This window comes from Ahaetulla prasina, chromosome 7 (assembly GCF_028640845.1).
Source record: "Ahaetulla prasina isolate Xishuangbanna chromosome 7, ASM2864084v1, whole genome shotgun sequence".
NCBI lineage: Eukaryota > Metazoa > Chordata > Lepidosauria > Squamata > Colubridae > Ahaetulla > Ahaetulla prasina.
Window position 1 is genome coordinate 28,449,485 of NC_080545.1, and position 288,358 is coordinate 28,737,842.

The following is a 288,358-nucleotide window of genomic DNA, read 5'->3' on the forward strand; positions in this document are numbered from 1 at the left end:
GCGGGACTAGCCTAAGAACAAAATGTTTTAATTAAATTTTAATGTGGGTTTTATTGGTTCTTACTGTTTTAGTGACCAGGCTTGGATAATATTTAGTTTTAATTTGGGTTTTAAATGTTATTTATTATATTGTTATAGTGTTTTAATATGCCTGTAAACCGCCCTGAGTCCTACGGGAGATGGTGCGGTATATAAATTTGATAAATAAATAAATAAATAAATAAATAAATAAATAAATAAATAAAATACCCATGCAGCAGAAGCCAGAACTAGAACTCAGAATCCAGAAGCATAGAATCAATAATCACAGAAGCTATATAATACAGAGGCACTCATATATATACAGATCAGTGAACCTAAGCCATGCCCAGGCTCTGAGCCTTCTGGGTCACTAAACAGTCCCCATTGGCTGACCTGTTACCATGTCTATTCCAATTCATGAACTCTCTCACATACTGACAGAATATGTCTTTTACACTGAATAGAAACACATTAAATGCATTAAATATATTTTATTCATCTCTCCTAAATACAACACTTAAACGATTCCAATACTCCTTGAATAATGTGTTTTGTCAAGTGCTGAAAGGTTAAAATGTTCCCAGTTAATAATTTTTATACATCATTCTGTCTTACAAACGGAAAGTTGATTTACAAATGGATTCTATTTTTTTCTGTTCTTTTGAAACCATGAAAGTTGGATCTTGTACTTTTATACAAACATGTTTGTTTGGCAGAATAGAGTTTTAGAAATCATACAGGAAGTTTACACGGGCACTTCACTTAATTATGTTTTAAATTATTGTAGGAGGAGAGCTGCGTTAGCTTATGATATCTGAAAAATCAGATGGAGTCTAGTGGCCACTTCAATTACGGTAATACATTTTATTAAAAGTTATAAGCTTTTGTGAGCTGAAGGTCACTTCTTCAGATGCATGGAGGAATTTGAGCAATGTAGGATTTGGATCTTAATGAGGTGAGGAGGAGGAGGGGAAGACAGGATGGTGACCCAGATGGAGGTTACATGGGAAAATTCATCTTATAATTTTATTTATTTTAAAAATGTGTACGACTGCCCATCTTAAGAATACAACTCTGATCAGCTCACAGGAAAAATAAGAAACCATATGAACCATGGGTGTGAAACTCACATCGCCACAGTGGCATCACGTGATGCATCAGAACTTTCCCCCACTTCGCTAAACCTGGCATGGGCACAGCCAACGCGGGCCGGGAGTTTGACAGCCCTGATATAAACTATAAAAGCCAAAACTAAAACTAAATACCAGTGCAAGCATCTTCCTAAGGTGCTCCCACAATCCTTCATAGGCCCAACCACTCTGTCCCAGAGCCACATCTTGATGGCCTTCCAAAATACTAAAATGGCAGCATGTATAAAGTTTCTTCCCATTATCTTCTTCGGGGTTTGAACTGAAAGCTTCTCAGATGTGGTAGCTATTTATCATAGCTTCAGTATTCTTTCATTTTATTAGCTGACCCAGTTTATTTGTTTAAGACAATTAAATAGCTGCCCATCGTATAAGAAACTCTAGTTGGCTTCCAGTCAAAAATTAAACCATTAAAACCACATTAAAGCAACAAATCCAAACAGATAAGTGTGTTGCCAAGTCCAAAAACACCTTCCTCTTATTTCCCCACAACAACCCTGTTAGGTAGCTTGGGCTGAGAGAGAGTCATTGGCCCAAAATCATCCAGCTGGCTTTCATGGCTAGGGCAGGACTTAAACTCACAATTTCCCACTTTCTAGCTTTACCTCACACTTTAGGGAAAAAACTAGGCCTTCGGTGCTTTTCAGAAGGCTAGGATGGAAGAGCCCTGCAGAACTTCAGGGGACAGAGTGTTCCTTAGGGCAGGGGCTGGCTTCATGGCTCCCATAAGGTGCAGTCTTTAAAGGAAGGGATTAGAAACGTGCTCACTCTATTTCAGGTACCCCAACCTTTCCGGCTTTGCAGTCTGGCTGGTGGAGGGGTGGGGAGAGGGAATACTTTTGCACAGGTGGCCAGCAAGTGTGCACATGCAGCTCCGTTTGCGCAAGTGGAGGGCACATGTGCTCACTGCTCACACAATTGGAGCCCGCACACATTTGCTTGCCCACTGCTTGCCCAAGTGGGGATGCATGCACATATACTTCGCCCACTGCTTCACAGGCCCGAATGGTTCACAGCCCAGTAGTGGGCAGCAGCCTGGGAATTGGGGACCCTGCTCTACCTAACCTGGTAAACTGGGTAGATGTTATTTATTATGCATTCAGTTTTACTTTTCATGTTTATGTCCCAAGCAACTATCCCATGTATTGTATCTGTGGGATAATTTCTCTCCCTCATCTGTATTAACTTTACAATAACTTTGGGAAGTTAGGTGACATTCTGACCAAATTCCATTTCATTACTGGGAGACGTTTGAATGTGGGTTGAGTTACACTGGCAATATTTTATGCATAATCAATGAAATAGAACTGGAAGGGACCTTGGAGGTCTTCTAGTCCAGCCCCCTGCTCAAACAGGAGACCCTATAACCCTGAGGGCGAAGCTATGGCACTTGTGCCAGAGATGGGATGCAGAGCCCTCTCTGCTGGCACCTGTGCCATTGCCCCAGGTCAGATCTCCTGGCATTTCTTTTGTGAGTCTCTGTTTCCCTGCAAACGACGAAACAGAAGCTCATGAAAGAAAAAGTTCTTACCTCTTGCCGCGCTGCTAGTGCTGGGATGCCCCACCTCCCGCCGGCCAGATGGTCTCTGCTGTGCATGCACGTATGTTTGCCCATGCAAAGATGTGTCTAGCATGTCATGCATGCACATCTACGTATGTCCATGCATGCGCATGCTTGCACATGTGTGCACGCATGTCCACACATGCATGTTTGCACACGTGCACACACTTTTCAGTTTGGATATGCGCACACACGCAGTTTGGACACTCAGTTTATGAAAGGTTCGCGATCACTGCCCTTATACTGTTTGAGACAAGTGGCTGTCTATACTGTTTGTCCCATTTCATCCCAGCAATTAAGTGGAATAAACTTTTGAGTCTTCCATTTAGGAACATATATATGTTTGTGGGTCTAAACACCAATTAAATGCCTAACTTTTGGCACCCTTTTCTTCTTTTCCTTGAAGCAACTTGAAGCCTGTACTATAGCCTTCTATAGAGACATCCTAAATCTTGGCACTGGGAACAGATTTCATGCCGAGATAGTTTTCTGCCACCTCAAGGTTGGGTAGAAAGGCCTCTAATGGGAAATAGAGGGCAGTCAGGCAAACTAAATCCTATCGGGTCCCGTGATGAGTTGGCTGATGTTGCACTCCGTACTTTACAGGGATGGAGAGAAATCAGCAAACAATTTTTGAAACTAAAATGCAGATGTGAGTGCATGCCCTGCCCTGCCCTTCCTTTCCTTTCCTTCTGATCTCCCCTTCATGCGCAACAACCCAGAAAAGTTTAAGGCGCCCTTCTGGACTTGCAACTCTTCTGGATGAAGCAGCGCGACTCCCCGCAGGATGCCCACGGAACCCGCCCAACGAGGCGCGCCGGGCAAAGAGGAGGCGAGGGCTCTGCCTGCCGGTCGGCCGCGCCTGACGGAAGGGGAAGGCTCGTACCCATGAAGCGGCCGGGGATTGGCTGCCGGGGAGGGAGGCATCTTTCACGTTCACGCTCCCCGCCGCGCCGCCCTGCTCTGTAAATAGCGGTGCTTGGCAGGGACTGGCGCCTGCTCGCCCGGGTGCAAGTCGAGCCCTCTTCGGGAATTGCGGCAGGTCTGGCGTTACTCTCGACCATTGAGGTAAGCGGTTCCCTGCAGGCTGGGCGCCTTGTCACTGCGGGGGGATGGGTTGGGCGAGTCGGGCCTGGGAGTCTCCCAGACTCCCGGCGCGCACATGGGGCTGCTGCGGCTGCTGCTTTTGCAGAACCTGCTCTCCCTCTTCGCGCTGAGCCCCCTTGCAGTAGGCCTCGGCGGGGAGCGCGCATGGGCAGTGGGAGCGGCGCGCCAGGTTAGCAAAGGGAGGTGGGAGCGAATCCTTCTCCGAGCAATACGCTCAACCTGCATCTCCCAGGACAGGGGTCTCCAACCTTGGCAACTTTAAGCCCGGCGGACTTCAACTCCCAGAATTCCCCAGCCAGCAAAGCTTGTAAAGCTGGCTGGGGAATTCTGGGAGTTGAAGTCCGCCGGGCTTAAAGTTGCCAAGGTTGGAGACCCCTGTCCTAGGAACTTCTTGTTCTTATTCCTGGCATGTAATAGGAGCTTCGTAGCCCCCTTAGCTCTTCTCTCTTTCCCATTTCTCCTGAACCCCACCCCACCCCCCCGGCATTGGGTATAGACTTCGCTTTGCTTGCCTTTTCCAAATGGTTTTGGGCACATTCCCAATCGGCATTCGGGACTGATGGTTCCAAGAGATGTCGAGTCCCTCACGTTGGAAGAAACATCCTAGCTATGCATCAGAGAGGAGCAAAATAAATACTTTGGTGTTTTCCCCCCCCAGCATGAAAATCCCTCATTCCAGCGTTCAGAGCTAGAAACAGAGGCAGAAGAAAGCAGCTGGCTCAAAAGTTTCTTTAGCCACTAGATTCTAAAGCGAAATACAACATTTAAAAAGGTTTGAGGCCTCCCAGATCAGTCCTGCTAAAGACATTCTTGGAATATGAATATTCAACAGTTTTGGGCCTGTTGAAGATTTGTTTTAGAGAATTGCTTTAGAGATTAGAGACTTCCAGAGGCGACTGATATCTACATATTTAACAGATAGCATAGCAGTCCCTTTGGAGAAGCAGTTTAGTGTAGGCAGGGAATGAAAGAACTAGGGTAGAAACCAGGAAAATGATTTCTAGTCCTACTTAGGCACAAAGTTAGCTGGCTGACTTCGGGCCACTCCTTTTCTCTCAACTCTGCCAGAAAGAAGGCAGTGGCAAACCACTATTGAAAATGCTGCCAAAGAAATTGCATAGAAAATTGCATAGAAAACAGCCTTCATTATTTAGAAGAGCACAAAGTTTTGAGGTTATCACCCCATCCTATCCCCATCCAACATAATACTGTTGGCTTCTAGATTAGTTCTATTTTCTTATTCTTGCTTAGATTAAAAGTTTGGCTGTGTTATTGCTACTTTTGCAACTTTTCTGGGATTGTTTCTGTATCAGATAATGCTTTTCTATTTCCATATTGTAACGATCAAGTCAATAGCACAAGTCAGAAATGTAGAGGAGGCAGTAATTTTCCATTGCCATTTCTTAGCAACTAGTGTTCAGTAAATGCTCCCTGTGATCTCAGAGAAAATAAATAGGATGCCTAGTTGTAATTGTAGTATTTAATGACTTTGATTTTTATTGTGTTGGCTATAAAAATTAGAGTATTTCTAGTATTGGTTCACTTCCATGAGTAGCAGTATAAGAAAAATAAGTAAGTAACTTATTGATGAATTCTCATTGGTAGATGATCCTATATGAATTTTTCTAGAGCATTTTAAAGGCCAACTTAATTGATGACCATCAACACATCTTTTTACATCAACTAACTCATTCATTCATTAGTGTATTTATGTATTTTGCAGAATTTTAAAGAGCTTGCCAGAATAATTCCATCCTGAATTTCCCATATTTAATTTTACTGGAAATCATGAGTTCTAACATTGGGAGAAAGATTTTTCATACCATGATGATTTGGAAAGCCTTATCATGTTTCTTCTTCTATGGTTTTTCTGCAAGCTAAAAAGACCCCCAAACTGTAGGCTTTCCTTGTAGAGGCCCACGGTTTGATAACCACTGCTCTAGAATATCTTTTTTTTCAGTTGTGGTGATCACAATGATAAGCACTGCTCCAAGTTTGAAGTCATAAACTCAACATAAGGAATTTTTGTTGTCTTTTTTATTCTTGGTTCCCTTCTGAATGGTTTCATTTCGGCAGCCATACCCTGGATTGAAATTATTAAATGTTATTTATTTGTTAAATTTATTTGCTGCCTATCTGGTTGTTATTTTTCTTAAACTACCCATTTGTGAGTCAAAAATAAGTCTTCTGATCTGCTTAGATCAGGGGTCTCCAACCTTGGCAACTTTTAAGACTTATGGACTTCAACTCCCAGAATTCCTCAGCCAACTTTGCTGGGCGTAAAGCCCAGGATGGAGTTGAAATCCACAAGTCTTAAAAGTTGCCAAGATTGGAGACCCCTGGTCCTATTAATGTGTATTTGAAGTTTAGATTTTTTTTTTTTAAAAAAGTGAATTACACCCTTGTTTCAGTGGTGGGATTCAGCTAGTTCGCACCACTTTGGGATAACCGGTTGTCAACTTTCTGAGCAGTTTGGTGAACTGGTTGTTGGAAGAAATCATTGAGCAGAGAAGCGGTTGTTAAATTACTTGAATCCCACCACTGCCTTGTTTCCATTTAATTTGTTTGCTATTTGATAATTGGGATTGATCCTATTGGAGCTCATTATAATCTCCTTTTGCTTTTAATATAATTAACAATTTACAAATATTAGTAAATTTGATCAACTCATTACTCTCCTTATAGAATCCCAGCTTGCCTTTTTTTTCAAGCATGAAACGGTTCATTTATTCACTTTCCTATATTTAAGTCAGTTAACAATTCAAAAGAATATGTGCCTTCTTAGCCCACGTTACTCATTTTGGTAACTGTAATAGTCAAGGTGTTATATAATTGTATATTGATTTTAGAAATGGCAACTAAACGGTGAAACAATGTTGCTGTTGGCAGAACAGTATGAAAATCTTTGCTACTGTGTTTAAAATTACAGAGTTATTTGTGGAACCTTTTTTAAGGCTAAGATTCCTTGTTACTTATATGCATGCATGCTAGTACATGTATAAATTCCAAAATTGCAGCGGTCATGTAAAATCAATGAATTACAAGGGCACTCTAACTTTGGAGGCAAAGGGGGTGTTTGAAATTGTGGGTACTGTGGTTGAAAACTTTGAAGGGTTGAAAACTCCCAACAGCAAGAAGTAAAATGTCTTCCTCTTTTGTTTCATTGGAGGTTACGTGTAATCCTGAGCAGAGATCTGTTGTTCTATAGATTATTTCTTATCTTTTCCCCTGGAGTGTTTCAAAAATGTATTCCTGTACTTGGATAAGAATATTTCACAGCAACACTATAAAACGTTTGTAAAGTATAGTCCAAATACATCTAAAACCATTATGTGAACTCACACTGGCATAAATCAGTATGCAATTTGAGAGTTTATCTGGTAAAGAGGAAGAAGGTGCTATCCAAATTTGATAAATCAATTTCTGAAACCTCATTTTCTTTTAGGCTTATGCCTACTAGTAATACTAACTGCTAGGATATGAACTGGAACTTGATTTTATCATACTAGTTCAGAAATATCTTATCCTGTCCTATGTATAACTGAACTATGATAGTTGTGATTATTGCTCTAAAGCCCTCAGATAACCAGAATAAACCTGAATATGAGAAATGCCACTTTTTTCTCTTGTGAACCTACTTATGAACATAGATATTGATCTTCTCCAGGCACTTTTGATGTCAAACACAGTGCAAATGTCAGATGTGGAGAAGGCTTTTTGTGATGGAATTTGGAATATTTTCCCTGAGGAGTGTCACTGGGTTCCAATTTAGATATCTTTCCAGTAAACTCTTTGAACTTTGTTTCACCTAGGCCTTTAAAAATTGTTAGATGAGGTCAGACAAGGTATAAGTCAAAACATTATTTCATGGAGTATAATACTATTTCTTAATCATAATATAAATATTTAAGAGAAATTTAAAGTTGCATTGTTTGGTGTTTGTAGCCATTGGCACAGTTTGGTGTGGCAGTCAAGATACAAGACTAGACTTTTGGGGAAACTTTCTGGTCCCACCTTTGGCACAAAAGGGCAAACCATGTCTGAAAAATCTTGCTAAGAAAACTGCAAAGACTACACCAGGTAGTCACCAGGATTATGGTCCTTTTGGAAAAGAGTTAAAACCTGGCTATGCAGGCTGACTTGGAGTCCCAATTGGCTGATGGGTTAGAGAAAAGATCTTCGTCCCTGTGATGCCTATCATGTGGCTTTTTGGTCTATTTAACTTTTCTTAATTTTTAACTCTTTTGTATTATCTTTTTATTATGTTGTAAGCTGCCCAGAGTCACTGTTATAGTGGGGTATGTGTGTGTGTGAGATAAACTTAATAAATGAATTAAAAAATAAATAGAATTGGAATTGTGGATTATTATAATTTTGATCAATGTGGTTGTTAGGAACTATTCAGAACCATGAACAATGTGAATTCTAGGGGAAGGTTAGGATGATTGGTTTGGATGTGTTTTTTGAGTTCTTGGAGCACCTTTGTTTTTTTGGAATTACATATGTATATTTACTGCACTTCTCCTTTTTTTGATATGTTACCTGCAAAGTTCTGTTATGATCTTGTTTAGTAAAGAAAAGCTATTTGAACAATAAAAAAGGGCTCAAAATGCTTGACTATTAGTGTGGTAATACTAAGAGCAGTAATGATAATAATAATGGCAATGTGTGTTTATGGCTTATTAGCTGCCTAAATTTTACAGCAGATTTCTAAGGAATCAAGATTTCTTTCTCTCTTGTTCCATTAAAATGTTGCTTCAAAACATATTTATGCTGTATTCGTTTGTTACTGCATCTTTGCTGTGGCAAGGTTTTCAGTCATGCTGCAAGCATTCAAACACTCGGGGGATCAGTTTGAGAGACATCTTTCAAGATGGCAGCATTATCACAAGTCTGTCCTGGCAATCAGGAGAGAGGATGTTAATGCCTGGGAAAGAAGAGCCCCACTAGCACCACGCCATGTCAAGATGTTGACCAACTTGGGGTACAAAGTTCTGGTGCAACCATCCAATCGCAGGGCCATCCATGAAAAGGTATGTTTGGGTCGTGGTGTTTGCATGTACTATTTTATTTTGCTCTTTTGAACAGAAAGAATATATGCAGTACACGGGCAAATTAATAAACAACAAAAGCTGTCTATACCAGGGGTCTCCAACCTTGGCAACTTTAAGACTTCTGGACTTCAACTTCAACTTCCTCAGCCAGCCAAACTCTGGGAGTTGAAGTCCACAAGTCTTAAAGTTGTCAAGGTTGGAGGCCCCTGGTCTATACTATATAGAGAGATTTTGCAGAAAACTAATGAAATCCTGACATGGATGGGCTGAAATGCCCTTACTCAGGAGTAAAGCAGCTGGATGCTTTCAGAAAAGAAAGAGCGAAGAGGCAGAGACTTTGGAAAAAGATACCTGAGATGTCAAGCAGGACTTAGATCAGAAGCGAGACTCTGAAGAAGGAATGTACCAAAAAAATGGTAAGAAGAATTAGAGATAGCCGAGAGCAGCAGAGGTGAAGAAGGATGGATTTCACACTGAAGAATCTTTTGTTCAGAAGCTTCTCCTTTAATGTGAAAGGAATTATATTGCAGTTCTGCTCTGGGCTGATGAATAATCTAACTAAAAATCAAAAGTCCCCCCCCCCCAGGACTGTAGAACAATTCTGTGGGTTGGGGGGGGGGAGGCTTCCGCTGTAGCTATGTGATCCTGGAAACAGATGTGACTGCTTTGATGAGTGGCAGGCTCTGTACAAGGTGGTCCTTGACTTACAGCCACTTGTTTAAGGGCTGTTCAGAGTTACAGTGGCACTGAAAAAAAAAAAAACATTGGTGCCCACACTTAATGACTGCATGGGTCACTTAACCACAGTGAGTTACTTAACAACTGTGGCAGAGAAGGTCATACAACAGGGCGCAACACACTTAACAACTGCCTTTTTTAGCATCAGAAATTCTGGTTCCAATTGTGGTTATAAGTCGAGGACTGCCTATAAATCGGCCTTGCCTGTGTTCTAAAATAGCTCTTCAAAATCAAATCTGAAGAGCTGCACATCTCTCTTGACCAGTATAGATATAAATTATACTTATTCAGAACAGCATCTAGAAAACGTATCTGTGTTTTCTGCTTTTGTTCATCTCGGCTGTCTTAGTAACCTTTTAATGATCCATTGGCAGGACTATATTAAAGCGGGAGGCATTATACAAGAAGATATTTCCCAGGCTTGCCTTATTGTGGGTGTGAAGAGGCCCCCAGAAGATAAGCTAATTCCCAACAAGAACTATGCATTTTTCTCTCATACTATCAAAGCTCAAGAGGCAAATATGTCCTTGCTGGATGAGATCCTAAGCAAGGTAATACTGCACTTACTGAGAACTATTGTTACGATAATACCATTATGAAATGCAGTAGAAGCAGTGTGAGAATACTTGTCAAGCATGCAATTAACTTTCCATAGTATGACAATTATCTATGTGTGTTAGGAGTGTTAAAGGCAAAAAGGAGGAGAAAAATACATATGCTCCCAATCTACTGTATTGCGTTTTTAGTCTATATTACTCTAAGCAGGAAACATTCCCATCAGCATGGCTTACATTTCAGTAGACATGCATCAAATGCTTGATTTAATTTTTTACTATAATTAAAAGATGTTTATCTTAATTGATTTTTCCTTCTGTTCCCATCCATATCTTTCATGAACTTTTCTCCATTCAAACACAGTAAATTATTACTTATTAAGTTAGGCAAAGGATTGGAGAGACGGAAATTGTATTTTAGGTTTTTTAGAGAAATTCATGTGGAGTAAGGGAAGGATGAGTCAAATGCAAATTAAAAAATCAAGATTGTATTGAAACAAAATAGTCACAAATACTAAGAAATATCCTCTGGGGACAGAGCTGATTTTGAATTCATATTAATGATTTTTTAAAAGCCTACATAATATTTTGAACTCATGAGTAAAACAAAGGCATATTTCTCTTATGCTACTGTTTCTGAAATGAAAGATATTAAAGATGGCTTAATCTTTGATACTTGCTTCAATCCCATTTGTTCCAGCGATATATGCATAGCATTTCTGAGGCACCCAAACCTGATATAAAAACTGAAACCATATTCACCACTGTTAAAACTACCTATATCTGGATCACGGAGACTAATGTGAGAAGCAACTTGCAGCCTGGCTTCTATGACTTGACTTGACACATGCTCTCTCTCTGCTTTATGTTTTTAGAATATTCGATTAATAGATTATGAGAAAATGGTGGATCACAGAGGAGTGAGAGTTGTAGCATTTGGAAAGTGGGCTGGAGTTGCAGGTATCTGTATTGAATATTAATGTTGTGCACTTATTTTTCAAGAAGAATATTTGGGGTAACTATGAAGTGATAGTGTAGATAAAGTGATACTTCTGTTTTGTTCTGTTTTAGTTCATTCATTTATATTAGAATGTCTTAAGTTTCTGCAACATATTACACTCTTAGACCATAAGATTCTACCTTATCACTAGTCAGGCTATTTGTATAACTCAGTTTCATTTGGGAGGTTGGAGTTTGCCTGGGTAGCTACTCATCCTGCCTCTTCCCATGAAAACAAAAACTAGAATGCAATTCCTCATTTGGGTGGATGGTTCACATTATCTAATCAGTACGATAAGTAATAGATGATCTTATCCAGTATTTATTTGAATAGGAGATTGCATTTATATGTAGGATCTGGTCTGGCTCAGTTTTAGATAAGAACAGATAGCGACTTTGTCCAATAGGAATCCTTCAAACACTGCATGTTAGAGTTCCTTCATTCCTAGTAATTTATTTGAGAAAAGTCTGAAGGGATCTGTACTTCTAAACTTCAGAATTGACCCATTTTGGAAAGGATGATGATATATTTTTGATATACAAACTATTCTGTTCTGTGTTTCAATTGATTTTTTTTGTTTCAGCAACATGATTGCATCATTTGATTAATAACTATATAAATTGCAATTCTAATCCAGGTATGATCAATATTTTACATGGAATGGGATTACGTTTTCTTGCTTTGGGACATCATACTCCATTCATGGTAAGACTAACTGTATCAAACTGTAAGGCAAACATTGGATTACAGGTATTTTTAAGCTTTCTGAAAGTGTTACTGACAACAGTGTTCTGTCTTTGGTTTCAGCATATTGGTATGGCCCATAATTATAGAAATAGCAGCCAGGCTGTTCAAGCAGTTCGGGATGCTGGCTATGAAATTTCCTTAGGATTGATGCCAAAATCTATTGGGCCCCTCACATTTGTGTTTACAGGAACTGGCAATGTCTCTAAGGTAAGACACATTTGAAAGCAGGCTGAAAACAGATATTTTGCTCCTTAGAATCAGAGTTTGAAATAGCATGGGGAAACAAATGCCCTCTTGTGGTCCAGGGTCCCTCTCTGTAGTATCTATCTCACATTCAGTAGCAGAGTCTGCAGGGAGCAAGAAACGAGAGCAAGGATTGAGAAGGAGGGAGTGGTGATCTAAAATCAGGTAAAACATAAATGGCATTTTTCCTTGGCCAATTTGAGCATCATATGGGAGGTATGCAGTGGGGTACCCCAGGCAGAGGTGGGTTTCAGCAGGTTCTGACCAGTTCTGGAGAACCGGTAGCAGAAATTTTGAGTAGTTCGGAGAACCGGTAGTAAAAATTCTGACTGTCCCCCCCCATCTATTCTCTGCCTCCCAAGTCCCATCTGATTGGGAGGAAATGGGGATTTTGCAGTAACCTTCCCCTGCCACTCCCACCAAGCCACACCCACAGAACCAGTAGTAAATTTTTTTGAAACCCACCACTGACCCTAGGGCTCTGTTTTAGTCCCAGTACCCTTCAACATCTTCATCAATGACTTGGACAAGGGGATAGATGGGAACTCATCAAATTTGCAGATGACACCAAGCTAGCAGGAATAACCAGTACTCCAGAAGATAGGCTCAAGATACAGAAGGATCTTGACAGACTTGAACACTGGGCGCTATCTAACAAAATGAAATTCAGTGGTGAAAAAAGTAAGGTTCTACATTTAGGCAAGAAAAAAAAAATGCACAGGTACAGTATATGTAGTACCTTGCTCAATAGTAATAACTGCAAGAGGGAACTTGGAGTCCTAGTGGACAATCACTTAAATATGAGCCAGCAGTGTGCTGCAGCTGCCAAAAAAGCCAACACAGTTCTAAGCTGCATTAACAGAGGAATAGAATCAAGATCATGTGAAGTGTTAATACCACCTTATAATGCCTTGGTAAGGCCACACTTGGAATAATGCATCCAGTTTTGGTCACCACGATGTAAAAAAGATGTTGAGATGCTAGAAAGGGTACAGAGAAGAGCAACAAAGATGATTAGGGGACTTGAGGATAAAACATATAAAAAATGGTTGCTGGAACTGGATATGTCTAGTCTTTTGAAAAGAAGTAATAGGGGAGACATGATAGCAGAGTTCCAATATCTCAGGGGTTGCCACAAAGAAAAGAGAGTCATAGTATTCTACAAAGCACCGGAGGGTAGAACAAGAAGCAATGGGTGGAAACTAATCAAGAAGAGAAGCAACTTAGAACTAAGGAGAAATTTCCTGACAGTGAGAACAATTACTCAATGGAACAACTTGCCTCCTGAAGTTGTAAATGCTCCAACACTGGAAGATTTAAAGAAGAGATTAGATAACCATTTGTCTGAAGTGGTGTAGGGTTTCCTGCCTAAGCAGGGGGTTGGACTGGAAGATCTCCAAGGTCCCTTCCAACTCTATTCTTATTCTATTCATAGTATGCAAAAGTCTTTAGTATAAATATTATTTCCCATTGCCTTGCATTATTTCTAAAATCTTATATTTTTATCTGCAGGGTGCCCAGGAAATGTTTAATGCTCTGCCTTGTGAGTTTGTGGAACCCCATGAATTGAAGGAGGTCTCTAGAACTGGAGGTACTATTAAATCAATCATATGTGCATTAGAAATCTGCAGTATCTAGTATCTCTGTCTGATTTACTACCTGCTTCATCACAGACCTTAGAAAAGTGTATGGAACAGTACTAAGTCGACATCAACATCTTGTAAGGAAAACTGATGGGGTTTATGATCCAGTAGAATATGACAAGCATCCAGAACTCTATACATCACGGTTTAACAATGATGTAAGTAGGACTTCTAATTTCTCCAGATTAGGAGCTCCTTGTTCTTTGAAATTCACCATAAATTGTGAGCACCTGCCTTCTAGTCATGAAACACTTGTCTAAAATTCATGCTAATGCTGGCAATTCTTGGAAAGGTATCCTACCTGAACAAAGCTTTTTTTGCTTTTTTTATTTTGGGGTTATTCAGCTCTTGATTATCTAGACCTGCTTCTGAAAAGCCCATAATTTGCATGTAACCCTCAATGATTCAAAGTGTCAGCTTCAGAAGGAAGCTGTCACCAAAATTCTCTGCCAACTACCACCAAAGGAAGTACACTTAAGACTCCTGTTCAGTGGGATGGGGAAAGGATAATTTTCCCAGAGGTGGGAATCAGAGTGGTACACTCTCTTCTCAAGCATTCAGGATTGTAAAAGGAGGTTCATCTTGACCACCAGTTATCAGGCAGCCCGTTCTGCACCCAAATCTTTTGATGTCAAAATAAGTGCGAGGGATTCATTTGATGGAAACAGCCATTCAAGGTAATTAATTTGACTCCTGTAATTGACACCATGGGGAATAAGTAAAATACAGCTTCATTTACAGATTGCACCCTATGCTACCTGCGTGATAAATGGAATCTACTGGGAGCAGAACACTCCACGCTTGCTAAATAGACAGGATGCCCAAAAGCTTCTGACTCCCCTCCAGCCTTCTCCTGCTGCTACAGAGGGATGTCCTGAATTGCCACACAAGTAAGATGTTTTAACTAAGACATGATTTGGAAACAACCAGCTTCTGTATCACAGTGGATGGAGTTGGAACCAGACTTGAGCCTGTAGAGCTTGTCTGGCGCTGAAAAAAAAAAAGCTGGGAAAGCATTGGAAAAGCAATGCCCTTTAATTCTTGTTTTCCTTTAGTGAAAACAAACACTTTAACATTACTCCAGAAGATGCTCAGATGTTCTGGAACATAATGGTTCCAGAGGTGGTGCTGTAGGTCTCAGGACAGATGATGATTGGAGAACTGGCCCTAATATATCCAAAATAGCCAGATGCCAAATTATCTTCTTCAGCTGCTATCTTCATCATTCCCATTATTAGTCATGCTTGGCTAGGCTGACAGAGTAATTGGTGACAATTAGTTTATCTAGTTGCTTGTTAAATACCTCTCTCCTGTCCAATAAAGACAAATAGTAATAAAATAGCTTTCCCCAATTCATAAGAAGAACATTAAAAGGCTTGCCAGCAACAAACAATAGGGCAAATATCATTTAAAACTTGTTAGGGCAAGCGAGACAGTTTAAGAACTGCAGATCAGATTAGATGAAAATTCCTTTGCCTATTGATAGATAATATCGAGGGGTTCCTTGCCAATCTGAAGATGTTAAAATTCTTACAAATAGCATGTCTTCAAATGATGTCAAGATTTATAGGCCAATAATTTGAGTTTGAACAGAATATGTCAACTCTAGAGAGCTATGTATTTAATCCCAGTTGTCAGGGTTTTCTGGGAAGGATCCTGGAATTACATTTCTAATCAATAATTCTGTGCTGAAGACATAGTTGACTGAATTGTTATCCTTCTAGTCTAGGCTTACCAATACAGTAATTTTTATTATTGCTAATAATATTTTTTTTTCTTTATTGAGTTCAGGTATGCATATAGATTGAGCTGTACTTCTCTATCTTGTGTAGGTAACCTGGTGACCTCAGATAGTTTTGATTTATACAGTCTCTTGCCACTAGCCATGTGGTTGGTACTGGTAAAAATGAATCCAAAATATTTGGATGAAAACCGTTATCTATCTCTGTCTTATATGACCTTCTGTGTGTGGTTATTGCATTATGATTTCATTAATTTTAGGCATGTCACATTCTACAGTCTTGATTTTAAACATACCTTTAAAATACCACAATAAATAGGAAAAAATATTTATACTACTATACTTATGTCTAAACTTTACCTGATGACTAGCATTGTGTTAGCATACTTCCCACTGCTTTCATTCCTTTTTAATAAAATTGTTCCCTGGAATGGTAATGCTTCTCAAGTTTCCAGTTTTATTCTTTTTTATAATTAATGACAATCTTGCTGAGATGAATGTAGTTAAACATTCATTATTCTGAGGGATTTTTTTGGTCAATGGATTATTATTTTGTTTCAATCAATTCTAGACTTGTTGCAATATGTGACATCTCAGCAGACACTGAAGGATCTATAGAATTTATGACAGAATGTACAACAATTGATAGTCCATTCTGTATGTATGATGCTGACCAGCATATTATTCATGACAGGTAAAGAGATTTTACTTTTAAATTTGTACTGGCTTGCTTTTGAATTGATAATTCAGGTTTTTTTTTTAATATGGTTTTGCAATCCTTTACTTAACTAGGATGAATGTTATCAAGTATAAGAGATGCCAAAATAATTTAGTTTAAGGAATTTCTGGAAATAAAAATTTCCTGTCTAGCCACCCCTTTCGTGGCGGTCATTTGTAAATGAGCTCCTTCTCAAACCATTCTGGCAGGGCAAGGGTTCTCTTAAACAGTGTGCAAAAATTAATCAGACTTTTTGAAAGAGAAATGAAATTTTTATTCTGTGTACTATTTACTTTAAGATCCAAGACAGATTTGGGAATAGGTCACACTCCCAAGCATTCCCTAGACCAGAAATCATCACCAGGGGTGAAATCCAGCAGATTCTGACAGGTTCTGGAGAACCGGCAGCAGAAATTTTGAGTAGTTTAGAGAAATACGGCAAATACCATCTCTGGCTGGTCCCAGAGTAGGGTGGGAATGGAGTTTTTGCAATATCCTTCCCCGGGAGTGGGGAGGGAATGGGGATTTTGCAGTATCCTTCCCTTGGCACATCCACCAAGCCACGCCCACCAAGCCATACTATCCCTACCAAGCCACGCCCACAGAACTGGTTGTAAAAAAAATTTGATTTCACCACTGGTCTCCACCCTTGGCAACATTAAGACTTGTGGACTGCAAATCCCAGAATTCCTTAGCCAGCAAAGAACTGTCTTAAGAGTTTTTCTTTTCCACAACACCATCCATGACGTTTTTTTGGCTTTCCCACAACACCATCCATGACTTTTTTTGGCTGTTCATTACATGGAATGAAATGTCTCTCTCTTCCAGTGTGGAGGGACTTGGGATTTTGATGTGTTCTATTGATAACCTACCAGCTCAGCTTCCAATAGAATCAACAGAATGTTTTGGAGACATGCTGTTCCCCTATATTGAAGAAATGGTAAGTAGAGGATGCACCTTTTGATCTATTCTAAATAAAAGAAATCTGCTGTAAAATGTAACAGGCTTTCATGAAATGATTTCTAAATACTCTTTTTTTTATCTTGCTAAAGTTTAATCTCTTCAAATGATTTAATATTTTTAAATATTGTTGGACAGCTTTTCTTTCTTCCTCTGCTCACGTTGCTTGAGAGAAATTCATCATCTGTGGATCAAAATGTAGGAGATGAATGTTGCACACATATAGTATATAATATAGGAGCCGTTTCATTGAAGTTGTCTTCCTACCTAAATTAGGTAGGCTCTTTTCTGGATATGTTTCATCTATGCCAGTGATGGCTAATCTTTTTGCCATTGCATGCCAGGATTGGGGGGGGGGGGGGGGAAGGCTCGCGCATGCACGTGCCCACACCCATAATTCTATGTACCCTGCCCTGCGCATGCGTGCGCAACCCCACTCCCCCCCACCCCGCTCCTGGCACATGATGGCCTGGTAGGCCCGTTTTTCTTTCTCACCTGCCTCCAGATCCTCTCTGTGCATTTCGGGAAGGCGAAAACAGCCTTCCCCACCCGCTCGGAGGCCTTCCGGAGGCCCAAAACGGCCCATTTTCCAACTTCCAATTGGACAGGAAGTGACGTTTTTTGCTGCCCCAGCCTCCAAAGCCTCTCTAGGAATGTCTGGAGGTTGGGGACAGCAAGAAAGGTCACTTCCTGTCCAACCGGAAGTTGGGAAACGGGCCATTTTGGGCCTCCAGAGGGCCTGGGGAAGGCTGTTTTCACCCTCCCTGGATGCATAGAGAGGATCTGGAGCCAGGTGAGAAAGAAAAACGGGCCTTCTCCACCCATCAGAGTTCCTCCAGAGGCAGGAAACAGCCTGTTTCCCTACTTCTGGTGGGCCCAGAAGGCCCGAATATCAACTGGCTGGCATGCACATGTGCGCCGGAGCTGAGCTGGCATGCCCACTGATATAGCTACGCGTGCCACCTGTGGCACACGTGCCATAGGTTTGCCATCACGGATCTATGTTAATTTGGGCAGTTCTTCAAAACGTAGTGAAACATTAAATTTTTTTTTGCAATGGATAATATTGTACTATAGCCCAATCTGATTGGCTATATGATGTCAAAATATTGTGACATTTAAAGTGGAAAATGGATGTTTTGGATTGAAAAAAATTCAGCTGTTATATAGGTATGGTAAAACTAATGAAAAATTAGACAGCAGAAAACCTCCAATACAATGGTTACAAAATTTAATACAGCTTTAATTTGCATGGAATATATATTTTGGGTAGAGTTGGGTAAAGTAATAATTCTGTTTGTGGAGTCCTTGGTGCTCTCTGAACTTGGTTGTTTGCTTTCAGATGTTTTATTACCTGAGTAGATAACATAATCAGACGTAGTGAGTATACAGTTTGCTCCAGGGGTAAAATCCAGCAGGTTCTGACAGGTTCTGAAGAACCGGTAGCAGAAATTTTGAGTAGTTCGGAGAATCGGCAAATATTACCTCTGGCTGGCCCCAGAGTGGGGTGGGAATGGAGATTTTGCAGTATCCTTCCCCTGGAGTGGGGTGGGAATGGAGATTTTATGGTATCCTTCCCCTGCCATGCCCACCAAGCCATGCCCTAAGAACCGGTAGTAAAAAAAACTGGATTTCACAACTGGTTTGCTCCCAGTTTATATATGTAGTAGCTTACCCTACCAGTTTTGATATGAATGTGGTTTTCTCCTTGGTAGTTTCTGATTAGGATAGTGGGTGTTTTTTCCCCCTAGAAATTGTCTGCTGTTAACTTCTGCTTATCTGAGGGAGCTCAACCAATCTCATTGAACATATGCATTGACAATAAAGACTTGAATTTGAATTTGTTTTGGTTGCTAGAGTGGAATGTGGTCTTTTTGTTTCTTTCTTAGCTTTTTTATTGGCTTTTTTGAATGGTGTGACACACTTACATCACAAAAATGCAGCATGGCTTTTGACATTTGACAAAAGCTTCCAGTCTTATGGATGTCTCTGGGAACTATGGTTAACCTGATTTTATTTTTATCTTTATTGATTCACCCAATAAAACAATTTTCTGACAATTGATAAATAGAGATTAGGAAAGATTTGTGACTGACAAATCTTATCTGGAGAGGGACATGACTATTGCAGTGGTTTTCTAGATACTAGGCTGCAGTTTTATATCTGCAATCACAAATTGTGCGAAATGAAAACAATGAACGAAATATATAGCAGCATTATTGACTGTTTTGAGGATAGGATGATTCACAATAACTTCTAAAGATATGATATGTTAAATATCAAATTTTAATCAATTTGGATTCTGAATACAGTTTAAAATGGAGACATCAGTGACTGAATTTGGGATAATCTCATATAAGACTAAGCTATTCTGTTGGCTAGAAATAGACTTCAAGCGTCTTCATAGCACATCAAAAGTATTTTATAGTGCTTCCAATGCAAGTTATTCTTTTGCTATAAGGAATTATTCAAATATATTAGAACTACAAGATTTACAGTCATTGGTGTGATATCAGTTTCCGTTTTCCTATTTTAAACGGTGTTTCTGTAAAATCCAGTTGTTAAGCTGGTGTTTTAGTTTCCTGAATTTTCTGTTGTGATATGAAAACTTATCTCTGTTAAATTTAATTCCTTTCCAAATCTTACTCAAGAGCAAAAAGAATAATCTTTTATGTTATTTTCTAAGAATCATAGTTCTTGCGTCTCTTGCCTTCTAGATAAAACCTGTAATTATCAGAGAATGTAAAAAAAGACATGTCTTTTTGTTTGTATTTTGTCATTCTTCTTTTCTTTCTGCCTTCCAGCTTTTGTATGTGTCACAGATCAGGCATCCTCTGGATAAAAAGTTGGAACTGGTTCTTGATTTACTCTTTAGAAAATTGTGTGTGTGTGTGTACACACACAGACATACACGCACACACTAGTCTGTGGTATAAAAATATATTGTCCTTGTATCCTTCTCACCTCAGTGGTGTCAATATTATGTTTTAATATTAAGTTAAAATGTGGAGAAGTTAATCCTAGAAAAGTTTTAATTGCCAATTAATGGTCCAGAAAATTTCTCATTTTCAAATTAACATGGCTACTATGCAGCAAGCTTTTCCATTTGAGTTTCTGTCTTGACAGTTCCTATGTTTTTAATAATTTTTTTCTCAAGGTTCTCTTACCTGTCCAACATACGGTAATTACATATCTGAGGATGTGTGTCTATGTGAAAGCAAGTATTCTAACAGAGAACCTTGCTCTCCACAGCTCCTCTCTGATGCTTCAGAGCCCCTGGAAAGCCAGAATTACTCACCTGTAGTTAGAGATGTAAGTCTTACAAATCAATTGTCTTTGTTCCACACACTTTAAAAAGGAAATCCGGCATGCCAAGGTCAAATGTAAAGAGTAATGATGTCTCTCCTATACCTTTCTAGGCAGTGATAACATCCAATGGTTCACTGACTGAAAAGTATAAATATATCCAGAAACTGAGGAAGAACAGGTAATAATACACAGATTACTTTTCTCCTCTTCAGAATATATTAATCTCAAACGTAAAATTATTGAGTCTATGTGTGCATCCTAATATGAATGTTCTGTTTTATGAGATGAGGTTAACATAGCAATTACAACATGCCTATGTAAAGTCATGCAAAAACAAAAGGAGCAAATATGGACCATTCCTTCTAGTGTCACCACTAATGATTAGATATTTGTGATTCTTTGGGAAAATGTCCAAAGTTTACTTTTAGATCTGATCATCTGGATTACAGTCTCTTGCCACTGAAATGTGTGATATATAAAGATTCAATTGAAGGTGACATTGTCATTGATTTGAAGGATTCATTTGAAGCCAATTCAATTTAGTGCAGAATTCAATTGATATAATAAAGTGCTTTCTGCATTTTGTGATTGTGGCAACATGCGGACGACAACACAAATGTCTTTTGTGCCCTGATCAATGCACACTTGAGGACCTTATGGCAGCACAACAGAAAGCAATTAATGTTGCTAGTTTGTGGGAAAGATCTGTTTAACTTGTACATATTTTAATCTTGTATTTTATATTTTATGTCATATGCTATGTGTTATTTTAATTGTGATGCTTCTGACACGATTAAACAAATAATGAAGTGGCCTTATATAACATTAATTCTGAAAGGGTTACATTGGTTGCCCATTAGCTTTTGAACCCAAGATGCTGGTTCCCACCTTTATTGCACATTCAGAGTCCAAATTTAACATTTAGCAAGATGCCAAGGATCACAACGGGAAAAGTAATGGTGCAAAGTAGCTGAAATTTTTCATCTTTTTTCCCTTGGGTTTTTTGAGGGATTTAGTTTCTTCCTTGTTTTATAATGTATGTCAATCATGTTTTAAGAGTTAGGCTATATTTCTGTCTATTTCCCATCACACAATTCAGAAAAAACATGTTACCATTTTTAGCAATTTTGGACAGAGAACCTTCTAGGGATTGTAAGTGATAGTTGAGGCTTGTTTTAATATCTTAATGAACCTATTTCTTTGTAGAAGTGTTTCTTTCAGTACCCCACCCAGAGGAAGGGAGGGGCTTCCATTTTGCATAAGGAGAGATAACCTCTGGCCTTGCATTGATTATAGAAGCTTCTAGAGCAGGGCTGTGCAGCATTTTTAAAGTTTGGATCTCACTTAGAGTTCTTATGGAAAGACTGCCAGGAATATCGTGCAGCCCTGGGTCTTTCATTGTACACTCCTGGCCTCAGGCAATACGTTTAATGCTGCCATTGTAATCTCTGTAAGTTTTGGGTTGTGGCAAGATGAGTTGTCCTGATGGAGTTGGGATGATGTAGTATAACTTGTGGGATTAAACCCTATTGTCTATTTATTCTCATCTTTCCTTTTGTGAATGAATTCAGACTAGCTAGCTAAAAGATTCTTACATCTATATTTAAACAAATCTCACTTATCAATAGAGCAATGGCTATAATCTCTTGGGCTGTATTTAATAATATGTGTTGATATTATGATGGCAGCAGAAAAGAAATATATATTGATTTCACTGTAACCTTATAAGTGTAAAGCTACTGCTAGAGTTAGTAGAGGCATAGAGATAGAAGCATAAATTTGTACACTATCAAACTAGCCATTTTTCACCATCAAATGCAAATGCAATTGCAATATTGAAAATATTTTCATATGGGCTCTGAAGGAATAAAATCCTAGTAATCAAAAGTTTTTAAAGCTAATTTATAATGTTAACAATTTCCATATTTATTTTACTGATATTTACTTTTAATTGTATGTATATTGTAGGGAATATATGCAATCCCTGACCATGGATAAGAAGAAGAAGGTCTTAATACTTGGATCCGGATATGTTTCTGAGCCTGTAATAGAATATCTTACAAGAGACCCCAATGTTGAAATAACAGCAGGTTTGTAAGTAAGGTTATAACCCTGAAATCTCAGCATTGTTGAAACTAAGGGAGTTTCATTTTTTTAATTTCTCATTTATTTGAGAAGGATTGTCTCTTTGTTCCTTCTGTTTGTTCTTGGCTGGGGTTCAGGTAGTCCTTACCTTATGACCAAATTGTTCAGCAAATCAGTTGTTACGAGTCACGCCCAATTTTACAATCTTTTTTTTATCAGGTTGTCAATGCAGTTAACTGAGTTAGGCAGTCATTCTAGCTTCCCCCATTGACTTTGCTTGCCAGAAGACAACTGGGAAGGTTGCACGTGACGCTGGGACACTGTAACCAATGTAACTACATGCTGGTTGCCAAGTGCCCAATTATTATTTTTTTTGCCTGATCATGGGGATACTGCAATGGTTGCAAGTGCAAGAGCTAGTCATTAGTCACTTAGACCTGACTAGGTGGCTCAGTGGCTAAGACACTGAGCTTGTTGATCAGAAAGGTTGGCAGTTCGCCGGTTCAAATCCCTAGTACAGGTCTCCTGTGTGAGCAGGGGGTTGGACTAGATGACCTCCAAGGTCCCTTCCAACTCTGTTACTGTTAACTGTTTAACAGTTTAACTGTTTAAAATTAACTGTTAATTTTTTTCAGTGCCGCTTGAATGAAGCTAAACAAATGGTTGTAACTCAAGGACTACCTGTGCAGGCCAATGGGTGGAATGAACATAGATTCTACTTGCAGAAGGGCATCACTCTCCCAGAAGCATCCTACCATGAAAATATATTTTAACACTAAATCTTATGAAAACAGCTACATTTACTAATTTATGAATCACAACAAGAAATGGTTAAAAGCAGGAGAAGGCAAGCCTCTGTTTCAGTGCCAAAGGGTTCTGTGCATCTTCAGGCCTGCATGTGTGAATATTTGCTTTGCTCTTCCTCAGTGCCCTGTTTTTTATTATTATGTGGTGGGTTTTTTAAAATCCTAATATGGAAGCTGCCTAGAGTTGCTTCTATGACTGAGGTTTATAGATGTTTATTAATAAATATATTAAAAAAATCTGAGATACTTACCTAAGATGGAAATTAATCCAATATACCTGTGGCTCAGTGGCTAGGACGTTGAGCTTGTTGATCGAAAGGTCGGCAGCTTGGCGGTTCAAATCCCTAGTGCTGCTGTGTAATGGGGTGAGCTCCCGTTACTTGTCCCAGCTTCTGCCAACCTAGCAGTTTCGAAAGCACATAAAAATGCAAATAGAAAAAATAGGGACCACCTTTGGTGGGAAGGTAACAGCGTTCCGTGCGCCTTTGGCGTTGAGTCATGCCGGCCACATGACCACGGAGACGTCTTCAGACAGCGCTGGCTCTTCGGCTTTGAAACGGAGATAAGCACGACTAGCACGTATGTGCGAGGGGAACCTTTACCTTTACCTGTGTTCATTGATGTTTGTAATGTGCTGCTAGATCTTCTCCCTGAAATATGCTGTGTTCCTTTGGAATTAACTTTTCCAATATTGGCATTAGCATCTCTGCATTTTTTTTTAAATTGCAGAATTAAGGTTTTAAATTATTTGGATGGAATCTTGCTGTAATTATTACCCTTCAGTTTTTTAAATTTTGTTTAGTGATGTTCTCAAACATCTCTCCATCCATGACTGATAAAATTCTAGGGTGGGTAGTTGTTTTTTTTCTTTTGCTTTATTTAATTAGTTGAAGATCCAGATCCTTATGGCACTTGCTAGCAAGTTGAATTAAAATGCACCTGGCTGCTTACGGTGTCACCCACATTAAATCTCTGCCTGGTGGAGAATGTGGGAGTAGTTGACCTTAATGGCTTAGAATGACTAAGCCATCATTTCATTATTTTCATTTGTTGATACTCTTGATTTCTTTCCCCTCCAAACAGTTTCTTCGGTGAGCCTTTGTCCTAGAACAGGTACTGCTTTGCCTGCATGGATTAGCTTAGCTTTAGTTAAATATTGATCAGAACTCCCCCTACCACCACAACATGGTTTTAGAGAATATTCACTTTTTGGTCCTGATTCTACAGATAATATTTTCCAGCAATCAGCCTTGTTTGTTGAAGTTTTATTGCTCTAATCCATTTGATACTTTGTTCTCCTTTCATCTTAAAATGCTGCCTCCCTGTTATAATGGCTGCCTTCAGAAACCATTGCAAATCACTGAAGTTTATTATACCTACTTTATTGCCTAAGAAAATAATTTTGGCAACTTGTGATGGCTAAGGTACCAAAAAAATTCCCATTATTCGTTTACATGACAGTTGGGCTTTATATCTCACAGATAATCCCCTTCTTTTCTGGATGGTTCAGCAAGCTATGCCTAATCTGATAAGAATGTGAAACTTTTTGACATTGTTTCAGTGGAGTGCATGAGAACAAGGTTTTCCTGATCTCATCCTGCTAACGCTAAGCTACAATTCTGGTTTTGAGAGGCAGCATACTTCTCAAATCAAAGATAATATAGAGGTTAAAAATACTGTGAAAGCCAGTCTTTTTCATCTATCATTTGCACTCTCCAATAGCCTCTCTCATGAAGACTCAGCTTGAGCAGCTGTCCAAGAAATACAATAATGTTGTTCCCGTTGTTATGAACATCACAGAAGATGAGAGATTATCATCATTGGTGAAGAAACATAATCTTGTTATTAGGTCTGTATTTGATCATCAGTTTCAGAAAGTGAAAATGAACTGTTCCAGAATAAGGCTTCTTGATAATTTAAGCATCTGATTCCTAGCAGTCATCCAGGTTGGAATTTTATTTATTGAAAACTTTTAGGTGTTTACCTCCAAAATATGGGCCCATCATTAGATAACATTAGCATTAAACAATAAAAATGAATTATAATAATAAAATCATCACAAAAATAAAGTTTAAGTGTATATGTTCATATCTCTCATAAATATACTCTGATGAAATATAGTGAAATTCACAAAAGATTATATGATAATACATTTGGTCTTATATAGATGTTGCCTTTTCTATTATTTTTTAAAACTTTTTTTAAAAAAAGAAAAAAAGCTTTTAAGAACATGCTCCAGGCTAGTTGAAACATACACTACATTTTCTGGTCCAGGTGTTTTTTTCCCCAAGAACTCAGGATTATATATGCTAATTTCTCCCAAATCAATGTTTTCTATGGAGTTTAATGAATATCATCATCTGGAACAGCACAGTTTGAGAAAAAAATGAGACGTAAACTCTCTCTCTCCCTCCTTCCCATTTTATTCTTAACAACATCTGCATAAGAGAAGAAGGATAGTAACTGGCCCATGTTCACTCACTGATATTATTTATTTATTTAATTTATTTATTAAAAATGTACTGTATGGCTGTACATCTGAAGCAAATAACTGGGTGGAAATAATAAAAACCACTATAAAACGAAAACGATACAATTAAAAAGAGACATAATAATTACAAAAGCTGAAGCATCTTATGCATAATTAAAAATCCCAAGGCACATACACTATATCAAGTTGCGCTAACAACTCTGCCTTCTACTATTTTAAACCCAGTTTATTCAATTTCAAATTTGTCATAGTAACTGAAGAAGATCATAATTCTGATTTCAGTGGACTATGTGGAACTAAAGTATGTGTGGGTGTGTGAGTATCCGTGCAAGCGTGTGGGTGTGTGAGTATCCATGCAAACAAACATACACAAGAAAGCTCATGTAGCAAGAACTAAAGAACCATTTGTCTGAAATGGTGTAGGGTTTCCTGCCTGGACAGGGGTTGAACTAGAAGACCTCCAAGGTCCCTTCCAACTCTGTTATTATTATAAATGCATTAATTGCCTCACATTTAATTAAATATTGGTCCATTTGAGTTAGCACTGGCAACTAATGATTTCCCATAATGATTGAGCAGAAAGATGAAAAGGTATAGGTCTTCTACCTACAAATGTTAATGAGAGATTCCAGATTTAAACCTGGATCATTACATATGTAACATGTGCCCTAGCCCTCTCAAAATTTCATTTAACAATTTTTATATGTTGTTGCAAAAGTGCTCCTTAATAACATTTGAAAAATAAATTAGAGTATATTTAGAGACAAACAAGTTAGTCCATTTCTCAGAAAAGTATTTTCTACTTAAACCTTGATACTGAATACTATTTTTGGATGTAAGTGTACGTGAAAAAAAAATATTTTTCTTTTTGCTTTGTAACCTTATTTTAAAAGTTAGAGAATAACCTTTCCAATTAAACTGATTTTATAGAAATCGGTACTTATGGGCTACCTTTCTCTTTAGAAATGAGACATCATTGGCCTGGGTTTTCTGCCTGTTTTGACAGCATAGAAAAGAATTGGCATTTTCTAGTGCAGACCTTGCCCTCACTTTTTTCCCCTCTTGTTTTTAGTTTGTTGCCATATTCATTCCATCCTCTGGTTGCTAAGAAATGCATTGACAACAGAGTGAATTTGGTGACCGCGAGTTACCTGACGCCTGAAATGAAAGAGCTACAGAAAAGGTATGACCCACCATGTTTGAGCACTTAGCATCCTCTGCAGATTTCTCAACATCATTCTTGAAGCTGAATGTAAGTTTAAGTCAGGTAAATGACTTAAATGTGGATTATCTCCAGGCACAGAAATTCACCATTTTAATCAGAATATCAAAATCCAGCATGGCCAAGTCACAACTTTGCCCCCAAGCAAACAAACATACAAATGAGGCAAGGTTTGTGACAACTCTGCAGTGCTGCTGAGTGACAACAGTCTGGCCAGTCCTTATTTCTCCTTCAGCTGTCACAACCTCAGAGTTTGTTCCTCAAAATCCTTTGCCAACCATGGCTGGATTATATCGCTTAAGAAATACAGCTTTTTGATGGCAACACTTAGCTGTTTTTAAGAGGATAAAACAAAGCAGGCAGGATAATGTCATGCACCTATACGCTTGTCTTCCCAGCCATTCACCCCCAAGTTTCTGCTTTGTTTTATAAGCTATTAAACATGTAGGCACATATAATAGGATTTTTTTTCAATTTTCCCACCTCATTGGAAACCCATACCAATGACTTTTGGCAGTTATAATAGGGAGGTACGGAAGGAAAGGAAGGGAGGAAGGAAGATCAAAGACTATCTACTGTATATGACCTGGAGTTGAAAGTTGGGCACCCCATTTGAAAGAAAGTCATTTTAGTTAAAAAAACTCTGTTTTCCAGATAATTTCTTGTGTGTAGAAAGCCCATGTATACCAGTATAGCTTCCTCTCACTGAAGAAATCAAGGGTAGTCCATTCAACTCACTGCAGTGATATTTGAAAACAACTTGAAATGCAATGAATTGTATATACCCTGCCTGCTGGAACAATGTCTTTCAACCATGGCCTCTTTAAGACATATGAACTTCAACACCCAGATTTCCTCGGCCAGGATGGGTTTCAATTCTGGATGTTGAAATCCACACTTCTTAACAATTACAAGATTGAAAATCTCTGTGTTAGAGTATGGTTTGGGAGCTACTGAGTTCAATCAAAAGTGGAATATAGGTAGTCTTCGACTTATGACCACAACTGAACCCAAAATTTCTGTGAGACAGTTAAGTAAGTTTTGCCCATTTTAGGACCTTTCTTCCACAATTGTTACATGAATCACTACATTTGTTAAGTTAGTAACATAGTTGTTAAGTGAATCTGGTCTCCCCATTGACTTTGCTTGTCAAAAGGTTGCAAAAGGTGATCACATGACCCTGGGTCACTGCAACCATCATAATATGAACCAGCTGCCAAACATCTGAATTTTGATCACTTGATCATGTGGATGCTGCAATGGTGGTAAGTGTAAAAATGGTTATAAGTCACTTTTTTCAGTGCTGTTGTAACTTCAAATGGTCACTAAATGAAAGGTTGTAAGCCCAGGGCTACCTGTAGTTCAGGAATGTCAAACTGGCGGCCCATGAACCAGATGTGTCACATGCAGGCCATGCCCACCCCAGCTCCACAAAGAGAAAAAACATTGCAATATGTCACATGAGGGCAACATGACGCCACGAGATTGAAACCCATGCTGTAGTTTGTAGAGATACCTTGCTCTTGCCTTTCACCTGACAGCTTTCCTTGTATTATAGCGCAGAGGCAGCTGGCATTGCCATTATCAGCGAAGTAGGTTTGGATCCTGGCCTTGATCATATGCTGGCAATGGAATGTATTGATAAAGCAAAAGAAGTGGGTGCTACGGTAAGCTCGACTGAAAAAAGAACACACGTCGTCGCCCACGTTCCTTTTCCCCAGTTTTGTTTCTATCCTCCTCTTCCTCCTCTTTCCTTTGCTGCTTCTATGAAGTATCAGGTTTTACCACATGCACAGACAAAATGGAAGAGAGAAATTCCTATGAATCCTAAATTTTGAATTTCACCTGAGCAAAGTACATAGCCTGAGGAGTAGATTAAGTCCCCCAGAAAGCAATAATATACAGCTGCTGTAATTTTAATACATTTATAATAAATCCCATCATTTTCAGAGGGGTGTGTAGTAGAATCCGGTTCACATCTACCCATTTCTTTTTCTGAAGCTCATAGATAGCTGTTGGGATTGCAGTGAAATCGCTTTGTGATATGTTTGTACTTAGAATATGCAGGCTTTATATGAATAAAAGGTCCTAAGTTAATTTTTAATTCTTTTTTGTTACTAGGCATTATAAAAGTTAAATGAATGAATTTCTAAAGAAAACTGTATAAATGTCTTAAATGTCTTTCTTTAGATATACAGCAAAACTAGATTAATCAGATATATAGAGTTAGACTATGTTAAATAAATTCAGGAAACTCTATTGGATAAACTAACTGAATTTAAATTGAGAACTTTATTTTCATCAACTCCAGGTGATCTCCTACACTTCCTTCTGTGGAGGCTTGCCTGCTCCTGAATATTCTGACAACCCTCTGAGATATAAATTTAGCTGGAGTCCACAGGGAGTCCTACTAAACACAGTTAAATCTGCAACCTATTTAAAAGATGGAGAGGTGACGTAATTTATCTCTAGCAATATATACATTTGTTTCAATGTGGGAGTGCTTTCAAGTCCACGCCTTTCTCGTAAAATTTTCACAAATGGTCTGCCACTGCATTTCTCCTGGGACTAAAAGAAAGTGACTGGCCCAAAGTCACCCAGCTGGCTTCATGCCTAAGGCAGGATCAGAACTCCTAGTTTCTAGCATGGTGATTTTAACTACTGCATCAAACTGGTTGTTATGTGTATACCTATATATGTTAAAATGAAAAGGTGGCTAATAGGTATATCAGATTGAGGAGTTTTGAAAACTCTTCTGAAGTGAACAAAGTTAGTTCTTTTTTTTTTTTTTTTTTACATTTATATCCCGCCCTTCTCCGAAGACTCAGGGCGGCTTACAGTGTATAAGGCAATAGTCTCATTCTATTTGTATATTTACAAAGTCAACTTATTGCCCCCCCAACAATCTGGGTCCTCATTTTACCTACCTTATAAAGGATGGAAGGCTGAGTCAACCTTGGGCCGGGCTTGAACCTGCAGTAATTGCAGGCTGCTGTGTTCTAATAACAGGCTTCTAACAGCCTGAGCTACCACAGCCCTAATGGAACATTTTCATTTTCAGTTAGGCAGGGGCAGATATAATTGAGCCAATCCAAGCACAGCCATTTTTGTGTCACTACCCCTTTCCAAAGTTGTCTTTCCTATGTCATCCATGGCTAAAAGAAATGTAGCCTTAGCTGTCAATCATTTGTTCTATTAACTAAATTGGCTAGTTCAGGGGTGTCAAACTCCTGTTCCACAGGCCAGATACATCACGTGCTGGCCATGCCCACATCCAGTTTAGCGAAGGGCATTATGTGATGCCGCTGTGACGCCACAAGTTTGACACCCTGGTGTAGTTCCTTCCTGTTAGAATAATCAATGAACAATACAATGGTCACCTAACTGTTACGTGGTTAGGTGATCAAGGAAGAAATCACTCTATGGGGGAGATAAACTTGATAAACAATAAGAAAGCAAGAAGCACCTTCATGCTGCTATAATTGGCATGGAGACTGTTTTAAAGAAAAGCAAAACATTAATCAGCTTGAGGAAGGGCTGATTTCTCCTAATTCTGAATTAAATCTCCTTTGAATTCAGCCACACCCGTTGGGAAAAATTTGAAGAGGAACAAACAATTTGGCACAGTAATAATAACTTTTGTTACTTCAAAAGACTTAAACATGGGATTATATCAGTAACCTAGGCTTTTAGGGCATGAATCAGTAGGATTTGAGGCAATGTCAAAACTTGTCTTAGGAAAGTTTCTGTTAAGGGAATGCAGGTTATGTGTGTCATGTAGCACACAGAAGGTCTTGTGAAAGAACAGAATAGAGGACCCTGAAAGGAATTGGCCATAAATAAGATTTGGAAGAGATGCTCAACCTTCATGACTGTGGGAGACAGGCCTTTGTAAAGAGGAGCTTACAAAGTTTGGTGGGCTCTGTCCTCAAATATAATACACTTACATGATTGTTATTTTTCATAATCCTTAGATTATTAATATTCCAGCCGGAGGAGCTTTGCTTGATTCTGTTACTGTCATGGATTTTTTCCCAGGATTAAATTTGGAAGGTTTTCCAAACAGGGACAGTACAAAATATGCTGAACCTTATGGAATTCAATCAGCTCACACTCTTTTAAGAGGAACATTAAGGTACACGGTAAGTACATTTGGCATCATATAAGTGTGATTGATTGTAGAGAGAGCATGGGCACCCACGGAGGGGGGGAATGGCAAAATAGATGTCATGACTCAAACCACGTGGATTGTGTATTTGCATGGGATATGGAACAAAAGGATGAAAGACTGGGCTTTTGTGTTGTGATACCATAATGCGTACATCATTGTTTTTGCATCATTGTGGTTTGTAATACATGCCTGTGTTAGAGAGCTGAAGGTACTGTATGTCCGCACCAATTAAACGATTAGTTAATTGCTCTTTGGTTTTTAATTCTGGAACAGGAAGCTTTTTAAAATAGCCCCTGCTTTATACACAGGTAATCCACAACTTGCAACCATTGGTTTAGTGACTGTTCAAAATTACAACAGCATTGAAGAAAGTGACCCTATGGGTGGTGCTCACAGTTATGACTGTTGCACATTTCCCATGGTCAGGTAATCAAAATTCAGGCTCTTGACAATTGGCATCTAACTGGTTGCAGTGTGCCAAGGTCCTGTGATTACCACTTGTGACCTTCCCAATTGGCTTCTGACAAGCAAAGTCAATGGATTCAATATTGTCATGAGTTGATTTTCTTTTCTTTTTTTTTTTATTCAAAACGTTTTACAAAAAAAAAATTTTTTTCCCCCTTTTCCCCCCAACCCCCCTCCCTTCACTAATCCCTCCCCCCTCCCCCCTGACTTCCCGGATGAAGCACAAGGTATAGTTAAAAATAAAACAAACATATGCTAAGAAGATTTTCCCCCAAAACTATTATACCAATTTTCCCTCTCTAGCTCTGACTTCCTCCTAACACAACCAAAATCCTTCAAGAAAAAATAAATAAAAAAACTAACAATTAAGAATAACAAAATATGTAAATCAATAAAACAAATTAATCCTAAAGTAAGCACAAATTCTGACATTTCATCCAAACTATTTAAAGGAAACTTCTTTACATCAACTTGTTTATACATGATCATATCTTCATATTTATCCATTTTTATTTGTATCTCCTCCATTGCATTTAAGTCCTGTTTCAGTTCGTATTTTTGAATAATTAAATACATTCTTTCTGTGTAATCCTGTATAAAGTCACGAATCCATTCTTCTGAAAAAACCTTCATGGCAAAGTTCTTGCTGAAAATCCCCTTATGAAATACTTAAACAACGTAACATAATTCAACAATCCAGAATCCAACACAATAAGATGAAGTCTCCATTCAGTTTCGATTTCGCAGCAAGGCTGGTCTATTTGCAGTTAGTCTAAAACGCCATTTTAAAAGAAGGGAAAAAAATAATAATTTTTCTCTCTTTAAAAAAGGAGGAAGTCAGGAAATCAACAATATTTGCAAACCAATAATTGTTCACTCATGCTTCTTCCGCCTGCTTATAGAAATCCACAAAAAGAAATCAATTGTTAGCAGAACTTGGACACCTTCCTCTTTTCCTGCTGTTGCAGGAGACGCGCTGGATAATGGAGATAAGGAGGAATTCAAAGGGATTCGACCTTTCGGGACTTTGCATAAGAAAAACAAAGCCCCTAGGGGAATCTACCTCTCTTCCCCCCCTGCTCTTTCCCCTGCTCTCTCAACCAGAGAGGGAAAATTAAGTCAGGAACTATTTACACCGGCTTTTACAATATCCAGTGCGGAGTGCCATAAATTAGCACCCAGCGAGAAAGGTGGCGCCAAGCGGAAGTCCAGTTGATTTTCATGCTTATTAGGTTAGTAGGTCTGAAGGTTTGTGTTATTTCCTAATCCTTTCCATTTGTCTTTCCCAGGGTTACTGTAAAGCTATAGAAGGTTTTGTGAAATTGGGACTAATAAATCAAGAACCCTGCCCTATGCTTAGTGCGACTACACCTTCTGTAAAATGGGTAAGTCATACCCGTTCCAAATGAGAGAAATAAAACTGAGGCTGGTATGATAATCAATCAGTTCCTGTAAAGTAAGTTTACAGAATGTATTGTTTTAAATTAGTGTAAATAAGAGCAAACCTGTAAAATAATTTTCTCTTGAGGGATTCTGGGTAGAGAGGCTATCATTCAGGAGACCCAGACTTTGGTGTTAATCAGCCTTTTATAATTTTTATTGAAGATTTTTTTACAAAGTTAAAATTACAGAAAAATTTAAAAAAAACATAGAAGAGAGAAAAAGTTGTAAAAAGAAAAATAGAAGAAAAATTTATAGCATAGATCAAGAAAAGAGAAAGAAAAAAAGCAACTCCAATCTTCTTTGCAGAGGTTACAAGCATAATTAATCCCCCCAAATTACCTAACATAGTTCCCTTCTTCCCATCTATAGCCCTTTTTAATCAATAAGTCCAGAGATCACCAGTTCATTTTTATCTATTTTCAGCAAAAACTTTATAAAGGATTTCTAGTCTTTTATAAAAGTAGTTATTGGTCCTTCCTTAGTCAAGTAAGTCAGTGTAGCCATTTTTTCACATTCTGCCATCTTCCTGATCCACTCTTCCATTGGGGATATTTGTATATTTTTCCATCTTTGTGCATATAATAGCATTTTGCATGAGTGTTTACTAGTTGTCTGTCCTTAAGTCCTATTAGGAAAAGTTCTGGTTTTATCTGAATATTAATTTTCAAAATTCTCTGCATATGTATTTTTACCCAGGTCTTTTTTTTTTGTTTTTTTGTTTTTTTTAAAAAAAACACCTTTTCACAAGTCTATCAAATATGGTAAAATGCTTCTTCATGTTCTTGGTGTTTCCAGCAACAATTAATGATATGTGTCAGAAAACCTCTCTAGTGATATATACGTACAGTATATCATTTTATTAAAAATATCTCTCTTAAAATATAAGACAGTGTAAATTTTATTTCTCTTAACCACATTGTTTCTCATTGATCTATCTGTATGTTGTAATATGTTCTTAACTCATGTTATCATGCACTCTTTAATTCATTCATTTTCCATTTCAAATCTCAACAGTCATGTATACATTTTAGCAATTACATGTTCATCATCTGTTTTATACCTGGTAGCTTTTTATCTATATTCAACTTCTTCCATAGTTGCGCATACGAAAACCATTGAAAAATAAATCCTTCTATGGCTGGGGTGGGCAATTATGGCCCCTTTACAACCTGTGGACTTCAATGCCCAGAATTCCTGAGTCAACATGGCTGGCTCAGAAATTCTGGGAGTTGAAGTCTACAGGTCAGAGGTGCCCACCTCTCTTCTATGGTCATCTGTTCTCAGGATTTCAAATTCTCAATTTTCCTGTATTAACAAAACTTGATATGTTATCCATTTTTCCTTGCCTGCTATTTCTTTTGGTATAATTTTTTTCTGCAATTTTTTAAGGCCACAGTGCAGTGGTGGGTTGCTACCGGTTCGCCCTGGATTGGGCGAACTGGTAGCGGTGGCAGCAGGAGGCTCCGCCCACCCACTGTCACACGCAAGCATGAGTGAATCGGTAGCAAACTAAATTGAAACCGACTATGGCCTCGGTTCCTTGGTTTTCAGAATTTCAATAATTTTTCTTAAACTGTTTGTATTTAGAAAGAACTAATGTGTAAGTTACTTGGACTTCAGCCTTCTGTCAAATATGATGAACTCCAACAGGCCGTTTGCAAACACCTGAATAAGAACAAAAAACAGTTGGAAGCAGTGGAATGGTATGATAGAAATTGTAGGATTTCCCTTTCCCCCCCCTCCACTTCTACCATTTAGTTATTTCATATACTGGACTGCTATATTGTTTTTCTTTAAAATGTGAATCAGTCATGTTTATCTTGAAACGTTTAGCTCAGTGAGTTAAAATCGGTACTCAGATTTGCTTGCAAGATTACTGGCAAAGGTTAATTTACTGGGTTTTTTTAGCTGCCAGCCCTCAAATACCTATAAGGGGAGTATAATATGGTTTAGAACAAAAGTAACCTTATTAGTGAGATTAATTATAGAGCAAAAGCCAAGTCTATAGCTAAAAATATCAGCAATATTCTGATCTTGCTGAATAGGCTCAATATAGAATGCATTACTGAAGGTCACAAAATTGTATGACTGTAAGAGGGAGGGGTGTCATTCCAGAGGCAACTCAACCTTGATTTTATGTGAGTGACAAAGGGTGTGAAGTCAGCTTCACCATTATAGTTTACAGAGTAAATTGGAGGTGCAGATACTGGAGTCCTCAGTCTGGCAAGATTATGTCTATACATGTGAAAACAACAGCTCATCTTGGAAGAATCATCATGTATCATTCTTTGTTTTAGGCCTGATATCAACAGAACAGTCTGTTTCCCCCCAAAAAGACCATAACTTGTACCAAGGCACAAAAGTATTTCTAGACTTCATGCTTAATCATTAGGATAGAGAATTCCTCCCTAAGAAAAAGAAAAACTAAGATTTCCATGCTACGTATCTTATTTATACTATTTCTTCATAGAGTCCCTTCTCTGCACAGCAAATGTACACAAGGAGTCTAAAAGCATGGCAGCAACCTGAAACTCCTGGAGAGAAATGCTTTTGTACAGCTGTTCATCTGTCATTTATGTCATAGTGCCAAATTGGTATACACCTCATAAATATATGGGGTGAACTCAGAGTTTGGGGAGAGGTTTAATATCATACAAGTAGCTCTTGACTTATGACCATAATTGAGGCCAAATGTTCTGTTGCTAAGCAGGGCAGTTTTTAAATGAGTTTTGCCCCATTTTATGACCTTGTTAAGTGAATCATGCAAAATCCATCTGGCTTCCCCCATTGACTTTGCTTGTCAGAAGCTATCTGGGAAGGTTACAAATGGTGATCATTTTACCCTGGGATAAATATAATATGTGTCCAAATTTGGATCACGTGAACATGGGGATGCTCACGTATGAAAAATGGTCACTTTTTTCAATGTCGTTGTAACTTCAGCGGTTACTAAACAAATGGTTGTAAGTTGAAGACTGCAATTTTGCTTCTCAGACATTCTTGTGCAGAATATGAAATTCATACATCTTTGTCAATCCTGCATGTACTTAATAGGGTATAGATTTTCATTCTTCTTTTCCTAGTTTGACATTTTAGGATGTGGATTTTTAATAAAATTATCTCAGAAATTTGTGTAAATTCAGGTTACATAGCCTACCTATATCCATGAAAATATAATTTTCAGGGTGGCTGTAATGATACTCTGATATGGATAGAATAAAAAAAAAACAATTCAAGTGCTTTATCTTCTGCCCTTTACATCTGTTGAACATCTCCATTTCACTGGGGAAAAGTCTTCTTATTGTTCTTGGCCATGTTTTTATCTGCTTTTCAGGTTGGGGTTACTTGGAGATGAACCTGTTCCAACAGCACATAGTATAGTGGATGCATTGGCCAAACACATGGAAGCAAAGCTCTCGTACGGTAGGTGACTGGTTGTCCACCCAGAGTTTTTTCCCCCAATACAGGTAGTCCTCAATTTATGACTGTAATTGAGCCAGGAATTATGGACCTAAGTCACTGCAGTCATTAACAGAGTCACCATGTGACCATGTCTGATTTTTCCAATCATTTTTGTGGTGGCCATTAAGCAGTTGTTAAGTACACCCATTTTACTCTGTATTTTTGGTGGAATCTAGAAGCTAATAAAAAGAAGGAAGGAAATACCTAACTACCAGATGGATTCATCCAACCTGTCTTAATTAATGTCAAGGAAAGAGTTGAGCATTGAGATGGTCAGACCATTCAAATGATACAGTACAGATAGTCCTCGCTTAAGTGCTAATTGGGACTTCAAAATCTGTTGTTAAGGAGCACGGTTGTGTCACCCATCCCAGGTTTGTTTGCTTATTTGTGCCAGAAGCATACTTACATGACATAAAATTTAAAATATAAAATACAAGATTAAAATATATACAAATTAATTTTGCCCAGAAACTAACAACATTAATTGCATTCTGTTGTGTTGCCTTGAGGTTCTCAAAGTGAGGTTCTCAAAAGTGTGCACTGATTGGGGAACAAAGGGCAGGTATACATATGTGTTGTTGTTTGCATGTCATATCAAAACTCCTCCATTGAGTCCATTCAGTGTTGGTTCTTTGTAGCTTTCCATAGATCCACTCTGCTTTCAAATTCTTCAAAGTCTTCCATCGACCTGAGGAAGCTTTTCCTGGATTTTAATCTCTGCTGAGCTGGTTGAGGGCCATAAAGAGGGTGTTGTCTAGATATTGATTGTCTCTCTGTGCTGCTGCTCTCTGTGAACAGCAGGCAGAGCAATTGCCAGCTAGGTGGTAGATCTTTACTTAGAGGGGTAGGTTTAAGGCATTTGGTGAGAAGCAGAACGTCTTTGGGGGGGGGGGAGTCCAATTTTGGGACAACTATGACATGGATGACTGAGAATGTCTAGGGATTTGGTAATAATTCTCCTACCTTCATTCAGAACAACATTTACTTTCCCAGCATGTGCCGATTTATATCAGACTGGGCATAATGTTGTACAACCTCCTCAAATGTTTTTCCCTGTACAGCCATTGCCAGCTATCCCAAGTAATCAAGCAGGACACATGATCATATGAGATAGATCTACTTTATTATAAGGCTGCTTTAACAGATTCTTGCAGATCTGAAAGTGCAAACTTCCTGCTGCCACTTTTAACCATCTGATTAATTAGGGTGGGTCCATTTTACCTACATTTCTTTTTCTGTTAATTTTGTGGGGACTCCACCCTCTCATTATTTCCTATGTCTTTCCCTCAACCCCCCCCCCCAAGGTCATTCACACATTCCATTACAGATCATAAGTCAAAAGAATCATGTGACTGGTTGCAACACTTAGCAACCAGTTCCGCAGTTCCAATTGCGATCATTAATCGATGACCATGAGGGCCATTAAGTGAGAACTTCATGTGACTGCAACTTCCTGCCAGCTTCCTCACCTGTATTTCTTCAACCTAATCTGGCAAGGAAGGCCATAAATAGCAATCACATGACCTTTTTAAATTGAGATGTTAATCTTTAATATGATTTGGATGGGAGTTAAACTGCTGTTTTGATACATTTTTATTTTATGGTAGTTAGTGATAACTGAGTTTCATAATGTAAGTACAGATTTTTTTTACAATTAAAACTTTATTTAGCAATAACACAATACGTAAAGACATACATGGAGATATGTATTCAATTCCCTCTTTCAAAAGGTGCATTAGCGGTGCTCTGTGCTAGGTTTTTTTTATTATAATCCTTTTATTATACTTAAAGATTTATTTTGAAAAAAACATTGTCTATGAATAACAGATAATTACTACTCAATATAGCATTAGTAAAAGTGCTGTTCTTGAAATAGTTTTGCAGTTCACTTTTAATGCACAACTTGGTCAATTTTTTAAGAACAATTTCCTTTTTTTTTTAGGATCTGGAGAGCGAGATATGATAGTTATGAGGAATGAAATAGGAATTAAGCATCCCTCTGGGCATTTGGAAGACAAATATATCAATCTTGTGGTTTATGGAGATGATAAAGGGTATTCTGCGATGGCCAAAACAGTGGGATACCCTACTGCTATTGCAGCAAAGATGATTCTTGAAGGTATGTATCTTTCTTCCCATCTTGTAACGTTTATAAAATGCCTCCTGAAAAAGCACAATTTATTTACCATATTATACCTTTCTATTATGTGGTAAATTAAGCCTCAGTGCCCAACTACTTATTTTAAAGGGCTTCGGTTACACTCAGTGAGATTTTGTTAAGATACATTCTTAACCTAGAAATAAGATAACATTTTCTAACCTAGAAATATGTTTGGAGTAATTTCCCATAACACTCCTGTCCTCATATTCCTAGTACGGTATGTTCCCCATTTTTCTTTTTCTTTCACTTCTCTTTCTCTGAGTGAAAGGAAATGAATTGTTCACTTGAAATTAATACACTTGCAGTAATGTTTCAAGAATAAGTAGACACAAGCCTTAACTGCAAGTAGAATTCCACTGATTTTTTATTAAATGAATACCTTCAGTTTCTTAAATAAATGTTATAGAACTATTATGCTGTTATGCTCCTCTGAAATTCAGAGGCCCTGAAAAGGGCCTCTGGTGGCTCAGACTGCTAAGACAGTCTGTTATTAACAGCAGTTGCTTGCAATTACTGCAGGTTCAAGTCCTGACTCAACCTTCCATCCTTTATAAGGTAGGTAAAATGAGGACCCAGATTGTTGGGGGCAATAAGTTGACTTTGTATATAATATACAAATGGATGAAGACTATTGTTTGACATAGTGTAAGCCGCCCTGAGTCTTCGGAGAAGGGCGGGATATAAATGCAAATAAATTTTTTTTTTTGTTCAAATAGAAAATTATGTTATTTTGTATTTCAGGTGAAATTAACAGCAAAGGTATGATTGTCCCGTTGACAAAGGATATATATGGACCAATACTAAAACATATTCAGGCGGAAGGCATTGCATACACAACCCAGAGTGTTATCAGGCAATAAAGCAGCCTTCATGTTCCTCTCAGCCACCCGTCCACTGAGTTTCTAGTATGCAAATTGAAGCTTGAAAATCTGCCATTGATACCTTCAATTGAGAAGTCTTCTGTGTTGAAACCAAATTGAAATGAACAGAAGAGCAACAGCGTTTCTATTATCTTGAGAACCTCCAGCCTTTGGTTCAGGCTTTCACATGAGATTATCCTATTGAATTGGGTTTATTAAAGGCTACAGTCCCAACGAACTTATTTGGAAGCAAGTCTCAATGACTTCGGTTCTATTTGTGTATTTATCACAATATTTATCATAGTATGTCATGGTATTTTTTCTTCAGAAATGTAGGATTTTTATACATGAGGCAAGGTTCTTAAGGCTGTGCAGAAGTGTTTTTCATTGTTTCATAAATATTGCAAAATTGCCGCATATGGTGAATGTTCAGATCATTTTCTAGTACAGTATTTAAAAACAATTGTTTCTAAAACAATGTATGTCTAAATTTAGAATGATTTGCTCTTTATTAGGAATGAAGAGGTTTATGACCTAAGTGCCCATATTATTGATTTTGAAAAGCTCCCACTTCACCCAGATATGGCTAAGTTTTGTTATTCACTGGCCTTCTAAGAATGTGTAAGGGATAATTCATTTTTCCATGAGCCATTTTTGTTGTCACTTTGTGATTTGATCCATATGCTTGATGAGCATCTACACTGATTCCTTGAATAATAACTATAGAGTCAAAAGTAGTTTGGCTTTTTTAAAACTTTAATCATATTGTTGAGCCAGCTCCAGTTCCACTTCCAGTTAAAGGCTACAATTAGCAGAATTGGAAAAGATCTGTCTCTAGAACTCTGAAGACCTTCTCCTAAAAAGGAGATGTTAATGTGCAATGCACCAGCCTTTCCTAACTCGGTTACCGTCCAACGGTATTGGGACTGCAGTTTCCCATTGTTAGAATGTATGAACAGTTCTTTGAATGTCATAAAAACTGATACAGCTGCAATAGAGATATGATTGTATAGCCAAAGGGGAAACTATTTTTCAGTTGCACTTTTAATTTGGCATTTTTAATGTATTGAGAATGTGATTGTTCTAGACACTTCTGTATGTTTAAAATTCTATTGTGGAGGTAAAATTATCTACTTTGCTTTACATTTGCCAACTGTTATATTCCTAGAAATTATATTTTATATATTGGACAACTTCTAAATTCTGAAGTGCCATGTAAAGCTGCCAATTAGTTTATTTATTTACATTATCTTGAAGACAGAATATTTTGCAGTGCCTTGTAAGGTCCTTAAATGCTTCAATATTGGAGGTATATATAAAAAAATTCTGTTCTTATTCTGTAATGGACTTTCAGATCAGTGTCACACGAATAATATGAATTATTTGTTTCGAATGAAAATATGCTGCATAGTAAGGAAACCAGGATGTTTTCCTTAAAACCATTCTGGAATGGAGAAAAGTATTTTTTTTTAATCCCAGGGAGGGAAAAAATGTGGGCAGAATTCATTTGGAAATTGAATGTGATGGGAAAAATGTGTAATCATCTCCACTGACATCTGCAGCTACACACTGTTGACCATTCATATAGTTAAACTAATACCAACATAATTTTCCCAGGAATTTTAATTCCAAGATACAATGAGTGGTATCTCTGGCTCTTTTCTTAGCATTTTTGGTTATACAAATACTAAATTTACACATGGGCCCCTGATATTTGATGTATTAAGTCAGACCAATTTTTAATATTGTATAATCCTGTGCACATTTACTGAAAAATAAATTGTGCTGTAGTGATGAAATGTAATGTGTATATACAAGTGCATCAGTAGAAGCTTTAATATCTATATAGCAATATCCCTAATTTTATTTTTTTTTGATGCTCCCTTATGTTAACAGAAAATAATTGCTATCTTAAACCATTTAGTTTTTTTAGCACAATGTCCAATGTTCTTTCTCTGCCTGTTGTGGTCACTGAGAAGTAGGAAAAGTGAGTACAAGATATTCACTGGAAAGTAGTGGAACTGCTTCATTTATACTTCGCAAATTTTGCAGAAAATTTGAGGGCTGCTGGCCTGCAACCAATTTGCCACCTAATTTCACAACAAAATGCCTCACTTTGTACAATCCCCATAACAAAAAGCAAGCAAGCAAGCAAGCAAGCAAGCAAACAAACAAACAAACAAACAAACCCTGTTCTAAAATAAATCTGAAAAAGTTAAATCATAAAGCTGTGTTACTGTGCATTTCTGTGGTTTCTATGTACAAGAACGTATGCATGGAGAAGTGGGAGAATAAGGAAACTAAGGAGGAATAAATGTATCAGTAGAGTTTCGGGAGGGATGATGTACAACTTTAGACTTCACTCAGGGAAAAAGGCACAACCTGTTTAAGAGAAATGTTTCAGGTAATCCAGAGTTAATTCAGATCTTTACTCTTTTCATCTCCCTAAATAAAAGGATTATCATGGAAGCCTTAGTTTTATACGGTTTTCAGTTTACAGTATTGGAAATGACAAGAAATTGCCTGACTAAATCCAGAGTCCCTGACATAAAAAGTGTGCTTATGAGAGACTATTTTGTAATTTGTATTGTTTTTGAAAATTACTTTCTTGCAGAGAGGTAAAGCGAAGGGTAATGTGTTACATTGGGGTTTAAAAATCTGGTGCTTTTGCTATCCTGCCATACAAAATAAAAATGTTTGACTTTCGTGTGTGAGCATCTTTTTAAAGTAATACTGTGTGAGCAATTCTTCATATGCGTGAGAGCATTATTATAATATAGTTTATGTACAGTTAGTGGAAAGAAGCATTAGACCTACATGCAGAAATGTTTTGAATTCTTTTTAAGTATAAGGCATCTGTCAGAGATCCCATAAGGCCTTCTATTTCTGATAACTGCATTTGTGTAGTAAAGTATTAACCACAACTAAATCTCCTTAGCTTTTGAGATCACTCAATTTCGGTTAAAAAGAAAAGTACGGAGTGGCTTGTTCACTAAAAAGAAGACCTTCTATGGCTTATGAATTGATTTTTTTTTTCAGAATTAATGAGGATTGGTAAAGTTGCTGCAATGTTATCAAATGTCAAAATGAATCTTAATGGATAAACTTATATATCCATAGCATTGGCCTCTTTCACAGCTAAGGATGCACCTTAGAATGTTGCCTAATTTTGTAATGAAATATTTGGTTCTAACAATGAGAAGCACCAAGTTAAAATCAAAACATTTGGTTAACAATGTGCCAGAAAGGTATGTATTGGAATTATGAATCACTATTCTCAGTCAAATACTGGAAAACTTACAAGCTTCATAGTGGTTGGACTGACATTTAGGAAAGGGACAAGAATAATCTGAAGTTTTTGTTAGGATTGTTTGCATCTCTGATATACTTATTTCTAAAATATATATGCCATTCAGTTCCCAAAAAGATTCTAAGCGCATATGTTTCTTGACACGTAACTTTGTTTAACAATCATTCAAATTACAATAGCCTTGGGAAAAAATGTAATTTACAACCTGTCCTCAAAAGTTACAGCTCTTGCACAGCCCCTTTGATCATGTGATCACAATTTGGCTGCTTGGCAATTGGCTTACATTTACAAGTGGCTGCAGTCAAGTGATCAGGATTTGCAATCTTTCCAGCTGGTTTCCAGCAAGTAACAGCAATTGGGGAAACTGGATTTGCTTAACAACCATGTGATTTGCTTAACAACAACGATTCGTTTTATAGTGGTAAAGACAGCCGTAAAATCAGATCCAGTATGTTGTGACTCATTTAACCACATTGTTTAGCAACTGAAATTCCAGTCCCAATCATAAGAACTACCTGTAATAAAAAAATTATGAAAGCAACAAGGAAAACACCATCATCCTAAAAACCCCTAGTAACCCCAAGTAAGATTTCTTTTGAATAACACAGAGGGCAGTCATCTTACTTGTCTCCTATCAGAAAAGGCCTTGCATAGATGTCACCATATCAATAGTCCTTAAAAAACAGTAGCAGTTTATTTAGCAATCCTAAATATCAAGGCCTGTGACCATTTTTCTGCCTTGCCAATATTTTGCTGCTGAAAAATGAAAAGGCATCTCTGAAGGTACAACGAGGGTCTTTTAAGAGTGATGAGGCAGATTTTATTTTTGCCAATTATTCAATACAAGTCGAAATATTGATACTCATTTTTGTAATGCTGTGGATAAAAACCATTGAAACAACGCTTAGTACAGACGTTATTTTCATAGAAACTTCGTATTTCAAAACAAATATATTTTGATTTCCCACAAAAGTTAAAATTACATGCAGAGATAACTACCATTTAGGATGCATGACAATATATCAGAAGCTACTAAAATTAAGAACAGGTAATGAACTACATCATTTTAACAATGCAATTACACAGAACTAGAAAACTGACTTTGTAGTAAAATATAAAAATCTACAATTATAAATATAAATTTGGTCCATGGAATCCACTCTAGAAATATTTACAATAAGTATCAGTTCTACTAAATGCCTACTAAAATCTTAAAATGTTGAATATTACAGAGAATATATTTACATTCTACCATATTAAAAGTTAAATTTCTAACAAAGGTATTAGGAGTGCTATAAATAACAGGGAACTGGATACTAAAACGTATGTTGCTGAAAACTTCAGCATCTATAGTTATGGTAAAATTTAAGTGAAAATGTAATCACAAAAATTAAAAACCAATACTGTAAAAGACTACATACCATTCTTAGAAACTGCAGAGTTCAGTAAAATTAGTTCAAACATAACAAAATGCATTACGAGATTTTTTTTTTCCAAAAAGGCACACATTGTTAATGCATTTGCAAGAAATGTTTATTCAAATCAAACGAAATAAAAAAAAGATTTATCTAATAGCTGGACATCACCCTGCCCCACGTAAAAAAAAGGAAATATTTCCAGCTCTGAATAATTGCTCTGTCATATTTTGATTGAAGTCAAACTAATGATTCCAAGCTCTCGGCTGCACTGCCATCTGGTAAAGCTGAGCCATTACTGTCGATGGATATCGAGGGATTTTCTTCTTGCCTTGAACTAACAAGACTGAGGACAGTTTTGTACAAAAACTGGTAATGGTCCTAAAAGATTGTGGGTGGGTAGAAAATGATGGGACATTAGCGTAGCTTGTATGGATTACAAGAAACACTAACAGCACATTCAGTCACCAGGTAGTAAGAAACAAGCAACCGCATGCTCAGGAGATGGTTGAAAGAGACACATCAATTTGTCAACCCCACAGAAAGGAGAGCATTTTCTTGGCCAAGAATAGTGCCTAGGTGATGGTAGGGAGAAAAGTGACATATTCAAAATGGTAAAAGTAGCTGTTCCTGAGTTATAGATCAAGTATATCCATGTTCAGCAAATTGGCAAATTGTTGCCAATACGAAGCAATACCAGGTCTGCTATTTTAAATACTTAAAATGAGATTTTATCTCTTTGAGAATGGAATTTCACCCCACAAAGAATGCAGTTTCATCATGCAGAGTAATTCTTGCCTACTTACAATATCTGTGAAGACTCCAGGTCTCATCAAATTGACCATCTTAGCTACATGATAAACATCCACACAACTTTCATTTTCTAGCTGATGCATAAGTGTTGTTAAAGCACAGAAGGTACCCGCTGTCACTCCTCCATGCCTTATGAAAAAAATAAAAATACACAAATGTATATCTAGAAAAAGGATATGCTTTACATTTTGATAAAATACACAGCTGCTTAATAAAAATGCCATTTAGGACTTCCTAGAAGGGTAGAGAAACAATCAAATGTGATTTATTTATGATCACCTACTGATTCTAATCACTATTAGATGGGCATACCACTAAAAAAAACATACTAAAAGGTTCACATTCTGTTATTTAAGAGCACCCTTAGTTACCACTTGACCTGCTTGATTGTTGCAGTTATAAAACATAAAAATATATAAAATGATGTATGCACACTACTTTTGGACCTTTTAACAACCGGGTTATTATAAATCAGTAAATCTCTTGCCTTCTACTCCAGAACTATGCTTGCTGTTCTACCATCTTTCTTTTTTCCTATTTCTCAAAATCATTTCTTGTATGTATTTCTTGGATCTATTTTGAAGCTGAATTAATGTCTTTGAGTTGACACGACAGTTAACTTTTCTGTGCCACTACATATTTTAAGTAGTTTTATGTGCATGCTGTTTTAAATGTGCAAATATAGCAATAGACCATGTAAATACATTTCATTGCCTTAAATTATAGAGGACAGCGTTAGGGCACCTGACTAGAAAGTGAGAGGCCATGAGTTCTAGTCCTGCCTTAGCCAAGAATGACTTTGGGCCAGTCACTCTCTCTCAGCCCAACCCTCCTCACAGGGTTGTTGTTGTGGGAAAAATAGAAGGAGGAAGGAGGAACTCAAGGTATGCTCACCACCTTTAATTATTTGTAAAAATAATCAAGGCAGGATGCAAATAAATAATAAATAAAAACATTTTTTTTTCTCTGGCAAAGCAATAACTGAATAAGAAATTATTAGTCATTGCTTTTGCATGATCTTTTACTTATAATGATTTTCTTATTCTATTAAAGTGTTGCTATTTCTTTTCCACGTACTCTTAAACTGTTTTGCTCCATGGACAGTTCCCACAGATGCAATATACTGAAGTACTGGCAGGGTCAAGAGATGAGTCAAGAAGGCATTGCTAAGAGATGTTGAATACTGGCAATTTTTAAATGGAAGAGAAATTTGCTTCCAATTTCTTTCTATAAATATGACTTTTATAAATCAGAGATGCTGATACAAAACATACATACAGCTGCTAACAACTATTGAAATTGAATTAATACTTACTCATCATGCACAATCATAGGGCCATCTCTGTTGGAAGTTTCTTCTTTTATGATGCTTATAAGTTCAAATGTTTTACTAATAGGGCTATCTGGATTTGGCCATTTTGGACACTGAAAGTGCCTCACTTCAAGAACATAATCATCCTCAAAGATTAAAAAAAATAGTGAATTTAATTGATTCACATTTATGAAACAGGTGAATAGATACAACTGAAAAACATGTTTGGCTTGAAAATTTCCCACTTTCTGTGAAAAGGTATTTTCCCCTTTGTGATTTTCTGAATGGTGACAGATCTTTGCCACTAAATGCATCAGAATTACTGATATATAAAAGATTGAGTGAACAGAACATCAACCTCCTCAAATGTTTGGGTCATGTTTCATTTAGTTCATGAACAAATAATCCTACATACAACGTCTCAGTTAATCTATATTCCTTTAAGAAAACAGGAGTGACCTGGTTCAACTCTATTTTATATAATTTTTAGCTCATTCAAATGAAGTTCTCATCATGCAAATTCTAGATGCAAGTCATAATACCTCTGAAATTAACATTTTGAAAACCTGGGTAAAAACTCACTGATGCCTTTCAATCTGGAAAAGATTAAAAAACTATTTCTAAAATTCTGGGGCTCTACTACTACTTTAAGACATAATCTTAAAATGGAGAATGTTTGGAAAAACAGTGAATTTTCCCAATTTTCCCTTCCGGTTAAAATGAATAAAAAAGTGCAACATAAAAACTGAAAACACCATCAAGAGAACTGTAATCCTTCCGCTTTGCAAAAACCATTGCTTGCCAAGATGATTACTTATCTCGGTTATTAAAAAGTATCTCTGTGGAGGAATGTTTTACGGAGAGATGAATCAAAGATGTCCACATTTGGTATACATTGGTATTGTTATGCTTTCTGGAAGCCAAATTCTGCATTTTACAGTAAGACTTTCATACCAATTATGAAGCCTGGAAATACTGCCATGGGTTGTTGGGGTTGTTTTGCTGCTTTGGGAACTGGACATTTGGTCATCATTTCAGGAACCAAATTCTCTGCTTTATATCAAAGAATTAATTGTACATGAGAAAATCAGGACATTAAAAATTAACTGAAGAAGCTGAAGAACAGGTGGGTTAAGAAGCAAATTACTCCAAACATGCAAACAGGTCTATACAAAACGGTTTTAAAAAATTCAAGATTTGCTTGGAATGGCCAGGTCAAATCAAAACCTAAACCTTATATTAATATTTTGACAGATTGTGAAATGAGCTGCTCATGCTAGAAAATTCTGAAATGATATTGAGCTGAAACTGCTTGGCATGGAGTAATGACTAATTATAAGAAGCATACTAATCAATTAATTATTAACTCACTATCTTGAGTTACTTATAAGGTGATAAAATTTAATAAATAAATAAATGTGACTGTAATTACTACACCTGAACAATTACTTTTTCATACCGTGTTTCCCTGAAAATAAGACTCGGTCTTATATTTTTTTGAGCCTTGAAATAAGTGCTTGGCCTTATTGTCATGCGCTAAAAAGCCCGATTGGACTTATTATCGGGGTATATCTTATTTTGGGGCAAACAGAGTAGTTGTTCACTACATATTGGATCACAATGTATGAAATAAATGAAACAAACATCAATGTGACTTATTCACTCAGACTCCTTTTCATATCAGCAAGACTACATGAATTTCTGATAACGTTAAATGGCAAAGTTAAATAAAAATTAAGAGCCTCCAAAAAGGTTAAATAGAGGTAGTCCTCGACTTACGACCAGAATAGAGCCCACAATTTCTATTCTTGAGACATCTGTTAAGTGAGTTTCGCCCCATTTTACGACTTTCTTGCCACAGTTGTTAAGCGAATCACTATAGTTGATAAAATTAGGAACCGGGTTATTAAGTGAATCTTGCTTTCCCATTGACTTTACTTGTCAGAAGGTCTCAAGATCATATGACCTTGGGACACTGCAATGGTCGTAAGTATGAACTGGTTGCCAAGCATCTGAATTTTCATCACATGTTCATGGGGATGCTGCAAAGGTTGTAACTGTGAAAAATGGTCATAAGTCACTTTTTTCAATGCAACTTTGAACAGTCACTAAACGAACTGTTGTAAGTTGAGGACTATCTGTACTTCTTTATAAAAGTATATATACATATATAATAGTTTAGAAATGGTTTCCATGAAGATTTTTACATTAATCATTTTTTTATCATATCTCTATATACTGTATCAATGATCCAAATCTGGGAGCATATATAACCGTGTTTAAAATTATATTTTTGGTTGTTATGAATTAAAGAATATTCCAACCAAAGGAGAAATAATTATATTCATGGCTTTACTTTATGCCTTCCTATGGGACATATAATTATGACATTTGGGGTTACAAAACATAAATTACGGGGCTAGAAAGCAAGCTATTGTGCAATCCCCCCATAAAAGCAAAACAATCATCTGAGTTGTGTTTGAATTCAAATGACAGTAATACTCTATTGTATAGTAGAAGAGCAAGTATACTTGTGTAGCTTCTAAAATGAAATCCTGGATTATGAGTTTCTCTTCATTGGATAAACATTTATGCTCTTCTGAAATCAGGCTGACTTTAAAGCTCTCACAATTTATAGGATCTTCTTTGTTTGGCCAGTAGACAAATTCATCTTCTGCCTGCTAAAAGGAAAGGAAAAGAAACCCTTCAGATTTGCTGTGAAGAAAAGTAATGGTTATTTTAATAAATTAACTATGATGTAATTTAATTGCACATTCTAAAATAGGTCAGAATCATGATGACCTTAAACTTTATGACTAAAATCAAGACTTTTAAAATATGTTTTAAAAGACATTGTCCTGGTTTTGTTTAGAAAATCACTAATTGTTCAGTGCATTTTAAAGCATAAATACCAACTTTTAAACAAAGTTATCATGCCAGGCAACAATTTCCTATCTCTATTCTTATGACAAAAATAGATGACAAAAAAATCTTTCCAGAATTCCATCATTTTAAGTATTTTATTTTATTATCTCTATTATGTCCAAAAGATTATTTCCCATGTCTTCATTAAGATAGTAGTAATGAGAAAAGTGGTTTTTAATATCATTTTCTTATTTTTAACACAGAGTTCACTAATTAGTAAAGCGATGAGATTTTGTTTCGTGATTAACAACTCTAGTAAGTAATAAAAATACTGATATGAAGCAAAGCATTTAATCTTACCATATTCTGACTATCAGGGAGCATAACAATTATTTGAGCATTGTGATCCCATATCATTTTCCAGAAATCTTTGATAGTGTGTAGCAAAGGATGTTGGGTAATAATGAATTCATTACTTTGATAATAACCCTGTAAAGAATACAAATTAAATTAAGGACACCCTGTTTCTTATAAGCATGTGTTTCTTATAAGGAGGGCTCTTCCTTTTAATAGGATTGTGCTGTTTCTTAGAAGCCTCAGAAAAGGCATAATCTTATTAAAAGGAGGAAGATTCCTCCAGAAGATGAAGTACTAAAGCTATAGACCCCAGACTACCGCAGAAACACTTCGGGGGGGGGGGTTTCTTGTTCAACCTTTTCCTTGATCTGTTTTATAACTATATGGTTTGGAGGGTTTTTAAAATGGATATATTGGCAAGGAAGAATATTCATTTCTTTGATAGCGAGTATGTTAATTTTTGTCCAAAAGGTCTTTTTTCAAAAGGCAATTGGACTTTCTTTGTTTTTCCTCAAAGATGTTTTACTTCTCAACCAGGAAGCTTCTTCAGTTCTTCAGAGTTCTTCAGAGAACTGAAAAAGCTTCTTGGATGAGAAGAAAAATGTCTTCAAGGAAAAACCAAGAAAGTCCAGTTGCCTTTTGAAAAAGCACCTTTGGGATAACCATGACCTGGATGACTGAGAATCTCCATAGACATTTGTCTAAAAGTAAGGGTTTTTTTTTTTAGTATCTATGCAAGATGACCTACATCAGAATTATAATTTTACTAGCTCTCTGTAAATATACTTTAAATTAGCTATTTATATATTTGATTAGAGTGATACATAATTTGTGCTTTTGTTTTTGCGGTTTTACCTATTTTTAACTGTTTATAAATTTTTATTTTCCCTTTAATTTTCTAGGGATTTTCCCCACTGCTTTTTTTCCTCTTCAGTATAGTATAGTATAGTATAGTATAGTATAGTATAGTATAGTATAGTATAGTATAGTATAGTATAGTATAGTATAGTATAGTATAGTATAGTATAGTATAGTATAGTCTCCTCCTTCACTGTACAGCTTATTAAAAACATTTAAAAATAAGAAAACAACACAACAAAAAAGATGGCAGAATGACCAAACTCAATTAGTCGAGGTCTTTGTGTTGAAAAATTAGACTGAATTGTGTTTCTGTGGTATTTTTCCCTCTTCCTTTTATTGTATTTGTTTTTATATTTTTTCTCTTTTAATATTGACCCACGGAACACTTTCAGATTGCACCATGGATTTTCAGTGGGAAGCTTTGCTTTCCTTCCAAATGTTACAAAATAGGTGAATTAAGGTTCCCAAAGATGACGCCGTTTATTAAAAGGACCCCAATATGAGCCTTAAGTCCCTGGTCTCTATGCCCTTTCAGTCTGTAATCAATGAGAACAGACTGAGCTGGAGGGGAGGGGACTGCTTAAAGCTGCAGTTACTTCATCCTGGGGTTGGGATGGTTCAAAAAGCTACAAATAAATATTAAACTGTCACATCCAACTATAAATAGCTCCTGTTTCCTAACTTAAGGACTAGCATGGATTTCTAAATAACTCTTCAACTTAAAGAAAGCTGTGTCATGATATCAGAGCCAAATATTGTGTAATATAGTGCTGGTCCTTACATTTTACTTGATTACACATGTATTCAACCTATGGATGCCACTTCACAGAAAATAATTGCAGCTCTTTGGTGTTCTCCTTGCCCTATCTAGGCTTGTTGCTGGTTTGTTTGGTCAAATGGGCAGGCCTTGGCTGAGACAAAGGAAGTTCCTCAGAAAGCTGACACCAATTCAAATTGCAGTGTGATTTACAAGGTAACTCACCATAATATAGGAAGCATTAATGTAATCAGTGCCCTCACCAGACAATGATGAAATACCAACTCTAGATCTTTCCACTGTAACACAAAGATAAGAATTTATTGGGGCGTGTGACATATATTTTAAAATTCTCCAAATCAGAGAAACTGGAGGAGCATCCGCTATTAACACAGGAACCAATATCTGCAGCTATATCTATTGTATTTATTTTACTGAGAGGCCTGGTTTCCTGAGATCTGGAAGAATAATACGGCCTTCTTTCACCCTTCCATCTAAGCAAATGATACATTTTGGATCATTTGTACATTGGATCCATACATTTTATTCCTTCAGATGAGGTTATGGTAAATTGCTCCTCCTCCATTTAGTAATGTGTGAATGATCTGTAAATTATGAGAAGGAATCTTTATTTCTCTCTCTCTCTCTCTCTCTCTCTCTCTCTCTCTCTCTCTCTCTCTCTTTCTTTCTTTCTTTCTTTCTTTCTTTCTTTCTCTCTCTCCCCCCCCCCTTCTCTCTAAAAGTGCATGAAATACAAAACTGAAAAGAGTTTGGGATTATCTGAAATGTACAGTCTTTCACAAATGCATTGAAATTTCAAGGTGCATCCATCTTATTCATTTTGAATTATATCTGTTTAGGCTCATACAGAAAAATACCAAAAGTTAATATAAATGACTACTTACCACAACTTTTAGTATACTGCATCACTAACTTCAGAATTGGTCACAAATATTAAAAAGAGAAACTGCAAAACAGCAGATTTGTTTTCCCCAAACTTTTTTTATCATAATATAATTCTGGTATATTAATAATAACTGCAATAAAATTACTGTCTTGATTTTGTGGTTATATTTAGTGAATTTTGTTTTTGACAAACCTACCAGGAATTATAGATGAAGTCCTATTCTTTTCTCTGTTGCACTGTTTCAATGCAGTAGAATAATCGCACTGCTGTATATTTGATTGGTTCAGAAGCTGAATAAATATACACATAATAATAGTATTAATAATAAATGAACAAGTGTAGTACCGCTTGAATACCATCGGCATTGACAAAATTACCATCAGTCAATTGCCAAAGGCAGCTTTATTCTGAACAAATTACATCCTGCAATGATACCTTTAATGCCATCAAGCATCCACACCTGCCTATCCCAGGTCATTGGGAAGGACTTTATAGCAGAATAAATATGCCAAATCGAGTCTAAACATCTGGCTGACTTTGCAATGAACCATAATAATAAAGAAGAGTTGCTTTAGATGGACAATGCATGTTTCCCTTTATCCCCTTATCTCAGAGTAGTTAAGGTCTATTGCCTTTAACTTGACTGCAATACGTCTGCATAAAAGCTATCGACCTACATTCAGCTCCCCAGCTACCAGGATACACACAGGGATCATATAAAATGTTCAGTCCAGCCATCTATAATTTTTCTAAATCTCAAATTATACTAAACATTCATCCACAAAAAAGTAAAATAGGTTAATAATGGATTTCAAAAGTATAATGAATTTATTTATATTTATATTTTTAGAAATAACTTAAGGCAGCCAATGCTCCTTCCTTTTTCTATTCTCCTCACAACCACCCTCTGTGTTGGGCTAAGAGTGAGTGGCCTAAAGTCACCCAGACAGCTTTCATGCCTAAGGTGGTACTAGAACTCATGAACTCCCAGTGTCTGCCCTAGTGCTTTAACCACAAGACTTTACTGGCCCTTGGTGAAAGAGGTTTTGTAATTAGTGGTGCAGTTTAAGATACAAAGCAGTTGATGAGGATTAAAGATCATCATCTGGGTTCTATACCAGCCATTGAACATGATGTATCCATAAAGATACCGCTTACTATCAAGTATGTTCATTGCCATAGATATCCAGATTATTATTATTCTTTTTCAGTTCAAATATAATTTTTTCATTTTTTACAAATAGCCTAAGTGATCAGGGAGGAAAACAAATTTCATTTTATTCCTGATAGGCATTGCAACTGCAATAATGGAAAAATGACAAAACATGTTATGATGTCAAATTGCAAACCCTGGAGCTTTCTTTTGCATCCCAATGTTGTACACATCTGTTTAAGTCATATCAATTGTGTTATGAAGTCATACCAGTTATTTTGTCATTTTCTGCTTAATCGGCAGACCTCAGAAACATGGTAATGGTACTATGATTTCAGTGAGTCAAAATGTTAGGCAGCAAAAGCATGGAGTATTTCTTTATGGCTGACAAGTAGTGTGAACTTTGTTTGTTTGTTTACAAATTTATATAGCTGCCCAACCCACACACAGTGATATTAGCCTGCAGAAGGCACAGAACAAAATGCCAGGTAGTTAGAGGTCCTAACAGCCTCACCTTGAACTGTTTCTCTAATCTTGTCTTTCCCATTGGTCCTGGTATTAAGAGTGAATTCACATAGGCATGAATGTGATTTTCAGGTACTTCTGTTTCTTTGCTTAGTATGGCTTCCACAAGTGCATCATGAATGAAGATGTACTGTTCCTGATTTACAACATGAAGAAATAGTCTTGGTTATAGTATTAATATTTATTGTGATTCAATGCCAGTTAATTTAGGCTATGTCCCACTATAAACTATTCAGCAGAATAGACAAACTAACAATTATATACATTTGATTCCAAAGTCAGAAATATGTTTTCTACAGTTACAAAAATTATAGAGATTGCTACATTACCATGTTTACATGTTTACCATCATTACTGATTACAGGAGTCATCAACAAACTATAAGGTGTGTAATGTTTGTTTTTGTTAGAACTTGTCAGTCATATGTAGTCTCCTATGTTTGGACTATTTGCTCAACTGTTGAGTTCTCCTTAGATCTTGAGGACTTAGTATGAATCCTCAGATCTCTAGTGCGAAAGTACAAGCAAATAAAAAAGGAAGATACCATTTGTAGCATCAATGCAGCTACTCCTTGACTTACAACCAATCATTTAGCGACCATTTAAAATTACAACAGCACTGAAAACAAGTGACTTACATCCATTCCTCACACTTACAATCATTGCAGCATCCCCATGGTTACATGATCAAAAATTGGACACTTGGAAACTGACAAGTATTTACGACGGTTGCATATCCTGAGGTCATGCAATTGCCTCTTATGATCTTCCCCAATCAGCTTTAAGAAGCAAAGTCAATAGAGGAATTTGGATTTGCTTAATCCACTTAACAACTGCAATGATTCACTTAAGAACCATAGCATAAAAAGTCATAAAATCAGATACAACTCACTTAACAACCACCTTGATAAGCAATGTAAATTTTTGTGCCAATTGTGGTCATTGTGTATTACCGGTACCTTTAATTACTATACTATTTTCATACATATATATTTGCAAGTATATAAGAATATTTTGAACAGTGCTATATTTTAAATCCATCCCAGAACTGATCTGCATGACAAATTTTTAGCTTTTTATTTTAGATCTAGAACACAAAAGGTCATAAAAAGGTCTCATAAAAAGTAAGATGTGGTATGGAAACACTATAATAGTAACATAAGGTGCCAAGAAAGATCAGTTTAATGCTCCTGATACTGTCTCCACTGTGCATGTTAGCACATTTCGGATCTCTTCTAATTATTATAATTGCAGAGCAAAAATCAGGGAAATGATTTTATCTTATAAAACGATATAGGCATTTTCTAGACTTTCCTTATAATAGCTTTCAAAATATGGCTCCAGTGCACATAAAAAAAACAGGTGGAACTTTGATAGCACCAGTGTAAATGCCATCTCCCTTTTTGCCCATTTGCCACTGCAATGTAATATGTGGATGAAGCCCACAAATAAGATATGCACATGCCTATTTTCTGTGATAGAATAGATTTTAATTAATGTATCGAATATATTTCTCTAATACACTGAAAAGTTACAGATAGCCCTTGACTAACAACAATAACTGTGCCCAGAATTGTGGACATAAGATATTGGCAGTCATTCACTGGGTCACCACATGACCATGCCTGATTTTATGACCTTTTAGGTCAGTCATTAAGAGAACATTGCGGTCATTAAGTGAATGCTGCAGTCATTAAATGTACCCATTGTATCCAACTGGAAGTAAACATTGGTTTCTGGCAAAAAGTACCATAATTCATGGTCAAGTGACCATGGGACGCTGCAAATGGCTGTAAATTGCCAAATAGTCAAAATTCAATCATGTAATTACAGGGCAGCCATTGTAACCTCAAATGATCCCTAGGTATCTGGTCATAAGTTAATGACTATCTATAAATTTCTTTTTCAAAACTAATCAGCTTTCAGGTGGTATGTTATCTGTTTTTTTGTGGGGCAGGGGAGCCATTTTATAACTGGGCTCTGTAACCGGTATTGGAACCATAGAATATTTTGATTTGTCTCTTTTAAATCCAATTAAAAAGTTACCTTTGCGAGTTTTCATAATACAACATGGACAATTCAAAGCAAACCATTTTCGTACCTCTGTCTGCACCAAATAATTCCTTTGTGTTCGAATATGCTTCAGGAACCCAAATATGTTGACAGTCCCTTCATGTTGAATTTGCTGGAGCATGCTGTCTAATACTATGTATGTGCCTGTCCTTCCAACACCGGCACTGTTAAACATTAAAAATGAAGAATATATCTAAATCTGAGAAAAATACGACTATTCAGATCGATTCATTCACAAAAGGAGTCACCTGCAGGAGAAAGGGCTTGATACCTCCTTATATATACTGTAGTTGAAAACAACATTTTACACTTTTATGATTTAAAATCTGCTTTGTTAAAGTGAAACCTAAATGAGAAAGCCAAGTTATAAAGCAGATTGAAGTGCAGTTGAATTGAAAACATTAAGAAAATATAGCTTCCTTATGGAGAGGTTCATTATGTTTTTCTTAATAATTAAAAGGGGAAAAGGGGAATAAATATCTAACGAGTGAAAGATGAGAATCACAGACCTGCAATGAACCACCACAGGACCTACAGCATGTCTTTTAGCATAGGATGCCTTTCGAACAAATGTCAGTACTGGCAATGTGTACTCAGGAACTCCCATGTCAGGCCACTGAGTATAATGATACTGAGAAACTAAACGACCACTTGACCTTCCTTTTTGGGAGCCCTAAGACATAGAATAAAAATTAAATCAACAGCATTTATATTTATTTTATAATTTTATGAAGCCACATCTCTCACAATGTGGCAATCTACAAAACGAGTATGGTATTAACATAACATAATAACAGAGTTGGAAGGGACCTTGGAGGCCTTCTAGTCCAACCCCCTGCCCAGGAAGGAAACCCTACACCATTTCAGACAAATGGTTATCCAACATTTGCTTAAAGATTTCCAGTGTTGGAGCATTCACAACTTCTGCAGGCAAGTCGTTCCACTTATTGATTGTTCTAGCTTTCAGGAAATTTCTCCTTAGTTCTAAGTTGCTTCTCTCCTTGATTAGTTTCCACCCATTGCTTCTTGTTCTACCCTCAGGTGCTCTGGAGAATAGTTTGACTCCCTCTTCTTTGTGGCAACCCCTGAAATATTGGAACACTGCTATCATGTCTCCCCTAGTCCTTCTTTTCATTAAACTAGACATACCGAGTTCCTGCAACCATTCTTCATAGTCTCCAGTCCCCTAATCATCTTTGTTGCTCTTCTCTGCACTCTTTCTAGAGTCTCAATATCTTTTTTACATTGTGGCGACCAAAACTGAATGCAATATTCCAAGCGTGGCCTTACCAAGGCATTATAAAGTGGTATTAACACTTCATGTGATCTTGATTATTATTATTTTGATTATTATTTTTTCATGTGATCTTGAGTATTATTATTCAAGACAATATAATACAAAGCAAAACCAGCAGATCCCAACGAAATCGAAAACATAAGCAACAACCAACTGGAATGTCTACCTTTTTCACTTTGGTGTTCCTGATGGTGAAATTCCTCACGGTGTAATAGGCAAGAACATGAATGCTCTTTTGTGTCACCAGAAAATTTCCATATTCTTCACTGCCATCAGCAGGCCAGTATTGGTCACATTTTCTCTGGCAGCCAAGAAATATACAATGTTAATATGGAAAGGAATCTTTAAAGCATTATTTTAACTAGTAAACTGTCCCATCATGTGTATTTAAATATCTCTAGTGCTAAGTGACTACATTATATAAAAGGTCTGTGAAGGCTGTTATTTTTCCCCAGACTTTTTTTTATCTGATTTGAATGGAATGCTAGGCATGGAAATGACCAATCGTGTTCGAAAAATAGTACTAAATTAGATTACTTTCAATCAAGGATTAATTTTTTCTTTTCAACATACTTCAGTGTTTTTATTAATGTTCTAGAATTGTGGAATTCACCAATACAGATGAAAATAAGATCAAATCCAGACTTCTGCCTTCAAGATTCCCGGAGGGGCTGTTATCACTTTTGAAAGCGAGAGAGAGGATTTTATTAAGAGCAGATTTTAAAAAAATCCCTTCTCAACTGAATTTGAACAGCTCTGGTTTCATAATGACTAATATTAATTGAACAAGTGATTGCTCCATACTAGTATTAGGCCTTCCACTGTTATGAGTCATTTTCAAGGGAGTATTTCAAACCTATGTGTGTTTATTTAAAGTGAAGCTGCTCTATTCCATGAGTTTATCATTAGAAAGCATCAATTAATAGGCTTTATTGAGGAGTTCATACAACATATAAAGCTAAAGAATATTAACAAGGAGGTTTATACCCGTCCTTTCTCAACAAGGTTCGTTATCATTACAATGACTTCCACATTATGTTCCCATATCATTCTCCAGAAATCTTCTGCTGTTGATTTTAAAGGGCCTTGGGCGGCAATATAAGCCTTTGGTCTGTTGTAGCCCTGCATGGAATAAAGCAAAGAAGACAGTTTATAGTGTCATATGGTTCTTTTTTATTAAATTGTATTTTCAGGCAATACTCTAGAAGTATATTTATTTTTTACAGAATGAGAAATAAAAATTACACCTTTTTCTTGGACTGAGGTTATATTTGCGGATATAATGTTAAATATTGCTTAGTATGGATTTCTCAGACTTTCAGCTGAACTGGATTGATGATTGGCTCTCTCATCCTTTTATACAGTTTTTTTTCAAAAGGGAATAACATGAATGGGTATGTGAGAGACCAATATTTTATGTAAATTTGTTCCATTTGCTGCTATGTAAATTTGTTCCAACTGCTATTTGACCCATGAAATAAACACCAATATGCAACTTATCTTAAATAGGAGAAAAAGAAAGAAAGAAAGAAAGAAAGAAAGAAGGAAGGAAAGAAAGAAGGAAAGAAAGAAAGAAAAAAAAGAAATCCATCTTTTGAATAACTGGGACCTTTAAAACTACTGGTTCTAGGCATAGAGAGACTTGATTTAATCCATCAAAAGGCTTTTGATATACAGTATAAATGCTCTGAAACTAATATTCAAGGAATTACTTCAAAATGTATAAGGCTATCCACACTTTGAGATTATATGTATAAAAATAATTATGTAGCAAAGCAGATAAATAATGGTGTCCTCACACAAACACAATGAGTCATATACATGGACCAGACATCAGGATAAAATATGCAATGGCATTTGTGTGATGACTTCATTTTGAATGTCATTTGGGTGTCACTATAGTTTTTGCATATGACATTGTATCAACACATACTTAATGGCAGCTTTGGATCTGCTTTTAGGGTTCACTTAAATCAGATTGTGGAGAGGAAAAAGGGATTAGAACAGAACAGAACAGAACAGAACAGAACAGAATAGAATTCTTTATTGGCCAAGTGTGATTGGACACACCAGGAATTTGTCTTGGTGCATATTCTCTCAGTGTACAATAAATACATTGTTTTTTACAGTGCATATTCTTTTATACAAAGAACGGGATAAAGATGTAAGATCTCTCCATCCTCCTTGACAATAATCTCTAAAGCAATCTTTCTTAAGCTTGGCAAGTTTAAGAGATGTGGACTTCAGCTCCCCAGCCAGCAAAAAAACACTGCTCTAAAGAATACATTTTCATAATGTTCTTAATTTATTTCATTGGTTTGGTGACTTAAGCTCTCAACTGGGTCTCTTTTTTCTTTTTGTCAGCAACTTCTCTCCAGTTTCTTATTGTTTCCAGTGCTGGAAAAGGGGAAATCTTTCAGGAATCCAAGGTCAAAACTCACACAGAATGCTGAATAACAAAAATAAAAGAGCCATATGTGGAAAGATGGAAACTTACATCAACATAATTGGCGTTAATATAGTCAGTAGGTTTTCCATCCTTGTCTGAAAGTTGGGTAAGTTTAACTCTGCTATGATCATCTACATTGGAAAGAAAGTGAAAATAAGAATGTTTTAGCAATAGTCTTTCTTAACAGTGAACTAAAATTAAAAAAAAATCAGAAATTATTTATAGTGCATCCACTAACCTACTTACTAAACATAGTACAATTAGGTGAAAACAAACCAAAATAAAAATATGCAATCAAAGAGAGAGTGTAATTGCTTTTGGTAGAGGTTTTTTTTGGCTATATATGAAAGCTTTTATGCGAGTTTTTTAGTGAAATATTCCTTTTGTAGATTCCTTGGGGTAACTAGAGGGAAGAGTTACTTTCTGTTATGTGCATATTTCCACTATGAAACTATGTGATCAGGCTTGATAAATCGACACTTACAATTTGAAAATTAATGAGTAGTTATGATCGGCCTCTCCTCTCTCCTTCTCTCCCTCAGCCTTGCCCCACAGAAATGTCTCCTATCCTATCCCCTTCTCTCCCCTAGCCTTGCCCCACAGAAATGTCTCCTATCCTATCCCCTTCTCTTCCCTAGACTTGCTCCACAGAAGCCTCCCCAATCCTATCCCCTTCTCTCCCTCAGCCTTGCCCTACAGAAGCCTATCCTATCCCTTCTCTCTCTCAGGCTTGCCCCACAGAAACCTCCCCTATCCTATCCCCTGCTTGCTGCTGTGAAAGTAAAACTGAAACTGAAACTCCTCTCTTCTGCTTATGTTTTGCATTTGAAACAGATTTCTTTTCAGGTGGGGAGGGGGGCTAGAACTCCTTAGTATCAGAGCCTGATAATAATAATATAGGAAATACTAATGCTCTAATGGTTATTTCAAAAAATACTTTCTTAGTGAGCCAAGAGGAACATACGTGGCAAATTTCAAGTTTGTAGGCTTTATGATTCTGGAGATATTGTGATGATGCATGAGTAGAATTTCGCTTTTATATATATATATAGATTATTCTTTAAACCAAATTGTAACAAACTTTTAAAGGAAGTTTCATTGGCATACCCAAACATAGTATAGTTATCTGTTTATACTTCACCTTCCTTCTCTAGCAAATAGTCAAGATGGCTTCTCCAATAATATAGAAATATAGCAGCTAATTTATACACTATTTCATAACATTAACAACTTTAGAATGTGTGGACTTCAAGTTGTAGAATTTCTCAGCATATTACTATTTACAATAAATAATATGTAGAATTACTTACAGGCAACAATATTTATGTATCTATTCTTATTCTTGTTATCTGGATGATTAGAACTGTCTGATGTAATACCTAGATCTACTGTGCAACTCTGGATTTCCTGAAAAAAAGAAAATAGAAACATGCTGCTGAATACACATGTATATTTGCATACATGGCCCCACCCCACCAAATATCCACAGCTTGCCACTATTTCTTTACTAAAATAAGATTTGTTTAAATAATTCCTTACCTGATAAAACTCTTTCAGTGTCTAATGAAGGAATGAATGCAAAAATAAAAATAAATCAAATTTCACAGCACACAAATGAATGTTTATATATTACAAATACAATGGAAAGCAGTTATGGTTATGAGATACACATATATACGGTAGATATATACATGTTGATAATTGAACATTGCTAAGTATTTCCAGTAATAAGGCATGCAATTAAAATTATTTTGAAACATAATTTTACTGCCTAGATCAGGTGTGTCAAACTTGATTTCATTCGGGACCACATCAGGGTAGTGCTTGACCTTGGGGGTGGGCGTGGTCAGAGTGGGCATGGCCAGCTTGACATCACTCATGTCGGGGGGTGCCTGTGGCAGCCCGAGCCCCTTGCCAGCGAAAATGGACTACCAAGCTCCTTTTTCAGCCGGGACATTCTCCTGCAACCCTCTACCAGCAAAAACGGAGCTCATGCGCGGCCCTCCCAAGCTCTGTTTTCACTGCAGAGACACTGCAGGCTGGTCCTTCACTGTTTCCAAGGTGCCCCGTGGGCCAGATCTAAGCACCCCGCAGGCCGGATCTGGCCCACAGGTCTTGAGTTTGACACCCCTGGCCTAGATGTATAATACAATGTTCATTGAAGTCAGTGGAAATACATCATTTTGCTATCTTAAATCATGGGTTGCTGTTTCAATGCATAACGCGTAAAAATGCTTGTGATTTTTCAGTAGTATTGTCTTAAACAGAAAATGGCTTGGTAAATGCAAACTTGTTTTGCAAATAAAAATATTAATGGCAACATTTCAATTAAAACATGCAAATAATGTCATGCATAGAACTGGTAAAATATATGAACTGCAGATGAAGTTAAATTTCTATTTCACTGATGCAAGACACAGAAATTAGGTATCTAATGGGGTTACTTTTAATGTTTTCAATGCCTTATATCAATACTATTCATGCATTGCTTTCTAGAGAAGAAAATTATGATGTATACATGTATTCTTATGAAACTAACCAAATATGACACATTGGGAGTCTCACAACTATAAGAGGTGAAACTGAATAAGGTAAAATTCAATGTATTATTCTGTTATATATTGATCAAGACTTCCAAATGTTTCTCTTTTCTTCTACTCCAAGCACACTCTGTTTAAGTATAGTGAACAAAACCATTTTACTTTCATATTTATTATTCAGAATTAAGATCAGAAGCAGCAGTTCAGGTGCGACATGCCGATTATGTCAAAACCCAACAACTGCTCAGCTTCAAGAGCATAAAGTACAGAATGAGAAGTCCAGTGAAAAAGGAGAAAGAGCAGAAGAAAAAGTAAGAGGTTTAAACTACAATACTGTGGGTCTAAAAGAGAACTGTACTTAAACCCAGAGGGCGATTAATTCAACTATGTCAAATGAAAGAGTTCAACGGAGTTCACATTTAGCAGCCTACTGCAGTTAGGAATTTGATTTTTAGCCAGGTCCTCAACCGTGAGCCTCACACCTATGAAATGTATAACACGTGAAATGGGAGTACAGGAGAATAATAAGTTTGAGATGGGGAGATTTACAGGAGACTGTCAGAATAAAACTTCTTCAAATGTGTAGAAAAAGCTCAAACATAGTTTCTTGCACTTTTTTTAGTTAGTTATGTGTACTTTTTGCAGCGTTATTAGTACAGTTTTCTACTATAGTAATTAAAAGTGTGGTTCAACCCTACATAGGCCTAGATATTCTTTTCACACAGAAACTATTCAACTTGACCATTGCTACATACCCAATCCACTTTGTGCTCATCATAACATGGCCGAGATTAAACATGTCTTTTCTATATGTAAATATGGACATTTCACATTTCATTCTTTTAATTCAGAAAATCTGATTTTTTTCACTTATGAATACTTTCAACTGTGCCTTTAATTTTAAAGTAGCAATAGTTTGTACCTCAAATTCTTCTGCAAACCCATTACTGGCATGCAAATCTGCAACATGTTTTGGAAAATGTTTTGTTGGGATTGCTCCAACATCATCTTAAAGGTAAGTTGAGAAAAGTGGAGAAAGGGGTGGGAGAAAAGAAAGTTAAACAAGGTAAATAAAGTAATTGTAAATACATATTTATTTTTAAGTTATTATTTCTGAACTGTCAAGTCTTAATGAGTTCCTTCATAAACATGTCAGAAGATGGATCTCTCCATTGTTGAAATGCACCAGTGGAAGATGGAAAATTGTTTCTGAAGACAGACAATTATCCAAGCACATTTATTCTAGGATAAAATACACATCAGCACAGCAAACTAAATACATTTAATTATTGGTCCATTGAAAAAAACTGCACAAGGAACTTCTATTTATGTCAGCAGATGTTCCCTTATTTAAGTTAAATAACTTTTTAAAGCTTCAGCTAACAATGATTTGCTGTTTTGTATTAGGATCCATCTGTTCTTCTTTTATCCGAATAGGCTTGAATGCACAGATCAAATTAGCAGTTCAAACCTGCATAAAACTGCATGAATGTGCAAGAATAATTTCACACCTTGGTGAAGGAAGCTGTCAAAATGTATTTCTTAATGAAATTAGACTATATGTTAGTTTTCTTTTAAATACACAGCCATACAATTTTACTATAGGGAAAAGACGCAAGCACACTTGTAATAGGCATAGAAATTACATGCTATATAAAGTGGGATAAATTTATATGAATATCTACACACATAAACACACAAGGGATAAAGATCCAGATGTTGCAAAATAAATAATTAAAATGGAAAGATAAGTTATATGAAGGTCAGTTTGTGACTGTTAGGCTGCTTAGAAAGTTCACTTCAACAAGATGGAACACAGCATAAAATAAATCTTCTTGAATACAATTTTATTTAGAGAATTGCTCTCTATCATATTGTGAGCATATGGCTGATGCTTATTGTTGAGAGAGTGACTGTCATTGTTCATTGTCAATTGAAGCTTGCTAGAATGCTAGAGGTAGAGCCCACACACATTTATCTAGAAAAGGACTCTTTGTCCAGCCTTTGCTTTGTGCTTTTCCTGTGGAATGATTAATCCTGGAATTTAACTTTTTAAAGAATTTTATATTTCCTTAAATGCAAGGCACATAAACTTAGCTTTATCTCCCTTCAGAAGTAATTTTTGGATTAATGTCTACAAATGGTAATTAAACCTGAGGTATTCTCTATATATCTAAATATACATTGTTAATAATGAAGGTGGCATAGGAGATGGTAAAATAAATTTAAGTTTAAATTTCTTTGGTTTTTGCTCCTATATAAATATAATATAAAATATAAATATAAAATTGCCAAACAATAAATTTGCCTTTTAGGAAACACATCTAGAAATGTAGAAGACCAAGAGTCCCTCATGATTACATTTCAAAGTGATTATGATTATCTACCATGTTCAGAAATTTCTACAACAGGCTTCTGGATCACATACCCAAATACAGAAGAACATAAGCCTCCATTCTGCATATAGCACTGATCTTGATGTTCTTCTGCTGGATGCTTAGATTTTATAATCTGAGTGCAAAAGCCTGAATGGAATGTCTATTCAATACATAATTATATGGTATATCACACTAATACCATGCCTCTTCGTCAACTCACAATTCTATTTATTGAAATGATGCATTAATCACCATGATTAAAATTTGTCATTCTTCATAAAATAAATATTAAAGCACACTACCTGACACAGGAAAGACTGGTGCTGGGGGAATGGATATCACCCGAGGGGATGTGTTATCTTCTAAATAAAAGTGTGCAGTTTGAAAGCATTTCCTAAAACAAAAGAAAACAAAACTTCACATAAATATAAGACAGTTCAACCCAGTATTAAGATTACATTTGTCTGTTAAATCATGACTGAAACACTTTGGGGGAAAAAAACCTCCTCTGCACACATGTTCTGACACTTACATATCAACATCAGTGCAGTACACTGCAAATAATAGGGCATTCCTCAGCCAAAGTTTAATACATTTATATTGCCTTGATTTCTAAATGACAGTTAAAAAAAAGATATATGCAATGATATCTTAAAGCTTTAGTATCAGCTAGATCACACCAAAACATTATATGACACAATTGTTTTTTAATACAATTTTTACCTGAAGAAGATGCAGAAAATATAGCAGACATCTGTCATAGTGGCAAGGGTATACTACTGAAACACATATTCTTAGTAATGAAGTTTAATGTTTCAGTGATAATAAAACTATTACTGCAATCAAATCCAAATGCTTCCTTAACAGGTCTTTTTCATAAGCTAGCTAGCTTAGTTCTGGATCTGCTCTTTCAAACACCTTTTTATATTATTCCGAGATATATTTCTCCAGGGATATTGGATTTAATGAAAAAGTAAACTATTGTGAAGAGGTTCCAGTAGTTTCCAATAAAACAGCTAAAATTCAGGGATGAAAGATTAGTTAATCAAATGATCATCACCCTGTTGCACTCTTTATCTACGCCCATTCATTATAGATTATAGAACATTTCATTGATCAATAAAGAAAGTTACCAATTTAAGTCAAAACATTTACTGTGTTGCGTAACATAATTTGAATATTCTTTCAGTACCCCAGATGTGATGATAATAGAAATAGCATCTGGTAAGAGCATGCGATTAGCAAATTAAAAAGCAGTACTAATCAACTTCAGCTTCAAACAATGCAGTTTTTCCTTAATTAAAAAAATCAATTTTAGATAATTATGCCTACTAATAACTTTATATGGATCATTTATTTTATCAGAATATTATTTATCAAATATGCTTTTCTTAATATGAGACAGCTGCAAAGAAAGCACTACTCTTCCGAATGAGTCAATTTTTTTTCTTTTTCATTTTTCATTTGTTTTCTGACTATTACAAAAATTAATGAAACTGGATTTTTTTATTTTCAAAGCTATTCTGCTTCCACTGATTTAAATACTAATATATTATAGTGGATAGAAAATTCTTTTATACTGGACTTAATAGACTTCATTGCATTATGCTTCAATAAACTTTTTGCTACGGAGAAAGAAAATATTGAGATAAATTAGTATTTTTTTAATATGAAAGCACCATAAGTTAACATATAAGATGAAATAATACTTAAAACATGTGTAAGCAATAGTTAATTTAGGCAACTTAAATAGCCAGAATATTCAGCTAATTAACCTGATTTACTAAGTCAAATCAGATCAATTCAAATCAAGGGGAGTTTATATCTTTAAGTCACAAAATATTCCAAGCAAACAGAGTTCCAACTTCTCGAGTATTTTTGTGTTAAGACAGAAGGAAAGCTTTTGTTCTTGTATGAGACAGCACTAGTCTTTTCTTACATGACACAAGTATTAAATGGTGTCAAAAGAAGGATCTGAACACAGCAGCAGCTCTAGAAAGAATAACCTCAAATACATGGCAAGTACAGCAATTGATTTTTTATTCTGGGAAAGTGGCAGGAAATTGGTTCAAGTCCAGCAGGAGTTAGAATTTGCAGCTTTGAAGCAAAGAAATGGCCTGAAGAGGAAAAGGAGGCACGCTCCTGATAGCCATAAGTGGGAAAGAGGGTGTTCATGTGTATTTGTGTGTGTGTGTGTGTGTGTGTGTGTGTGTGTGTGTGTGTGTGTAGATTGCAAGGGTTACTGCCTAACTACAAACTATTATTTATCATCAATTATTATTTACTATTTATTATTATATTATTATTTCCAAACTTTTGGACAAAAACAAGACTATGGAGAGCAGGTTTATTTATGGGAAGCTGCAAGGACAATGTGAATTTGTAGGTGAGTTGATTAGACATTGCCATAAAGTTGGCACATTTCATGAAATGGCCAAAATACAAATCCAGCTGGCACAAAATAAACAATTAATAGGACAAAATGAAAATTTTGTCACCTTCCGTTGAGACAAAGCTGTAAATGTTGAGAAGCTGAAGATGATGAACAGAATGCCCTGTAAGACTCTGTATTATATAAGTTAAATGCAATATGTAATTAATTTTTTGCTCTACAAAACAACTTTAATATTCCTCATCTGTTTTTGTGTGACTTTACCACATCCAGAATTAAGATGTACCAAGAAGACAAGAGACATAGGAAATATTGCTTGATTTGTACTTTAACATGAATCTGATAAATTTGTGTTTTGAGGCAATACAAACTGAGATCCAATGATTAGTTGAAATTCATGCCTTTTTGTATGAATGTTAGTTTTTTTAACTATACCTTGTGTTTGCTCCGGGAAGTCTGGGGGGGGAGGGGGGGTTTGAGGGAGGGGGAGGGAGGAGGGATGGGGGGGAAAACTTATTTCTTTTTGTAAAACTTTTCAAATAAAAAAAAAAAGAAATTCATGACTTTTTGTGATGATGTTTCCAATCCCTCTTATCAACTGAAAACACTGCGCTTCTATTTTACACATAGTACTAATAATCACAATATCAATATGAGTTTTCACATTATACAGATATTAACAGAATTGGCTTAAATGTGCCATAAAGAACAACTAGGAATTCACAAAATTATGCTTTAAGCACACATTTCTTGTGCCCAATCAAATATGTGCATCTTCATACTAGTAATTTGCTTGGCCCTTAAATTGTGGAGAAATAATCTCCTCAACAATTCAAAGGAATGGTCACAGAATAAATAACATAATGCAGAAGACCATCCATTTATCCAGCACTACGTATTACTTCAGTTGAAAAAGTATCAGCCACCATTTGCTCAATGTCACAGTTCTTAATATTCTTAATCATGTTCTGAGTTACAGTTCTTAATATTTTAACAGCATTTTAACATGGTTGAAATTTTACTTCAGACAAGGAACTAATATGTTCAGACTTGTAATTATGATTTTCTATTAAATTCATTCATCTGAATTCATTAACTATTAAAAAATTACGCAACAGGATTTACCAATATCAGGCAGAGAAATTATTTTAAAAAATGAGTATAAATGAGGCTGACAAAAAAGAAAAGCTTACCTCCAGTATATTAGAATAGCAACAAGTATCATTAGACAGGTGAATGTCAAGGCTGATACGATCACAAGGGGTATAACTGTCTTCTGTTCTGGCAGTCCAATAATCAACTGATGGCTACTATTACTTGCTTCTGCAGTCGGAGAAAATTGAAACAGCCTATATTTAAACTTTGGCAAAAGACCCCACATAACTGGCCATGATTTCAGAACCCTAGGTTATTGTCACTTACCCATATGCTTTAGCACATAGAGCAAAATGTGTGTGAACATGTGTATTCATAGACAGCACATGTACGTTTGCAAACCAGTTTAAGGGAAATAGACAGAAAAGGCAGCAAAGCAGGAGCAGTCATGCTTAAGCAACTGAACCCCCTCAGAGCCCAGAATCCTATTTGCCATTCATGATCTTTATGGCAAAAAAAAAATCAGGTTTGATTCAATCTGGAATCATAAAGTAGGCATGTACTTTATTTATTTATGGTTAGAAACAATAAAAAATAGTTTCATATATGTTTCCCTATAGTTTAATGCTGATGGGATGTGATTGCTGTTTCTAACTTACCATTTTTATTCTTTATTCATACTTTATAATTAAATGTTTTGAATATACTCTTCATTGAAGATCAGACCTGCATTAAGGTAACTCCGATAAGAAAATAGGATTTTACTATAACAATACAACCCAGAAATAAACCAGGCTTAATCTTTCTGGGAACCTGGAAGAAATTGTAGAATGTTTTGTATTTTCTTTATTAATATATTGACATCAAATGGCAGATATTCTTCTGTAATTATAAGTGGTTTCATAAAAGCTCAATATATTGTAATGATCTAATGAAAAGAGTAGAAGCTAGAAGCTAAAATTATAATCTTCTAAGTCTTCATAGTGTATATTTGAAGTATTAACATAGTCTGGAGACATAGTCATATATTGTGAAATATTTCTAAGTAAATTTCCCAGCAATGACAACATAAATGCATTTGTGGAATCCATACATAAATCTGAGCTCTTGGTTGAAAATGAAAACAGTAATAATAATGGGATGAGGGAGGACAGCATGACAGGGTGCCAAATTTGGAAACCTACTATCTGAAATAAATGATTCTATCAAGACAAATAGAAAATACTTTTTTGGACCAATTTTTGTAGTTTATATTTTCATAAATACCCAACTTGATGGAAAAGTCTGTATTTAAATTGAATCACAGGACTAGAGAAATAAGCCCTGATAAAAAAAATGAGGATCAATTATAAACTATTATTACACTTAAGAGATCCTGACAATGATTTCAAGACGTTGTGTGGCCCATGGAGTTATGTCCAACAATCAACAGAATGGATACGGCTAGCAAAATGGATTTCTCCTCCTGCAAAGAGGTCAGTGATCCTTCTAAGCAGATTTGGAAAGCACAGAAAAAGGACCGAAAGAAAGAGAAAGATTGATTAAGCTTGTATGGAATCCAAACCAAATAGCATTTTGTTCACCGTAACATCATGAAAAGGTAGGTGCTGTGCAAAAGAGGTAGAACTTCACAAAATCCTAAGGGAAAAAGGCAGTCAGTACTCATACAAACTGCATACATGTATTAGCATCTAAAATTACATTAGGCGTCTCTATTTTAAGTTACCAGCGTATCCCACTGCACAAGATTGAACAGAACACCTTAATGCCTGTAAAGCAATTGAGGGTTTTTTTGAAATGTCTTCAGATTTCTGGATTTATATTACTGACAATAGAAGGAGATAAACTGTGAATTTCATACACCAAAATGCACAGCCAAAAAAAAAAAAAAGTAAGCAGCCTTTTTAATAATCTATTTAACACTATTTATTGACTGTCAAGAATCTGTTCATGGCAACTGATTCTTCTGCTTTCAAGTTTGTCTTATTCACACAGATCTGACCTGCATAATCTGATTAGAATTTCCATGTGGCTTTAGTGCAGAAAACAAATCAAAACTTCTAAAAGCATTGAAGAGACTTTTCCTCCAATGACGAGGCTAGGGTATTTAGGAGCCTTGCAAACATAATGAGTACTGTATAGCGGATGGAGAATAATGGACTTCATTTAAAAACCATTTATAAAGAGCAACACAAAAATCTCAATCTGCTAAAAAAATTGCCTACTTCTAAAGGAATGCTATTAATGAGATCATCCTCCTTGCCAATATTACAATATTACAATACTACAACACTGCACTCTTGGAATAACAGGTATTTTTAAAGTCAGTGGCATAAATGCAGTCAAAGCAGGGATGATGACCACCTTGGGATCTGTAAGAATTGCAGCCCATTTTGGATCTTCACTCTAACACCCCCCGCCCCCCCGCATTATAGTCTGCTGGAAGACTAATGCACACTCACAGAAGTACCTTGGCATTTGCCTAGGTTTCTAGAGTGGAGATAGAATTAGTCACCAGCAGAGGAGGGCTGCGGATGTACAGTGGCATCAAAGAGATACAGAAAACTCTCTGTTTTGCTATCTTATAGTTGTCTGGATTTGTGCAATTCAGATATGGTAACAACCTGTAAGTGCTGCTCCACCCAACAGGACTGTTCTAAGCTGTGCTACTGCTGGCCATTCAGAAAATAGCTTGTATGTACAGACTCTGCTGCTTCAAAAGTAGTAATGATGAATGATTACAAGGGGGCACCTCATTTATTTAGGGACCAAAAAGCTTTACTCATACATATGGTTTAGAATCAGAGGGCCAGGTCACTGAATCTTGTGTTTTGCTAAATAAATAAATAAAGTCCCTCAGCCAGAGTCTATAGCCATAGATAAATCTAATATTCAATTCATTCATTCATTCAAAATCCATGAAGTGATAGATGTTCTCTTGTATGCATGAAGAACACTTTAAAACCATTTACACAACTTCAAGCTTACTCAACACTCCTATTTCTGTACTTAGATTTCATGTGCATTTCTAGTTGATTAGCAAAATACCACTTCATAGACAATAATGTTTAACTGCTGCTCTACTGAAATAAAAATAAAGCAAAGTAGAAGGAAATACTGTTATAATACCAGGAAGGGATAGAAAATCAAAGGTTGCTTCCCATGAAGCATAGCATACAACCTTTCTAATGTATCCTTTAATTGCTGCTTAGGGTGAACTGCACACAATGCATTATACTGTTAATTAGAGTAAATTGAATGTATTGACCTCACTTAACTTTTAAAATCCCTCTTTGTATATTTCATTTCTACCCTTTATACAAATTGTCAATAATCTGATTGATGATACTATTGGAAAGCTGTTCAGTGTGACAAATGGGTATACATTTTACTGGATTGTTCCAATGGTGAATATTTCATGTGATGATCTAAAATCTATATGCTGGATACCCATAACATCATTTCAGTGAAGGTAAAAAGAAAAAAACGGAAAAAAAAAGGTATTCCTCAGAATCTTTAGCCTTATAACCATGCACAGTAGCTCAAATATGAGGCTGAAGTCTCAAAAACGTAGACACAATTCTTTCCTACATACAAAAGGTTATATAATACTGCCCTCTACAGATACAGCTTCAGTGTGCAGTTCACACTCAATTTATCAAATTTAATTTAAATCTGTATCATATGAGACCATAATTTTGACGTTGCATTATATCATGTGAATAAAAAACTTGTTTTAGTTCCCTAATGTTTATTTTAAATGAAGTAATATTGATATATGGAAAGATACTTAATTCTTCTTTCAATTTTAGTGTGAGGGGAGATAGCAAAGCCTTTATGCCAAAACACCTGAGATCAAAAGCTTTTCCTTACCAAGAATTGTCTTATAATTAGCTATTCCAGCTGAATATTATACAATCAATTCATAGCTCTAAAAGATGCTTTGTTTTCTTCCCATTCCACTTCATTTTTTCTTTTGTATTATATTAGAATGTAAGCTAATATAAAAAATGTTTTGCACTTAATCTCCAAAAAGTGTCATATTAATGAACATTTCCTAGATTCAGAGAACACATTGTTTTGAATGAACATGGTCCTTCTCATAGTATTGCCTTCGAGTTGCAATCCACAGAATTCTCTTTAAAAAGATATTCAAATCAAATTAGAAGACTGCTACAGCTATGCAAATCATGAATACCCACCCACAACTAACCTGCCTCAGAAATGTTGAATACTGTGGAGACAGCTCTAGATATGAATTCTATCGATGACTGTTGCAGTCCAGGAGTTAATTCTGAGTTACCTGTTCCAACTACCCTCTCCAAGTCTTGTTCATTAACATCAAAGAAACTGAAATCTGTTGACATCTCCTCATTTATGCTATCTGAGGTACCTGGGCCAGAACCACTCTCTTCATCACTGGTAAAAACTGCCCAAGATTTAGATTCTAATGTTCTTTGCAATGGGCGGCTAAGAGTTTGAATGGAATTATCCAGTAAAGCCTGATCACCATGTTTCTTCATCTTCCTGTTTGGAGCCATGGCTGGAACTGATGCTTGGTCCGTCTCCTCAGTAACTGTGCGGTCTGACAAAGAACTGAGGATTTTCTTTGCTTCTTTTTTCTGAGGCCTTTCAAAATGTAGTTTTCTAATTCTGTTCTGATGACTGTTCACACTGTTTAGGTCAGTATCTGGCTCGTCTACCTCTTCCTGAGTTTCTCTGTTGGAAATGCATGTGTGACAACCACTTACAGGCAAGCCACTATCATACTCATCATATTCATGATCAGCAAGAGAAGACCACGGTTCAGGATCAGAACTGGTTGTGGGGAGCAACTTAGTGGGAATTAATAGAGGGTTTAAACTTTTGCTGCCTTCACTGCTGGAAGAATCAGCCATAAGAGAACTATGTGTATCTGGTGCATTGATAGAGGGATGCTGAATAGAATCAGAAATTATTTCAGGCATAGAAAATGTCACATCAACTATCTCATCACTTGAGGATAAAGTGAGAGACTCGGCCTTTGGCAAATCGTTTGGGAGGCTGTAACTGTGAGCAAAGGCAGCTGCATTTGGCAACATTTCAGTTGGCCCAATAGGAATAGTCACTGTATTCACTGCATTCAGGGGGAAAGCATTTTTATTTTCAAAATTGGTTGGTGGATATGGCACACCATTATTATACAAGGAAGGAGAAACCTGCTGTATGTCTTCACTCTTATGCAAATAGGGAGAGATGTAGTCATCACTTACATGGGGAAAAGTTAAACCTTCTGGTGAACTGATAGCCTTACCAACAGTATGGGATACATTTGCAGCAGATGGTTCTGATGTAGAATGCAATGCTTTTTTATTTTCAGCTGCATTTTTTGCCATTTGAGGCAATATTTGGTTAAAAACGGAACTACTACTATGACCATTTGTAACATTTTCAACCAGTACTGGATCACCAGGCACAGATATTTTACGCACTGTATCATCATTGGAGGATTGAAAGGAGGTTTGCAGCAATGAAATATTATTTAGGGTAGCTGAAGCCCAGTAAAAGTACTGCTTGCTGGGAGAAGGCAGTGTTTTGCTAGAAGCAGGGGTAGAGGAAGCTTGCTGTGAGCTTGCGCTAAGCATAGGTTTAAGCAAAATGTCATCAAAGGCCGGAGTTGTAACATGCAAAGACTGAATAGGAACATTTTCCAAGCGCTTACTAACATAATAATCAAACACCTTAGTAACAGGTAAAGCAATAGATCCTGGCAGGATTCCCTTTGCACCAGAGACAGTAATGAGGCTTTCTTGAGGACGTGTATCCTGCTTAGGAATCTCATAATTAGAAACGGATGTAGGAGGTTCAGTCATTTCATTTTCAGTATGAGAAGCCATTTCACTGAAAGCAGAAATTTGCAGTCCTTTGTCATATCCATGCATTACACCATTTTGGGGAGTCATCTCAACCTCACCTGTGAATACAGGTGTGCTGCACATTACTTCACTGGAAGGAACATGCGAAGAAGCTTTCAGTACCGACCAAATATCTGTGTCAGGCAAAAGGGACTCACTACCAGAATGAGCTTCAGAGCAATCCATTTCACTAGAAAGAAAACATGGCGGCCGCAGAAAAGTATCAGCTTGCGAGACTGCAGAAGAAGGCTTAGGCACCGGCATATTGCTATAGCTGCTAAACAATGGACCCTGATGAAATGTGCCAACAGACTCATGCGCAAATTCAGACGTGTAATAAGAAGCAGCAACAGTTTGAGGAGAGCCCACATCACCAGATAAAGCATAAATAGATTCAGACATTGTAGACACTCCATGCCCATTGAAATCATTGCTGGGTGGTTCCACTTGAGATAACAAGTGAGCTCTATCATGGCCATATCTCAATGTCTCTGAAGTAGCATGGATCATCTGATATGATGTCACATCAGAAAACTGAGTGAAGTGTGATTGGGTTAATGTGCCACCCTCCTCCAATGTCAAAGAAACATGCAGGGACCCTTTATCATTTTCAATAGCTGGAGCAGCTTGTGGAAATGTTTGAGAAACCATATATAAATGGTGAAACATTTTACTACTGGAGGAAGCAGAGGAAAATGGAAGCAAAGGTACATCATCATAGGAAGACAAGGTGGATTCAAATGACACATCAACACTGGGAAATACAGGTGTAGCATGCAAGGTCACATCACTACTTGATGCTTCAGGGGAAGTGTTGTGCAACTGAGTGTCAGACAATAAAGGGGTGACTAGAGGAAACACTTCACTACTGTAGGAAGGTTGAAGTGGTATCTCACCATTATAAACTGCTTGAGTTGTCTGAGAGAGTACCTCACTTCCAGAAGAAGCAGAGCCATGTTCTTCAGAATTTGATGAGACAGAGTAAGATGATAACTCAGAAGAGGAGAGAGCAAAGGTAGAAGAATGTAGCAATACTGTAACTGCAACTGAAGTATCTTGTGGCCCCTCGGGATCGTTAGGATAAAGTGCTGTTGTAGGAATAGGGGAATTAACATTAGAAAGATCCTTGCTATCCAATGCAACAGCAGTACTATCTGTGCTATTAGGATACCACTCATTTTCATTGATTGCAGATTTTGGGGGGGCAGATTCTTCTGCTTTTGAGGGTAACATGTCTTCTGATAGAATTTTGACATAGTTTTGAGAAAAATCATCCTGTGTAGTTGTGTCTGGACTGCCAGAACTAAAAGTATTTTCCTGAGATGTCTCCATAGTAACTAACAGGGTAGCAGAGGTGATAGGAATGGAACCCCAAGAGTCATCAGTTTCTAGGTCAGGCTTAAAAGCAGATACCTCTATATCATCTTCATTACTATCAGCAGCAGATTCACTGGTTGTTTCATTGCCAGAAAAAGTGTGTGCATACTCTTCCTCATTACCTTTGGTGGAGCTGCTTGCAGGAGGAACAATTGCTGTTGCTGCTTGAAATTCCATGGCGTTATCCTCTTCCTCCTTTAGTCCTTCAGTGATAGGTGGAAAAGTTTGATGAAAAATTGTTTTGGAATGATCGTGTAAGTATTTCTCTTCTGTGAAATATCTCTGTGTTTCATCTTCATTGAATTTTGTTTCCATTCTTTCCTGACTGTAGCTAGATGTGGTAAACTGGAACTTGCTTTTTTGTATTTGGTTTGTTGCACTATCTCTACTGGCAATTACAGTAGCATCTTCATCCAACCCTTTCCTTTCATCTTCCATTTCATCTTCCTCCTTTAAAAACAGGCAACAAACATGTGTAAAATATAGTTAATGTCCAAAAATAGGTTTTGCCATGTGTTAATTTGCAGATTGGCCAGGGTGGGGAGGGGAGAAAGTGGGAATGGTTACACACAAGTGGTGGGCAAGTGCGCACATGTGCACAGCTCCATTTGTGCTAATGGTGGGCACATGTACCTGCCGCTTGCACAAATGGAGCTGCGTGCATGCTCACTGCTGCTTCCACAGCCCAGTTCTGAAATGGCCTGGTAGTGGGCTGCAGCCTGGGGGTGGAGACCCCTATAACAGAGTACTGAAATGTGGCCTCTCTCTGGATTAACCTTTTGAAAAAGACTGCCATAAGTAGAATCCAAGTTGTTTTTGGAATTAGCAATATTCTAGAATACATATGGTAATGAACCAGAAAATAATTTCATTAGAAGTCATGAACTACATTTGATTCCAATCCAATAGTAAGCTCTATGTATGATTATTTCCTCTCTTGATAATAGTTACTGATACAAAATGTAAAACATTCGAAGTTTTCATCTCCTCAGACAGTATCCTCAAACAATATACAAACTCAAGGTAAACAGCTTCAAACTTGATTGCAGAAAATACAACTTCAGCAAGAGAGTGGTCAACACCTGGAATGCTTTACCTGACTCCGTTGTTACAGCCTCAAACCCTGACAGCTTCAATCTCAAAATGTCTACCCTGGACCTCATCCCATTCTTAAGAGGTCTGTAAAGGCAGCGTGCATAAGTGCACCAGTGTGCCTACCATCCCTGTCTTACTGTCCCCATTTATCTGTATTTACTTCCTTTGTTCATGTTCATGTTAATAGCTATACTTGTTATCTTGTACATATTTGACAAAGAAAGAAAGAAAGAAAGAAAGAAAGAAAGAAAGAAAGAAAGAAAGAAAGGAAAAGAAAGAAAGAGAGAAAAAGAAAGTACAGCATGACTGGGAAACTTCTTTAAAAGAACACATGGCAGAACCCATTTTTGGATACAGCTGTTTTCTGCATTATGTATAATGTATATTTTTGAGAGGATGCTTTAGCATCTGTTAAATTGGTCTGATTCTTATAGCCAATCAATAGCCATGTCCTACAAGTGTCTACTGAGATATATGTGCTGTTAGTTGAATGGCTCTACCTTTAGACACGTTATAGAGTTACAGCCCTGTACTCATTTTTCATGCTTTAATATAAATTACCACATTATTTAGAATGCTTTAGACTGATTTTGTGATAGCTAAATATTTTACTTCAAATGTCAAAATATTCACACTTAATATTCTATTAAACACAACACTTTTATTTTCTAATAGCAGTAGCATAATATCCTGCAAGATAATCTAATAACAATACCTCATAATCTTCTGTTTCAGTCAATTCAGGAAACAGTTCAATTTCTACAAAAGAAAAATATGAATGTTTAAGCTAACATTTTAAATTCATAGACAATAAATTGTTTAAGTGCTTAAGAGCTAAAGGTTTTTTTTTTAAATCACTTTAAAAATATTTTAAAAGTTTTAACGGAATTACTGAATAATTTCTGTACTCTGGTTTCCAGAACAATTATTTCTGAGATGTAGTATGGAATATAGCAGAAATATTATACAGTACTGATATTACATGGTCAAAGGAGCAGAAATAATTATCTAGAAAACTCTGATAGAATCAATCTATTCTAGGATACAAATGTATACAGAAGATTAAAAAAAAACTAATCTTTAATTTAATATTGGAACTTCTATGTCCCAGGACCAAGTTATATGTAACTGTGGTGATCATAGGATCATAGATAGTATGATCATAGATAATAGAAATGCATATTAATGAAATAAACCATGTATATTGGGAAAATGCAATCTAGGTATCTATCTTTTGATTCATAGATTACCAGAGTTGTATACTTTGGAAGTTAATCTTAATATTACTTGTCCCATATTTTATTCATGGTATTACCATCTCTGAATTATGTCCTGTTTTAATATTTTATGTTTTAGTATTTTGATGAATGTTTAAAGTTGGATCAAATATTTTAAGTAAATGATATATTTAAAATCGATAATGGGTAGTACAAATAATATCCTCACCATCTTCCAAAATATTAAATTTGTGATTAATTTTTCCAAACAAAAGATGTCAAATTTCCAGTCATAAATTCCCACATTATATCTTAGTCTGTTTATTAAGGAAGCAGGAAAATCAATTGCACCCTTGTGACTTTCTTAAACTTGGATCTATTGAACACGTCCATCTGTACAGCCATTCCATAGGAATGTGAGAATTAGTCTGAGAAGTTACTCTTACATTTTCATTTATTACAAGGTTATGCTATTACTGATTGTAATACTTTAATAACTTATGAGGCTGGGGTGTGGTATATCAGCATAAAATAGACATTGGGAACTGACTGCTAGTAAAACAAGACAAATATCATATTAATACATCTGTATTTTTTTCACTATCAGTAATTATTTATCTTTTAGTTTTTAATTATTGTATTATATCATAAACCCCATTCCAATGCAGGGCAGAATTTAAATATATTTAAATAGTCAACACAAGATTTTTAATCTTAGGCTACTCAACAACCATATCAAGTTTTTTTATTTGATCTGAGGAAAAAACGAATCTATGTAGGCATATGCTATTTTTTGCAAATCACAAGCTAAAAGGGAAGAAGCTTGACAAGGTTACAACCACTGATGTGCTGGTAAATGTTTAAAACTCAACTTTGGCAAATCTGTTGTCATCGTTGCACTCCTAACCGAAAAGTTGATTGGCAAGTGGGTCATTAGGGCTCAGATTTAACCAATTCACAAAATTTCAGGAAATTTAACAACTGCCTCTTGCAAGCCTGTGCAATCTGGCCCAAGAACTAGTTGTACCCTTTAACTAATAATTTAGGAATAATTGGAATAGTTTGGGCATAATTGGAAGTTCCATAAAAATAGAAAAAAAAATAATGCACCATACTTTTCTGGTGTAGAATGTGCACCAGGTGTTTAAACAGTGTACATAAATACATAAGGGTACAAAAAAACGTATTTAGGAAAAAATAGCATGGAATGCAACAGGTTTTTTAAAAAAAAAAAACGAAGCAAAAAGAGATGCAGAATTTTATTAGATGTTTAGGAAAAATGGTCTTACCTGTTATGTTCTGAAGACTAAGAAGCTAATGGATAAAATAATGATGATATTCCCTGGCTTCTCAATACTGAAAGTCATATATATATGATATTACTGAAAGTCTGTCTCTCTCTCTCTCTCTCTCTCACACACACACACACACACACACCCCTTATTACATACATATATACATATTGGTGGTTTAAATATTTTTCTATTTCATCCCTTAGTCACAATTACAGCACAATCTTACAGATACTGCTTTTGCAAACTATAACCATGGAGAAGTGATGCCTAAACACCTTTTCTATTCCTCTTCTTAAAAGTAAATATTTTCAGATCCTATGCTTTGTTTTAATTATATAAAAATTGCACTGGCTGGCTTCCAGCCAAAAACTTTATGCTTTAAATAAACAAATACTGCTTCTCTTCTTTTTTTAAAAACACTCACTGATAAAGTTTTACATATTCTTGTATTTTTGCCATCATTTGCTCAATTTAAATTACCAACAAAACACTGAACACAGCATTAGCTCCCGATGAAGAGCCAGGTCTCCCTTGAATACTGATGAAGAAATAAATGCAAATGAACTTTATTTGCATAAACCAGAAACCAGGCTGAAAAATCAGGATGTGTCCTGTTTGAGAAGATGCGAAAGGGACAAGAAGAAAGACTCTGAAATGCAACTGAAGCTTTTTCAAGTTCATCAGAATAAGTCTGTCTAGGACAAAATAATTGTTGAGCTTTCTATAACAAAGAAGTTTCCTAACGTCATACTTCCTTGCTTGGAAGAAAACAAATGTTGAATAGGTTTATGAGTTGTTTGTTGATAAAGGGAATAACAAATAAATTTAATCTTATTAATTCATTTATTTATTAATCTTATTAATTCATGCTACTCTGATTGAAAAAAAAGAGTAAAAACTATCAACTTAAAGCTGTTTGGAAATATATTTTTTAAAAACAACAGCAACAAAAAATATTACAACAAGCAAGGGAGCAAATTCAGTGTTTCATGAATGGATGTTTGTTCTCTTGTTGAATCCTGAAAGTTCACCAACCCTTCTGAACTAGATTTAAAACAGAAAGGCGAGCATCTATGAGAAGAAAGAAGAGCATCTATGAAAAGAAAGGGAGAATTTGTTCTGCTGGGGAAAAAAAAAGTTAAATACAACCATATTTATGGTTCTGAGTCATCATAATACATTTGCTCAAAGAATATTTCACAGAAATTCACTCCTTCCAGCAAATGTGCAATAGCACTATTGTTTAACATGAAAGTTGAAAATTTTTAAGAAATTAGTGACAATACAATAGATACTAGCTGCAGTATTGGATAATTCATTTCAGTGGGAAACAGATGAAACAAGTGAGTCATATTATGTCTTTCAAGAGTGAAAATAAAGTTTTGAAATAAGTGCAATTAATTGTTAGTCTTCTGATTTCAGCAATTCAACATTAAGAAGCAAGGGAATTCCATCACCACTGCACTGAAATCTCATTTCAGAAAAGCAACATGCAATGGAATTTCAGAATCATAAGAACAGAATTCGTTAATTACTATGTCCCGTGTCACAGGCCTTTCCTTAATAAATAAAAATTAATCATGTTTTATACATTCTTTTAATCACAGACACTTATTTTTTATCCAATTGGAATTATGTTGAGTAGGAATCTGAATCTAATAATATTCAGATTCAAAATAATAATATTCAGAATAATGAATTTAATTTATTATTTTTAAAAGTAATCTTTGGCATATTTTATATACTAGCTCATAATAAAATTTATAATGGACCCCCAGATATTTTTTTTATTCTAAAATAATAAATCTGGTTCTAACATTTCAAAGGAATCTTTGAAATATCTCAGAAAATGAGATATTTAAGGTGAAGAACTCTGATATAGAAATACCATTGCATTTGTTTTGAGCTGGTTTGCAAGTAAAAGACCATTGTGGATTTTAAAGTAAAATTTACCTTTATAAACTTACCTGGGTCATCTAAAGGCATGTCAACAATAACTTGATCACTGTACTTTCCATATAGACCATTAGCACAAACAGCAACTATCTGAAGAATATAACTTGTGTTGGGAAGCAGGTTATTCAGAATTGCTCCCTGAAATGATTTAAATTCATAAACCATATTTATTACTTTCTGTATTTCATATAAAGTTACATATTACATATTTCTTTAGTCATAGAAAATTCCACCGACAAGAAAAGGCTTTCAAATTAACTTAATGTAAAAATAAATATGCAATTTTAATCATTCCAACACTTCAACTCATAGGTCATTATATGAAAAACAACAACTGAAAATTAATTGTTAAGCATTGACTGAATAGCCACAATGCAAGATTCTGTAAAGGTTCCACAACCAACTAGTAGGTTGGACTCTGTTCAAGATTGAAGTATATTTTTATGTGTCTCTACATGTATGTTTAGAGTAGATATATGTTTATCTGGGTATTATATATTCAGTATATATTATTGCAACTGTGATTTTTTTCTCATAATATTCAAGCAAAATGTTTTTGTTTATGTTCCTCATGGGTCATTAACGATGGCTGCAAACTTAAACACATTTAAATTCAGTGGTACAAGAATTCCTCGAGTTATGACCAAAACTGGGGGTAGAATTTCCATTCCTAAGCAAGGAAGTGAAGCAAATAACTGCATTTGTTAAATGAATCATGCAGTCATTAAGTGAATCTGGCTTCCCCCATTGACTTTCCTTGTTGGAAACTGGCTGGGAAAATTGCCAATGGTGACCACATGACCCTCTGATGCTGCAAGTGTCATAAATACATTTATTTTTTTTTATTTTATTTTGTCACAACAATATATGTAGGTATCATACAAAAGATTATATAGTATATAAACACATATATGAGTAAATATAAGGAGGTATAAGCATATATATATAGGAAGAAGAAAAGACAAAAAACAATAGGACAGGAACGGTAGGCACGTCTGTGCGCTTATGCACGCCCCTTATGGTCCTCTTAGGAATGGGGTGAGGTCAATATTAGAAAGTTTTTGGATAAAACTTTTAGGATTATGGGAAGAGACCACATGCCAGTTTCCAAGCGTCTGAATTTTGACAAGGCCAAGAGGATGCTGCAATCAGGGTGAATGGGATAGTCACTTTTTCAGTGCTATTGTAACTTCAAATTAATAGTTTCAAATCAAGGACTGCCTGTACTTCATCTGCATAGTTTATTTAACATCATTGCAATCAATTTGGAAATAGACAGTATTTGTGTTAACATATGTGGACCCAGCGTGAGCAGCACGGTGGCCTAGAGGTGGAGCTCTCATGTCACAATCGTGAGGCTGTCAGTTCAATCCTAGGTAGCAGCAGATATTTCTCTCTCTGGGCACAACGTGAAAATATCTGCTGCAAACTCTGCATAGGCATCAGGAAGGGCATCCGGCTAGTAAATGTTCAGCTTCATAATTAATTTTTATTAATTTTTATCGGGATTGATTGTATTTTAAAAATTGGGCCAAGTTTAATAAGTTTTTTAATGTATGTTTTTAGTATTGTGTCTTTACTGTTTTTTATCTCGGCTGTAAACCGCCCTGAGTCCTTCGGGAGAAGGGCGGTATACAAATTAAAATATTATTATTATTATTATTATTATTATTATTATTATTATTATTATTATTATTATTATTATTATTATTATTATTATTATTATTATTATTAAGTCACCCCAGCTCTACCCAATGCAAGGGATGACAGGAAATATGACTTTTGTAACAGAGTGGTTAACGCTTGGAACACACTACCTGACTCTGTGGTCTCTTCTCAAACTCCCAAAAGCTTTAATCAAAAATTGTCTACCATTGACCTCACCCCATTCCTAAGAGGACTTATAAGGGGCATGCATAAGTGCACAAAAGTGCCTACCATTCCTGTCCTATTGTTTCTTTTCATTATATATACGCTTATATCAGGGGTGAAATCTAAAAATTTTCCCTACCGGTTCTGTGGGCGTGGCTTAATTGGTGGGTGTGGCTTGATGGTCAGGTGACTGAATGGGCATGGTCAATAATAATAAATAATAAAAATAATAAAGTATACAAAACTTGGGAGGCACCGGTCTACTTTCTTTAAAAATAGAGGCACCGGTCTACCAATTACTTTTTACTGAGAGGCTCCGGTCTACCTTCTTTAAAAACAAACCCCAGTCTACCAATTGCCTTTTACTGACAGGCCTCAGTCTACCTTCTTTACAGACCCCGGTCTACCAATTGCCTTTTACTGACAGGCCCCTGTCTACCTTCTTTAAAAATACTACAGTGCTAATCAGCTGTAGTGCAGCCCTTTGAAGTGCCGTGACAGACGGGCAGGTATGGCGGAAGCAGGGGCTCGTATCATGTTCGGGGAGTGCGTTCTCGCTGTTTGAAAGCGATACAGCACTCCGGGCCCCTTGGCTTCACTCGGGTCCCGAGTGGCTATATCCCTCGGAACTTGGACCTTCGGTTGATATTATGTAATGCTAGGTCCGTCATGAATAAGGCCCCACTCATATTCGATCTTATTCAAGAGGGGGGAGCGGACCTAATGGGCATTACGGAGACCTGGCTGGGCACGGAGGGGGGGGTTCCCCTCACTGAGATGTGCCCGCCGGGTTTCCGTGCGTTTCATCAGCCGAGGGCCCAGGGTAGGGGTGGGGGGGTAGTGGTTGTCATTAACGAGAGTCTAGATCCGAGGGAGGTTGCTGTCCCGCAGATAGCCGGTTGTGAAACCCTCTTCGTGAGGTGGGGCCGGGGGGTGCAGGTGGGCTTGCTGATCGCGTACTTGGCTCCTTGCTACGTGACGGCAGCCCTGCCCGAGCTGCTGGAGATGATAGCCGGGACGGCGGTTGAGACCCCCAGAATTATGGTCATGGGGGATTTCAACTTGCCGTCGGCGGGCGATTCGTCAATGGTAGCTCGGGAGTTCATGGCTTCCATGACGGCCTTGGACCTGACCCAGGTAGTTGCGGTCCCCACCCATGTCGGGGGTAACACACTGGACCTGATTTTCGTCTCGGGACAGTGGCTAAATGATCTGGAGTTAGGGGAATTAATATCTCAACCCTTGTCATGGTCAGATCATTTACTTCTTCAGCTAGACTTTTGGACCGCTACACCTCACCGCAGGGAGACGGAACCGGTTCGATGGTTCCGTCCCAGGCGCCTGATGGACCCCGAGAGGTTTCTAACGGAGCTTGGGCCATTTCCGAGGGAGTTAGCCCACGGCTCAGCTGAGGAACTGGCTGCCGCCTGAGATGAGGCGGCCGCTGGCGCCTTAGACCGCGTCGTGCCTTTGCGGCTTCTGACCCGGCGACGAACTCGACCAGCTCCTTGGTATAACGAGGAGCTGAGAGAGATGAAGCGCCGGAAAAGAAGCCTAGAGAGCGCCTGGAGCTCACGCAGGGGGCTCGGGAGGATCCCTTACAGGGACGCGCTGAGGATTTTGTTCAGTATCTGTCTGATAAAATCACTCAGATTCGGGACGGCTTGGACATTGATTGGATAGATTCAGGTGGGATGGCGGAGACAGGTCTTGAGAATGTTATCTGGGCTGAGTTCGACCCTGTGGCTCCTGAGGACATGGACAGGTTGTTGGGCAGGTTGAACTCCACCACATGTTTATTGGACCCGTGTCCCTCCTGGATGGTGCTGGCCACTCGGGAGGTGACATGAGGCTGGCTCCAGGAAGTTACCAACGCTTCTTTGTTGGAGGGTGTCTTCCCTGCCACTTTGAAAGAGGCGGTGGTGAGGCCCCTCCTCAAGAAGCCCTCCCTGGACCCGGCTGTTTTAGCGAACTATCGTCCAGTCTCCAACCTTCGCTTTTTAGCAAAGGTTGTTGAGAGTGTGGTGGCATATCAGCTTCCTCAATACCTGGAGGAAACTGTCTATCTGGACCCGTTCCAGTCCGGTTTCAGACCCGGATACAGCACCGAGACCGCTTTGAAAGAGGCGGTGGTGAGGCCCCTCCTCAAGAAGCCCTCCCTGGACCCGGCTGTTTTAGCGAACTATCGTCCAGTCTCCAACCTTCGCTTTTTAGCAAAGGTTGTTGAGAGTGTGGTGGCAAATCAGCTTCCTCAACACCTGGAGGAAACTGTCTATCTGGACCAGTTCCAGTCCGGCTTCAGACCCGGTTACAGCACCGAGACGGCTTTGGTCGCGTTGGTGGATGACCTCTCGAGAGCCCGGGACAGGGGTTGTTCCTCTGTCCTAGTTCTATTAGATCTCTCGGCGGCTTTTGATACCATCGACCATGGTATCCTGCTGCGACGGTTGGGGGGATTGGGAGTGGGAGGCACCGTGTATCGGTGGTTCTCCTCCTATCTCTCTGACCGTTCGCAGATGGTGTTGGCAGGGGGGCAGAGGTCGACCCCAAGGCACCTCACTTGTGGGGTGCCTCAGGGGCCTGTTCTCTTGCCTCTCCTGTTCAACATCTATATGAAACCGCTGGGTGAGGTTATCCGTGGTTTCGGGGTGGATTATCATCTGTACGCTGATGACACCCAGCTGTACATTTCCACCCCGAACCACCCCAATGAAGCCGTTGAGGTGATGGGCCGGTGTCTTGAGGCCGTACGGGTCTGGATGGGGAGGAACAGGCTCCGACTCAACCCTTCCAAGACAGAGTGGCTGTGGGTGCCGGCGTCCCGGTACAGTCAGCTTACACCATCGCTGACTGTGGGGGAGGAAGTACTGACCCCCAGGGAGGAAGTGCGCAACTTAGGCGTTCTCCTGGACGACCGGCTGTCCTTAGAGGATCATTTGACAGCCGTCGCCAGGGGAGCTTTTTATCAGGTCCACCTGATTCGCCAGTTGCGCCCCTTCCTTGACCGGGACGCCTTACGCACGGTCACTCACGCCCTCGTCACTTCCCGCCTGGACTATTGCAATGCTCTCTACATGGGGCTCCCCTTGAAGAGCACCCGGAGGCTCCAGTTAGTCCAGAATGCGGCCGCGCGGGTGATAGAGGGAGCACCGCGTTGCTCCCATATAACACCTATCCTGCGCGGCCTGCACTGGCTACCGGTAGTCTTCTGGGTGCAATTCAAGGTTTTGGTTACCATCTTTAAAGCGCTCCATGGCTTAGGACCGGGATACCTTCGAGACCGCCTTCTGCCGCCAATTGCCTCCCAACGACCTGTGCGCTCCCACAGAGTGGCCCTCCTCAGGGTGCCGTCGACCAAACAATGTAGGTTGGCGACCCCCAGGGGGAGGGCCTTCTCTGTGGCGGCACCAGCCCTATGGAATGAGCTTCCTCCAGGATTACGACAACTCCCTGACCTCCGGACCTTCAGACGTGAACTGAAGACTCTATTATTTCAGCGTGCGGGACTAGCCTAAGAACAAAATGTTTTAGCTAAATTTTAATGGGGGCTTTATTGGTTTTTACTGTTTTAGTGATCAGGCTATGATAATATTTAGTTTTAATCTGGATTTTAAGGTTTATTTATTATATTGTTTTTATATTGTTTTAATATGCCTGTGAACCGCCCTGAGTCCTACGGGAGATGGTGCGGTATATAAGTTTGATAAATAAATAAATAAATAAATAAATAAATAAATTTAAGTCATTTAATCACCACCGGGTGCTTCAGGGACAGAGAAGAAGAACAGCGAGGCGTGGGCAGTGGGGGGGAGCCAGGGATTTTTGCTACCGGTTCTCCGAACTACCTGCCCCCATTGCTACCGGATCACGCGATCCGGTCCAAACCAGGAGCATTTCACCCCTGGCTTATATGTTGTATAGTTATTTCATGCTTATGCTTATATATACTGTTGTGACAAAATAAAAAAAAATGCGGACTCAGTATACCAGTAACACTATTGGTATAGGCTACAAAAACCACCAACTTTTCGTCTTGCAAACTGTATTAAAGATACAGATGACTGAGACTTTCACAGTCTCATCTGTCTGTTATAGGTTTCCCACTTTTAAAAAGCGTATCTGAAAATGACCTGCGAGGCAATCTACAAGATGGACTAGTAGAAAAAAGTGGGCAGCAAATCTTCCTTTTTCTTAAGATCCTTTAAGCTAACTTATCTAAGATTTGGAATGAGTCTATTCTCCAGTTATGCCTATGTCCCACTTCATTGTGTTATACAGAATCCAGAGAGTTTTTAAAGTGTAGATGGAGAAGCAGCAGCATTTGGAAATTTACTTCATGCAGACTTTTAAAACTTTTTAAAGTTTATTTATTTTGGTACTGAGGATAGTATCTCTAGCTAAGCCCTAGAGGTTTTGTATTAGTATATGATTATATGCAGCTGATTCACAGAGGAATTACCTTATAACATTATAACAACCATTTATAAGATAATCAGATGATATTTTTGATACAATCCACAAGGACATTTAACATTAAAATGGGAGTAAGCATAAAAACATTTGGAGTTAAAAGCTGCACTGAATGTCCATTAAGGCAAGTAATCAATATGAAATTGAATATCATTGGCTTAAATGATGGGTGAACTGCACAACACTGATTTTGTCATCATTTGTGATAGTAAGTTGTTTCAGATGAGTAATTATTTGTTCAGATGAGTAAATTATAGATTTTTCTTATGCTTCTGATAATACATTTATTTATTTATTTATATTTATTTATTTATTTATTTTGTCACAACGGTATATATAAGCATAAGCATGAAATAACTATATGACATATAAGCATATATATAAGTATAAGCATGGAATAATTATACGAGTTGGATACAATCAAGGGGAACATTAGGACAGGAACGGAAGTACGTTGGTGCTCTTATGCATGCTCATTACAGACCTCTTAGGAATGGGGTGAGGTCAATAGTAGATACTCTTTGGTTAAAGCTTTGGGGATTTTGGGAAGAGACCACATAGTCAGGTAGTGCATTCCAGGCATTAACAACTCTGTTACTGAAGTCATATTTTCTGCAATCAAGATTGGAGCGGTTCACATTAAGCTTAAATCTATTGTGTGCTTGTGTATTGTTGCGATTGAAGCTGAAGTAGTCTTCAACAGGAAGGACATGGTAGCAGATGATTTTATGAGTTATACTCAGGTCATGCCAAAGGCGGCGTAGTTCTAAATTTTCTAAGCCCAGGATTTCAAGTCTGGTAGCATAAGGTATTTTGTTGTATTCAGAGGAGTGGAGAACTCTTCTTGTAAAATATTTCTGGACACGCTCAATTGTATTAATGTCCGAAATGAGGTGTGGGTTCCAGACAGGCGAGCTGTATTCAAGAATTGGTCTTGCAAATGTTTTGTATGCTCTGGTTAGTAGTATAATATTTCTGGAGAAGAAGCTACGCAAGATTAAGTTTACAACTCTTAAAGCCTTTTTTGTGATGTAGTTGCAGTGGGCTTTGGCACTTAAATCATTTGATATGAAAACTCCAAGGTCTTTAACGGGGTGAGGGTCATCTACAAGGTAATGTCCATCAAGCTTGTATTTAGTGTTCTGATTCTTTTTTCCAATGTGTAAGACAGAGCATTTGTCTTATTGTAAGAGATTTATGTATTTATTTATACAGGTTATGTGACTGCCAGTCTGCTGCAATGATCCTGGCAGGCTAAAAGTAATAAAGCAAAAGGAACACCTAATAGAACAATTTTAAAACATCTGCAATAACAATTCAATCCCTTCAATCTTACAACAGGCAGTATATAAGCAAATCACCCACCAGGTTCATGCTTGTGGGAAAAGTCAAATCTTTTAAGGTTTACAAAGTTGAGTTTACAAAGGGGAATTGCTCCTCCACAGGTGCTGGGACAGAGAAAGCATGTCTGGATCTTAAGCATATCTGCTTAATAGATGAGACCTGGAGTGGGCCAACCTGTTCCATCTGATAGGTTTAGCAGAAACAATAAAAAAGGGTGTTCCACAAACAATTTTTCTCTAAGACTTTATAGCAATCACCATCACCTGGATTTGCACTCAGAAGCTTACTGGGAGCTAGTTCACCTCATGAGGCATTGGTTTTAGATGGGCATTTCAAGCTGCTCTTAATGCCACGATCTGGATCAATTGCATCTTCTAAATGTTCTTAAAGGCAGGCCCATGTAGAGCAGATTGTAATAATCAAAACAGAAGGGAACTAAACCAGGAATGACTATGAGAAAGTACTGTAGTTCAAGAAATGAACTACAGAATCAGGGCATGATTAACCCTGCAATTAACCATGAGTGCAGAAAGAGATCCAAGCAGCATATCAACTCCGTTTGGGGAATGTAACTCCACTCAGAGTTAAAGAGGAAAAACCTTCAGATCCAGGAGTGTTCTCCAAACCCATAGCCATTGATATTGCCAGAGTTGAGCCAAAGTTATTCCCTATCCCCAGACACTGACAAAATGCCAATTCAAGTAATTCTTGATTTACGAGCATAACTGGGACCTGAATCTTGGTTGTTGAGTGACGTGATCATTAAATGGTATGTCATGTAACTGTTTTGCTTAATAACTGAAATCCCAGTACTCCTAGTTGTGGCTCTTCAGTGATCTTCTGAGTTATTTAATGGACGGAGTCTGAGGTAAAGGGTGTAGGAGTGCTTCAGGGGGGTGGGACAGGTCGTGTAGGAGCCTGGGTCAGTTATAGGACCCACCAGCATGTTGAGGCAGGAAGCATGAGCCTGCTTCCTGCCTCAACATGCCCAGCAAACCAAGAAGAACAGGAGGCTCAGGCCCAAGCCTCCCCCCCAATTCTACTAATGTTCATCAGCAGGTGAGATCAATGCTATTACAGTGCTGTAAAGGTAAAGGCAAAGGTTCCCTTCGCACATATGTGCTAGTCGTTGCCGACTCTAGGGGGCGGTGCTCATCTCCGTTTCAAAGCCGAAGAGCCAGCGCTGTCCGAAGACGTCTCCGTGGTCATGTGGCCAGCATGACTCAACGCCAAAGGCGCACGGAACGCTGTTACCTTCCCACCAAAGGTGGTCTCTATTTTTTCTACTTGCATTTTTACGTGCTTTTGAAACTGCTAGGTTGGCAGAAGCTGGGACAAGTAATGGGAGCTCACCCCATTACATGGCAGCACTAGGGATTCAAACCGCCGAGCTGCTGACCTTTCGATCAACAAGCTCAATGTCCTAGCCCCTGAGCCACCGTGTAACCAGGTCTAAAATCTGGCTGAAAAGTGTTCAGATAATCAGCATGGATACTTCAATCATCATCATTCCAAGCTTCTAAGGCCCTGGTGGAACCATGTACCAGAGCACCAAGGCAAGACCAAGTTCCCTCTGAAACCCAATAAGAATCCATCAGGTGCTGGGGTAGACTATCCAACTAGATCCTATCATCCTGCAGTGGAGCAGTCACAGATTACTCCAAGACAAATAGGGAGAGATGTGTTCATGTCATGGCATTAAAAGTGACATCACTCTGTTCCAGATCATGTTACCATAGACCTGAATTAAAAACCAGATCTAAAACATAATCCCAATTGTGAGTTAGGCTAGAGATAAACAGGCTACCATGATGACCTTATATTCCTGGTTCGTTTCTAGGTCCATATCCATGGATGGAAGGCTCATCTTCACTAGTACCATAAACCTGGGAAACTCCACTACTAATCCACTTGCAGATTCCAATAGATAGGCAGATTACTATGTGCCTGTGGGGATGGTATATTAATCTCATAATCAGACCAATTTCACCAACAGGGTGCCAATTATTTCTGTGGCAAGATCTTTTTTATACCAATATTTACACAATCCATGAACTGTCTTAGTAAGGGAATGGTTGTAAGGAATGAGATTGGGCTTTAAGGTACTGCATTAGGTGAAACCAACTTGGTAAGCAAAAGCTGTCATAACAATTATCCTGCTGAAGCATTTTAAATTCAAGTTTATCCTAATCTAATCCACTATATTTGTGCAATCCCATACATTTTGATTCTCAGTTCTATAGAATATCTTCACAGAAAACCTTTTAAAATGTCATTTACCAAGTCCTGATAACCATCTGTTAGAAATTCATGTTTTGTCTGGTCTTCTCCTTCCAACTGTTGGTAAAAAACAGCAAATTTTTCTATCATTGTGTCATATACAACTCGTGGTCTTTCCCAAGTAACAAGAAGACTGGTATAGTTCTTTGGATCGGCTTGAACATTTTCTGGTTCTAAGCTGCAAACTTAAAAAAAGAAAAGGTGGTTTACAAGTTATAGCAACTATGTATTAAAAAATAACAACTATAAGATAGACCTACAGAGAGAAAATTCACATTTATGGCTTTCACCCATAAAATAAATATAATTTTTAATTAAGCAATATATAGTCCTCCTCCCCAAAAGACTTGAGTACTATACTCCATAATCCACACTAGAGCTGTTACTAGAACTGTTAGCCTCATTTTTTAGTTGTCATACTGTAATATATTTCTTTATATAGTATGAGTTCTTATATAAACATTTTAGAAGCACATGTTAACTTGTGAAATTTATGTCTTTTAAAAATGGGAATCGAATAAATATGATGAGGAAATAAATAAAACTTGTACTATTGCTGTGATATAATTGCATGAACTAGAACGATAAAAATAACCAAGGAATTGAGATGAATAATTGATATGATCATCTCTGTTACAAATATATGATACTACCCTCCTCACATTTTTTTAAGCTTGGAGATTTAATCTGGAAATCCCTTCTCATTTTAAGACAGAAGATCTTACCTCAGACTATGAGACAGTGTTTGGTTTTCAAAAAAACAACAGTGGTCATTCTATATCTAATTAAGTATAGAATTGCTGTGAATGCTTGGATAATTTGGGTGCAATGAAAACACGTTCTGTAGTATTGTAGTAAAAATCAATGATTCCCCCCAGGCCAGAAAAGCTAAACTGTCTTTAATTAGATTTAAACTAGTTCAATGGAGCCACCTTAAAATATAAATTGGCCTAAATTCAGACAAAAAAGCCTTAACTCATTTATTGAGATGTCACCATAGCCCAATCAATTTTCATTAAATTGATTTCACTTGTTTTTATGTGTTTTTCTCTAACATTATTTCAGAATTTATCTTTTGAACACAAGAGGGCACTCACTACTCGGTATAGCTTTCCAATATTAAACCTGCATAATAAAATAAATTTTAAATTGGTATTTTCCCCATTTTATTAAACTGAAGTTTAATAACACAATCTTATTTAATGTGTGACCCATTTAAAGCTTCTTTTAGAATAAAACAAAAAACAGATAATGTATTAATGAACATTTGCCTGATTTAGTTACATATTCCTTTGTTAAGACTGAGCAGATACTCTGAGCACTTGATTTATCCAGTGGGCAAAAAAACTGTCACTCAGTTGTATTAATTGCTTTTTGGCCTTTGGTTAACTAAGCTCATTCACAGTGTGGTTGGATTATACTAAAACAACAAATCATGGAATCTATGTGGAATGAGTTGTGTGACAAATGTGTGTGTGTGTGTGTGTGTGTGTGTGAGACCAATTACCACAGTTTATATACTTGTTTTAGATCTCAGGATGGAAACACAAAATTGTGGCATTTGCAAGATGCCATTATCACAAATGGATGACACTTATCTAACATCCACACTTTTTGCTGTGAACGGGAGTTATATCTATTGCAAGTGATAGCTCACTTAACCAAGGTGAAGGTAATATGAGCAGCCTTATATAATCTGGTGTTTTCCAAATGTGCAAACAGTCCCAAGGTATCTAGAAGGCACTAGCCTGATGTAAAGGCATGTACTTATGTGTGCATCCTCAGGACTATGTTGATATAGCTTCAAAAGCTCAACTGCATGACAGATAATCATGCTGTACAAATTTTCAAGTTTGGGCAAGATTGAATTTATTTGCCCATTTATTTTTTGTTCCTTGCTTCATGCCTCACAGCTAATTAGCACAAGAGATAATTGTCTTAAAACTCTCTGCATATGGACAATTGAATAAGGATCTCTTATTGTTTTCCTTAGGAGCAATTCACTGTGGCAAAAATTATGCTTAAGCCCACAATATTAACACACAAGTACCTGCTTCATGAATTTCTTCTTGTCCAGTGTATGATGAAAATACTTGGCCGGAAAACTTATGCTGTTGATCTCTAAAATTATTTTGTAGATAGTCCATTAGCATCACATAACCAGATTGCTGCATGGTTAGAACATCACAAAACACTGACAGCTGGAATAAGACAAGAAATGGAAACACAGAAGGAATTTAGTAAGGAATACATTTTTGAAAAGCTACATTCAGATGATGGAGAAATATGTATTACTTTAAATGTTATGTTGCCTGATTCTTCCTATATAATATTTTTGTTCAGCAGAACATTAGTTCTTTAGAACTAGAGCATTCATAAACTATGGACAAACATTTAAAAAAATAAAAATTTGAATCTTTCTAGATAAATATATCAAGGTTGCTGACTTTATTATTAAATTCTTTCCATACCTTCCATTCCAATGGACCCTTTTCTCTTCTTTTGTCACTATAGTTCTAAAGAAACTCCAATGTATTGTGCAGGGATTTTCACTTTGATGCCACCCCCCATTTCATTTTAATCTCCGAGCAATTGCACTGGCTTCCTGTGGTCTTTCGGGTGCGCTTCAAGATTTTGGTTACCACCTTTAAAGCGCTCCATGGCTTAGGACCTGGGTACTTACGGGACCGCCTGCTGTTACCTTGTGCCTCCCACCGACCCGTACGCTCACACAGAGGGCCTTCTCAGGGTGCCGTCCGCCAAGCAATGTCGGCTGGCGGCCCCCAGGGGAAGGGCCTTCTCTGTTGGAGCTCCTACACTCTGGAATGAACTTCCCCCCCGGTTTACGTCAATTGCCTGATCTTCGGACCTTTCGGCGTGAGCTGAAAACGCACCTATTTATTCAAGCGGGACTGGATTGAAATTTTATTAGGGTATTTATGTTTTAAGATTTTAAATGGTTTTAAAATTTCGGCCACATTATAATATTTCTTTTTAACTTCTTTTTAATGTTTATATATTGAATTTTTACTTGGCTGTACACCGCCCTGAGTCCTCCGGGAGAAGGGCGGTATAAAAATCGAAATAAATAAATAAATAAATAAATAAATAAATAAATAAATAAATAAATAAATAAAAGAAACACACTCAGAACCTCATTTTGTCATTCTTTTTGTCAATAAAAGAATTCAGATGTACATCAAAATGGCATTTTAAACCACAATAGAAATAAAAGGTGGTACATGAGAGGAGAAGAGAAAGAGAAGACATGAGGTAGCACACTGTAAAGTTTGAAGTTCATTCTGAGCCTTAACAAAATACTTGTTATTTGGTCAACATTGTTATAGCTACAATCCATATTATCACAACGTCAGTTTGTAGGTACAGATATTCTAATCACCAACAAGCAAATATATTTTGCTGGTTTGGAAAAGAACATGCTTTTCCTAAAGCTAGTGTAGATATAGATACCACAACTGTTTATTTTTTGTTTCACTTTAATCATGTAGATTTGTCGACTGATGCTGGCTGCATATCATTTTTCTTTACCATTAGGATCAACTCTTTCATTCAGATATGTATAAATCACCTGGTTTTCTGAAATGTTAACAGTGTCTTTGAACACAATCCATTCAACTGTTTCTGAGCATGGAGGAGTTGACAAAGATCCATTGTAAGTGTAATATTTGTCTGTTGAATTTGGCAAAAGATTCAACAAAATGAAAGGTTCCAGTTCATTTTTCTTCCCTGCAAAATATAAAGAAGTTCCCATGATGATATTTTAAAATCCGAATTGCATGGTGTAGAAATGGGGTAGCTAGATGAAGGCATGGATCTGTCTAGGTTAGAATTCAAGACTGAATTGTCTTCAAGATTATTCAAGATCAATATAAATAAGGAAACCTGTAGTTTGCCTTGTCTCCAACACACAATTTATATCTCACAGAGCCATAGAATGCCAGGCCCAAAATTTGGGGGACAAAGGCTGCCTTAAACTTTGCAATGGTGTAAGGCTCCCTTAACATCTTTTAAAATTTCCCAAGTCTACCATGACGGTACCTAATTTTTCCAATGAGGAGAAATGGAAGGGTTAAGGGGCAAAATTGGTGCTTTAAGTCTGTGAAAGGAAACCAAATTAAAGCATCCCTGTTACATAAATTCATGTATGATAGATTGTTAATCAGTGGCCACTAGCCATGGACTAAAATGTTCACTCATCCAGCCAAATGCCTTTTCAAGCTCAGTTTTGCTCCTCCTATAGATCCTGGAATCTCTCTGTTCCTGCTGATATTTTCCTGCTATACCCGAATAGATGCAGTTTTAGTATCAGTATCAGAAATAAAGAAAAAAAGAACTATTAGATTATGATACCAATTGAAGAAAAAAATTAGAGGTGGAGATTGCTTCTTTAATGCTATGGTTATGAATTTCCTATGCTAAAAAACAAAGCTAGGCTACATGGTCTTTTTCTTTCATCAGGAGAATAATTCTTAAAATTAATGTATGTATATATTTAATTATATATAGGGATTATTAATTATAGGGACGCGGTGGCTCAGGGGCTAGGACGTTGAGCTTGTTGATCGGCAGCTTGGCGGTTCAAATCCCTAGTGCTGCCGTGTAACGGGGTGAGCTCCCGTTACTTGTCCCCGCTTCTGCCAACCTAGCAGTTTCTAAAGCATGTAAAAATGCAAGTAGAAAAAATAGGGACCACCTTTGGTGGGAAGGTAACAGCATTCCGTGCGCCTTTGGTGTTGAGTCATGCCGGCCACATGACCACGGAGATGTCTTCGGAAAGCGCTGGCTCTTCGGCCTTGAAACGGAGATGAGCACTGCCCCCCTAGAGTTGGCAACGACTAGCATGTATGTGCGAGGGGAACCTTTACCTATATTTAATTATAAGTCTCCTTTAAATTGTCATGGTGGGAATCTGATATTTGCAGATTCCACTAAACTCCCTGAGCCTGTTATTGTCTCCAGTGGATCTCTTATAAACAACAGAAGTGATTACAATTCACCAGCTCTGTCATCTATTTTGTGAACTACAGAAAGTGTCCATTGTTGCAACACATTTTCCATCATGGTGGCACACTTTGCTTTTGGTAGAAAAAGGGATGCAGTTCTCTTCTCCATGCCTCTTCTTCCCAAACAGAACACAGAAGCACCTCTATCATGGAAATGCTTGGCGGACCCATTTCAGGAAGGGTGAGATGGTACTTGTACAGCAGGGTTTCAATGCCTTAAATCTGTTCTTCACTGGGGTTGCTGAACAACATGCCATGATGATATTTATTGAGAGTAATGTGTTATATTTCCTCTGTGTTTTATTTCAAAACCCAGATCTCAAATAAACAATTTGCTATAGCCACTCTTTTGATACATATTATTCTAATCCGTAATATTTAAACTAAATATAAAGGAGGCTATTACAGCTTGTTTGGGTGCGATTTACATTATTCCTGACTTAAATGCTAATGAAACACTTTTGACTATTTTTTTTCTTAGTTTACTTATATTGATTAGGGTCTGAGGGAGCCACAAAGGTGACCTGTGCACTAAAATAAAATTTCCTTTGAGATGAACCTGACTCCAGATGATCTCACATATCTTATGGAAATGATTTGCCATTAACTTCTGATTTTGTTGTATTTTGTTGTTGTTTTAATCACCACCGTAACTCATAACTGTTAGATTGTTGGATTCCAATTCTTAATAAATTCCAAAATGAATATTGAGTTTCAATCCTGTACTATTGTTCTATCTGGCCTTTATAAGGCAGGTTCATATTTTGTCATGATATGTAAAGTTATTTTTTAAAAAATAAAACAGAATCTTTATTCACATAAAATGATATTGAATACTATGGCTGTGATAATAGGGGAGCAGGGCTGATTAAAATCCTTTGGAGACATGTTTTGCACAGAATTAGAGCCATGTTTTTTTGAACATTTGGCATGGCATCTAAGCATGTTCTGAAGAATTTCCATTGAGATGCAAAGTGCCTACTGGATGGCATGCGGAACCCTACCATTTATATAACTTCAGCTATAGGATTTGAACAATTTTTTGCCGTGTATCCAGATTCCATAAATTCATATATTACCAGGCTTAGAATATTAAAATTGATAACCTCATATAATTTCTCATATTTTATCACAGACTCACCAAACCGACTAACGCTGGCCACTCCTTCAATAATTGAATTATAATCTATATTATCTTCCAGACCAACCTGTTGAAGAAAGATTGGATTTTTTTCAATAAGAAATCATGCAAGATATTGTTAGTTTGATAGTTAATAAATAATAAAAATTATACTTCTTTTAATATTTTACACAGACACACACTAGTGCCCAAACCTTTTTAAAAATAAAGCTAATTCTTCTTATGCAAAAATGATTAACAATAATACATACATATAGTACAACTCTTACCCTCAAAATGGAAACAATTACATTTCAAAGTTGAAGAATCATTAAAAACTATTACCTCAAATAAAACTGATAAAGTTCTTAATTTCCCATTTCCTTCAATTGCTTTGTCGATATCTGAAAATTCATTTGAATCATAACAGTAGATTTGCATCTATAATATAATACAGTTAAAAAAGTTAATAGAACAGTGAAAAGAAGGACATTCATTAGTTCTGGTTGTATTGTATTGGTATTGGTATTGGTATTGGTATTGGTATTGGTATTGGTATTGGTATTGGTATTGTATTGTATTGTATTGTATTGTATTGTATTGTATTGTATTATTATATTATATTATATTATATTATATTATATTATATTATATTATATTATATTATATTATATTATATTATATTATATTATATTATATTATATTATATTATATTATATTATATTATTATATTATTACCGCCTATTCACCCATGGAGACTCAAGGCAGCTTACAGAATATAAAATCACATTTAAAACAATAAAAACTAACAAAAACAATCAAATAAATTAATATAGTACAATATAACAAAATCGCCCCCCAACTCCCACTCCCCGCCCTGGTGACAGCAGATCACATGAGCCATTTAATGGGCTTCATCCCACTCTGGGTTCCCCAAGCCTGCTGGCAGAACCAGGTCTTCAGCGCCTTCCAGAAGAGTATTCGAGTGGGAGACATTCTAATCTCTGGGGGAATGATGTTTCAGAGAGAGGGAGCCACCATGGAGAAGGCCCTTCTTCTGGGTCCCACCAGGTGTATCTCCCTCGGGGATGGGACCCGCAACATGCCCTGCCTCCCGTTCTGATGGGTTGGGTAGATGTGACTAGCAAGAGACGGTCCCTCAGATAATTTATACCAGGAACTTTAGAAATTTAAAGCACTGATATGTTCAGATGTGTAACACTTGGTTTCAATCAATATAATATATGGATATTAAATTATAAATTAATTTTATTATTATTACAAAATTATATAGTTAATGATTATTTTTCCATTAATAATGGAATACATATCAATGTTATTTGGTAGCACTGGACATTAGCAATATTTTAAATGATTCCAAAGCCATGCATAATCCTCTGTTGTTCAACTGATACTTTGTTGGATTTCAGAAGAGGCTAACTCTAGATGGTTCTGATTGTTCTAAAGTTATCAGCAGTAAAAAATAACAAGGAAAGTAACAGGGCAGCCCATAAAATACCAGTTCTGCTAAAAAATAATATAATAAAAATCTGAAAGCAAAAAGCTCTTTATAACTGTTAAAAATAGGACCATAATAGGCAGAGCTGGATTAAGGCTAACCTAAACACAGCCTAACAATAGTGCTCTTCAGCCCTGCCATTGCTTAACTTAAATTAAAACTCAATAAGTGTTGGAAACTAAAGCTGAATGTGGCAGTAAAAGGGTAAAAGTCATGTTAACTAGAAAAATAGAGTCTATGGTGGTTCCCTTTCGCTTAGTACCCTTAACACATGCTTATTTGAGTGAGTAGCTTTAGCTACATCTCTCTGGTAAGAGCATACAACAAATCTGAAAAGGGGATTGAAGAAAACATTAAGGTACAAGAAGGATTCAACCAGTGGAATGAAACCTAATCTGTGCCCCTTGAAAGACTAAAAGCAGCACCTCAAAAATTGGGTCCAGAATTAGGAACTAGCACACATGGCAAACTAGCTATATTCTTTGGAACTAATTGAGGTTATCATAACAAAGGGAAATGTATTAATGTCTAGGCAAATGAATGTGCACCAGTATATTGATATTTATAATGTTATTAAATCAAATTACCTCAAGAGGATATTTTTGTCCATCTATACTATGTTCAGATCCATCATGAGATGCATTACATTTCCCCCAGTGAAATGTTATCCTGCTTGCTTTAAATATTGCTTCTGATCCTCCTCCAATCACAAAGTATTCATTTTTCAGCTTAATTTCCACTGGAAAAAAACAAAAAAAACAACTATTATTCATTATATTTAAGAAGAAAAAAGGAACTTGCATTTCAAATTTATCAGCATTAATTTTAAGATTATCAAATCAAATGCTATCACACCATGACTGAAATTTAAAATAGGTTAACTACATTTCCCCCCACTGAAATCAACAGAATTTGAGTTAAATTAGGCTTATTATTCATATATTTCAACTGAGAATACGGTTTGAATTTAACCTAGTAATAATTTATACCTTATGTGTGGGAATTATGGAAATATATAGATAGACTCCAATATAGAAAGGGTTAATTTTACTGCTAATTAACTGCTAACTATTATTCTCTACTCTCACTGTGGTATTGCTGAATGTTTAAAGTAATCATTTCTAAGGACATTAGAGATGAGAGTCAAGGAATTACTAATAGCTCTTTCTCCCTGCCTCCCACCTTTAAATGTTCATGCACCATCAAGCATTTCTACTACCCATTTCTATGAAAACATGTCCCATTGCCTATGTGGAAACACAATGTAATCCTGGTTTACTATTTATGTTAACATAATGTAGTTAAAAATGAATCTAAACTAAGCATTAGTATATAGAGTTTGCATGTTATATTAAATAAGATTACTTATATGAACTTTAATATATTTTGAACACTTTAAGTACAATGTTTTTATATATCAATTTTGTTTTTTCAATTTATAATTTTCAAAAGTTCAATTCGCATTAAAAATTCTCTGAAAAATAAAAAAACAAAATAAATTATGTAGCAATGCAATTCGTTTGCAACTACATAGCTTCAGCAGATAAATAGTACAATATATTACAGTAGGGAAACTTATTAATACTAAATATTATATCAAATTTAATTAAATAGACAGCTCAATTTCAAATGTTGAAATATATTTTATAGGCCTGGTGAATATTCAATAGGTTTCTATTCCATACTTCAAGTTTTTGTAATTTCCCATCAGTTTTCAAGTAATTTAGTGATTCAAATGTGTGTTTTGAGGAATAATTTAGCCTTTTCTTATACAAAAAGAATACAAATCGTTAGAACCAATTGATATGAAGATTTGCAGGTTTTATAATACATATTCTAGACAAATAATATTCTATATGATTAAATACCAATTGGATAGATGGTATGTTTATTTCAGCTCATTTATTTATGTGACCTATCAATCATTGATAATCTGTACATGGCAAACTCAATAATTAGAATGATGACTCTTGAAATAGAACATTGCAGTTAAGTATGATACATTTTAAATATATCTTTATAAACCACTCTGTGAAAATATTAGCTGGGTCTTTGTGACATAACATTTTGCACAATGTGGGCTGTATTAATAGCATGCATATTATACTAAAATATATTTATATTCAGAAAATAGAGAGGACTGGATTATAGGAATTATGTTATTTCAAGGGCTATTTTTGTTAATATATTTCTTCAGTGCCTGGAGGCCTCATGATTTAATGTTTGTTTGCTATTGCCAGCTGTCTTCCCATTAATTGCAAGAATCTTAATTTCAAAAAGATAAAAAAGGATAAAATAAATCAAGAGACTGTAAAAAAACTATAAATAATTGTTTCACATGTGAACAAAAATTTCTATGAATATCAAATAAAATATGAATATGTATTCTGTACCTGTTTTGCCTGTATTATGGATTAAGGTGTCTTCTGAAGTTTCTTCTTCCCAACCTTTGAACTTCAGTTGCTTGAGGTTCACATTTACCTGAGTGAGATCTTCATCAATATTTATAGGTGACTGCTTGGCACCATTGCATGCTGGATATTTTTTTCCCCACTTTGTTTGATTTAAGGCTCCTAAAAATCAAAACGAATCAGGGAAGTAATTTAACTAAACATATTTGATAGCTTTTCATTTGTTTATGAAAGCCACAAATTATGTTCTAAAAGATATTCTGTTAATCTCTGAAACAAGAGTCCCCTCTAATTCAGATGCTTTTACAACAATATATGACAATGCCAAAAAAGTTGTTAGGAGTAACATTTACAAATGTCCTGTCAGATCACAAATCCTTAGCAAAACTAGTACATCGAAGTATGAGTCTTTTGCTTGAACATGAAGTTTGAGTTTTAGCACAATCATTTTCAGTTTCATGGTGTCTACAGTAGCAGTGCAAGAGGGACAAATGGTGACATGTGCATATGGTAAAGATGGTTTCACTGGAAGATGGGTGAAGAGGAATTATAAAGATGTGTGTTCTCGACTTACAATTGTAAAGAAACCTGTCCATTATGGTCGTAAGTTGTGACCAACTTGATTTTATAACCTTTTAAATGTGTCTATGGAGATTCTCAGTCATCCAGGTCATGGTTGTCCCAAAGGTGCTTTTTGAAGAGGCAACTGGACTTTCTGGTTTTTCTTTTTTCTTTGAAGACATTTCGCTTCTCGTCCAAGAAGCTTCTTCAGCTTCTTCTTGCTGAATTTTTGCTTTATTTTTGCCACATTTTGGCAAAAAATGTGAATTGCAGTCATGTGACTGCAAGATACTGTAAACAACTGTTTGCTAACACCCGAAATGTGCTCAGGTGACTGTGAGGCTGTCGGAACGTAAAGTTCCAACTTACTATTAGTCCCTTAATAACCAGTTGAAGTTACAACAGAACCCCTCTCCCTAAAACAATGACCTGGTTCTGAAATGCTGTGTAATACTGAGTCACATAATGTTTCAGTATGTAACAGACAATTAAGTAAGCATTTATTTTAACCATGAAAAGGCTGATACTTTGTTTTGTCCTCTCTTTGATATGGAAAGTATGTGCAAAATTTGATGATATTTCTCATCTTCAATACTGCTTAACCTTGGGATGGTCTTGTCCTTGGCAGGAATAGATGATGCATTCCAGGAATAAGACAAGATAAGGGTATCTCTTTGGCTTGGAAAAATCAAGTGAGTCAATGCTTTGGAGAACAGAAATGACTAATTATCCTTCAGAATGTATACAAGATGGTTGGCAATCCCCATGAGATGGAAATTCCATGCAGACCTGACTGAGACACGTGCTGCATAACCAATCGCTCTGAAGAAGCCCACTGTCCATCATTTTTCTGGGTTTCCTGACTGGCAGAAGAAATCTTTTGTCTTCCTTTTGTTTTGAATATTTTTGAATATTATCTGATTGCTATTTTATGTTATGATGTTATGTTTATGGTAAATGTTATGTTGTTATACTGGTTTGGAATAAAGCCATATGTTCTTATATTAATGTTGTAATTGCTTCTGAATCCAAAAGTATCTGTGACTCAAACCTGCTGGGCTGGACGAAGAGCAGTATACAGCATGATGCATATAAATTTTGAATCAGGCATCAGGACACAAATATAAAGTCATGGGCCATATATGGCATCATATATCCATTTCATCAGTTTAGCATTATTGCAATTTTTTCCAGCAGCTACTGGTCATTTTCATTTTCCCCAATTTCTAGTTCATTCATTTTTGGTTTCTATTCTGAAGCAGAGTTGTCTGGAAACTCAGTTGGTCCTTAGATTATTATTCAGCCCTTTTTCTCAATCACTTTGGTTTCAAAATTCATTTCAGCAAAGTTGACCTATCAAAGAGTGACTCCTCTTAAGTTTGCATTTCTATATATTTCCGATATTTCATCCAATGTCTAATTGACCATAAGTATGTCAAATAATGTTTTAGTGCAAGAGTAGCAAAGTGGTGTTCATAGTTCTTCTTTCTGATATAGCAACTGTCAAATTTAAAATGCCCCACTCATGTGAGGTCAGCAAATCTCCCTAAATTTCCATATTCTTTGAAATTGTACAAGGTTTCCTGTCACAATTCCATCATTTTATATGTACTGTTAATGTTAAATTTTCACAAGATTTTTATGTTTGCATGAAAAATGTGGTGATCTATTATTATTTCAGGCAATTATTTTCACCTATTTTCCCATCCTTTATATGACAAGATATGTCAAGTATATCACTTGACAGATGCCCAGAATCACCAACTTAACTCTGAATACCTAAATACATGCTGAATACCTCTAAATGAAAGTATATTCTGGATTAAGTTTCCTTTCACAAATTCCAAAAGAGTGAAACAAGAACACTTATAAAGCCACTCAGTTGTAGTCTAGCCATTGCTGTACACACCATGCTGGACAGCTGCTTTGCTAACTTTAACCCCCAATACTAGATGACTCATGAGAGTGAGAAACTGACATCATACGTATCATTATACTATTATGCAAAACATGTATTTTGTGTCAGTCATGATTACATGGATCTGGGCATAATGCTGGACATATAATTGTGGCTTCTATTGGCCATCCTTGATAGAAATAACAGTTAGGCCAGATGTTACTTCCTTGGCAAGAATAATACACTGTTTCCCCAAAAATAAGACCCTGTCTTATATTTTTTTGAACCCTGAAATAAGCGCTTGGCCTTATTGCCATGTGCTCAAAAGCCCAATTGGGCTTATTATCAGGGGATGTCTTATTTTGGGAGAAACAAGGTAGGAGCAGAACAATATCATGCCAAATTCATCACAGGCTCTTTAGAGTGGCTTGCTACCAGTTCACCCCGGATTGGGTGAACTGGTAGCGGTGGCAGCGGAAGGCTCCACCCACCTGCCTGGACGTCTCTGTGCATACGCAGAAGCATCGCGCGTGCACATGCGCTCACGCCCATGAGCGAACTGGTAATGAACAAAATTGAAACCCACTACTGGTGAAGGGCATAAATGTAACAACGTAACTCATTAAACTATGATTTTCTACCATTTTGGCAGGATTCTGAGCAATATTTCCAGGAAAGTGTTTGTAACAGAAAGTTCACTTAAAAATAAAAACAATCATACTTCCTCCTCCTAGTTCTAATTTACCGATCTCTAAAAGTTAATAATTGTTGTCTATGAAACAACTGACTTCTGACTGGTTAGATTTAATTGTTACCAAATTTTAACAAAGCTTTTAATTATAAATCTAACCTTGCAAACTGTGACACTCATTTAAATTAATAGTAGATAGCCAGAATTGCATCAAAAATATTATTACACTGGCATTTTGCTTGATTACTCTCATTTTTGCTGACTTCTATATAATCTGTCACAAAGAACAGAAATATATAATGGCCTGTCATCTCCTCATTCTCTGCCAGAGAAGGTAATTACTATGATTTTCAAGCAGCAATTGTTCTATCCTACCCTGAAAATATTCTTACCACTGTACTTTTCCATGTCCTCCCTATACTTCACTGTTGCTTATTGGAATTGATCCTAAGATCCTAGTCCTGCAGCTGACAGATACTGTATGTTGGATTTTTATTGTTTCCAATAAAAAAAGAATGTTTGAAAGAAAGGAGGTTGAAATTCTGTCAACGAGTTTAATAAATCGATGGAAGAGAATATTTGTAGCTCAGAGTTCAACTGTAACATTGTTGATGTACTGATGATGTTACCTAATGTGGTAATGAAATGTCTGCAAGAAATCGAATAAACTCAGAGAACATCAAACACCCCACAGTTTAAGAAAACTCTGAAAACTGAACAGTCTGGAACCAAGTAAGTAGGGAGAAGTTACCAAAAGAAAAAGATCAGGGAGAGGGCTACAAAGAGGAAAAAAATCACCAGTGAATCCCTGTACTGTTCAGTGGCTCAGAATGTTAGTGATTTATCTATTCTAAGTCCTACCCCCTCCCAGTCACATGATCCAGAGTGGACCACCTGCAGCTTACACAGCCTTTGCCAGCACTCTTGGTGCAACATGAATGAAAGCAAAAATTTACACTTAGAAACATCACTTTGTTACACACAAGAAAACACAGGTGCACCTTGGCTCTTGGTAAGAAGTTGGAAGGAATTCCAGAAGTTATTTTCTGCATGCTCTGGCTACATTATTTATCAATGCATTATATACACTAAAGGTTTTTCTTTCTTTCTATTTCTCCCTTTTGTTTTCAACAACTAATACACACAATGGTACATCCCTGCTAGTCAATGTGTTTCCTGTTTAGGGGGTTGCCATACTTGTGCCAATGTGATAGTTCAGTTTTTTTCTTTTTAATACATTTACAGACATTTCTAAAATTCTGTTTGCACTTTGTCATTATGGAGTACTGAATGTAGATTAATGAGAAAAAAATGAATTTCAACAACTTCAGAATCAGGCTGCAGCATAACAAAATTGACAAAAGTGAAGGGGGTCTTAATACTTTCTGAATGAACTGCATACAGTATTTCAAGAGCCCAGGAAAACCATCAATAGAGGTAATGACTATTTGTTCAGCGACTATTTAAAATTACGACAATGCTGAACGAGACACTTATAGCTAGTCCTTGAAGTTGCAGTTGTTACAATGTCCCCATTGTCACATGATCACAATTTGGGCACTTAGCAACTGGCTATCAATTACAATAGTTGCAGCATCCTGTTATCACATTTGTAACCTTCACTGTTGTCTTCCAACAAGCAAAGTAAAGGGGGAAACTGACAGGAGATTGCAAATGTTGATCACATGATCCTCTACCCAACAGCCATGAGCAATGTGCCTAACAACCATCACTGGAATTGCTGCTATTAAGCCAGCATGGTCACATGACGTCACATTTAATGACCTCATTGTTTGATGACGGGGTTCACAGTGCCAATTACATTTGTTAGCCAGGGAATACCTTCACTATAGGGAGTTGAACTATTTTCAGGTTGAAGTCTAAAATATCCCAAAGAGTTCTTGGATGAATTAACAAGAACTGAGCTCACAGTAAGCAAATAGAATAAGATTGTGATAAACAATATATACACATATACACACACACACACACACACACACACACACACACACACACACACAAACACATATATATATATGTATGTATGTATGTATGTATGTATGTATGTATGTATGTATGTATGCTATGTCTGTAACTGAATGGATTTCCTCCCAGAGAAAATATCATAACTTTTAACCTGATAATCATTCTCAAAATTTAAAAGTTCATTTTCCACTAATTAAAAAAAAATGGACTGCTGTGAACAGCTGGTTAGGAAGTGACATTCAAGCTAAGCTCCTTTCTGAATTATATCAGTATAGGTGACCTTTAAAATAATTGTAGTCTCAGTGGCTGTAGTTGATTCGGAGTTATAAATTTATAGATCAGAAAGAAGACAAACTTCACAATCTGTGGAGCAATGTCACATTTCTGTGTGGCTATAATATTCTATATATATATCATTTTGGGATTTTTTCTATTTTAACTGTTATGCATATTTTAAAGTTGGAAATTATGTTACAATCCCACTTTCTTATAATAAATATTTTAGAAAGTCTTGCTAAATCTTTCAGACTCAAGTTTTGGTCTTGTGCTCCATTATATCATTGCTAATATGTTTTATGTGCGCTCTCTCTGTGTGTGTATGCATGTCCTATCCCTACCTACCCTCTGACAGGTCCCAACACAAACTGTCACAACGGCATCCAAGCACATGTCTACTGTATTAACTTGAGGGCAAACACTTTGTACACTGACACAAAGGCTTTTTAGTAATTACACTATCATATACAATCTGTCACACTCCAGATGTTACTGAATTGTAAGTTCCAGCAGTTCCAGACATTCTGGACTCTGTAGCTCAACATCACCAGAGGTTCTTCCAAGGAGAAGATATTACCCAACAACCATGATGGCTCTCCATATTCAATGTATGTGCATCTCAACACAGCACCTAACAGAGTCTGCAATCTAGATATCAAAATAAAAAGACTTTTCTGTTGATGTCTGACAGAAAAGCAGATGGTTCTATTGTCCTATAGCATAAGAAACAGCTGATCTTTGCCTGCTGTCACTCATATCCAGATATGATGAAAAGAGAAGAATGGGGGACATGGAGAACATCAAAAGGTGCTACACACTTCTGGATATGATGAATTGATCAGACAGTACACATAGCAGCAAATATTTATCATAATTGAAAAACTTTTTCAAAGGTCCTATTTCTGCATGTCTCACCAGTTAGAACAACTGAGCATCTTGCAGAACCAAGAGGCATAGATGGAAGGAAAATATTCGTATGCAGAATTAGATAAAAACAGAGGGGAAAAGTCATTTAGTTAACACTGAATGTAAAGCTTCTCTGAAAAGAATCTAGAACCACTATGCATTATAAATATTTAAATGAATAAAATTAGACCTCTGCTACAAATATAAATGCCCAAATATACCAGCAGGCTCCAAAATTATTCTGAATAGATTGCTCTATTGTATGAGTATGTGCATGCAATACAATATTTAACAGATTAACAGAGTTGGAAGGGACCTAATAGGTCATCTAGTCCAACCCCCTGCTCAAGCAGGAGACCCTATATCATTTCTGACAAATGGCAGTCCAATCTTTTCTTGAAAGTCTCAAGTGATGAAGCTCCCACAACTTCCGAAGGCAACTTCTGTTCCATTGGATGATTGTTCTCACTGTCAGAAAGTTCCTCCTCATTTCTAGGTTGAATCTCTCCTTGGTCAGTTTCCATCCATTATTCCTTGTCTGACCTTCAGGTGCTTTGGAAAACAGCTTGACCCCCTCCACTCTGTGGAAGCCCCTCAAGTATTGGAAGACGACTATCATGTTTCCCCTGGTCATTCTCTTCACTAGACTAGCCATGCCCAGTTCATGTAATTGTTCTACATATGCTTTAGCCTCCAGTCCCCTAATCATCCTGGTTGCTCTCCTCTTCACTTTTTCTAGTCTCAACATCTTTCTTATAGTGTGGTGAACAAAACTGGTCAATAAAATGAGTAAAATGCTGCTTCCGTTGAATTTAATAGAATTTATCCTCAAGTATATAAGTAGAGGATTTTCAAACTAGAGTCCAGTTTAAAAATAGCCACATTATATGTAAATCATTAGATGAGACCCAATTATATATCTCTAACCTTAGCCAGATAGGTGATGCCATGGCTGTGCTGGTTTAGTGAATGTAGGCTGTAAAGGGTCTGAATCGAGAGAAACCAAATTTGACTCAATTCTGGCAATTGAGTGTCTTGGATTCTTGCCTCCCCCCCCACCACTACCAGGCCCTCATCTTTGACTCTGGATGGGGTAGCACTTCCCTGGACTGAGTGCCTGTGCAATTTGAGAGTCCTCCTGGGAGGGCTCCTGCTGAAGGAGCAGGTGGTAGCTGTGGCTAGGAGAGCCTTTAAACAGATTCATCCATTGTGCCAATTATATCCTTTCCTGATCTGGAAGGCCTTGTTTACAGTTACTCATGTCTTAGTCACCTCTCAGTTGGATTACTTCATGGGGCTGTCCTTGAAGCCCACTCAAAAGCTTCAATTGGTTCAGAATGCGTCTCTTGTGCTATGATGGGTATCCCAAGGTTTACCTGTGTAATACCTCTATTGCAGGGGTGTCAAACTAAAGGCCTGGGGGCTGGATCAGGCTCACGGGGTGCTTAGATCTGGCCTTGGGGCCACCCTGTAAACTGTGAAGGTGTGGCCTGCGATGCCTCTGCCAGCAAAAACAGAGATCAGGAGGGCCACCTGCAAGGACCGCCTGGTAGAGCTTTTGCTGGTAGAGGGTTGTAGGAGGCCGTCACAGCCGAAAACGGATGTCAGGGGCCCGTTTTCTCTGGCAGAGTGCTGGGGCCACCACAGGAGCCCCCAACATGAGTGACGTCAAGCTGGCTACACCCACGCTGACTCCGCCCCCCGAAGTCAAACACAACCCTGATGAAGCCCTCAATGAAAGTGAGTTTTGTCACCGCTGCTCTATTGCATGAGCAGCACTGGGTTCCCGTTTCCTTCTGGGTGCAATTCAAGGTGCAGATTATCACCTTTGAAGCCCTATATGGCACAGAACCAGGTTATCTACAGGATCACCTTTCCCGTAGGACATCTACCTGTCCTAGCAAGTCAGATAGGGTAGTCACACACCTAGTCACTTCCCTTAAACATTATGACTTTACGTGAGGCAGGAAGTATACCTTTTCTATGGGAGCCACTGCTCTATGGATCCGGTTTCCCCTTTAGCCTCCTGGCCTTCTGTAAAGCTTTGAACACTTGGCTTTTTTCCCAAGCACTGGAACAGAAGTGAGATGACTACTTTTGGAAGCTTGATTAGGCACTATGTGTTTCATTTTTAATGTTTATTGTTTTAACAGTGTTCTGACCTAGGCTTCCTGATATAGTAAAAAGCACACAATTAGTCCCAAAGCCCCCTTTTTTTATTTTAATGGCTGTGAATTCCTTTCATTCATAGCACATGCTGAATCACCAAGAGTTTATACCTAGTCCAACAGAAGTCTGCCACAGTCCTTCGGATAAGGCTGGTAAACACCGACCTTTATCTTCTTTGACATGCTGCGAAAGACCTAATTGGCAATTATCTTGGCAAGGCCACATGGAAACACAGAGTCAAAAACAGAGCTTCAAAGTACAAACCAACACCAACATTGGTTCTTGCAAAGGCCCACATGCCTTTGCTTTTCCTTTATGTCTTATGGGAGAGGCCAATAAACTCCAAGCCTTACTCCTGAGTTGTCTCTTTTATTTTAACTGTTCTTGCCTTCTGGCAGTTCTGCGCATGCACACACTAGGAACAGGCTCCCCCTGTTCCTCTGCCTCTTTGATGTCCAACTCTGGAGGCTCTGGAGTCTGCACATAAGTCCCAGATGGTCCTGGCCTCATCCCTGCCTCCGACACAGAGCCCTTGTCTGAGCCTTCCTCAGACTCCAGGACTGGCCCATGTTCCTTCCCAGCCTCCTCATTGTCCGACTCTGCTGCCAGCTCCGCAGGTTGCTGGCGGACCACAACAAACAGTTTTAATATAGTTTTTATATTTTAATTCTTAATTGGGAACTGTCCTAAGTTTGGTATCAGACAGATGGCTTATAAATATTTCAAATAAATAAATAAGCTTTATAAGCAGAGTTATATTGTACTTTCACACAAATATAAATTAAAATTAATTTTTGAAGAGCTCTTGTATAAGATGTTACATTTGAACATTCTCCCCACCCTCCATTCAGTCATGTCTAATTTTTGGAGGCAAACTTTAATACAGTCTTGTTGACTTGTTTTATGAAATATTTTTCATATAATAATAATTTATTATAATTCTATGGCACCCAATTCTCAATGACTCTGGATGGTTTACAGTTGTTGAACCATTTAAAAACTAAGAACAATACAAAAGCAGCACAAGACAAAAGAATAACCCTGGCAAATAAAGTATAACTTGTATTATACCTCCCCGTGTCTAATTCTTGGAGACTGCCTGGACACAAGTCCCTCCATGGGCTTTTCACAAGGTTTTTCAGAAGTGGTTTGCCATTGTTTGCTTCCTATGGCTGAGAGAAAGTGACTGGCCCAAGATCTCTTTGCTGGCTTTGTGCTCAAGATGGGATTAGAACCGGGGGCGGGTTTCAAAACCCGTCACTACCAGTTTCCTCATGCAAGGAACAGGTGGGTAAACTGGTAGCAACCCACCACTGAATAGAACTCACTGTCTACTGGTTTCTAGCCTGATGCCTTAATCACTATACTAAGCTGGCTCTCATTAGCAGTTTAGTTCTATGCATATCTATGTCTCCTATGGACAACTGGATACTGAACTTTTATGAAGTGCAAAAATTATTATTTCAGAGGACGCAAAATGCTTGCAGCAAAGGAAAAGGGAATTTTCTATTCTTATATTTTGTTCCTGTCTTTTAACGTGCTGGGGCACTTTTTAAAAATGTATAAATGAGGTAAAAGAATCAGGAATTGTGCAACCCAATGACAAAAATCGAAAGCCAATTTCGATGGGTTCATATAAATTTAAGTGAGCATAAACAAAAACTTTTCAAGGCAATTGCCATCAGCATTCCTCCTAGTGTGTTACATTATAGTGTTATTTTCTGTGACTCTGTGCCATTTGGCATAATTTTTGCACTTATTCAACTTTAACTGCAGATATTTGTAATTGATTTCTTAGGAGATAGATGAAGACTGTTCATGGTTGCAGCAAAATTTCTGTCCCACTGAAAGTAATGCAATACAGTTGACATCTAGAGTCTACTCCAGCTATAATTTGTCTGAATTGGCTGGATTATGGTAAAAGAAAGCTGGCTTAATTGTTGTGCCAAATGTGATGCGCCTTTCTACCTCCAAACAATCTGGATGCACTTTTCTTCCTATCCTGAAAGCATTTTTGGAGAGGTTGATCAAGCCTCTTTCGTCCTTTCTGTTCCCCTCAGGGTCTATTTATTTCTAAATATTGTTCTTTTGCCTTGTGCTGCTTTTGTCTTGTTCTTTGTTTTTTAAAGTTTCAACAACTGTAAACCATCCAGAGTCATTGGGAATTGGGTGTCATACAATTTTAATAAATTATTATTATATGAAAAATATTTCATAAAACAAGTCAACCAGGCTGTATTAAAATTTCTGGAATCATACATATTGATATAGTTAACTTATTGGTGAAATTATTCATTTGTAGCATAGTGGCTAAGGAACTTACTGATTTACTTCATTGAGTATGTATTGCTAATTTATTTACTACATGATTTTAATGTATCACCTATTTCTATAGGATTAAAAATAGCATAAAAACCAGAAAATATATAGAATAAAACAGAGCAAATATCTCTATCTAACTACAGCAACTGCTTTATAGACCCCTATGCACTATAAACCATAAATTAAGCCAGGACTTTGTGATGATGAATTACTAATGACTTTTTAAAGTGATGATACTACAGGCCAGGGGTGAAATCCAGCAGGTTCTGGAGACTGATAGCAGAATTTTTGAGCAGTTTGGAGAACCTGCAGTGGAAATTTTGAGTAGTTTGGAGAACCAGCAAATACCACTTCTGGCTGGCCCCAGAATGGTGTGGGAATGGAGATTTTGCAATATCCTTCCCCCAGGAGTGGGGAGGAAATGGGGATTTTGCCGTATCGTTCCCTTGGAGTGGTGTGGGAATGGAGATTTTGTAGTATGCTTCTGGTGAAGTGGGGTGGGAATGGAGATTTTGCAATATCCTTCCCCTGCCACGCCCACCAAGCCACACCCACAGAACCGGTAGTAAAATAATTTGGATTTCACCACTGCTACCGGCAAATTATTAATGAATACATTGATTTTAATTCCTGGAGACTTCCTGGACTAGTTCTTGCAGTTTTCTTGATGAGGTTCTTCAAAACTAATTTGTCACTTCTTAGAGGTGTGAGTGAGTGACTGGTTGTTTAGTCACCAAGTTAGGTTATATGTCTAAGGCTGGACCAGCTTATAGTCTACCAGTCTCTAGCCTGAACCTCAATCACTATACCAAACTCCTACTAAGAAATTAGAGATTTCTGAATCACTTTTTAGATACTATATTAATTACTAATTACTAGCTGCTCTTTTTCTTTTCTTCTTCCCTTTGATTTATATTGTTGTTATGTATAACTTTTACCTTTCTATAAGGAAATATGGCATGTTCTTGGATTGAATATGGTTGATTATTTCATTTATTCCTGGCATTGAAATTAATTATTCATTAAATGAATGTTGACAAATTTGTTATGCTTTGCATTTTAAACATTCCTCTTCTTTCACATATTTATAAGATGTATAAAAAGGATACATTAATTATGCCTATTTGAAATATAAACTTGCATTCCTCTTAGAAGAGAATATGAATATACTTGTATGCAAGGAAGAAGAAGAGCACACCAGTAAGGTACAAAGTGCTCTCTGTTAATGCCAGTGGAATGAGATTTCTCTAGAGAAAGTAGCTGTCCAAGAGCAGAGGGGCTTGGGAAAGAACTCACTGGAATTATTGAGTTCTTGAAGGTTTCTGACAGAAAAAACAAGAGAAGATCCATGCCACTGTAGCTGTTCAACAATTTTGAGCTCTATATATGGAACGTAGTATCTGACCATCAAAATAATTTTATAATCCCAAACTCTTCAAATGAATGAAAAATAACAATCTTATTTCCACAAGGATCAACAAAATAAAATTCTCTATTCTCTATTCTGGGGAAATAGAGCGTGGGAAAAAGGGCTCACAATGTATTAATCAGCATTCAACTGGGGTGGGGATAATATATGTATACGTGTTGGTTTTTGTTTTTAATGCACTTTTTTCAATGTCTTGTTTGCTTTTCATTTTTGTTTTGTTTTCTTTTAAAAAATATTTGGAAGTTTTGTATTTTAACCTTTTTTAAATAAAATAAAACTAGATTAAGAAAAAACAATATATATCTGCCAATGGAAATTTACACCAGTGTAGTTCAGTGCTTAAGGCATCAAGCTAGAAACCAGGAGACCATGTGTTCCAGGACTGCTTAGATATGGAAGTCAGCTGGGTGACCTTGGACCAGTCACTCTCTCTCAGACCAACCCAACCCATCTCACAAGGCTGTTGCTGTGGAGAAAATAGGATATGTTGAAGTATTATATATGTTTATTTCATTTCACAAAGGACTGAAGTTTCAGTCCTAGATACATTTTCAGAAAGTAGGATTTATGGGTATACATCCATGGGTAGGATCAGATGGCCCTTGAGTTATTAAATAATAATAATAATAAAGGCAGGATGATAAAAAATCTAATCTTACAAAGGAACGCAAATATATAGATCAATGATGGCTAACCTTTTTGCCATTGTATGCCAGAAGGGGATGCGCATGCCCACACCCATAATTCTATGTGCCCCGCCCCTGCGCATGTGTGCATGACCCCCCCTGCTCTCAGCACGCGATGGCGTGGTAGGCCCATTTTTCTCTCTCACCTGACTCCAAAGCCTCTCAGTATGTCTGGGGAGGGCAAAAACGGCCTCCCCCCCTCCCGGAGGCCAGAAATGGCCCGTTTGCCAACTTCTGATTGGACCAGAAGTGACATTTTTTGCTGTCTCCACCCTCCAGAGACTCCTAGAGAAGCTCTGGAGGCTGGGGACAACAAAAAAAGTCACTTCCTACATGTGCCATAGGTTCGCCATCACGGATATAGATATTCCAGGATAATGTTGCAGGATTCAATCTGGTCAGTCACTAGGATCAGAAGTTTACTCTTCCAAGCCTTTGAACTCATGCTGGAGCCAATCCTCAGGGAACTTCTCTCTCACCAGAATGTGTAGGATGGGCTCCAGCACGAGTCCGAAAGCTTCGAAGACTAAACCTCTGGTCCTGGTGTCTGACCCAGATTGGATCTTGCACATCTAAATCTAAACTAAACAGTGAAAACAAAGGAAAATAAAGGATAAAATGATAAAATTAAGATAAAAGAATAAAAGAACTTCCTTTTGACAATGTAAAACAATAATTGTAACTGAATATCTTGAAAATATTGGACACTCCACAGTGGCAAAGTATCAAGCCAATCAAGATAGTTTCTTATTTATTTTATTCAATATGTATTTATTTTATTAGACACAGACATTTCTGGACATCAAAGTGGCAATAGATGGCTTGTTAGAATTATGAAAACAAATGCCCCCATATCCTACATACAGTAATTAGTCTGAGATAATAGCAACATCTTACATTTTTTTGACGTTAGAGCAATTAAAGTAAAAGTCAAGGTAAAGGACACACATTTTCTGTATTGCATTGTAGAATTGTGGGCCCACTAACCATACGGTGCTGATTAGTGCTAGAGAAAGAAACTGGCAACAAGGCAAAACCCAAGAATGCACAAATTTGCTATCCTGAATAACATATTCTTAAACAAAAATTAACTACTGGAAAGTAAATAAATCAGGAATCCCAGCAACAATAAAGAACAGAATGGAAACAGAATCCCCCAAAGACACTTTTTCTTTCCTTTGTCTAATAAATATCTCCTAATCCACAAACATGCATGGAAATTCTACAGAATCAAATGATGGAAAGGATAAACCTGATTAAATTTTGTTTTGGTGCAAAAATAATGCTGTTAGATTCTTGATTCTTTTCAATCAATAGTAAGAAAACAAGGAAGCAACTATGAAAACACATTGGATTTGTGGCATTTTTAGAATATAGGAGTGATGATACACGCCTCTCCACTAAGAGTAATTCAAACCAGTTGTAAGAATCAATTAAGTTGATAAATGACCTAAATGTTAAAATCCTAATTGAAAAATATACATCTGAATCTTATTTTATCTGCACAATTTCTGTAATAAATTATGCATTTTCACATTATTCATCATAGTATTATTTGCACCATTATAATATATGTCAGAATAAGAGATAAAATAGGCAGAAATGTTACTTTGTATTCTCTCTTTCTGACATTTTCTGTAATCAATATTATTTTGAAGCCTACAGAGCATGAAATTAATACTATTATTCTGGTCCTACATAATGAAATTTGGAGAGAAAAAAAAATGCTTTAGAATTGAGTATAACTAGTATTGTTAGGGATTCTCTCTCTCTCTCTCTCTCTCTCATCTTTTATACATACTTAAAATGCTTTAATTAAAAGCTAATATTTCATACTGGTTATTAAGAAAGTGGGATAACATTTGGGGATATTTTAACCAATATTCTATTATTATATTTCTTCTAATAATACTGTACATTTCTTGGATGCACATTTTCTGTATTCAGGAACATTTATTCTTAGACCAATTTTATTGCTTATTATGGTAAAATCTGGGCTATATATGAATAGGGGCAATTAATTTCTTTAAGGAACTATTGGTTTCTCCCATTATCATCTTAATACATTATATGGAAACCCTTATTACTTATTCTGCTATCTCCAAATCCAATATGTTAGAAAATGGAGAATATGATAAAAACATTAAAACTATGCTAAGTGTGCTTTTCCTTGTTATTCAAACTATACTTATTCTCTTGACATTTTTCTTAAGTTAAATTCTACTTTGAAATCAGTATATATTTTATCAGAACTCTGCCTTGTTACACTTCTGCAGTTATAAACTCTTTCCTTAGTATTATCATTGTTTCTAAACTTACTAAGAATCTCTGACAGAGAAATCATATAATTAGTAATAATGTAATTGGGGATTAATCAGAAACTACAATATATTTCTGCAATTCCAGGATTTGAACTATAATCATGGGAAGGATATTTATATAGTTAATAGTTTAGTCATGAGTATAATCAAAATTTTAACATTCATTTTCCTGTCAGCTTTTAGTACATTTTCACATCATTTAATATAATCTTCCTTTAGTGTTAATTTCTTTCACTGATGGCAACACAACAGCAAAGCATTTTTCATGGATTTGTACATTTTTATGGTCAAACAATTCATCCCTGAATCTTTCAGCAGCCAGTGACATGTTCTTTCTTTGAATGTATGTAGTTCAACAACACTGCTCAGGCTTGAGAAAACAATTAAATGAACTCTTAATTCCCAGTTTAGCACATTCATTAATTAACCCAGAAGAAATGGGGCAGAAAAGGTCACTTCTTGTGTAAGACAATAAAGGCACTTATTCATCATGGTAATCCTTTTCCAGATAAACTATTATATACAGTAGGAAATAGAGTACAAGATAATAAACGAAAGAATTAGATGATATATAATACAGCTAAATTTATTCTATACTAACTAGCACCATTCATACATCTCTTTGTATCTCTGTAAACCATTTATGCTTTTACCAACTCCACATACCATTTCAGTATTGTGTTTTTGTTCTTATGCCATGCCTTTTAAAAAAATTCCTGTTATTGAGATCATCACCATTTTCATCCATTGGTCTTTCCCTTCCTCATGACCATCCATTCTCCCTTAATATATTTGTTTGCAATTCAGTCCTCATTAATTCCTTCTATAAGTCATTTGAAAGCAAGATGAGTTGCTACCTATCTTAATATGACCAATTCATCCCAATTTACTTCTTTTATGTTGATCAGTAACTTACGTAATCAGCCCATATTTATTTTTGACTCTGTCTCATGCTTTACCATACACACCTTGTAAGTATCCATTTTTTATTTTTTTAAAAATAATATATATGTGATAAATATTACACAAAAGTGCGAATAATATATATACGGTATATATATATATAAGAATGAATAAGTGAGACATTGAAACTAAATGTATTTACAAAATGTAATATAAAACTACAATTCTTTAACAAATTTTGACATCTAATCATATAAGCAATTTACTGCTCCATCTTCTCAGATTTAGTAATATGTTATTTTGATACAAGATTTATATATTATGCTTACTATAATTATAATATATACTTATTATATTAAGAAAATGCCTTAGACTATTAATTCTTTACAACTACATAGATAGACCTTCTATAAGCCATTTTCCCATCCTTAATACACATGCTACTAAAATACAAACATTAACTAACTTGCTCTAGGTTTTTGCCCTTTATGTTTAATTGCAATTGTTCTGTCAGATATGACTATCCTGCTCTTTGGCACATTAATACTAAAATGCATAATCCTACTGGAATTTTATACACTATCTGCATAAATAAAATCCCTACACACATTGTACACACATTAAGCACATTGTAGAATCACGCCCAAATTTAAACATTTTATAATTCCACACGCACTTGCAGCCTTACTATCTCAACAATCTCAAAACATTTACAATCTTCTTCTCATCCATTTTTCTTACATTAACACTTGATGTATCAGATTTGTTTCAATTCCATTCTTCAACATATCTTTCTGTATACTGTACATTTCTCACATGCTGTACTTCTTTCAAATACTTTTCACTTTTATTCTTAATTCTATTCAATTTTCTAAAAAGGTCTTGTTCAGCCCTCTTCACCCACTTCCAAATCAATTTATTTCCATCAGAACTGCTTTGCATTTTCTCAGCCTCTTTTAATTTTAATTATTCATTCCTATGTTTCTCTTTCTATACGTTAGATAATATGTTTTTCTCATCCTAAACCCTTTCTTACATACATTTTTCTCATCCAAGCCTCTTTTACTTCGTCATTGCAAATATAAAAAGTATCACTTTTTATATTTCCCTTTATTGGGACTCTTCTGTGTCACTCTCTAACTAATTCTTTTCACTTTGTTCCATATCACTTCCCATTATGTCCACTTCTCATTCTTTCTGTTGGGTTATTCATTTAATCTATGTTCTAATGCTTTTCATGGAGGACTATTTTCCTTTATGTAGTCATTCTCCTATATCCGTGATGGCGAACCTAGGGCACATGTGCCACAGGTGGCATGCGAGCCCTCTCTGTGGGCATGCATGCTGTTGCCAGCTGTGCTTCCAGGTTTCGTCGTACACATGCACGCCCAACAACTGCTCTCTTTCTGGTTCTGTCGCACGCATACTTACATGAAACTAACCCACAAAATTGCTTTTTTGGTAACTGCCATACCACAGCCTAGCACAGTGACAGCTAACCTTTTCGGCACCAAGCGCTGGAAACCGGAAGAGAGCAGCTGGCTGATGTGCATGTGTGCAGTGGCCAGCTCCTCTTCCAGGTTCTGTCGCGCGCATGTGCACCAGAGCAGCTGGTCAGGGATGCATGTGCACTAGCAGCTGCTCTCTTCCAGGTTTTGGCACTCAGTACCAAAAAGATTAGCTGTCACTGCCCTATATTCTACTTTACTTTCTTTCTCTTCCATGTGCATTTTCCCTCAAGATCTATTCTTGATGTTACCAAAAGTGATCTCTCCCATGTCCAGAATCCCATGTGATTCTCTCCCATGTCCAGAATCCAGATAGCCTTCCCTAATTTGTTCATTCATATTTAACTAAATCATTCAAGCTTTTAGATTTATATTCATTCCTTTGCTTTGTGTGTTATGAATAAATTTGTGTTTAAACTAGGTATTGTCATTCAGCATGTCACACAATTATCTCCTGAACTCTTTTCTAAATTGTTCCTTGATCATCATTCACTGGAGTATAACATGCAATTATCACCACTTACAAAATGTAGATAATATATTCATATTTTGTGATGTACATTTTTAGCCTTTCCATTCATAATTAAACCAACATTTCCCTTTCCATAGATGTATTCATAAATTCTACTTCACAAACTCAGGAAACCTTCACTCTGACTTATCTTTTTTAGTTTTATTGCTTTGATTCGTGCTTTTTATGATTCACTGTGTTTCCCTGAAAATAAGATCCTGTCTTATATTTTTTTGAACCCTGAAATAAGAGCTTGTAAACCCCCCGCCCTTTACCTGCCAATCCCAAGTAAAGAATCATTGGCAGGAAAAGGGGGGGGGGATTTTCCTGCAGCCTGTCCTTTCTTTGGGATCGCAGCACAGACACACATCCCCAAAATGCTCCATCCAAAGCCTTCAGCCTTGCAATCCTGCCACTGCGTCTGTGCTGTGATCCCAAGTAAAGAAAGATTGGCAGGAAAAGGGGAAGGAGGCTGGCAGCCGGGGAGGTGCTCTGGAGATCTGGGCCGAGTTGCATAGCCCTCATTGGCTCAGCTGATCAGTGGGCAGAAATTATGGGGCTGAACCTCCAGGAGGTGACCAGGGAAGGGAAGGGCTGCCTCCTGTGTTGGCCATGCCCACCCCTTCACTAGGGCTTATTTTCAGGGGAGGGCCTATATTTATGCCCACCCCAAAAATCAAGCTTGGCCTCTCTTTTTTTGGGACATGTCATATTTTCAAGCAGACATGGAACTTCTTTTATTTTCCAAATCTCAATATTCCACACCTTATGCTTATCCCCAAATGGGTCTACAGATATTGATCTTGACCATTTATCATAGCTTTGGTCCGCTGAGGTTTTCACATAAAGTCTTTTAGCTATACAGACAGCACCAAGTTACCAACTATCTTATTTCCTGCTAAGTATATACAGACAGTCCACAACTTATTACCACAATTGAGCCCAAAATTTTTATTGCTAAGCAAGACAGTTTTTAAGTGAGTTTTGCCCCATTTTGCAACCTTTCTCACCACAGTTATAGAGTGACTCACTGCAGTTGTTAAATTTGTAACACAGTTATTAAGTGAACCTGGCTTCCCCATTGACTTTGCTTGTCAGAAAGTTGCAAAAAATGATCACACTGCAACCATCATAAATACATGCAAGTTGCCAAGCACTTGAATTTTGATAACGTGACCATGGGGATGCTGCAATGGTTGAAATGTGAAAAATGGTCATAATTCACTGTTTTCAGTGCCACTGTAACTTCAAATGGTCACTAAACAAATGGTTGTAAATCGAGGACTACCAGTACTGGTTGATGTGCCATAAGCATAATCAAATTCCAAGTCCAACTTTTCTCCCAACATACTTACTTTAATCTATGGAAAACTTACAATAGCTACTATTTAAACTTACAAGCAACCTTAACATTTATAGTCACAGAAGAATGACTGGAAGAATGGGCTATTAAGAAACTTGTAGGCACCTGTACTGAGCCTTCTCCCCAATGTCAGCAGGGCAAAATTGGTTATGAAAGCCACAACCTTGGCTTTCATTATCAATACATAATATTACACATACTAACCGCTGCAAGGATCGCTTTTGCACAAAACTGGGAACAAAAAACTACCCCCTCAGATGAAATGGTAATTAGGAAGATACTTGAATGTGCTGAAATGGACAGGATGAACATCAAGTTAAAAGAAAGAGAAGAGTCAGACTATTATAAAATTTGGAATAGACTGTACAAGTGGCTAGAGAATAGAAGCCAAAGCAAGAAATAAAAGTTCTAAAACCATTATTATTATTATTAATTTGATTTTATACCGCCTTCTCCCGAAGGACTCAGGGCGGTGTACAGGCAAAATAAAACAGATAATACAATATACAATTAAAATTTAAAATTTAAAATTAATTAATAAAATTTAAAATTTAAAATTAATTAATAAAATTTAAAATTAATAAAATTTAAAATTTAAAATTTAAAATTAGCCTGATAGGTTAAAATATACTAGACTAAAAACCCCATTTAAAATTAATAAAATTTAAAATTTAAAATTAATTAATAAAATTTAAAATTTAAAATTTAAAATTTAAAATTAGCCTGATAGGTTAAAATATACTAGACTAAAAACCCCATTTAAAATTTAAAATTAGCCTGATAGGTTAAAATATACTAGACTAAAAACCCCATTTAAAATTAATTAATAAAATTTAAAATTAATAAAATTTAAAATTAATTAATAAAATTCAATTCAAGCCAGCCTGCGAATGAAAAGATGTGTCTTCAGTTCGCGACGGAAAGTCCGAAGGTCAGGTATTTGGCGAAACCCGGGGAAGCTTGTTCCAGAGTGTGGAGCCCCACAGAGAAGGCCCTTCCTGGGGCCGCCAGCCGACATTGTTTGGCGGACGGCACCCTGAGAAGTCCCTCTCTGTGAGAGCGTACGGGTCGGTGGGAGGCATGTGGTAACAGCAGGCGGTCCCGTAAGTACCCAGGCCCTAAGCCATGGAGCGCTTTAGCGTTTTTAACCAACACTTTAAAGTGCACTCAAAAGGCCACAGGTAGCCAGTGCAGTCTGCGCAGGAGCGGTGTTACGTGGGAGCTACGCGTAGCTCCCTCTATCACCCGCGCAGCTGCATTCTGGACTAGTTGAAGCCTCCGAGTGCACTTCAAGGGGAGCCCCATGTAGAGAGCATTACAATAATCCAAGCGAGAGGTAACGAGCGCATGAGTGACTGTGCACAAGGCATCTCGATCAAGAAAGGGGCGCAACTGCTGAACCAGGCGAACCTGGTGGAAGGCCTTTTTGTGTGTGTGCGTGGCGCCTGTGTGCCCTAGGAGGCGGAGCGGCGGCTGTGTGGGTTGAGGGGCGTGCAGAGGAGCGCCTCCTCCTCTTCCTCACGCCGCTCCTCTTGCACGCCTCAACCCCACCATCCCCACCCTCTCCGCGTGAAGGTCACCTCCTCCCTCTTCCAGGCGGCGGCGGCCACAACCTTGGCTTTCATTATCAATACATAATTTTATACATACTAACCACTGCTAGGATCGTTTTTGCACAAAACTGGAAACAAATAAATATCCCCTCAGATGAAATGGTAATTAGAAAGATACTTGAATGTGCTGAAATGGATAGGATGACCATGGAGTTAAAAGAAACAGAAGAAACAGACTATTATAAAATTTGGAATAGACTGTACAAGTGGCTAGAGAATAGAAGCCAAAACAAGATATAAAAGTTCTAAAACCATTATTATTATTATTATTATTATTATTATTATTATTATTATTATTTATTTATTTATTTATTTATTTATTTATTTATTTATTTATTTATTTATTTATTTATTTATTTATTTGATTTTTATAGCCAAGTATTGCTGTGAAAATGGTCATAATTCACTGTTTTCAGTGCCACTGTAACTTCAAATGGTCACTAAACAAATGGTTGTAAATCGAGGACTACCAGTACTGGTTGAGTTGCCATAAGCATAATCAAATTCCAAGTCCAACTTTTCTCCCAACATACTTACTTTAATCTATGGAAAACTTACAATAGCTACTATTTAAACTTACAAGCAACCTTAACATTTATAGTCACAGAAGAATGACTGGAAGAATGGGCTATTAAGAAACTTGTAGGCACCTGTACTGAGCCTTCTCCCCAATGTCAGCAGGGCAAAATTGGTTATGAAAGCCACAACCTTGGCTTTCATTATCAATACATAATTTTATACATACTAACCACTGCTAGGATCGTTTTTGCACAAAACTGGAAACAAATAAATATCCCCTCAGATGAAATGGTAATTAGAAAGATACTTGAATGTGCTGAAATGGATAGGATGACCATGGAGTTAAAAGAAACAGAAGAAACAGACTATTATAAAATTTGGAATAGACTGTACAAGTGGCTAGAGAATAGAAGCCAAAACAAGATATAAAAGTTCTAAAACCATTATTATTATTATTAATTTGATTTTATACCGCCTTCTCCCGAAGGACTCAGGGCGGTGTACAGGCAAAATAAAACAGATAATACAATATACAATTTAAAAAGCAGATTAAAAACTTATTTTAAAATTAGCCTGATAGGTTAAAATATACTAGACTAAAAACCCCATTTAAAATTAGCCTGATAGGTTAAAATATACTAGACTAAAAACCCCATTTAAAATTAGCCTGATAGGTTAAAATATACTAGACTAAAAACCCCATTTAAAATTAGCCTGATAGGTTAAAATATACTAGACTAAAAACCCCATTTAAAATTAATAAAATTCAATTCAAGCCAGCCTGCGAATGAAAAGATGTGTCTTCAGTTCGCGACGGAAAGTCCAAGGTCAGGTATTTGGCGAAACCCGGGGAAGCTTGTTCCAGAGTGTGGAGCCCCACAGAGAAGGCCCTTCCTGGGGCCGCCAGCCGACATTGTTTGGCGGACGGCACCCTGAGAAGTCCCTCTGTGAGAGCGCACGGGTCGGTGGGAGGCATGTGGTAACAGCAGGCGAGAGAATCGACCCCGCGGTACTCCACAGGTGAGGCACCTCGCGGTCGACCTCTGCCCCCCTGTCAACACCGTCTGCGTCCGGTCAGAGAGATAGGAGGAGAACCACCGATACACGGTGCCTCCCACTCCCAATCCCCCCAACCGGCGCAGCAAGATACCATGGTCGATGGTATCAAAAGCTGCTGAGAGGTCTAATAGGACCAGGGCAGAGGAGCACCCCTGTCCCTGGCCCTCCAGAGATCATCCACCAATGCGACCAAAGCTGTCTCCGTGCTGTATCCGGGTCGGAAGCCGGACTGGAACGGGTCCAGATAGACGGCTTCATCCAGGTATTGGGGTAGCTGTCGCCACCGCTCGCTGGACTGGGACCGTGGGAGGAAGCGAGCTGCCGCGGCGCCCGCTGAGCCGAGCCGCCGCCGCTGCCTGGAAGAGGGAGGAGGTGACCTTCACGCTGGAGAGGGTGGGGATGGTGGGGTTGAGGGGCGTGCAAGAGGAGCGAGCGTGAGGAAGAGGAGGAGGCGCGCCTCTTGCACGCCTCAACCCCCACACAGCCGGCAGCTCCGCTTCCTCCCTAGGCACAGGCGCATACACACGCACACACAAAAAGGCTATCCACGCCACCTCTTGCACGCCCCTCAACCCCCACAGCCGCAGCCCGCTTCCTCCCACCTTCCTCCTTGCCAAAGTCCGCGGTGCCCGTTGCCGCTGGCCCGCCGCCTCCCAGCGCAGGAGATCGGAGGACGGAGGCCAGGGCGAACGGGAACAGCCCACGCCCGAAGAGGAAAGGGAGCGAGTGGGTGGTGGCTGGGACGAGACCCCACCACAAACACACACACACACGCCTGTGAGACGCCTTGCTTGCATGTCACACACACGCACGCCGCTGGGAAAAAAAGGATGGATGGATGGATGGAAGTAAGGAAGGAAGGATGGATTGATGGATGGAGGCGACCGCTTTGAAGCGCAACCTTCTCCCGCAACTAAGGGGGTCAATGTTTTCCCCAATCCTAGGTGTGGGAAACAGTCATTCTTTCTTCCCCTAGTCTCTCCGAGATCGCACTGCAGCGCCCATCATCCCCAGCCGGCAATCTGAGCTCGTGCCATCGATGTGGTCCTTGAACTTCCCCTTCTTGTTTCTAACCCAGCCTAGGATGGAGTGTGTGGTGGTGGTAAACGGCCAGGAGAAAGCTTTCGCTCTTTTCGAGAGGTCCTCTTGGAAGGCTGCCTTGGAAAGGAAAGTGGGGGGCAGAGATTTCTCCTCAAAGGTCCCCTTGGAAGGCTGGGTTGGAAAGGGAAAGTGGGAGGCAGAGATTTCTTCCTCGGGTCCTTCTAGAGTCCTTGAGAAAATGATCGGACCATGACATTGGTTCTGTTACTAAATCATCTAATTCCAGATCATTTAACCACTGTCCAGAGATATAAATCAGATCCAGCGTGCCTCCCCCCATTGATTGTAATATAAAGATATATGTATATATGTATAATCAAAATGGTTATAGTCAGTATATTATTATAATATAATTATTATACTATTACTAGAATTGTTAAAATCAGGCAAATATTGAATAGTGAATTACAAAAACAGAATATACATGCTGATACGGAAAGCTGTAAAATTGTATTACACTGTTGTGTTGTTTGTTTTTTCTATTTGTTTGCATTTGTCTGATTCTTCTTTGTTTTTGTTTTACTTGTGGTTTTTAAAGTTGGAAAATGTTCAATAAAAACTATTTTTTTTAAAAAAGAAAGAAAGAAAGAAAGCCACAATCTTAAAACAGGTAGGAAGCTCAACAACCACAACAAAAAGAAAAAGCAGCCAAATAAAAGAAGAATGTTTCATAGAGACTGAAGGAAGAAAAAGATGCCAGTACTTTACCTGCTGGCCATTTATAAAGAATAAAATAGAAATATAATGAGAGAGATTGAGACAGAGTATAAAAAGAAAGACCAGGATCTGTAAGAGTTAAAACATTGTTATATCCTAATAATAGTAATAGTATAGCAGTAGTAGTACTATACTTCTAGTAGAAATAATACGTACAGCATAGAAGGATGAATATTAGTATAGTAAAATAGTAGAGTACGTTGTATTTTAATAGAAATATAGTATAACACAACATACATAGGAAGAGTCACACATATACAGTATATTTGTATGTTTTGTATCTTGGATTTTTTTCAAAATAAATCATCTCCCTAATCTTTATAGGGAGATATAACAATCCCATTGTCTAGAGTCCTATACTTTTTATTGATGTTTTGAGTTGGAGTCAATCAAATTGGGTATAGTTTAAAAAGAACCTGTGACATGGGGAAATTTATGTGACAGCAGGGTCTGACTTTCTTTGCTATCCATATCCTAAAGACAAAGGAAGTTCGCTTCACAAAGCCCAATGAAGAGAGCTGGCAGCAGCCAATTAATGGCTTGGATTAAGACCAAGAGCCGTCCTTGTGGATGCTGAAAACAATTTATTTTGTCACAGATAATCTAGGAAACCCACACTGTGTACTTTGTGAAATAGAATGAAACATTAAATTTTCATTCAAGAAATGTGATAATATGCAGATCTCTTTAAAGAATTGACTTGAAAGCCAGTAATAACTTTTCTGCCTTTTGAAAGGAGCATGATTTCAAAAAGGCCATTTCTTTGCGTCATTTAGTATTCTTACAAAGCCTTCATTATAATAATGGGAAGTGGCATCTTCTTCTTAATGTTTGACAATGGCAGACAATGAAATATGCTTTAATTGCTATTTCAAGAGCTTTGGTATCTGAGATGAAATATACATCTCTGATAAGCCATCTGATCCTACCCACGTATACCTGGAAAGTAAATCCTACTTTCTGCGAATGTATCTACCTCTATGAAATGAAATACCGTATATACTCGAATATAAGCCAATCCGAGTATAAGCCGAGGTCCCCAATTTTACCCCAAAAAACTGGGGTAAACTGGGGACTCGAGTATAAGCCGAGGGAGGGAAATGAGGCAGCTACCGGTCAGGGAAAGCCTCCCTCCCTCAGCCGAGAAGGCTGGCGGCTCCCCCGCCCCGCCCTCTCACTGCACCGGCAGGGCTTCCCCGCGCTAATGCAAAAGCCCGCCAAGTTTGCACCATCCGGTATAATGTGAAAAAAAGAAAAAAAACACTGAGAGTAAGATATACTCGAGTATAAGTTTAGGACGCCAGCACAAAAAACGTGCTGAAAAACTCGGATTATACTCGAGTATATACGGTAAAATACTTTCACTGTATCTTCAGTTCAAACTAGAAATAATAATCCTATGTATTTTGTGATTTTCTACAAAATTAAGGTTGCAGAGACACATGGACTGGACTGAAAAAAGACACTGCAATAACTTCAATTCTGACTTGACCCTCTGTACTTGCGTTTTGCTCCAGAGGAGAATTCATCCTGGGACCACAGCAGGTAATCTCCATGCCCATATGACATAATTGTAAACTCTTCCCTTCCCCCTCCTTCCCAAAAGTACTATAAAAAGAACCATACAAGATTTAGCATAGCCCTAGTGCGTCACCTGCCACTCTGGCAGCAAGTCAATTTCTTTTGGTTTTTAATTTATATAAAACAATATGAAGTCATTAATAGTTTAACGACTTAGGAAAAATTACATTTGATGCAGGAGATTTGTGATAGAATCGCTAATTTTATAGAGAAAGCTGTGAAGGGTAGGAGATTAATTTTTTTCTTCCAGTGATCTTTTTATAAACTGATCTGTAGTTACTGTTGAATACCACATCTATTTCCTCCCTTCTGCCTCTAAGTTTCTGACAAAAATCTAGGTTAACTTGAATCAGGTAAAATCATTTTTTAATGATGCACCAAATGGTTCCCTGAGTTGCTTCCAATGACATGATGATTTATATTACTTAAAATAAAATAAACAGAATACTGTTTACCATCATAAAGGCTAAAACATAATCCAAACTATTAATGAAGACAAACTTCAAATCAAGGTAAAGGCCTGGGAAAAGAGAAACGGAAGGCCAGAAAGCCCAAACAGTTAGAAGCAATTATTTATTATTTATACAGATTAAGGATTTCTATACCACTAGTCTTCAGGCAGTTTACAACCAAGAAAATAATAAAGAACAGTTTTACGTAAGTCTTTCGACCACACTACAAATCCTAATCAAAATTCAATAAAAATAAAACAGAATAAAAATCATATGATTATAATAAAAGGTCAGCCCACTGATCATTCAGATTCTACATGAAACAAAATACTTTTGGTGTCTCCCAGTAATGGGTCTCCATGGAAAGGCAGTTCCATAACAGGGCAATTAATGAAAATACTTTTCTTTGCCCTCTTAGTTTGAATGTTCAGGGAAAGAATATTCTGTTTGAAGGAAGATACTTAAAAGACCATCGTAGGGAGGGCTTTATACAATATAATGCATCCGATTCAGTTTATCATAATAGCTGTCCACAGTGCCTTCCTCATATGCTGGGCAATATTGTAAAGCAATCAGGACAAAATTTAAACTGAAGCGGCAACATGGATACAGTAACTGAGCAAGGCCTATTTGATTTCTAAGCCAGTTGTCTTCTAATGATCCTGTCAAATGGAGTTAAGCTTCAAGAAGAATGAAATAGGAATTATAATTGTCCAAGAATTATAATAGTGCTTATACTTGTATGTGTATGCATGTCTTTGAGTCAATGTTGACTCCTAGTGACTGCTTAGACATGTGCCTTAAGATTTCTTGGCAAGATTTCAGAAGTGGTTGGCTTCCTGGGACTGAGAGAGAATGATTAGCTGTCACCCAGCTGGCTTTGTGCCTAAGGCAAGACTGGAACTCACAGTCTCCCATTTTCCAACCTGGTGCCTTATCCACTATGCCAATCTGGTTCTCACTACTTCTTATTATGCCTACAGCAAAGAAGTAATCAGTTCAAAGTAACAAATCAATACATTATGACCCAGGAACTCCAAAGAAGATACTTGACACTTGGATTATAGATGACTGAAATAATTGAACACTCCCCAAATGGTAATGCAGACTATGTTGTAATAATTTAATCTTCAGTCTCCAGTGACTTTGGGCAAGTGAGTGCACACTCAGAAGACAAATTCATGCTAAAAAATATTACACAGAAAAATGCCAAGATCAATTCTCTACTGTCCCAGAGTATATTGCAGAAAAGCAGCTTCTTGTTGCAGATTAACAGAAGTGTTAGGAAAAGCAAGAGAAATGACCATTTGTAAGGAATACTTTACATTCTGCATTAACCTGAGGATTTCTTGTTCTAAGTAAATTCAGGGGTGAAATACTACTGGTTCGGACCGGTTCTAGTGAACCGGTAGTGATGATTGGCATCAGTTCACTGAACAGGTAGCAATCATCCCTGATGGCCCACCCCCGCACACCCAGTTGCCCACTCAGCAGGCACGCTGGGGTCGCCTTGCCTGCCGCCTCCATGTGTTGCGCTTGGAAAGGGTCGCTGCCGCCACTCTCACCACCCTCCCTCCCCGCCTGGTTGCAGACATCCACCTGCCCTCCTGGAGCATCGCCACGGTGCTGCAGTTTGCTTTCTTCCTTCTCCCACCACAAAACAAAAGCAAACGGCAGTGGTGGTGCTTCGGGAGGGCGGGCGGACGTATTCATTATAGTTGTCAGCTGCAGACATCTGCCTGCCCTCCTGAAGCACCACCGCGATGAACAAAGCAATCCTATTGCACTATGCCTCCTCCTGCAGCCATGCGTGCCCTTTCCTCAAATGGGCTGTGCATGGGACACTTGGAGAGAGACAGAGCAAGAGAGCTCTCCAATCTCTGTTTTTGTGTGTGAGAGAGAGAATGAGGGAGGGAATGAGGGAGGAAGCGATCTGAAGCCGAGGCACCCAAACTTCTGGCAGTCTGGGGGCGACTTCTGAGCAGCCCTGAGTCAGCCAGTCCACGGGAATCATTCCTTGTTCCCTATTCCATGGGAATCATTCCTGCCCCGCCGCTGCTTGAGCAGGGAGGATGAAGCTGAGGAGGAAAAAAACCTTGGGTTTTGCGCCATGCAGCTCATCCTGCAGTGGCAGCTTGAATGGCCTGACTAACTGGTGATGTTGTGACTCTGGCCCCCGAGCCTTGGGTGAGGTGGAGGGGACAGAACAGGTGAATGTAAGCGCGGGAGCCTCGGCTTCAGCGCTGCTCCAAACAGCCAGCACAAGCCCAAGCTGGGCTGGTTGCTCCATCCCCACCGGCAGCTGGGTGATGCTGTGCGCGGGGCATCGAGTGGCTGTTGGCTGCGTGGCTCTTTGCCGGTGGACAGCCTGGTGAGGGAGCGCATGGCCTTGGCTCTGTGCTCAGGGAAACGAGGGGGAGTGGCATGACAGCGACTTCCCTGCTCAGCCCCAACAAATGATGAATGGTGCCTGCACCAGCATCCCGAGGGAAGCAGAGAAGATCACTGCTTGCAAGCAGACAAGCAGAGGTAGCAAGCATATGCCATACTGTGGGAAAAATTAGAGGCCCTGTTGTCGCACAGACCCTGCCGCTGTTTGAGTGGGGGGTGGGTGAGGAGAATGTTGAGAATCAGGGAGTAGGTCAGGTGTAGCTGGCTGACTCAGCACTTCTCAGAAGCCACTCCAGCCACTGCCAGAAGTTTGGCTGCCTCGACTTCAGATCGCTCCTGCCTGCCTGCCTGCCTCTCTCTCACACACAAAACTAGAGATTGGAGAGTTCTCTTGCTCTCTCTCTAAGCGTCCCATGCACAGCCCATTTGAGGAAAGGGCATGCACAGCTGGACACGCTTGGCTGCAGGAGGAGGCCTGGGTGGAAGGCAGCCTTTTCTGCAGCATCCCCCTCTCTTCTTTCAATCATCTTGCAAGTGGGGGGGCTCTGCCTTTGCAGAAATGGGGCAGATGGTTTGTGCGGAGGACTGGTGGGGGGGATGTGCAGCCCTCCAGGATGGGGAGCTGGGCAAGAGAAGGCTCAGAGGTTTGCTTGGGCAGTCAAGCCAGGGGGAAAATCAAAGCATTGGGGGCTTCAGAAAGGCAGAATGTGCTTCAAAATGTGAAGCTCCTGACTAATAATGAGTAATGGGAGTGACATGAAGTTGGCCACGCCCACCCGGTCACATGACCACCAAGCCACGCCTAACAAGCCAAGCCCACAGAACCGCTAAGGTAAATTTTTGGATTTCACTACTGAGTAAATATATGATTCTATCATTTTGAATAAACAAAATATATGCTTGTCTTAAAGGTACAACAATAAATATAATTGAGCACAATGAAGAAAAGTAAAAAGGAGATGTCTATTTTACTTGTTACACTTAAAAATATTCATGATAAAAATACATATATATCTAGTTCTTTTCTTTTACTATGGATAGTATTAACACTACATTGAAAGATGTAATTTTACCGCCTCCTATATTTAATATTTATCCCTAATAATTTCAATTGGAATATAATCTTTAGGATTTCATGGTTTTAATATTTTATGTTCCAAAGAAATGAAAATAGGGAAAACCCTAATTGATATTAAACATTCAGCTGAAGATCTGAAGCAAAAGTATTTTTCTAAAAATCTGCAGAAGGAAATAATGAAAAAGTATGCTACTGTCTGATTATTCTCAAACTGCTATTTTGGATGAGTGTCTGCTGAATGAGCTTTTAAAGAGTATGTATGTATAATTTTATATGTATATAAAATTACCTAATTTGTGAACATCTGAAGATATTAATCTGGAGAGCAGACAGTAGAATTTTACCATGGTAAATCCATTCCACTCTGCCTCCTTGCTAGACTGTTTTACTAAGGAAGGATAATGACCAGACATACATAGTGAACTAACATCTACAGAACATGAAACTATATCCCAGGGTGACTTTCCATGTGACTCAGATTCATACTTAATTTATATATATCATAGGAGTTTCTTGGTAGATCAGGGTACCAGATATAACGGCATTGCAACATGAACCTGAGAAACTAGGGCTACACAAGTAGTATTTTCTAACTCATGGGAGTATGATTGACACCACTCTGCATTATTAAAGCAGTCACACCTTTTGCAGGATTTATGTGCTGCTTTGGCAGCTGCTTCTAGATGTTTCTACATGTCTGTGCATGCAGAGCTAGTTTATTCCATTCCATTATCCAAAGAAAAAGATAGTAAGAAGCAAAATAATAACAGCTCTGAAAAGATCAGTCTAATTAATTAGAAACACATTAAATAGTTTCAAAAGAAAAAGGTAAATAAATAATAGAGGGAAACCTCTACACAAACTACATCTATTATCTCTAGTGCAATGAAGCATTACATGCTGAAATGAATCTTCCGACATGAAGCACTTCTTTCAAATGCTTTGCACAGCCCTGAGACCTATCGCACATGTACTGAAACTTGTTTTGATTTCAAGCAATTGGAAATGATTCAAGACTATTCATTCATTCCCCGCCTTTATTATTTTTTATAAATAATTCAAGGTAGTTGGATTAGGAATATAACACATCTTCTTCCTCCTATTTTCCCCACAACAACAGCCCTGTGAGGTGGATTGGGCTGATAGAGAGTGACTGGCCCAAAGTCACCCAGCCACCCCATACCTATGTTTTCATTTTAGCATTGATTCAAAACTGTTTTCTGATCTGAGCCCATCAAAGCAAATGGACTTTAGCAATTCATTTCATCCTAGTAACAGTCCCTGGCTACAGGGCCTGACACACCCCTTTCCCTCCAGTGGCTAGTCACTGTCATGGGCAGCCATTTTGATCTGATAACAGAAGAACAGAATTGGAAGGGACTTTGGAGGTCTTCCTGTCTAACCCCCTACTCAAGCAGGAGACACTATACGCATGATGGCGAACCTATGGCATGCATGCCACAGGTGGCACGTGTAGCCATATCAGTGGGTAAGCAAGCTCAGCTCCGGCACGCATGTGCACACTGGCCAGCTGATTTTTGGGTCTTCTGGGGCCACCAGAAGTAGGGAAACAGGCTGTTTCTTGCCTTTGGAGGGCCTCGGGGGTGGTGAGGAAGGCCCGTTTTTTGCTGCCCCCAGCCTCCAGAACCTCTTTAGGAGTCTGGGGAGGGCGAAAATGGCCTTCCCCACCCCCTGGACGCCTTCTGGAGAAACGGCCCATTTTTGGCCTCAAGAGGGCCTCAGGGGAAGACTGTTTTCACCCTTCCCAGACTCCTAGAGAGGCTCTGGAGGCTGGGTACAGCAAAAAATGGGCCTTCCAGTCCGACAGGAATTTGGAAAATGGGCCATTTCTGGCCTCCAGAGGGCCTCTGAGGGGGGTGGGGAAGTCCATTTTCGCCCTCCCCAGATTCCTAGAAAGGCTCTGGAGCCAGATGTGAGAGAAAAAGGGGCCTACCGGGCCATCACGTGCCAGGAGTGTGGGAAGGGGGGGTAACATGCGCATGTGTGGGGGTGGGGCGCATAGAATTATGGGTGTAGGCATGCATGCATATGACCCCCCCTCGCCCCTCCTCCTGGCATGTGATGGCAAAAAGTTAGCCATCACTGCCCTATACCATTCCAGACAAGTGGTTGTCCAGTATCTTCTTAAAAACCTCCAGTGATGGAGCACACACAACTTCTGGAAGTAAGTGTAATGTATCTTTAAGGGTTTTGGAGGGAAAATAGAGCGGGAAATAGCACGTTGCTAATTAGCTGATAGCCTCCAGCTGAACTGTATATAAGGAGGGGTTTTTACCGTTTGCGGTTGCTGGGTTCACCATATAGTAAAGAGCTGTTGTTACTCATCTGGTCTCCTGTCTCGTTATTGCCCGAATCTAACACTGGCGACAAAGGTGGGATCTCGAGGCAAAAGAGCACCAGGAACGAACCCAGCAAAATAAGGGCGGTTAGCAACGATGTCCAGCTATACACCGCCAGCGCCATTCGACCCAGCCAAAGAAAAATGGGGTCATACATGGCTCGCTCGAGTGTTTCCTCAACGAGCTCCAAGGAGCCTCGGACAACAGGAAACGGGCGTGTTTCCTGAGGCACTGCGGTCCCGAGGTTTTCGACATCGCGGAATCGCTTCCTGAGCCAACGCCAGTACAGGCGGTACCGTGGCAAACTCTGCAGACCGTTTTGAAAGCCCACTATGCACCAACGCCTTCCAAGTTCATTCAACGGTTCGAATTAAGGCAGCGATGCAGCAAGAGGGCGAGTCCATCAGTGTGTACATGGCAGCACTGAGGAAAGCCGCGAACCATTGTGAGTACCGAGACTTGGAAGATGCGTTGCTCGACCAGCTAATTTGCGGGTCAGGGACATCCGTTTGCGGCGGCTGCTGTCCAGAAGCAACCTAACGCCGCAATCGCCCTGGACGAGGCAAGGGCTCACGAGATGTCTACCCAAGCGGCAGAAACACTACAAAGCCGGTCGCGCCAGGGCGGCAGCGAAAACAACCCCGTCCACAACGAGGAAGTCCAGGCCGAGTCGGAAGAGGAGGAAGAGGAAGAAGTCTTCCACACCGGGAGGCCGGAGAGGGAAGACCGGGCGAATCAGTTGCGGGGCCAACACCAACGGCAACATTGCAAATTTAGGATGCCACATGTCGGCGATGTGAAAAAAAGGGCACATCGCGAAGCCTGCCGAGCGCCCCAACCTTCCCGCCAAAAATTCAAACCGACCAATCAAAGCGGGAACCGTGAAACGCCCGGGATTGGTCAAAAAAGGCGCTGAAGTTGAATCAGACCGCCGTGAGAGTGGGCCAGGCATCAACACGCCTAGAAAAAATCTTTGTTAAAACACTCATCAAGGAGTGCCGTGCGAATGGAAGTGGACACTGGATCTTCAATTACGATCATGTCCTGGAGCAACTTAGAAAAACTTGCCGGCTATCGCGAAACGCAAACTGCGCCACAGAAGCTACGAGTGCAGGACTATCAAGGAACAGGATCCCTGTCCGGGGCGGCGACCGTCCACGCCAAGTATGGACAGTTCGAAAAACTCTGCCCATCACCATCGCCGATGGGACTCTGCCGAGTTTGTTGGGACTAGACTGGTTCCGGCATTGGGCATGGGAGTGACCGAGTCTTCCAAATGAAGTCGACCTCAAGGACGAACTCATGAAGGAGTTCGAGGACGCCAAAGACTGCCTGGGCAAGTACAAGGACCCCTATCTCCTTCAATCTAGACCTCAAGTTGCCCCTATCCATTTAAAGGCTAGGAGGGTTCCTTCGCCTGAAGCCCAAGATTGACCGGGAACTGGACAAACTAGTAAGCCAGGGGATACTAGTGCCAGTCGATCATGCGAAGTGGGAGACGCCGATAGTCACCCCAGTGAAACCAGACGGGTCAGTCAGGATTTGCGCCGATTACAAGGCGACGCTAAACAAAGCTTTGCAAAAAAGCGCTTACCCCGTCCCTGTGGTACAACACTTGCTACACTCGTTAGGGCAGGGGCAGGTTTTTGCTAAACTAGATTTGGCCCAAGCCTATCAGCAGTTACCCGTAGATAGCAGCACGGCCGAAGCTCAAACAATCGTAACGCACAGGGGTGCTTTCAAATGCACCAGGTTACAATTTGGGGTCAGTGTGGCACCAGGGTTATTTCAAAATTTAATGGAGCGGCTTCTGCAGGGGCTCCCCGGGGTGGTACCGTACTTTGATGACGTACTGGTATCCGCCGACAATATGGAAGAACTTGAGATTGATCTAATAATGACCCATTAAATCAATGAATTATAAACTGTAGAAGATCACACTTCATTCAACTTTTAGGTCTCCCAGTGGACACAAATTTCCATGCTTCCACTGCATTCCCTTCTATTTCCAACCCCCTTTCCCTTTTCCCTTTTTCAGAAAACCACTTTAAGCTGCAGTGTAGTAGCATTGCCACTTGCTTCTATGATACTGAATTACTTGTTCATCCATGCTATAAAGTTTCCATGGGACTGCAGAGCAATATAGGAACAAAACAACAACCTGTTTCCTATTGCTTTGATTACTGCAGCAGTAGAATAACAATGAAACCATAAGAGGGGAAAAAACTGGATTAATCTCAAAGGAGATAACTGAGTCTTGGTAGTGAGGATGAATGTATCAAAGAAAAGGCATTCTCTCTCTCTCTCTCTCTCTCTCTCTCTTTTAAAGCAGACCCGGGTAAACCAGATCTGGACAGAATCCAGCTAACAAGACTTTGCTTTGCTGCACAAGTAGGAAAAGCGAAAAGCTTGAAAATGACAAATGCCTTGCAATGGTTGTACACCAGACTGAGCACCAGCCCATTGCTAACCCAACTGATATACATGAAATTGATTTAAGAAAATTTAGAAACATCATGGGAAATGACATTGCAGAGCAGAAATATCCTGAAAGTACAAACGTTTATAAGAGGCACGGTAGTGTTTTTAACATAAAGAGGTTGTGCCTTTAAGGAAAAAAAATCTAGCCAAACTGAGTTCAAAAATTAATATTTCTTTGAAGTAACTCAGGATAAGCAACCTTTTAATGACCAACCACGCACTTCCAAGAATATTGGATATTCAAGAATATTGAACACAATAGCAGGAATGGTTAGAAAAATTTTAATTCTTTTCTGGATTTGAAAGATTGATCAGCAGTTTTTTGCTTCACAAATTAGACCATGCTTATTTCAAGAATTACCACCTTTTTTGGTTCCACAGTACAAAATCATGACTGGTTTCTTAAAACTGTTGTCAAGTCTGGCTTTGGTGCTATAAGAAAGTTGTCCAGAGGCTGCATGCAATAGGTGAATAAGTGAGCATCATAAGACCTTCTAATATTTTTAATTAGGTGCACAGAGCACATTTTTAATAACTGATCTTTATCAGCTCATACTGCAGCCAACAGGAACAATCTGATTTGGCCAGGAAAAAACCCCAACTTGCTGAATTGTCGTAATGAAGCATTGTGAAATAGGAGTATCCAAAAAGTGTCAAAATAGTGACAATTGTCACTATATTTTCAATAGTGAAAAAACAATTGCCTGTTTTTATGTGACACACACCATTGCGGCTTCCATCTTAATTTTTTTCAACACACTCTTTGAGCACCCTTGGTGAGGTAGCAGATAATGCACTTACCTGAATAGGACCAATCAACAGCTTCTGCAAATTTTCGCTGTGGTCGAAAATAGCCAAGAATCAGTTCTAAAAACAAACAAGCAACATAAAAAGTTAACATTAAACAGCTGAGAATTTTTAAAAATATTATTAACTTCAGTGCATTTGCTCTCAATTTTGTGCAGGAGGCAGTATCTGGTTGACTTTAGGCCTGGAAGCTAAAACATAATGCCTGGAAGATTTCAAGGAGACGTCTCTATGGGCTGCACTGGGAAGTAGACAAAATACCTTGAGTGAAGAGAACCATGGCAAAGTCATGTCTGTCTTGTGGCCACGAAAAGTACATAAATATGACCCTAAATTCTCCAAGAGTCAATATCACATTGAAATTTACCTTGACCTTTCTTAAAAATAACTAATGCATATTCTATTCAAATATTTACTTAATTTCTACTACTCTATAACAAACCTTCATTCAGTTCTTGTTTCCATTGCTTTAGTCACTACTTCTTAAATCAGTGTAGCTTTCCAATGTATACTGGGAAATAATTTATTTACCTGTATATTTTTAAAAGAGTTATATAGAATAGAATAGAATTTTTTTTATTGGCCAAGTGTGATTGGACACACAAGGAATTTGTCTTGGTGCATAATCAAGGTACAGCACTTACAACACTTAATGATAGTCATAGAGTACAAATTTAACACTTAATGATACAAAACTTAATGATAGTCATAGGCTACAAATAAGCAATCAGGAAACAATATCAGTATAAATCGTAAGGATACAAGCAACAAAGTTACAGTCATAAGTGGAAGGAGATGGGTGATGGGAATGATGAGAAGATTAATAGTAATAGTAATGCAGACTTAGTAAATAGTTTGACAGAGTTGAGGGAATTATTTGTATAGCAGAGTGATGGCCTTCGGGAAGAAACTATTCTTGTGTCTAGTTGTGGTGTGCAGTGCTCTATAGTGTCGTTTTGAGGGTAGGAATTGAAACAGTTTATGTCCAGGATGTGAGGGGTCTGTAAATATTTTCAAAGCCCTCTTTTTGATTCATGCATATGGTTGCCCATTCACTCTCAGTGATTCTGGGTAGTTTATAAACATAAAAAAGAAAGAAAACCACAATACCCATCCACCCTGGTGGCAACAAGCAATCAAACAAGCCACTTGATGGACTCCATCCCTCTCTGGATTCCACAGGCCCGTTGGCCAAACCAGGTCTTCAGGGTTCTACGAAAGAGTATCAAATCTCTGTAGGGATAATATTCCAAAGGGAGGCAGCCAACACAGAGAAGGCTCTTCTTCTGGGTCCTGCCAATTGTACCTCCTTAGGAGACGGGACCCACAGCATTCTCTACCTTCCTGCTCTAGTGGGTCAGGTGGATGTAACTAGGAAGAACAGTTCTTCAGATAACCTGGTTCCAACCCATGAAGGGCTTTAATTTTATTTTTCAAAAGATGAAAGAAACGCAACAACAGATAGCAATTATTTATTAGTATCAGGGTTGATTATTTGAGATTTCATAAACTATGCCCATGCTTGCATGCTCTCCCTAATCTTCTCTCATACATTCTCTAAAGAGTAGCTTGGGGTGAAAATCCTGCTTTGCATTATAGCAAAGTTCTTTGTCTTCTGGTTCAATGTCAGATAGCAAACCAAAATCAATCAATCAATCAATCAATCCCCAGCATGAGATTCTATTTTCATAGTTGGATAGTAACTGAATAAAGTTAGAGCGAGGGAAGAACTGTGGTGAAATAGGCACTGCTAAGGTTAGAACATGAATTTTTAAGAGTTTGAATATTCACGTGTTTGAATATTGTTCAACATTTCTTAGAAATGTTTAGCATGTTAATAAAGTTTTAAACATAATGTTATTAAACTTTAGTAGAATTACAATAGCCATTTATTAAAAACCTTCTTAATTGTATTGGTGCGTATGAAGAGTCGTATAATTATATAATTACATTACCATTGTATGAAATATTATATACTTAAAAAAAATAGTTTAGCCTATTACATAAAAAGATGTATATAGTAAAAGAAAAAATAAATTTATATTTAACTGCATCAGGAAAAATGAAGCAGAAAAACAAATTAAAGAAAACACATTCCAAATAAATGAAAAACAGTCATTTTTAAATGCATTATAAACTCACCACCGGCTCCAATCCTACACTTAAATTGTATTTAATTCTAAACATTGAGAAAAGACCATTAAGAGAAAGGGAGAAAAGACATTTGAAATGATACAAGTTTCTTTGGTGTCATCATAATTTAAATTTTGAACAGTGATCTAATTCAGGGCATTTAGATTCATATTGTCTCTCCTTCAGTACAAAGATAAACCAAAATCTGGATTTGACAACATTTCTTAAGATAGTCTTGACCATTTAGGACACAAATATTCTTCATGAATACATAAGCACCTTTTTTTGCAACAGTGAAAGTTTTCATATATTGAATATTCAAAATTCCTTGTGTGATGAAAAATCACATTCAAATTTTCTACCCAATAATGCCCTGACATGTCTAACTACTTTAAATGCTGGAAAACCAAATTCCTACTGTTAGAACCAAAAACTTTCCATTCATCTATAAAGGTGATGAAGTAAAAACTCTCAAGCTGTGTCCAAAATGGTAGAAGTGAATATTATGTTAATTCCACTATTGTGGTTAACAAATCTGCTAGTATCATTAGCATTTTCAAAACTTGTGTTCCTTCCATTAAAAAAAATAACATTTAAGCTTACCAATTTCTTGAAATATATAAGTAGAATTAATCTTACTTTATATTATCTATCAGTCTTAATGCAAAATTAATTTTTGCAATAAATATATCTATATTTCCATAAAAGTATGGATATTTTTAACTGTGTCATATCTTTTTCCATCTAGATGACAATTTTGTAATGTTCTTTTCTATTATTATAGATAATATTGGGTGTTATAAATAAATAATACTGGATGTTTCCCTTTGCATAGAAATCCCAGATATTTAATAATTTTGGAACAATATATAAAACCTAATATTAACTCTATGAGCTTTAGAATTTTCTTGTCAATTGGCAAGTGGCTCTCCAGTTTACTCAACATCCCATATATTTATTATACCTACATACCTAAAAAATTATCAATGCTTGTAGACAATCTTTTTTTAAAAAATCACTTGCTCATTACAGCCTCTTAGTCAGAAAATATTTTTATATGTTGTATATGTTTTATTAAGCATATTAGGAGTTCCAACACTAAATTACAATTTAAAGGTGATAAAGACATCTTTGATGAGTTTCACACTGCACTTTAATTAATAGTAAAATAATCCCATTGATTATTGGTTATATGAGTAGGATATGATATTCCAAGTAATATACTCTATAAAAAATTTTAAGCTTCTGCCACACTTAATTGAAACTTGATTTGAACAGATTTCTAATAATTCTAGTGGTATACAGTAGATAGCTGTTGTTTTTTCTGGTACATCTATAATGGTATACTATGATTGGTAAGAGAGGTAAAATAATATGCCAACTACCTGTCAAATACAATTCTATTAGAAAAGTTTGAGTCATTAATCTAATTAATTGCTATCTCCAAAAGATCAAGTTGTATCTATTGGCACTTATTTTATATTATGAAATAAATATGATTGAGTACTTAGTGATATTAAGAGTGTCTATCACCACTTTCTTTTCTTGAATTTCTTTACCCATCATTTTATCTTTTATCTGTGTTTTCTATTATCTGTTGCTTTCTTAATCATTAAGCACCCACTAAAGTATTAATTGAAAAACTATGTGAGATTTGAACATAAGACATTCCAGCTTAAAAACTCCTTAATGAAAAAGAAAATGATAGTCCAATAAAACAGAAGTGTATATTCTGTGCATATTCACAGACAAACACATTTATCATCAGTTAATAAGTGTCAAATGATGCTAATTCCAATATTTAAACTATAACAATATTTCTTACTAATGCCTTCATTGTTTTAAGTAAATAAAAATTGATGAACAAAACAGAAGCAAACGTAATTTAGAATGCACTTGACAAATACTAAATATATTACATATCTTTAATAAGAAAAACATGTTTACTATGTGATGAATGACTATAATACAGGTTTGTATAGCATTGTTATTGTGTTATTTCTTAGTGTAATGCTTTGGAAGAATTAGCATATTGTCAAGAGAAATATGAAGAAAAATTTATCTTTCAGTTGAATTTAAAATTTACTTTATATGTTCTAGATTAGACTACAGATTTATGTACAGTATTTTGTCTTAAGACTGCCCAACACAATGTTTACAGGAGACCACAAATAACACATCCTGTTTATGTTCCCTAGCAACTAGTATTGAGAAGCATGAAATTTTTGATATTAATAATAAGTAACCATTGAGTTTTACTCTTCATGAAATACAGGTATATTATACCTGTCTATTTTAATGCATCCCAGAAATTGCTGAGAAATTATCCTCATATCCATATTATACAATGATAAATATGACTGCCCGTATATATTAACGTCAATGGGTTTATAAAATTATTTTTCAATTTAAACTAAGGCTCGTTGAATTCTCAAAGTGGAAATTTAAGAATTCACAATGAAATCACAGCAACCAACAATACTGAGTAGTATAAAAAACAATACTGAAACTAAGCTGAAAAATATATTTGAAGAATTGGAAAGTCATTGCTGAAAATCTGCTAAGTAGCCCAGAGTTCCCCAACCTTTCCGGCTTTGCAGACCAGCTTGGGGGGAGGGGGAAGGGAGACGATTGTTATGTACCAGAGACCAAGAAGCGCACGCATGCAGCTCCACTTGTGCAAAGGAAGCCCACACATATGCAGCTCACACCCACTGCTCGTGCAAGAGGAGATGCACGCATACACATATTTACCCACTGCTTCTGCAGCCTGGATCTGAATGGATCACGGCCCAGTAGTGGGTTGCAACCCAGGGATTGGGGACCCATAAAGTAGCTAATCCTTCTTCTTTCCAGAAGGAAATTCTCTATATGATACGCAGTAAGTAACAAGGTAAATGTTTGTCCATCTGTACCTACCTTCAGTCAAGAGAAAGGCGGGGCTAGATGAATCAAAAGTTGAAGTTAAGATTGCCGGGAGAAATATCAACAACCTCATATATGTAAATGATACCACTCTAATGGCAGAAAGTGAAGAGGAACTAAAGAGCCTCTTTGATGCGGGTGAAGAAGGAGAGTGCAAAAGTTGGCTTGAAACTCAACATTAAGAAAAATAACATCATGGCATTCAGCCCTCTCAATTTCTGGCAAATAGATGGGGGGAAAATGGAGGTAGTGACAGATTTTATTTTCCTGGGCTCCAAGATCACCGCATATGGGGACTGCAGCCAAGAAATTAAAAGATGCTTGCTCCTGGGGAAGAAAGCTATGGCAAATCTAGACAGCATACTAAAAAGCAGAGACATCACCCTGCCAACAACAGTGCATATAGTCAAGGCTATGGTTTTCCCAGTTGCAATGTATGGCTATAAAAGTTGGACCATAAAGAAGGGTGAGCGTCAAAAAATTGAGGCCTTTGAACTATGGTGCCGGAGAAGACTCCTGCGAGTCCCTTGGTGATCAAAGCAGTCAGTCCTAGAGGAGATCAACCCTGACTGCTCTTTATTTTTTTTAGTAAAAAAGTTTTATTTCCATTTTCCAACAACCTATTCAATATACAGTCTCTTATTCAACATTAGTCATTAACTTTCATTTGTTACTTATTCGGACCTGCCCAGCGACCACTTCCTTCCTTAACAAACCTTTCCTCCTCCCTTCTCTACTTTCTTCTACTTTCTTCACCCTTCCTCTCCTTCGCTTTTCTACATCCTCTCCTCCTTCCCTGCTCTTCTCTTCCACCCTTTCTAACCCTCTCTTTCCCCTTTCTTCTTCCTTTCCTTTCCCCCTTTTCTACCTCTCTCTTTCCTACCTACTTTCTTCCTTCACTCTCTCCTCTCCTTTCCATTCCTTCTGAAATGGCAGCTGAGCAGCCCGATTTCATTTCAAATTATTTCTATTTCTTAATTACATATCTTCAATCATTCCTTTACATTGATCCTTCATCTCCCCTCTCCCCTTCCCTCCCTCCCCTCCCACCCCGAGACTTCCCAGAACAAAGTACAGGGTATAAGATTAACAATCATAAATTAAAATACAACATAAGTCATAATCCATAGTCACTTCTAAGACCTTAACTCCCCTTCCAGAAACAAAAAAGTACATTCTTCTTCCAGTCCATTATATATCAGTCCATTCCACTCCTAAAATCTTCAGAATCTTCCAATTAAATTAGTATTTCCAGTTCATCAATAAAATACATAGTTTTTAATATCCAATCTTCATCAATTAACACCAAATATATATCAATCCATTCCACTCCTGAAGTCTTCAGAATCTTATAGTTTTTAATATCCAATCTTCATCGATCAAGACCAAGACGATATTCCATCTTCCAGTATTCATCAGAAATTCTTTTATAATATACCTTTCTTCCTTAAACAGTCTCCCAAATATAATTCATATTTCCAGCTTAAATTCTTAAATTTTTATCCAATCTCCAAAAATAAACAATATTCTATCTTCTCATATCTTTAATATCACTTACATAAATCAAATAACATTGCTAATATTAATATTTCTTCAATTTACCTTACATCTGTCAAATAACATTATTAAAATTATAACTTATATCCAAAATATATCAATTATAACAATTAAATTCTATTTAACCAAATACCAACATTACATCCATAAATTTTTCTATCTGTCCTCCAAAAGTTAAACAATATTCCATCTTCCCATTCCTTTATACCTCACATATATCAAATAGTAACACCTTATACCCAAAATAAGTCAGTTGTAAAAATTAAACCCTATATATATATATTAAAAAAAATACCATCAAAATCACATCTTAAGCATTCTCCTTCCCCTTGTCTTCTATCTTACACATTTTCCACCATCTGCTCACCAATCAGCTTAACATCTAACAATAAAGAATTTCCAATCTTTAATATATTGGTCAGTCCTAGAGGAGATCAACCCTGACTGCTCTTTAGAAGGCCGGATCCTGAAGATGAAACTCAAATACTTTGGCCACCTAATGAGGAGGAAGGACTGGAGAAGAGCCTAATGCTGGGAAAGATTAAGGACAAAAGAACAAAGGGACGACAGAGAATGAGGTGGCTGGATGCAGTCACTGAAGCAATAGGCGTGAACTTAAATGGACTCCAGAGGATGGTAGAGGACAGAAAGGGCTGGAGGAACGTTGTCCATGGGGTTGCAATGGGTCAGACAACTAACAACAACCTACCTTCAGACTGAGAAGGAATCCTGATGGAGAAAAATTACATAAAATCTGGATTTAAATATCTATAAAAAGGAAATCAGCAACACCTAACTGTATCTACAAATGGACTGACAGACAAGATCACTTCATTATTTCATCAAGAAGATGCATTTAGTATTTTAATCCAGTTTAGTGTTTTAGTTTCAGTTGTTAGAAGTACTTAAAGATAGCTTCACACAACCCATTGCAGAAGCCTCTTTTAGAAGATATTATGCCATGGATAATTTTGGCCAGGTCATTCATATCTCAGCAACACAAATGCAGTGCAAACATTTATGGAAATTCACAATGTTTTCATTTATGCATCGATCATTACTTAAAACTCAAAACTAGATTGAGTTAAAGTTCATCTATTTTGTACCAAACAAAACATATTCTAATCTTTAATAAGAATAGAATAGAATAGCAGAGTTGGAAGTTACTTTGTAGGTCATCTAGTTCAACTCCTGCTCAAGCAGAAGACCCTATACTATTTCTGACAGATGGCTGTCCAGTCTCTTTCAGTGATGAAGCACCCACAACTTCTGAAGGCAACCTGTTCCATGGGTTGATTGTTCTCACCGTCAGAAAATTTCTCCTTATTTCTAGGTTGAATCTCTCCTTGATCAATTTCCATCCATTATTCCTTATCTGGCCTTCAGGTGCTTTAGAAAATAGGTTGACCCTCTCCTGTCTGTGACAGCCCCTCAAATATTGGAAGACTGCTATCATGTCACTCCTGGTTCTTCTTTTCACTAGACTAGTCATGCCCAGTCCCTGCAACCATTCTTTGTATGTTTTGCCTCCTGTCTCCTAATCATCTTTGTTGCTCTTCTCTACACTTTTTCTAGAGTCTCAACATCTTTTTTATAGTGTGGTGACCAAAACTGGATGCAGTATTCTAGATGTGGTCTTACTAAGGCTTTATTGAATGGTATTAGTACCTAACATGACCTTGATTGAATCCCTCCGTTGATGCAATTTCGGATTGCATTGGCTTTTTTTGCTGCTGCTGCACACTGCTGGCTCCTATTTAATTGATTGTCAACTAAGTCTCCAAGATCCCTCTCACAGTTACTGCTATGAAGCCTGGTTTCACCCAGTCTATATGTGTACTTTTGGTTTTCCTTGCCTAAGGGTAAGACTTTACTTTTCTCTACACTGAATTTCATTTTGTTAGATAGGCCCAGTGTACAAGTCTGTCAAGATCCATCTGGATATTGAGCCCATCATCTAGGGTGTTATCTATTCCTGCCAGCTTAGTATCATCTACAAAGTTGATGAGTTCCCCTTCTATTTCCTCATCTAAATCATTTATGAAGATATTGAAGCTTACTGGACCTAAGAGGAACCTTGTGTACTCCTGCTTACTTCCCTCGATGTAGACGTAGTACCATTAAGGACTACCTGTTGAGTGTGGTTTGTCAGCCAGTTACATCTGGTGATAAGGGTCTCACCACCAGATGAGAACATCACTGCCACCATAATAATAATAAGAGAAACACTCTCGCTCTCTCCTTAAAAGGAGCATTTATTTCCATTATTTACAACGTTTAAGTACAAATTTTACAATTTATGTAGCCAAACCAGTACCACTAATGAATAAAAGAGAAGTATTCAGTAGCATTTTTCAGCTTTCAGCTTTCATTGAGAGAATGCTAAAATGAAGAAAAGCAAGCCCAATTAGACTTTCTGTGTCGTAATGCTATAAAATGCTGACTGATTATTGCAAGAAGGAAAACTGAAACGTGTGAATGAATACTGAGAAGGAAACCCTCATTTCCCTGTATCTAAAACCCTCCCCTGAATGCCAGTCCACACGAAGTTAAACCTTGATAAAGGATCCTGAGAAGAACAGAACTCAATCATTATATTTAGGATTCCTCCCTCCCTCCCTCCCGCCCTTCCTTCCTTCCCTCTCACTTAGCTCTAGATAGAACAGCCTTTCTCTTGGTAGAGTTGGGCCTAGTTTCATTTTTCTGGTCTTTTGAAACCTTTAGATTGCTGAGCTACTTCAGAGCCCTTTCCCTGATTTGATTTGATATTAACATCATGTATAATTTTATGTTCTTTGTAATGCTGTACTGTTTTTATTTTGACAAGTTTGTGTGTGTGTGTGTGTGTGTGTGTTAAATCATCAAGAAGTGGCATTGTTGGTTTTGGTGACTACAACTACATCATAGTTTATATCCCATAAATGATATATAATGATAATATAATGAAAAATATTGCCGAGTATTTATTTTATTTTGCAGTCCTATTACAGCTACTGTGCTCATGAAGCTTAATATGCCCAAGATTAAAATCAAATTATATATCAAAATCAGAGTTAAACAATAAAAAAACAGAATATGGGATATGCTTTACGAATTTAAAAAAATATGTAAAATGTTAAGTTCGGGAAGTAACGAGGCTGGAGACCAGGGTAGTGACAACAGCTCTTTAATATAGGGTGAACCCAGCAACTGGCTGGGAGAAAAACCTCTCCTTTTATACAGTTCTACTGGAGGCTTCGTCCAATCAGCAACGTGCTGATTTCCCGCTCAAATATTTAAAGGTACAAACCTGAATACATAACACTCCTCCCCTCCCAGAAAACACTTTGCCTCTATTTACATATTTATTTACATGTTATTTTTCGACGTAGTCACGCAAATAACCTGGGCGTCTCCTAGTTCTTTCTGACCTGCGCGGTTCAGTTCTGGGTGGTGTTTTGAGGTGGTCGGGGGGGCTGGTTTCCCCTCCCAGCTCTCTCTCTGAGCCAACGGGCTCCGGATTATTGGCCGACTCTTTTCTTGGCCATCCGGCCTTGGATTATTTGGGAAATTGTCCCTGCTGTTTTCCTCGGGAACCTGATGGCGTCGCTGGAACTCTGGGACCTCAGCTAAGTCTTGCGCCTCCCCGGGGTCATTGTCAGCTGTGAATTTAAATTGGTATTGGTCATGATCTGTTTCATTTGGTTCGGTTTGATCAGTTATTTGTTTCCTTATTTGATCTATGTGGCGCCTCCACACTCGGTTGTCTGGTAGCTCTACCACGTACGATTTTGGGCCGGTTATCTTTATTATTTGTCCTGCAAACCAACTAGGGCCGTCCCCATAGTTTCGGGCCCACACCCGGTCGCCTATGCTCATTTCCCTTGTCTTTTCTAGTTCCCCCTTGTAACCCTCTGGTGTGTAATGGGGATTCAAACGGTCAAGTGGGCATCGGAGTTTCCGTCCCATTAGTAATTCGGCTGGGCTTTTCCCGGTGGCCGTGCTTGGGGTTCTGTGCTGGACGGCTAGGAAAAAGTCTATCTTTGTTTGCCAGTCACCTGGCTTGAGCCTGGACAATGCCTCCTTAGCGCCCCGGACGGAACGCCCTGCAAGGCCATTCGACGCAGGGTGGAAAGGCGCAGAGAGGGCATGTCGGATGCCCTCCTCTGCCAGGTATTCTTCAAACTGGGCTGCCGTGAATTGAGGCCCATTGTCGGACACCAGAGTGTCCGGCAACCCGTGAGTTGCGAATAGATGGCGAGGGCTGCGATTACTGCTTCGCCGTAGTGGATTTCATGAGTATGATCTCCAACCATTTAGAGAATGCATCAACAACCACTAGGAACGTTTGGCCGTGGAAAGGGCCGGCAAAATCAATGTGGATTCTTGACCAGGGCCCTTGGGGCTTTTCCCATTCTCTGACTGGGGCCGTTGGGGGTAGGGGTCTGGACTCTTGGCAAGCCTGGCATTTCCCTACCCTCTCAGCAATCTCTGCGTCCATGAGTGGCCACCACACATAGCTTCTAGCTAACCCTTCATCCTTACGATCCCTGGGTGACCTCGTGGAGGAGGTCCAATACCTTTCCCTTAATTTATCAGGAATTATTACACGATCACCCCATAACAGGCAACCCCTTGAGCCGAGAGCTCATCTCGTTTTTAACAAATTCTTTGAACTGCTCGCCCGCGCAGCGGGCCACCCTCTCTGTACCCAACCGAGTACAGTCCTTAACACAATGTCCCGGTATGATGCCCGAGCCACTTCCTTAGATGTGACTGGGCCAGAGTCCAAAGAGTCAATAAGTAGGATGGGCGTTCCCGGAGTGGGGTCTTCGGTCGCCCCTGGTAGTGGGCATCGGCTTAACGCGTCCGCATGCCCCACTTCTTTTCCTGGTCGATGCTGCAGCTTGTATGAATAAGCGGCTAGAAATATAGTCCAACGGGTCAGTCGTGGCGAAAGTGCCACAGGCGTTGGGCGGTCGCCAGCCAGTATCCCTAGTAGCGGTCTGTGGTCAGTCACGATTTCAAAATTCCGCCCAAAGACATATTCGTGGAATTTTTTAACCCCTGACACAATGGCTAGTGCTTCTTTATCTAGCTGGCTGTAGTTTCTCTCTGGGGAGGACATCGTTCTAGAGTAAAACGCTATAGGGGCTTCTGTGCCGTTTGGGAGTCTATGGCTGAGTACAGCTCCCACCCCATAAGGGGAGGCATCGCAAACCAACACTAGGGGTAATGAGTTGTGGTATTGGATGAGCAGGCTATCACTTGAGAGCAGGTTCTTTACTGCTTCAAAAGCCCTATTTTCCGACTTTCCCCAAGACCAAACAGTATTTTTTCCTAAGAGCCTATGCAGCGGTTCCGCAACGGTTGCTTTGTTCTTTAAAAAGACCGCGTAAAAATTCACCAATCCCAGGAATGCCTGCAGCTCTGCTTTGTTTTTGGGCGCTGGAGCCTTCCTAATTGCCTTAACCTTGCTCTCAGTGGGGTGAATTCCTTTCTTGTCTATCCGGTAGCCCAAGAAATCGACGGACCCCTATCTGGCATTTGTTTGCCTTGACTTTTAATCCGGCTGTCCGGAAAATGCCCAAAACCTTTCTTAACCGCTCCCCCAATTCCTCCATGTTTTCCCCTGAAATTAGGACATCATCGAAGTAGGGAACTACCCCTGGGAGCCCCTGCAGTAGTCGTTCCATTAGGTTTTGGAACAGCCCTGGTGCCACACTAACCCCAAATTGCAATCGGGTGCACTTGAAGGCCCCCCTGTGCGTTACAATCGTTTGGGCTTCGGCCGTGCGGGCGTCTACGGGCAGTTGTTGGTAGGCTTGGGCCAAGTCTAACTTAGCGAAGACTTGCCCTTGCCCCAAAGAGTGCAATAAGTGTTGCACCACGGAACCGGTAAGCGCTTTTCTGTAAGGCTTTGTTAAGCCGCCTTGTAGTCAGCGCAAATTCTAATTGACCCGTCCGGCTTTATTGGGTGACGATTGGCGCCTCCCACTTTGCGTGATCGACTGGCACCAAAATCCCTGATTTATGAGCTTGTCCAGCTCCTTATCGATTTTTGGTTTTAGGGCAAAGGGACTCTCCTCGCCTTAAGCCTAATGGGGCTACCTGGGGTCTAAGTTGAAGGAAATAGGGGTCCCTTGTACTTGCCCAGGCAGTCCTTGAAGACATCTTCGAACTCGTTAAAGAGAATGTCTTTCAGGTTACAGTCACTTGTAGATGCCAGTCACTCCCATGCCCAGGGCACGAAACCAGTCTAGTCCCAACAGACTGGGCAGAGTTCCTTCGACGATCGTGATGGGCAGGGTCTTCTTGTGTGGACCGTACTCGACTCGGACGGAGGTGGTCCTCGAACAGGGATGCGATTCCCTGGTAGTCGTGGACTCGTAGCCGTTGTGCTTGCAGGTGGCGCCGCGACGGACGGCAGCGACTTCGCCAAAGTGTCCCAGGACATGATGGTGATCGCTGATCCCGTGTCTACTTCAAGCCGGCACCGTACTCTCTATTTTTGGCTTGGTGAAGATCTTCTTCTCCACTGGTCGAGGCGCCGCCTATGACCACAGTTGTTTGGTTGAATCCGCGCCTTTTTGTTTGAGCCAATCGCGGGTCGCCTTGCCGATTCCGCCTGATTGGCCGATTTGAATTTTCGGCGGAAGGTTGGGCCGCCGACAAACTTGAGCTAGGTGCCCTTTCTTCCCACACCGCCGCATGTCGCGCCTTAAACTTGCAGCGTTGGCGCTGGTGTTGACCACCGCAGCTTCCGCATTCATCTCGGTCCCCTTTGTCGCTTTCTCGGTTCGGCAGACCCTTCCTCATCTTCACCGCCGGATTCGGTCTGAACCTCCTCCTGGTGCACCGGGTTGCCTTCGCGCCGCCTTTGTGGACAGGCTTCTGCAGTGTCTCCGCCGCTTGGGTGGACATTTCATGTGCTCTGGCTTCGCCCAGAGCGTGGCCAGCGTTAGGTTGCTCTTTGCCAGCAGCCGCCGCCGCAAACGGATGTCTTTGACGCCGGATGAGTTGCTCGAGGAGCACCTCGCCCAGGTCGCGTATCCGCAGTCCTTGGACGCTTTTCTTAGGGCGGCCATGTAGTCACCGGCGGATTCGCCTCCATCTGCCTTCGCCTCCGAATTCAAACCGCCGCACGATTTGGACGGCGCGCAGCGGCGTGGTTTTTAGTAAAGTCTGTAGAGTTGGCCATGACACCGACTGCAACGGCGTTGGCTCTGCCAGGGCTTCCGCGATATCAATGACCTCCGACCACAGTGGCTTAAGAAATAAGCCCTTTTCGGTTATCTGAACTCCTTGCAGTTCGTTGGCTTTAGAAAGCTCAAACGGGTCATATACGCTCCCATTTCTCCTTAGCCGGGTCAAATGGTGCGGGCGGAGTGTAACTGGCCATCTCCGCTTTTCTGCCCTGAGTTTGCTGGGTTCGGGTCTATCGTGCTTCAGCTCGGTTCTGGTTCTCCTTAGCCTCGAAATCCCACCTTCGTCGCCAATGTTAAGTTCGGGAAGTAACGAGGCTGGAGACCAGGGTAGTGACAACAGCTCTTTAATATAGGGTGAACCCAGCAACTGGCTGGGAGAAAAACCTCTCCTTTTATACAGTTCTACTGGAGGCTTCGTCCAATCAGCAACGTGCTGATTTCCCGCTCAAATATTTAAAGGTACAAACCTGAATACATAACATAAAACATACAAATGCATCCAATGTTTAAATACGTTCAGAAGGATGTGATCAGAAATATTTATCTGAAATATATGCCACCATAAATAAAATAATATATAGAGTTATAATCCATTTAATATACTCTCAAAAGTGAAATAATTACTTACAGGTACAATTGCTGGAATAAACTTTGCAGACATGTACTATATATTACTATATATATTTTTTAAAAAGTGTAACAGGATTAATAACTTTTATGGGGTTTCATTTTATATTAATTTGATTAGCTCTTTTAAACAAAAAGCTGTGTAGTAAATGCATGAGCAGGCGTACACACACACACACACACACACACAATTTTATTAGCTAACTAGAATGGTAATACTATATAATATCTCATTATTGTACGGTGTTCAAGAAACATGATTGTATAAAGTAAGATTTGAGTATTGTTGGAAGAAATGTCCATCTGGGTTCAGTTCCAAGTGGGGAAAAAGACACTGGAAACATGGAGACTGCTTGGAAAGATGGTTTAATGGTGGACAGGAACACATAGCTTGAGTTCCTGAACAGAAAAGGGCTGAGATGCTGAGCGCGCCTTGGCTTTAAGCTTTCTCTGAGCTTTGAACTTCCTGGGGGACAGGAAGAGTATCCTGATTGGTTGTCAGACTCCCTAGGGGTGGGGGTCTTAGCTAGCCTTGCTGGCTGATGTAATCTTCCCAGGTGTCATGTGGTGAGTTTCTGTTGCTAGATGGGTCCTATTGTGTTGCAGATGATGGTCCATTGACAAAGGTGGGGGAATGAGTTTTTGTCTCTGGCCCATTGACAAAAGTGGGGGGGAGGCAGGAAGCTGCAGGGAACTGCTTTGTCCTTAAAACATGTTTCTCCATTTCTCATCCAAGGAAATATAATATTCTGCCCTTTTTAATATTTCCTAAGATATTTCATTCTTCTAGGAGGGGGGTAGGTGCTAACTTCCTACAGTATAAAATATGTAATATGCAATTTGGAAACATTCAGTCAATACAGATTATGAAAAAAGTTTCATTTATCTATCATCCAGAATCCAGTCAGTGGGTGATGTGTGTAAATAAATAAAATATAGCTTCTCTCATAGAAGTCCCATTTAAATAGTGCAAATATATGTATATATATAGTGGACGGCTCTATTTTCTATACACACATATGCAATGGGGGTGGGGGTGGGCAGAGGGCTAAGGCCAAGTAATTGCTGGCCTAGGGCAGCAAAGCTTAGGGGCCCCTCCTTCTGAATAGCTGCATTGTAAAAATGCAAATCTTTGCATCAACAAGAGGTGGCAACATCATTCACTGTGGCCTAGAGGCGCCATATACCCTTTGGATAAGCAGCACAGGAGTCACACTCAGTGTGCTATTACATGAATGAAATTAGGACAAAAAGACATCAGAAAATACATTTCAACCCCCACCTGGAGTTGGTTATTCACAGTCTGAAATTGCTTTCAACATCTTCCACAGAATTGTGTTAGATTTTCTTTGTTCTATCCTTTAAATAGAGAACAACTTTTATAATCTTCCTCAAATAGTTTGTCAGTTTGGGTTTAGTTATGCAAACATACTCAGCTACAGAACAGCTTCTCTGTTCAAAATTGTGCCAACTATTTCTATTATTATAGAATTGGTTCCTTGTTTAATCCTTAACAAAAGTGGTCTAAGAATCATTTTCCCCAACATCTCCTTTAACAAAGCTCAGGGCTTTAGAAAAAACATTTTAAAAGCATCCCCTTTTCATCTGGAATAAACTTTTATATCCTATAAACCTAATTATGGAGTTGATGTATCTGCTTTTGAGCCCAAGACTGGAAAATTTTTAAGGTTTAATTATTGCTTTCTGTCGCAAGCTGTTTTTCTAATAGCTTTGTTAAGTCAAGAGCAGATGTATGGTAACTATTCTAATCATACAGGAAGTTTCATTGCATTAAAAAAAACACTGACTGAAAAGTATAAAAACATAAAGATGAAATCAGCTTGTTGGTGTGGTTTAATCATGACTTACTATTACACACACACACACACACACACAATTTTATTAGCTAACTAGAATGGTAATACTATATAATATCTCATTATTGTACGGTGTTCAAGAAACATGATTGTATAAAGTAAGATTTGAGTATTGTTGGAAGAAATGTCCATCTGGGTTCAGTTCCAAGTGGGGAAAAAGACACTGGAAACATGGAGACTGCTTGGAAAGATGGTTTAATGGTGGACAGGAACACATAGCTTGAGTTCCTGAACAGAAAAGGGCTGAGATGCTGAGCGTGCCTTGGCTTTAAGCTTTCTCTGAGCTTTGAACTTCCTGGGGGACAGGAAGAGTATCCTGATTGGTTGTCAGACTCCCTAGGGGTGGGGGTCTTAGCTAGCCTTGCTGGCTGATGTAATCTTCCCAGGTGTCATGTGGTGAGTTTCTGTTGCTAGATGGGTCCTATTGTGTTGCAGATGATGGTCCATTGACAAAGTTGGGGAGAATGAGTTTCTGCCTCTGGCCCATTGACAAAGGTGGGGGGGGGGCAGGAAGCTGCAGGGAGCTGCTTTGTCCTTAAAACATGTTTCTCCATTTCTCATCCAGGGAAATATAATATTCTGCCTTTTTAATATTTCCTAAAATATTTCATTCTTCTAGGAGGCGGGTAGGTGCTAACTTCCTACAGTATAAAATATGTAATATGCAATTTGGAAACATTCAGCCAATACAGATTATGAAAAAAGTTTCATTTATCTATCATCCAGAATCCAGTCAGTGGGTGATGTGTGTAAATAAATAAAATATAGCTTCTCTCATAGAAGTCCCATTTAAATAGTGCAAATATATGTATATATATAGTGGACGGCTCTATTTTCTATACACACATATGCAATGGGGGTGGGGGTGGGCTAAGGCCAAGTAATTGCTGGCCTAGGGCAGCAAAGCTTAGGGGCCCCTCCTTCTGAATAGCTGCATTGTAAAAATGCAAATCTTTGCATCAACAAGAGGTGGCAACATCATTCACTGTGGCCTAGAGGCGCCATATACCCTTTGGATAAGCAGCACAGGAGTCACACTCAGTGTGCTATTACATGAATGAAATTAGGACAAAAAGACATCAGAAAATACATTTCAACCCCCACCTGGAGTTGGTTATTCACAGTCTGAAATTGCTTTCAACATCTTCCACAGAATTGTGTTAGATTTTCTTTGTTCTATCCTTTAAATAGAGAACAACTTTTATAATCTTCCTCAAATAGTTTGTCAGTTTGGGTTTAGTTATGCAAACATACTCAGCTACAGAACAGCTTCTCTGTTCAAAATTGTGCCAACTATTTCTATTATTATAGAATTGGTTCCTTGTTTAATCCTTAACAAAAGTGGTCTAAGAATCATTTTCCCCAACATCTCCTTTAACAAAGCTCAGGGCTTTAGAAAAAACATTTTAAAAGCATCCCCTTTTCATCTGGAATAAACTTTTATATCCTATAAACCTAATTATGGAGTTGATGTATCTGTTTTTGAGCCCAAGACTGGAAAATTTTTAAGGTTTAATTATTGCTTTCTGTCGCAAGCTGTTTTTCTAATAGCTTTGTTAAGTCAAGAGCAGATGTATGGTAACTATTCTAATCATACAGGAAGTTTCATTGCATTAAAAAAAACACTGACTGAAAAGTATAAAAACATAAAGATGAAATCAGCTTGTTGGTGTGGTTTAATCATGACTTACTATTACACACACACACACACACACACACACATATATATATTTGTTTTCTGAGGTTTTCGCGGGTGTTTGTATGTAGGTCTTTGGTTATTCGGGTTTTCTCCCGCGTAAAATTGGAAGTGTCTTGGCGACGTTTCGACGAAGTCTCATTCGTCATCTTCAGGCTTCAGCTTCGTGCTTCTGAGAGAAATGTGTGATTGCAGCTGTTTCTTCCTTTTTAACTGCTAGTGGGGGTTTGAACTGATTGGGTGGGAGCTTGGCTGTGATCTGATTGGATGGGGTTTTTTTGTGCTCTGATTGGCTGGGGGTGTGTCCTGTTTGGGTGGGGGCTTGGTTGTGCTCAGATTAGTCTGAGCTGCAGGGGATTTGAGCTGGTGAGCTGCATTGCTGTTATTTGGCTTCGTGTTCGTGGTCATGCTACATCTTCATAGTGGGTGTCAGTTTGCTGCATGTATGGATTGGAGGGGTTTGAAATGGCTAATGTTGCAGCTGCGGTCTGGCTTCTGGTCCTTGGTCGTGCTTCATGATCAGTGTGGGTTTGGGTCTGCTTTCTGGGTGGATGTGTGGTGGTGACATCCTGTGTGGACCTCGTGAGTGTGGGTCTGGTGTCATTCCTCGTGTTAGGGACTCGTTTGTCAATAAGGGCAGGTTTCCAAATGGCTGGTAGGCGGGAGGTATCATCTCGTTTGTTCATGCTGTGTGGGCGTTTTTCTATCTCGATGGCTTCTCTGATTATTCTGTTGTTAAAGTGTTCAGTTTTGGCGATAGTTCTGGTCTTTTTAAAGTCAATATCGTGTCCTGTGGCTTTAAGGTGTTGGACCAGAGAAGAAGTTGGTTCCTCTTTTTTGACTGAGTTCTTGTGTTCTTCAATGCGTGCACTTATTCTTCTGTTGGTTTGTCCAATGTATGTGGTGGGGCAGGCGGTGCATGGGATTTCATATACTCCTTGATTTTCTAACTCAATTTTGTCTTTGGGGTTTCCTAGGATGGTGGATATTTTTCGGTTTGTGCAGAATGCTGTCTTGATGTTATGTTTGTGGAGGATCTTGCTGATTCTGTCTGTAGTGCCTTTTATGTATGGGAGGAGGGCTGTGCTGTTTTCTTGTTCTCTGTCTTGGATTTTAGTGGGGGTTCTTTTTGGATTAGTTTGGTAATCTTATTTCTCTGGAATCCATTGGATGTTAGTACGTTTGTGAGAGTGTGTAGTTCGGTTTATACATTTATATATATATATAAATGTATATGTATGTATATTATACTTCAGATGTATTTATTTGTAATTATTTCATAATTAGTTAGATAAGATTCATTTTAACATCTGAAGTATCTTCTACTTTTTATGGAATGGATGAGATCCTGTAATTTGGTTATATATTTACAACTCCCATTTTTCCTTTTTTTTTTTTTGGTCTCTATCCTCACCAAATTTTAGAAATTCACCTAAAGCAGATGAAAAAAAAAGTCAGGGAGAGAAAATAGTTGCCATGGTATCCATGTGGTTAAACTTCTGCAATGCACCTCCATTCTACTGCCTTTGAAGACCACTTTGAAAACTATATTGGTCTAAAATGCAGCAGCCTGCATATTGATTAGGGTCAGTTGGTATGACTATATTACACCTTAATTTGCAAGCTATGCATTGATTAGCAGGGTTATTGGTGCAATATAAAGAACTACTGGTAGTCCTCGACTTACAACAGTTCATGTAATGAATGTTCAAAGTTACAAATTCAAAAAAATAATTTATGACCATTTTTCACACTTATGACCATCACAGCATCCCCATGGTCACGTGATCAAAATTCAGTTCAGATGGTAATTGGTTAATATTTATGCCAGTTGCAATGTTCTGGGGTCATGTGATCACCTTTTGCAACTTTCTGACAAGCAAAGTCAATGGGGAACCCAGATTTGTTTAACAACCATATGATTAATTTAACAACTGTCACGATTCACTTAACAACTGTAGCAGAAAATATGGTAAAATGGGGCAAAAGTCATTTAACAAATATCTCACTTAGTAACATAAATTTTGGTCTCAGTTATGATAATAAGTCAAGGACTACCTGTAGTGGTAGGTTTTATGAGATAAGAGAGGTTGAACCAGGCAACTTTGCCTATTTGAGGCCATATATTATATAATATATAAAAGGGGTTTATCTTAGCTGGATAATTCTACAAATCACTAATGTGGAAATTTAATGAGTAGTTCTGTCTTCATTTCCAGTTGCTTATTTAAATTTGTGAGCAGACTCATTTTTACACATCATTGATTTAATATATGATAGATTTTACAAAGTTAAGAGCTGTCCTTTTGGAGAAGATGACATCTGGGATGATAGGTTGGGGGCTACAGCCTTTCAGCCACGAATTAATCGCCTTGTGACCAAATACTAACTTTATTAACAAGTATCCCAGAAAGTGGTAGTTGCCTACCTATCATGGAATAAAGTATAAGGACCCATAATTTGATCATCAAAACAATTTTTATTCAGCAAGTCAGCACTAAATAGGAAGGTTATTTACCGTATATACTCGAGTATAAGCCGAGTTTTTCAGCACGTTTTTTGTGCTGAAAAACGTCCCCTCGGCTTATACTCGAGTATATACGGCTTATACTCGAGTTTTTTTTCTTCTTCTTTTTTTCACATTATACCGGATGGTGCAAACTTGGCGGGCTTTTGCATTAGCGCGGGGAAGCCCTGCCGGTGCAGTGAGAGGGCGGGGCGGGGGAGCCGCCAGCCTTCTCGGCTGAGGGAGGGAGGCTTTCCCTGACCGGTAGCTGCCTCATTTCCCTCCCTCGGCTTATACTCGAGTCCCCAGTTTACCCCAGTTTTTTGGGGTAAAATTGGGGACCTCGGCTTATACTCGGATCGGCTTATATTCAAGTATATACGGTAATTCCTGTGATAAGAGAACTAACATTTGGATTTGGAAAATAGATTTGTTTTTGTTCTCAGACTTGCAAAACCTTTTGATGTTTGCAAAAAGCTAAGATTTCACTGAGGAGCTAGATCCAGACAAAGTCAGATAATTAAAAAGCCATCAAGGGTGATACATCTTTTATGTAGTCCAGTTCATTAAGTCATTGAGCTGTTTTTAATAAAGGAATACTGTGCTCTAAAATAATGTAGCTTTTGTTTCAAAAGGGCTTCCAGGAAAAATAATTGTGCTTAGCTTAATTTTATGCAGTTTATGACTTGGTAGCTTATTATAATGGAATAAAATAAAAAGTCTGCACAGTCCTTTTTAAAAAAAATACTCAGTTATTAACAGTTATTACACAATACCAAGTGATCCTTTAAGGAAAAAACTACACCTGGTAACTCACTAGTATATATAAATTAAAAGATCTATTGCACTCTTTTTATGATGCTAGCAAAAGAAGAAAAAGAAAATAAGAGAAGAGCCTGCAGTGCAAATACAATATAAAGTATCCTGGGAGATTTGCTACTGATAAGACTCTGTGCAGAAGTGATATTTAATTGAGTTGCAATCCTCAGATAATTTACTGTTCATTCAGTTATATTTTATTCTAGTTTAAGTCCTATATGCTTTCAAAGCAAGAAAAATCAGATCAAAAGTTGTTTTAAAAAATCAGTTAATGGAACGGACCTCTGTTATTTCCAACTGACTGTTAAATCATTATCTACAGTAGCATCACTACACAAATGAGAATATATATATATATATATATATATATATATATATATATATGTAGGTCTTTGGTTATTCGGGTTTTCTCCCGCGTAAAATTGGAAGTGTCTTGGCAACGTTTCGACGAAGTCTCATTCGTCATCTTCAGGCTTCAGCTTCGTGCTTCTGAGAGCAATGTGTGATTGCAGCTGTCTCTTCCTTTTTAACTGCTAGTGGGGGTTTGAACTGATTGGGTGGGAGCTTGGCTGTGATCTGATTGGATGGGGGGGGTTTGTGCTCTGATTGGCTGGGGGTGTGTCCTGTTTGGGTGGGGGCTTGGTTGTGCTCAGATTAGTCTGAGCTGCAGGGGGATTTGAGCTGGTGAGCTGCATTGCTATTGTTTGGCTTCGTGTTTGTGGTCATGCTACATCTTCATAGTGGGTGTCTGTCTGCTGCATGTATGGATTGGAGGGGTTTGAAATGGCTAATGTTGCAGCTGCAGTCTGGCTTCTGGTCCTTGGTCGTGCTTCATGATCAGTGTGGGTTTGGGTCTGCTTTCTGGGTGGATGTGTGGTGGTGACATCCTGTGTGGACCTCGTGAGTGTGGTTCTGGTGTCATTCCTCGTGTTAGGGACTTGTTTGTCAATAAGGGCGGGTTTCCAAATGGCTGGTAGGCGGGAGGTATCATCTAGTTTGTTCATGCTGTGTGGGCGTTTTTCTATCTCGATGGCTTCTCTGATTATTCTGTTGTTAAAGTGCTCAGTTTTGGCGATAGTTCTGGTCTTTTTAAAGTCAATATCGTGTCCTGTGGTTTTAAGGGAAGAAGTTGGTTCCTCTTTTTTGACTGAGCTCTTGTGTTCTTCAATGTGTGCACTTATTCTTCTGTTGGTTTGTCCGATGTATGTGGTGGGGCAGGCAGTGCATGGGATTTCATATACTCCTTGATTTTCTAACTCAATTTTGTCTTTGGGGTTTCTTAGGATGGTGGATATTTTTCGGTTTGTGCAGAATGCTGTCTTGATGTTGTGTTTGTGGAGGATCTTGCTGATTCTGTCTGTGGTGCCTTTTATATATGGGAGGAGGGCTGTGCTGTTTTCTTGTTCTCTGTCTTGGATTTTAGTGGGGGATTCTTTTTGGATTAGTTTGGTAATCCTATTTCTCTGGAATCCATTGGATGTTAGTACGTTTGTGAGAGTGTGTAGTTCGGTTTTTAGGTGTTGTTCGTCAGCTAAGCATTTTTTTCTAGAGATGAGTGTCTTGACTACGGAGTTGATCTGTGCTGGGTGGTGGTGTGAGACACACCATCTACCAGAAGAAAACACACACAAACCGCTATCTGCACGCACTCTCACACCACCACCCAGCACAGATCAACTCCGTAGTCAAGACAAACAAAATCAGCAGCATACAAAGAAAATGCATATAAAATGTTCTACAGGTGGCACCTGCCCCCTTTGAGACTAGCGAAAATGTATCCCAAAATGTCTCCCATATGCTGGAAATGTAAAAATAAAGATGGAACATATTACCATATGTGGTGGTCCTGCCCCGAATCACGTAAATATTGGTTAAAAATTAAAAAGTGGCTACAAGAAATTACGAATGAACAATTAGATCTAGAACCCAAACTTTTTTTATTGGGGATTTTTAAAAAAAAATACTTGAAGAGTATAAAATATTTAATATTACATATATTAACTGCTGCTAGGATGGCCTTTGCTCAATGCTGGAAACAGCCATGTGTGCCCTCAGAGAGAATTATTATACAAAAGATTATGAATTGCGCAGAAATGGACAAACTAACTCTGAGTCTGAAGGGTAAAGAGACATCAGTATTTTATGGTATATGGGAACGGTGGTATGGATGGATGGAAAGGAGATAAGAATATTTAGTTACTAAGCATAATCAATAGATAAAATAAGAATATAAATATGTAGAATTTAATGTTTGTCATTATTGCACGGATTATTGTCAGATGAAAAACACCACAAATAGCTGTTAAATGATATAAGCTTTTCTTTTTCCTTTTTTTATGCTTTTAATGTAAAAAAGTTCAATAAAGTATATTTAAAAAAAAAAAAAGCACTAGAATAAACAGTATCAACAGAACATTAAAAAAATTCAATGATAACTGATAATAAACCCAGAAAACAGTCAGGAATACAACAACATTTCATTTAATCTTTTGACCAGTTATGCCTTGGAGCACAAGCAGCACTTCAATACTACACAAAAGGCTAGCCGGGCTGGGGGCCCATCTAATCTCAGGGGTATATTGTTCCAAAGACAAAAAAGGCCCATTTCCTAAACCCTATTAGATGACATTCTTTAATTGAGAGGACCTGGCCCCATGCCATGAAGGCTTTATATGTGATAACCAGCACCTTGAATTCTACTCAAAAGCATACTGCATACCGCAAGCATACTGCAAGCTAGTGTAGCTCATGGATCAAAGGTGTAACCTTGGTGTACTGTGTATACTCATAAAAACCCAAGGTACTGGGTGATATGGAAGCTACCAGTTGTAGCTTCCACATAATCCAGGTATAGAACCTTGCAGCAATCCACTCAGGTGGTACCACTCAGGAGGAAGACAACTGCCACACAAAACAAGATTTCAAAAAGTCTTCTTGGTCCCAACAGCCATCTGCCACCTAGAAGCCCTGAGTCCAGAAGGACCTCCTGATTATAAACCGTTTTTGTCTGGGATGTACATCCAAAGATGGAAAAACACTAGGTCCGGGGGGGGGGAGCGGAGGCTACAGCCATCCAATCCTGCTTACTGATCATTTCCTTTCTAATAGCAATCTATGTTTTGTATACTTCTTATATTCCATGGAACTCTTAGAAACTATATCCATGTTCTGAAGAAAGAAAAATTGGAATTTTCTTAGAAAATAGGCTGAAACATTAAAACATTTGTTCTAATGAGCTCATGGTAAAACATTAGAACATTTGTCTGCTTGATAAATACTTTGGGCAAGACATGCAGTTCAATCCCACAACCTATAATTATAAAAAGAGAAAGAGAAACTCTGATTCCGAATCCCTGAGAATAGGACTTCCAAATTCTCTTGGACAGACCAATTGGTTATGAATGAGCAAAGAGAATAACTCATAAATTAATCAATTTTGAAAACTTAACAGTTAGCGAATGCTACTGGCTTTAGTTGTATTCAGATGCACGCATTGTTTACTGCTTATTTTCTTGCCTAAACAACTGGTTCCAACCTGAAACATTGCAGAACATTTGCGTGCAGTAACTCATAAAAGTCTAAAGTTAAAACTCCTGTTTCCCATTTCTTAGTGACTGGTATGCATTAAAACAACTAAAACACGAGTAGCCAAAACAGAGGCAGTTTAGTCTAATGGTTAAAGCACTGGCTTAGAAAGCGGAAGACTATGAATTCTAGTCTGCCTTTGCCATGAAAGCCAGCTGGGTGACTTTATTTTTTTATTTTTTATTTTTATTTTATTTATTTGTCACAACAGTATATATAAGCATAAGCATGAAATAACTATACGATATATAAGCATATATATAAGCATAAGTATGTAATAACTGTACGAATTGGATACAATTAAAGAGAACATTAGGACAGGAACGGTAGGCACGCTAGTGCTCTTATGCACGCCCCTTACGGACCTCTTAGGAATGGGGTGAGGTCAATAGTAGACAGTTTTTGGTTAAAGCTTTGGGGATTTTGGGAAGAGACCACGGAGTCTGGTAGCGTATTCCAGACATTAACAACTCTGTTACTGAAGTCATATTTTCTGCAATCAAGATTGGAGCGGTTCACATTAAGCTTAAATCTATTGTGTGCTTGTGTATTGTTGTGATTGAAGCTGAAGTAGTCTTCAACAGGAAGGACATGGTAGCAGATGATTTTATGAGTTATACTCAGGTCATGCCAAAGGCGGCTGAGTTCTAAATTTTCTAAACCCAGGATTTCAAGTCTGGTAGCATAAGGTATTTTGTTGTAATCAGAGGAGTGGAGAACTCTTCTTGTAAAATATTTCTGGACATGCTCAATTGTATTGATGTCAGAAATGTGGTATGGGTTCCAGACAGGCGAGCTGTATTCAAGAATTGGCCTAGCAATTCTAGACTCGGGGCCGGTCATTTCTCTCTCAGCCCAACCTACCTCATAGCGTTCTTGTTGTGGGGAAAGTAGAACAGGAAGGTGTTGAATATCTACAATACTTAATTTGTTTATCAAGACAATGCTGTATGTTAAACTGCTGTTGCTAAACTGCTTTCTTCTATTTGCAATAGCTGTTGAGAGCAATAGGTTGTAAAAGGATGTTGCATTTTTAAATACACTACCTTCTTGAGGACCATTTGTGACTGAACTACAGCAACCAAGCAATCAGAGTTAGAAGAATTAAACAGTTTACTTTTCTAGCTTATCCTCAGCTTCTGAAGGTCCTTCTTCTTAGATAACAAGAAATATTACAAAGTTGTAATAGCAAAGTCTCCTTCTGCTATTATTTCTTTCTTTCAACTTTACAACATAAGCATTTGGTCAATAAAGATCTACAGCAGTGATGGCTAACCTTTTCCGGACCGAATGCCCAAAGCGCGCCCCAAAATGCAATGTACATGTGGCCCCCCCTCATGAGCACGTGGCCCCAGGCATGCTCCCTGCCCCCACACATGCACATGCGGCCCCGTGTGTGCCATGCTCCCCATGCATGCATGCGTGGCTCCCCATGCGTGCATGGCTCCCCCACGTGTGCGCGGCCCCCCCACCTGCCCCCAGCCCTTTGCGCATGTGTGGCAGAGACCCGAAGACCAGCTGGACAGCAGGAGGTGCATGTACATGTGTGGCGGAGCTGAGCTGTGGTGACGGTTCACATGCCCAGAGAGAGGGTATTGTGTGCCACCTCTGGCATGCATGTCATAGTTCACCGTCACGGATCTACAGCAAAGGTTCTCAATCATAGATTTAAATGTAAGTGAACTTACCTGACATGCACACTTTATACTTTAAAACAAATAAAACATAAGTGGGCAGATAGTTTGGTCTAGTAGTTAAGGCATCAGACAGAAATCAGGAGACTGTGAATTCAAATCCCACTTTAGGAATGAAAGCCAGCTGGCTGACTTTGGACCACTCACTCTCTCACAGCTCACCTCACCTCACCGGGTTGCTGCTATGGTGAAAACAGAAGGAGGAAGGAGTATTAGGTATGTTCACTACCTTAAGTTAAAGGCAGGTAAAATAAAATAAATAAAATAAAATAATAAATTTTGGGGTTGCCCACACCACCAAATGAGGCTACCTAAAACTCTGCTTATATAAATAAATAACTACAAAACTGAGTTAGATATTTGCCTAATAGGTCACAGAACAGCACCCAAACTAGTAAAGTGTGCTTTGGAAAGGGGACAAGGAAGAATGGCATATGCTTGTCTATCCTGGCAAATGTCTGATTTCTTTTAGAAAAGCTGGACTGAAGCATTTCATCCTGCTGATCCACAAAATGAGTTTTCAAACTTTTGATTCACATTGTCCCATTAATTCACTGGATAATTCATACCATACCATGCCTCCTTTAAAATTGAAGGACACTATTTCTATAAAGTTAAATTTAAGGCTTTTAAGTCACTCTTGCAATGCTGAACGTAGCTGATACAAAATTTAGAGCAAGAGAAAGTCAGTCAAATTTGGAAACTCCTAATGGTTTGCCAAGAAAATATACAAGTTACAGTTGTACAGGCAGAGAAACGGGTCTTTATTCATTAAACTCCATCTGGAGCCCTTTATTTCTACATAATACATTCCATTTGAAAAAACAATGGTATGTCAGTAAAACTAAAAAACAAAAATGCTGTCCAAAAACTGTATAACTTTGTATCTTATTTTTCTATAAACAAAAAAAAAAAGATACTAATCTATATTTTTTTCAGGCTTTAATTAAAGGATTGGATTTAAGTCAATTTAGATTTCTACTGAAGCATTAACTATGTGGACCGTTAAAAGCAGTTTACTAAGGATTCTACTCTTTTTAAATTCCAGTCTCCAATATTGTGTTAGTCCTGAATGTTTGTGGTTAATAATGAGTATTGCAAATAGAATTGGGATTCAGTTGATGGAGCAGCCATTCTTCTGCCAACAGACTTCCTCTTTCACTGGTGATAGAAACAGGCTGATAGCCTTGAGGAAATAAAACATTCACACCAAGGTCAGTTCAAGTGGAGCAGTTTGAGATTTCATGATTTTGTGTTATAGTGTTGCAAATTATAGTAAGCTTGTCATATGTCAGACATGTTTTATTATGCTAGAATAAGGAAGAATAATCCGAGAAATGGGGATTCAGTTATGAGGACATCTATAACTGCTGAAAGATTGACCAATAAATAAGATCTGATCCAGAAAGTGATGAATACTGTTCAGGATTTATATGGCTTTCCTCCACAAGTAACCTGCAGCCCTTTTTCTTGGATAGGCTGTATTGCAGAATCATTGAATCTCTTTGATGTGCGGAAAATGGCAGAGGTTGAAGATCAGGGCCCACAATTATTTATGTATGTATTTATTAAAGTAATTTCTATGCAACCTACTCATCAGACTCAAAACAACTTCTAATATGAAAATGTTAAAATGTCATATAAATAAATTTAAGTATATCAGTTACTACTTCCGGTTAATAGTCTTTATCTATAAATACTCTACTGAAGAGGTTGTTTATGTACTTATTGTTTTAAAAAAATAGATGGCTGCCCAACTCACTCATGGTGATTACAAGAGCGACTTACAGAAATAAAACTTACAAATGCGTAACCCAATAAATGTCCCCCCACTGTTTCACAATAGTGAAACAAACCATGTTCTTGCAAATTCCCTGAAGGGTGAAAAAATAAGGGTTAGTGTGACTTCTGAGAACAAGCAGTGCTACAGATAAGGATCTACCATGGAGAACGTCAGTCTCAAGATTTCTCAATGTATAGCTAGATAACATAGGGTAACCACATTTTATTTAGAGAAGTTGTCCCAGAAGTAAAAAGTGTTGTAGTTAGCATCAGCATCTTGAATTGAATGTGGCTCAGCACTATCAGCCCTGTTCCAGCAAGTTAGGTATTAATCTATCAAATCATATAAAACCATATAATAAGAGGATAGCTTCCAAATCATAGTCTCCTTAAAACAGATGAATGGTTACAATGCTGCTATCACAGCATTGTTGTTGTTCAGTTGCTAAGTTGTGTCTGACTTTTTGTGATCACATGGACCACAGCACACCACTGTCCTTCACTGTCTCTTGGAGTTTGCCTAATTCATGTTGATTGCATTGATGATACTATCTAACCATCTCATTCTCTGCCGTCCTTTGCCTTTTGCCTTCTATCAATCTATCTGCAAAAAAACCCTAATGGTCAATTTTATATTTGATAACATCTAAAGAACTGGGCTACTATATGAAATGCAGTAGCAACTTGTTATCACCCTAAACTTTAATTTTAGTTAATTCTATCTCTATATTCTTTTTTCTTTATGCATTATGATTTCCCCCTCTAACAAATCCATAACTGTTCCTTCTTCATATCCCATCTCCAATACTTTCTCTTAGCATTTACCACTATGTAATATTTTTTTTCATGCCCTATTTGTGCATATGTCTTCTAATCAATAATTTTCCTTGTTACAGCACAGCAGCACTTAATGTGAAAACTTCTAGGATGTGAATTCTTTAGAGATTTATGTATCTGTTATTTGATAACTTCCAACTAAGCAGAGAACTCATTGTCTTCAGTAACCCATTTCGGCCCACATAACCATACTTTTTAAAGGCATGTCTTATCTTACCTCTTAAGGTAATTAATTCAATTCAGTAATTTTCATTGTAGATGTCTACTACAAAATAAAATAGCAACAGCTATAAATGGTATTTCCAAATCAACAATATTCATGTCAGGGTGTTCAGGCATCAGTGATTTCTTACTGCAATATTTTTTGTATTTTTTAACTAAAAGGAAAAAATAAAGAAATAATACCTGGTATATTTTGATGGTACAATTAGTTGTTATCAATTTTATGTGTATGTGCATGTGTATTTTCTTGTTTAATTAATTCATAGGCTTCCCCACTCTATCATGACTCTGAATAGCATACAATATAAGACAATTTAAAACAATATCAATTAAGAAGCACATCTCTGGAAAAAGTACCAAAATTCTGACAAACCCCACAAGAAGTCCATCATTCACGATAACCCAAGAGAAAGGACTAGTTTTAAGGGTTCATTTGAATAAGATAAGAGTGGTGGAGGGAATACAAATCTTGGCATAAGCTGTAACATTCCAAAGGGCAGGAACTAACAGAGAAAGTCCACTTCCCGAGTTCCATCCAGCAGTGAAATCTGGCTGGTTATATCCGGCTCATCAAACCAGTAGCACCCACCGGGACATCATTACATCCCATTTTTTACCCTCTGCACATGCACATAGTGCATGCATGCTCCCGCATGCTCCCGTTCCCAAACTGGTGCCGAAGGTAAGTGTATTTCACCGCTGGTTCCATCATATAACACTATTTAATCTATGGACCCATAGCATGCAGATTCTGCCAGATTGTATAAGATGGTTAGAAATTATGGGGGACAGACAGTTCATTGGACCTGTGTCATGAATGGATTTATAGTTGACAACGTACACCATGAATTGCACCCAGAAGCCTATTGGTAAGTAGTGTGGCTCATAGAGAAAAGGTGTTATATAAACATACCATGGTATGCCTATCACTGCCTGTGTTTTTGTGTTCTGGGCCAGCTACCGCTTCTATGATATTCAAGAGTAGCTCCATGTAGAGTGCAAGGCATTCATCCAAACACAAGGTGACCAAAGTATGAGTGACTTTCTAGAGGTTACTTCAATAGTGAACTGATAATAACTGGCCACAAAGAAAAAGAAATTACAGCAGCCTCCTACAGATATTAAACAGGAGCTGTTTGCTGGTCCCTGACTGAAATAAAGAACTTGAGTAGAAGCAAGACAGGTGAGAACACTGAGCCCTAAGGCAATTCATACGAGAGGATCCTGGCTTGATCTCTCCCTCCCACAATCAATCAACATTAGCTTGATCTGACCACAGAGGAAGGAAGATAAGCACTGAATACTGTGATCCCTACCTCTAATCTCTGTAGGTGGTCCATAATGATACCATGCTAACTAGTATTGAAAACCACATTTTTCCCAGATTCTTGTTCCAGTTCTAGCAAATATCATCAGCAAGCATAAGCAGTGCTGTATCAGTGCCATTTCTCAGTTTGCAATCTGAGTGAAAGTAATCTAGATAATCCATATTTTCTAGGTCTGTAAACCAACTATCTTTCCAACAACCTTCCTTAAGGAGGAAAGATCAGACACTGCATAAATTTTCTCCAAGACTGTCAGGTCCAGTGAGGAGAAGGCATACCATTTTCCACTGGTATTATTGTAACTCCTTCTCTCAGTAAACTATATATTATCACATGGGTTCAATCACATATCATTCACCCAGACAGTCTTTACCAAACATGAAGAATATGGAACTAATAAGCAAGTCACTGCATTACCAGACCTGAAGATCCTGTCCACTTAATCAGAATTACTGGCTCAAATATTGTATTAATATCCTTCTAATACATTAGCATAACCTGCTCAAACTGAGTCCAACTCCAAGCAAACTCTGAGTGATTTTGTCTAGTGTAGGCTGCTAATGTTCCTCACAGTGGCCATCCAAATACTTCTGTGTTCTGTCCCTTCCCAGCAAGATAAAGTCACTTTAAATATGGTCTCTGGATATCTAGCGAGCAGATACATAATAGTAGGAAAATGTGCTTTGCTATTCTTATTGTTACATTATCCCTAATATGAGTTTGGTCAAATTCATTGTTCACCTTCCTCCAGTAATACTCCAGACATCTATTTTGGCATTTCATCTCTTGACATTCCTCAGAAAACCAAGGAGTATCTCAGAAACAACCCACAATGAGAGGTTGCATAGGAGCAATCTGAACCAACACCCACATCACTTACCTATTCCAAACAGCAACCTAGGCCTTGGGGAAACCCTAAGCTCCTTCTGAAATCATTATCTACTTGGAGCTATTAGTCACATGGGTGGATCACTCTAATAAATCTTATCTTCTGCAGGGTTAATATTGGGAAACGGCCAGCCAAGGAGGGAGGAAGGATCAAGCAGGGAATTAGGCTTGAATTGTTGTACAGCTACAAGAGATCCAGGACTAACACACACAAACGCATGCACGCACACACACGCACACACCCCAACTCCATGGAATCTTATCTATCTGTTCCCAACAGAAGCAAGCAGTCTGGGGAGATTCCTGTATTATAGAGAGAATACAATAAAGTAGCTAGGTTGAATCCTACACATGAGGATCCTGTCACTTGTACCTGGCAGTCACAGGCAATACCAGGCAGTCAAACATCCATGAGAAAATGATCTGATTGTGGCAATTCATTGATATTTTACATTCTTAGATCACATTACAATTGTCCCAAGGCAAATTGCAACCCCCAGTCCATGGTTGCCATGGTGGACATGAATTACTGGGCTGTCCCAGATTGTATGCCACCTAGAAGCAGTTTAAAGTACCCAAGAACCATAAACTTTGGGAAGGTGACTCTTAACTAGGCAATGCAATCTAGCAACTTAGGCACAGATGTCACTGCAGCAATGACAAAATCCAACTGCTTCTTAAAACCCAACTTCAACCAAGATGTCTTATACCCAATGATTTGCAAAGTAGACCCTCTAAAAGCCATAATAATTCCCACCTGCCTCATTTGTCCTAGGCTTGCAAATGTGCAAAACATGAAAAATATCTCCAAGAGGGCAACTCTCTTCCCTGAGCTCCTCCAGGTTTCAATTATAACACCAGGTTGGTAGTCTCATCTGCAATCAGATCATGAATGACAGTTGTCTTATCTTATACTGAACTAAAATTCAATAAAAGCAGCTGGAGACCACTAGGATTTGATGACCTGGTTACAGGAATAAATACTAGAGGATAGGACTGGACAGATCTGAGCCACAGGTCCTACTTCCTCTCAAGCAGGTCACCCTCAGTTTCCCACCATATCTCCCTTGGTGAAACTGCTTTCCTTCTCTCTTTTCCCCTAGTTCCTCTCACACTCACTCCCCAACCCATGCTGCAGAGCACATCTGATCATCCCTCTCATTGACCCCATGCAATCACAACAACCTCCCTCACTCTATTAGTTATAGACCAGTGATGGCTAACCTTTTCTGGACTGAGTGCCCAAAGCATGTGCATGTGCCCAAACCCCCCAAATGCAATGTGCGCATGGCCCCAGCACATGCGCCCCCCACATGTGCCCCATGCATGCGTATACCCCCTGTATGTGCCCCACTCCCACATGCGCCTCACCTCCTTGTACATGCACAGCAGAGACCCGAAGACCAGCTGGCCGGCTGGAGGCGCACATACATGCATGGCAGACCTGAACTGGGGTGACAGCTTGCATGCCTATAGAGAGGGTGTTGTGTGCCACCTGTGGCACATGTGCCATAGGTTCACCATCACAGTTATAGACCATCCTTTACTAGTAGTCATATTGTTGTAGTAATGTGATAGAAGAAAATTGTTTACCAGAAAATGGCTGTTCAGATATTGATAGGGAAGTATGGCCATCCCTGGAAGATGTGCCTATCCCTATGAAATGTTGACATAATGATCATTATTGTCATTGTAAGACTCAATAGTATCTAAAATATACCTCTAGGTACATGCGAATATAAATCCACTTCATACATTGACCCAATATTGCAGCTAACGAACAACTTGGCTATTACAACTTAATTCTGCATACCAATATGAGATGCATGTTCTTTATACCAGTACCCGAAAGGTACACATTAACAAAGCAAACCTATCTTCAGTGTTATCCATATAGCAATCTTGCTGCCACAGAAACCCCTAATAAGCTTACCTGAATAGAACCAAATAATTATATTGCACAACTTAATTCATGTTGGGCTCAAAGCTAGAACAATTCCACAGGCGATACTATTATATTTGTGCAATAGTTACACCACACCTAAATCTCACTGCCTCTTAACTAGTATGACACATCACGATTCATGCTAAAAACACTTTGGAGATATATATATGTATGTAGGTCTTTGGTTATTCGGGTTTTCTCCCGCGTAAAATTGGAAGTGTCTTGGTGACGTTTCGATGAAGTCTCATTCGTCATCTTCAGGCTTCAGCTTCGTGCTTCTGGGAGCAAAGAAGCACGAAGCTGAAGCCTGAAGATTACGAATGAGACTTCGTCGAAACGTCGCCAAGACACTTCCACTTTTACGCGGGAGAAAACCCGAATGACCTACATATAAACACCCGCGAAAACCTCAGAAAACAAATATATATACACACACACACACACACACACACAGCAATGCAGCTCACCAGCTCAAATCCCCCTGCAACTCAGACTAATCTGAGCACAACCAAGCCCCCACCCAAACAGGACACACTCCCAGCCAATCAGAGCACAAAAAAACCCCATCCAATCAGAGCAGAGCCAAGCTCCCACCCAATCAGTTCAAACCCCCACTAGCAGTTAAAAAGGAAGAAACAGCTGCAATCACACATTGCTCCCAGAAGCACGAAGCTGAAGCCTGAAGATGACGAATGAGACTTCGTCGAAACGTCGCCAAGACACTTCCAATTTTACGCGGGAGATAACCCAAATAACCAAAGACCTACATATAAACACCTGCAAAAACCTCAGAAAATATATATATATATATATATATATATATATATATATATATATATATAGGTCTTTGGTTGTTCAGGTTTTCTCCCGTGTAACAACCAAAGACCTACATGAACCTACATGACCCACCCGTGAAAACCTCAGAAAACAAATATATATATATATATATATATATATATATATATATATATATATATATATATATAAAGAATAGAATAGAATAGAATAGAATAGAATAGAGTAGAATAGAACAGAATAGAACAGAATAGAATAGAATAGAATAGAATAGAATTTTTATTGGCCAAGTGTGATTGGACACACAAGGAATTTGTCTTGGTGCATATGCTCTCAGTGTACATAAAAGAAAAGATACGTTCATCAAGGTACAACATTTACAACACAATTGATGATCAATATATCAATATAAATCATAAGGATTGCCAGCAACAAGTTATAGTCATACAGTCATAAGTGGAAAGAGATTGGTGATGGGAACTATGAAACGATTAATAGTAGTGCAGATTCAGTAAATAGTCTGACAGTGTTGAGGGAATTATTTGTTTAGCAGAGTGATGGCCTTCGGGAAAAAACTGTTCTTGTGTCTAGTTGTTCTGGTGTGCAGTGCTCTATAGCGTCGTTTTGAGGGTAGGAGTTGAAACAGTTTATGTCCAGGATGCGAGGGATCTGCAAATATTTTCACGGCCCTCTTCTTGATTCGTGCAGTATACAGGTCCTCAATGGAAGGCAGGTTGGTAGCAATTATTTTTTCTGCAGTTCTAATTATCCTCTGAAGTCTGTGTTTTTCTTGTTGGGTTGCAGAACCGAACCAGACAGTTATAGAGGTGCAAATGACAGACTCAATAATTCCTCTGTAGAATTATATATATATACATACATACATACATACATACATACATACATACATACATACATACATATATACATATATATATATATATATATATATATATATATATACATACATACATACATACATACATACATACATACATACATACATACATATATATGCGAAAGCTAACAGAGAGGGTCTGGTAAACACCAGCGTTTTTCAAAATGGATGTTTTACAACTACAGTTCTTAGATTTCCCACCACAACTGAAAAGTACCAGATCGATTAAAAAATACACATACATGGTTTAGTATGTTATAAATGACTTTAGAATTTTATATATTCTTGTAAGGTGTCCCAAAATTTTGGAATGGCACCATATGTATGCATAAACAAAAAACCAATTAGGATTAAAAACTTAACTGGATTAAGCTCTATAATTATTTACTTTTGGAAAACATTTCATACTAAGATTTCAGATTGTAACAAGTAGCATCACCTTGGGAAAAACAAAATGTCACCAAAAAATAGATAGATAGATAGATAGATAGATAGATAGATAGATAGATAGATAGATAGATAGATAGCTATCTTAAAGAAATAATAAGATGAGAGGGAGAAAGTAGAGAGAGACAAAGGTTCCTTTCTAATATGTCCTTAGGATCTTCTGCAATGAAAGATAGAGTTCTCTGATATTTCATAATTAATTTAAAAAAAAAAAAGAAATGACATATTTGAAACTAAATAAATGCTTAGGATGAGTCTTCAATCTCATTATTCTGGAATAATCCTATTAGTGTATTTCAGTTATTCTATGAAAATGATCTGCCTTCTTTTTCACACATTTTTCAATAGTGCTGTATTTTGTCTATACTAGTATCTCTAAAATAGAAAAGGATTTATCTCTATCCTCAAAAAGAAAAAAACCCCTAAGATATAAATATTGTAAAATGTAGCGGTTTCCTTGGACAAATAGATCTTGCACTGATGAGAAGCATTTTTCAGTTTTATTAATCAAAGCTTTATCATCTTTTCCAAGATTACTTTTGTTTCCTCAGGCAAAAAAATCCTGGTATCTCCCAACAGACCCTCGCCTTAATGAGAAAAATAGTTGATAAGAATAATTAGTTCATTAACGAAAATATGAGTCAAATTGGAAAAGTTTACAAAGTACAAGAAGTTGTAAAGAATGAACCTCTTTGATGCTCTTCTATTAGAGCATCAGATTTCCAGGGACTGAATCACCCTGTTTCAAGAGGAATTGAAATTGTCAGCAAAAGAACTGAACCATTTCACCCTTAAGTTCCTAATTAAAGCAGGCAGCCACAGTGGGAACTGACCATTTAAATGACAAGTAGAAGAAAAGAGGGAAACAAGAGTTGCTAAGATGACATTACTCAAATTAATTAATTCACAGTAGTTCTACAGTGGAACACATTGCCCAGAAAAATAATGCAAGGATGCCAAAACACCATTTAAGCTATTTTCAATCCTGTTGCAGTGTGTAGGTCTAAACAGGCTCAAAACCAACACTTTGGCACATTCTATTGATTGCTGTAAGCTATCCAACTACTTTGAAGAATAAAGAAAAAGTGAGAGAGCATCAATTGATTATGGTATCTATTCAACATTGTTTCTTTTAAAATAGCCTATATATTGCCACAAATACATGCAAATAATCTGCCCTCTTTCTTGGATTGTGTTTTGTATGGTTCACTGATTATGGTTTTTCCATATTTGGATTTTGTTCACCACCAGAGTTGTTTTGGCTTTGGGGGTTCACTATATGAATTTAAATAAGTAACATATTAACTGATGGAAATGCTCCTGTATGATGAATATTAACACGAGACTACTTCTGTTCCTCTACCTAGTAGCTGTATAATATTTTAATCTATCTTTTATCTTTTTCACATTTTAAAATAAGATTTAAGTAATCCAGAACTTCCTAAAGCCTTGAAGAAGGGTCACGAGACCGGGGCTGCAAAAAATTATCTGGACAACTATGAGATAGCAGAAAAGGGTTAAGAGTTCTCTACATATTTTTGCTTCCATCTATGATCATCCAGATTTTTGCAACCCAGATTAGGCAGCCCTAGTTTAGAGAATATATCATGTTGTATCAGACACCCCCCCCCAACTCCCAATAGCACATTCAGAATTGGGCCGTGGAAGTGGGGGCAAGTGTGCACCACTGCATTTGTGAAAGTGGCATGTGCGTGCGAAACCATCCCCTTTCCCCACCGCCACCGTCACCACTGCTGGTCCACGGAGCTGGAACGGTTGGAGACCGCTGGGTTATACAAATGTCTATAGATTTAAGGCCTTTGAATATGATCTCAAAACTATAACACCTTTTATAGCATTTTTGAATTTTTGTTTTACTCTCTGGCCTGATCTATGCTTTGCCAGGGTTATAAAAATTTAATAAATAAATAAATAAATCAGAGGCCTTTCTTGCCACCTATGTAATGTGGTTGTCCAACATTAATATTGGCTCCAGGAATTCCTAGGTGTTCATATAATCTCCCAGAAGAAATGCATCCCAATCCTGATCAGACCTATTTTTCAAATTGCCAAATCAAGCCATATTCTTGAATTCTATTCAGTTCAGTTACTTCTCTTTACAGCCTAAAGTCACGCAGAGCAGAAGAGAATCCAAAACTAGTACATTCATATATTTAAATTAAATAAGAAATTAATATAGGACTTTGTGTAGGAATCCCAACTTCAGGGATTCAGGATGCTGCAATGGTTGTAAGTGTGAACAATGGTCATAAGTTACTTTGTCCAGTGCCATTGTAACTTCCAATGGTCACTAAATAAAATGTTGTAAATCAAGGACTATTTGTAATTCATCCTCCTAACTTTCTGGAAAACTCTTGTTGCACATTAATATCACAGGAAAGTAGGTGACCTGTCAAGGGAAGCAACTTAACCTGATAAACAATAAGAGTGTACAGTGCTTAGATTCAATTCCAGAAAGATGCATAAACATAGCACATATATCAGCAAATCTTTAAATCAGCTGTATTTTCTTCCAAGAAAGTATGCCAGCTATAGAAACCAGTTGCACAATCTTGAGAAAAGACACAGGTGCTTTAAAGAATTGCAAACAGGTGCCACTTTTCTGCCCTTAAGTACTTCAAAGAACCTTTTGTGATGTGAATGTGAAGTACACAGTCCTAAAAAATCAGATTACATGGTGCATTAAACTCATCAAGAGTACCACTTCTCAAAATGGCATCAAACCAAGTATACATTTAAGCAATTTTACATACACAGCTCAAGGTGTTCATAATGTAATCAGATGGCATTAGTGTGTTTGGCCAGAGCTACCAATGGCTACATCCTCTGACCAATAGTTAAGTTGGGATTCTGTGGTACCTGCTAGATATGGTCAGCTCCCTTGGAGCTCAGTGAAAGTTTTCTGGGCTAGATAACTGACCTATTCTTGGGCAATTCTGAAGCATCAAGACTAGAAGCTTTTCATCCAGCATTTCATTTCATTCATTTCATTCACAGAAGTTTAAAATGAACTGCTCCCTCAACACTGTTCAAAACTGTCTGAACTGCTTTGTTGAGATGAATCAGACAGACATGCCAATTCATGAAATGAAGCTCATCATCTTCATGACAAAAATTACTTGGTATCAATTGTATATTGTTTATACTTTGACTGATCAGTTTCATCCTTAGATGTGTCCAATAGTCACTTCCAACACCTGCAACCATTCTGTATACTATTATGCACCATAGATCCAGGAACAAAGATATGCTGGAGGAAAACATTATTTCCTGCCTATACCAGGTTGCAATAGGGTGGCCAGCCAAGTTCAAGACAAAACATCCACGTAGAGCTACCATACTTAAGATCTGGACCAACCAAATTTACATTATATCGTGCCCTGTTCAATGAGTTCAACAATAATCCTTCACCTGGCAATGTTCTATCCATGGCATGGACACTACTCTGGAATTGATATAAAGATAATTTCAATAAAGGAGAATATTTGTAGTTCAGGATTGAAATGAGGGGTCCTTGTTACTAGAACTGATGATGTCTGGGTAATGAAATGTGTGACATAAAGCAGCCAAACTCAGAGAGCTCTAAGGACCCTTCAAAGATTATTTCCCACTGTGATAGGAATGAGATTAAGGAATGAGATTACTTCCTTCATGGGCATTCTGTGAAATGGCCTGGTAAAAGATGAAGAAACCAAGAAATCCACAAAAGCCTAAGCTGGTCCTCTCAAGGAAGACAGCTTCAGTATGAAGTCCTGAAATCCACCAATGCCTTGAGTCTCTCCAATATTATATTCAAGATTACCCAAGCCAGTCAGTTAGGTTTTCCATTATGCAGTCAATACACCAGTGCAAGTCCTGTCTTCACCTGACATTCCATACAGATATCATACTCTTAGAAGATATGACTTCACAATAAAAGGGCCTGAAAAGGAGTTGAAAGACCTAAGGACTATAACAATCTCCAAGTGATTGCAATTCATGTATAGAATATTCTCTAGCAGCAGTTATATCTTAGAAGACTTACCTTATCTGACCAGGCTGTTTTTTTCAATCAATTACTCAATCACAAATCATGAAAATGTCCCCTAAGTGCTTCTTTTTTCAGCTCCTTTTATGAAGTTGTCAGGAGCATGATTTTTAGTTGCAATACCCGTAGCCAGTTTAAATTATGGTGGTGCCAAGATTAGGTTTAGTACATGCCAAACACAAATATGATTATTATTACTGTTATTGCTATAGACCTAATACAGTAGATTTTATCAGATTTTTTAGAAGCACGAAGCTGAAGCCTGAAGATGATGAATGAGACTTCGTCGAAACGTCGCCAAGGCACTTCCAATTTTACGCGGGAGAAAACCCGAGTAACCAAAGACCTACATACACACACACACACACACACACACACATTTGTTTTCATAGGTTTTCACGGGTATAGGTATGTAGGTCTTGGCATTTTCGGGCATTTTCGGGTTGCCAAGATACTCTCAACCTTACACGGGAAAAGACTCGAAGATCAATACATTCATATCTGGGAACAATTCCTTAACTTGAAAAGCAAATGTCTACTCAATAAACTCCACAATAAATTACCCTTGTCCAATAACTTATTATTTTTATGGTTCTTTCAGCACGTATCTGAAAACAATGGTGTGTCATCCATAGGAAAGCAACTAGACAATGGCCAACATTATACCCTCTGTATAAATTAAAAGTTTTGTTCATACCAATATCGTTCTAGTTTGAATTCCAAATCAAACTAGCACTTCCCACCTCACTTCAATAAGGTAACCTTGTTGAAAATATTCAAGAAAAAGAATCAACACTTCATTGTTAGAACGATATCTTGTGTCTTTATGCAACTGATATTAAAAATGTAAATGCTTACTTAAGGTGCCATAAATTCAAGTTGTGCCTCATTTAAAGAATCAATGTCAGCAACTGGAGAAATGTTACCCATTTTATGATCTAAACTGAATTCTGTTCACATTGAACAGATATGACTTTAGTTAAGATTTTTTTCCTGCCAATCGGCATATTTTGACACTAATTTATTTTTGTTCAACTTATTAATATCTAGTACCATGATTGGAAGAATTCAGTTAAAACAATAATGACTACCAAAGCATTAAAAATATTATTAAATCACTCATCCAATTCTACTGGAGACTCTACTTAATAAACTCAGTTAGTTGCAAATTAAGTCTTTTCAGCAGACTTTGAAATAGGAATACAAATTAATTTGGTGTATGAAATTATGATATGTTATAAAGATTTTTTTTGCCTAGTTGAAATAGGATACTAATCGTTGTGGTGTCGAGAGGTTTAATATACTAAAAGGATGTTTACCCATTGGGTAAAGAATAGAGATTAATGTTTTTTGTGGTAAAAGTGGACTTGAATATAAATTATTGCACCAAATCATTACTTTCAGTAAATATTAATAATATAATGTACAACAGGCTAAAAAAAATCCAATGCTAGCTTGTCAACATATAACACTTGTAAAATGATCTGTGTAATATGATTCCTATTGTAACTAGTATTAATTACAAAGGAGAAAAGGCACTGTTCGATTGAATACTTTCAACCGAATTTGATTATGCAAGTTGCAGTGTTAAAAAAAAACCCTCAGTATTTGAATAAGTAAGTGATGGCAGCACGTAGATTAGCAATAAATTGTTTTGCAACTGTGAGCAAGCTATGTAATACATTTCACCTCCTCCCTCCCTTGCATTCCACTTTGGAGGTAAGAGCCATTGATTTCAAAAGAAAGAGCTTTCACATCCAGGGCTAACTGCCTGAACATGTAATACAATGTAATATCCAGGACACTGTACAGACAGGTTGATGCCTGTTGTCAACACCCCGCTTGGACTGTAGGCAATTTCTTATTCCCCATCTCATTCTCTTTTTTTTAGGTCATATGTGCAGATGTTCACTTAAATGTTTCATTTTGCCAGGGAGAATGGCTGAAACGGATTTCCTCTGCTTTCTCTCCCTCCCCCCCCTTCCCCATTGCCGATTTCATGGCAATGCCACTGATCTGTATGAAATCCAACTGGATGTGGCAGAGAGGAGAGGAGGCAAGGAGGAAGCTTCTTCCTATCTACCGATCTGCTGGTAAATGGGAAGCTATACTTTCCTACCCTCCGGTAAACAGAAGCAGGGGGAGAGCGTTCAAGAAACGTCCTTTCCTTTCAAGAAACTCCCTCCCCCTCCTCAATATGAGGCCACCACAATCGCCGAAAAGAAAAGGAAAAAAGAGCAGGTGCGTCCCACGCCCACCGGCCAAAAAGGCTCGTTCCTCACTCCAGGCATGACGGCAGCCCCAAAAGTGCCTTATTTCTTAAGTTTTGTTCCAGGCGCCTAGGAGGAGGAGGTGGGAAAGGGACGCGAGGGAGGAAAGGAAGGGAAGAAAACCGAGAGGGAGACCATTCCCAGCCCCGTCGACGGCGCGGTGTGCAAGTAAGGCAAGAGACTGGGACAGACTGAGGCGCCAAGGCAAAGTTGCCCGAACCGACGCCATGCAAAGCGGCCCTCACTCACCTATTGGGCAGAGGCAGAAGAGCTGGACGGAAAGAAGCAACAAATGCCGAAGGAGGCGCATTTCCAACCTGTCCTCCTGAGGGTTTGCCTCTTTCTTCCAAGTAGCCTCCTTTGCTCCTTATTCGCCGCCGGTAAGTCGCCTTTTCTCTCGCCGGGGGGTGGGGGAAAGGCTCGCCGGGGCTAAAAGGCTGCAGGGCTGGGGGAGAATTAATTCCCGTTAGCGAGGAGCTGCGAGAGAATCCAGCTGGGGCTGAGCGGCCAAGCGCATCTCGGAGCGCCTTCCCCCCAGCCTCCTGGCAGCCCAAGGCGCTCGGCTAGAGGAGAGCGGAGAGCGGAGCGCAGCGGAGGAGCGGGCGCCGGCTCTGGGATCGTCCGCGCGTGCGGGAGAAATGCACGGGCCCGAGCACGAGCGTGACAAGACGCGCGCTCCCGGTGGGGCAGGAGAGCCCGCCTCAGCCAAGCTCCGGCTGCCGCCAAGCTGGGAGGAGCGGCGGCGTGGAGTGGGCTGGGGCGCGGGGGGCAGTCGGGGGTGTGGGAGGATGGGGTAGTGGGAGGGGAGGGTCGCGCGCCCGTGGCGGAGGAGGCGAGGGAAAGAGGGCGAGCGCCTTCAATCCTGCAGCCGAAGCATCCTCCGTCGGGGAGGGGGGGCGTGCTGGTGGTTGGGATTCCCTTTTCAAAGCTTGCTCTCCCTTCCCTCCCCGGTCTCCAAAAATAAGGTCAAGAAGGGGGGGGAGGAAGGCAGCCTTTCGTACAGATGAGTGTTTAAAGGTTTAGTGTGCCCGCCGGAAAAGAAATTAAAGAAATGACGGAGGGGAAGGAGGGAGGGAATCGTCCATTATCTCCCCCCACCCTCCTCCCCGGCAGAAAAAGAGAACTGGTGGTGGTCTCCGTCAATGGCCACACCAAATCGTCACAAAAGCCAGTGGGGGTGACAAAAATATCGGTAGGCATTCCATTACGTTGCTATTCCTGCTGTTGCCACCAAAATACAAAAGGAAGACATGCAATGGTTGCAGGCACATTCCCTTGCAGTCCCTTGCCTTCCCCATATGGTGATCCAAACTTTACTGTGAGGTAGGGTAAGACAGCACAGGGGGGTAAAAGAAGTGAATTGTGGCAGATTTTCTCCCCCAGCCTTTTTTAAAATAAAAATCCAACCTGCCTTTCTCCAAATTACTCAGCTGCTGCTGAAGCCATGCTTCCAAGACGGTACAAGGGTTTTCGGAATCTTTCGGAATCTGAAAGATCTCCTGTATGGAGAATTAGTGCAGGGAAAGAGCCTCAGAGGGAGACCACAGGTGCAATATAAGGATATCTGCAAGAGAGACCTAAAGGCCCTGGGAATGGGCTTAACAACTGGGAAAACTTGACCTCCGATTGTTCAGCTTGGAGGCTAAAGACGCAGCGTGGCCTTCTCCAATTCGAAGAGACATTTGTTCGGCAGGCTGAGGCAAAGAGGCAGTCCTGAAACCAGCGAAATCTGGGGGCTGGGCAGGGGACAGAATGTATCTGCCCTCAGTGTGGAAGGGATTGCCACTCTCGAATTGGCCTTTTTAGTCACACTAGATGCTCTTTCCAGAGCACGATACCATAGTCTTTTGAGACTGAAGGATGCCGATGATGATGACAAGGGTTTTATAGAAGGAAAACAAAAAGACACCTAGTCAATCTTAAGACTCTAACAATATGCAGAGCTTTCAATTTGAACTAGCAACTGCTCCTTCACTCCCCTCTTTCATCTTTGTTTTGTGTGTTTGCTGTCTTGTCTGATGAAAATTTGGGGGGAAATCCAAAATTCACAACCCATTATCAGATTCTGAGCTGTTTTCCCTAAAAGGCATGGCTTAATGGATTTGGGAGTGAAAGTGCTATCAAGGGCACCTTCCCTAAAGATGAGAACTATGAAAGTAACGTAGTTGGCCTTGCCCGGTTTTGCAGAATTAAGCATGTCTTAGTCTACTTCAGTGGTGGTGAACCTTTTGAGCTTGGTATGTAAAAATTTAGAAAAATATCTAATTTGATTCTGCTGGTGGATTTCTCTCTCACACACACACCCTAAACAAAAGAAAATTCTGTATATCTTCCTCTCCTCCCCACCATCTAAGCCATCCTAAATAGTGACACTTGGTGGTTGCACCAAAGCTGGGCCCGAAATGGAGACTCTGGCCTTGACTTGGGTCCTAGTGCCATCGTGGCATTTCGAAATGTTCATTTTGCACCATTCCACAAGGCCCCTGCAGCCCTGTGCTTTCCAGGATCAGTCATACACTGTTTACCTTTAGGTGGTATTCTCTTTCTGTTTCCAGGTTTCTGCAGCCTATCAGGGTTGCAGCTCCGGGCTGCACAAGACCTTTGTTATTGAAGCAGCTTCAAAGAATGCTCTTCAGAGCCCTCTGCCATCTCTAAAAACTGCACAAAAGCAAAGTTCTTCCATGATTTTTGGAGATTCTGGAGGCCAACCCTCTCTCACTACTTCCAGAGGGTTCCAGAGGCTGTGCGAGCCTGTTCTTGCATGATCTCCATAGCCTCTGAAAATCAAGTGAAAATGGGGCACACTTTTGAGAATAGTTATTGTTGGATGTTGATAAATGCTAGTGTGTTACTTTTTATGTATATCATAAGTTTGCCATCACCAACCTAATTAGTAGCAGGGCTTTAAACTAGATTGGGAAGTTTAAAAATCTTGGGATTAGGAAACAGTGAAGCTATACTATGACCAAATAAAGTAAATGAATATGACTATGAAGCCACCAAGAATTGAGGGAGCCTGCTTTTACTTTGGTCTCTGCTTTGTCTCCGGAACACACTCTTGTCAATCCATGCAGTACAGGCTGACCTCATTTAACAACCCTAATTGGGACTGGCAACTTGGTTACTAAGGAAAACTGTTGGTAAGGAAAACATCAGGTGATCTTCCTGTTTCTGGCAATCATTAAATAAACCACGGTCATTAAGCAAGACATCACATAACTACTTGCAATCTTCCTTGCCAGCAGTCACGTGGGACTCTGTGACCATACTGAATGTGTGATAGTTGCCAAGCACCTGAACCCCAATCATGTAACTGTGGGATTGCTGTGTAGGACATACAATAAGTGCCAGGAGAGGTCCTAAGTTCCTTTTTTTTCAGCACTGCCATAACAGTCCCTAAAAAATGGCCATTAAGGTAGGACTACCTCTCTTGGCTATCTAGAAAAAAAATAATGCTTTTTTTTCTATAGAAATCTCTTATTTAGCACCCACAGAGGTCAGTGACTTGAGATTCTGCCCTTGCAATGCACCCTAATGTACAGTTCAGCTAAAACCTTGCAGATGCTGAAATGCCAATGCCAGTACCATCATGTACACAATATTCATACATCATGTATGAATATTTGCATTCATACAGGATAAGTGGGGCTGGGGTTAGGCAATGTACACAAGGGATAAGCAACACAAAGCCACAAAAAAAAAGATGAACAATAAAAACGGGTGTCTCTAACAATCAACATTCAATAGTTCAGAATTGTATAGATGATTTTACTTCACACATAGCTTTCACAGTGGTGAAGGTAAGAAATTACAGGTAATTCTTGACTTATGATACTAAGCCTGGAATTGTGGTTGCACGTCGTGCTACTCGTTAAGTGGGTCATCATTATTGATTATATGACTTTTTTGTGGTGGTCACTAAGCAAATCACTATGGCTGTTGAGTGAATGTGCTATTGTTAAATGAACTCATTGTTCATTATGGGTGTCCTTGGCTGGAAACCAGAACGATACACACACACACACAAAATACTCCTCCTTCCTATTTTCTCTACACCAGCAACCCTGTGAGCTGGGCTGGGCTGAGAGAGGATAATGGACCCAAGGTCATCCAGCCGGCTTTCATGTGTAAGGATTAGAACTCACCGATTCCTGTTTCTAGCCTGTGGCCTTAACCAGTAGAACAAACTGATCATCAGATAACCACATGCAGAGGGGCCAGTTGTCAGGACTTTGAATCAAGGTCATAAGTACCTTTTTTTTAATCTGTCATAACTGAATGATCACTAAGTGACTGATCATACATTGAGGACAACCTGTATATGTAAAGGAAACTTCCCAGGGTAGCATATTTATTTATTTAAAAAGGAAAAGCCATGTGACACTTCACAGCCTGCTTTAATTAATATGTGTCATGTGTTCAATCTCATACTTAGCCGGTTTTTAAATAACATAGACCTCTCTTTTTTTCCTATGACATATATTCCCTTTTGCTGTTGGAGAAAAGGTAAGATATAAATCTAATGAAACAGGATGTCACAATAATTAGAGGAAACTAAAAGCCTTGTGTCTTTTCTCTTTTATAATGTTAATTTTCATACTCCTGATATATAATGGAAAAATGCTCACCCTAAGGTGACAATTGTTCCTACTTATAACTTCTGTAACATATGCAAGTTCAAACGAGATCTTAATGATTATTTAATTTCATCTAGCATACCGGGATATCTTGAACATGATATGGAAGCCAGTTTTAAATCACGTTTAGTATATCTGATGTGTATGTTTGTGTGTGTAGGTGGAGTTTTTGTTGTTGTAGATAATTTGACAGGCTTTAACTAACCACATCTCTTACAGTGGTTAAGGCTCTGCAATTTTCACAATTGCAGGCTGTCAGTAACTAGTGACTTGGATCTCTGCTGTAGCAGTTAGTAAAAATCAGTAGAGATTGTCAATTTGTCTCCTAGACTGCCTGTACTTGGGTGTATTTGTAACATTAACCTTGCATCTTTGATCCCCACCTTATAAATTGAATCAGTCTTCACTGTTGAGGATATAACAATAGGCCACAGAGAAATGTAATTTATTACATGTATTAAAGGATTCTGTTTTTAAAAGAGAAATGTCACTGTTCCAGGAGACATTTCAGCAGAATTCAGCAGCAGCAGGAAGGATGAATGTTGACCTTTTGCTTCACTTCAAAATTGCCCTCAATTTCTTTTCTTACCATGGATGACTTCAGCAATATTCTGGTCACAATAATCATTCTATGATATAATTTCCATGAAGCTAGATGCACTTATTGCAACCTAATAACACCAAAGGCCCAAACACCCATAGCTCTTGTAAATTGATTGTAGTAATGGTGAGGGCCTTGGAAGATTATGGATACCCTTACACTTTAAACAGGCTGTTTTCCAGTTCGTGAGGTAGAAGAAAATACGTTAGAATTATGCCTGGCTTACATAATTGATCTCTTCCTCTCTGTCTCAGTAACAAAGTCTGTCTTGCAAATGGTGCTGTCCTAACAATTCAGAGCAAGAAATTCCTGCTGGCAGGAAAAACGCCTACCAATTTCTCTTGCTCAAGTGGACTAGTGATGGGACTGGAGGAAGAAATGGATTAGAGAAGAAGGTTTCTGAATATTCTCTTTTTTTTTATTGAAAAAGTTTTACAACAACAATTAAATTTTTTCCCTCCCCTCCCCCTCCTTCCCCCCTCCCTCCCCCCCCCACTTCCCGGAGCAAACACAAGGTATAGTTCAATAAACAAACAGTCATACATTAAATTTTTAAAATCTAACACAATTATGATCCTTCTCTCCCACATAACCTGACTTCTTCCATTAAAATAAAAAAAAACATCCTTCATTCAAAGGCAATCCGAAATTTCTTAATCTGATATCTATTTTGAATATAATCAATCCAGTTCTTCCATTCATTTAAATATTTTTCTTGAATACTGTCTTTCAAGAAGGCTGAGATTTTAGCCATCTCAGCCAAATTGGAAACTTTCAATATCCATTCTTCTATTGTGGGTAATTCTTTTTTCTTCCAATATTGTCCAGGTTTCTGAATATTCTCATCCCAAACTTCTTCATCCTTAAAAATGTTTAATTATATTAATCTACATGAATACTTGAAGGGATGCGGTGGCTCAGTGGCTAAGACGCTGACCTTGTCAATTGAAAGGTCGGCAATTCAGCAGTTTGAATCCCTAGTGCTGCCGTGTAATGGGGTGAGCTCCTGTTACTTGTCCCAGCTTCTGCCAACCTAGCAGTTTGAAAGCATATAAAAAATGCAAGTAGAAAAATAGGGACCACCTTTGGTGGGAAGGTAACAGCGTTCTGTGTGCCTTTGGCATTCAGTCATGCCGGCCACATGACCACGGAGACGTCTTCGGACAGTGCTGGCTCTTCGGCTTTGAAACAGATGAGCACCGCCCCCTAGAGTCGGGAACGACTAGCACGTACAGTATGTGTGAGGGGAACATTTACCTTTTTACATGAACACTTATTCATGGACAAGGTATATATAGTTTCCTCCTTCTGACATTATTTCCTCTTAATATTCTTATTCTTCCTCAGGCTACTTTTATGATGATTCTTTTGGGTGATAGCAGCTTTTCTTTTTTTTAAGTACTGCAAATAAGTATTGTTGTATCTTTCAGCATTGTAATTCCTACTGGGGTGGTTTCAAAGTAGCTACAAGAATGAGTAGCATGACAGAACTGGTTTTCTGTAAATGGGTTGGTCGTCGATACCTCTTTTGAGTATCTTGGAAGAGAGTGACACCATTATAAAATATAGTATAAAAGGAAATGCAAAGAAATTCCTTTGAAGCAGTAAATAATTATTTTCATAAAGCAGAGTTCCTCCAAACTGGGAGAAAGAGACTTGCAATAAAAAACCCCAAACCAATTTATTTTAGAGTAAGGATTTTTTTGCAAAAATGGGACAAACGAGGCAGAGCTTCGGGAGCCCAAAAATGGTTGTATTTGGTAAATAAGATGCACCAACATTTCCACCCTATTTAGGGGGGGGAGTGCATCTTATACTCTAAAAAATACAATAATATGGGACAAATTAGGTGTTCTACATTGTGTTCCCATCATGTATTCCTTTCCCCCAAGAAGCAAATATATTTAGAAGAAATACTGTATATCTACAATAGAATAGAATAGAATAGAATTTTTTATTGGCCAAGTGTGATTGGACACACAAGGAATTTGTCTTGGTGCATATACTCTCAGTGTACATAAAAGAAAAGATACGTTCATCAAAGTACAATGATGCTACACATACAAAAAATATTCTTTTGTAAAATTGCTCATTATCCTAGAGCAGGGGTGTCAAACTCACATCGTCATGGTGGTATCACATGACGTATCGGGACTTTTCCCCCCTTCACTAAACTGGGTGTGAGCGTGGCCAGTGCTTGATGCATCCAGCACATGGGCTGGGAGTTTGCCAGCCTTGTCTAGAGGATAATACTAAAGTAGAGTATTCATTCATTCATTCATTCATTCATTCATTCATTCAGACAAGTTCTGCGCATGCGCAAGATGGCGGCGCCCTGAGGATCGGCGTCGGCGGTTTGTTCGGCTCCGACGAGATGGCAGCGCCCCTGGTCGCCTGCTCAGCCGCCCATGCCCCAATCGGAGGATTTGAAGTTTCAGGTAGCCGTGGGAGAGGTTTCCGGACCTCTTAAGCCCCACGGTTGCCGGGAACAGATCCGGGAAGGTGAGCGGCGGATGGCGGTGGCCATGTTTGTGGCGCCGGCGGGGTTGGTGAGCCGGCCTGTTCTCTACCTCGGTCGTGTTGTGTTGGGCCCTTTCCCTCGGCTGTGAATTCGAACTGCAGCGGAGGGGGAAGTGGTGAACTGGAGCAGCAGCGGTTTTTTGGCGTTTGGACAGCTTTTACCACTTTTTCCATCTTCTGCTTCTGTCGTTTCCACCATATGGCTTTGGCCACGAAGGTTTTCTTGACTTATTCTCCTGCGGCCTTTGTTCATCCTGGCGGCCTATTGCGGCCTATTGTGGCCTGCTATGGCCTGTTGCGGCCTCTACTTTTACCTAGGCATTCTTGTTTCCACCTGTCCTTCGGCCCCTCGGGGGAGGCCTTGCCTTTTCGTGAGGCCTTTTGGAGGGTTTTGGAGTGACCTGGAGAGACCTGCTCAGGAGCGATCCGGACCCGGACATTCCAGGGGTGTTGGTGGCGGAGATGGAGTGACCCCTTGCTGGTATGGGCTGGACAAATTTGGAGCCGGTTATTGGAGGACTGCCTGAGGCCGGCGGAGAGTAAGACAATGGAGGTACCTTGGTCTGTTCCCGGCCTGTTCTTTTTCCTGACACTGTGATATCATCGACAGTTTCCTGGCCTTTTGCGATCTTTATGGCCATATTTTACGCCTTTGTGGGTCATCAGGAACCGAGGGGAGACTTGTCTGGGAACAGCAAATTTCATCGATGGTGGAAACGAAACATCAACCCCACCCTTTCTCTCATGTTTAGGACTTGGCTTTGGACTCTCTTACATTATTCCATCCTGGATTTAAGAGCTCATATTTATTGAACCGAATTAAGATCTTGGTCCGGATATCGACCAGGAGATACCATCATGACTGTCCATTGATCGTATTATTGTATGTCCGTCCTTAACTGAGATCTAATTTTATATTATCATTTTAGCCAATTTCAAGATGGAGCCAGCGTTTCGCCGATTTTTATTATGCGATATTCCTCAATTGAACTCTTGCGCCTGCGAGGTGCCCCTGCCTCGCAGGAATGGCCCCCTACATTACCGAGGGCCGGCCTCAATGACGGGTCTTGGGATCCACAGAGGTGGCATGCGCGTAGAAAGAACTTGTGGGGATTTTTAGATAGGGAATTTTTAAGGGGGGGAGGGTAAGGGCGGGTGCTGGGGGTAGCCCGCCGAGGGAGGGGCCAGTCACTGCGCGTGCTTGCGGCGGGGTTTTAATAGGTCCGAAGGTTTTGGGGGAGGGTGATGTTCCTGATGATGAGGGTGGTTCATCTGTTTGGTTAGTGGGAGAGGCAGATATGGCGGAAGTGAGGGGCCATATCGATCTTTGGGGGCGCATGCTCGCTGTTTAAAAGCGATCAAACGCCCCGACCCCTCAGACTTCTCCCGTTCCCCAGGCGGCCAGGATCCTCAGAGCTTGGGCCTTCGGTTGATGCTGTGCAATGCATGGTCCATGGTCAATAAAGCCCCCCTGCTTTGCGATCTTATGCAGGAGGGATCTGCGGACCTTATGGGCATTACGGAGACCTGGTTGGGCACAGAAAGGGGGAACCCCCCTTGTCAAAATGTGCCCACCGGATTTCCGAGCATTCCATCAACCGAGGGCCCAAGGTAGGGGTGGGGTGGTGGCGGTTGTGATTAAGGAAAGTATGGAACTGAGGGAGACCACTGTGCCTCAGATAGCCGGTTGTGAATCCCTCTTTGTGAAATGGGGTCATAGGGTGCAGGTGAGCTTGCTGATCACGTACCTGGCTCCTTGCTACGTGACTACAGCCCTGCCCGAGCTGCTGGAGGTGCTTGCCGGGGTGGTGGTGGAGACCCCCAGGCTTATAGTCATGGGGGACTTTAACTTACCATCAACCGGCTTGTCATCAACGACAGCTCGGGAGTTCATGGCCTCCATGATGGCCCTGGACCTGACACAAATAGTTGATGGCCCTACTCACATGGGGGGAAGCACACTGGATCTGATTTTTATCTCTGGACAGTGGTTAAATGATCTGGATTTAGGAGATTTAATTACCAAGCCGTTGTCATGGTCAGATCATTTTCTCCTTCGTCTAGACTTTCAGACCGCTGCTCAACACCGCAGGGAGACGGGACCAACACGCTGGTTCCGTCCCAGGCGCCTGATGGACCCGGAGAGGTTCCTGATGGAGCTTGGGCCATTTCCTGAGGATCTGGCCCACGGCACGGCTGAGGAATTAGTTGCGGCCTGGGAACGGGCCGCGACTGGCGCTTTGGACCGTGTCGTGCCTTTGCGGCCTCTGACCCGGCGCAGATCTCAACCAGCCCCCTGGTTCTCCGAGGGGCTGAGGGAGATGAAACGCCGGAGAAGACGCCTAGAGAGTGCCTGGAGATCCAGCCGTTCCGAGGCTGACCGGACACTAGTTAGGTCCTATAGTAGGACTTACCTAGTGGCACTGAGGGAAGCAAAGCGTTCCTACGTTTCCTCCCTCATTGCGTCGGCAGATAACCGCCCGGCGGCCCTGTTTCGGGTGACCCGCTCCCTCCTTCATCAGGAGGTGCGGGATGAACCCTTACAGGGCCGTGCCGAGGAGTTTAGTGGTTATCTATACGATAAAATCGTTCAGCTTAGGGACGGAATGGATCAAAAGTGGGTAGATCCGGGTGAGGGGCTGGAAACACATCTTGTTGAGACTATTTGGGATGGATTTGACCCTGTGACTCCCGAGGACATGGACAGGTTGTTGGGGCGGTTGAATGCCACCACATGTTTATTGGACCCGTGCCCCTCCTGGTTGGTGCTGGCCACACAGGAGGTGACACGAGGCTGGCTCCAGGGGATTATAAATGCTTCTTTGATGGAGGGTGTTTTCCCCGCTGCCTTGAAAGAGGCGGTGGTGAGGCCCCTCCTCAAGAAGCCCTCCCTGGACCCGGCTGTTTTAGGAAATTATCGTCCTGTCTCCAACCTTTGCTTTGTGGCGAAGGTTGTTGAGAGTGTGGTGGCACGTCAATTACCCCAATACCTGGAGGAATCTGTCTATCTAGACCCGTTCCAGTCTGGCTTCCGACCCGGGTACAGTACGGAGACGACTTTGGTCGCGTTGGTTGATGATCTCTGGAGGGCCAGGGACAGGGGTTGTTCCTCTGCCCTGGTCCTATTAGACCTCTCAGTGGCTTTTGATACCATCGACCATGGTATCCTGCTGCACCGGTTAGGGAGTTTGGGAGTGGGAGGCACCGTTTATCGGTGGTTCTCCTCCTATCTCTCTGACCGGTCGCAGACGGTGTTGGCAGGAGGGCAGAGATCGACCGCGAGGCCCCTCACATGTGGGGTGCCGCAGGGGTCGATTCTCTCGCCTCTCCTGTTCAACATCTATATGAAGCTGCTGGGTGAGATCATCAATGGCTTTGGGGTGAGGTACCAACTGTACGCTGACGACACGCAGCTGTACTTTTCTACCCCAGGCCATCCCAGCGAAGCCATCGAAGTGCTGTCCCGGTGTTTGGAAGCTGTACGGGTCTGGATGGGGAGAAACAGGCTCAAACTCAATCCCTCCAAGACGGAGTGGCTGTGGATGCCGGCACCCCGGTACAGTCAGCTGCAGCCGCGGCTGACTGTTGGGGGCGAATCATTGGCCCCAGTGGAAAGGGTGCGCAACTTGGGCGTCCTCCTGGATGGACGGTTGTCTTTCGAAGATCATTTGACGACCGTCGCCAGGAGGGCTTTTTACCAGGTTCGCCTGGTTCGCCAGTTGCGCCCCTTCCTCGACCGGGATGCCTTATGCACGGTCACTCATGCTCTGGTTACCTCTCGCTTGGACTACTGTAATGCTCTCTACATGGGGCTCCCCTTGAAGAGTACCCGGAGGCTCCAGTTGGTTCAGAATGCAGCTGCGCGGGTGATAGTGGGAGCCACACGTTGCTCCCATGTAACACCTCTCCTGCGCAGTCTGCACTGGCTACCTGTGGTCTTTCGGGTGCACTTCAAGGTGTTGGTGACTACCTTTAAAGCGCTCCATGGCTTAGGGCCAGGGTACTTACGGGACCGCCTGCTGTTACCGAATGCCTCCCACCGACCTGTACACTCGCACAGAGAGGGATTCCTTAGGGTGCCGTCCACCAAGTAATGTCGGCTGGCGGCCCCCAGGGGGAAGGCCTTCTCTGTGGGGGCTCCCACCCTTTGGAATGAACTTCCCCCTGGACTTCGGCAACTGCCGGACCTTCAGACTTTCCGCCGAGAGCTGAAGACCTATTTGTTTGTTCGTGCAGGACTGGCATAGGATTTTAATAGGATTTTAATTAGTTTTAATGTTTTAACATTTTAAAACTTGGGGTTTTATCTTACATGTTTTAATTCGGCCATTTGTATAATAAGTTTTTTAAATTATGGTTTTATGTGTATATTGTTGTTGTTTTTTATCATGGCTGTAAACTGCCCTGAGTCCTTCGGGAGAAGGGCGGTATAAAAATTTAAGAAATAATAATAAATAATAATAATAATAATAATTTTCTATAATCCCACATATTGAATTTTATCACCCTATGGGTCTCACCATGCCTAAAGCCTGTTATATCCTTCACAAGTCCCTAAGCACAAGGATCAAATAGTGGTTTTTTATGTCTCCTACCTTGAAGTTGAGAAGGAAAAAAAGAGTGTACAGAATGAATAACAGAACCTGGATTGACCAGGTGAAAACAATTTGTGAAGTCTCTTGATTTTATCCATCTTTTACCATGTTTGTTTATAGAATGGAGTATTAAAAGTGGATAATATATATATATAGCATGCAATATATACATATGGTATCCCAGTTGGTCAAGACCTGCAAAATAATTATCAGTCTTCATTGGTTTTCATAATTAGCATTATCAATTAATGACTTCTAGGTATTCTGAAGGAGAATACTTAGAAGAAGATAAGCAAGTACTTCATACTGTCCCAAAGGTGCTTTTTTGAAAGGCAAACAGACTTGAAGATGTTCTACTTCTTTCACTTCATGGGAAGCGAAATGTCTTCAAGGAAAAACAAAGTCCATTTGCCTTTCAAAAAAACACCTTTGGGAGAACTATGACCTGGATGACTGAGAATCGCCACAGGCATTAATTAAGTGATCCATATGTATCATCCTCCAGAATTTCCTCCTAATCTGCAGTCTTTATAACTGAACTGCTATTTGATGATTTGTATTAAAATGGTAAAATATTCCATCTTCCTCTTCCCTCTCTCTGTTCAGTTTTTAAATCTTCTACTTATCTTGGCTATAAATACCTTTTGCAATTATTTTACTAGGTACTTTCCTACAGTATGAAAAGGTGGAACAAAACAATTTAAATGAAATAATCCTATTTTATTTAGATAAACCTATGAACTATTCTGATAGAAAACATGCCAAAGGGAAGAAGAACAAGAGTGATCCAAGAAACTGTCACTGCTATTTAGCAATTTAATCATACTTAAGCAACTGGCTGCTTCTGCACTAAGTAACCCACCGTCAGCATTTCTCACAGAAAGTAGTCATATGGTATCCACTGAAGGTGGCTTTTTTAGCCCAAAAAATAGGGCTGGAATGAAAATGGCTTTTTTTAAAACCAACAAAAATTATATTATCAAATATAAAAATATCAGAACAGTGTTAAGTACCTTGTTTTCCCGAAAATAAGACCATGTCTTATATTTTTTGGAATCCTGAAATAAGTGCTTGGCCTTATTTCCATGTGCTCAAAAGCTCGATTGGGCTTATTATCAGAGGATGTCTTATGTTGGGCGAAACAGGGTATCAAACATAAGACTTTTTAGTAGCTACAAAGAAAGTGCAAGGAATGCCTTCCTGAATGAATGGAAGGATTTGGGATGAATTTGTCGATAAAGGGGGAAATCAAATGTTTTCAAAAAATAAATTAGTTATTCTGTAGGATGAAATAAATAATATGACAAAAACTGATTATATTGTAAAACTGTGATTTGGAAGAAATTTCATGACTAATGATATCAGGAGTGTATGAAAAGTGATTATATATTATAGGTAAAAGGGTAACCAGGCAACATTTAATGGAGAAGAGACTCTTTCATTCCTGTAGCTTGCATAGATGCAGAAGTGAGAAAACTTCATATGAACTGCCACTTAATAAAGCTGAGAGATTTGCTGGCATCAAAGAGTTGAAAGAATCTGGGTCGGTCAATCAGGACCAGAGGTTTACTCTTCTCAACTTTCAGACTTGTACTGGAGCCCAGGGAACTTCTCTCTACTGGAATATGTGCTTTGGACTATTCTGTGAGTCATATTTATATGATGCCTTCGTATTGGTTGATTGGTGTGTTGATGCCTGGTCATTGGCTGTTGTTTCCTTGTGCTGCCACACCTTTGGCTCCTAAAATCCCAGATTTGATCTTGCAACATTATACCGAGGCATGTACAGTATATTTACCTTTATACTTTAATTCAAGAAGATATACAAACAGTTGTTCTTCAAGACACAATCGATTGTTTGTAGAAGGCGTGAACTCCCCATTTTAAAGCCAATAGTACATCAAAGCATAAAAACTCCATTCTATCTAAGTATTTTATATCAAGCCCAGATAAATAGTAAATGTCCCTACCAATATAAATTTTATTTTATGCTAAAGGGGGTTTAAACGGGAACAGGTACTTCAACAGCAACAATTTTTTCTGAGATGCCGCAAAAATAAAACCCCAGATCATTTTACATGTATTTATAACATATAGTATATCCATGCAATCTGTTGCAAAATGTTAATTAGGACTGCCATCATGTAGGTTGTATACTAGCGGTTACACAGTGTTAAAATAGAGTGCAATGGAGCCCAGGTAGCATTTGTTATGTGGGAGGAAGGAACTGAGACATGCTTTGCTAAAAGATTCACAGTATCCAGAGAGTCACCATAAGGTAAACAAGCATACTTACTAGACTAGAAATAAGCTTTTACATTTGTTGCTCTGGCTTCACTTTTCATATTTATTTCTTTGATTTTTGGAATTTTTGGGGGAGTTGGGGCATAAAAGTGCTTTGTTGACTACAGAATTCTGTTCCAAATACTTTTTGACATGAAATAATTACTTGAGTAGGCATGAGTTTAAATGGACTCCATAGGATGGTAGAGGACAGGAAGGCCTGGAGGAATGTTGTCCATGGGGTCGCGATGGGTTGGACACGACTTCGCAACTAACAACAACAATTATTTGAAACCTCCTGAAAAATTCACATGAATTGACTGAGGTGAACTGTGGTGAGCAAACAGCAGATTGTGTTCTTTTTTATTTATACTGTGGCAAGTATGTTAGCACACCATATGTGAGCTTATTCCTCTGTAACAATTAGCATCTTATTTACTTGCATACTATTCATAGTTTAATTCTTGTGTGTGTGTGTGTGTCTATATATATATTGGTTTTCTGAGGTTTTTGTGGGTGTTTGTATGTAGGTCTTTGGTTATTCGGGTTTTCTCCTGCATAAAATTGGAAGTGTCTTGGCGACATTTTGACGAAGTCTCATTTGTCATCTTCAGACTGGTGTTTACAGCTTCGTGCTTCTAGGAGCAATGTGTGATCGCAGCTGTTTCTTCCTTTTAATTAAAAAGGAAACATGAAGAAAAAAGGAAGGAAAAAGGAAGAAAAAAAGAAGAAACAGCTGCGATCACACATTGCCTCTAGAAGCACGAAGCTGTAAACACCAGCCTAAAGATGACGAGTGAGACTTCATCGAAACATCACCAAGAAACTTCCAATTTTATGCAGGAGAAAACCCGAATAACCAAAGACCTACATACAAACACCCACAAAAACCTCAGAAAACCAATATATATATAGACACACACACACACAGAAGCACGAAGCTGAAGCCTGAAGATGACGAATGAGACTTCGTCAAAACATCGCCAAGACACTTCCAATTTTACACGGGAGAAAACCTGAATAACCAAAGAACTACACACACACACACACACACACACACACACACACACACACATTTAAGAAGGAAATCAAATGCACCGGCATAAAGTTCGTTTAACTGCATTAGAAAAGAGTCATGGAATTGTGATTAGCCACAGGCTGGGTATGAGTCAGCAGGATTATATGGTGATAAAAAAATGAAAACTAGAAATCAATTGACTGATTGATTGAACAATTGATTTGGGGTTAGTGTAATTAGTCACATTACTTCTAAATCATGAGAATTCCTACACTTGATCTAATTTGCATTGAATGGGCCATAGTGGTGAATTATTTCTGGTTTTATTGCCATTCTTTAGGAATTCAGATAAATTGGATCAGATTCAGATAAAGGTAGAAAAAAATTGATCAGAGGATTGGTGTGACAGTCCCATCTGGCGAAATGTAAACTGGATAAGCTTAGTCTTCAGAGGTAAAGATTGACTGAGAGATCTGTCACTCTTTAAGTACCTGAAGAGCTAATGTACAGCAAAAGACACAAATTTAGATAACTTTTGTCCTAATGAACTACTGACTTTAAGTTATGGAAAGGTATATTTCAGCTGAATATTAACAAAACAATTCTCATGACAAAATGATTCAACAAAGGAATCAATTTACAAGTAAGATAATAGATTGTCTGTCTTTGGGTGTAGTCTAGCTAAAGTTATTAGAATTGTTTTGTGCTGGATTTCTGTACTAAGTAGACCCAGTGAATTTATGATTCCTTCCCATTCTAAGAGTCTATCACAGGAATTTATTTCCCAATAAACCCTAACCAGTGGTGAAATTCAATTTTTTTTTACTACCAGTTCTGTGGGTGTGGCTTGGTACATGTGGTGTGGCTTGGTGGGCGTGGCTTGGTGGGCGTGGCAGGGGGAGGATACTGCAAAATCTCCATTTCCACCCCACTCCGGGGGAAGGATACTGCAAAATCTCCATTCCCACCCCACTCCAGGGGAAGGATACTGTACAATCCCCATTCCCTCCCCACTCCTGGGGGAAGGATATTGCAAAATCTCCATTCCCACCCCACTCTGGGGCCAGCCAGAGGTGGTATTTGCCGGTTCTCTGAACTACTCAAAATTTCCGCTACTGGTTCTCCTAACTACTCAAAATTTCTACTACCCAGTTCTCCAGAACCTGTCAGAACCTGCTGGATTTCACCCCTGACTCTAACCCTAACCCAATAAACAAATAGTTTGAAAAGTTCCAATCCAATGAATTCTGACTTGGAAAAGAATCAAATCCATGTAAGCCCCAGTAAAGCTTATATTTGAATAAACATGAATTAAGCATTTCTCTATTTATAAGTAGACTTGATTGATCATCATTACCATTGACAACACTTAACACTTAAATTTTGAGTAAATTCTTCTATACATATTACTAGAAGGAATTTGTGGTGCCTTGAGGACAAGTTTTAATTTCTTGTATAGGATTGATTAATTAATCATTAAAGCAAGGATTAATTTCTGGTCAACCATAATTGGTTTCAATAAGATCCAATATTCTATTTAGATTGCTCAGTATTTAATAAAAAAACATCTAGGATTCAGTCTTTAGTATAGATAAAGTTTCAGCATTTGAAAAAATGTTATATGCTTTGAATTTAAGATTTAACATTATGATTTGAAGAGAAATCAATTTAGATGATTCAATTATATATTTCTTTCTGATATTTTTCTCCATTCACTTTCATATTGTTCAATTTTACTGAATTGTTTATGTAAGCTAATCTCCAAATAAACAAATAAAATGGAAGTTTCTTTTCCCATATATGAACAGCTAATTTGGGAGAAGAGAAATAGTGTTTATATGGAGTCAGTCCTTCCAAGTCCTACCTTGGGTAGCAAAATGGTGAGATATAGCCAATGAGTTGATAGAACTCTATGCATCATGTTCTGTTTTATATCCCATGTAATTAAAACACTGTTCTATAAATAAGACTGAAATAAGACTGAATCCTCATATTGGGAGGCATTGATGTTCATGCCATGTTGTCTTGGATACCTTTCTTCTCCTCTTCATTTCCTTCAGTGCCAATTGATTGTGCATATCCTAGGAAGTAGTCTAGCAAGTGAATTCTTAATAATTAAGTATAATTGCATTAAATCTGTAATAGTATATTTACATCAACAGCCCCCAACCTTTTGGGCACCAGGGATCTAAAAGGTTGGGGGAAGGGTTTCTGTGGATTGGAGGGACCATGGTTTCACATGCTTCCTGCATTATTTGCACAGCCCAGTTTCTGGCATGTGGTGCTGGTCCACAGACTAGGATTTGGGGACCCCTGTATTACATGAAATCTTAGGTTTACCCATACAGAATTGTTTTAGTAGTTACAGTTTTTCTGCTTGCTTGCCTGTCCATCCATCCATCCATTTATCCCTCCCTCTCTCCCTCCCTCCCTCCTTATCTATCAAATCAGTACTGTTTGCAACTTTAATATATTAGATAGTTTTACCACTCTACTTTCTCCACCCCTGCTCATTGTCCCAAAGCAGCTATTTGGTACAGGACAAGTTGTTATTGGCATCAATGGCAATTTCATTCCCTTATCAAATAGGGACTTTAGGATAGGACGGTTGGCTTGTATTGGCCTTTGGGTAAAACATGGAGAAATAGATGACACAACTGTACTCTTAACGACCTGCTCCAAACCTTTGTCTGCAACTGCTGTTTAAAGTTCAAAATCTAAAAACAAACAAGCAAATATTCTATTTTAGTAAAGACAAATAGATTTGTATATCCCAGCTAGCTCATTCACAAATAGATCCCCCACAAAATTGTCACCAGGGAAAATAATAATTTCATGATCTCAGCCAGCATGAATTTTAGCATCTGAATTAAGCTCTGCTTTCAGCCCACGGTGTTGTGATTATTCATTGGTTGCTTTAACTACATGGGGAAAGAAACATGATTTTTTTTACACACTTTCTAAAATTTGGGAAGGATTTTAAAAAATTCAAAAAAAACCACGTTGATCTTCATTCAAAACATTTACAGCTACAAAAGTTGGTAAGACTTTTTTTAAAAAAAAAATCTAGAACATTGTTTAGCAAAGGGAGTTCAGTAGCTACCAAAATTATTTGCAGACTAGACCTTTCTCTAGTTCTACAAGATTGTTCTTTTAGTCAAATCCTCTGACTCAACAAAGCCTTTGGAGAGAACTGTTAGAGTATGTTCCACGCATAACAAAAGTACTCCCTAGTTATAAAGCAACTACTGTTGAGAAAAATGGGAGCTTTCTAGGAAAGAAGGAAAACAACAACAAAAGAAGGAAAGAACCAAAGGAAAGAAAGAAAAAACACTGTTGATCATGAATGTGAAAACATCCCCTTTATCCCTTGATTTTGTTTGTAGATGAAATTAAAACCCATATATGTATTTCCTTGGAAATGTCTCATTAAACTCAAGGGAGCATGGGCTTGTATAGAGGTTGCCCTTAAATAGAGTGTTTTAAATTTAACTACTGTAAACATTTTTTGTCAAGATTTCTCCCCCCCCCAGTATATTTTTAGAGTTATTACTGCATTACTGTGTAATCATTAATGTTTTATATATGAAAGATGCCAAAAAAAATAGATTACAAGTCAGAAATACATGATATTATAATTGCAATAAATCTACAGAAAGCATTGCACGCATATTTGAATATAACATCTATTAAGATGTTAAAACTAGTGTGCAATCTTTCAGTTAACCTTTGAGGAGAATCCAACTCTATTTCATTACCTGAAATAGTCAGGAAGACTGCAAAGTATCATTTCTCTCTAACAAAAATATATTTTAGATTGACTTTTAGCTAAACTCATTTATTTCTAACACCATGAATAGTACTGTTCCTGTTGGTTTTTTCTAATAATAAACTACAAATCACAACAATAGTATCTTTACTATTAGAAAAAGAAAGTACATTATTTCTATTATACTAAACACGTTGTTTTATGACCGATGGTGGTGTTATTCTTTGCATTCTTATAAGCATCTCTGATCCTTTCAAAACCCATTTTAAAAGGTAGACAGATTGATACATTGTTATCAAACTACTAAGATTATACATTATTACTTTCATATTTTTCTATGTTGTGATTCAATTTTTAAACAACAAATTGAAGCTAGATCACACAGAAGCATACTGTCTGCCTCTCCCTCATTAGAGGTAGTTCAATTTGTCAAAAACTGACAAATTCCATTAAGCCAAGAATTGGGGACACATACAATTGAATATTCATCCTTTTGGATATCCAAGCATGACATAACATACATTCTTCCTAAACTGAAACTTGCCAGATATTTGGGATATAGTTTAATTTTAAAAAATTGACATCTTTAGCCTAACTTTCTTTGAGGAGTCAGGGTCATTATAACAATAACATATAACCAATATGGAAATATAAGTAGATTAGCACGTAATTTATGTACCAAAGTTCTTTCAAATATATTACATCTCCACCATAAAATCAATGGAAGCCAACCTTTTTTTAACCTTAAAATTCTCATAGAATTTATTTGCTTACAAAGCAAAGTTTTTAAATCCTAAATACATGTCTACTATTTTTAAAAATCTGGAGCCATTGGTGAGTAGTCTGGGATACTTCAATTCATTAGCGTAAATTGCTTGGATATTATCCAAAAATTTTTTGATTTTTTTTAATGGTTTAGTTTCCATGAAGGCCATTTCCAACAACTTTAATACTTCTGGTGTTTATAAGGCTAAGCCTAAGGGCGGAAGAATGTAGATATTTTTTTAATGGCACGTATTCAGCCTATCTAGGTAAGTTCCTTTTGCAGAATTTCTAAACTTTTAAAAGTACAGTTATTTAATATCTAACTGAGGGCTTTACCTTCCTGAGAACTAGGGAAATTCATGTCTGAGACACTTTCTCAAACTACATTTCTGTCTCGACTCGGAGTCCTTTTATCTGAACATGTCTTGCTTGCAGCCCTTCCTCTTGTTCCTCAAAATTATTCCTTCTATCCTTTACAACATATCATGCGTGCTATGCTTAATTATGGTCACTGTGGTTAAGAAGTTCAATATTAAGATTAATTATATTAATTGCATCAGGTTCCAAAACTATGCAGCGTTATTGGATTGCAGAATAATACATTACTTTATTAATGTATTTCTGATAAGCTCTCAGCCATTGGAAAGAGTGAGACTTAAATACAATATTGAAATCAAATCAAGGTACATCCTTTCAATTAGATTTGGATACTTAATTTCCTCACAATTATATGGATGTATTAAAGCTAATGTCTAACTTAACCACAAAGAAAATGATTTTCTATCTTTGACCTTCATCATTGAAATAGTGTTCATCTACAGCTATAGAAACTTCATATTTATTAATTGAAAACACTCCTAAGTATTAGTTATATAACCAAGCATCTCATCTTATAACAATGTTGGAACTCGATTTATTTTGCATCTTTCTCATAGGCTGAAAAATACATTAATAAGAAGGTAAATTGATATAGAGAAAAAAAATCAATATTATATTCCAAGGAGGTTTTTGGCCATCAGAATAGCCAAGCTCTTTAGACATTTATTAAATTAAATTTGGCTGCAAGCTGAGAAAATTTCAAATACATTTATTCAATATATAAATGAATTTCGTAGTAAGGATTTGGAAAGAGAGAAAATCTCAAGACTGATAGCAGTTGTTGAGAAATAATCACTATAGCTGCCATCCAATACATTTACTTGGAAGTAAATTGCACTGGCAACAATATTTTTAGTCCTACATAGATATGATAGGACCTAAAGGGCAGACATGGTTGCCTCATGACAACATAGCAACTAGACATATTTTCGTGTGCTTTAGCTTATTGCTAATCATAATTCACCGATAACTCTGATCCAGATTGGAGCCACCATTTTCAAGGTTATAATTCATAATTCTATTCAAGACTAGAGCTGCTGGGGAAAAGCTTAAACAATCTTCCAATTACCTTGATTGAAGATTCCTTTTACTTCTTTTGAAATGTAAAAAAAGGATATACCCAGGGATGGGCTTCAAAAATTTTAGCAAGGGGTTCTCTGGCCGGTTTCTGGGCGGGCAAGGCCATGGTGGGCATGGCCTAGTCAGCCTCCTGCACCACAGCGAGTGGGGGTTGTTTTTGCCCTCCATGGGCTCCGGATGCTTTCCTCAAGTCTCCAGGTGGGCGAAAACGGCCTCCCCAGGCTCTGGAGGCCTGAGTCTCCACGCGCACTCTGCACTTACCTGCATCAAAACAGGGCACATGGGGACTCCTGGGGGTGGGGGGCTGGACCCAGCCAGGAATGGGATTTGGTGGTTCTCTGAACTGCACAGAATCTTAACTAGAGGTTTTCCTGAACCCCTGCGAACCCCTAGCAGGCCACCCCTGAATATACCCTTATTTCTTTAAATTTCCTACCTGGAGAGTAATAATAATTCTGAATTAAAGTGATTAGAGGTAACCCAAGTTGGATTAAGATTCCACACATTTCCTCCAATGAAATGAAGAGGGGCAGTTGTATGCTATGTTATTAAGCAGGTAATGTGTTGTCTAACCAGGGAATTGCAGAGTTGAAGATTAAATTTGCATTCCACTACAACCAATGAAGATGGCTACACTGAAGGTTGTATCCTTCTCATCTAGAGCAAATATCTTAGCAAGGGAGAGACCAGATTAATTAGCCCAAGAAGAAATTGCCACATACTGTACATTCACTGGGGAACTGAAACACATAGCAGAGCAGACAATATTTGGGGGGGGGGGCTCTAGAGAAATTGAAATATTGAAAGCTTATTGTAGGGACTGTCACAAAACAATGCTAGTAGGAACTTAAATATTCAAAAAACTTGCCACAGTGAGCATAGCCAGGTGCAAAATGCTCATTTAGTAGTAGCTAAACTGTTGAAGTTGCTGTATATACCATTCCTTCAAGACTTTCATAAAGCTATTCTGAAGTGCACAATTCAAGAATAGTTTGGAAGAAATGCTTCATATTTGCATGAGTGTGAGCATAGTATCTCTTTGTCACCCATTAAAACAACCCATGCCTGAGAATGATGTTGTGGCTTTTGAGTCAAGGTAACTTATAACTAGTGTAATTCACTTCTGTTACTTGTAGTAAAATGGATTGCCTTTTTCCATAAACGGTATATTAAGATGTGTATACCTATCTGCTAAATCTACTTAATGTAATTACCAAAGCATTTGTTATTCTTGTGCTTATTGATGATATCAGTTGACACTACCTTTCCTATGGAAATCTGGTTTGGAAAACAGCAACTCAACCACTACTAATGAGCAAGGGATGGGAATCCTTTGTATCCTTTATGAATAATGAGAGCAGTGACAACAGTAGAAGTTTCAGATATGGATCTGGCATTCCAATATATCAGTGCACAAAGTCTTGATTTGATTGAAGTCATTGCCATCACATTTGAGTTGCATGCATTCACAGTTCCACCAGAACATCAAAGTTAGAAAACCTTAAAATGTTTACAAAAGAGCATTTCTTGTGCAGCTTATAACTAACTAATGGATCTGGCCTAAATTACAAATTCAGTGGTGTCCCTCATTATATTTATTTATTTATTTATTTATTTCGATTTTTATACCGCCCTTCTCCCGGAGGACTCAGGGCGGTGTACAGCCAAGTAAAAATTCAATATATAAACATTAAAAAGAAGTTAAAAAGAAATATTATAATGTGGCCAAAATTTTAAAACCATTTAAAATCTTAAAACATAAATACCCCAATAAAATTTCAATCCAGTCCCGCTTGAATAAATAGGTGCGTTTTCAGCTCACGCCGAAAGGTCCAAAGATCAGGCAATTGACGTAAACCGGGGGGGAAGTTCATTCCAGAGCGTAGGAGCTCCAACAGAGAAGGCCCTTCCCCTGGGGGCCGCCAGCCGACATTGCTTGGCGGACGGCACCCTGAGAAGGCCCTCTCTGTGTGAGCGTACGGGTCGGTGGGAGGCACAAGGTAACAGCAGGCGGTCCCGTAAGTACCCGGGTCCTAAGCCATGGAGCGCTTTAAAGGTGGTAACCAAAATCTTGAAGCGCACCCGAAAGACCACAGGAAGCCAGTGCAAGCTGCGCAGGATTGGTGTTACATGGGAGCAACGAGTTGCCCCAACTATTACCCGCAGCTGCATTCTGACTAGCTGCAGCCTCCGGGTGCACTTCAAGGGCAGCCCCATGTAGAGAGCATTGCAATAGTCCAAGCGGAAGTGACAGGGCATGAGTGACCGTGCATAAGGCATCCCGGTCAAGAAAGGCGCAACTGGCGCACCAAGCGCGCAGTGGAAGGCCCTCTTGGAGACGGCCGCCAAATGATCGTCAAATGACAGTCGCCCATCCAAGAGGACACCCAAGTTGCGCACCCTCTCCGTTGGGGCCAATAACTCGCCCCCCACAGCCAGCTGCGACTGCAGCTGACTGTACCGGGATGCCGGCATCCACAGCCACTCCGTCTTGGAGGGATTGAGCTTGAGTCTCAATTAAATATCAATTAACCCATACCAGTAGAGTGATGTTGCTGCTAAGAAGCTAAATTCTTGAAATAATTCAACATCCAGCATTGGATAAAATCTGATATTCATTCCAAATTTACTCAAAAATAAGGTTTCTCATGTATCACTGGCATTTGATCACAAGAAATTATCACTGCTTTCGGTTTTGCCTCCCTCCTTAGTAATTATGTAGAACAATGGAAGTCAACCTGGTCCCTACCGCCCACTAGTGGGCGTTCCAGCTTTCATGGTGGGCGATAGGGGTTTTGTCCAATACTGAAGCACTTTTCTTTTTTTTAATTTAATTGACTTTTTAAACAAATTTCATAGCATTATTTAAAAACATTTTCATTAGGTTTTCATAAAATTCCCTGTGACAATTTAAATTTCTGAAAATATACGATTTGTATTGCCCGTGCATAAGTTTAGTTCATGTTACCTAAGAGAAACTAAATGGCGCTATAGTGCGACCGCAAACAAAAGAGCCTCATCCCAGAATAGCTCGCGCATCTCACCCCACACCACCCAGCTGTAACAGACAAGCAGAGCTGCTAGTTGGCGCCCCCCGAAACCCAATCCACGATGCGTGAGAGGCATGCACAGACGACAATACACGGCGCATTACTGTGGAACTGGTGGGCGGTTAGAAAATTTTACGACTAACGGAGATACAAAAGTGGGCGGTAGGTATAAAAAAGTTGACTACCCCTGATGTAGACAATTGCAACTTTATCCACTATTTTCCATTGGAAGCATTTGTTTTCCCAAAAGAAGAAAGCCTTCTACAAATATATACAGGCCCTTTTCTCTGCCCAATATATAAGTATGCAAAAAAATTATTAAAAAAGCAATGTGTATAAAACCCTTAAGTATAATATAGCAAATTGAACATTATGCATGTTTATAAGCATAAATACCAAAATCTTTCTTGCAATTGTAATATATCTCTTTCTCCTACTTCAGATACAACATCTGAAATAAGCACTGCTTGTAATCAACAGCCTTCTGTTCACCTAAAAAAAATTGAGCACATTGGCTTTCTTTCCAGTGGAAGTTTCTTTGGTAGAAATACCACTGATTATTTTACAGAGATAAAATGAGTCAAGATCCTTGATTAAACTATAGATTCTCAAGCAAATTGTAAAGCTTTCTAGGAAATAATCTTGGGGGCTGCAATTACTGTAATATAAACCTCAGGACATTCCAGCTTCTTCTAGGTGAGTGGTGGGGAGAGTGAGGTGGGGAGGAGAGACGAAGATGGTTACTCAATGAGTTTCTCCCATGGCAACTGATATGCCAATTATATCTTTTCATTTATTCCATAGCCAAAAATATGAGTCATTAGCAGGAGCATCAGGGTTGTTGCATGAATAATAAATGGCACAAAGCTTTTGAAGTCTCTCTAGGTACTCCTCATTATTAATGGCTGTTTTGGTGTTATTTACTAGATAGCGTATTAAGAAAGAAGCTGCTAGTATTTAGAAATACAATTTGCCAGAATTACACCTTTAGAAGATAAGGGTTACTTGGTTGCCAGGCAACAGATATTCTAAAACCAAAAGCTAACTGCAGAATGTTATGAGCCTCGGTAAGCCGTGATAAGGAAAAGTTCTACTTTTTCATTCCATTTATTATGTTCGTAAAGAGACTGTTTGTGACATTTGTAATTTCTCAGAAGGGAATTAAATGTCCAGGGCATCAAAGTTGATAGAAACGATTTTTTATTATATTTTCTTCTTAAGACACAAAGGAATAGTGCATGCCAAGCTGATACACATCAAAGTATTGTGAAGTAAATTCTAAATCTGAATACGATTCACGAGACCAATAACTGGGTAGAAGATTGCATAAAGTAATGGGTGAAAATCAGTGTACAGTCTAGACTCTAGAGCATTAGATTAATGTGCAGTGGGAAGATTTGATACTGCAAAGGAATGTATCATGTGGTATGTTTTTACTCAACATCAAGATCATAACCAACCAGATCAGTTCTTATTTGTTTCTGGAGAATGTGTCATACTATTCTAGGAAATGAAGGACAAATTGGGGCCAGAGGGAACAAATTCTCCAAATTGCATATAAGCCCAAATAGCAAGAGGATATTAAAAAGTAAATCCAAGCAGGAACGTGATATATGTTCAAATACTTCTTCCTCTAATGAAATATGTGTCATGACCTCTGAGTATTATGTCTTGCATATGCATTGTAAAAAAAAAAAAAAGATGGGGGGGAGGAAAACAGAGGAATGCATCCCGGACAGTCAAAAACAATGATTTCTATAAAATATGTCACATGTGCAAAGTTATCCTAATTTTAATAGAAATGCAGGGTATTAATAATGTATCTTACCATACTGGGATAGGCTGACCTGATAAAAGTGTTTGTCAATTGTGATCTGATAGGGTGGGTGGCCAACTATTAATAATAGGCAGTTTGAAGACTTTGATTCTTATGGTCCTTTATTTTAAATTCAGAGCAATCTGGGATGATCAGCTTTCAAATAGAAGTCACCTTGTGTTGACTAAGTTAATATATAACTAATATTTATTCCTGTCAGTGGCATGTGAGCTGGGAATTCTCAGAGCTGTGGTCCCAGTACTTAGGAATGAAAAAGATTTACCTAATTCATTCCAGATGGCAAAGGATTGTCTATACCATCAGCACCTTCTGATGTTGTGTTGTAGTTTTTTTCCTGAAGCTTAGAAGATAGGGAGAAAAGAGAAAAAGAGAGACTAATATTACATGCCTCTGCTTCTCTCCCCAATGTCTTTTGTTTCCTGCTGAACTAATCCTTTTCACTTGCCATCCTTCTTGCTTGTTTAGATGACTTTTCCCAAGCTCTCTTAGTTGTGCACTTGACTGATGGTTCTTATATTGGCAAAACGATGAATGAGCTAAAGCTCAATTCTGTGTTTTTTCTGCTGAACCGAAACACGAAGCTGCTAGTTTCTCACAGAAGATCTCACAATTTGGAAGCAGCCATCGTGATATGAGGCAAGGAAGTCTTTAGTTCCCATAAATGAATCATGAACATTTTATATATTGGATTTAAATTGTATCTTTCATAAATGTTAGATTTATAGTAAAATATTATGTAAGTCTTAAAAGAAACATTTTGCAGACAAAACTACTATAACAATAGCCAGCATCAAGCCAATTTGGTGTCAATATGATGTTTTGTCATGATGTCATTGCACAAATTACTTAATTATGTACTTGTGCATAGTGTATTTCACTATTTGCCCCCTTGTCTCCATCATAGCACTCATGAGTGCAGCTTTTATACTAACTTGAAACTGTGGGTAATTTGAAACTAAGGAAGAAATAATTGGGCTACTTAAGTTAGATGTACCAGTGCCTAGAGTAATTGACTGAGATGGGAAGCTATAGAAATTAAACAATAAAAACAACAACAAAACAAACTAGCTGTGTGGATAATTTAATGCCTTAAGGCCTATTATTTTTAGAGAAATTTCATTGTATGCTTGGACAGCCATTTTGTGATGAGGTTCCTATTCTATATTTTGGGAAAATAGTCATCATATGACCTCAAAAACTCATTCAATATATTGCTTAAAGCTCAATAGCATTGCCTATCCTTAAGAGTTGGGTTTCAGCAGGTTCTGATCAGTTCTGGATAACTGGTAGCAGAAATTTTGGGTAGGTCAAAGAATCGGTAGTAAAAATTCTGACTGGCCCAGCCCTCATCTATTCTCTGCCTCCCAAGTCCCAGCTGATCAGGAGGAAATGGGGATTTTGCAGAAACCTTCCCCTGGATTGGGGAGGGAATGGAGATTTTATAGCATCCTTCCCCTGCAATGCCCACCAAGCCATACCCACAGAACCGGTAGTAAAAAAATTTGAAACCCACCACTGCTATCCCTGTGTTATATCCTCACTGGGTGGTAGAGAATGCAGTACAGGTAGTCCTCAACTTACAACCACAATTGAGCCCAACAGTTCTGTTGTTAAATGAGACATTTGTTGAGTTTTGCCCCATTTTACGACCTTTCTTGTTACAGTTGTTAAGTGAATGATTGCAGTTGATACGTTAGTTTGATTCATTTGTTAAATGAATCTGACTTTCCCACTGACTCTGCTTGTTGAAGGTTGCAAACGGTGATCACATGACCCCAGGATATAGCAACCGTCATAAATACATGTCAGTTGCCAAGCATCTTAATTCTGATCATGTGATCATAGAGATACTGCAATGGTCGTAAGTGTGAAAAACAGTCATATGTCACTGTTTTCAGTGCCATTGAAACTTCAGTCACTAAACAAATGGTTGTAAGTCAAGGACTACCTGTAATGTATTTTTTGCACCTATATTTACTGCCAAGGTTATGGTTGTTATGTGAATCTGGCTTCCCCATTGATTTTGCTTGCCAAAAGGTTGCAAAAGGGGATTGCATGACCCCTTATGACACAGCAACAGTCATAAGTATGATACTACAAAAGTCATAAATAACTTTTTTCAGTGCTGTTGTAACTTTGAACACTCACTAAATGAATTGTTGTAAGTTGAGGACTATCTGTATTGCAGGCTAACTCTGCCCTCATTCAGTTCTGACTGGCTCAAGGTTGACTCAGCCTTCCATCCTTCTGAGGTGGGTAAAATGAGGACCCAGATTGTTGGGGGCAATAGGCTGATTCTGTAAATCGCTTAGAGAGGGCTATAAAGCACTGTGAAGCGGTGTATAATTCTAAGTGTTATTGCTATTGATTCAGCCTTCCATCCTTCTGAGCTCGGTAAAATGAGGACCCAGATTCTTGAGGGCAAACTGTAAACCATTTAGAGAGGGCTGTAAAGCATTGCGAAGCAGTATATCAGCCTAAGTGCTATTGCTAAGTGCTGTTACACTATATCCACTGCTTGAACCAACTCCAAATAAAGAGTGTACGTTGAATGAAGTACTAGGTTGTACCAGTAAACAGTACCAGAGATTTGGTTGATACTTTATTCCAGTTCTTCAGTGCAAAACTCTCTACATCTGATTAGGTCTAATTATATTTTAGCCTGGAAGGAAACTGATGAAGTCATTCACACCCTGACTTTTTTCCACAATTAGAAAAATATGCTTTTATTTTCTTCTAATGAAGACCTTGCAGTTGGGATACTGGGGTTCTTTATTTTGGACAATGTTTGTAGGATAATTGATAAGGACACAAAGTCCATTTCTGATTTTTGCAGAGTCTAACAGGAAATTACAGAGCAACTGTGATTAATGACAAATGACAAATCTTGATGAAGAAAAATGATCGCAGCTTCTGCATAGGTAAAAATCACTCTCACTAATTATTTGAAGTTGACTGTAAATTTCAGGAGGATTGGGTATTTATTTATTTATTTATCAAATTTTTATACCGCCCTTCTCCCGAAGGACTCAGGGCGGTGTACAGCCAGAGATAAAACACAGAATATGTACAATTAAAACCAAATTAAAAAATAGCAAATTACAAAAAAAGGCTGATAATCAAAATTTAAATTTAATTTTTTTAAAAAAAATATTAATAAAACCCCAATTTAAAATCAAACTATTATGCCAGTCCCGCTTGAATAAATAAGTGTTTTTAGCTCACGACGGAAGGTCCGAAGATCAGGCACTTGACGTAGGCCAGGGGGAAGTTCATTCCAGAGCGTTGATGCTCCCACAGAGAAGGCCCTACTCCTGGGGGCTGCCAGCCGACACTGTTTGGCGGACGGCACCCTGAGGAGACCCTCTCTATGAGAGCGTACGGGTCGGTGGGAGGCATAGGGTAACAGCAGGCGGTCTCGTAAGTACCCGGGTCCTAAGCCATGGAGCGCTTTAAAGGTGGTAACCAAAATCTTGAAGCGCACCTGAAAGACCACAGGAAGCCAGTGCAGACTACGGAGCAGTGGTGTTACGTGGGAGCCACGAGTGGCTCCCATTACTACTCGCGCAGCCGCATTCTGGACTAACTGCAGCCTCCGGGTGCACCTCAAGGGCAGCCCCATGTAGAGAGCATTGCAGTAATCCAACCGAGACGTAACCAGAGCATGAGTGACTGTGCATAAGGCATCCCGGTCAAGGAAGGGACGCAACTGGCGGACCAAGCGAACTTGGTAAAAGGCCCTCCTGGAGACGGCCGCCAGATGTTCATCAAAGGACAGCCTACCATCCAGGAGGACGCCCAAGTTGCGAACCACCTCCTTTGGGGCCACTAACTCGCCCCCAACAGTCAGCTGCGGATGCAGCTGACTGTACCGGGGTGCCGGCATCCACAGCCACTCCGTCTTGGAGGGATTGAGCTTGAGTCTGTTTCTCCCCATCCAGACCCGTACAGCTTCCAGGCACCGGGACAGCACTTCGACCGCTTCGTTGGGGTGGTCCGGGGTGGAAAAATACAGCTGAGTATCATCAGCGTATAGATGATAACTCACCCCGAAACCACTGATGACCTCACCCAATGGCTTCATATAGATGTTGAACAGGGTAGGCGCAAGAATCGACCCCTGAGGCACCCCACAAGTGAGGCGCCTCGCGGATGACCTCTGCCCCCCTGTCAACACCGTCTGCCGACCGGTCAGAGAGATAGGAGGAGAACCACCGATAAATGGTGCCTCCCACTCCCAATCCCTCCAACCGGCGCAGCAGGATACCATGGTCGATGGTATCAAAAGCCGCTGAGAGATCTAATAGGACCAAGGCAGAGGAGCAACCCCTGTCCCTGGCCCTCCAGAGGTCATCCACCAACGCGACCAAAGCCGTCTCCGTGCTGTAACCGGGTCGGAAGCCGGACTGGAACGGGTCTAGATAGACAGCTTCCTCCAGGTGCCGGGGGAGCTGCCACGCAACCACACTCTCTACAACCTTCGCCGTGAAGCGAAGGTTGGAGACTGGACGGTAATTTCCCAAAATAGCTGGGTCCAGGGAAGGCTTCTTCAGGAGAGGTCTCACCACCGCCTCTTTCAAGGCGGCGGGGAAAACCCCTTCAACCAAAGAAGCATTTATAATCCCCTGGAGCCAGCCTCGTGTCACTTCCTGAGCAGCCAGCACTAGCCAGGAAGGACACGGGTCCAGTAAACATGTAGTTGCATGCAACCTCCCCAGCAACCTGTCCACGTCCTCGAGAGCCACAGAATCAAACTCATCCCAAATGACCTCAACAAGACGTGTCTCCGCCATCTCGGTTGGATCATCGCAATCTTGGTCCAAACCGTCCCGAAGCTGAACGATTTTATCGTATAGATAACCGTTAAACTCCTCAGCTCGACCCTGCAGGGGGTCATCCCGTCCCTCCTGTTGAAGGAGGGAACGGGTCACCCGAAACAGAGCGGCCGGGCGGTTATCTGCCGATGCAATGAGGGTGGAAACGTAGGAACGTTTCGCCTCCCTCATTGCCACTAGGTAGGTCTTAGTAAAAGACCTCACTAGTGTCCGGTCAGCCTCGGAACGGCTGGACCTCCAGGTACTCTCTAGGCGTCTTCTCCGGCGTTTCATCTCCCTCAGCTCCTCGGAAAACCAGGGAGCCAAGTGAGATCTACGCCGGGTCAGAGGCCGCAAAGGCACGACACGGTCCAAAGCCCCAGCCGCGGCCCGTTCCCAAGCCGCAACCAGTTCTTCAGTCGTGCCGTGGGTAAGATCCTCAGGGAACGGCCCAAGCTCTGTCTGGAACCTCTCCGGGTCCATCAGGCGCCTGGGACGGAACCAACGCATTGGCTCCGTCTCCCTGCGGTGGTGAGCGGCGGTCCGAAAGTCTAGGCGAAGAAGAAAATGATCTGACCATGACACTGGTTCTTTCACTATATCTCCTAAATCCAGATCATTAACCCACTGACCAGAGATAAAAATCAGGTCTAGCGCGCCTCCCCCAATGTGTGTAGGGCCATCAGTTACTTGAATCAGGTCCAAGGCCGTCATGGAGGCCTGGAACTCCTGAACCACCGTCGATGACAAGCCGGCCGATGGCAGGTTGAAATCCCCCAAGACCAAAAGTCTGGGAATCTCAACCGCCACGCCAGCGAGCACCTCTAGTAGCTCAGGTAGGGCTGTAGACACGCAGCAAGGAGCCAGGTACGTGATCAACAGCCCCATCTGATTCCGATGGCCCCACTTCACAAGGAGGGATTCACAGCCAGCTATCTGAGGAACAGTGGACTCCCTCGGCTCCAGACTTTCTTTAATCACGACCGCCACCCCCCCACCCCTACCTTGGGCCCTCGGCTGATGGAATGCACGGAAACCCGGAGGGCACAGTTCAACCAGGGGTACACCCCCTTCTGTGCCCAACCAGGTCTCCGTAATGCCCATAAAGTCCGCGGACTCCCTCTGAATAAGGTCACAAATCAGGGGAGCTTTATTAACCACGGACCGGGCATTGCAAAGCATCAGCCGAAGACCCAAGCTCTGAGGGTCTTGACCATCCGGGGAACGAGTGAGGACTGAGGGGCCGGAGCACATGATCGCTTTTAAACATCGAACACGTGCTCCCAAAGGATGGTACGGCCCCCTGCCTCTGCCATATCTGCCCCTCCCACTTACCGTACAGATGGAATAACACTCTCTGCTCTGTACAATCCCTTCCCCCCCGTCTTCGGACCAACTAAAATGGTGTCGTGAGCGTGCGCTGGGACTGGACATACCCTCCCCGATGGGTTTCCCCCAACACCCACCCTCCCCCCCAACCCAAACCCGTCAATTTTCACCCTCCCCTTAAAATTCCCATTAAAATTCCCCTTAAAAAGAGGGTTAAAACAATTAATTAAAAATCCCCTGAGTCTCCTATTTTTGGCATGCCACCTCTCGGGGTTCCAAAACCCGTCCTCAAGATGGGCCCTCGATAGTGTGGGGGGCCAAACCCGCGAGAGAGGGGAATCTCGCAGGGCAAGAAGGTCAGCCGCTGTGAATGTCCGCATAGTAGGAGTCCGACAAACAGGCCCATCCTGGACCAGTCAAGGTGGTAACTGACAACGCCAGCTAATCCGGGTGAGCTACAGTGAGGAATAGTTAAGGGAATGGGTGCTCAGGGTTTCTTCTCCTGTATTGGATCTCATAATTCAGAAATATAGATTGGTCAAATAACCAGAATATTACCAAATGTGACAAGTGTTACCAATAAAGGGGATATTTTCAGGGTTGAAATGAGGGGTTCTTGTGCTCTCTAAGCCTGATTATTTTCTTGCAGATATTTTATTGCCGAAACTAGGCAACAACATCAGCACTAGTAAGGAGTGGACTTTGCTCTCAGTTTATATTCTACTCGCTTGTGCTGTCAATGGTGGGGATGGTCTTAGAGATTCTTTGGTTGGACTATTTACTGTTGGCTTGTTTGGCAGTTCCTTGATTGGGGTATTGTTCATTTGATTGTTGGTCCGATGCAGACCTGTCAAACTGGTGGCCTCTGGGCCACATGCAGGCCACACCCACTCTGATTCCGCAAAGGGAAAAAACGTTGCGATACATCACAATCCAGCCTGTGACATGATTGAGTTTGACACCTGTGGTCTGATGTTAATCTTGGAGTTAATCTATGCTCATCTAGGTGTTGATTGCTAGTGGGGAGGTGTTTTGGACTTTTTGCTCCCTTTTTGGCTTGTTGATGATCTCTTTTGAATAGTATATAGATACTGTGTATGTTTATATGCCTATTGATGGTTAATGTGTCAGAGTGTCAGACTTCTAGACATTCCCTAGCATTTTTGGATTCGGCTTGGTCTAGGACGGTCACAGTTTCTGAATTAAAATATGGGTAAGTCTGTCTATATGTCAGTTAGTATGTGAAAAGTTATTAGTCTGATATATATGCAAATGTACCAGAGGCAGGAACTGGAAACTGGAAACTGGAAACAGAGAGAAAGACAGAAAAGGGAAAGAGAGATTAAAATATTTAGGCAGTTAAGTCTTTATCTATGTTCTACAAATGAGACTCTTTAATAGGGATTGTTACAACTTTCCTTTTAATGCCCCAAAGGAATTCAGACATGGTTCTCCTTTTGCTGGTCTTCTTAACCGAACCTTAAATTTAAATGACTATTAGCTCTCTTCTCACATATTCTGTCTCAGCTTTAGAGAGCTCGCCTATTGTAATCAAATACAACAGTTTCTTTAGGGGTACTGAATTTCCTCCCCTCTCAAAGGGAGTCACCAAAAGGGAGAAGAAAAAAATTCAGTGTGTCAGCAAAGGGACAATCTAATCCTCTTTGCGACTACATCAGCTCTTGCAGTTTTGCTCTACAAATCAAAAGGCATTCCGTTAATGAAAGACTCTTTCCTTTTCATTTTTATTCAGCTTGTGAAATGTGACTAGTATTCACAAAAAGGAAAGGGTGGGGGAGAAGAAGTTTCAGCAAACTTTCAACACCAATATCCACAAGAAGAGTCTACACTTTGATTTGTTGCCTAGTTTCCGTTCACTATTCTCCTCTCGTTTCTCTTTCTCCCCATTCTCTCTCTGCTTCATTTTACACTGTGGACCTTCTCCCGTGGCTAAGTGCACTACATTCAGAGAGTCTTACAAAAACAAAGCTCTTGTTTCTTGATCAGCAACAAACTCATCTTTGTTTGTGCAGCTCAGTTAAGGAAAGCAGGCCAATTTGATGCAGGTTTCTATGGTTCATGGGTACAAAAGCATCTATTTGTATGCAGGCTCTCTGGCAGCCACACAGCAGACTGTGAGATCATCGAGTGCTGGAATCACCAGCTGTAATAAGGAACTGTTAAATATATATATATATATTTAAAAACTCTTTTTATTCAGTGCTTTTATTTTCTCAGCTATCTGTGCCATGGATTTATTCAGAGTTTTATGGGGTGGTAACAAGGGCAGCTACAAATACCTCTGAAAACCGAGAGCCCATTGGACCTTTCCCCCACTTTTGTTTAAGGACTAATGATATTTGTCTTAAGCAGGAAATGATGCTTGACTGCTTCATCCCAGGATTATAATTACTGGAGCTGAAAGAATTCTCACCCTGTATTTGACAGACTTCCATAGCACTTCTGTGATGGCCCCATAATGTCCTGCAGCAGATAATCATCCATTTCACAGTTGCTTCTCTAAAATCACTTCTTTGATATGAGGTATTTAGAGACATTCATTTTTCAAATTCAGTCAGTTTCCCTAACATTCACATTGCATTCTGATATGTAACATCTTAAAAATATGCCACTGATTAAATTCAGTGGAACTGAATTTAGATATGTGGTGTCTGGGACTGCAACCTTAAATGGAACCATCTATTTTATTATGTTGGCTTTTTTGGAGGGAAAGCAATGGTTGCAATAGGATTTTATAATTCAGTTTTTAAAAATGAGATAGTATAATATTTCATTATAAACACAGTCCAGCATAATTTCAATCATGAAATCATTTCATTGAGGATACACCAATGGAACAGTCTTCATGGTCTCTGGCCTTGGTTGTTTTCTTGCAGATGGTTCATTGCCCAACTATGCATCGTCTTCAGTGCTATTATTCAGTGCTATAATATTCTCCTCTATTGGAATGATCTGGCCTGAATTGTTAAAGATTAGTCACTTGCCCTTTCCTCTGTAACCCAGAAAAATTCCAAGTTGCTTAGAGAATCACCTTGACCTCAATAGTCATATACCCTGTACATACAAAATATGAAATACAGCCAGACCTTTTTCTTCCTAAAATCTAAGAAATTTTGATAGGTCTGTTGCATATGGCAACTGCCTTTGTAGGAAAATCCATTCCATAAACCCATTTCTTTGTTATGTGTCCTTTACAAGCAACAGTGATAACAACATTATCCCTTGGTTCAAAATGCATGTACTCCTCCCCCCTCCCAACATGCAAACTAAGAATGACTTCAACTTTAATGATCACTTGCTTTCCGGAGAGTGAGCTAAGTTTTGCACATTATTTTGGAGTAAGTGGTATACCCGACAAAATGATGCAGTGATACCAGATCTGGAATTCTTGCCATCAGCTCTGTTGTATTATTGGTAAAGTCTGCTATTCTATCTTCTCATGTACATCTTGTCCACCATTCTGCTCACTTTATTGATCTGAAAAAGCCCATGGAGGCAATTTCATGATTCTTTTCTCATGATATAATTGAAACGTAGAAAGCTTTAGTCGCTGTAGTTCACTAGAAAGATTATTATATTATGAAAGGTGGAATATTAATATACATCCCTGGATCAATTCATAAAAAATTAAATGTTAAATTAAAAGTTAAACGTTCTTTTCTTTTGAAAAGAAAAAATGCCAGTGGAACAGAAATTTGGGGTGATTATAAGAATTGAACAGACTATCATGTCTAGCATGATGAATAACAATCATTAATATTGCCTTTCAAATGTGCGATGAACTTGATTTGAGAACTTTAAAACAACTGCCAAGGGCATTAATATTTCATATGTGTTGGATCTTGGATCCTATAGTTTGGAGATATTTGAACTTTGTACTTAGAGAGCAATGTGTTCTCTTCATGAATGCAGAGTATTTCCTAGCCACCATAAAAGCTTCACTCCTTGTAGAAATCCTCAACTTGCATCTATTTCATATTCTCCAACACACTTCTGGATATTGTCTAGCAAACATAGTTGTAAGTGTGTTGGGAGTTCTGAATTAATTAACCAGAATGTAATATGAACTAAATGGAATGGAAAATATATGCAGAACTACTAAGGGGTTTGGGTCATTTGTTGCCAGGGGTGGGTGGGTGGGTGGGGGCATTTCAACTTCAAGATTAAACTGTATACTGGCTTACAATAGGTGCTTATCAGTGACATCATCAAAGTAAACAAAATCCACATAATGCAGATGGCACCAGGTCATGAACTCTATCAGAAATGACTTATTACTAATCCCATCAGGAAAGGCTATTTGCCAGCCCTAAAATTGATGATTAACATCAATCTCCAATTCATTGCATTGACTCTGTAACCCCAGATCTGACTTTATTGAAAAGCTGTATTTTGAAGCAAACCTAATTTTGATAGCTTCTGAAATAAAGAAAACCATATTAGAGTTATATTTTTATTGAGTTTTTTTTAATTAGCACTTTAAATTCCTGGCAATTAACTTTGAAAACTAAAGTTGGGGTTTTTGTTTACTCTTCTTTTTTTTTTAATAGACAAGTGTTATTAAAAAAATATTTTCATCATACGTATTTTATGAACAGAGTGTTGACCAGGTCACATCTTATACATAATCAAAATCATCATTATAATATATCTTAATCTTCCCATTTTTCCCAATATTTATCTCTTTTGTATATCCTTTATCACAAATTTATCATTTTTCTCCATATCTTCTTATTTCAACTTCTGCCATATTATTTTCTTTCCATTATTTTTTATCATTTTCAATTTTATATAAATAACATCACTTTACACCTTATGCTTCTTCTCAGTTACAATTACTCCAGTTGTTTACATTCTTTCTTCATTTCTGGAAGTGTCTCTCTAATTCTTTCTACCCAATCATTAACAATAAAATATTCATCTTAATTTACATTGTTATCAAAATTTCTATCTATTAAGATTTAATGTAGACAAACTATTTTTTCACCTTTATCATATATTCACATAATCATTTTCTGCCATATCATATTTTTTCAATTTCTACCATATTATTCTTACATATTTCTTTATCATTTCATTTTCAATGCTTTCATCTAGCTAACATTACAGTATATCCTATAAATCTTCTCTCTTACCACTACTATAACAATTAAAATTCCATTCTAATTTTAAAAACTATCAAAAATACTATTATATTGTCTACTTTCCCATTCTCATTTATTAATCTATCTCATATATATTTGCCAATTTGTATCCCATCATCATTCATCTTTAACCATCATCTCTAAATCTTTTTAGCATCCCCTTTTCTAATAATTTTTACACAACTCTTTATCTCGCTCTAACTTCTCAATTCTTTTTTTTTATTTTTTATGTATGTTATATATATGATATATATATGATATATATATATATATATATATATATATATATATATATATATATATATATATATATATATATGTTTTCTGAGGTTTTCACGGGTGTGTGTATATAGGTCTTTGGTTGTTCGGGTTTTCTCCCGTGTAAAATTGAAGGTGTCTTGGCGACGTTTCAACGAAGTCTCATTCGTCATCCTCAGGCTTCAGCTTCGTGCTTCTGGGAGCAATGTGTGATCGCAGCTGTTTCTTCCTTTTAACTGCTAGTGGGGGTTTGAACTGATTGGGTGGGAGCTTGGCTGTGCTCTGATTGGATGGGGGGTTTTTTGTGCTCTGATTGGCTGGGGTGTGTCCTGTGTTGGTGGGGGCTTGGTTGTGCTCAGTCTAGTCTGTGCTGCAGGGGGATTTGAGCTGGTGAGCTGCATAGCTGTTGTTTGGCTTTGTGGTCGTGCTACATCTTCATAGTGGGTGTCAGTCTGCTGCATGAATGGATTGGAGGGGTTTGAAATGGCTAATGTTGCAGCTGCGGTCTGGCTTCTGGTCCTTGGTCGTGCTTCATGATCAGTGTGGGTTTGGGTCTGCTTTCTGGGTGGATGTGCGGTGGTGACATCCTGTGTGGACCTTGTGAGTGTGGGTCTGGTGTCATTCCTCGTATTAGGGACTCGTTTGTCAATAAGGGCGGGTTTCCAAATGGCTGGTAGGCGGGAGGTGTCATCTCGTTTGTTCATGCTGTGTGGGCGTTTTTCTATCTCAATGGCCTCTCTGATTATTCTGTTGTTAAAGTGTTCAGTTTTGGCGATAGTTCTGGTCTTTTTAAAGTCAATATCATGTCCTGTGACTTTAAAGTGTTGGACCAGGGAAGAAGCACGAAGCTGAAGCCTGAAAATGACGAATGAGACTTCGTCGAAACGTCGCCAAGACACTTCCAATTTTACACGGGAGAAAACCCGAACAACCAAAGACCTATATATATATATATATATATAATATATATATATATATATATATAAACATTTTGTTGTGTTATTTGAGCATTCCTCACCAAAACTTTCCCTTGTCTCTTCCAGATTTTCTCCTTCTTTCCTTTTGCCTGTTTCCTTTTTATTTTCCTCTTTATTTTCCCCTTTCCTCTCTGCTCTTTTTACATTCCCAACCATTTCTGTAATGCTATCTGTCTGATTTCTATTTTTTAACAATTTCTTTTCAACATTGCTAATTTCTTGTTTTCATTTAAATTTCCCTCTTCCAACTTCTCTTCATTTTTTTCCCTGTATATTTAAATAAATTTTCCATTTCTTTTTTGCCTATTAGAGTCACACATACTTTGAAACATCAAAAGTAACTCTTCATACATCTGCAAGTCCATTTTACAACAATTTAAAAGGTTACTAATACCTCCCCAATTATATCTCTATGCACTTAGCCAGAATTTTAAGCCAATCTAGTTTGTATCTCCTCTTTTCTTCTTTTCTTCTTCAATTATTCCTTTGTTCTTTAAAGTTTAAAGTTAAAATGTTCTTCTCAATTATTAATTATTGTCCAAATTCAGCAACAGTCAAATCCAATTATAAAGCTATCTTCCAGAAGAGAAGGGAAATAAAACAACCACCCAGATGTAAAACATAGTTACTCCTTCAATATTCTCACAGTGTCCAAATTATCTTTTTCTATACAGCCAAGGTCAAAATTTCCAGCTGCTATTTCTTCTGTTTTTTCTACAGTACTTTTTCCTTCCTCCAGCAGATGGCACTCTCCATTTCTACTCCGTTACAAAGCAGACTATTTTATACAATTGTTTTTAAAAATATCCAATGATTTTTAAAAGTTCTCTTATAAATTATTGTTTTCTTCTGAAAACCATTTTTTTCCTTTTAAAAATCTTTTGCTTTTCCTAATTTTCCAAATCCAAGACTTTCTCTTAGATCCTTTATATTACAGTCCACGCCTTCTCTTTGTTCCGCATGTATATTTTCCCCCCCAAATGCCAAATCTCAGCCAAAGGTCAGAAATTCTTTTAAAACTTCACTTTTTATTTTTTTTAGTATAAATTGGCATTTATTTCACCCAGTTCTAGCATTCCGTCCAATCGCCACTCCTGCACAATTCTTTGGTTCGGTTGTCCCAGCATCAAGGTGGCCACCGTAAGATGGCCGCCATCCCCACTGCTGCTTCAAGAGACCTGTCTCGGTTCCAGCAAGGAAATTTCCAATTCCTCGTGGTCCACAAATACCTCTCCTTTCTTCACCGTCCCTACAAGATGACTATGGCTTGAAAGCCTCCCAGCAGCGGTTCGTCCGGCTGGATTTTGTGCGACTCATCAAAGCTTGCTATTTTCCAGTCCGTTTCCACTGCGACGTCAACCGGATGTCCCTCTTGTTCTTCTTTTCTGAAAATAAAGTACATACATATATTCCTCATCCCACACAGTCCTTAGAACAATCCTTCTCTATTTTGGCATGTCAAAAATATTAATAATGCTACACTATATAGATGTGCCTCTGATCCTGCAAATCTGTTTAATGAAATCTTCACAAACTGGCGATTGCAGTATCTGCTTTTTAGTAGTTTTCCTAATGCTTAGACAAATTTCTGTTAAATAGTAAAAGTTGCCTTTCATGACATCCTTTCATGGCAATAAAGCTCAATGATATGTATGCATTAGATTATAAAAATGTTGACTTGGAACTATAATTGATATAGATAAGTTATAATTTTCTTATAAATATCCTGGCAATTGCGGAACCAATTTAAATGCAATACATCAATCTTCAGCTTTGATCTTTTTAGGCTAATAGGCTTGGGGACACATTCAGAAGCCTTGCTGGAAGAAAAAAAATGCATGAAAAGCAAGAGTAAAATTGTAGTCTTTTAAACTCCATGGTAACTCAAATTGCCTGACAAATCCAGGTCACATTTCCATTTTGGATTTCTTTTCTCCTGCTGAAGAATAAAATAGCCTCTTTTAAAAACTTCTTACTGACTGAAAATTGGTGACTCTTCACAGAGGCAGCCAGTTGGAGCTGACCAATTTGTGGATTATATAGAACAATCCAATGGTTGGCAAACAGAGAGCAAATTTTTTTATAAAGAAGGGAAATTAGCACAATAACGGTGAGTGCCCTCAGTGCTGTCAGTGCCAGGGGCCTTAGGCTTGAAGTATTAGTGAGCTCCCAGTAAATAGCAAAAAGAAAAGGAAAGGGGAAAAAAGTCAATTGGCAAAGGAGAGCTGCTGGAAAACCTATTTAGTTCAACAAGAATACTCCAGTAAGTTCATGATATGGCCATAAAAGTAGGCTACATTTCAAGCAGCCTTTCAGATTTCAAGCTAAACTGAAACACCCACAAATATGGATGTGAAAAGTCTTCAATTGACCCAGTTATCAGAACTTGCATTGTAAAAGCTGAATGGTCAGCTATAGACATCTTTGGATAGGGTTAGGCTTGGTGAGTGGTGATTAGGTTGATGAAGGAAGTCTAGTTTTTTTCCTTCTGATTTCATTCATTTGTTTGAGGGGTGAGCACTGATGATGTTACCATCTGCAAGAAAACAACCAAGCTCAGAGAACACCTACTTTCAACCCTGAGCTACAAATATTTTCCTTTATTGGTATTTGTTTGTGTTTTTTAACAACGAAATGTAAATATCCATTAATAAAATTGAAGACTTCAGACAAACTAATCTCATGTTCCTCCAGAATAATTTATTTCCATAAGTAACCACCTGTGAATTTACTGAAATGTAACAATGGTCTCCTATTCCCCATAAGAAGAATATCTCAAAACCTGAGAAACAGAAATCCTGATCTATTAATAAATAACATCTTCCAACTGAGCCTTGGATGAGGTTGGGGAAACTCAATTTCAATTCCAGTCTACTGAAATAAAATTTGTGTATTACTTCCCTATCACATAGCCGTCCCCCATTCTCTGCCCATTACTTCATTAGGGAACCTTCAGACTTGTTATTTGTTGTGGACTTTATGTTGCAGTTTGTTTCTCTGATCTAATAAAACACCCCAAGTCAAAGAAAAAAGTATATTTCTCACATTTATACAGAATAAAAGACCTGGACGGTAAAATTTGAAAAATACTGAATTTTTCAAGCAAAGGATCTTTCAATTCATCTAATGTTATCTTAAAATTAATATCTTAAACTTAAGACATGTCTGCATGCATAACTCTTCAAGTACACATACAATGATGTTTCTTCCTGTAACACACATCACTTCTGTAACACACATGATCATTTTTAATTTTTTCAAAGAATAGATTAAAAGCAATGTTAATAGCACAACATGATTGTTTTGAAGTAAGCCCACTAAGGTTTATTGTCTGTGTAGCTACTCTTTTCCAAAATGACAGAGAATTAAAATGTTTTTTTCAACACAGACTTAAAAATTACAATATTTTCAATTTAAATCTACATTTTAAAACTTAGTTGTATTCTCTTAGTCTTCCAATATGTTATATTTAGTGTCGATGATATTATAATAGAGTGTTTATTATATGAATATTTGATTTTGGTATCCATTGCCGTAAGAGATTATTTTCTGGGAGGAAAGTACAGGATATTTTAAAAAAATAAATGCCTAATATAACAAAGAGGAATAGTTCGTACAGCCTTAGTATCAAATTATCAGTATTTGGTTTCCACTGGGGAAGCTTATTGTTAGTTTCTTCTTCCAGCAGGTATGTTCCTTCAGTTTCAATCTAAAAGGGGAAGAAAGTGGAGCTATCAGAATCGGGTTAAAAAACAACAACACAAAACCAAATGATTTCTAGATTGCAGAGTTTTCCAAATCTCCTTGAAGTCATGTACTGGTTGTCCAGATTTGCAGTTCAGATCTCATCCCTCTAAAAGAAAGATTTGATGTAGTTACCAGTTTCTCCCTTTCACTGCTGCCTTGCAGTGTCTTCATGTCTGGAGTCTTCACAATATTTACTATAGGCCTTGAACTAGTCAGTCCTCTCTCCAGTAAACAGCTGAAATGAACAAAACTCAATATCTAATCAGTTCCTTACTGAGTTTGCTTGTAGTTTGTTTTTCAAAGAAGAAATTTTAATTTAAAAAAAACAGGGTACTGATTGTAAGGAAGTGAGGAACAGTGAAGGTTCAAATGATCCTATAACATGAAAGATCATCCTACTATGTTTCCTCCTCACAACGGTGCTTTTTTTTCCAAGAGGCAACTGGACTTTCTGGTTTTTCTTTGAAGCTGTTTCACTTCTCATCCAAGAAGCTTCTTTAGCTCTTCACAGTTCCAGCCTTAAAATTATAATACAAATTATGAACGGGAGTATTTCTTTTCCTTAATAAATTTAAAGATGTCACCTCACAGAATTCCTCAACCAGCATGCTGTAAGTCAGGGGTCTCCAACCTTGGTCCCTTTAAGACTTGTGGACTTCAATTCCCAGAGTCCCTCAGCCAGCAAAGCTGGCTGAGGAACTCTGGGAGTTGAAGTCCACAAGTCTTAAAGGGACCAAGGTTGGAGACCCCTGCTGTAAGTAAGTAAGTAACCTGTAAGTGTTTCTTCCTGCTCTGTTGCTGAACTAGTTAGCCTGTTCAGCTGCTAAATGCCAGTGTTATGAGAATATAAAGGTATGATAACAGCCCTTGATTGAGGCAGATACTCAATTTGGAGGCAGGTAAGGCATTCATGCCTTTGTTCTTTGACATGTTGAAAAGCATAGTGGCAAAAAAAGGGGGGGAGGGGGAAAGCCTTGTGCTAGGAATCGAGGTAAGTTCTGTCTCATTAGTAACAGAACTAGAACTAGAAAGTAAAAAGAAATAATAAAAGAGAAATGTGTAATTTTTACTATGAGCCACTAACAAATAACCACACTGCTGAAGTGCGACTTCTGACACACCTGAGAGTAATTAAGATTTATCCATCATAGGAGTATATAAGTAAAAAGTAGTTCCTATTGTGTGACAGTATAATGTATTAATATAACTTATTGCAGTAGCTATTTTATTTTGTATACAATCTGGAATCCCAGATGCTGAACAATTTAGGGATAATTCTTAACAGCATATAACAGTTTATTCTGAGATACTTGGAAGTGCTTAGGAAAATGCATCTGAAGTCGAGGACGGTGCTACTTTTTTTTTCAAATCAATTGAAGCAATATAGCAAAAGAAAGTACATCTATGAATTACATTTGAAAAAATCTTAGAATGCTATTACAAATAGCCATTAAAACATAATTTGGGTGAAGCATTACAAATAATTCAAAATATCTTATTTTCATAAAGCTAGGGAAAAGGAATGATGTATTCCTAACGAGTGGCTTGGCTGAATATTCATCATTGTTATGTCCTCGTAGTTACGACATGTCTCAGCTGGGCTAGTTGCCAACCGTTCTGATTGGCTGAGACGCATGCAACTAAATACGTGGGAAAAATGTAGCTTCCCTATTGGTGTTTCCTGTTTGACAGCTATTATTTAAGCAGCTGTTTGAGGGATTCAGGGCTGTCAGAGTGTGGAGCCGTTGCAGAGTTGTCTCGTTGTTGTTCTTGTTTGCCATTAAACATGTTATTGCATCAGCCAAGCCTCTGCCTTGTCCTTACCCAGCGCTCAAAATAAAACAATCATGAACAAGAAATCATGTGTTTTAGTATCCCTCTGATTTTAGCAAAACAGAATCTCATTGAAAACAGTAGGGATTTGTAGTGCTTAGTTCTGGTAAGGCGACATATATATATATTTCCATTGTCAGATGGAATATGCTGTGCATGTTTTGAAAATGCAAGGAGATTCTTTTGACTGCATGAGTACTGTATGTTAGCTTAACATGTCCTTGGAGTAACAACACCTTTTTGCAGGCTTCACTGCAAGACTGAAAAATGTTAACTTATTAAAGCAGGGGTCTCCAACCTTGGCAACTTTAAGACTTTTGTACTTCAACTTCCAGCACAGCTGGCTGAGGAATTCTGGGAATTGAAGTCCACAAAGTTGCCAAGGTTGGAGACCCCTGCATTAAGGCATCCATCTCTTTGAATGACTTATTCAGACCCATTTTCAAGGCATGTACTTCCCCATAGACTACCTTTTGAGGTATAAAACAAGAAGCAATGGGTGGAAACTAATCAAGGAGAGAAGTAACTTAGACCTAAGGAAAAATTTCCTGATAGTTAGAACAATTAATTAGTGGAACAACTTGCCTCCAGAAGTTGTGAATGCTCCAACATTGGGAATTTTTAAGAAGATGTTGGATAACCATTTGTCTGAAGTGGTATAGGGTTTCTTGCCTAAGCAGGGGGTTGGACTAGACCTCCAAGCTTCTCTTCTTCTTTTCTCTTCTCTTCTCTTCTCTATTTTCCTTTAAAAATAGTTTTAAAATAATCCTATATCAAAGAGATGAGTGAATTAATAAAGAGTTCCTACAATCTGCTTGCAAAAATCTGGATGACTACTAGCTGGTCATAAGTATATACAAAAATATTGCCCACCAAATATGGTAGCCCTGGTTAATAAAATGTGATTTCAATTTAAAAAAAATAGTTTGTGTCTGAGTTGTAAAAATTATGAAGATGCCATAGATCCCATGTGCTTCGATTAGAAAGGCTATTGCTTTTTTTTTTTTTTGCAAATCATAGAATTCTTTCCTTTTTATGTATCATAAGAGAATATATTTTGAGTATTAATATTTGATACAGGGGCGTAGGGGTCTAATAGTTAAAATGTTGGTTTGTTGACCAGAAGATTAGCTGTGCGAGACCCAAGTATCGCATGACAGGGTGAGCTCCCATTCTTGCCCCAGCTCCTCCACATAGCAGTCTGAAAGCATGCAAATGCGAGTAAATAAATACGTATCGCTTTGGTGCAAAGATAACAGCATTCCAGAAAGTAACAGTCTTGGTGTATAGTCATGCCAGTCACATGACCATGGAAATGCCTTCAGTCAATGCTGGCTCCCTAGTCTAGGAAGCAGAGATGAGCATCATCCCCTAGAATTGGATACAAGAGGGCAGGAGAAAATGCTACCCTTACCTTGTGACATTTGACATGACCAAGATCTATATTAGACTGTTGGCTCCATTAAACAATTAAGTAGGAGATGAAAACATTTGTATTTGTAATATTATTAGTAAATATGCAGGAGTGCAGAATATAGCAATATTGTGGAAATAAAAGGAGACAGGTTTTAAAAATGAGATATCTGTTTCATTTATTTATTTATTTTAAAGAAAGATGGGGTGTCACTAAACTGGGAGTGGGCACCAAACTGAAGGGTGAATTTGGACGTTTACTGCCCATGGTGCTAATGAATTTTCAAACCAGAAATTGGCACATTAAATGTGGTGAATCTATTTTCAGCAATTTTCTATGCAAAATGAAAATGGCACACCAAGATACATGAGAATATTTACATGGGTGGTTGATTAGCATAGCACTGCACAAGCCTATGCATGAAAATCTAATAGATGATTTCAAAAAAGTTGATAACAGCTGAAAATGTGCATATATTGTACTGCTTCATGGAGGTGGAATACAAATGAACAGAATATCTTCCAGCTGCATCTACCAAATAAACAGGGATTACTAATTTTCTTCTTAAAGGTAAAGGTTTCCCTCGCACATACGTGCTAGTCATTGCCGACTGTAGGGGGCGGTGCTCATCTCCGTTTCAAAGCCAAAGAGCCAGCGCTGTTCGAAGACGTCTCCGTGGTCATGTGGCCGGCATGACTAAATGCCAAAGGCGCATGGAACACTGTTACCTTCCACCAAAAGTGGTCCTTATTTTTCTACTTGCATTTTTACATGCTTTCGAAACTGCTAGGTTGGCAAAAGCTGGGACAAGTAATGGGAGCTCACCCCATTACACGGCAGCACTAGGGATTCGAACTGCCAAGCTGCCGACCTTTCGATCAACAAGCTCAACATCCTAGCCCCTGAGCCACTGCGTCCCTGTTAATTTTCTTCTTAGGCTGCCCTATAAATTACTCATAGATTTTACTGAATATAGGTATGGCTTAATTTTTTTAGACATAATCTTACAGATGAACTTGAATGAAAGAAAATTTAGACTTGAATAACTAGTGGTGATCTGAGAAATAAGATGTTGATTGATACAAGTATTGATTTAACTATACCAGCATTTTCAGAATTTGGAAGGGACATTGGCGGTCTTCTAGTCCAACCCCCTGCTTAGGCAGGAAACCCTACACTACTTCAGACAAATGGTATCCAACATCTTCTTAAAAGCTTCCAGTGTTGGAGAATTTACAATTTATGGAGGCAAGTTGTTCCACTGATTAATCGTTCTAACTCTCAGGAAATTTCTCCTTAGTTCTAAGTTGCTTCTCTCCTTGGTTAGTTTCCACCCATTGCTTCTTGTCCTGCCCTCAGGTGCTTTGGAGAATAGCTTGACTCCCTCTTCTTTGTGGCAGCCCCTGAGATATTGGAACACTGCTATCATGTCTCCCCTAGTCCTTCTTTTCATTAAACTAGACATACCCAGTTCCTGCAACCGTTCTTTATATGTGCTTATATATATATATATATATATATATATATATATATATATATATATATATATATATATATATATATATATATATATATATACATACATACATACATACATACATACATATATGCTTATACCTCCTTATATTTACCCATATATGTGTTTATATATTATATAATCTTTTTGTATGATATATTGTTATGACAAAATAAATAAATAAAATAAATAAATAAATAAATAAATGTTTTAGCCTCCAGTCCCCTAACCATCTTTGAAGCTCTTCTCTGCACTCTTTCTAGAGTCCCCACATCCTTTTTTATATCATGGCAATCAAAACTGAATGAAGTATTTCAAGTGTGGTCTTACCAAGGCATTATAAAGTGGTATTAACACTTCACGTGATCTTGATAAGCTTCAAGTCAAAAGAAAAAGTTAAACTTTAAAAAAATCTAAAATATGACTTTTTAAAAAAGTTAGATCCACATATAAAAAGTATCCCGTGATGTTTTCACCCCAATTTATGGAGGTTGGCTGACATGCTCAGAAACTTTTGTGGTTTATAAATCAATCAATCATAGATAAATGGGGCAGTTCAATGCCATCTGGAACTACTTGTCATAGATATGCTAAACTATTCTGCCTCTCAAGATTGAGCTGCCAAACACACGTGACATGTATCCAATTAAGCAATCTCACCTCAGTATTATCTTCCAGTCATATGCAATCTCTGATATCAGTGTCTTTTCTTTTGCTCTTCAAAGCTAAAACATAATCCCATTATCAGTCAAAGATCTATCGGTTTGGCGGTCATTATCAACATCTTTTCTATCTGGAAAGATCCATCCATCCATCCATCATCGTGTCTGTCCGTCTCTCTGTCTTCATTAAATCACTGGGTTATGAATAGTAACCTTCATAATAAACATATCTATAGGCTATCATTCCTTGACTTCTTGGACACTAAATATATATATATATTTTAACCCTGTCATTCTAAGATCTTTCTCCCAAATTTTATATTGGTGTAAGAGTTCATAAGCAGCATCTGTTAGGCAGTTCTGGGCTTCAGGGTTTAGTGACCTTAATGGTATATGTCAGGAAATTGTTATTTGCCTAACTAGTTGGCCAGGCAATATATAAACTACCGTATATACTCGAATATAAGCCGATCCGAGTATAAGCCGAGGTCCCCAATTTTACCCCAAAAAACTGGGGTAAACTGGGGACTCGAGTATAAGCCGAGGGAGGGAAATGAGGCAGCTACCGGTCAGGGAAACCCTCCCTCCCTCAGCCGAGAAGGCTGGCGGCTCCCCTGCCCCGCCCTCTCACTGCACCGGCAGGGCTTCCCCGCGCTAATGCAAAAGCCCGCCAAGTTTGCGCCATCCGGTATAATGTGAAAAAAAGAAGAAAAAAAAAACTCGAGTATAAGCCGTATATACTCGAGTATAAGCCGAGGGGACGTTTTTCAGCACAAAAAACGTGCTGAAAAACTCGGCTTATACTCAAGTATATACGGTAACTATGTATGTTTGTAGAAAGGCATGATATTGCTTTAAGGCTGTGCTGCATCATGCAAGCATCCTGATTGGTTGAGCTCTGTAGCCTATGTATAAAAGGACTACTAAATTATAGCTTGTTGGGAATCTACAGAGACGCTACAGCATTGTAAGCTGATGACATGCTGCAACTGTATATTTGAGCTTTATGATCGTTGCTTGATCATGGCTAGTTACTGATTCCTCAAGATACTGACTGTTGTGACTTGAACTGTGTTTTGCTGAACTGAAAGAAGACCTTGTTTGTTGTACAAGTCTGCATTGGTAAGAAGACTGACTGACTGACTTTATATGTATATGACCTGGAATTGTTTTTGGACTATGACTTTTCCTTTTCCCTAAAAGTAAAGGAATATCAAACCACAGTTTGTCTGCAAGTCACTGTTATTGTATACAACCAGTCTCAGTCGTTTTCATGCGTAGGGTACTCTGCTCAACAGTCCACAACCTTAGTTGTGAACCCAGATTACCCTTAACAGTATAGACAACATATTGTCTACATGGGACAAGCTACAATCATGGGACATGTTTGAAACCTTTAAATATATTAAGGGTGTGACTAAGGTTTTAGAAGGCAGAATTTTCAATATTAAGCAAAACACAAGAACACTGGGGCATAACCTCAATCTGACAGGAGGGAACTTTAAAATAATGTTAGAAAGTATTACTTGACAGAGAAAACAGTGGACATTTGGAACTAACTTTCAGCAGAGATAATCATCAGTAACTGAATTTAAACATGCTTGGGATAAACATATTGCATGTGTCCTTAAAAATTGTGTACAGCTTGGATTTGGGATACCAATATTAAAAAAAGATAGTATCAAACACTTTGCTTTGCCATTTTCCTTACACTAATTTCCTTAGTTTATAGAACTTCTTTGAAAGCCAAACACCTGCATGTGCAGCTTAACATATGAGTTTTACAAAACTAACTATAAAACTTCAGGAATGGCCACGTCCACCAACAACTACGGTAATGGTTGCAAGTCCATAAAAAAGATGCAGGATCTAAAATCAGACAATCCCAGAGTATTATATTGCAAACAGATGCCAGACGTGAGCAATGAAATACATTCTGGAAATGACTTGAATAAATTTAGAGATTTCTTAAAACCTATTGTGATGAGGCTTAATGAACCCCACCTGGCAATTCAATTCCCAAGAGCAGGGCCACAATAGAAAAGCCCAAACATTTCCAGTGTAATTAATAAATAGGCTTTAAAGAAGCCCAAATGAGAAGGTCCTCTTCCTCTTCTAAATGGACATTGTTTTTCTTCATGAAACACTCTTGGACTTATCAAACAGGGAATTTGAAGGCATTATATAGAATGAAAACCTATTAAGAGGCAAAATCACTATAACTTCAACCAAGCAATGAAAAGTTACTGGTATATTTTTATTTGTACATAATTAATTGCTGAGAAGTGCTTTACTAAACATTGAGTCTTAAAGAGAAGAAGCACAGATCTTTTTCTGCTTATTAAGATGAAATGCTTTTCACTTAGAACGTGGCTGGGGGAAAATGTAGCTTTGATATCAAAGCCATATTTGGCCAGTTGATTGGAGTGGGACATCTGTTTTCTTCAAAGTAACTTTTTAGATCAAAGGAGCTTTCTTCTTCAGGTTTTCTCCTCAGATGAATTATGACTGAGCCTTGTTTGTGTGAGTGGTTACTCTTTAATTTATCAAACCATTTCATTATTTAGCATGATTCCCATGACTATTTTATTTTTGTATTTAATTGCCACAAAATATTTTATTGCAGGTTTTGGTTTGTTTTTTTTACCAATTTTGCAGTATCTTCCTGGAGGCAAAATGTTGTCAGGAAATTATCTGGAGATTGTTGTTTCCTTGGTGTCTGCTGACACGTTTTAATTTTCTATTGTCCTTCAAACCAGGACACTCCCTAACTCCCAATTCAGATGCTATATTTTAACCTCTATCTTCACTTACGCTTATAAAACCTATTTGGAATATGTTAATGTCCTCATTACATTGTACATTGTACATTGAACTGTGAAAAATAGTCTAAATGAACATCTCATGACAGAGGAGGATGTTCATTAAAATGATTTCCTTTTTATAGACTACTGTGCAAAGTAGAGCATTTACAAAAGGGGTTCTTGCTTGCTTTCAGCAGATTCTCAATAGGCCCTGTAGCATAGACAAGGAAGATTATGAATGGCATCTTACAAGGCTGTCATCCCTCAAAAATCCATTTACTTTTTTTTTTTTTAAAAGGGGGGGACACCCAGATTTCATCCTGTACTGCCATCTTTTTCATATATTTGACAAATCGCCAATCTGCCTAAAGCTTCTCAAAGAATATTCAAGTATTATGCATAAGAGTGTAAGGAAGGAAAACTTTTTTTGTAGGTGTGAATGTATAAATCTCTAATGACTTCTTGGCACTGGATAGTACCCTGGGGCTTTATGTTTTCCCTCTTCCCTGCTTTGAAACTTGCACAGGAGCTACAGAATATGGAAATTGAACAGATCATAACAAACCTATAAGGTTCCTATCTGCTGCTACTTTTCTGGTATGTCAGAATCTCCTAGTAAAACCTCTAGCATTATTCCTGGAATAATCCTTTTTGTCACCCTTTGATTTCAAAGAAGTCTTAGAATGCTTTGTTAGATGATCTCAACTCATTTACAGTTGATTTGGTGAATGGTGAAATGATGACCGATCGGTGGATTTTGATATTAACAAATGTAGTATCTTTCTGGATCGCTTGGAGATTTTAGCTTGGAGTTGTTCCTCAAGATCAGACTGTTGTAATTATTTTGTAGTATAATTTGTCTCTGTCATCTTTCAAAAATTACATGAAATTATAGATCATCAGAAAAGGTGAAGTTGTGTGTATCAGTATTCTGATGACATCAAATTTATTGCTCTCAACATCACCTGTGAGGCATTCTTGAATACTTGCTCTCTGGTGCTAATTGACTGGACAAAGTATCATAGAACTATAGAGTTGGAAGGGACCTTGTAGGTCTTCTGGCACAACGTCAATAAGACATTGAAGCTGACTCAGATAAGGTGGAGATGCTTGCTGTAAAATTTCTGACTTCAGGGAAATGAATCCTGAGTGGGGTTGCATTCCTCTGAAAGACCATATATGTAATAAATGTCCAGAGTGAGACCCGATCTCTGGATTTCACTTTCTGTTGAACTAAAAGATGTAAGCAACTTGTCAGTATTCAAAAAGGCTTTGAGACACAATATGATTTTCTTAAAGATTTAATGTTCAATGTTTATTTTTTATTGAAAAAAATAATTTTCTTTCTTGATCATAATGCACTGTTCTCCAGGAGATGCAATATTGAAAATAATAAATAGGAAATGTGGATAGTCACAGAAGTTTGTGGTCAAATATCATAAAACTTGGGTAGAAGCTATGCTCTGTTTCCCACATCAACTTAACATTAAGTGGCACAGTTATAATTCTTTTAAGAACTATAAATGTAAACTAACACTAAGATAACCATTAATCTAATTAAGATGAAATAATGATGCATTTCAAGTATGAACTAGCCAAAGAAATATAGTCAAAGAGAATGCAGGATAATTAACATCTGAGAGAATTTCCCCGTCACTAAATTAAGTTGTTCTTCAGCTATTTTTGAACTGGCAGAAAACTCCACTGGCATGACATTTGCTGTTTCCATTGCCAGTCCTTATCCTGCTTCTGTTGCCTCTAATCCAAGCCACTGTAGTAATGGATGCCAAAACTAAACAGGTGTTAATAAACCTTAAGGTTGCTCTTGTTGGTGTTGAAATAAGGCAGAAAATACTATTTTAACACGTTGCAAGGCATGTTTCTATCCGGGTCAGATCTAAGTGGGGATGCCTCTTGAAATACTATTGTTTCAAAAAAAATACAGCGCTGCAGAGAACATGCAACAGTTTTCAGGAACACACTAAAGCAGTTGTGTCCTTCCTGAACTTGTGGTGACTTGCTGCCATCCACTGCAAACTCAATCAGAATAGAGCTGGAAGGGACCTTGGATGACTTCTAGTCTAACCCCCTGTTCAAGCAGGAGACACTATATCATTCCAGACAAGTGACTGTCCAGTCTCTTCTTAAAAACCTCCAGTGATGAAGCACCAACAATGTCTGAAGGCAAGCTGTTCCACTGGTTAATTGCCCTCTGTTAATTGTTAGGAAGTTTCTCCTTAGTTCTAGGTTGCTTCTCTCCTTGATTAATTGCCATCCATTGTTTCTTGTCCCTTCTCAGGTGCTTTGTTAAATAAGTTGAACTCCTTCTCTTTGTGGCAACCTCTCAAATACCAGAATGCTACTATAATGTCCCCACTAGTCCTTCTTTTCTGTAGACTAGCCAAACCCAAATCCTGCAACTGTTCTTCATATGTTTTAGTCTCCAGGCTGTCAGTTTTGGAAGGCAATTTTCTTTTTTGCTTCTTAACTGCCACATATTTTAGCTGGGGAAATTGGGAGGGGGTTGTTGTTGGAGCAGTAGAAAGTTAGTCATAACAACATTCCGTATTCAAGGACATCCTGCGTCTGATGGAGACTGCCTGAAGATTGTATCCAATTGAGTGTGAAGAGTTGATTGGACAATATGATGAACTTGTGGGTGTGGGGCAGGGCTGTGAACTGTCAACTGGGTATGGAAAACCTGGAAGCTTTCAGTTTTGGGTTTTCCCAGCTGTGCCAACATGACATCTCTAATAAATTGGAACTTTGAGGAACCTCAAGCCTCAGAGCTTTATTTCGTTGGGGGTGTTCCTTGGAACCCTGACACAGGATTTTAATCATCTTAGTTCCTCTTTGCACTTTTTCCAAAGTCTCAACATCTTTTTTGTAATATGACCAAAATTGGATGCAGTATTCCAGGAGTGGCCTTGCTAAGGCGTTATAAAGCGGTACTAATACTTCATGTGGTTTTGATTCTATGCCTCTGTTTATACAACCAAGGATTGTATAAACGCTGCTGGCTCATATTTAAGTGATCGTCCACTAGGACTCCAAGGTCACAGTTAGTTTTTGAGCCAGATTTCACCTAATCTGTACATTTGCTTTTTCCTTCCTGAATGTAAAACCTTGCTTTTCTCCACATTAAATTTCATGTTGTTGGATAGGGCCCATTGTTCAACTCTGTCAAGACCTTTTTGGATCCTGACCTTGTCTTCTGGGGTTTTGGCTATTCCTGCCAGCTTAATGCCATCTGCAAATTTGGTGAGTTCCCCATCTATTCCCTCATCAAAGTCATTTATGAAGATATTGAAGAGTACAGGGCCTAAGACAGAATGCTGTGGCACCCCACTTTTAACTTCCCTCCATAAAGATGTAGTACCATTAAGGATGACTCGTTGAAGATGGTTTGCCAAACAGTTAGAAATCTATCTGATGGTGATGCTGTCTATCTCACATTTTTCTAGCTTACCAAGAAGTAGGTTGTGGTCTACTTTATCAAATGCCTTGCTGTATGTCCACAGCATTTCACTGGTCTACTAATTTAGTCACTTTGTCAAAGAAAGAAATAAGATTGGTTTGGCATGATCTGTTTTTAACAAACCCATGCTGGCTTTTAGTTATAACTTTATTTGTTTCTAGATGTTTGCAGATCTGTTTTTTGATCATCTTTCCCAGGTATTTATTTATTTATTTATTATTATTTACATTTCTATACCGCCCTTCTCCGAAGACTCAGGGCGGTTTACAGCCAAGTTAAAAAGACATATACAAAAATTAAAACACAATATTTGAAATTTAAAAATCTGAAACCATAAGGCCGAATATTAAAATAACAAGAAATAAAACCACTCAATTAAAAATTACTCTTAGCCCAACCCTGCTCATTGAAACAAAAAAGTCTTGAGCTCGCGCTTAAAGGCCCGGAGGTCGGGAAGAAGGCGTAGCCCCAGAGGCAGTTTGTTCCATAGGGTAGGTGCCCCAACAGAGAAGGCTCTTCCCCTGGGGGCCGCCAGCCGACATTGTTTAGCTGACGGCACCCCGAGGAGACCCCCCCTGTGGGAGCGCACAGGTCGATGGGAGGCTATTGGCGGCAGTAGGCGGTCCCGTAAGTAACCTGGTCCTATGCCATGGAGCGCTTTAAAGGTGATCACCAACACCTTGAATTGCACGTGGAAGACCACCGGCAACCAGTGCAGCTTGCGTAGGAGAGGTGTTATATGGAAGCTCTGAGACGCTCCCTCTACCCCCCACGCAGCCGCATTCTGTACCAGTTGAAGTCTCCCGGTGCTCTTCAAGGGGAGCCCCATGTAGAGAGCATTGCAGTAATCCAGGTGGGAGGTAACGAGGACATGAGTGACCGTGCATAACGAATCCCGGTCCAGGAAGGGACGCAGTTGGCGGATCAGGCGAACCTGATAAAAAGCTCCCCTGGCAACAGCCATCAAGTGTTCTTCCAACGACAGCCGTGCATCCAGGAGAACGCCTAAGCTGCGAACCAACTCCCTGGGGGCCAGTGATTCGCCCCCCACAGTCAGCGACGGAACTAGCTGATTGTACTGGGACGCCGGCATCCACAGCCACTCCGTCTTGGATGGGTTAAGTCGAAGTCTGTTTGTCCCCATCCAGACCTGAACAGCTTCAAGGCACCGGGACATCACATTGACGGCTTCGTTGGGGTGATCCGGGGTGGAAATGTACAGTTGAGTGTCATCAGCTACAGCTGGCAACTCACCCCCAAACCACGGATGATCTCCCCCAACGGTTTCATATAGATGTTGAACAGGAGGGGCGAGAGAACCGACCCCTGCGGCACCCCACATGTGAGGTGCCTCGCGGTCAATCTCTGCCCCCCCGCCAACACTGTCTGCAAGCGGTCGGAGAGATAAGAGGAGAACCACCAAAAAATGGTGTCCCCCACTCCCAGGCTCCCCAACCGCTGCAGCAAGATACCATGGTCGATGGTATCAAAAGCCGCTGACAGATCAAGTAGGACCAGGATAGAGGAACAACCCCTATCCCGGGTCCTCCAGAGATCATCAACCAACGTGAACAAAGCCGTCTCCGTGCTGTACCCAGGCCGGAAGCCAGACTGGCACGGGTCTAGATAAACAGTTTCATCCAGGTACCGAGGGAGCTGATGTGCCACAACACTCTCAACAATCTTCGCCACAAAACGAAGGTTAGAGACCGGACGGTAGTTCGATAAAATAGCTGGATCCAGGGAAGACTTCTTGAGGAGGGGTCTCACCACCGCCTCTTTCAAGGCTGTGGGGAAGATACCCTCCTTTAAAGAAGCATTGACAATTCTCTGAAGCCAGCCTCGTGTAACCTCCTGTGTGGCCAGTATCAACCAGGAGGGACACGGGTCCAATAAACATGTGGTAGCATTCAGCCCCCTCAGTATCCTGTCCATGTCCTCGGGAGTCACAAGAATCGAATTCCCCCCAAATAATATTCTCAAGAGCTGCCTCCACCGTCCCACCCGAATCCACCCAATCAGTGTCCAGCCTGTCCCGGATCTGAGCGATTTTATCGTGCAGATACATTCCAAACTCCTCAGCACGTCCTTGCAAGGGGTCCTCCCGAGCTCCCTGGAAAAGCAGAGAGCGGGTCACCCTAAACAAGGCAGCTGGGCAGTTATCTGCCGATGCGATAAGGGCGGAAAAGTATTCCTGCTTTGCCATCCCTATCGCCACTAAGTAGGCCTGAACATAAGACCGTACTAGTGTTCGGTCAGATTCGGAATGGCTGGCCCTCCAGTTGCTCTCTAGGTGTCTTTTCCGGCGCTTCATCTCCCTCAGCTCCTCAGAGAACCAAGGAGCTGGTCGAGAACGGCGCCGGGTCAGAGGCTGCAAAGGCACAACACAATCCAAAAACCCCGCCGCCGCCGTTTCCCAGGCAGCGACAAGTTCTTTGGTCAAGCCGTGAGCCAGATCCTCAGGAAACGGCCCAAGCTCCGTCAGGAACCTCTTCGGGTCCATCAGGCGCCTGGGACGGAACCAGCGCATTGGTTCCGTCTCCCTGCGGTGTGGGTTCGTGGTTCGAACGTCGAGACGAAGGAGCAAATGATCTGACCATGACAGGGGTGTAATAACCAAATCCCCCAATTCCAGATCATTCAGCCACTGTCCCGAGACAAAAATCAAGTCCAGCGTGTTTCCTCCAATGTGAGTAGGACCATTCGTTAACTGGGTCAGGTCCAAGGCTGTCATGGAAACCATGAACTCCCGGGCTGTCACCGATGTCTCGCCCACCAACGGCAAATTGAAATCCCCCATGACCATAAGCCTGGGGGAATCAACTGCCGCCTCGGCAATCACATCGAGCAGCTCAGGCAGGGCTGCTGTCACGTGGCAGGGAGCCAGGTACGTGGTCAGCAAGCCCACCTGCAACCCCTGGCCCCACCGAACAAGAAGAGACTCACAGCCGGCTATCTGCGGGATAGTGACCTCCCTCAGCTCTAGACTCTCGTTTATAATAACCGCCACCCCTCCACCCCTACCTTGTACCCTCGGCTGATGGAATGCTCGGAAACCCGGTGGGCACATTTCTACCAGGGGGACACCCCCTTCCGTGCCCAACCAGGTCTCCGTAACACCCATCAGGTCCGCGCCCCCCTCTTGAATAAGATCTGAAATGAGGGGGGTTTTATTGATCACGGACCTGGCGTTGCACAACATCAGCCGAAGGTCAAGGCCCCGAGGATTCCAGCCACCCAGGGAATGGGAGAAGACAGAGGGTCCGGAGTGCGCAATCGCTTGTAAACAGCGAGGGCACACTCCCCTAACAAGATACGGACCCCCGCTTCCGCCATATCTGCCCCTCCCACTAACCGTGCCGATTGAATAACCCTCATGGCCTTGGGTACCAGCCTCCTCCCCCAGTGTTACTCTGAACCTATCTGTAACTCGCGAGCCCTTGCAGGGTCTGGCCCCTGTAATGGGTCTCCCCCACGACCCACCTCAACCCTCCCTCCCTTTAAAAATTCGTTAAGAGCCTTAATTAAAAACTCCTAAGGTTTCTTTTTGACGCGTGCCACCTCTCGGGGTTCCAAAACCCGTCATCAAGGTAGGCCCTCGATAGAGAGGAGGGCCAAATCTGCGAGAGGGGGGCATCTCGCAGACCAAGAAGCAAAGCAGGTGAGTACATAGTGTTCGGGAGGTGATGAAAAGTCTAATCCTAGTCAGCCCAGATGGAAATGTGATTAACCAGGGGCTAGCACAGATGACAAGATGAAGGTCAAAAGATGGAAAAAGACCTAGGGTGGCCGCCATTTCCACGGACATCACCAATCCGATCTTCTTAGTCTCTCATAGTCCAAAGAAAGGTAACCTCTGCCACTTAAGATGGAACTCACAGCCTCGGCTACCTCAGACTGTTCAAACTGTTGCCATCGGAGTTGTTCTCGAGGCACCATAGCCATGAGCCACAGCTTCGCCAAGCCATAGTCCGACCACCAGCCTCCCTCATCATCCTTCAGGCTGGCCAGATTGCTCACGGACTTCGAAGGGCCACCCGAGGTCCACTGGGTCCCACAACGAGGCAATAACGCCGCCACCGCCGAGGCACCGTCGCCACCGCCGCCATCATGCAGGCCCGAGTAAAGGACCTCCATCCGCCCTGAGTCCCTATTAGGCCAGCCTCCCTCCAGGCTGGAAGATGATTACCCTAGCTGAGTTGGCTAATTCAGGGCCAGAGAGTTTACCGGCAGCTCCCCCGGTCGGTCCGGGCAGCTAAGAGAAGGCTGCTGCCGCCACCGCTGCACCTCCACCGCCATTAACAAAGCACCACCGTCACCGCCACCGCCGCTAACCGCCGCCATTCCACACCAACCAAGCCGACCAAGAAAGCCTGCTGCCGTTCTCCCCCGGGCCTCGCATGGAGCCAATCTAACCTCCTCCAGGCCGGCAGATGTTAAAGATGCTGGGCTGCAGACTGGAGATCGGAGGAAGCTCTCACCGGTGCGGGCCGACTAGGAGAAGACTCCTTATCCTCCTCTGCTAACTCACCAAGCCGCCATCTTGGAGCATGCGCAGGAACCGTTATTGATGTTAGGCTGATTGGTTTGTAGTTTCCTGGGTCTGTTTTTTTCCTTTTTTGAAGATGGAAACCACATCAGCTCTTTTACAGTCGTCAGGTAATTCCCCAGTGTTCCAGGATTTTTGAAATATATTGTACAATGGTTCTGAGATAACACCTGTCAGCCCCTTCAGAACTCTGGGATGTAAACCATCAGATCCCAGTGATTTATATTCATCAAGTTCAGATTGTCAAGATTTATATTTGTCAATAGGCAATGCCTGGAAAAGATAAAATTCATACAGCATCAAAAGTACATTTTCCCTCTGATATGATCCGTCTGATATATATGTACTGTATTAAATTATTCAGTAGACTTTTTTTGCTGTTCAGTTTTCAGGACCTTGACCTGAGGGCCTTTATTTTGTCTAGCTTCATTGTAAGTAATGGCTTGTTTGAATTCTTATAAGCTCAGGATTCTATCATCCATAAAAGAACCTAGCCATTTTTTGTTCTTGTCAGCTCCTTTTGCACTTCTTCGATTTTTCAAAACATCAGGGTTTCCTCTCATTATTCTGCTTCAGCAGAGAGAGAGAAAGAGAGAGAGGGAGAGAGAGAGAAAGAGAGGGAGAGGGAGAGGGAGAGAGAGAGAGAGAGAGAGAAGAAAAACTTAAATTAATAACTTAAAATCTGACATCTGGGACTTTCTTTTGGTGGGATAAAAGATAATGGTATATAAATAAACTGAGAAATATTTACTGTGTACTTTAATAAATTTTGCAGAAGTATCTGTGAAAAATCCCTGTTAAATCAATATCTTCAAGTTGATAATCATTATTCAGAAGACCATTTTCCTATTTTATTATGCAAAAGTTTTCTGGAATAAACACAGAGGCTAGTGAAGAATCTTATACCATGTTGGACTATGCAGAGAAGAATTAAGCAATTGGTCCTCTTTGTAAAAATGCTTCACATAATCACAATTCTCCCTTTAAATATAGCCCAAGGGTGTGAAGAGTTGTGTACCCTAGAGCGAGCTAATTAAAGAAAGTGCACTGAAGTATGTATAACTAACCACAGCAGAACAGGACGGGCAGATGCCCGTAAGCAATGTAAGCAATGAAGAATTCCAGGCATGAAAAATAATTCTAACCTCCCTCTCAAAATCTCAGAATTGTACTCTTCTACATGCCAAGGCAGGCAATGATGGTAGTAGTGCCTTACCTACTAAAATTTATTTAAAGGACTTTACCTCTGTAGGTAACATGCAGTTAAGTGATTTAAGAGCCTAAACTTAAGAATCTTATGGAGAGCCTTTCCTTTGATGTCATTCTTTTATACACAAATGAGTTAAGTCATCCGTACTACATTCTTCTTAGTGGGGCCCTAAAGTCCAGCCTGGGCCTTTAAGTTGTGCCTTAAAAGCTGCCTTATGTTAAACTTTCCACTCTCCAATACTCCATTTCTCCTGTCCTTGTTTGAATCCAGAGTCACCCTTACAGGGTAGATGAGTGGCAGAAAAAATTGATAAACGAACAAATAAATCTTAAAGAAACAAACAGGGCTGTCCAACTGTATAAAGTAGCAAAATTCTTACAGCATAATTGAACAAGGTTAAAATATCCAGGAAACAGGAAACCTATAGCATGAATGAGTAGCGCATCTTATTCAGACAATTATTTCAGTTAATACAAAATATGTAATGAAATGTTATCTAAGTTTGGACTTGGAATTTCAGTTTTTGTTACAGGTATTTTAAAATGCTGCTTTTGAAGTTTTGATAGACCTGTAGGCTCATATACATAACATAACATAACATAACATAACATAACATAACATAACATAACATAACATAACATAACATAACATAACATAACATAACATAACATAACATAACATAACATAACATAACATAACATAACATAACATAACATAACATAACATAACATAACATAACATCAGAGTTGGAAGGGACCTTGGAGGCCTTCTAGTCCAACCCCCTGCCCAGGCAGGAAACCCTACACCATCTCAGTCAGATGGTTATCCAACATTTTCTTAAAAATTTCCAGTGTTGGAGCATTCACAACTTCTGAAGGCAAGTCGTTCCACTTATTAATTGTTCTAACTGTCAGGAAATTTCTCCTTAGTTCTAAGTTGCTTCTTTCTTTGACCAGTTTCCACCCATTGCTTCTTGTTCTACCCTCAGGTGCTTTGGTGAACAGCCTGACTCCCTCTTCTTTGTGGCAGCCCCTAAGATATTGGAACACAGCTATCATGTCTCCCCTAGTCCTTCTTTTTGTTAAACTAGACATACCCAGTTCCTGCAACCGTTCTTCATATGTTTTATCCTCCAGTCCCTAATCATCTTTGTTGCTCTTCTCTGCACTCTTTCTAGAGTCTCAACATCTTTTTACATCGTGGCGACCAAAACTGGATGCAATATTCCAAGTGTGGCCTTACCAAGGCATTATAAAGTGGTACTAACACTTCACGTGATCTTGATTCTATCCTCTGTTTATGCAGCCCAGAACTGTGTTGGCTTTTTTAACAGCTGCTGCACACTGCTGGCTCATATCTAAATGGTTATCCACTAGGACTCCAAGATCCCTCTCACAGGTACTACTATTGAGCAAGGTACCACATATACGGTACTGGTGCATTTTATTTTTTTTGGCCTAAATGTAGAACCTTACTTTTTTCACTGTTGAATTTCATTTTGTTAGATAGCGCCCAATGTTCAAGTCTGTCAAGATCTTTCTGTAACTTGAGCCTATCTTCTGGAGTGTTGGCTATTCCTGCCAGCTTGGTGTCATCTGCAAATTTGATGAGTTCCCCATCTATCCCCTCGTCCAAGTCATTGATGAAGATGTTGAAGAGTACTGGGCCTAAAACAGAGCCTTGGGGTACTCCACTGCATACTTCCCTCCATGTGGATGTAGTTCCGTTGAGGACTACACATTGAGTGCGGTTGGACTACACGTTGAGTGCGGTTGAATATACAGATATTCTGTCTGTGTGCATATTTATTGATGTGTGCGTGTATGTGTATGTGTATGTCCTTCTGGATGTGTTTTGTGTTGTTGTTGTTGTTTTGTTTCTTATTAGCTGTCTAGAGCTACTAAGTACATACATTTTCTAAATAAATAATTATGTATGTCCGGAAGTAAATTTGATTAACTTCAAATCCAGATCCAGACTCCAGATCTTCAGATCCGAACTTTCAATCTTAAATTATAGCTCTGTGTCATTTCTTTTCATAATATATACAGTATTTGATGAAATACAAAGCCTTAGGATATGAATATCCTTTGAATGACTTTAATGAGTCCTGCTGAGTAGACTTAAGGCAACTATGCCAAGTATCAATATATCAGATGTTGATACTTGTGAATTCCTTTTTTTCAAAGTGTAAGTGTGAACAGAAATACTTGAAAACAAAAGGAAGAATATAAATGTGTTTCTTTGCAAATTAATTTCAGTTATTAGAATTGGCCTCTGACTTGGAAATAATATTTAACTGCAAATGTTTTGTCCAGAATAACAATCTTGGATGGGAGAATGGATATTGGTTGATCCTGACAAGGCAGAAGAGAGATGTGATGTGGATTTTTTCAGTTTACTTGGTTTACTTGGAGTAATTGTTTTCCAGAATAATCTCTCATTAATTCTGAAGACTGATGTAGTCTATTCTTGTTTCAGATGTTGGAAGTGTAACATGGAAGATTGTGGTAGGGAATCTGTGGGGAACCAATTGTTCCTTACTTAGACTTATAACATGTGATATACACACTTTCACCAAATGAAAGTGAGAGCAACTCAGTCTTCACTTTTTAAAGCTTTCCCCACAGAGGGTCTACTTTGGCTGTGTGATCTGCCTCGTCTAGGCAATAAGGCCAGTGTTGACAGACTCCTTCATAGGAGTGGCCAAGCTTAACAGGCAATTTAGCAGCCTTATTGGCAACCCAGAAAGCTTAATGATCAAAGACAGCAAAGCATAGCTTGGTGACAATCCAGCAAAACAACTAGAAATTTAAAACATTATTTCTTAATAAAGGTAAAGGTATAAAGATAAAGGTAAAGTTTGACCCTGCCCAGTCAGGTCTGATCTAGGGGCACGACATGGCTCATCATCTTAATACTCTTTTTAAAAGTGTGAATTCTAAAAGGAATGTGACACATGCTCTGCACTGACTCAACAACTAGTTTATTGGCATTTTGCTAAATAATCTGAAAACAACCATGTTTTCCTTTCTTCATTCCAGAGTCTTCTAGAGGGGATGCAGCCAAAACACATCATCATCATCATCATCAAACATTTATTCTGGCAAATCTCTTTAAGATTGAAATTTGGTGGATAAAACTCTCTAAAGGACCTACTGTCCCTGTTGTTTGCATTTCTTTCTGACCCAAACTGAAGCAGCTTCAGGCATTGATGTTTTCCTATTATAATCTATGGATTTTATTTTTCAAAGTGGTTTGAAAACCAACTGAGTGGCCATAGAATTTCAGATTGCAAAATTGAACCAAATTACACCATTTTGAAATTTCAAATCAGTGTTAAGAATTGAATCAGAGATAATTTGCATAAGCCTAGTTTGATTACCATTGAATTTTTATATACTAAATCAAGAGAAAATTAATTATCTTTCCTTTATTCCTAATTCCTCAAAATAACCAAGGAACATACTTTCTGTTTGGAGAGCTGATGAGAATAGAAAGTCCAAAAGTTCAAAAAGGAATGGAGTAAAAGGCTAGCAGAAGCATGGACTCTGATTACCGTGGAAACTTTGAACTACACTGTCAAGAATCCTGTATTATTTTAATTGAGGATGGTAGTACTTCAGATCATCTTGATGGTAGCAGATTGTCTCTTTTAACTCAACGGGAAAGCGGAAGACAAATAGGCTAAATTCTAAATTTTGGTGTAACTGTCTTAATGCACTTAAAAACATTCAAAGCAGCATTGATATGCAATGAAATTCTTTAGTGCTCACCAGTAGCATTAGGTAGATTCTTAATCTGTGAAAGCAAAAAGATCTGAAGCAACTGGTTCATGGATCCTGAGGGTTGTTTCCCACGCACCTTGTTAAAAACTGAAGTTGCTCAACTCCATATGAATGTGGGAACATATTTAACTAAATCTTACAATGATGCACTGCCTATTAATTTCCTTCTGAGCCCAACTGAAAGCATCTTTTTAACCTTATATAGTTGACATAACACAGAGTTGACACAACACAAAGATGGACTTCTTGGGAGGACAAAAAGCAAAAGTGTTTCCTTCTCTCTTTTTCTGTTTGATTCTGGCACTTACTTTTTCTTTGTCACTTTCTCCCTTCCTTTCTGTCAGTGATTATTGTGTGACCTGATGATTTGTCAATTAAAATTTTAGACTGAAAACTCTGCTTCAAGTACCACAAATATCAGAAATCAAATTTGATTTAACCAGGAATAAATCTTTCTTGGTGAGTTTTCTACAATTATGGAATACTTCTCCCCATGCATATACAATGCAAAAGCATAGATATCATTAGGGATCCTACAGGAGCTTTCATTTTACTGAATTTGAGAAAAGTTCAGTGACGTTTGTATTAGTCTTGATGAAGTGGCTAGCAGGACCAGTGTCATTTGCACACATAAAGCTACTGTTATGCCTATGTAACAGCAATAACATCAATACATCAATATTAGCTAGCCCACCTATAGGAAGTACAGCGACTTCCTTTCTGCAGTTGAATGCATACAAATCAAAATACTGAACAAAAACATAATTTTAAAAATTGTATCTTATTGGTATATATACCAGTAGAGCACAGAATAATGTCTATAAAATAGAACCAACCAAATCTAACCAAAGTTTCTGGAAGAGTATACTTATTGCCACATCAGGTTGTTACTTACAAATATAGTTTATTTATTTATTTATTACTGTTGATATGCCATTCAATCCAAAAAAGCCCAAGGTGGTTTAGTAAAGTTAATTTTTTTTTTAAAAAAATGTGCATGCTTTCGAGTCAGTGTTGATTCCTATGACTGCCTGGAAAAGTCTCTGCAGTTTTCTAGGCAAGATTTCAAAAATTGTTTGTCATTGCCTGCTTCCTAGGGCTGTGAGAAAGGGGCTGGCCCAAGTCACTCAGCAGGCTTTGTTCCAAAGGCAGGTGTAGAACTCACTAATCTTCCAGTTTCCAATCTGGTGCCTTAACCAAACTGGCTCTCTAAAAACTGTAATAAAAAGCAACAAAACAAACATAAATTTAATGATTCTACTTTATAAATGTTATTTTGCTTTATGTGTTTTTTGCAGTGAAGCTTAGCTGAAATCAAAGTAAACCTTGGGCCCAGTATCTCAATAGAACTTACTTCTCTAAGAATGTATTGTAATGGTAAATGTATAAGGGTAAAAGCAACACTGCTGTTTCTTACTAAACCAAACAAAAATGTGTGTTAACATATAACCAATATCTGTGCTCTGATTTCCATTTATTAGATTTATAACACAGGAAAGACATAAAGAGATTTCTAAAAAGCGAAGTATAATTAATCATCTGGGGGGGGAAAATCACAAGCTTAAACTTGATCATAAAATAAGCTACCATATTTGACTGCTAAGCCCATATTCTAAGCTTATTCTTCACACTCAAGCCAAATGAAAAGAGAATCAAAAACTAAAGTTTTTCAGGTAGTTGAAGTTCATGCTTTTTGTAAAAATAAAAAGTTACAAAAATAAATAAAATTTACATTTTACAATACATAATATGGATTTGTTTTGTGAATAGACAACAAGAACAGCTGCTGATTTTGAGAAAGTAAGGTTGATTTTGGCCTAATCACTTCTTAAAATGTTAAAATGAGGTAATTTAAACTTCAATGCTCAAATAAACATTTACCCAAGAGAACATTCTGAACTAAATAACTTGTCTTTGGAACAAACGGATAAAATCAAATGTATTTGTGTTGTGAAGCTTAAAAAATAAAACACTGGTTTAGACTGAGACAGAAAGTCTCTGAATCTTACAAGAAATCATGAGAATAATACTATCCTAGTAAGGATGATAACTAATAATATATTTGGAGTGTTTTGAAATGGTAAATATTATTAAAAGATAGCCCTGAACCTGGTCACAGATAAATTTCTTCTCTTAATAGATTATTAAAATATTTTACTTATACAATTACATTGAAAGAAAAGCTATAATAAATGTGATAAGAAAAGTAAGGGAAAAAAGTCAAAGAAGAAAGAAGATAAAAAGTAGAAAAACACAAAATATGAACAGAAATATAAAGAAATTTCTGATTTGATAAAAGCACAGTATTATATATTTGGCTTTTCTATTGGGGAAAATGCTGCTGCAATCAACAAACCAGGCAACATATTGAAGGAAGAAATTAAATTTCTACCTTTCAGCCTACCTTTAATTCAATGTATTTCTTGCGGTGACCTGGAAACTGTTACATTGTTATAGTTATCGATTATATTGTTATAGATGCATCTCTCTCTCTCTCTCTCTGCCTGCTTTCTGCTCTTTTGGTCTACAGCAAGAGAAACGGAAAACTCAATTCAGTTGACCAAAATAATGCAGTAACTTCTTCCTTTGCTCAATCTGATGCATTTCTATTACCATGTAGTCATAGTTTTTTGTTTCAGTTGTACAACACTTAGGTTTCAACTGATTCTTAAAGATGGTCATGTTACTTTTACCACAGAAGAAGATTTAGCATTTCCCATGAGATGCATACCAAAAATTGAAAAGGAGAATCCATAATACAGACTTTTATTACTTCATTAGCCTTGTATAAAGCAAATTAACAACAATTGTGAAATGTTGTAGGATTACACACCACACCTTTTCTTTCATAGCAAATAGTTGGGTTATCAAAAGATCTCATATTAAAGCTTCTAACAGAAAATTAAATGGGCAATTATGGCATGTATATATAAGCATAGAGTACACCCTTTTAATTACATACAGGTTTTCCACTTGCACGTTGTGTGAAAATTGTACATTTTTATCTAGAGCTATATGATAAAAGCTATATAGCTTTAAGGAATATTATAGAAACAACCTTGTGATTTAATCACTGGTTATCTAATAACTGCATTATGCTATCTTTAATATAAAAATATGGCCTGAGTACCTTGTTGTACATAACTTTCCAGCAGCATAGAGGACACATGTTAAACACCGGAAATTATGTGTAAGGGAGTTACAATCGCAGAATGATGAAGTGACATTTTTTTACAACATGAACAAACCATGTAATATTTTTGCAAGTGGAAATAAATGCATAAGAACACTTAAATTAGCAGCATCCTCTCAATGTTTCTGAATACAATTGCTTATTTTTGATGAATTATCCCTCTTTCTGATCTGTAGACACATTTGGATGTATTTTGCAATCCTTTAGCCCCAGTTCTGTTTATTTTGTTTGAAAGTTTAAAGAGCAAGAGTGCCTCCTATCTGATGTTAGATAGGGAGAATTTTCAACAGGACTCCTGACTGAATCTTGGACATAATTATTTATTTGTTAATAATGAGTTCTTCCTAAACTACAGGAAGGTGGAAGACATTGCACCAAGCATACTGATGAGGGACTTCATTCATCACAGGCTTTAACTGCTTTTTGGATTTGGAAGTGAGAATTTCCTGTGGCAGACCATTCCAAAATGCAAGTTGAATAGGAAATGTGGATAAAAACACAAAAGTTTCCCAAGCATTTCCAATATAATATGTGTCACAGTCTTACATGAGTGCTTCAAATTCTCTTTATGAATTTATCTCCTTTTTCTGAATACCAAAGGAAATGCTAGTTAAGGTCATATATTTATAAGCTTCACAATTTGCTTCTCGCAACCATAACTGAAGGCACGTGGGAAAAGTTTCCAAAGGTTGGCCATTCAGAGAGAAAAACATCAACAAACAAACAAACAAAAAGTAACCAGTCTGGAAGTTTTGCTTAGTATCAAAAGCAGCTGTAATTTTGCACATACATCCAATGCTGTTGCACTTGAAACAATGAGTATAGATTTGTCTAAAATGAGAAAAAATAATAATAATATAGTTCAACAATATAATGTTGTGGATATTTCAGCATTATTACAAAGATTTATCAAAAAATTTCTGGTACAATAGGGGCATTTTTATATAATGATTTTTAAAGATCTGCCTCTTTTTTTTTTTATGGTTGGCAGGTAAATGTATACATTTCCAGAAAATAAAATGGACTGTATGCAAAGGCAGAGGGAATTAACTTTAAAAAGCTCCTAACATTTTAATAGTTCCATAGTCCAAGGAAACAATGAATTTTCTAGGAAATGTATCAATAAAAGGGAGAAGAATGAATAAAGGGAAGTCAGGACCAAAAACAAGTTAAGGGTGGGGGACAAATGCAGGGGTGAAATTCTCCTGGTTTGGACCGGATCGGCCGATCCAGTAGCAATGGCAGCAAGTGGTTTGGAGAACCAGTAGCAAAAATCCCTGCCCCCCCTGCCCCCCGCCCCCCCAACACCCGGTCACCCATTTCCCTGCTTGCTGCTTCTTTTAAAAAATGCTTGTAAAAGGTAAAAAAAAGAGGCTCTGACAATCACAGCTGAGCCGTGCCATTGTCAGAGCCTTTTTTTTTTTTACTTTTAAAAGCATTTTTAACAACCTATTCGGCCAAATAGGTTGTAAAAAAATGCTTTTAAAAGTAAAAAAAAAAGATTGTGCGCCACAGTTGATCACTCCCCCCAGCACTGCTCTACTTACCCCATGCCCCCAAAAATATATTTGGCATGCACTGCGCGTACACACCTTGCATTTGGTCCATGTGCACATTGTTCTTGTGCGCACACAGCATGCATGCACAGCCAGCAAACTGGTAGCAAACCGGTTCAGATTTCACCACTGGGCAAATGTCTCCTAAATTTAAAAAAAACCGCCCCATCTACATTATATTGTCCATATGTCCATTATGGCCTTTCTTTCCCCAAATTTCATTTATATAAATATCTATATATCAGACAATTACATAGTCTTCTAGCACTGTTAAATTACCAAATGCTAAATATCAAACTAGCTACATCAAGCTTTCATTTAAGCAGAATTTTGTTTTGATTTACTTTAGTGGCTATATATAATATATATAATAAACTATATATAATAAACTTTAGTTTAAGCAGGACCAGGCCAAGATATTTTGTTTATTAAACTGTGAATGCCATCCTGAGTCAGAATGCATGGTATAGTATTTTGGGACCTGAGATACAAAGTTTTTAAAAAGCTCCTCCCCTCCCTAGCAACTAAACAACAACAATATATCTGGGAGGGGGGGAAATCAGCTGACTGAGGCGGCAGAAGAGCTTCTTAATGGAGGAGAAAGCAAGAAAGGCACTCAGGAACCTTTACAAGAATGCTAGCTAGATTTCCAATCTGGACACATAATAAATTGAAGCCATTAGCTTTCTAATGCCAAGGCTTGCTTTGGTTCCATCATAGAGGTATATGATAAGTAGCCTGCCTTACTTACTATCCACAAATGCAAACAAAAAAGACATTAGTGTGGAAACGATTTAAGCCTGGCTGATCTTTGATAACTACCTATTTTTCCATGCACAGGGGAAGTGCTTTTACAGTTGAGTCATTTCTTTTGCCACAGCCTTGTGCAAAATAGCCAGAGAATGCATCGTTATCATTAAGTAAAAAGCTTTTCTTTTTTTGCCTGATGCTGAAATGTGATAGTGCTTTACAGCTGTTCAACACATCGTCACCTATTATTATTCATATGTGGAATCTGTATTGCTATCTTACTTTCCAATAAAACTATAAGGCAGGTATAGTCTAAAAGGAACCTGTTACGTAACCAACCCTCTCTCTCTCAGCAAAATAAACATGGTAATGGACCATAATTATCCTGCAACACAGAGAAAGCAGGTCCATTCATTAGCCTGAGAGCAGAGAAAAAAAGGGAAAAAACAGAATCATAGTAATTCATTTGCATAATGACCAAATGAAACCCACCTGCCTTTTTCTTCAGTTTTTTCTTCAGTTTATCCTTTTCCCCCCAATTTTATGTTTACAATATATCATGTAAAACATGGACAGTCTTTCAAGTGAAATTAAGGACCAATAAACATTTTAGCTCTGAAACAATAGATTATTATAGATTAGTTTAACAAGTATGGGTGGTAACAAGTTTCTGGTTTTTGATTTATGATCCTGAAAAGATGAAAATCTATAAGAAGCGAAAAGATAGCCTTGGGAAAGAGATGCAATTACTGGAAATATCTGAAGGTAAGCTTTTTACTTACATTGTCTTCCTTTCTTATTTTTGAGCCGATCAAATGCAGCACTCCTTCTCTACATTATTTGCGATGTTGTACCACCTGCAACGTCTCACATTTGGAAATATATGGAAGAGTAAATATCACATTGTTCCATATTAGACTGAATCAAAGAAGAACTGCTGTCTTCTCTTACAGATTTATGTGAACCATCATGATTAAGACCAGACCCTAAGACATACATTTGAACATACAAACTATCTCTTGGATCACATGTCATTGGAAAAATGTTATTTGAAAAGAAATTCCCATATAATGTATTTATTGTTGGAGTTCAGCGTGTTGGCCAGGGTGGGGTAGAGTGTGTGTATGTAGAGGGCAGCTTGATTACACAGGTGTAGTCACCCTCTCTTTTGATAGGGCAACTACAGTCATGTAATCAAGCTGCCCTATTTTTTGATAATGGGTAAACCCAAAGTCACGTGGTCAGCTGGTCCTTTTAGCAAAGCTTTCAGAATTATTGTAGAAAACAATAAACCGGCCATAATCACTATATTTGTGATTAGCTATGTGCCAGAACCAAAATGATGCCTCCTGGCATGATGTTTCCCTACAAAACCCAACAAATGTTTCTTTTTGCATTAAGATATGAGCAATATAACAGGTGCTCACAAATGAAACCTCAGTATGAGGAAAAGTCTGTACAACAGACTTTGAAAAATAAAACAAAGCATATAAAATGTATTTAATATAAGAATCAAAGCCAGTTCTGTGATAGAAGCTATTAGTTCTAGTTCATAGTGTCTAGTACAATCCCTGTTCCCACAACACAATTAACAATCTCAGTGTGATGGTGGGAGGAATATATAGTGGAAACATTAGAAAGAGGAACATCAAAAAGAAGTTAATTCAGTCACTGGCTTTCAAGTGATTAAATTAGTTTCAAATTGATGAAGTCATGGGCAACATGAACATTAGTGGTGGTATTCAGTCAGTTCTATCCAGTTCAGGCGAATCGGTAGTGCCGGCTGTGGGAGGCTCCACCCACTTGCCTGGACATAATCACGTCCCTTTTTGATGGTCTGCACATGTGCACACGCTCACATTTGCAAACCGGTAGTGAAGGTAAGTGAATACCACCCGTGATTAACATCATAACTCCACCCAGTCAGTTACCCAAACTGATCTGTTTTGCATAGCTAGTCATTGCCCCAAAATCTGTACAGAAGGAACAGAGGAAAAAACTAGTCTTATCGATTATGTAATTCACTTCTAAGGTTGTCATGTCTCAGAATTTGATTGGCTGCTGTGACTAAACCCTCTCTGCTGCTGTCTGCCTGCTCAATGGGGAAGAAATGATGTAATGAGCCCTTGTAGCATTCCATTGATACTTCTGAAGAAAGTGGGTAGCAATAGCACTTAGATTTATTTATTTATTTATTTATTTATTTATTGGAATTTGTCAAACAAAAACAAAAACAAGAATAAGAAAATAAAAATACAATGACAGGGACGATAAGCACATTAATGCACATATGCGTGTCCCCTCTACTGACCACTTAATTATGAAAATAAATTTGTGACTGAAACAGAAATAAATTTGTGACTAAAACTGAAAATTTGTAGCTGAGACAACTGAATCAGGTAGGGCATTCCAGACTTTGATAACTCTATTACAGAAATCATATTTTTTACAATCAAGTTTAGAACGATTTACATGGGCTTAAAGCAGTTGTTCACACGTGTATTATTGCGATTAAAACAGAAAAAGTCATTTACAGGTATGACATTACTACGTATAATTTTGTATGCAATACCTAGGTTTGACCACAAGCAACACAGTTCTAAGTTCTCCGAACTGAGAATTTCGAGCCTAGTAGCATAAGGAATTCTATTGTGTACAGAAGAGTGCAAAACTTTTCTCATGAAGTACTTCTGAACCCGCTCGATTGTACTGATGTCAGATATATGGTGGGGAATCCAAACAGTTGAACAATACTCTAAAATTGATCTAGCATATGTTTTATAAGCCATAATTAGCAATACAATGTTTCCAGAAAAAAAGTTTCACAAAATTAAGTTTACAATTCTTAATGCTTTTTTAGCAACGCTGTTACAGTGAGTTTTGGAGCATAAATCATCAGAGATAAGTAGACCTAGGTCCTTAACAAAGTGAGGGTCATCTGCTAGATCAATGCCACGTAGCTTATACTTGACATTCTGATTATATTTACCAATATGTAAAGCAGAACATTTATTAATCAAAATTTGAAGTTGCCAAATAGATGACCATTCAGACACATAGTTGAGATCACTTTGCAAAACAACAGAATTTTCTGTAGAATTGAATAATTTTACATGATCGGCAAAACGAACTCAATTGCTTTTAAGTTGATCACATAAATCTTTGCAAAAAAAGCATGGAACCTAAAACGCTGCCTTACGGAACACCACTGTTAACTGATGCAGGATTAGACAGCGAGTTCCCTATTTTGACTTTCTGCAGTCTGTTAGACAGGAAAGTAGCAATCCACTTGTGCAAAGGTCCAAAAATGCTGTAAGAATTTAATTTCAAGAGCAGTTTATCATGTACTACTGTATCAAAAGCCTTACAAAAATCTATGTAAATTGCACCTACAGCTTTACCTTGGTCAAGACATGTTGGCCAGATGTTTTTACAGTTGAAAGTTGTAAATTACAGGACAGGTTTTTCCTAAAGCAAAACTGTTGGATAGCAAATTATTTGTCTCTAAGTGGTGAAGGGAGTATAAGACTCTCTGGACTGTAAAACACACCTAGCTTTTGGGGAGAAAAACAAGAAAAAAAATCTGCCTTGTCCTCTGCCCCCCAGCAATTTGCCTCCTTGCAGCAAACAGCATCCCCATGTTCATGTGATCAAAATTCAGATGCTTGGCAACTGGTTGATATTTACGACCATTGCTGTGTTCCAAAGTCATGTGATCACTTTTTGTGATCTTCTGATAAACAAAGTCAATGGGGAAGCAAGATTCACTTCACAACCAAGTTACTAACTTACCAACTGCAGTGATTCACTTAACAACTGAAGCAAGAAAAATTGTAAAATGGGGTGAAACTCACTTAACAAATGTCTCATTTAAAAACAGAAATTTGGGGTTCAATTGTGGTTGTAAGTCAAAGACTACCTGAAATATTCTGATAGAAGTATAAACTATACTTTTAATTAGAATCCAGTAGAGATTGAATTGGTTTAGTGGCTGACCAGGTATTTATTTATTTATTTATTTATTTATTTATTTATTTATTTATTTATTTATTTATTTATTAATTTATTAATTTATTATTTACATTTTTATACAGCCCTTCTCCGAGGACTCAGGGTGGTGTACAGCAAGATAAAACATAAATACCAAAAAATTTAAAATACAATATTCATTAAAAATCTAATTCGATACGCTGAATAATTAAAATAGATGTATAAAATTTTAAATAAATTAAACCCCTTAAAAACCCCACTAACAAACCTACAATTAAAATTTTAGGCCAGCCCTGCTTGGTGAAAGAAAAAAGTTTTGAGCTCGCGCTTAAAGGTCCGAAGATCAGGGAGAAGACGTAGCCCCACGGGTAGTTCATTCCACAGGGCTGGAGCCCCCACAGAGAACGCTCTTCCCCTGGGGACCGCCAGCCGACATTGTTTGGCCGACGGCACTCTAAGGAGGCCCTCCCTGTGAGAGCACACCGGTCGATGAGAGGCTACTGGTGGGAGCAGGGTTCCCATAAATATCCTGGTCCCATGCCATGGAGCGCTTTAAAGGTGATAACCAGAACTTTGAATCGCACCCGGAAGACCACCACCAGGTAAACATGTAAAACAGTGTTTCTCAGCCTTGCTGATTTTAAGATTTCTGAACTTCAACTCCCAGAATTCCCCAGCCAGCAATGGAGCTGCGGCATTGGAGGAACCCTGATGTAGGAAAAGAAAACACACATCTTATCAGAATCCATATGTTCGTACTTATGCAATATGCATTGAAGTGACTTTATTCCACGATAGCTAGCAAGCTGGTCAGCTGTGGCCCTGTATCTGCTAGAATTTCTATACCAGAAATATATTTAGAAATAGATCAGGGGTGGGTTCCACTTACCTTTACTTCTGGTTCGCAACGGGAGCACGCATGCGCTTCTGCGCGTGCGCAGATCACCCATGATGACATCAGGATGGGTGGGCGGAGCCTCCTGCAGGTTTTACTACCAGTTCTATAGAACCAGACTGAACCAGGAGCAACCCACCATTGAAATAGATAGTAAAAGCAAAAACTAAAAAGTACTGAGATGAAATCCTAGAGTACTTAGTATACTGTGCCACTTTTGATACTGCAGCTTGTAAGGGAGAGAGAAGGTTTTGCTAAACTGCCCTGGGAAATCACAATGAACAATGATGCACTGTATTTTGCCATAGACCTGAAATGAATGATGAATTGCAATGCTACCAACTGTGTGGGAAAATGGACCATTTTAAAAGTAAGCACATCTGAAAATGTGACGGAAACAAACGGATAAAAGCAGAAATCATTAAAGTATTTTTCCGCATACAATGTCCATAAACAAGCCGATTGATGCCTGCAAGCCTTTTGAAATATTATACAGTGTGTTAAAAAATGCAGACAATGGTGCATTATGCATGGCAGGAATGGGAGACAACTGAAGTAAATAATTGACATTGGGTTAATAAAAACTCTACCATACCTGACATACTAAGTTACAACTTGAGTATGAGGAATGGGTTTGAATTGCAAGCCCAGATTTTTTTAAAATGTGCACATTGTTTCAGCGAAACCAGGTGGTGCTTGAAAATGCAGTCTGCTATATATTTTGCAGCCTACTTCAGGGTATGGGACTAAGAGAGATACCCCATCCCTTGGCAGGATGAAACAGATAATAGTCTACCCTGAGCTGCAGCTGTATCAGGCATATCAAGTTACTGTATGCTCCAGAGACTCTGCGGTACAGTAGTTTTCAATTTATGACCTTTCGTCTAACAGTGGCTCAAAGTTACAACAGCCTCAGAAAAAGTGATGTATGATCCATCCTCCAAATTACAATTGCTGCACACACATCCCCCAGTCAAGTGTTTGCAATTTTGGTACTTGGCAACTGACTCTCACTTATGATGGTTGCAGTGTCTTGTGGTCACGTGATTGCAATTTGTGACTTTCCCAGTTGGTTTCCCGCAACTTCTTCAGTAAAGGTGGAGTTGCTGAATGACCATATGATTAGCCTGACAACCATGTGCTTTGCTGAACTGTGATGATTCACTTAATGGCTGCAGAAAAAAAAGGCCATAAAATCGGGGTCTGGTCACATGATGACTCACTTAAGGACTGATTTAAGTCTCAGTTGTGGTGATAAGATGAAGACTACCTATAGAAACTTATCAAGATTGCTTGTGTTTCTAGAACAGGGGTGTCAAACATCACGGCATCGTCACATGATGTATCGTGACTTTTTTCCCCTTTGCTAAACTGGGAGTGAGCATGGCCAGCACATGATGCATCCAGCCCCCAGCCTGCAAGTTTGACACCCCTGGGTTCATGGATTGTGCTAAGCCACAGTATTTTTAACCATCATATTTTGTGTTATTCATACTTTTCATATCACTAAAAGTTTAAAGAAAGGCTGCGGTGTGCAGGATGCAGGGTCATGGGTATCAAAATCAATATGATAGTGGACAGAGCATTGAGATGCAAGACATGCCCTTTTGTGTCTGCACTGATTGTTGCATTCAGATTCAAAGGGGTGGGGCTTGCAGCACAATGCTTCTACCGGTACCACATTCTGACACCCCACCCCAAAACTTCATTACATTGTATGTGAATCCAGCTCAAATGTATTAGGGCATGTTTTTGAACCATGAATAAGAAATCATTTATTCTTGAATAAAGCTGCACTACCTTCCGGTAAACCTACACAGGGTTATGTTACATATCTGTTAACAATATCCAAAGAAAAAGCTTATTGCTCTGTGCACTCAAGCTGCAAGTAAACAGAATTCAGCCTGCTTTTATTTAAATTCAGGTAACTATATTTCAATGTGAATGTGGAACTCAGTTGGAAAACTAGTAATGCATTATTAGAAAGTCTACTAATGAAATGAGTATCCCTTAATTTAGTAATAGGCTATTCCATTAAGAGTTACAAATGTAGGCTACTTAGAATCTAACTGTTATCTAATATACAGTTTAAATATTACAAACAATTTTTACATTTTATTCTTATCTATTTCTATCATAAACACATTTGGTAATCTAGATATAATCTTCAAAACACTTGGAACGTTGCAAATTCCACAAACCTGCATCCTGACACCCGTTGCAGAGTTTGGAAATGTGATGGCATCAGGATAAATCTGCATTCCTAAGTGGTGTCTATGTGCCTGGAGGGGGAGTGGAAGAAGCTTTGAAGACTGGGTACACAAACAGCAGACACTGAAAAGTCACGATTGATTGTAGATGCTGAATCTGCCCTATTTAAGATGGAAATGAATGTTGAAACTGAGCAGAGAATGAAGGGTTATGACAAGTAATCACTTCCATAGTCTACAGAAGCTTTGTAAAGATTCTAATGTAGTAATGGGGGCATGAAGGAAAAAAGGACTGTTCTGAAGTAAAAAAACAACAGTTTTTCTCTGCTTCCGTTTGAAGAAATGTAGTGTTGGAAGAAATGTCCATCTGGGTTCAGTTCCAAGTGGGGAGAAAGACACTGGAAACATGGAGGCTGTTTGGAAAGATGGTTTAATGGTGGACAGGACCACATGGTTTGAGGTCCTGGGCAATTGACCACATGGGTGAGAAGAGATTTATACCCTCTCTTGGGCTTTGAATTTGCTTCCTGTTCCTATGGCAAGGGCATGTATTCTGATTGGTTGTCAGGCTCCCACGGGGACATGCAGGGGTAACTTTGTAGGCTGTCTTGAGTCCCAGGCTTGGTTGAACCTTGCTGGGTGATACAATCTTCCCAGGTGCCATCTGGCGAGATGGGTAGAGGGCGAATCCTATTATGTCTTGAGGGTGAAGGTATTTTGTCTTGTAGATAGGTTGGCAGCAGTCTTTCTGGGGCTATTAACAAAGTGGGGGCTGCTTTCCAAGAGCATATTTCTCTTTTTCTCATCCAGGGAGGTATAATATTCGGCCTTTTTAATAATTATTAATAATTTAATAATTCCGAGAATATTTCATTCTTCTAAGAGGGTGTTATATTTCTTCAGTAGTGAATATAGAGATCCTGCCACTTTTAATGGACAGGGGACACATTGACTGGGTGAAAATGCAGGAAATGTGATCAGTTGGGATATATTTTAAGCATTTCAGTTTTTCAGTGAATATTGGTCTATTGTCTGATTTGTCCACTGCTCTATTTCTAATAAAATGTGGCCTTAAGCCAAATCACATTATACCACAACAAAGCAACTGCTGCTGAGTTCCTCAATTGCAGGGTGAGGGACTCTTAGCAGCCTGTAACTTGGCATATTTTGTAAAAAAAATGCACAGTTTGAAGAAAATGGCACGGGAGGAATAAAGAAGAATACATCACACAGAAAGGCTTCTGGGTCATCAAAACCGTCAGTGGGTAGACGTTCTGTGGTGAATTAAAAAGAGATACTTAAAATAAGTATCACTTTGTTATATTAATTCTTTGATGATAAAATCAATTTCTTTGAACTTATTGACCAATCTTTCATGACCACCTTTGATTCATTTTTGTAAAAATAAAGTGCAGAGTTAAAAAATCAGTTGAACCAACATATTCATTTTAATAATAAGCCTTGCCTATTAAAAAAAAAACCTCAGCTGGTGTGAGAATTGCTTCCATTTCATCCTGAACAACTGGGTGGTGGTGACATAAATTCATTCCTGATTTTAAAGACTTAACGGTACTTTGTGGCTTTTTATTTGGGAAGAATATATTTTATAAAAATGGGAACTTTCCCCCTCTGATCTGGATAAAGGTTTAGCATGTTGGAGAATGCATATTGAGTTGGGATGAAGAGGAAGAGATCAAAAGTGATTGCTGATCTTAAAACAGGGCGCTATGTGATTAGAGCCCAAGCATCATGAAACTATACCTATTTTGTTGGGGTACAATGTGTTCTATGAATATATATTTTTTTCCTGGCTTGGATTGCTCTATGAGGAATGAGGTCTAGAGAAAAAAGTTTCTGCATCTAAGCAAAAACAACAGAGGGAACTAACCAGTGGTGGGATTCAGCCAGTTCGCACCACTTCGGGAGAACCGGTTGTTAACTTTCTGAGCAGTTTGGCACACTGGTTGTTGGGAGAAATTATTAGGGCAGAGAACCGGTTGTTAAATTACTTGAATCCTACCACTGGAACTAACCCTAGTCACAGAAGGGCTGGGGGAAAAAGAAAGAGCCTGGCATCTCCTTGGGAATTCTATTGGCTTTATGACTTCTGGGGTCCAAGGTCAGTTGTCAGTTATCACAGTGAAGATGTCTTCCAACATGTAGGTTGGTCTTCAGAAGGCCTGATTTAGCGCTTTTATCAATGTTTTTCCTTGTTGGGGGTGGGGATGGGGGAGGCAGGCAGGCTGTAGAAGACATCTTTGAGCTGATGTTCAAAGTTGTCCAGAGGGAGCAACTCACCTAGTCACTATGTACCACAAAGGAGAAAAATAATAATTATTCATATTAGTCTCCAAAAACATTGTGTTGAGAAGACCCCATTTGCCCTGGGATGAGGGGGACTGAGAGGCATAAAGTAGGGAAGGACTGGGCTCCTTCCCTGAGATTTATAGAGAAGGAACGTCTCTCTCTGCTCAAATGCTCTCTTCAGTTCAGAGACTGAGCAGAAGCCAACCCTTTTCTGAATCATTAAGAATCCCTTCCTACTGAAGCTCCTCTGATCCCCCTGCCTTCCCTTGAGGTTTTCTGTCTTCTGGGAAACACCTCAATTCTTTGCTAGAGACCTTAAATTCACATTGGCAAATTTAGACTGCAATTTTCCTTAGGGTCTGAAAAACATAACTAGGCCAAAAAGTGCTATATAGAAAATAATTTCTGATGGTAAGAACATTATCTTAATGTTGTGGTAGAGGACGAAGGGAGGCATCTACATCAAAGTAGAAACAATGGTGTCAGTTGACCCAAGAATATAGGGATGTAGAGCCAGCCACAGACAATATGCTGTTTTTGTGATTTTAGGGGATAACTTCCCAAAGGTATTGGCCTATCATTGCTGGTATACAGAAATGCTTGGCTAAAGGATCACTGTGAGCACCTCACAATGCTTAATAGCAAAGGGCCTGGGGTCTCCATGGAAACTTCAAGGCCTTTGTATCCTCATCCATCCACACCTGGGCTTAACTCTTAGTTATTCCCTGAGTAAGAGAGTAATTCATTTACATAGGTAAGTTGAATTTCTCAAAGATTGCTGGCTCTAGGCAACCCTCTCCATTTTTTAACTGTCAGAGGATTGGGATATTCCGGGGGCGGGGGGTGGGGGAGAGGCACGTATGTGTTGTCCTCTTAGGAAAAGGGAAACAAGGGCAAATGTATTTCAGAGCTGTTTAATCTTTTATTCCTTATCAGTGATGAAAGACTGGGTCAATCACTTTTCCAATTGATCAGGATCACATAGCATCTTTGGTCCATAGTGGTGCAGTGGTTACTGCAGGCTAACTCACTGCTCACTCCAGGAGTTCGATTCTGAGCGGCTCAAGGTTGACTCAGCATTCCATCCTTCCAAGGTTGGTAAAATGAGAATCCAGATTGTTGGGGAAAATATGCTGACTCTGTAAATCGCTTACAGAGGGCTGTAAAACACTGTGAAGCGATATATAAGTCTAAGTGCTATTGCTATCTTTAACCTCTGAATTAGGGAAAGCTTTTTAAATTTGATAAACTCATATTGCTGGGGAAGGTATCAGGCAAAACCAAACCCTGGTTAAGTTCCCAGAAGTTCTATTTTTACACTCTGGCTGCTCTCCATCACTGGGATGCTGTTGTAGTTTTTTGAACAAGTTTTTATTGTTTTTTTAATCCCCCACCCTACACACATATATAATTTTATGAACAGAGTATTGGCCATATCATGTCTTATACAATTCAATATATTCAAATAGGGGAGATATGGGGGAAATAGGGGAGATACAATTCAATATATTCAACTAGGGGAGATATGATAGCAGTGTTCTAATATCTCAGGGGTTGCCACAAAGAAGAGAGAGTCTAACTATTCTCCAAAGCACCTGAGGATAGAACAAGAAGCAATGGGTGGAAACTAATCAAGGAGAGATGCAACTTAGAACTAAGGAGAAATTTCCTGACAGTTAGAACAATTAATCAGTGGAACAACTTGCCTGCAGAAGTTGTAAATGCTCCAACACTGGAAATTTTTAAGAAAATGTTGGATAACCATTTGTCTGAAATGATGTAGGGTTTCCTACCTGGCAGGGGGTTGGACTAGAAGACCTCCAAGGTCCCTTCCAACTCTGTTGTTGTTGTTGTTGTTGTTGTTATTATTATTATTATTATTATTATTATTATTATTATTATTATTATTATTATTATTATTATAAATACATTTTACTTAGTTACAATTTTTGCCAAAATATTCTTTTTTCATAGTTTTTATTCATATCCTAATATTTCCTTGCTCATTTCACTAAGTCTCACCTTTTTTCGCCCTCAAATTCTAATTTCTCCATTTTTATTGGTATGCATTCTCTTTCATCCTTTTTTAACTGTTTCAATTTTTATCCTAATACATTCAAATATGTTCGGGGTTGCCTTTCTTCCATTTCTTTTTCTCATTCCTCTTCCTCCCTTCTTTCATCCTCCCTATCTAACCTTCTCTCCTACTCTTATTTCCCCTACTTTTCCTCCTCTCCTCTCCTCTTCCTTCCTTTCTCTCTCCCTCCTTCTCTCTTTCCATTTCTCTTCTTCTTATCTCTCTGTATTTATTTTCATTTCAATATTTCTGGTGTCCAGGCAACCCTGATTTTCTTATTTATTAGATATATTTGTTGAACCTCCCCTCATATATTTTTATTATTAACATTATTTATTTATTTTATTTTTTATTTATTTATTTTTGTCACAACATTATATACAAGCACATATAATGAAAGAAAACAATAGGACAGGAACGGTAGGCACTTTTGTGCACTTACGCACGCCCCTTATAGTCCTCTTAGGAATGGGGTGAGGTCAATGGTAGACAGTTTTTGGTTAAAGCTTTTGGGAGTTTGAGAAAAGACCACAGAGTCAGGTAGTGTGTTCCAAGTGTTAACAACTCTGTTACAAAATCAAGATTGAAGCGGTTAACATTAAGTTTGAATCTATTGTTTGCTCTTGTATTATTGCGATTGAAGCTGAAGTAGTTTTTAACAGGAAGGACATTGCAATAGATGATTCTTTGTGTTAAACACAGGTCATTTATTTATTTTATTTATTTTGTATTTATTTATTTTGTATTTATGTATTTTGCCAGAACAGTACATATAAGCACAAGCACGAAAGTAACTATACAATATATAAGCATATATATATAAGCATAAGCATGCAATAACTATATTAATTGGATATAGTGAAAGAAAACAATAGGACAGGAATGGTGTTGGAGTCGGCGGAGTTCTAAATTTTCTAATCCCAGGATTTCAAGTCTGGAGGTATAAGGTATTTTGTTGTTTACAGAGGAGTGGAGAACTCTTCTTGTAAAATATTTCTGGACTCGTTCAATTGTATTAATGTCAGAGATGTGGTATGGGTTCCAGACAGGTGAGCTGTATTCAAGAATGGGTCTTGCAAATGTTTTGTATGCTCTGGTTAGTAGTGTAGTGTTTTTGGAAAAGAAGCTACGCCAAATTAAGTTTACAACTCTTAGAGCCGTTTTTGGTATGTAGTTGCAATGGGCTTTGGCACTTAGATCATTTGATATGAAAACTCCAAGGTCTTTTACAGGGTGGGGGTCATCAGTAAGGTAATGTCCATCAAGCTTGTACTTAGTGTTTGGGTTCTTTTTTCCAATATGTAAGACTGAGCATTTGCTGGTTGAGATTATTATCTTATTATTTAATTATATAATATAATAATTATATTATTATATTATTATCTGGAATAAGATGAAGATTATTATCTTCATCTTATTCCATTTTTATCTTACAATCAATTATTACTATCTTCCACCTCTTATTTTCTTAGAGTTTTTTTGTTCCCAAATCAATAGTTATTATTCTCTTCCAATATTATACAGTATATCATTTGCTAACATTTCAATTTTGTTTCCTTTTACATCTCAATAACAATCATTTTCACTTATAAACCATACTATCTTTCACATTCCATCTGCTGGACTATTTATTATTATTATCATTTTTTAAAAAACAATATATTCTTTTTTACCTTCTTTACAATTTTATATCTTAACTTCAATTATTTTTCCCATTCTTTTATATATTTAACGTTTATTTCCTTACCATCAGTGGGATGGTAAAATGATAATCGGTTACTTCCATGCAGGTGACCAAGCAGTAGAGGAGTGTGACATCCCCCACTGCTGCTGTTGATCCAGCTATAGAGTTACTCAAGGATAGATGAAAGAATTTCCACTCTACAATTCACAGCAATTATTTGTAATAGTTGAATTTGCTCTGTTATACCTTCTAACCAGGGGTGAAATGCTACCGGTTCGGGGTGGTTTGCCTGAACTGGTAGTTAAAACATGCTTTAAAAAGTAAAAAAAAAGTTCCGAGGATTGTGCGGCACAGCTGATCATCTGAACTTTTTTTTTACTTTTAAAGCATTTTTTACTACCTGTTCAGGCAATAGGTTGTTAAAAAAAGGCTTTAAATTTTTTTTAAAAAAAGTTCCGACAATCAGCTATGACAATCCGCTGTGCCCTGCGATCCTCAGAACTTTTTTTTTTTACTTTTTAAATCATCTTTTTACTACCAATTGTGGGTCTGGTTTTGTTCCCAGAAGGCTTCCCTGAAGCCTGCTAGGCCAAAAACGGGGGGGGGGGGGATGCTGCAAAAGAAAGGAAGGAAGGAAAGGGGAGGGAGGGACGGATGGGAGAAAGAAAGGGAGGGAAGGGAGAAAGAAAGAAAGGAAGAAAGAAAAGGAAGGAAGGGAGGGAGGGAGGGAGGGAGGGAGGGAGGGAGAGAAAAAGGAGAGGATGGAAGGACCACAAACCTGGCACTAGACACAGCTTCAGAGGATACCTTGAAAGAGCACAGCTATCCAGGGCTGGAAGGGACCTAGAGGTCATCTAGTCCAAACCCCTGCTCCAGCAGGACATTGTTAAAGTGAGTTTCTGTCTTTTGACTCCCCAGTCAAAAGTGACTACATAGCCATGCCCACCCAGTCACATGATCCACCAAGCCACGCCCACAAAACTGGTATTAAAAAAAATCAGATTTTACCACTGCTTCTAACCTTATAAGAAATCTTGAAATTTGTGCTTCTAGATCATTGGAAGAGTGAACCCTTCTATTACTGAAGTTCCGCTTGAAGTTTCAAAATTGTTGCTGAGGTCGCACATGTTGTGGAGCAGATTCCAACCATAATCGGTTTTAATATGCTGCAGCAAGTTGGGGTTGTAGAGGGATGGACTAAGAGATAGTTGAATTTCTGCAAATATGGGTTTTTCCTCTATCAAGTATATGGTTAATGCTACTTTTTGCCATGGGATTTGTTAGGCTGTGTAGCAGCTTGGGACAGAATTCCATGTGGTGCCTGAAACTCACCTTCTTGCTTAGACTGTTGCCAGATGGACTATCATCTCCCCAGGCTAGAGGAACAATGAAATACTCTGCTAATTCACCGACTCTGCTGATGGGAAAGTGTCATAATTGTTTCTTGTATCTATGGGACAGTTACAATATATGTCCCCAATTATATGCACCCATTTAAGGAAAACAACATAGTAGCCTTACAATAAGGTAGAATCTCTCTCTCTCTCTCTCCCCCCTCCGTCCCTCCCCCTTCCATCTATACACACACACACACATGTCTGTCTGTCTGTCTATCTGTCTGTCTGTCTATCTATCTATCTATCTATCTATCTATCTATCTATCTATCTATCTATCTATCTATCTATCTATCATAAGGTGTACCTTATGATTCTTGACGAATGTATCTTTTCTTTTATGTACACTGAGAGCGTATGCATCAAGACAGATTCCTTGTGTGTCCAGTCACACTTTTTTTTTTTTTTTGCATTTATATCCCGCCCTTCTCCGAAGACTCAGGGCGGCTTACACTATGTTAAGCAATAATCTTTATCCGTTTGTATAGTATATACAAAGTCAACTTATTGCCCCCAACAGTCTGAGTCCTCATTTTACCTACCTTATAAAGGATGGAAGGCTGAGTCAACCTTGGGCCTGGTGGGACTTGAACATGCAGTAATTGCAAGCAGCAGACTGTCTTAGCAGTCTGAGCCACCAGAGGCCACTTGGCCAATAAAGAATTCTATTCTATTCCATTCCATTCCATTCCATTCCATTCCATTCCATTCTATTCTATTCTATTCTATTCTATTCATGTTATGTAATCTATCCATCATTTGTTTTCCTGAAGAATCTATGCTCTTTTCTTTATTTCATTATTTTTTAAAAAATCGATATTTGTTTGGTTATCTGATCTCCAGTCATAAATAAAGGTGAAATATAACAACTGTGTTTTGTATAAAATTCTGCATTGGATCCATCCGGGATCCATTGCAGCTTTTGTCCACAAAAACTTTGAGAAAACCTGACGTTATAAACAGTCAGAAGAAACAAACTCATGGACGTATTGAGAATGGCGATAGTGTTCTTTTATTAGTAAGGTCTTAATAAACCTAAAGCATGTTTTATAAGAATTTATAAAGAACAAATTTTGCAGTTTGTTTGTTTTAAAAGTTTCATACAATATATTTTAGGGAAAGATCGGGGCTCCCTTTCAAGTTAAATGTATTTCATCACAAGGAAGAGAGATTATTTCTCTCTAGCAATGGTGTATGTAGAAAAGGTGTAGTAGGTGATCTTTGGTAGGATCCTAAAGGAAGCTTCTTATCTCCTTGGAAATTCTATTGGCTTTATGACTTCATTCATCCAGGCTAAACTGTCACTAACTGAAAGTTGTCAGTTACTACAGCAAAGATATCTTCCAAGATGTAAGCTGGTCTTCAGAAGGGTTGCTGGACTCTGGGAAACCATCTCTTTTTTAGTTAGAGGATGAAAATGCAGATTTGGCCTCTTCTTAGGAAATGGAAAAAAGGGAGAAGATGTGCTCCAGAAAACACCCAGCTCCTTCCCTTTTTTCTTTTAATTATTAGTGGATCATTTTCAAGCAATTTGGATCACACAATCCCTTTTGCATGCCATGAATTAAGCATGTTTTCTTGAATTCTGCCTCATTGTCACATTCTTCTCCCACTCTGTTCCAGCACTTTTATCAATGCTTTTTCTTTTTGGGGCAGGGAGAAGTTTGCTTCTGTTTAGGAAAGGAGGCTGTAGAAGACATCTATGATCTGATATTCAGAGTTGTCCAGAGGGAGCAACACACCCAGTCACTATGTACAGCAAAGGAGAAAAAAAAATATTCCTATTGATGTCCAAAAAGCATTGTGATGAGAAGACCTTTTGCCCTGGGATGGGGGGACTGGTAGGCATAAGATAGGGGAAGGGATGTCCTCAGCACTGGGCTCCTTCCCAGAGATTTAAACAAAAACAACAACTGTCTCTGCCCAAATGTTCTCTTCAGCTCAGAGATTGAGCAGAGGCCAAACCTTTTCTGAATCTCTAAGAACCTCTTTCTACTGAAGCTCCTCTGACATCCCCGCTTTGCCTTCAGGGTTCTAGGAAATACCTTAATTCTTTGCCAGACACCTTAAATTTAAACTGGCAGATATAGACTGCGATTAGCCTAAGGTTCTGAAAATATAACTTAGCTATATGAAAAATATATTCCAATGGTAAGAAATTATTTTAATGTTGCAGTTGAGGAAAAAGGGAGATATCTTACCCAAGCAGAAACAATGGTGTGACCTGACCCAAGGGATAGGGATATAGTGACATCCACAGAAAACATGCTTCCAAAAGCCAGTGAGTCTTGCTCAAGCAGCTACTTTATGGAACTTCCATATTAAGATGCAGTCTGTATCCAAAGAGCTAGTCCTCCTCCATAACACAATGGAAAATAGGTTTTTTTTTGTGTGGTTTCAGGGGATAACTTCCCTAGGTATTGGCCTGCCATTGCTGATATACAGAAATGCTTGGCTAAAGGATCACTGTGAGCACCTCACAATCCTTAATGGCAAGGGGCCTGGGGTCTCCATGGAAACTGTAGGGCCTTTGTGTTATCATCCATCCACCTCTGGCCTTAACTCTCAGTTACCCCCTGTCCTCAGTGAGTGAAAAGTTCCATTTCCACAGGTAAGTTGGATTTCTCAAAGGCTGCTGGTCTCTGGGCAACCCTCCTCATTTCAGAAGACTGGGATATTATATTCCAGGAGGGAGAACACCCATTCGTTGTCGTCTTTGGAAGGGGAAATGAGCAAATGTGTTCTAGAGAGTTTTATTCCTTCCTGGTACTAAAAGACTGGGTTAATAAGTTTTCAAAATGAAATTGAGAGCTATTCACTAAGATGGACATTGATACATCTATCTTCTTTTGATACTATAACAAGGTCCTGCCAGCCATGAACCGCTGGTGGAATCCATTCTGCTGGATGTATTTGTATTTCTGTGGGTGGCCAACATGGAGATACAAGATGAATATGTTCTTGAGATACCACCTTTTTTTTTTTTTTTTTTTTTTTTTTTTTTTTTTGTTTACATTTATACCCCGCCCTTCTCCGAAGACTCAGGGCGGCTTACAGTGTATAAGGCAATAGTCTCATTCTATTTGTATATTTTTACAAAGTCAACTTATTGCCCCCCCAACAATCTGGGTCCTCATTTTACCTACCTTATAAAGGATGGAAGGCTGAGTCAACCTTGGGCCGGGCTCGAACCTGCAATAATTGCAGGCTTCGGTGTTCTTAATAACAGGCTATTACCAGCCTGAGCTAACCGGCCCTCACCAATGTTCCTGGCATTTCCTTTCTCATGTTGGCATGGATAGGAAAATGTTACCAAAAAGTAATGGCACTATCTGTGCTTTCTTTTAGGTGGAGAAGAAGTTGCTGGAGGAGGCCATTGGTCTCATGCTCAGAGGCTTTCTTCAGCACCGCCAGAGTTGAACTTCCCCATTGGGTCTCCAGGCCAATTTGCAGAGCCAGGACTTTAAGCTCTTATGGAAAGATAAGAGAGTGGGAACAGATCTTATAAACTTCTCCTAAAACTAAAATCCTATGGCATCTCAGGACCCCTCCAAAATTAGATAACAGCTTTTCTATCAAACAGACAACACATAGTCAAAATTGGCAATGCTCTATCAAATCCTGTTCCTTTCAAAAGTGGCATTCCCCAAGGCAGCGTTCTTGGACCAACACTCTTCATATTATACATTAATGATCTCTGTGACCATATTACAAGTAATTGTGTTCTCTTTGCTGATGATGTCAAACTATTTAATACCACCAACAATACAGCTATCCTCCAAAAAGACCTTGACTTCGTATCTGAAAGGTCTAAAACTTGGCAACTCCAAATCTCAATCAGCAAATGCTCAGTCTTACATATTGGAAAAAAGAACCTAAACACTAAGTACAAGCTTGATGGACATTACCTTACTGATGACCCCCACCCTTTTAAAGATCTTGGAGTTTTCATATCAAGTGACCTAAGTGCCAAAGCCCACTGTAACTACATCGAAAAAAAGGCCTTAAGAGTTGTAAACCTAATCTTGCATAGCTTCTTCTCCAAAAACACTACACTACTAACCAGAGCCTAAAAACATTTGCTAGACCAATTCTTGAATACAGCTCGACTGTTTGGAACCCATACCACATTTCTTACATCAATACAACTGAACGTGTCCAGAAATATTTTACAAGAAGAGTTCTCCACTCCTCTGAATACAACAAAATACCTTATGCCACCAGACTTGAAATCCCGGGTTTAGAAAACTTAGAACTCCGCCGCCTTCAACAAGATCTTGAGTTTAACTCATAGAATCATCTATTACAATGTCCTTCCTGTCAAAGACTACTTCAGCTTCAATTGCAACAATACACGAGCACACAATAGATTTAAGCTTAATGTTAACCGTTCCAATCTTGATTGCAGAAAATATGACTTCAGTAATAGAGTTGTTAATGCTTGGAATACACTACCTGACTCTGTGGTCTCTTCCCAAAATCCCCAAAGCTTCAACCAAAAACTATCTGCCACTGACCTCACCCCATTCCTAAGAGGTCTGTAAGGGGCATGCATAAAAGCACAAATGTGCCTACCATTCCTGTCCTATTGTGTCCTTTGTTTCCTTTGATTGTATACAATTGCATATAGTTATTACATACTTATGGTTATATATATGCTTATATATTGTATAGTTATTTCATGCTTATGCTTATATATAATGTTGTGACAAATAAAATAAAAAAATAAATAAATGTTCCAAAGGGCAGGGGCTGCTGCAGAGAAAGATCTTGTGGATGCTGACAGTTCGAGTTTTTTGACTGATGGGATCTGTAATAGGCCCTCTCTTCTTATCATTATATTATATTATGATATTGAACTGTAATCTCTTTGGTACATGACTGAAAAACATATACAAGTAGTTCTCAACTTACGACAACAACTGAGCCCAAAATTTTGGTTGTAAGTCATTACAGTTTTAAATCAAGTCATTATATGACCAGACTTGATTTTACAACTACTTTTACAATTATAAAGTGAATCAGATGATCATTTAATGAATGACCATTACATGGATGTGCTAACCGAATTTAGGTAACTATTTTATTTTGTTCACTATTTATGGATTATTTTAATTATAAACAATGTAGAAACATTTTGAAATAAGCGATATGTTAAAAATACTATTGCATAATATATTTTTAAAATAGTGTGCTTGATTCCATTTTTAAAAACTCCGTAATAAGTACTGGTAACACATGACCAAGCAGGAATTGAACCTAGAGTATTTGCAGTATAGTCTGGTGGTTTTTTTTAAAAAAATTGTAATGACAACTAAGCCTGGCTAATTGGTGGCCCATAGTCCCTATCCAAATCACACCTGGGTTTTGGAATTATACTTTATTCAGCAGCAGATGTGAAGTGGGTTTTTCTGCTTCTAATACTAAGGGAAGGGTGGCCCAGATATTCCTGGGAGGTTTGATAGTTACTTTTAGAACCTGCTTTTGCATTCAGCTTCCGAAGAAAGGCTGTAATTAACATAGCACCCCCCCCATGCTTGGAAACATGTTGGAATCAAAATGGCAAGGGGAAGGGCCTTCTCTGTTGGAGCTCCTACGCTCTGGAATGAACTTCCCCCCGGTTTACGTCAATTGCCTGACGGACCTTTCGGCGTGAGCTGAAAACGTACCTATTTATTCAAGCGGGACTGGATTGAAATTTTATTGGGGTATTTATGTTTTAAGATTTTAAATGGTTTTAAAATTTCGGCCACATTATAATATTTCTTTTTAACTTCTTTTTAATGTTTATATATTGAATTTTTACTTGGCTGTACACCACCCTGAGTCCTCCGGGAGAAGGGCGGTATAAAAATCTAAATAAATAAATAAATAAATAAATAAATAAATAAATAAATAAATAAATAAATAAGGGGGAGGGTGTTGTTTATTGAATTGTTTGGTGTGCCTGAGTTGAAACCGGACAGCCATCTTCCTCTTGGGTGAGAAGGCAGTGCCATTCTCATCATCTTGACCAAGAATTGTGAGCTGGTAATGATGGTATTTGTAGACCCAAGCCTAGCATCAGCTTTAATAAAAGAATAATCTCCAGTAATATAGAATGAATGTTATAGCAAGTATTTTTTTTCCTGCAGATATTTCTCTAATTATTGGTATGGGAAAGAGAAAAATAACTTGCTTTTCAGCTAATGGCTGCATGAGGTCTGGATTTCAGTTTTAAAAGCTTGCATACCTGAACTCTCCCTTGTAACTCCCTTGTAAATCAGGACTTGAAGCTTCTTCTGAGTAATGGTCACCTGACTGTGCATACTGAACACATAACTGCTTAGTCAAGTGATCATTCCCCAAGAGAATAAATACAGAAGACAGGCGAGCAAGCAAATAAGGGAGCACAGCCATATTTTTAAAAACCATTTAAAACCAAGGAAACAACTCTCACTCAGCCTTTTCAGAGTAAAGTCATTTCCTGGAAGGCACACACTCATATTTTCATTTCAGAATGAACCCGTTGTTACAACCAGCAGCAGCCCTACACTGGCTGAAGGGTAACAGCGGCTAGAGTATGGATACAAAATGTGGAGCTATCTTTCCCGTTTGACAAAGTACTTAGGGGTTGTTTTTTTTAATGCTACTTGTTTTGTAGGACTTGCACTGTAGTTTTACTGTGATTCCTGCTTCTAAATGGGGAATAATATTGTTCCCACTTTTCAACAATAGCCATCAGAGATAATTGCAAAGTCAGAAAGAAAAACATTCAAAAATAATATGGAAAATACTCTTCAGACTTCATCTAGTGGGTGAGAATGGTGAGCAGGCCTTTTGAAGGCAGAATCAAGAGCAGAAGGGTTTCAGGAATGCTTTTTATAGTTGGGTAGTGTAATCAAAGAATCTTGAATAGCTGACAGAGGCTCTCTGTACTTTGTTTTATATCAAACAAAATCAAGGCAGTGTTCTTTCTTTTTTGAAACTGCTCTCTTAATGGTTCCTTCATCCCTTCCCCATTCTTAGGGCCAGATTAACAATCCAAGACATACCAAGGTTTTGGAATATAATCCTTTATTAAATTTATATGCTACCCATTTTGCAGTTTGAGGCAACACTGAGCAGCTTACAACATAATAAAACTTACAGAAATAGAAACACTTATAAATATAGAAATAAGTAAAATTACAAAAGATTAAAACAAACCATGGTTTGAACAGGGAGGCAGTGGTACCTTCTCTCTTACTGCACCAGCCACCTACGTCCAACAGCTTCTCCTTCAGGGTCCCATGCCCCATGCCAACCCCATGACGGGCCTACAATGTTACTTCCCATTCAGTCATTAAGTGATTCTTTGTGGTCTTTAAGCAAAACATTACATGGCAGTGACTTACAATTGTACATTCATGTTCTTCCTTAACTTGTCGTGTCCCACCCCCACTTCGACGAACGAGTCAAGGAAGTCCGTGACAAACTTGGCAACGAAGCCTCTGCAGCTTGCCAAGTGCCTTCGAGGTTTATCAGGGCAGGCAGGAGTCCAAGTTGTGACTTCAGCGATAGGGTCCAATATCAGCAAACTAGATAAGACTTTGCTTGACTCAAGCTTGGAATGCCAAAAGCAGGTCCTTTATATAGGCTGTGGGGTGTGGCTTCATGACTCATCATTTACCCAGGCCTGCCCCACCCTTCCTTCAGCTGGCATCGCCTCTCAGATCTCTGGAAGCGAGGGTCCACCCACTTTTAATTGTCTGACAGCTGGATCTGCTGTCAGCGTCTGGGAAAGGGAGGGGTCAGAGGGAGTAGGCCTGGGTAATTCCACCACCTGGCTGGCTTCCTGCTCTGAAGGCTGAGCCAAAGGAACACGCGCTGTATGAGTGAGGTTTATTGGGCTTCTCTCACTCCTTGAATCCTCTCCAGGCATGGGGCCAGGGCCGGGGGCTGGAGTCATGACAGGCCGGTCATCTTCATTATCAGACTCGGAGTCTGATAAAAGGCCTGGTTGGAGATGGGAGGGGCCCGGCTGAGGAGAGGAGGGAGGATGAGTCACAACATAACTCTTCTTGGTTGAAAGCATGCAAATGGCAATCGCGTGACTGCAGGATGCTGTGATGGTCAGAAATGTGGGCTGATTGTGAAACACCCAAATGGTGATCACATTATTGCAGGACATCGTGACAGTTGTAAATCTGAGGATTGGTCACAAAGCCGTTTTTCTCATACTGTCCAGAAGTCTTAAATTTGCCAAGGTTGGACACTCCTGCTATACATCTGAAAGTTTGAAAATCTGAAAATTTGAAAATCACTGGGTTAGCCTCTTCCATGCCACAGGGATGAAATTGAAGTGTATGGCAACATTACAGTGTCTGCCATGAACAACTATGTTATCCTGTTATATGGAGGCTTTCTGAATATTAAGGATGAGCGAACTGTGGCTTACAACTTGCATGAATCTAATTTATATTTTTTGTGCTTCCTGGAGCTTTCTATAATTTGGTTGACCCAAACTGGCAGTAACTCACCAAGTTTTAGCAGGATTATTTTTTTGCCTCTCCTTTTTGTTAAACAAATGAAATTCAGAATAATTTTGCTACGTATTTTCATATCTACCTCACCCCCTCCTGCCACTGTGATTTAATTTTTAGGTCCACACACCTGGCAACATTTTATTTGGTTAGTTATTGAATTGATCTATAAGTTTGTTCATCTCAAAACAATATTACTATGAGCAGTGTGCAACAAAAAACCAAACAAATAAACCGTAATTACACAAAAGTTTTTTTTAAAAGTAGCAACTGGATGGTAAATGCATCTGTAATTTTCAGGGTCTTATTACTTTTTTTAAAAAAGTACAGCCACAAAAAAGAGTGTCCTCCCCAACATTGTACAAAGTCAAGTTTTCTGTAAAGTCTGAAACAGACACAAACAATCTGTCAATAATATACAGTGTATTGCCAAGAATATAGCAGTCAGTCCTGAACCTTACAGATAGGAATTAGACTTGGATGATTATAACTGTGTTGTTCATAATCACGAGCCAAGTTCTAAAGAGCATTTATATTAAACTCCATGGGGAACAAATGTGTCTTTCTTCTTTCAATGTTAAGAGCATCAAAGTCTTGATGTAAATAAAAAGAATGGTAAATAATAATCTCTTGGCGTTGAGTAGCAACAACAGTCACATTCTGAATCACTGTTTGCCTTGATACAGTTTGACATGCTAATTAGTTCTAAGTGTGCTCATTTCCTGACAGGGGGAAAAACAGCTATTACAATAAACTAGAAGACACCATATGCCTTTCAGTTATTCTTAATGTTGTATTCCCTTTAGAGAAAACCCATCTTTTCTAGTACTATTAAAAATCCTTACATTCTCATCCAGCTGATAGGAGAAATTTGGCTTTCAAAACATTTTTCAAAAAAAAAGAATTTTGTAAAAAAAAATAATTATGGATTATGTCCTTGCATTTTAAAAAAAATGATGGTCAAGGGATGAATGAATATGCTTGCAATAGGTATCCATGGGGGGGGCCTAAAGAATTCAAAGGATGCAACATGTATCATGATGTCATAACAAAAAGCATGTGATTCAGCTTTTTGACATTGGGACGCAGGTACAAAATTGCATTATGATATCACAATGCATGTTTCATCATATTTTCATCAATATGGTGTGTCCAGAAAACCCATGATTGATTCCTGCATTGTGCAACCATTTCTCCAGAACTCTGCAGCTTTCCTGGCTTCTAATGCTTTAATTAAATTCTAGGAAGAGACATCATACCTAAAATCATTTGTTTTGTTTTTGCTTTTTTTAAAAAAAAAATTAGGAAATGTGCATCACTATAGGGGGAATCAAAGTGATGGAAACCTAAGTTAAAGACAGTAACTCTAGAGCTATCTATTTTGGCCTTCTGAGATAAAATATTCCCAAGAAAACATTACTGAGAAAATGCTGAATTAAATTCTTAATTTAAAGGAAGGTTATAACAAACAAACAAACCCAGAAGTCTCTTTTGCAGGAGAAAAAAATGAAAATTATTGCTGGTTTTCAGAACAGTATTAATCTTATTACTTTGGCTTTGTGTAAACCATATTTCGTTCCAGGTATCTGATAATTCCAAGTTTAAAAAAAAACAGATTCCATGTAATGAAAATTCAACATTCCAGTGGATCCTCTAGCATTTGATCTATACTTAAACTGCACCATTTAAACATATATGTTTTGAACACGTTTCAAAAGAATATTCCCTCTATAACAGAAAATTAATATGCCTCATATATAGGCTCGTCTTTAATAATATTAAGAAACCAAAATTATCACTGCAGTTCATATGTACAGTTTCCTGAAATTAAGTTCCATCAAAACAGTAGGATTTCAGTTCCAAATCAGAACCATGCATGAGATTGTTCTGTGTACTAAACAGGGGAAAGATGGTTTGAATTCTTGGTTCTTTCCAAATGTTTTATGAGCTGAAGTATGTGGTCTCTCTCTCTCTCTCTGTGTATGCTTGCGCATGCATGCATATACACACACATACACAAACAAACACACACGGACCTTCTATGTTGAATAAAGATGTTTATATACATTTTTCCATTCTGGATGGATGTGCCCGTCCTTGAGTTCTGTCTGTTTGTATGCTTGCATATAATGGAAATCATAAAATGAGCTGTAAATTCTCTGTTCTAGGTCATGTGACCAGGCTTACAATGGAAAAATTGACCATAGTCTACTTCACTAGCTGTAGTGATTCCCCCCACCCCGAATCTTTCTTCAAATCATATTTAAACTGTATCTTCCTTTTGCAGGATTCTTTCATGACACCAAATAGGCTTCAGCTGTGTAATTTTCCAAAGTTATCCTGCAGACAGATGTACAGAGAGATAGACAATTCTGAACTTGTTTAAATACATTTCTTTCCAGTGTTTCATTGGGATGGAAAAAATAAAGGACCCCAAAGAAGAGTTTGTCTTTATCATCTTGTGCAGATGCCAAAGGCATTCAAGATGACTCAAGAAACAAGCCTATCCACATGACACCACAAAAAGAAAAAATAAAACCATTCAGCTTTAGGGCAACAAACACCCCCCCTCCCCCTTTCCAGCTCTTTCAGGCCTGCTGGTCAGCAATGCTGAACATTGATAACATTGTTTTGTGCTACTTTGAAGTGAGAAACATATGACTCTGTATGTAAACCATAAAATAGGCTGATCAAAGTAAAATTCAAATGACTAAAACATCTGAAAAAGCCAAACCTTGCATTCCCCGCTCACTATGCCGCTCACACTTTGCAGTCTTCAGCCTCTTCCCATCCCCAAGATCAGTTGAAGCCACAGCCATCAAAAATATGGGCTTAGGAAAGTTTGAAGGGTTGCTAATGAAGGATGCTTACCATGGAGGGATGATTCTAAGGATTATTGGGAATGTCATAATAAACAAATATGCATCAAGGCAATTTTCAGTTCAGGGACATTGTTAAATGTTTGAGGGACGACGTCTATGAGTAGATCATCTAGGCCAGTGATGGCAAACCTTTTTTTCCTCAGGTGCCAAAAGTGTGTGTACGTGCATGCGTGACAGTGCGCTTGTGCATGCCGACATTCATAATGCAATGCCCCACGCAGGCCCTGCCCCCAAGCATGCGTGTGTGACTCCCCCATGCTCCCCCACCCCTTGTGCATGCACACATGACCCCTCATCCTCCCACACATACACATGCGCCACACACACACACACACACACACCCGTGCATATGTGCACGTCTCCCGGTACAGACCCAAAAAGAGACCAGAGCTGGCAGGAGGCGTGTGGGCAAGCGCGTTGGAGCTGACCTGGGCGTCAGCTCGCGTGCCCGTTGAGATGGCTCTGTGTGCCACCTGTGGCATCCATGCCATAGGTTTGCCATCACGGGTCTAGGCTGTACCAACAGGCATTTCTGGTAGACTAGGAATTTTCTCCACAAATGCTGTTGAATGGAGGAAGAAGACATGAAGTGTTACAGAGGTCAAAATTCTCTCCAACAACAGTGAGGGAGTGACTGGCCTACTGTACACTAAGACTCACAGCGGAATTAGTCTAGACCAGGGGTGGGCAACTATGACGTATTTACAACTGGTGGATTTCAACTCCAAGAATTCCTAAGCCTGCCATGCTGGCTCAGGAATTCTGGGAGTTGAAGTTTACTAGTCATAAAGGGACTATAGTTGCCCACCCCTGGTCTAGGCCGTTACAATATTCGGTTGTATCCATGCCATGTGCAGTGACCAAGTCTAAAGATGTCCTTCTACTCTAGCTCTTCCTATCATCGTCCAATAAAGGATAACGGCTCATTCCCCCCCCCACTCCTCCAGTATGAAGGTAAAACCTGAAAGTACATAAGCAAATTATCAGGTGGGCAATTGCTAGCATCCATGTGTAGCTGCACCACAAACAGGCTAACAAAATAATTAGCCATTTCACTCTAACGTGGTTTTTCCTTAATCTCAGGCTACCTACCATGGACAGCTAATTGCCCACTTTCTGCTACAGAAGAAACATAAGACCAAAACTGGGTGTAGTGAAACAGTGAAGTGCTAATAGATTTTGTTCCCTGAAGTAGGGAGAAAAAAATTTCTTGGGAAATGTTCAATTAAAATCATATGGGTTGCAGTGTTGTGTTAACATCTTGGGTATTCTGCCTCCTGGAAAGGGAGGGACCTTTGCATTTAGTCACCTCAAACCAGGTCAAATGCTGGAAAGAAACAAACCAGTTTGGAAATAGGACTGGAGCTGATGCATACCTGAATCAAGATCAAATGCTGAAAAGGGTATTGTGGAAAAGGAACATAATATTTCTGGGAAATTTACTGTATCTTATATGTAGCTTTTACATAAACAAAAGTGCTACCAATAACCATGTAGCATTTTCCGGCAGATTGGTCTTTGAACTGGGCAAGCTTGATACACCATTCAGAAAAGGGACTAAATTGCACTACAGGCGCCTTCTGTTTAAAATGCCTTTCTGTTCAGACTGCAATTTATAGGTGGTCCTCGACCTACGACAACTGAACCCAAAATTTCAATTACTAAGCAAGATAGATATGAAATGAGTTTTGCCCCATTTTATGACCTTTCTTACCACAGTTGTTAAGTGAATGACTGCAGTTGATAAGTTACTTCGATTCATTTGCTAAAGGAATTTTTTTTTTGTTTACATTTATATCCCGCCCTTCTCCGAAGACTCAGGGCGGCTTACAGTGTATAAGGCAATAGTCTCATTCTATTTGTATATTTTTACAAAGTCAGCTTATTGCCCCTCTAACAATCTGGGTCCTCATTTTACCTACCTTATAAAGGATGGAAGGCTGAGTCAACCTTGGGCCGGGCTTGAACCTGCAGTAATTGCAGGCTACTGTGTTCTAATAACAGGCTCTAACAGCCTGAGCTATTCCGGCCCCCCAATCTGGCCTCCCCATTGACTTTGCTTGTTGAAGGTTGCAAAAGGGGACCACATGATCCCAGGACACAGCAACTGTCATAAAATACATGCCAGTTGCCAAGCATCTTAATTTTGATCATGTGATGATGGGGAATCCTCCAATGGTGGTAAGTGTGGGGAAATGGTCACATGTCACTGTTTTCAGTTCCACTGAAACTTCAAATGGTCGCTAAACAAATGGCTGTAAGTCAAAGACTACCTGTAATTAACTTTTTGCACCTATACTTACTATCATAATTAAAAGATCTCCAATCTTTTGTCCTGATGTATTGAGAATTTACTGCCAGCTTTCCAGACATTGCTGCTGTCATACATTTCCGAATATCCCTCCTCATTGACATTTCTGACTGAGGTTCAGACTGTTATAATTATCTATAGAATACTGTATTGGGAAAAATCTGTTGGAAAAGATTATAATGTGCCCTTCATGGAGCTGTTCTTGAAGCCCACTCTATAGCTCAGGGGTCTCCAACCTTAGCAACTTTAAGACTTGTGGACTTCAACTCCCAGAGTCTTAAAGTTGCCAAGGTTGGAGACCCCTGCTACAGCTGGTCCAGAACATAGCAGCATGGCTTGAGATGAGTCGGCCTCCCTGTGCTCATCTGACCACAATCGGGTGGTGGTTGGAATTGCATTGTTAACTACTTAGCTTCCTGGTGCAATTCAGATGCTGGCGATCACCCATAAGGCCCCTCAGCCTGATTAATTGAGGGATCACATGTCTGCTACTCCAGGCTATTCTGACTGGGTTAATTGGACTACAATCTCTAACTTTGCTTATTATAAAATGCTTATAATACAAGGTGTTTTGCTTGCAATTAGCTGTTTCTGTATCCATAGTGAAACTTCTGAACTTTTTTATGGAACTTGTAATTTATGCATGATCTCTTTTTTTTTCCTCTTCAATTAGGTCTGATTCTTAAAGAGTACCTAGAGAAGTCCCTTCAGCTTTCTTTGGCAAGGTTTTTCAGAAGTGGTTTGCCATTGCCTCCTTCCTAGGAGTGAGAGAAGATTTTGTGCCTAAGGTGGGACTAAAACAAAAAGACTCCTGATGCCAGAGGTTCTGACCAGTTCTGGGGAATCGGTAGCAGAAATTTTGAGTAGTTCAGAGAACCAGTAAATGCCACCTCTGACTGGCCCCGCCCCCATCTATTCTCTGCCTCCTAAGTCCCCGTTGATCAGGCGGAAATGGGGATTTTGCAGTAACCTTCCCCTGGAGTGGGGTGGGAATGGAGATTTTACAGTATCCTTCTCCTGCCACCCCCACCAAGTCATGCCCACCAAGCCATGCCACACCCCCAGAACCACACCCCCAGAACCGGTAGTAAAACATTTTGAATCCCACCATTGCCTGACCATTAGACCAAACTGGCTCTCACACTACCATTAGGCAGAATAAAAGACAACCTCTTGGAGCAGATGCCAGGAGTGGATAAAAGTTAAATGTATTCAACATTGGTGCCATGTTGTGATAAAAATTATTCTTTCTTACCTAAACTAACCTGCTTCTCACAAGTGCACTGTCAGATGCTGTTTTATTGCTAGTTTTGAAATCTAATCCAAAAGCACAGTAATTGTTTTTTTAATAATATATATTATATTATAATATTTTTTTATAATATATATTATATTATATTATATTATATTACATTACATTACATTACATTACATTACATTACATTACATTATATTATATTATATTATATTATATTATATTTTTTTAATAGATTGGCTTTGGGTGGAAAATATCCATTTCAGGAAGGGTCTGGCTGATCCTGCATCTTCTACTGACACCTGAGATTATGTCTATATATGTCAATGACAAATATTAAAAATCTCCAGGCTTCTCCCATAATTCAGTATAGGCCGTAATTTAAAAAATCTCTAACCATAGAACTAAGCAACACTAAAAGGAAGCTGCCTGTCAGACAGTAAATTTATTTTACTGAAAGACAGAGTGAAATGCTTGTCTTTTTCTTTAATCACAATTTCCTTTTTATACTGTGATGACATTTTAAGATACAATCAGTGTGTTGGCATGAAAATATCTGTCAGAATAATTTTACTTGTGAAGCTTAGCAGTTGGTATGATGTTGCTTCTTATTGAATCTCAACTTACAGACTTGCATTTCCTGAGCCAAATGTTCAACTTATCCTCAGGCAAAAACTCATTTTATTTGATTTCATGTGATATATATAAGGATGTATGATGCAAATAATTTGGATATACAATAAAGACTGTAAGCTTGATATGTTGAAGGATTATTAAAGCAACAAAGGCAATTCTGTGCATTATTATTACAATATTGCTATTTATATGGGAAGGAAGGAAATTTGTTGAAATTTAATAAGCTCAAAAAGAAAAAGAATTAATGGACAAAGAGGACATAATGTTTAAGGTCTGCAGCCATCCCTCTATATTTGTCTTCAAATGTTAAGGAAGATATGGAATTGTTCTCAAGGAGGCCAAGGATCCTTCCTTTGACTGACTTCCTAGGCCAATTTTAGCTAAAGGCTTAGGGGCAAAGATTCAAGTCAGCCTCAACAGAAATTAGTTTGGGTACCATGTGCAACAGAGTGTTGATGACACACTAAGGAACATGAAAAATAGCTCTGATAAATTTGAATTAGGCAACCTGCAGAAGACTTAAATCTTTATAAGAGCAGATCTGTGAACTGTAGAGTGAATGGTTCAATGCTTTAGAGTCAAATAAATTTAGTGTGACGAGAACATAAGTTCTAACTATAGGAAATGATGAATTTAAAAAATGACTTGGTAAAACATACTATTTTTGGTTTAGAATTGATTGGCTGTTCTTGTTACAATTAAAAACAAAAGGCTTGAAATTTTTGCCTTAATTTTACTTGGAAAATACCCTGTTTCCCCCAAAATAAGACATCTCCTGATAATAAGCCCAGTCAGGCTTTTGAGTGCATGGCAATAAGGCCAAGCACTTATTTCAGGGTTCAAAAAAATTATAAGACAGGGTCTTATTTTCGGGGAAACATGTTAGAAAGCATAGCCAATTCCCCATAAAGAAATATGGAGATAGATTAATTTGTCAGTGTTAGAGTATAAAACAAATATTGACCAGGGATAATAAAATACACCTTGTCTGACTTTTTATGGCAATTGGGATCAAACAAACTTTGACAATGGTGCATCTCAAAGCAAGTGTTTTTATGTAATATCATAAATGGAATCTGTTACTGGAGATCACTAAGTTTACCAAGTGCCTCTCCCTTTAGGTATGTAATCAAAGATGTATTGTAATAATCTTTATATCAATATAGGCAGCATAAAAGATGCCTTAGAGGTAAGGGGAAATCCATTTTGGCCAGGCGGTGCCAGATGCAAGCAAAGAGATCTATTCATGAACGGTCCAAGCCAGCACCTTTATTGTACTCTAGTAGTAATGCAAGAATTTTCTCTGATTTTTTGCCTTCTCTTGGGAACTTCATGTGTGTGGGCTTATGCCTCTTGCAGCTGTGCAAGGACTCCAGGCTAGTTCCATGCTTGACGCTTCCTTCCTGCCTGACTGGGAATTTCCCTACAGAAAGCACAACACTGAATAGTGGAAAAATATAGAGTGCTCTGTCCTAAACTCTGCTTTATCCTCTGCCAGAACTTTGTTTTGGATCAGCCAATCCATTGATTTCCTTGCATATAATTTATCTAATTTAGTGGTGATACTTAGGAAGCTAATTGATTAAAAGTTGGTCAGTTCAGACTATCCACTATAAACTGGAACTATAGAATAAGCAAACAGAGATAATCAATCAATCAACATTTATTTTTATTATACAAGATAAAATGGACAGGGGTAATTTCACTGGACTTTGAGTAGGCAGTGAATTATTGACCTTAACCTTCAGAAAAATATGAATCACACACACACACAAACACACATATTTATATAGTGATTTATTCAAATTATTGTTGTCTTTACTCTCCATATTGTCATATGTATATAGGTCTTTGGTTGTTCGGGTTTTCTCCCGTGTAAAATTGGAAGTGTCTTGGCGACGTTTCGACGAAGTCTCATTCGTCATCTTCAGGCTTCAGCTTCGTGCTTCTGGGAGCAATGTGTGATCGCAGCCGTTTCTTCCTTTTAACTGCTAGTGGGGGTTTGAACTGATTGGGTGGGAGCTTGGCTGTGCTCTGATTGGCTGGGGGTTTTTCTGTGCTCTGATTGGCTGGGGGGGTGTCCTGTGTTGGTGGGGGCTTGGTTGTGCTCAGTCTAGTCTGTGCTGCAGGGGGATTTGAGCTGGTGAGCTGCATAGCTGTTGTTTGGCTTTGTGGTCTGGCTACATCTTCATAGTGGGTGTCAGTCTGCTGCATGAATGGATTGGAGGGGTTTGAAATGGCTAATGTTGCAGCTGCGGTCTGGCTTCTGGTCCTTGGTCGTGCTTCATGATCAGTGTGGGTTTGGGTCTGCTTTCTGGGTGGATGTGCGGTGGTGACATCCTGTGTGGACCTTGTGGACCTTGTGAGTGTGGGTCTGGTGTCATTCCTCGTGTTAGGGACTCTTTAGGGACTACAAACACCTGTGAAAACCTCAGAAAACAAATATATATATATATATATATATATATATATATATATATATATATATATATATATATATATATATATATATATATATATATATACACACACACACACACACACACACATAGCTAGCTAGCTAGCTAACTATCAAATGATATGACAATATGGAGAGTAAAGACAACAATAATTTGAATAAATCACGATAAGAAATAAAATAAAATTCACATGAAGACTGTTCATCCTTTCTTTATTATAAAGATGATTTTCTCAGAAGACCCTTTACCTCTGCTAACTACTGTACAAATATTCTCTCTATCTTGCAGATAAGAGGGTTTACTTTGGCTAAGCTTAGTGCTCTACCTTATAAAATACTAGAAAGAGATAAAACATCACCTTGCAAAATTGAAGTGATCCTTCAAGTCATTCTTTGACACCCTTTTTACCAAGCCTGGTTTCTCAACTTGTCAGTATCTCTGTTTTTGTCTGTCTGGGTAGATTAAATGAAAGGAATACAATCTTTCCACTAGCAAATCATAATACTAATATGTTATTATTATAATATGATAATAACACCACAATACTGGCTCTATTCATTCATACTTGAATTGTGACATCACACGGAAGTATATAAGAGGCAAAATTTGCATTGTGGTGCTACAAGGCACATTTCATAATTTGCCCTCTCCACATCTTAGTTATCTGCTTTTGTTTAATTGCAATAGCCATAAGAGGGTTGATGGTATAGCTTTGCTTGGTAATTACAGTAATTTTCTCAACAGAGTGATGCAATAAGTAGAATTCCTCAACAATCTTTGCGGGGAGCAGTATATTTTAATTTGGTTATAATCTTGATTTAGAAATAAAAAGTGAGCACTCCAGAAAAATGTCTTTAACCGAGTGAATGGTCAAGTGACAAGTGGAATTCAGTTGAAATAAAAACAAAATGATTCATATCTAGGCATTACCCTCCCGTCTCGCCCCCTCCCCAATGCAAATTCATTTATACACTGATGCAGTCTGAATTGTCTGTAACTGAACAAGAAGAGTGTTTTGGAGCTATAGTAAAAAGCCCAGTGAAAATGCTGCTTCACATATTAGAACTGTGAAAAAAGCAGACTCTATGATTAAGGAGGAATCCATAGTATTGCCAACAATATCTGTAAGCAAATTATTGCATATTCAAATCTGGAATAATGTAGACAATTCTCATTGCCTCATTTGAACGAAGTTATGATAGTTGAAAGAGAAGAAGAGGAAAACCGAAATGATTAGAAGGTTCAGCTTGTTGGGGAATTGTGGGAGTTGATCTCCACATATCTTCAAGCTGTCAAGATTGAGGAAAAACTGGGCTGGAGTGATACTTCAGTTTAGGAAACAAAGCAGCTGATTATGGAAGACATGAGTGAATTGTATAAAATAATGCACGGCATGCAGAAAATACAGAGGAGAGTTTTTTCCATTTCTCAAAACATTAGGACAAGGAATTATCCAAATGAAAATTATTGAAAAGACATTGAAAGTAGATTTAGAACAGGGGTCTCCAACCTTGGTCCCTTTAAGACTTGTGGACTTCAACTCTCTGGGAGTTGAAGTCCACAAGTCTTAAAGGGACCAAGGTTGGAGACCCCTGATTTAGAACATTGAATATAGTTCAATAAACAGTGCATAATCAATAGATTTCATTACACTAAGTCATGGTGATAGCCTCTAACTTGGATGACTTTCAAAGGACATTGGAAATGGGGTGGCACTGTCCCAAATAGACTCAGTGTGTAATCTGGGGGTTCTGGACTTGTGACTCCTGCTTGAAGCTGGCAGTCATGGCCAGGAAGACCTTTCTACAACTGTGGGTTGTGCACCAGTTATGCCCTTTCCTGGACCAACTATTCCTACTCATGATCATTCATGCCCTAGTCATCTCCTGTCTTGACTATTGCAACATGCTCTACATGGCACTGCCCTTGAAAAACATCTGGAAGCTCCAGTTAGTGCAAAATGCAGCGGCCTGCATGGTTTTGTGCAGACCTTGGTGTGCACATGTGTCACCTCTCCTGTGGGAGCTGCATTGGTTGCTGATTTGCTTCCTGGTGCAATTCAAGGTGCTGGTTGTCACCTTTAAAGCTCTTCATGGCTTGGGACCAGGTTATCTGGGGGACTATCTCTTGCTGGTCACATCCACTGACCCACTAGATCAGGAAGGCAAGGAATGTTGTGAGTCTCATTCCCTAAGGAGGTACATCTGGAGGGACCCAGAAGAAGGGCCAGTTGTAGCCATGGTAGGGAAGGTATTATTATATTATTTTTTATTTTTTATGTTGTGTTTTTATTTCTTGTAAGCCTCCTTGAGTTGTCATGAGCGAGTAGGCAGCAATATAAAATTTCCAAATAAATTAATAAACAAATACCATATTTTTCAGAGTATAAGACGCACCTTTTCCCCCCCAAAAAGAGGGTGAAAATCTGGATGTGTCTTATACTCTGAATGTAGCCCCATCCAGCTTTTCAAATGGAGGTTTCAGAAATGAAGCTTCAGAAACGAAGCCCCCAAACAGAGCTTCAGAAAAAAAGCCCCAAATGGAGCTTCCGAAAAGAAGCCCTCAAACAAAGCTTCAGAAAAGAAGTCCCAAACAGAGCTTCAGAGGCTTTTTTTCTGAAGCTCTGTTTCAGAGGCTTTCAGAGGCAGAAAAAAGTTTTTTCTGAAACAGAGTTTCAGAGGCAGAAAAAAAAGCAAAAAAAAAAAAAAAAGCAAGGCACAGAGCTCACAACCAAGGAACCTGTTGCTAAAATTCACCTCTGGAAACAGCTGATTGGGAGTATTCCAGGAGGCCAATCAACCTGCCAATCAGCTTTTTTCTTATTTTCCTCCCCAAAAACTAAGATGTGTCTTATACTCCGGTGCGTCTTATACTCCGAAAAATATGGTAAATAAAATGTTTGTGTAGGGCTAGCACTTTTGAAGACATTCATTTGTCCAGGTGAGGGACAGCATAGCTCCAGATGCAAATCACAGGTAAACAATGGTTGTAAATGGATAGGTCTCCATTCTCTACACATGGGCATCTCAAAGACATCTGACTGGTCACTCTGACAAAAAAATAAGCCTGACTACGATGGTCCTACGGCTTATCTGGAGGAGCTACTTTTACATTTTTATATTTTCACAACCTTGATTTTCTTGCTTCTTAATAACCAGACTAACTAGTGCAAGAACCCATGATTAAAATAATTCTCCTGAGGATACAATTAATTTTATAGTTGCCTAGATATTTTGATTGTTGAGACAATGAATGAGCTTACAAGAATCTTTAAAGGGAGGCAATTTAAAACCACTGATCGTTTTAATACAGTGGGGATGTTAATTTTTGGCTTGTGTTGAATCACATAGCATTACATTTTCATTAAAATCTCATATTATCATAAGCAAAGTGTTCAGGTAATTTAAGTGAGTCAAAGCCATTTGAGAAATGATTAAATATACCAAATATTTATGCTGGTGATTTATGCATTCATTTTTCAAGTTTAATATTTCCACAAAAATATTTGCAACATGGCATACGCCAATGAGAGAACTTATTTATTTATTTATTTATTTTATTTATTTATTTATTTATTATTTATTTATTTTGATTTTTATACCGCCCTTCTCCCGAAGGACTCAGGGCGGTGTACAGGCATAATAAAACCGACAATACAATATACAAGTTTAAAATACGATTTAAAAAACTTATTTTAAATTAGCCCAATGATTAAAATTTACCATACTAAAAAACCCCGTTTAAAATTAATAAATTTAAACATTAAAATCCCAATTTAAGCCAGCCCCGCGCGGATAAAAAGATGAGTCTTGAGTTCGCGACGAAATGTCCGAAGGTCGGGTATTTGGCGTAAACCCGGGCGAAGCTCGTTCCAGAGTGGGAGCCCCCACAGAGAAGGCCCTTCCTGGGGCCGCCAGCCGACATTGTTTGGCGGACGGCACCCTGAGAAGTCCCTCTCTATGGGAGCGTACGGGTCGGTGGGAGGCGTGTGGTAACAGCAGGCGGTCCCGTAAGTACCCAGGTCCTAAGCCATGGAGCGATTTAAAGGTCATAACCAACACCTTAAAGTGCACCCGGAAGGCCACAGGCAGCCAGTGCAGTCTGCGCAGGAGCGGTGTTACATGGGAGCTACGCGTAGCTCCCTCTATAAGCCCCGCAGCTGCATTCTGCACTAACTGAAGCCTCCGAGCGCACTTCAAGGGGAGCCCCATGTAGAGAGCATTACAGTAATCCAAGCGAGAGGTAACGAGCGCATGAGTGACTGTGCATAAGGCATCCCGATCAAGGAAGGGGCGCAACTGCCGAACCAGGTGGAAGGCCCTCCTGGAGACGGCCGTCAAATGGTCTTCAAACGACAGCCGATCATCCAGGAGGACACCCAAGTTGCGCACCCTATCCTTTGGGGCCAGTAACTCGCCTCCAACAGCCAGCCGCGGCTGCAGCTGACTGAATCGGGGTGCCGGCATCCACAGCCACTCTGTCTTGGAGGGATTAAGCTTGAGCCTGTTTCTCCCCATCCAGACCCGTACAGCTTCCAAACACCGGGACAGCACTTCGACAACTTCATTGGGGTGGTCCGGGGTGGAAAAGTACAGCTGGGTGTCGTCAGCGTACTGCTGGTATCTCACCCCGAAACCACTGATGATCTCACCCAACGGCTTCATGTAGATGTTGAACAGCAGGGCGAGAGAATCGACCCTGTGGGACCCCACAAGTGAGGCCCTCGCGGTCGACCTCTGCCCCCTGTCAACACCGTCTGCGACCGGTCAGAGAGATAGGAGGAGAACCACCGATATACGGTGCCTCCCACTCCCAATGCCCCCAACCGGCGCAGCAGGATACCATGATCGATGGTATCGAACGCCGCTGAGAGGTCTAATAGGACCAGGGCAGAGGAATATCCCCTGTCCCTGGCCCTCCAGAGATCATCCACCAATGCGACCAAAGCTGTCTCCGTGCTGTATCCGGGTCGGAAGCCGGACTGGAACGGGTCTAGATAGACATCTTCATCCAGGTGTTGGGGCAGCTGTCGCGCCACGGCACTCTCTACAACCTTCGCAACAAAGCGAAGGTTGGAGACTGGACGATAATTACCCAAAATAGCTGGGTCCAAAGAGGGCTTCTTAAGGAGGGGTCTCACCACCGCCTCTTTCAAGGCGGCAGGGAAAACCCCGTCCAACAAAGAAGCGTTGATAATCCTCTGGAGCCAGCCTCGTGTCACCGCCTGAGTGGCCAGTACCAGCCAGGAAGGACACTTAAAAAGAAATAATTAAAATAATCATTTGTTAGTGGCAGCATACTTATAGATAAGTTTATTTTTCAAAAATTGCTGTAATTCAATAGAACTGGCATATTTTCTCTTCTCTGACTGGATATGGGTAATCATTTCATGGCATATATAAGCAGTGATGAAACTTGAAAAAATGCTCCCACTGCATTTTTTTAAATTGCCATTTAATTTCTATTTCTATTGAGTTGTTTATTTGGACAGCTAAACTAATGTAGAAGGAAACAATTACAATGAAAATGACCATTCTATTCAGGATAGTTGCATATATTGATATTAAATCCAGACATTTGTTAAGTGAGTTTTGCCCCATTTTACGACCTTTCTTGCCACAGTTGTTAAGTGAATCATTGCAATTGTTAAATTAGTAACACAGTTGTTAAGTAAATCTTGCTTCCCCATTGACTTTGCTTGTCAGAAGGTCACAAAAGGTGATCACATGATCCCGGGACACTGCAACAGTCATAAATATGAGTCAGTTGCATCTGAATTTTGAACCATGGAGATGCCGCAATGGTCATAAATATGGAAAAAGAGTTATAAGTCATTTTTGTCAGTGCCATTGTAATTTCAAACAGTCACGAAATGAATCGTTGTAAGCCAAGGACTGTAGTAATAAGGTTCTCATTTGCTGCACCTGAATTTTAGGGAACTAATTTAATCAAAATAATTTAAGGGATACAATGCAGTCAGTTCAGGTATGAATTTGTTGCTATTATTTATTCTTAGTGGCATTTTTAAAATGTGGTTGTTGACCGCCCAGAACTCTCGCAGGCTCCTGATCTCTCCAGCAAGTTAATTAGAGACTAGCAGAGAGATGAATAGAATAGAATAGAATAGAATAGAATAGAATAGAATAATTGGAAGGGACCTTGGAGGTCTTCTAGTCCAACTCCTTGCTTAGGCAGGAAACCCTGTACCACTTCAGACAAATGGTTATCCAATCTCTTCTTAAAAACTTCCAGTGTTGGAGCATTCACAACTTCTGGAGGCAAGTTATTCCACTGATTAATTGTTCTAACTGTAAGGAAATTTCTTCTTAGTTCTAGGTCAGTGATGGCTAACTTTTTCTGGATGGAGTATCCAAAGCGCATGTGCATGCGCTCGACTGCATGTGCATGTTCCAGAATCCCAAAAATGCAATGCGTGTTGCATGCCACCTGCATGTGCCCTGCACATGCACATGCATGTGCCCCACCTCCCAAAGCATATGTGGCAGAGACCCAAAGTCCAGCTGGCCCGCGGGAGGCACGCGCGCATGCACAGCAGAGCTGAAGTGGGGTGACAGCTCATGTGCCACCAGAGAGGGCACTGCGTGCCACCTCTGGCACGCATGCCATAGGTGCACCATCACGGATATAGTGCAACTCCACCTCCTCTTTTATTTGGTCTATTTCTTTTAAATAACTTAAATCCCTCTAGCTGTATGTTCCATGTATGGGTTTCGTCCCACCAAGTTTCTGTAATGGCAACAATATCATATCTGCTCTCATTTACTTGGATTTCTAATTCACCCTATTTATTCCTCATACTCTGTGCATTTTGACTGACCCTGTGTTTACATTCTACATAACTTGTGTTGTCCCCTATTGCCTTACCATCTGTTGATTATTGCACATGATATGGCACTCACTATTAAATACTTGTTTTTGCTTGACATCAAGGTTGATATTCTTACCCGCACATACATCTATGTTACATGCACTGACAATCCTATTAATTTTAGATTGCCTGGAACAGAAATGTTCTGTATTATTTAATTCTCTGTCCCCGCTATTCAGTTTAAATGTTTATCCAGAAAAATCTGTGAATTTAATGCCAAGTAACTCAGTCCCTTTCTTTGATGGATGCAAATCATCTCTTTGTACAGAGTTTCATTGGACCAGATGCAGACATTATGACTAATATAACCAAAGCCTTCCCTTTTACATCATTCCTTTAGCCACACATTAAACTAGGTAAGTTTAATTTACCTAAACTTAAGGTAAAGTTAAACTATTAAAAAGGTAAGAGGCTGCCCCTATTCACTTGGTATTACTACAGTGGATCAGAAG

At 38.7% G+C, this 288,358-nt stretch overlaps 3 protein-coding genes across 9 annotated transcripts; 1 reads left to right on the forward strand and 2 right to left on the reverse strand.

The window, feature by feature from the left end:
- The first annotated feature begins 3,645 nt into the window (after positions 1-3,645).
- On the forward strand, positions 3,646-41,940 carry AASS (aminoadipate-semialdehyde synthase). 2 transcript variants are annotated; one of them, XM_058191334.1, is made up of 25 exons: positions 3,646-3,798; positions 8,648-8,870; positions 10,004-10,180; positions 11,059-11,143; positions 11,821-11,888; positions 11,991-12,137; positions 13,686-13,764; positions 13,847-13,974; positions 14,558-14,706; positions 16,129-16,251; positions 17,104-17,215; positions 20,488-20,547; positions 20,655-20,722; positions 22,513-22,634; positions 24,519-24,548; positions 25,158-25,284; positions 26,999-27,109; positions 28,707-28,815; positions 29,460-29,600; positions 31,123-31,290; positions 33,074-33,169; positions 34,815-34,930; positions 36,562-36,650; positions 38,635-38,811; positions 39,595-41,940. In XM_058191334.1, exons 2-25 carry the CDS (start codon positions 8,658-8,660, stop codon positions 39,711-39,713), a joined length of 2,814 nt encoding a protein of 937 aa, XP_058047317.1. In that variant the 5' UTR covers positions 3,646-3,798; positions 8,648-8,657; the 3' UTR covers positions 39,714-41,940. The 2 variants fall into 2 exon arrangements, with proteins under 2 accessions (XP_058047317.1, XP_058047318.1); XM_058191335.1 differs by lacking the exon at positions 24,519-24,548.
- Positions 41,941-44,222: 2,282 nt separating this feature from the next.
- Positions 44,223-179,487, reverse strand: PTPRZ1 (protein tyrosine phosphatase receptor type Z1). 3 transcript variants are annotated; one of them, XM_058191331.1, is made up of 30 exons: positions 179,086-179,487; positions 136,768-136,833; positions 101,068-101,247; positions 99,262-99,413; positions 97,501-97,596; positions 97,177-97,243; positions 94,601-94,758; positions 93,062-93,212; positions 91,012-91,196; positions 81,057-81,183; positions 77,293-77,336; positions 72,425-75,932; positions 68,310-68,439; positions 65,027-65,118; positions 63,269-63,354; positions 61,346-61,366; positions 61,117-61,213; positions 59,855-59,937; positions 58,345-58,479; positions 57,524-57,658; positions 56,570-56,733; positions 56,089-56,224; positions 53,978-54,124; positions 52,507-52,600; positions 51,629-51,702; positions 49,789-49,917; positions 49,095-49,244; positions 46,567-46,709; positions 45,245-45,380; positions 44,223-44,819 (listed from the first exon to the last, which is right to left on the reverse strand). In XM_058191331.1, exons 1-30 carry the CDS (start codon positions 179,144-179,146, stop codon positions 44,679-44,681), a joined length of 6,888 nt encoding a protein of 2,295 aa, XP_058047314.1. In that variant the 5' UTR covers positions 179,147-179,487; the 3' UTR covers positions 44,223-44,678. The 3 variants fall into 3 exon arrangements, with proteins under 3 accessions (XP_058047314.1, XP_058047315.1, XP_058047316.1); XM_058191332.1 differs by having other exon boundaries at positions 75,002-75,932; positions 179,086-179,477; XM_058191333.1 differs by having other exon boundaries at positions 75,605-75,932; positions 179,086-179,475.
- A 53,589-nt stretch (positions 179,488-233,076) lies between these two features.
- Positions 233,077-253,518, reverse strand: LOC131202394 (uncharacterized). Of its 4 annotated transcripts, XM_058191337.1 has the most exons (5): positions 253,292-253,518; positions 249,195-249,278; positions 247,699-247,806; positions 245,318-245,437; positions 233,077-238,482 (listed from the first exon to the last, which is right to left on the reverse strand). In XM_058191337.1, the coding sequence occupies exon 5, from the start codon at positions 236,566-236,568 to the stop codon at positions 235,069-235,071; it is 1,500 nt and encodes a 499-aa protein (XP_058047320.1). In that variant the 5' UTR covers positions 236,569-238,482; positions 245,318-245,437; positions 247,699-247,806; positions 249,195-249,278; positions 253,292-253,518; the 3' UTR covers positions 233,077-235,068. The 4 variants fall into 4 exon arrangements, with proteins under 4 accessions (XP_058047320.1, XP_058047319.1, XP_058047321.1 ...); XM_058191336.1 differs by lacking the exon at positions 247,699-247,806; XM_058191338.1 differs by lacking the exon at positions 247,699-247,806 and having other exon boundaries at positions 233,077-238,485.
- Between the last annotated feature and the right edge of the window lie 34,840 nt (positions 253,519-288,358).

Bases quoted from the DNA above. Each gene is read 5' to 3' on its own strand.
- AASS (XM_058191334.1), top strand. From the start codon at position 8,658: ATGCTGCAAGCATTCAAACACTCGGGGGATCAGTTTGAGAGACATCTT. The intron at 13,975-14,557 runs GTAAGTAGGACT...CTTCATTTACAG, and splicing joins CATCACGGTTTAACAATGAT to ATTGCACCCTATGCTACCTG. The intron at 27,110-28,706 runs GTATGACCCACC...CTTGTATTATAG, and splicing joins ATGAAAGAGCTACAGAAAAG to CGCAGAGGCAGCTGGCATTG.
- PTPRZ1 (XM_058191331.1), bottom strand. From the start codon at position 179,146: ATGCGCCTCCTTCGGCATTTGTTGCTTCTTTCCGTCCAGCTCTTCTGC. The intron at 68,440-72,424 runs GTTAGTTGTGGG...CTCCGACTGCAG, and splicing joins ATTCAACATTTCTGAGGCAG to AAGCAAGTAATAGTAGCCAT. The intron at 49,918-51,628 runs GTGAGTTACCTT...TATTCTTTACAG, and splicing joins TTAATGCTTCCTATATTATG to GGTTATTATCAAAGTAATGA.
- LOC131202394 (XM_058191339.1), bottom strand. From the start codon at position 236,568: ATGTTGTGCAACGCCAGGTCCGTGATCAATAAAACCCCCCTCATTTCA.